Source organism: Budorcas taxicolor, chromosome 3 (genome assembly GCF_023091745.1).
Source record: "Budorcas taxicolor isolate Tak-1 chromosome 3, Takin1.1, whole genome shotgun sequence".
Taxonomy (NCBI): Eukaryota; Metazoa; Chordata; class Mammalia; order Artiodactyla; family Bovidae; genus Budorcas; species Budorcas taxicolor.
In genome coordinates this window covers 113,177,775-113,464,340 of record NC_068912.1, presented here as the reverse complement: position 1 = coordinate 113,464,340, position 286,566 = coordinate 113,177,775, and the positions used below count along the sequence as shown (strand labels likewise).

General features: G+C 46.8%; 5 protein-coding genes and 1 pseudogene across 9 annotated transcripts; 1 reads left to right on the top strand and 5 right to left on the bottom strand.

Moving 5' to 3' along the window:
- Positions 1–19,499: 19,499 nt before the first annotated feature.
- LOC128045630 (UDP-glucuronosyltransferase 1-6-like) lies at positions 19,500–20,694 on the bottom strand. Its single transcript, XM_052638086.1, has 2 exons — positions 19,843–20,694; positions 19,500–19,622 (listed from the first exon to the last, which is right to left on the bottom strand). Exons 1-2 carry the CDS (start codon positions 20,692–20,694, stop codon positions 19,500–19,502), a joined length of 975 nt encoding a protein of 324 aa, XP_052494046.1.
- An 11,268-nt stretch (positions 20,695–31,962) lies between these two features.
- LOC128045629 (UDP-glucuronosyltransferase 1A9-like) lies at positions 31,963–32,892 on the bottom strand. The gene has a single exon (XM_052638085.1). The coding sequence runs from the start codon at positions 32,890–32,892 to the stop codon at positions 31,963–31,965; it is 930 nt and encodes a 309-aa protein (XP_052494045.1).
- A 16,911-nt stretch (positions 32,893–49,803) lies between these two features.
- USP40 (ubiquitin specific peptidase 40) lies at positions 49,804–132,978 on the top strand. Of its 5 annotated transcripts, XM_052638187.1 has the most exons (32): positions 49,804–49,886; positions 50,961–51,175; positions 54,299–54,366; positions 55,505–55,618; positions 58,238–58,402; positions 60,134–60,280; positions 62,559–62,702; positions 65,179–65,307; positions 71,382–71,477; positions 73,322–73,429; positions 80,639–80,939; positions 84,243–84,324; positions 86,145–86,316; positions 89,432–89,516; positions 90,329–90,399; positions 91,076–91,395; positions 94,049–94,172; positions 95,507–95,564; positions 100,724–100,777; positions 101,545–101,633; positions 103,291–103,377; positions 110,616–110,652; positions 112,671–112,735; positions 115,990–116,064; positions 118,440–118,566; positions 119,248–119,342; positions 120,635–120,750; positions 124,452–124,517; positions 126,950–127,160; positions 127,310–127,405; positions 130,838–130,932; positions 131,149–132,978. In XM_052638187.1, the coding sequence occupies exons 2-32, from the start codon at positions 50,980–50,982 to the stop codon at positions 131,258–131,260; spliced, it is 3,705 nt and encodes a 1,234-aa protein (XP_052494147.1). In that variant the 5' UTR covers positions 49,804–49,886; positions 50,961–50,979; the 3' UTR covers positions 131,261–132,978. The 5 variants fall into 5 exon arrangements, 3 of the variants coding, with proteins under 3 accessions (XP_052494147.1, XP_052494148.1, XP_052494149.1); XM_052638188.1 differs by lacking the exon at positions 58,238–58,402; XR_008199154.1 differs by lacking the exons at positions 127,310–127,405; positions 130,838–130,932; positions 131,149–132,978 and adding an exon at positions 119,438–119,477 and having other exon boundaries at positions 126,950–127,007.
- Positions 75,620–75,786, bottom strand: LOC128045891 (uncharacterized; annotated as a pseudogene).
- Positions 132,979–135,229: 2,251 nt separating the features above from the next.
- Positions 135,230–244,357, bottom strand: DGKD (diacylglycerol kinase delta). Its single transcript, XM_052638192.1, has 30 exons — positions 244,202–244,357; positions 212,836–212,946; positions 210,916–210,996; positions 166,653–166,757; positions 165,863–165,995; positions 164,985–165,091; positions 164,506–164,631; positions 164,300–164,402; positions 163,484–163,646; positions 162,146–162,254; positions 158,990–159,129; positions 158,187–158,271; positions 157,262–157,356; positions 157,087–157,186; positions 156,728–157,007; positions 155,451–155,597; positions 154,703–154,831; positions 152,949–153,045; positions 151,570–151,680; positions 149,967–150,063; positions 149,732–149,839; positions 148,660–148,773; positions 147,731–147,865; positions 147,348–147,499; positions 146,402–146,513; positions 146,228–146,320; positions 145,278–145,397; positions 138,326–138,446; positions 137,191–137,321; positions 135,230–136,618 (listed from the first exon to the last, which is right to left on the bottom strand). The coding sequence occupies exons 1-30, from the start codon at positions 244,355–244,357 to the stop codon at positions 136,514–136,516; spliced, it is 3,666 nt and encodes a 1,221-aa protein (XP_052494152.1). The 3' UTR covers positions 135,230–136,513.
- Positions 244,358–252,137: 7,780 nt separating this feature from the next.
- Positions 252,138–282,021, bottom strand: SAG (S-antigen visual arrestin). The gene is made up of 15 exons (XM_052637508.1): positions 281,956–282,021; positions 277,468–277,528; positions 275,058–275,102; positions 272,697–272,890; positions 271,364–271,423; positions 269,639–269,715; positions 268,473–268,608; positions 267,478–267,562; positions 265,250–265,322; positions 262,725–262,862; positions 260,564–260,641; positions 257,794–257,817; positions 255,897–255,952; positions 253,264–253,279; positions 252,138–252,246 (listed from the first exon to the last, which is right to left on the bottom strand). The coding sequence occupies exons 1-15, from the start codon at positions 282,016–282,018 to the stop codon at positions 252,138–252,140; spliced, it is 1,215 nt and encodes a 404-aa protein (XP_052493468.1). The 5' UTR covers positions 282,019–282,021.
- Between the last annotated feature and the right edge of the window lie 4,545 nt (positions 282,022–286,566).

The window sequence follows — 286,566 nt, the reverse complement described above, 5'->3', positions numbered from 1 at the left end:
TCTCCCCCAGTCTAGGTGGTGCAGTGGTAAAGAATCCAGCTGCCAATGCAGAAACTGCAGCTTTGATCCCTGGATTGGGAAGATTCCCTGGAGCAGGAAATGGCTCTCCACTCCAGTATTCTCGCCTGGGAAATCTCATGGACAGAGGAGCCTGGTGGACTACAGTCCATGGAGTCGAAAAGAGCAGGGCACAGCTGAGTGCTGCCACCACCACCCCCATTCTAAATTAACTCGCTGGCCTTTTGTGTAGACACTAGCGTCATCTGATCTCTGTTGGCACTTCTTGAACTCAGAGCCCCTGGGGAGAGCGGGACCCATGGAGGATGCTGGTACCTTCACAGAGATGGAGGCAGGGCTTGGCAAAAGCAGGGCTGTGGGGAGGGAGGAGCATGTCTTCCTGGTGCCTATGAAACACCAGAAGGATATGTCCAAGGTGGTTGGCTTCCTGGGTCTGGAGCAGAGGAGGGTCTGAACTGCACAGATGGACTTGGAACCCTCAGCATACGGTGGAGACTGAAGCCAGGGGTGTGCGTGAGGTCACTCCAAAAAAGTCCAAAAACAGAAAAGGACATTTCTCGAGCATGACCCCTGAGAGAGAGGGTGTTCCCCCACTTCCAATCTCATAAACCTAAACATAAAAGTTAAAACTATTGCATTAAACTTTTGAAGGAAACATGGGACCAAATCTTCGCACCTTGTGCTTAGTCGCTCAGCTGTGTCTGACTCTCTGCAGCCCCAAGGACTACAGTCCACCAGGTTCCTCTGTCCATGGGGATTCTCCAGGCAAGAATACTGGAGTGGCTTGCCATGCCCTCCTCTAGGGGGTCTTCCCAACTCAGGGATCAAACCCAGGTCTCCTGCACTGCAGGTGGATTCTTTACCATCAACTTTTTTGAAGGAAACATAAGACCAAATCTTCACACCTCAGAGTAGGCAAAGATTTCTTAGGACACAAAAGTACAGACTATCAAAAACTCGACTCATCAGACTTTATCAAAACATAAAACTTCTGCTCTTTGAAGGATACCTTTTTAAAAATATAGAAGTGTAAACCAGACACTAGGAGAAAGCATCAGCAAGATATGTTTCTAATAAGGACTTGTATACAGAACGGATAAAGAACACTTGTGACTCAAAAATAAGAAGACAAGCATCCCAATAAAAATGAGCAGAAGAACACAGATGATGAGTCCAGACCCACAACTGTGAAGGGATAGTTGTGTGGAAGAAAAGTACGCATGTGATCAAAAAGCACATGAAAAGATGTTATCAGTCATAAAGAAATGCAAATTAGGAGTTCTCTGGCAGCCTAGTTGTTAGGATTGTAGCCTTCACAGCTGTGGCCCAGATCCAAACCCTGTTTGGGGAACTAAGATCCCACAACCCATGCAGCATGGCCAAAATAGGATGAAATGAATGAAGGAGGGAGGGCAAGCAGGAAGGAATAGAGAGGGCGGGAGGGGGGAAGTAAAGAAGGAAAGAGGGAAATACAAATTAAAACCAGGATGAAATTCCACATCCCCACAAGAGTGGTTAAAATATAAAAAACTGACAATAGCAAGTGTCACCAAGAGTGGAGGGGCAGGAATATAAAATAGTTTTATATTTTAAAGCTGCTTTACAAAATAGTTTGGCTGTTTCTCATAAAGTTATACATGCTGCTGCTGCTGCTGCTAAGTCGCTTCAGTCGTGTCCGACTCTGTGCAACCCCAGAGATGGCAGCCCACCAGGCTCCCCCGTCCCTGGGATTCTCCAGGCAAGAACTGGAGTGGGTTGCCATTTCCTTCTCCAATGCATGAAAGGGAAGAGTGAAAGTGAAGTCACTCAGTCGTCTCCGACTGCTAGCGACCCCATGGACTGCAGCCTATCAGGCTCCTCAATCCATGGGATTCGTCAGGCAAGAGTACTGGAGTGGGGTGCCATTGCCTTAGCAATCCTACTCCTAAGTATTTACCCAAGAAATACAAAACAATTTATTCACAAAAACACACATACTCAAATATTCACAGCAGCTTTTGTCCATTCATATTTGTATAATTTCATTCAGATGAAACTCTAGAAAGTACATTGTAATCTCAGTGACAGATATAGGATCAGTGGTTGCCTAAGGCCTAGGGAAGATGTCAGTTGACTGGGGTAGAAGACAAAGCCAGTTACTGAAGTGACTGATAGCTTTCAATGAACAATATTGGATTTGTGAGCTCCAAAGAAGATTTAGCTTCAGGACCAGGGACCTGATCACTCAAGAGCTTTGGTGTACCAGAGTTTTATTAAAGTATAAAATGGAACAGAGAAAACTTCTGACATAGACATCAGAAGGGGGACAGAGAGTGCTAAGCTTATCAAGGCCTTATATACTTTTTTCAGGCCCACTGCCACAATAGACATTTTAAATTAACAAGATTAGAACTAACAATAGAAAGATCTTACCAGACCCACCTGACCTGCCTCTTCAGAAACCTGTATGCAGGTCAGGAAGCAATAGTTAGAACTGAACATGGAACAACAGACTGGTTCCAAATAGGAAAAGGAGTACATCAAGGCTGTATATTGTCACCCTGCTTATTTAACTTCTATGCAGAGTACATCATGAGAAATGCTGGGCTGGAGGAAGCACAAGCTGGAATCAAGATTGCCAGGAGAAATATCAATACCCTCAGATATGCAGATGACACCACCCTTATGGCAGAAAGTGAAGAGGAACTAAAAAGCCTCTTGATGAAACTAAAAGAGGAGAGTGAAAAAGTTGGCTTAAAACTCAACATTCAGAAAATGAAGATGATGGCTTCTGGTCCCATCACTTCATGGCAAATAGATGGGGAAACACTGGAAACAGTGTCAGACTTTTTTGGGCTCCAAAATCACTGCAGATGGTGACTGCAGCCATGAAATTAAAAGACGCTTACTCCTTGGAAGAAAAATTATGACCAACCTAGATAGCATATTGAAAAGCAGAGAGATTACTTTGCCAAAAAAGGTCCATCTAGTTAAGGCTATGGTTTTTCCTGTGGTCATATATGGATGTGAGAGTTAAACTGTGAAGAAAGCTGAGCACCGAAGAATTGATGCTTTCGAACTGTGGTGTTGGAGAAGACTCTTGAGAGTCCCTTGGACTGCAAGGAGATCCACCCAGTCCATTCTGAAGGAGATCAGCCCTGGGATTTCTTTGGAAGGGATGATGCTAAAGCTGAAACGCCAGTACTTTGGCCACCTCATGCGAAGAGTTGATTCATTGGAAAAGACTCTGATGCCAGGAGGGATTGGGGGCAGGAGGAGAAGGGGACGACAGAGGATGAGATGGCTGGATGGCATCATTGACTCGATGGACGTGAGTCTGAGTGAACTCCGGGAGTCTGAGTGAACTGTGGGAGTTGGTGATGGACAGGGAGGCCTGGCGTGCTGCGATTCATGGGGTCGCAAAGGGGTCGCAAAGAGTCGGACATGACTGAGCGACTGAACTGAACTGAACGAAACCAGACCCACTCCCATAATATACATTTCAAGATGACAGGATTAGTCAGAAGGTTCTTGTTAAGGAGAAACATGTCCTGGAGCCAGATACATTGTTATGTTGACTAATCCAAAGCAAAGTAGAGGAAAACATTTGTCCTTATCTCCTTGAGAGCCCCAGACCCCTTTCTCCTTCTCAAGGACTCCAGGCCCCTTTATCCAACTCGGAGACCCTGGACTTCTTATCAGCCTACCTAGGAATTGACTCTTTCATGATGAAAGTGTCCTGTATCTTGACTGTGGTGATAGCTACATGGGTATACACAATTATTATAACTCAGAAATGTACAAGTAAAATGGTACATTTTACCACAGCAACGGCTTCCCAAGAGGCACAGTGGTAAAGAATCCGCCTGCCAATGCAGGAGACGCAAGAGACACAGGTTCAATCCCTGGAGTAGGAAGTGGCAAACCACTCTAGTATTCTTGCCTGGAAAATCCCATGGGCAGAGGACAGTCTCTGCACAGGGTTGCAGAGACTGAGCACTCACACCACTCCACGCAAAGCTACACTGATGCATGTCAATCATACCTCAGGAGCATTAATGTTTTTAAAAAACTGAAAAGATATAATGCAATTGCAAAAGTGTTTAACTTTCCTGAGCTGATGAAGACCAAAATTTACCATGGAAAACATTAACAGAAAAAGACCCCATAGCTAATAGTATTTCTTTCAGATGCTGGTGAATATTTTTAATTTTAAGTTTAAATTTAAAACTATCTATGAGCATCACAGGAAGGGGAAAAAAATTCCCTAATGGAGAACGAAAGTCAGAGACTTTAAAAGCCAAATGCTTATAAGCCCCCAAATGATTACCTTAAAAGCTGACAGATTATCCTTTCCTGGGGACATTCATATTTGGTAAACTCAGTGGTGGCCACAGGACTGGAAAAGGTCAGTTTTCGTTCCAATCCCAAAGAAAGGCAATGCTAAATAATGTTTAAAGTACTGCACAATTGCACTCATCTCACACGCTAGTAAAGTAATGCTCAAAATTCTCCAAGCCAGGCTCCAACAATACGTGAACCATGAACTTCCAGATGTTCAAGCTGGATTTAGAAAAGGCAGAAGAGCCAGAGATCAAATTGCCAACAACCACTGGATCATTGAAAAAGCAAGAGAGTTCCAGAAAAACATCTATTTCTGCTTTATTGACTATGCCAAAGCCTTTGACTCTGTGGATCACAGTAAACTGTGGAAAATTCTGAAGGAGACGGAAATATCAAACCACCTGACCTGCCTCTTGAGAAACTTATATGCACGTCAGGAAGCAATAGTTAGAACTGGACATGGAACAACAGACTGGTTCCAAATAGGAAAAGGAGTACGTCAAGGCTGTATATTGTCACCTTGCTTATTTAACTTCTATGCAGAGTACATCATGAGAAACACTGGGCTGGAGGAAGCACAAGCTGGAATCAAGATTGCCGGGAGAAATATCAAGAACCTCAGATATGCAGATGACCCCACCCTTATGGCAGAAAGTGAAGAAGAACTAAAAAGCCTCCTGATGAAAGTGAAACAGGAGAGTAAAAAAGTTGACTTAAAGTGCCAGGGTCCAGCCCCAGTGGATCCAGGGTAATTCGAAGGGGAGACGGAATTGGCATCCTAGGAAAAATCTCATTTAATTACAGATATAAAGACAGATTAGAAAAGGATAGTGTAGTAGGAAAATTAGTGGAGAAAAAGAGGCTGAATAACTTGGTTTACGTGGGATACCAATAAAGCTTCGAGACAAGAAGCTTGCACCACCTACGTAGGCCACAGGCGTCTTTCCGTTCTCCCGAAGGAGAGGAGGCACTGAGGCCTCCCCGGTCCGATCTTAGAAGCCCAGGCAAAATTAGCAGGCTTGGTGAGTACCCACACTCCAGATGGGAATTCAGCCAGAAAAACAGAGAACAAGAAAGAAACGACATGGGAGAATCAGTCTTTCCAGAAACTGATCTGTTTTCTTTATTTTCAGGTTTGCTTATATACTTTTTGTTATACATAGGGATGAATACAGAGTCACGCGGGGTCAGCAGACCTGACCCTTGTCAAAATCAGGTGCTTCATATAAAATTATCAGGTGCTTCATATAAAATTGATATTTCTCCTGGCAATCTTGATTCCAGCTTGTGCTTCCTCCAACCCATATAAAATTAGGGGTTTTATATCATCTTCTGGCCATGAGGCCTGCTGACATTTCATGGCCCTTTCTGATAATGGTCAGTCAATCAGAAAACTTGTTTTTTCCAGGGGTGATTTTTTCTTAAACCAGGTGCCACCTTCCAAATAAAGTTGCATTCCTATAGGGTGAGGGTGTAGTGGGTTACAGTCAAAAAAGGAATTTTCTTAGCCTAAAGTTTAACATGATTAATCTGAAAGGTTAATACTTATTTCTCCTATATGCTAGTTATATTCATTATAAGGGTAGGGAATATGGAGATTTAGCAGCAAATATTGGCTCAACAAATGAAAAACCCTTCACCAATATAATTTCTAATTAACCCACTAATACTATACTAATAATTTTGTAACTTCTCAAAAGAATCTGTATATAGAAAGTTTAAAGCATCTCGTGCCTCTCACGGTCGGGAGGCTATAAACAATCGCATGTGGCCGGACGAACCTGCTCAGGCAGGCTAGAGAAACTTCAGAGGAGTTCGTAAGTTGAAACACTCTTGTCACGCCCAGGAATTTTTATTAACTGGAGCTGCAAGTTAACTCCTTCTCCGAGAGAGGTGGTGGGGGGTCAGCCCCCTGTAAAGTCAGAGGTATAGGTGAGAGCATAAAACAGACTCTGGTTTTGGGGGTAGATGCTCGGGAACAAGGGGTTTCCTGAGGCTCAATCCCGCCTTTGGGTATGCTGAAACCTCCTTCCTCATGACATTTGCCATGGGTGGAGTTCCTCACGCTGGCTCCTGGCATCAAAGCTCAATATTCAGAAAACTAAGATCATGGCATCTGGTCCCATCACTTCATAGCAAATAGATGGGGAAACAGTGGAAACAGTGACAGACTTTATTTTTCTGGGCTCCAAAATCTTTGCAGATGGTGATTGCAGCCAGAAATTAAGAGACGCTTGCTCCTTGGAAGGAAAGTATGACCAACCTAGACAGCATATTATAAAGCAGAGACATTACTTTGCCAACAAAGGTCCCTCTAGTCAAAGCTATGGTTTTTCCAGTAGTCGTGTATGGATGTAAAAGTTGGACTATAAAGAAAGCTGAGCACCAAAGAATTGATGCTTTTGAACTGTGGTGTTGGAGAAGACTCTTGAGAGTTCCTTGGACTGCAAGGATATCCAACCAATCCATCCTAAAGGAAATCAGTCCTAAATATTGATTGGAAGGACTGATGTTGCAGCTGAAACTCCAATACTTTGGCCACCTGATGTGAAGAGCTGACTCACTGGAAAAGCCCCTGATCCTGGGAAAGATTGAAGGCAGGAGGAGAAGGGGATGACAGAGGATGAGATGGTTGGGATGGCATTACCAACTCCATGGACATGAGTTTGAGTAAACTCCGGGAGTTGGTGATGGACAGGGAGGCCTGGCGTGCTGCAGTCCATGGGGTTGCAGAGTCAGACAGGACTGAGCAACTGAACTGAACTGAACTGGGGACATTCCTATTTAATGCTCACTCATATTTTCTTGAAAGAAACTCAGATTAGGGCACAGAGATCTCTACATGATAATAGATCTATAACAAGTTGAAAACATCTTCATTGTGTCCACTGTAGAAAGTCGTTAAGAAGTGACTCATCCCAGCAAAACTCCTCTGGACTTCAGGAGAGGCTCTGCAAGCTGCTCTGAGACACAACCTGTGTTACTGTCCAAAGTGATTTTGGAGCTCAAGAAAGTCCATTGTACCACTGTCCACAATAGTCAAAAGCTGGATACAACCCAACGTCCACCAACAGCAGAATGGATCAGAACAGAATTGTGGTATGTTCATACAATGGACCACTCTTCAGTACTTAAGATGAACAGACTACAGCTTGAAAGAACACGTGACATGAGTCTCTCATACATAAAGTTGAGCGAAAGAAGCAAGAAAAAATCCAGTATGTTTCTGTGTGTATAGAGTACTCAAGCAAGTAAAACTCGCCTATATTACTTACTGATGCACAGTTGGATGACAAAACCATAAATAAAGGCAAAGAAATCAGCATCACAGAGGCCAGAACAAGGATGGAACAGCTATGATGGGGAGCAGGTACCCAGGGTGGGTGTCTGTACACCAGCAGGGCACTATGTCTTGATGGTGGTGGTCTACTTGCTGAGTCATGTCTGACTTGCAACCTCATGGACTGTAGCCCACCAGGGTCCTCTTTCCATGGGATTCTCCAGCAGGAATACTAGCATAGGTTGCCATTTCCTCCTCCACGGGATCTTCCTTACCCAGGGGTCCAACCTCAGTCTTCTGCATGGCAAGCAGTTTCTTTACCCTGCCTTCCTTTCACTATTTCTTGACTGCAGTGAAACTTACAGGCTACTCACTTTATATTTTTCTGCTAACATGTGCGTATATATTTGATGTACTGTTCTGGGTGTTCTATTTTCTAGTTTTCGGAAATTTTAAAATGTATGTTATTTGTCACAGACACTTTTGCGTTCACTTCATACCACAAATAAGCCTGTGGCAGAACGCAAGATCTAATCTTTGCCTTTAGGGGAAAATAAACAGACATCATGTACATGCAACAAGAAGTGGCCTACTAAAACATGAATGAATCAACTGTTGATACACAGATGAAAGGACTTGCTTGGAGAAGGACAAATTACAGGCAGAGGATCCACCTTAAGCAAAGGACTGGAAACTTGAGATAATGTGGGAACAGTATATAGTCTGGTGGTCAAATAGCCTCAAGAGTGTATTCACTGCCTTCCCCATGCCAGGCACTGACTAAGTGTACAAAGATGCCCAAGACAGGGTCACTATCCTGGGGAGGTCGTGCCCAGTGAGAATGGGCAGGTCGTCTGTCCTGCAACATGGGTCCTGCCCTCTCCGTGGGTCTGTCGTGGGAGGCAAGATCTCCTTGCCGAGAGAGTGGACTGAATCTTGGAGTAACTTGCATATTACATTTGTGGGAGGTAGAGAAGGCAAGACTATGGGGGAGACCCAGATTTGGGGAACTTTAAAACACATTTTAGGGCTTCCCTGGTGGCTCAGTGGTAAAGAATCTGTCTGTCAAGGCAGGAGACACGGATTCAGTCCCTGGTACGGGAAGATCCCACATGCCGCGGGACAAGCTCATGTGCCACAACTACTGAGCCTTGCTCTAGAGCCCGGAGCCGCAACTAAGGAATCTGTGTGCGGCAACTACTGCAGCCTGAGCGCTCCAGAGCCCGTGCTCAGCGATGAGAGAAGCTGCTGCAAGGAAAAGCCTGTGCAGTGCAACTAGGGGAAGCCCACACAGCAACAGAGACCCAGCACAGTCAAATAAGTTAATTAGATTTCTAAACTACATATTTTAATCTTGAAAAGGAAAAGGGACAACTTAAATGCTCATCAGTAGGAACAGGGATAAGTGAACAGTGGCTTACTCACACAGTGCAGGTATAAGGAGGGAAATAAACCTAGGTGAACCACCAGAGAGAGATCTTACACAAAGTGGTGAATGAAAAATACTGCTAGCAGGAGGATCTAGGCAGCGAGGACTATCCATGAAAAGTGCACCGGATTGTTCTTGGCATGCAGTAAGCACTCAACAGGTAAATCTCAGCTACTTATGTGTAAGTTTAAGGTATACAACATGATGATTTAATACATGATGTCCGTATTACAATATGGTAACCCCAGTAGGGTTAGCTGACACCTTCATCACATCACATAATTACCATTTCTTTTGGTGGTGAGAATATTTAATGCCTATGCTCTTAGAAACTTTTCTTTTTGGCCACACTGCACAGCTTTCAGGATCTTAGTTCCCTGACCAGGGATTGAATCCAGGCCTCCTGCAGTGGAAGTGCACAGTTTTAACCATTGGACCGCCAAAGAATTCCCAGAAACTTTCAAGTATATATACAGGGTCATCAACTCTCTTGTTAACCATGCTATACAGTAAGTAGATCTCCAGAACAGTCATACATTGCTAGAGGTAAATAAAATAGTGCTTCCACTGCGGGAAACAGTTTGGCAGTTTCTCAGTAAGTTAAACACAGAATTACTGTCTAATCCAACACTCCTGGGTGTATACGCAAAAGAATTGAAATAGCATGTTCAGACTGGAACACAAATGTTCATAGCAGCACTGTCTGCAATAGCGAAACGTGGAAAGCCAAGCAACCATCAACTGATGAATGGATAAGCAAAATGTAGTCCACACATACAATGGAATGTGATTCAGTCATAAAAAGATGTACTGATTTCATGTGGATGAACCTTGGAACATTAAGCTACGTAAAGAAGTCAGATACAAAAAGGCCACCTATTCCATAATTCCATTTCTATGAAATATTAAGAATAGGCAAATCCATAGAGACAGATAGTAGATTAGTGGTTGCCAAAGGTGTGGTCATAGAAAACACCCTCTTCCAACAACACCAGAGAAGACTCTACACATGGACATCACCAGATGGTCAATACTGAAATCAGATTGATTATATTCTTTGCAGCCAAAGATGGAGAAGTTCTATATAGTAAGAAAAAACAAGACCGGGAGCTGACTGTGGCTCAGATCATGAACTCCTTATTGTCAAATTCAGACTTAAATTTAAGAAAGTGGGGAAAACCACTAGACCATTCAGGTATGACCTAAAGCAAATCCCTTATGACTATACAGTGGAAGTGAGAAATAGATTTAAGGTACTAGATCTGATAGACAGAGTGCCTGATGAACTATGGATGGAGGTTCATGACATTGTACAGGAGACAGGGATCAAGACCATCCCCAAGAAGAAGAAATGCAAAAAAGCAAAATGGCTGTCTGGGGAGGCCTTACAAATAGCCGTGAAAAGAAGAGAAGTGAAAAGCAAAGGAGAAAAGGAAAGATATAAGCATCTGAATGCAGAGTTTCAAAGAATAGCAAGAAGAGATAAGAAAGCCTTCCTCAGGGATCAGTGCAAAGAAATAGAGGAAAACAATAGTATGGGAAGGACTAGAGATCTCTTCAAGAAAATTAGAAATACCAATGGAACATTTCATGCAAAGATGGGTTCAATAAAGACCAGAAATGGTGGAGACCTAAAAGAAGCAGAAGATATTAAGAAGAGGTGGCAAGAATATATAGAAGAACTATACAAAAAAGATCTTCATGACCCAGATAATCACAATGGTGTGATCACCAACCTAGAGCCAGACATCCTGGAATGTGAAGTCAAGTGGGCCTTAGGAAGCATCATTACAAACAAAGCTAGTGGAGGTGATTGAATTCCAGTTGAGCTATTTCAAATCCTGAAAGATGTTGTTGCGAAAGTGCTGCACTCAATATGTCAGCAAATTTGGAAAACTCAGCAGTGGCCACAGGACTGGAAAAGGTCAGTTTTCATTCCAGTCCCAAAGAAAGAGATTGGGAATTCCAGACCACCTGACCTGCCTCTTGAGAAACCTGTATGCAGGTCAGGAAGCAACAGTTAGAACTGGACATGGAACTGGTTCCAAATAGGAAAAGGAGTATGTCAAGGCTGTATATTGTCACCCTGCTTATTTAATTTATATGCAGAGTACATCATGAGAAACGCTGGGCTGGAAGAAGCACAAGCTGGAATCAAGATTGCCAGGAGAAATATCAATAACCTCAGATATGCAGATGACACCACCCTTATGGCAGAAAGTGAAGAAGAACTAAGAAAAAGTTGGCTGAAAGCTCAACATTCAGAAAACTAAGATCATGGCATCTGGTCCCATCAATTCATGGCAAATAGCTGGGAAAACAGTGGAAACAGTGGCTGACTTTATTTTTCTGGGCTCCAAAATCACTGCAGGTGGTGGTTGCAGCCAGAAATTAAAAGACGCTTACTCCTTGAAAGGAAAGTTATGACCAACCTAGACAGCATATTAAAAAGCAGACATCACTTTGTCAACAAAGGTCCGTCTAGTCAAGGCTATGGTTTTTCCAGTAGTCATATATGGATGTGAGAGTTGGACTATAAAGAAAGCTGAGCACCGAAGAATTGATGCTTTTGAACTGTGGTGTTGGAGAAGACTCTTGAGAGTCCCTTGGACTGCAAGGAGATCCAACCAGTCCATTTTAAAGAAGATCAGCCCTGAGTATTCATTGGAAGGACTGATATTGAAGCTGAAACTCCAATACTTTGGCCACCTGATGTGAAGAACTGACTCATTAGAAAAGACCCTGATGCTGGGAAAGATTGAGGGCAGGAGGAGAAGGGAATGACAGAGGATGAGATTGTTTGATGGCATCACCAACTCAAAGGACATGGGTTTGGGTAGACTCTGGGAGTTGGAGATGGACAGGAAGGCTTGGTGTGCTGCAGTCTATGAGATGGCAAAGAATCGGACACTACTGAGTGACTGAACTGAAAGGCTGTGGGGAGGAGGGTGTGGGGAGTGACTGCTTAATGAGGAAAGGGTTTCCCTTTGGGGTGATGACAACATTCTGCAACTAGATAGTGGTGAGGGTGTGCAACACTGAGGGTGTGCAACACTGAGGGTGTGCTAAGTGCCGCTGAACAGCACCCTTTAAAATGGTCGTTTCTACTATATGTGTATTTCGCCAGAAGGGATAGGCTACCCACTCCAGTATTTTGGGGCTTCCTTGGTGGCTCAGACAGTAAAATTATCCTCCTGCAATGCAGGAGACCTGGGTTCAACGCCTGGGTCGGGAAGATCCGCTGGAGAAGGGCATGGCAACCCACTCCAGTATTCTTGCCTGGAGAATCCCCATGGACAGAGGAGCCTGGAGGGCTACAGTCCATGGGGCTGCAAAGAGTCGATGCGGCTGAGTGACTAAGCACAGCAAAGATGAAATATGCTTCCCTGGTGCCTCAGTGGTAAAGGATCCATCTGCCAGTGCTAGAGACCTGGATTTGATGCCTGGGGGGGAAAGATTCCCTGGAGAAGGGCATGGCAACCCACTCCAGTATTCTTATCTGGAGAATCCCATGGACAGAGGAGCCTGGGGGTCTACAGTCCATGTAGTCGCAGAGTCAAACGCTAGTCAGAGACAGAACAGCGAACAAGCAAGGTGAAACATATAGTTACCATACAGCCCAGCAATTCTTCTCCTACGTATATACCCAAGAGAGGTGAAAGCATATGTCCACACAAAGCTTGTGATCAAGTGTTCACTGCAACATTATTCATAAGAGCCAAAAAGTAAAATAAGGCAGAAGTCTGACAAGTACACACATAGAGTATACTACATCAGGATTGAACCCAAGCCTCCTGCACTGCAGACAGATTCTTTACCATCTGACCCATCAGAGAAGCCCCAGAACAAAATATTATTCTGCAATAAGAATGGATGGACCTGGAAGATGTGCTGTGTGAAAAAAAAATCAACCACATATTCATATTACATATTCCATTTGTATTAAACGATCAGAATAAACAAATCCATAGAGACAGAAAAGGAGGGTTGCCAGGGGCTAGGGAGAGGGGAGACTGAGGAATAGCTGTTGATGCTAAAGAGTATTCTGAGGACTTCTTGGAGGTCCACTGGTTAAGACTTCACCTTCCGATCCAGAGGGGAGCTGGTTCAATTCCTGTTTGAGGAGCTAAGATCCCATATGTCTTGCAGCCAAAAAACCCAAACATAAGATAAAAACAACATCATAACAAGTTGTATAAAGACTTTAAAAATGACTCACATCAAAAAAATAAAAAAGACTTTATTCTGAGGGTGATTGAAAATATTCTAAGATTAGTTGGGCTGATGGTTGCACAAATGTATGAATGTACTCCAAATCCATCGAGTTGTAAATTTTAATGAGGACTTGTATGGCTTAGGGCTTCCCTGGTGGCTCAGCTGGTAAAGAATCCACCTATAATATGGGAGACCTGGATTCAATCCCTGGAGAAGGGAAAGACTACCCACTCCAGTATTCTGGCCTGGAGAATTCCATGTACTGTATAGTCCATGGGGTCGCAAAGAGTTGGACACAACTGAGTGACTGTATGGCTTATAAATTATAACTCAGTAACATTTCTTTTTTAAACCCACTTTATCTTTCTCCTAGAATTATCTAAATTACTAGCCAACCAAGTTTCTTATATTTCAGACATTCCCACTGAATGCTTTCTTTTTTAACCCTGACTCATTCTAGTACTTAGCCACTCCTTAGAAATTACTTATTAACATAAACAGTGATGTCAAAATTACTGCCTGTCTGTTAATTTCCAAGATAACTAGTCATGAAGGTAAACACGGAATTTTGAAAGAGAACCAACCTGCTGAAAGCACTGTAGACATTGGCTCAAGTCTTAGATTTTTAAAATCGCCTGTTAAGAATGACTTGGCATTTTGGGGTTTATGTTCCCTTGACTTGCCTAAAAGTTAATCCTCAGTTCAACCTGCAAGCCTGAGTGAGTGTTACTTGTAGAGACCCCTCTCGGGAGACAAGATGAGTTCAGCGGGTGAGCAGAGCACCTTTGCCACCCCCTCACCACCTAGCTGGGGGTCCTGTGGGAAGAAGTCACTGATGCTCACTTGGAATTTGTTCAGATCAGTGTCTCTCAGCTTCAGCACTTATACTGTTCTGGGGTCAGGTGATTCTTTGCTGGGAGAGGGTGGATGGGTATACTTCTTGTGCTTTGTGGGATTTTTAACAGCATCCCTGGCCTTTTCCTAGCAGATGACAATGGCGGTGGTTTAGTCGCTCAGTCATGACCAACTCTGCAACCCCATGGAGTGTAGCCTGCAGGCTCCTCTGTCCCTGGGATTCTTCAGGCAAGAATACTGGAGTGGGTTGCCATTTCCTTCTCCAGGGCATCTTCCCAATCCAGGGATGGAACCCCTATCTCCTGTGTCTCCGGCACTGTAGATGGATTCTTTACCCACTGAGCCATCAGGGAAGCCTATGTTATCCCCCAATTATGACCCTACAGAATGCCTGCAGACATTGCTCCCTGGGGACAAAATCACCCCTGTTTGAGAACCACTATCTAAATGACTCCAGAACACAAGAGGAGAAAATTTGGGAACAGAAAAGCTAGTCCAGGAGAAATTGGAATCTGGTTTTCTTGGGAGGGAAATGCTCTCCAAAGAATGTGGCAAGAGGGACTTCCCTGGCAGTCCAGTGATGAAGACTTGGCACTTCCACTGCCAGGGAGGCACAGGTTCAGTCCCTGGTTAGAGTGAAATTTTCAGCCTGCGTTGAGTTAAGGTCCTAGGAAGGCAAGGATGGGGGCCATAGTTTCCTTTGGCGATCTACAAAGTGCTGTAATGTACTGCCCATTTGACCAGCCCTCAAATAACCTTGTGAGGGGGTGAGGCAGGCCTGGTCAGGCCCATTTCAACTGGGGAAGCCAAAATTCATGGCCACAAGACCAGGAGAAAGCTGGCCAGATCCACTGATTTGCCCTTTGGTTCCTTTCTTTCCTCCATGAGGCTGAGCCTTTCCAACTCTTGCCTAATTAGAAAAAAAGAGGGCTGGACCTCAGGGTGGGAGAAGCCAAGAAGTGGGTTTTCATCCCGCCTCTGCCTCCGGCTGCAGCCTGTGGCCTCAGACAGCTCCCTCAGCTCTTCTTGAAGCATCCATTTTCCTTTTTACGAGTTGGATGACCTCCTGTCTCTGGCCCCCTTCCTGTTATCCCAGCCTAAAGTCACTCTCTCGTATTTGAGTTGCACTGACTGGTTTCAAGATTCTCCCATGAACTGAGTCTCACCCACTTAACCCTATGGCTACCTGACTGTTCCCATTTCACAGATGGAGAAATGAACACCCAGAGATAAGCCATTTGCCTCTACCACACAGCCTGTTCAAATCCCAGTCTTACAGCTCTTGCCCTACTGAGGTCATGGGGACTAGGGAGGAATGCTTGGCGCCAGTGGAGCAGGGCAGACTGGACCCTCCCCTCCCTAATGATGGGCCAGGGCCAAGCACTCCTTCCTTCCTTCCCCCAAGGTGGGCAGAGAAAACATGCTGGGCCCAGAGCCTGAGGTCTGGCTAGGACTTGCCTCCATGATCTGTACAACCAAATATGAATAGAAACCTGTCCTTTCCAAGCTCCTTTCCTGTCCTTTCCTGGAGAAGGGAAAGGCTGCCCACTCCAGTATTCCGGCCTGGAGAATTCCATGGACTGTGTAGTCCATAAGGTAGCAAAGAGTCGGACATGACTGAGCACCTTTCACTTTTCCCAGCTCTCTGAATTGCAAGTGGAAGACACTAGGATTGCTCTCTGGGTTCCTTTGTTCTAAGAAAACACGTCAGCGGCTTTTATTTATTTTGGTTGCACGGGATCTTAGTTTCAGCATGCATGTGGGATCTAGTTCCCTGGCCAGGGATTGAACCCATGACCCCTGCATCACACCGGGAGTGCAGAGTCTTACCCACTGGACCACCAAGGAAAGTCTCTCCCATGGCCCTTCTAATAATGAAATGTAGGCTAAAGTCTTCCCTAAGATGGAGACATTTGACCTGAGCCTCCCAAAAGGAAGACACATTAGCCATGGGATAGACTGGTCTCAGCTAAGAAGCCTGAAGGAACAACAGAGAGAGTGTTCCAGAAGGTGCTTGGGATCAGAGCCCCTGCGGGCAGAGGGGAAGGCACCCGAGGAAACGTTCCAGCAGCAGAACTGCTCTGGGGCCAGGTGTCAAGGTGCATGAGGGTGGAGTTGTCCTGGGCAGCGACAGGACACATGGCTTCACAACACGTGGGGCTGCCCCCTGGCCCAGGCTCTGAGAGCTTCCCCACGGGAACCACCTGCCAGATGACCTCGGGCTTCTCTGAAGCATCTTGGCAGAAACAAAAGGGAAGCCCTTGGAGGTGGCTGAGTCACTCCTTGGGCAGAGGAGGCCCTAGGGGTGGTGGTCAGAGTCGCACCAACGTGGGCAAGTGGGGAGGGGAACCCCCTGCTCTCTATGTGGCGAGGCTGGGGACCCCCAGTTACCCTGAGCCCTTTACTAGATCATGAATTATAGCTTTATGCAAGGAATGATCATCCGGCTCTGGTTTGCAAAAGACTTGGCCCATTTTTGAAAGCAGTACACGGAGTATTTATTTTCAGCTAGGCCAACAGTTACCTATAAAACATGCTTGCTGATTTGATAAGCAAGTGTAATGTAGTTATTTATTCATTTGAATTCTTGCATTATTTCTGAAGTCAAGTGTGTCCTCAAACTTTTATTGGCCATTTGTGTGGTATTTTCGTATTGCCTGATCACTCGCCTGCTAAGGAGAGCTTGGGGTTTTTTTGTTTTTAATATTTTTTTATTTATTTATTACTTCTGGCTGTACTAGGCCAGAATTCATAGTTCACATAATGTTGAAGCCTGGCTTGGAGAATTTTGAGCATTACTTTACTAGCATGTGAGATGAGTGCAATTATGCGGTAGTTTGAGCATTTTTTGACATTGCTTTTCTTTGGAACTGGAATGAAAACTGACCTTTTCCAGTCCTCTGGCCACTGCTGAGTTTTCCAAATTTGTTGGCATATTGAGTGCAGCACTTTCACAGCATCATCTTTCGTGATTTGAAATAGCTCAACTGGAATTCCATCACTTCCACTAGCTTTGTTCGTAGTGATGCTTCCCAAGGCCCACTGGACTTCACATTCCAGAATGTCTGGCTCTAGGTGAGTGACCACACCATTGTCATTATCTTGGTCATGAAGATCTTTTTTGTACAGTTCTTCTGTGTATTCTTGCCACCTCTTCTTAATACCTTCTGCCTCTGTTAGGTCCATACCATTTCTGTCCTTTATTGAGCCCATCTTCACATCTTTGACTGTGTGGACCACAACAAACTGTGGAAAATTCTGTAGGAGATGGGAATACCAGACCATCTCACCTGCCTCTTAAGAAACCTGTATGCAGGTCAGGAAGCAATAGTTAGAACTGGACATGGAACAACAGACTGGTTCCAAATAGGGAAAGGAATACGTCAAGGCTGTATATTGTCACCCTGCTTATTTAACTTCTATGCAGAGTACATCATGAGAAATGCTGGGCTGGAGGAAGCACAAGCTGGAATCAAGATTGCCAGGAGAAATATCAATAACCTCAGATATGCAGATGACACCACCCTTATGGCAGAAAGCAAAGAAGAACTAAAGAGCCTCTTGATGAAAGTGAAAGAAGAGAGTGAAAAAGTTGGCTTAAAGCTCAACATTCAGGAAACTAAGATCATGGCATCTGGTCCCATCACTTCATGGCAAAAAGATGGGGAAACAGTGACAGGCTTTACTTTTTTTGGCTCCAAAATCATTGCAGATGGTGACTGCAGCCATGAAATGAAAAGACACTTGCTCCTTGGAAGAAAAGTTATGACCAACCTAGACAGTTTGTTAAAAAGCAGAGACACTGCTTTGCCAACAAAGGTCCGTCTAGTCAAAACTATGGTTTTTCCAGTGGTCACGTATGGATGTGAGAGTTGGACTATAAAGAAAGCTGAGTGTGGAAGAATTGATGCTTTTGAACTGTGGTGTTGGAGAAGACTCTTGAGAGTCTCTTGGACAACAAGGAGATCCAACCAGTCCATCCTAAAGAAAATCAGTCCTGAATATTCATTGGAAGGTGAATGAATGAATGGATCATTCATGGAAGGTGACTGAATGGATTCATTCATGGAAGATGAATGAATAGATTCATTCATGGAAGGTGAATGAGTCAGCTTCACTGATGCTGAAGCTGAAAATCCAATACTCTGGCTGGGAAAGATTGAAGGCAGGAGAAGGGGATAACAGAGGATGAGATGGTTGGATGGCATTACCCACTCAATGGACATGAGTTGAGTAAACTCCGGGAGTTGGTGATGGACAGGGAGACCTGGAGTGCTGCAATCCATGGGGTCCCAAAGAGTTGGACACGACTAAGTGACTGAACTGACCTGAACTGAACTGAACCCCAATAATTTACAAACGTAAGTTGATAATTACGTATTGTAGTACAGAATGTTCTCTATTGTTAAATGGGATTGCAATTCACACATAAATGTAAGTCAAGCACCAGGTAAAGATTCATGGGGCTCAGACAGTGCAGCCACTATAATCTGGTTTTTCAATATGACTAAATACAACTTTTTTTTTTTTTTTCAAAAATAAAATGATAGGTCTCAAGGTAACAAAAACGCTATTTTCTTCCCTTCTTATGCCAAATGTTTCTTCGTACATTTTTGCTTATTAATGTCAATTAAAATTTCTCAGAACCCAGAATTTCTAGTTCCTGCTCTGTGCTTCCTGAAACCAGTCTAGTTAAGCTCATCAGCCCCTGCCTTGTTCCCATAGCTGCCGCCAACTGTCCAGCGTGTTAAAGTAATCAGCAGATGTTCAAGAAGGGTGGTGAGGGCCTTTGGGATTTATTTCAGGGTTTCTTTCTAAGGAAAAAAAAATCATTTTAAAAGAGAGTTCCAGTGTGAACAAGTCTTTCAAAGTACCGAACAATCTCATGAAACTCACAAGTTTTTATTTTCCAAAGTAGCTCTGGGCCCTCTTCCACACATGTCAAGAGGGCATCTAGGGATACTTGCCTAGGTCAGCACACCTTTTCTGTAAAGAGTCAGATAGTAAATATGCAGGCTCAGCACACCCCACACATTGCTGTCACACACTCTTTGTTGTGGTTTATAACATCCCTTCAAAAAAAAATGTAAAACCATTCTTAGCTCTGGGCAGATTCGGTCCACTAGCTATCTTGTGTTGACTCCTGGTTTAGGGTCCAGGAAAAAGGCAGTGCACAGAGATGGGAGAATGTACTTTTTTTTTTTTTACTTTTTATTTTAAATTGCAGTATAGCCGATTAATAATGTTGTGGCAGTTTCAGGTGGACAGCAAAGGGACTCAGCCACAGGGAGAAGGTATTTGGACCTGGGCCAGCATGGACAGAGGAGCCTGGCAGGTTACAGACCACGGGGTAGCAAAGAGTCAGACACGACTTACCAACTAAACAACAATAGCAACAAACAAGCCTCTTAGCTCTGTGTCCTCTTGGTCCAGCTTCACCTGTTTCCTCAATAGACGAGCAGAGGATTTGGACTGGAAATTTCTCAGGCTCATTCGAGGATTCTGAGAGCCCCCAGATAACCTCACTCAAGCTATCTCCCGCTGTTGCCATGCACCACCTCTGCATTCCTTCCAGGCCACAGCGTCATTCAGAACCTCAGCCTTTCCTCTCCTCCTCAGGCAGCCCTCCCCGGAGCCACATGCTCAAGGGAAGACAGAACAGGAAAGAACCACATCTGCCCAGGAAGACACAGGGCCACCCGAAAGAAAGCCAGCCACTCACCTGAGGTAGGATGCCCTGTTTCTTGCAGCTGGACCCTCCGATGAAGACCGTGTTGGGCATCACTGGTCTGGGATACTCGAACACAAAGTCGTATCTTAACAGCCAAATGGAGGCCTTCCGATACAAGGCCGGCAAGTGCACCTGTCTCCCAAGGAGTTCCCCCGCCAGGTCTTCGTACTTGGCATACAGCGCGTAGAGCAATATGTTCTCCAGGTAACTCACCAGGAAGTTGGCCACCCTTTGGAGGAAGGTCATCTGGTCTGAAAACTGAGTGTAGTACCTGGGGACATAGGACAAGGGGCTTGGAGTCCTGGTGAACGTGTTCTCCAGGGCACAGGGGAAGCCCCTGAAGAGATACACAGAGGGCAGGTTCAGGTACTCGGCCAGGATCACCCCGCAAGGTAAGGCCGGATCTGTGAACAGGGCGTCGAACGTGCTCTCCCGGAGGAAGCGCAGGGTGTCCGAGTGCCTCAGGAGACTCTGGCAGTTGAGAAAGTACATATTGATGACAATCATGTTGTTCCTATACTCCACCACAGGGGCAGTCACCAACCAGCGTGGAGAAAAGTGGTGTTTCCCGAAGGAACGGTAACGGGCTTCCAGCTCCTCCTGATCGTAGGGCACTGGGTGGATTCTCCTTGTGTAGTGCTTGGACTCTTGGAGGAGCAGGTTGACTTCGGGCACCACCACCACGATCTCATGCCCTTTCTCGCTGAGACGCTCAGCAATGTCCTTCATGCTGAGCCAGTGGCTTCCATCCTGAGGGACCACCAGCAGCCTGTCCCCCAGGGCGAAGCCCCAAAGTGCTAAGAAGAAAACTGCCACGGAAACTCTGCGAAGAAGGCAAGCCATGCTGGAGGCGGATGGGCAGATAGCAACAAGAATAATTTACAGGCTCCAAATGGCCAAGCTCGGGGAGAATTTCTTTTTTTTCCCTCAATGAATCCCTGCCCTTCACAGACCCAGCCTACCTCTCCTTGCCCTGAACTGCCCTATTACATGAAGGAATCTAAATTAATGTTTAACCACTTTCAAGCACATGGCTAACTTGCAACAACCACGCCCCTTACCGGCATTCACCTGAACCTCTCGATTTATTTTTGTTTCTCTCTGCATCCCCAACAATGGGTCTGTCCCAGTCCCACTGGGGGACATCTCAGAGGGTCCCGGGGGCTGGCTTCAGCCCTCCATCCTGAGCAGTCCCCACCCGGGATTCTGCAACATCCGTGACCATGTCCATGGGCAAAAAACTCTCAGGGCTTCCCCACTTGTCAACTTTTCTCATTCCCAAATGCAAGGGGAACAGATGCAAGTTCAGGCATCTGAACAACACAGCAAATCCTGGTTACCTGGTTACCACAGCGACAGCTGGATTCAAGAGAGGATGAAGAAAGCTACCCTGGCAGAGAGGAGTCTGACCTTCCTCCCACCCCACTTCTCCTGGTCTCACCACTGTGCCTGGGGCTCTCTGTTATACCAGAAGACAAAAGGAATCCCAACAGGGGGCTTCCCCAGTGGCTCCAGAGTCAAGCGTCCACCTGCCTGTGCAGGAGACCGGGGTTTGATCCCTAGCCCGGGAAGATCCCACGTCCCACAACTACTGAAGCCTTCAGAGCACACACTCTGCAACAAGAGAAACCTCCATGATGAGAAGCTGGTGGAACACTGGAGAGTAGCCCCCGCTTGCCACAACCAGAGATAAAAAGCCCCGCCACAGCAAAGACAGCAGCACAGCCAAAATTAAACAAATAAAATTATTTAAAAAAATAATCCCAACAGATATGTGCTCGAAGACCACAATGCCCACTCTGACTGTGGTTAAGAACAGAAATTCTAAAGTCTGTAGCCTCCCCTTCCTCACCCACCCCCGACTCCAGCAGCACAACACACTGCTCTGCACCTGAATTACCACATCTGCCACAGAGAGTTCCATCCAGAATTAGTGAGTTAATCTGCTAATCCGAGAGTGTGAGCACCAGGGCACGTCCCTCAGAGGGGCTTTCTCTGGCTCTGATCAGGCAGCCGGGTTCTGTGTGGATGAACCGAGACGCCCTCTGCTGGGCAAAAGCAAATCCTCAAGTTGTCTCAAGGGGGACTTCCCTAGTGGTCCAGGGGTTGGGAGTCTGCCTGGCAATGCAGGGATGCGGGCCTGAGCCCTGGTCGGGGAACTAGGATCCCAAATAACTTTGTTGTTATTGCTGCTCAGTCGCTAAGTTTTGTCCTACACTTTGCGACTTCACGGACTGTAGCACATCAGGCTCCTCTGTCCTCTACTATCTCCTGGAGCTTGCTAAAATTCATGTCCATTGAGTCGGTGATGCCATCCAACCATCTCATCCTCTCCTGCCCCCTTCTTCTGCCTTCAATCTTTCCCTGCATCAGGGTCTTTTCTAATGAGTTGGCTCTTTCCATTAAGGGGCCAAAATACTGGAGCTTCAGCTTCAGCATCAGTCCTTCCAGTGAATATTCAGGACTGATTTCCTTTAGGACTGACTGGTTTGATCTCCTTGCAGTCCAAGGGACTCTCAAGAGTCTTCTCCAGCACCATGATTCAAAAGCTTCAATTCTTTGGTGCTCAGCCTTCTTTATGGCCCAACTCTCACATCTATACATGACTACTAGGAAAACCACAGCTTTGGCTAGATGGATCTTTATTGGCAAAGTGATGTCTCTGCTTTTTAATATGCTGTCTAGGTTTGTCCAGATGGCATGCCATAGAGAAACTCGGCCTGCGTGCCACAACCAGAGAGTGTGTGCAACAAAGATCCTGCGCGCTATAACTAAGACCCAAGGCAGCCTAATAATTAACTAATTTTAAGATAAAATCGCAAGGAGTGAAAGTTCCAAGTTGTGTACTGCGAATGGAAAGAGGATAGGAGGAATGAAAGAGGCAGGAGAGAAAGTGGAAAAATATGAAAGAGGAGAAAATGTAGAATACAAAACAAGGGGAAAGCAGCAGGTGACAGGGATTTGATGGTGACTCAACCAACCAGCATTTGAAACAAAAATGTGTCTCTAGCGTTGGACCCCAGACACCACAGAACACTTTCTTGGTTTGGAAAACAATTTCCCACTGGCTTAGGAAATTTCCCACTAATGAGGGCCCCTGAAGCAAGACTGCACAGTGGGTGGTCTAAACTGCAGAAATTTACTACCAGGGTTCTGGAGACTGAATGCCTGAGATCAAGGCATGGGCCAGGTGGATTTCTTCTGGAGGGTTTCAGGAATGGTCTGCTCCAGGTTCCCTTCTAGCCTCTGATGACTTACCCTTTTTATAAGGACATTGTTGTTGTTGTCATTTAGTTGCTAAGCTCTATCCAAATCTTTTGTGACCTCATGGACTGTATGTAGTCCACCAGGCTGCTCTATCCATGGAATTTCCCAGGTAAGAATACAGGAGTGGGATGCCATTTCCTTCTCCAGGGGATCTTCCCAACCCAGGAATCGAATACACATCTCCTGCACTGGCAGGCAGATTCTTTACCACTGTGTCACCTGGGAAACCCCGTGGGGGTTATGTCTACCCAAGTGATCTATTAGTTAGTATTACCAACTCAATAAACACAAATCTGAACAAACTCCAGGAGTCAGTGGAGGACAGAGGACCCTGTCTTGTCACAGTCCATGGGGTCTGAAAGAGTTGAAGAGGACTTGGCGACGGAACAACAACAACAAAATGACCTGTTTTAGAAATTAAAATCACTGTAAACAAAAGCTCCTCATTAACTGATTTAAGATGATAAGAATAAGTCCATTCTGGGTTAGGATAAATAGCATATTAAAGAAAAATAGCTGCATTCCCCGAAACAAACGAATAAAAAAATAGAAGAGTGACACTCTTTTAATTTTTTTTTGCAAGTGACAGATTATAGGTTTAGAGGATTAGAAGAGTGAAACTTTTTCTTTCTTTTTTTTTTGTAAGTGACAGTTTACAGATTTAAGCGATTACAGATTATAGTGTCACTGAGCAGCTTCCTCGCCCAAGAGTCGCTGTTCTTTAGGTGTTCTGCTGCTCCCCGTGGGCACTAGCACATGGTGAGGGCTCTGGAGTATGAGTCAGAAAGCCAGGGAGTGACTTCCAGCCCTCCCGCCCATCAGTCCAGGCTGTGACCTGGCTTTTGAGTTTCATGTTAGCGCTGCCTGATTTACTGCCGAGTAGAGGGAGTCCAGGAGATGATGGGTGTGGGAGGCAGGCTTCCCAAGCGAGAGGTGGTTCCTAGCAGAACTCAAACAGACTCGCCCAGGACTAGTCACGCACAGCTGAACTGGCACGCAAGGGCCTGTTCTAACGTAGCCCCGTGGGCTCAGGAAGCATGTTGGGACTCAGGAAAAGAGAAGAAGCCTGAGAAACGGCATGGAAGGAGCTGTTGCAAGCACAATGCGGGTCCCAGGAACCCAGCCAAATTGCAAATTCACTGCAACATCCCAGGGAGAAGAGTGCCAGCAGGGTTTCCCACTCACAGTGATCAGAGTCAGGAAAGGAGAGAATCCTGGTGTGTGTCCATCAAGGTGGCACAGAGACACTGATGGTCCCAAGGGGAACAGAGTAGGTGAGAGTCCACCCTCCAGGGCAGGCAGGACCCCCGCAGGTTCAAGGTAATTCAAGGGTCAACCTTTCTAAAGCAAGAACAGTGCTTCTAGAGGGAGGAAGACTAAAGAAAGTGTGTGGAGGTGGACGCAGAAAGATGCCCTGCAAACCTCAGGCTCCTCAGCCTAGTCCCCACCCTTCGGAGGACCACTCTGGGCCCTTCCTAGCAGAGCTCTGCTCTGGTCTCTGAGTTGCTGGACAGAAGGCTTGGCTATGGGGCATGTTCTTATTCTCAGCAGGCCCAAAGGGTCATACAAGGAGACAGGAGATGAAAGGAAGAAACTAACACCACTTTGTAAAATGTCACCAGAGAGATAACCTTGCAAACTAAGAAGGAAGTGTGTCGAAGATGGTTTCTATTAATAAGAATGATGTGTGTGTATGCATATGCGTGTGTATGAACAAGACAACAGGAAGAAGAATCTAGAGTGTCTGCCAGTCACAGCAGGGGAGACGGGTGAGCCACCCTGGAGGGTCAGGCCTGCTCTGGGTAATGCTGTGGGACTCTCTGTGTCCTGGGGCATCACTGAGTGTCAAGGTGGAAAGTCAGCCTTTTCTCGGGGTCTCCTGAAGACCCAACCACTGAGTTTAGGGCATGTATCCACAGTGGGCTACAGTCCATAGGGGGCAAATATTGGACACACCTGAGCGTCTAAGCATAGCACGATACAGCATCCACAGGGAGAAGGGGGCAGATCCTGGGGTGGAAGCTGAGATGTTCCTAAAATTAAATGGAGGAAACCTGGCATTTTGACTAGAGGGGAGGTGAAAATGTCTCTGTGTATGTGGAGGTGGTGATGTCATGATAGAAGGAAGATGATTAGAAAGGTTGACAATTGAATTACCTGCAGCTTATGATAAAGAGGAGTTGGATCTACAAGATTTTAAAGGTCCTGCCAAGTGTTTGAGGCCTGAAAAAGACATTTACTAAATCCAGAATCTAAAAAGAGCAAAATCAAATTAATAAAAAGCTATACAAATATAACCTCAGGTCAATTGGTCCACTGTGTTTCAGCTCATCAAGTGACATTGACAGAATATGTGATGTGGGATACAGGGGCAATTTAATCCATTTGCTAGGCTGTGGGGTGGGGACCCCTGAAGTCAGAGTGCTCTGGGCCCAGGTCTTGGCACAGGTCCCAAAGGATCAAGTCTGAATCACCCATGGATAGGCCAGTCCTGGAAACTATGGTTTGCTCAGCCTGATGTCTCTGGTGGACATCTTACCATAGGGACCTTGTCTGTGACTTCCGGGGTGGGGGTGGAGGGAGTGTGTGTGGTATCAATGTGGGTGGTGGCCCCAGGAGCCAGCAGTAATGAGGAGGGGGAGGGGGCACAGGTCACTCAGCAGCCATGACAGAGGACTACTTGGAAGAGACAGGAAATTGGACTTCCACTTCCTGCATTTGCTAGAGTAAGGAGACCTCAAAGACATGGGTGAAGGGGGAAGAACGTGCCTGGGTTTCAGCGTGAGATGTCTCGTGATATCTGGGTTTGGGCTGCATGGCTTGGCACAATCTCTCTCCACCTCTTCTTAAGGTCACTCATCCGGCAAGACCCCCCAGTGTCAGTTCTCTTTGCACCCTCTGCTCTTCACGAGCTTTTCATCATTTGTAACTGATCAATACCCGCTCCCCATTAGATGGCATCTTCCATCAGGCAGTCATGTTCATTTGTTGGTGCCACATCCCCAGCTCTTAACCAGGCACATAGAAGACTCTCAATAGATATCTGTTCAATGAAGGATCCTTTATGATAACAAAAAAAGGGCCAACTGCACGTTATTCTGTAGTACCAAAAAGCCAATGAATGTCATGTCCACTGTGAGATTAGAGAGCCATGAGGGTTAAATAATTCATAGGCGGTTCCCAACAAGAGGAGAACATTGGCATCTGATCATGTTTCAAAAATTGTGATGGTTGGAAATCATTATCCTGGGAAATACCTAGCATCACCCAGTTTGGGGTTACAGCTGTCACCAAGTCTTTGCCGCACACTAGGTACTCTACACGCATTATCATATTTCAAGTCTTTGCCGCACACTAGGTACTCTGCACGCATTATCATATTTGATCTGGAAGAGAGTTCTGTGTGCTGGTGCTATTTTATCCATGTATGTGTGTGCTAAGTCGATTCCACTGTATCTGACTCTTTGCGACCCTATGGACTGTAGCCCACAGGCTCCTCTTTCCATGGGATTCCCCAGGCAAGAGTACTGGGGTGGGTTGCCATTTCCTCCTCCACGGGATCTTCCCAACCCAGGGATCGAACCCATGTCTCTTATGTCTCCTGCATTGGCAGGCGGGTTCTTTCCTGCTAGCACCACCTGGGAACCCCAACTTACTGAACAGGTGCAACACATAGTCAGCAGCAGCTCTTCATTACCCAGAGGGCAGGGAAGAACACTGGTTTATAGCTACAGAGATGGTAGTGAGAGAGGGCCAGGGGAACCTGGGCTCTCCAACCACATCCTCTATGTTCCCAACTCTTGTTCTCTGTACCTCTGGGCAAAGCTTCACTGCCTCTCTTTACTGAAAGCACCATGTCTGAGTCAGACACTGGGATGCCCTTTCTCGTTGCCCGCTATGTGGCAGGATTCATGATGAGAAAGTGATATAGGAAAACATGGGTGGGAGGGAGGTAGAGAAGATGGGCGTAATAGTGATAGGAAGAAACAGGGCACTGCAGGGAAGGGGGAGGCAGGAGACAGTAAAGGAGAAAGTGTCACAGGGAAGAAGTCAGTCCCGACTGCGTGTTGGAACTGTTTCTTGGATTAGCTTTTCATTGCTTTTGTTATTATAACCATACTTCATAGCTTACCTCAGAGAATGCTGCTCCTCTGCCTGACTGTCAAGCTAAAGTGCCTTTGCTCAGAACCCTGTCCACCTGTGGATGGCAGGAAGCGGGAAATGAACACATCCCCTGCCTGATGCTTGCCATTCTAGGAGATGTTTCCAAGATTAATGTCCTTTTTGCTTTGCTTCCTTGCCTTTCCCCCATCTCTGATTTGTAAGAGAAACTAGCATCCAGACCCTGACAAGATGGTTATTTTGAGGCGCTAGTCTGCCATCTTCTCAGCCGGCTGGCTTTCCAAATAAAGCCTCTTCCTCGCCTCAACACCTTATTTCTCGGATTCATTGACCTATCATGCAGTGAGCAGGGTGAGCTCGGACTCGGGAACAGAAGTATCCAGAGGGATCATGAGTGACATCTTGAGTCACGCCTACATATCTATCAGCTGACCTCAGCTGAGGTTCTTGTGCTCCTGAAGATCCGCACTGAATCCAACAACCACTCAGCCTTCTGCTGAGAGCCCCTGGCCCTTCCGAAGCAGAGTGCTGCCTCCCAACTCCTGTTCACAGCTTCTGGACTTGCCTTAAGTCTTCAGGATATTCCTTTATTTCAGATCAGACATAGGATCCAGTTCCTTGGTGCCACTCAACCCACCGGAGCAACTCTAAATGCCAGGCTGTTTCATGTACCAAAACATCACGAAGGCCAAGGGTCTCTAAGGTAGAGCTTAGGGATCAACAAAGCATAAAGAAAACTACTTGAGGCCACATAGAAGACCCTCTTGTTCCTGAAAGTTCTCTCAGCCACTGGCGAGCTCTCACTTGTCACGTAACCCTTGACAGTGACTAGTCTCCTCTGCCCCCTTTCCTAACACTGAGAGGCCTGGGAGAGTCAATTTTGGTCAGTCGCTCAGTCATGTCCAACTCTTTGTGACCCCATGAATCGCAGCACGCCAAGCCTCCCTGTCCATCACCAACTCCCGGAGTTCACTCAGACTCACGTCCATCGAGTCAGTGATGCCATCCAGCCATCTCATCCTCAGTCGTCCCCTTCTCCTCCTGCCCCCAATCCCTCCCAGCATCAAAGTCTTTTCCAATGAGTCAACTCTTCACATGAGGTGGCCAAAGTACTGGAGTTTCTACATGTGAATTTTTTTAGCGTTTTTTTTTTTTGTTTTTTTTTTGCTATGCTGAACAGCATGTGGAATCTTAGTGCCTGGACCAGGGATCACCTGTGCCCTTGCATTGGAAACTCAGAGTCTTAACCACTGGACCACCAGGGAAGTCCATAGATTTCCATTTTTGAAAAGCAGTTTGACTGAAACCTAGGATATAGGCAAGCATTTTCACTTATCCTGTCCTTTAAGGCTCGATGTACTCGTAATGGGAGTGGCAAAAGCCTCAGGCTGACATGAAACAGTGCCTTTCTTCCTCTTAACATAACTTTCTGGGACATTTTCGCACATCCTTCTACTCCAACTGTGTTTTCATTCAACCAGCAAATTTGCTCCCAGTACCAGACCAGATGCTAGAGATATAGCAACAGGAAAGGCAAATGTGGTTCCTGCCTGGAGCTTACAGGACAGGGAGGTGTTACAGACGCTACACAAGATTGCCAGAGAACTCATTAATTGCCGTTGGATTACCAATTTTTTAAGAGTGATATCAGGCCCCATGAGAGCCTATAACTAGAGCGTATGACCTTACATGGGGATCATGGAAAGTTTCCCCCAAAAAACATCATTGAAACCAAACAAAAAAAGGATAAGAATTTAGCTTGGCTGTGAATGGGAGAAAGAGGATTCCAGAGAGAGGAACAGCAGGTATGAGGGCCCCAAAGTGGAACGGTGTGAAAGACTGGAAGCAGGCAGTGGGGTTGGAACATAAAAGAGGAGAAGGATATGGCTGGCGGGGGGCAGGGACTAGAAGACACAGAGCTTTGTCAGCTGCACCAAGGATGTCTCGGGTCCACAATTTCGAGCCAAAAGATTGGAGGTGAAAACTTGTCCAACTTCAGGCCTACTTGTCACCTGGGTCCAAGTTCCCTCAGGACCTTGGAAAGCCACAGCAGACACGGGAGAGCATGACTCTGCATTCAGACCAAAGTCAAAATCACTCAGCGTAGAACAGTCAGATATAGACTACCATCTGTGGTGATGCAGTGCCAACCACACGGTGCTACGGATGCTACGGGTGTGCTTGTCCAAAGAGGAACCTGGATCGATCAAACCTACGCTAAATTCCGGTTTACAGGAACGAGTTAATCACGACCACAAGACAGCCATCGGACAAACCAGAACGTGAAACATTCTACAGGACACTGATCCAGTTACTACAACAAGCAATTGCTAAAAGGGAGGAGGCAGTTACAGATAGTTAGAAGAAATGATCCAATGTGGGAAACATGTTTGTATCCTGATTCAAACCAATCCGCTGTTAAAAGACATTTTTTTCCACTTTAAAAAATTCACCATCTTAATCATTTTAAAGTGCACAGGAAAAATACATGATGTCCATAAGTCTTTTCATGAAAATTTGCTTTTGTAGTTGTGCTATATCCAAGAATCTTGGTTAAAGGGTCTTCTTTGAAGTCAGAATTCTCTCTGATAATTATGCTTACTTTATATTTGTACTTACAAATATATATGTTTTTAATTTTATATGTACCATATTATATATAATTTATATAAATGTAAATAAATTTACAATATATAAATTTTAAAATATCTATATATTGCCTTTCAGATATGTGAAACCTTTCAAATACATGTAATCCCTTAATAGATATAGAAAACCATTTATTTTATAGCTATATTGAGTTGGCCAAAAAGTTCATTTTGAGTTTTTTAGAAAAAGACTTTACAGAAAAACCCAAATGAACTTTTGGCCAACCCAGTATAGATATATGTAATCAAGCAATATAAAGCCATATGTGGCTCAACATGTTTTATAGTTCTCTATCGGTAACCAATAGGTAGATACAAAATCCATATGGCTTTACATATCTCTACATCCCTCTGGGTGACCTGTAAACCACAATGGACTGGGCAAGGTTTCAGGACGGTGCAGTACTCCTCCCTCAGATAGAGGGTGCAGATGGTGCCGGGTGGTGCCTGGGATTGCCACAGTAACTGGGCAAAGGGGAAAAGCCCAGCCTCTCAGAGTCCTGCAGTTTGGGCCCATAGCTGACCAGAAGGACTCAGGTTATCTCCCTAATGTCTTAAATTTAAATGGATTACTACCCTTGAGTAACCTTGCCTTGTACCAGTAGCATCTACTTACTCTAATATATTTCTTATCAACAAGTGATGCAGTGTTGTTTTCGGGGTGAAGAGAGCATTATAACATATTTAAAACTCACATTATCCTGCTAGACTACCCCCTTCTTCCTCACTTGTCTCACCTCTGACTTCACCCTGGGGAGCCCAGCAATCTTGTTCCCCACTTCAAAAGATACTGAGAAATCTGAGTGGCCTGATTTTGTATGGCCCATGAACTAAGAATGGTTGTTACATTTTTAAAGAGTTATAAATAATCAAAGAAGGAAGTCCTTGGCTGTCCAGTTGTTAGGACACTGAGTTTTTACTGCCAAGGGCCCTAGTCAGGGAACTAAGATCCCACAAGCTGCCCAGGCAAGAAAACAAAGATTCTAGCTTACAGAGATAAGAGCAAGAAGTCAGAAATATATGCAGGTAAAAAATTAAGGATGTTTAATGGTGTGCTGAGATTCATGGGGTTGCAAAGAGTCGGACACAACTGAGCAACTGAACTGAACTGAATACAGTCTTACTTATAAAAGAAAAAGTGGGGAAAACCAGCAATATCTACCAGTATTGGTTAGCTGAATAAACTACGATGCATTCAAAGTAAAGAATTTTCTGCGACGATTTAAAAGAGTGTGACAGGGACTTCCCTGGTGGTCCAGTGAAGAATCCGCCTTTCAATGCAGGGGATGCATGTTCCACCCCTGGTTTGGGAACTAAGATCCCACACACAACAGAGGAACTAAGCCAGCATGCCACAACTACTTAGCCTGCGAGCCACAGATAGAGAACCCTTGAGCGGTAATTCAAGATCCTGCATGATGCAATGAAAATACCACATTTTCAGCTAAGACCCGATGCAGCAAAATAATAAATAAATATTTTTAAAACTAAAAAGAATGACACATTTGCATATATACTGACTGAAAAGATGTACACAATTGGCAAGTGAAAAAAGGAAGGTAAGGAATTATGTGTCCTGTCTGGTAGTATATTGTATTTTAATAAATGGCTGTGAGAAGTTACTCGAGATACATGCACTTATATAAAATAATTTCAGAAAAACTGGAAGAGATGCATACAAAACCGCTAAAAGCATTTTCCTATAGGGGGTAACATTGGGTCAACAAAAGGGAAGTTTCATTTCTTACTGGATATTTTTTCAAAAACAGTATTTTAAAATGCAGCTTAGAAACTATAAACAATCACATCAATCATATACACATACTTAGCAAAGAAGGAAATAGCAACCCACTCCAGTGTTCTTGCCTGGAGAATCCCAGGGATGGGGGAGCCTGGTGGGCTTCCATCTATGGGGTCCCACAGAGTCGGACACGACTGAAGCGACTTAGCAGCAGCAGCAAAGAAGGAGCTTTGTAAAATTTGATAACACACACTTAAATGAACTGGCACAAAATACTTTGTTCAACCGGAAAGAAATTACAAATGCTAAAGATATAAATGACAAACCAGTTTACTAAGGCATCTTTTTTAAAATGTCCAAAGCCACATTAATCTTCAACATGCTAAAGGAGAAGTAACTTACCTCTGACAATGGCTTTTGATTCAACTTCTGACAGTTGATGCCACCGATGAAGACCACGTTGGGCATCACTGGTCTGGGATAGTCCAAAACAAAGTCATTCCGTAACAACCAAATTGATGTTTGACTGAAGAGTTCAGATGTTGTGACAGGCGTCTGGAAAATCTCAGAGGCAATTTCTTCAACATTTTTGTAAAAATAGTGGCAAAATAAACGTTCCTCTAAGTGCCGGATAAGATTCCATACTCTCTGCTCAAAAGTCATGGCATCAGAGAATGCCAAAAAAGCTCTCGGAACATAAGAAAGGGCCATGGGACTCTGAGTGCCTTCTTCAAAATAATGACAGAAAACTCCCCTGGTGAAGACCACAGATGGAAGTGAGAGATACTTGGCTATAATCAAACCACACATATCAAAAGGATCTAGAAACACTGCATCAAAAGAACTCTCTTCTAAGTATTTTACTAATTTCTTGTCCTCAAACAAGCTCCTACAGCGTGAAAAAAAGTAATCAAAAATTGTGTTCTCTGAACTTATTAACATAGGAAGTAGATTCTGTGGCCGAACTTTCCACTGAAAATCAGAGAATTTCCGGAACTCGACGTTCAAATCCTCCAGAGTGTAAGCCGTGTGATAAGTCTTTATCGTAATATTGGATGAATTGCTCAGGTGCCAACTCACCTCTGGTATGACTAGGACAATCTCATGCCCCCTTTGGGAGAGTTTCTCCACCACTGAACGCATGGTAAACCAGTGGCTCCCATCCATGGGTACCACCAGCAGCTTGCCTGCCTCGGCGAAGCCTGGTGTCAGCAGCAGACACACACACACAGGAAAGAAGCCCATTAACATTGCAGGAGCCATCGGATAACTGCAGCCCAGACCGATCCAGCTGCCTGGATTCTAAGCTCAGGTAGCGTGAGCAGCAGAAGCTCAGGAGTAAAAGCCGTCTCAAGAGAGGGCGTGCATTTAGATATTCATTTTTTAAAAAAATGACATTCATTGTCAATGATTTACTCAGAAGAAAGATAACGAGTGCGGAGCATTTGCTGAAACAGGTAGTAGTATGCTTTCCAGATGAGATAGCTTTTGATCTTTGCCATGGGCAGTGGCACTCTCCTGCAATTCCCTTTCAGAAACAGAATTCTTAAGCCATGCTTTTAGAATCTGATGACTCAGAAAGGTAAAAAGGAAAGTAAATTTCAGTCAAGTTGGTTTTGCAGTTTGTCCCAAAGGAAAATTTGGATTTTTATCTTCAGATTACCAAAGATTCTTTGTCCAGAAAGTGATTGGCATCCCAGATTCCAAGGAAAGATCTGAAGCCCCTTGCCACTGACCTCCTCACTGGCAGTGAACTTGAGGTTCACAGGAGTCTCTTCTATGACTGATGTTACTGAAATCAACTTTAAAACACAATTAAATTTACATACACTTATTAGTCCGGCTAAAATTATGAACGCTGACCATACTGCTTGTTGGTGAACACACGGAAAACCTGGACCTCTCATAGACTGCTGGTGAGACTATACAGTAGTTTGGCAGATTCTTAAAAAGATAAATATATCGAATGTCATATAACCCAGCAGATAAGTATATTGAATGCCATATAACCTATCATACATAGGTATTTATCCATGAGAAAAGAAGGCATACCATTACCAGTAAAGCTGGTGAGCGTTGAGCCAAAGATACAACCAGGCCAAGATCATAAGAAAGAAGGATTTATTACTTGCAGCAAGTAATGAGAAAACTGGTGATTTTGCCCAAAACTGTGTCTCCCCAACAGCCAAACTGGGAAAGCTTCGAGCTAAAGGTACATGTATATTCACAAAGGGGCATGAGCATAGGAGAATTTAGCATAGAACTGAATCAAAGGTCAACAGTCTTAGTTGACTGATGTCAGAAGAGGTCAACAGCCACTCCTTACTCCACGTGGTGGGGACCTTGGCTCCTTCAGAACTCAGAGATAAGTATCAGATTGTTCTGTCTACCCCTTGAGGAGGAACACAGAGTGTTTTATGGTTAAACTATTATATCTTGGCTGCTTTTCCTTTGCGCCTTCATCCCTACACTTCCCTTAACTCATTATTGACTGGGGCATTTTTGCAGAAACTAATGCCTGCAGCCAGTGATTTGTTATGTAACTGACATCAATACGTCTCTGGTCATTAATGTTCCATAACAGAAAACAAAATTCTCCAAGCCGGGCTTCAACATTACGTGAAACGTGAAATTCCAGATGTTCAAGCTGGATTTAGAAAAGGCAGAGGAACCAGAGATCAAATTGCCAACATCCAATGGATCATTGAAAAAGCAAGAGAGTTCCAGAAAAACATCTATTTCTGCTTTATTGACTATGCCAAAGTCTTTGACTATGTGGATCACAATAAAATGTGGAAAATTCTGAAGGAGATGGGAATACCAGACCACCTGACCTGCCTCTTGAGAAACCTGTATGCAGGTCAGGAAGCAACAGTTAGAACTGGACATGGAACAACAGACTGGTTCCAAATAGGAAAAGGAGTGCATCAAGGCTGTATATTGTCACCCTGCTTATTTAATTTATATGCTTATATGCAGAGTAGACCATGAGAAACCCTGGGCTGGAGGAAGCACAAGCTGGAATCAAGATTGCCGGGAGAAATATCAATAACCTCAGATAGGAAGATGACCCCACCCTTATGGCAGAAAGTGAAGACGAACTAAAGAGCCTCTTGACAAAAGTGAGAGGAGAGTGAAAATGTTGGCTTAAAGCTCAACATTCAGAAAAGGAAGATCATGGCATCTGGTCCCATCACTGCATAGCAAATAGATGGGGAAACAGTGGAAACAGTGGCTGACTTATTTTTTGGGGCTCCAAAATCACTGCAGATGGTGATTGCAGCCATGAAATTAAAAGACGCTTACTCCTTGGAAGGAAAGTTATGACCAACCTAGACAGCATATTCAAAAGCAGAGACATTACTTTGTCAACAAAGGTACATCTAGTCAAGGCTATTGTTTTTCCAGTAGTCATGTATGGATGTGAGAGTTGGACTATAAAGAAAGCTGAGCACCAAAGAATTGATGCTTTTGAACTGTGGTGTTGGAGAAGACTCTTGAGAGTCCCTTGGTCTGCAAGGAGATCCAACCAGTCCATCCTAAAGGAAATCAGTCCTGGGTGTTCATTGGAAGGACTGATATTGAAGCTGAAACTCCAATACTTTGGCCACCTGATGCAAAGAGCTGACTCACTGGAAAAGCCCCTGATGCTGGGAAAGATTGAGGGCAGGAGGAGAAGGGGACAACAGAGGATGAGATGGTTGGATGGCATCACTGACTCAATGGATTGAGTTTGGGTAAACTCCAGGACTTGGTGATGGACAGGGAGGCCTGGCATGCAGTTCATGGCGTCACAAAGAGTTGGACATGACTGAGCGAATGAACTGAACTGAACTGAACAGAAAACATATTACTTTGTCTCCTGTTGATCAAGTGTTTATTAATTACTGGGCTATCAATAATCATGTGTTTATTAATCAGGGCTTCCCCGATGGCGCAGACAGTAAAGAATCTGCTGGCAGTGTGCGAGACCCAGGTTCAATCCCTGGGTTGGGAAGATCCCTGGAAAAGGGAATGGCAACTGTAAGGAAGGAACTAGAGAAGGTGAGTTTCAGAAAAAGAACGCGACCAGCACTTTACAGAAACACATCAGCTTTAATGAGGCAAGAAAGGGCAGCTGTCAGATTAGTGAGCTGCTGCGCTAAGGCAAGAAGAGAGTAGATAAATATAGAAAACATACACATGTGGAGATACATTGTTTTGAGGAGGTCTGTTTTTCCTCATGATTATTTTTGATTAGTTAGCTTTCAACAACTGGGGCAAGGAATTCCTGAGACCGGCCAGAGACTGGGATCGGCTAGAAGCTGAATGTAATCAATCTTAATGTCCATTCCTTTCTTTGGAGGAAAATGTTCTTTATTCTGTATAGAATGGTGGGGAGGACCTGGAGGGGGGTTTTAGTTCCAGGCTATTTGAGCCTCGTAGCTTTCCTTTATTCCAGACCCTAAGGAATATATAAAAAGAGAAAGAGAGATACGCGTTGTCAATGTTCAGGGCTTCTTCGTGCTGGTAATTGAGGGTCGGGGGTTTGTGGTCTGGGAGGAAGAAAGTCTAAGGCCTGTAGTGTTGATTTTCTATCCTAGCTGCCAGGGTCTCAAGCAGAAGAACAGTCTTGACTTGATCTTGAGAAATGGCTTGGATTCGGTTCTGGAGGAATCTCTGGAAAAGATTAAACAAACAAGGTCCAACTGTGAATAGGAGGATAATAAACAAGAATGGTATGAGAAGGGGCAAAACCCAAGGCATCCAGTTCCAATCCATCAACCATGACTGCCAGGAGTTGCTTAATCTCTGGCTGATTCAAGAGGCTCGATCTGTAAGGTTTTTTGCAGCTTCCGGGACAACACCCAACTGGTTGACATAGGAGCAGCAGGATTTGTCCAGAAAAAGGCGCAAACCTCCCTTTTCTTCAGTTAGTAGATCTAATCCCCTTCTATTTTGTAACACTACAGCCGCCAAGATATCAAATTGATTTTGGATAGTTATTAGACCTTGGGCTATTTCCTGGAGGCTGTCTGATAGGTCTTTAGATAGTGCCTGGTCGTTTTGGACGGAGGTAGTTAGGCCGGCAGTTCCTGTTCCAATTCCAGCTGCTATTCCTAGTCCCACTAAGAGGGGAACGAAATGAATGGCTCATTTCATTTGCTTGTAAATGAGAGGAATAGGTAGGGGTTGATCATTGGGGGCTATAAAAATGTTTGGACTGGAATATACCAGGGTGCAGGTTCTGGTCCAATTAGTAGGTAAACAGAGGTATGTAAACACCCCACACAAGAAAAACAGGCCAGGTGTCACAATACAACAGCTGAAGTCGATGGCGAAGAGGAGTCAAGGGTGGGGGAGGGGGTTGATCATTCATTTAAGAACAGTCAGGGACCCCGCTAAGGTGGCCCCAGTGATGGAAGAAGCGGAGGAGTATGCTGAGGGAAACCATCCTGTAAAGGTAAAAGACTGTCCTGTAGGATCAGAAACATTATATACAGCTTTTCCAGTGGCAAAGAGTAAAGCGGAGGTATGGTCACACATGGGTTCAGGGATTATGCCCACAGGTTGGTCGTATGAACTGTTTCAGAAATTTCTAAATATGCAAAAAGGAGCTGGTTGTAATAGTGTTGCTCTCAGCAATAGGGCCTCTTATTGGAGGTTTTCTGTTGTAGGAGGGAAGGTCAGTGAGTAAAGATTCTAAGAGTTTGTCCGAATTCCAGATTTGATCACTAGTGTGAAGATAATTAAGATATGAGATGAATAAAGGCTTCCCACGGTGTGAGTGGTATACGGATATGTTACCAGTGGTCCAGTCAAGGATGAATGTGGGGTGGGCTGAATTTCCCAGAGATTCCAGATATGTCTCCCAGACATATCCAGCAGTCTTTAGCCAATTGTGGGTGAGAAGCACTGAGGAGAGTATGGGTTACATTAAGGGTCTGGAATAGATAGTTGAGGTTAGGGTTTTGAAAGAGTTCTTGGGTCAGAGGGAAGAAAGAAGATAAGAAGATGTTAACTAACATTTGGGGAAGTGATTATAAGATAGACTACTATGGAGAAGAATTGGATTTCAAAAGGGTAGAAGTTATAAAAGGTTCCCTGCAGCCACAGAGTGAAGAGGTAATCTTCAACGTGTTTGAATGTGGATCCTTGAGGGCTCTCGACACAGATATCTGCCAAGAGTTGTTCCAGAAATAATTGTAGCATGAAGCCAACAGGTTCATCCATCGTCGGTTAGGGCTGGTGGGAGCCGTGAGAATTTTAGAGTTGTAGGGCCTGTGTGAGAAACTTGATAAGGATTAGTCTGGTAAGCAGTCTCATCATTGGGCTGCATAACCTTTTTTAGTCGAGTAATGTGCACCCAGGGGGTGATTTCTTTTAATTTTGCAGCAGTAGGGGTCAGCAGAATCACCATGTAGGATCCTTGCCATTTAGAGGTTAGACCTGAGTGGGGCTAAGCTGTCATACAGACTTTGTCTCTTATTTGGAGGGATGGGCTCAGGAGATCGGGATGTGGTTGAGGGAGTAGGTTTTCCATATGTTGCCAAAGGGCATCTAATATCTGGGCAAGTAAGGGAAAAGGAAGGTAGGATGGCAGTTTGAGGCTGTCATGGGAGAGGGTGAGTCCTAAAGGTATTATGGGCCTCCCGTACATGGCCTCAAATGGACTGATATTTAAAGGGTTTTTTGGTAAGGCCCGGATCTTTAAGAGGGTTAAAGGGAAGAGTTTAGCCCAATCTTGATGAAGTTCAATTGTTAATTTCATCAGAGTTTCTTTTAGGACTAGGTTGGCTCTCTCAACCTTACCAGAGGACCAGGCGTGATAAGGAATGTGAAACTTCAAAGGGATTTGAAGGGTTCATGCCATACGTTGTTGTCAGACTAGAGGGAGGAAGGCATTCCAAACCGGGGGAGGATTTCAGTAAGATTAAGGCGAGCCACAGTAGGGGCTCGTTTGTTAGTAGTCGGGAAAGTTTCAGTACATCCAGAAAATGCATCTACAAAGACTAGGAGGAATTTAACCCTTTGTGCGGATGGCATGTGGGTGAAATCTACCTGCTGGTCTTGTGTGGGAAGATGTCCACCAATTTGGTGGGTGGGGAAAGGAGAGGGGTGAATGTTAGAATTAGGGTTTGTCCACTGACATGTGGTACAAATTTAGGTCAGATTATTTAAATAAGTCACATCGTTCTTAGCTCAATAAAGTTCTGAAGGCAAGTCTTAAGTACTTTTGCAGAGGGGTGGAAAAGGGAATGTAAATATGAAAGTAATGTGTGGGTGTTGGGGCTTCCCTGGTGGCTGAGAGGTTAAAGCGTCTGCCTCGAATGCAGGAGACTTGGGTTCGATCCCTGGGTCGGGAAGATCCCCTGGAGAAGGAAATGGCAACCCACTCCAGTAGCTTGCCTGGAGAATCCCATGGATGGAAGAGCCTGGTGGGCTATAGTCCATGGGGTCGCAAAGAGTCGGACACGACTGAGCTGTCCATATTTCATATTATTTCAATGTGTGGGTGTTAGGCTCGTCAATCTGGGCTATAGTAAAGACAGGACTAACAGAGGTGGCCTGCCACTTTGCTTCGTGATCTGCTACGTTGTTATAAAAGGAGATAGGGCCATATCGCTGATGTCCCCGGCAATGCATTACAGCAGCTTGTTTAGGGAGCTGAGCCGCATGGAGGAGTTCAGAAATAATGGAAGCATTGAGAATAGGTATGCCCTTCTGAGTCAGGAATTCCTTCTCCCTCCAAATTATAGTGTTAGAATGTAATAGATTATAGACATATTTGGAGTCCCTGTAAATGTTTACCTTTTGGTCTTTGGCTAGGGTCAGAGCTTGTGTAAGAGCTATCAGTTCAGCCTACTGTGAGGATATGTGAGCTGAGAGTGTGGCTGATTTGATGAGGCAAGGGGGATAACTTTGTCAGGCTGTTCCTGGACTATAGTGTATCCAGCCCCAAATGGGGCCTCTTTCTGGGAACTGCCATCCATGAACCAGGATGGGACTGTGGGGTCAGTCATAGGCTGATTGGTTATATGTTCAAAGGGATTAAGTGTCATATCTAAGGTCTGAACACAGTCGTGAGATAGGCGTTCTGCTTCTGGATCTTGTGTAGGGTGTAAGCTAGCAGGATTAAGAGGTTTCAGTTCAGTTCAGTTCAGTCGCTCAGTTGTGTCCGACTCTTTGCGACCCCATGAATCGCAGCATGCCAGACCTCCCTGTCCATCACCAACTCCCGGAGTTCACTCAGACTCAACGTCCATCGAGTCCATGATTCCATCCAGCCATCTCATCCTCTGTCGTCCCCTTCTCCTCCTGCTCCCAATCTCTCCCAGCATCAGAGTCTTTTCCAGTGAGTCAACTCTTTGCATGAGGTGGCCAAAGTACTGGAGCTTCAGCTTTAGCATCATTCCTTCCAAAGAAATCCCAGGGCTGATCTCCTTCAGACTGGACTGGTTGGATCTCCTAGCAGTCCAAGGGACTCTCAAGAGTCTTCTCCAACATCACAGTTCAAAAGCATCAATTCTTCGGCACTCAGCCTTCTTCATAGTCCAACTCTCACATCCATACATGACTACAGGAAAAATCATAGCCTTGACTAGATGGACCTTAGTCGGCAAAGTAATGTCTCTGCTTTTGAATATGCTATCTAGGTTGGTCATAACTTTTCTTCCAAGGAGTAAGTGTCTTTTAATTTCATGGCTGCAGTCACCATCTGCAGTGATTTTGGAGCCCAAGAAAATAAAGTCTGACACTGTTTCTACTGTTTTCCCATCTATTTCCCATGAAGTGATGGGACCAGATGCCATGATCTTCGTTTTCTGAAAAGCTTTAAGCCAACTTTTTCACTCTCCTTTTTCATTTTCATCAAGAGGCTTTTTATCTCCTCTTCACTTTCTGCCATAAGGGTGGTATCATCTGCATATCTGAGGTTATTGATATTTCTCCCGGCAATCTTGATTCCAGCTTGTGTTTCTTCCAGTCCAGCGTTTCTCATGATGTACTCTGCATATCAGTTAAACAAGCAGGGTGACAATATACAGCCTTGACGTACTCCTTTTCCTATTTGGAACCAGTCTGTTGTTTCATGTCCAGTTCTAACTGTTGCTTCCTGACCTGCATACAGATTTCTCAAGAGGCAGGTCAGGTGGTCTGGTATTCCCATCTCTTTCAGAATTTTCCATAGTTTATTGTGATCCACACAGTCAAAGGCTTTGCCATAGTCAATAAAGCAGAAATAGATGTTTCTCTGGAACTCTCTTGCTTTTTCCATGATCCAGCGGATGTTGGCAATTTGATCTCTGGTTCAAAGAAAGGGATGGGTCGAGGAGGTGTGCGTGAAGGATCTATAGTCGAGCAGGGGGCAGAGAAAGGAAAGCCTGGTGAGAGAGTAAATCTTTGAAGGAATGAGGAGAGCATACATTTAAAGGAGAGTTTCAGGTTAGTTTTTGGGCTTCAGGTATTAAGAAGGTAGTTGCAGCTAAGGCCTGGAGACAAGGTGGCCATCTGAATGTGATGAGATCGAGTTGTTTGAATAAGTAAGTTAGAGGTCCCCATATGTCCCCTCGTTTCTGGCACAAAATCCCCTAAGGCATGTCCTTGTCGAGAATGTACAAAAAGGGAAAAAGGCCAGAGGGTTCCCTGGGAACCCACAAAGGACAATAGTCTATGGCACCCTAGAGTACCATCTGAGCTTACCTGGGCTACTGGGTCAGGTGAGAATTCGTGGTGGATGGAGGGAGGTAGAATGGCAAAAGGCCTCTGTCCTGGAGTTGGTTGGTCTCGTGAAAAAGAGAGTGGAGAGAACAGAGGAAGAGAGAGAAAGAGAGAGAGAGGCCAGTATTCCTTGGGGTACATGGAAAACCAATAAAGTTCTTGCACAGGGCTTGTACCACTCACGAAGGTGCAGGGCATCCTCTGGAGGAGGTCTTGAAAGCCTAGGTGGGAAAGTGCTCAGCAGGTTTCCACGCTCTGAAGAGCTGGCCGTGGAGAATGAGAATGAGAAGGAACCTCAAGCTCCTGGGTTTTGGCACCAAAAATGTAAGGTAAGAGAACTAGAGAAGGTGAGGTTTGGAAAAAGAATGAGACCAGCACTTTACAGGAACACATCAGCTTTAATGAGGTGAGAAGGGGCAGCAGTCAGATTAGTCAGCTGCTGAGCTAAGTCAAAAGAGTAGGGATATATAGAGAACAGGTATATGCAGAGATACATCGTTTGAGGGGGTCTGTTTTCCCTCGTGATTATTTTTGATTAGTTAGCTTTCAACAACTGGGGCAAGGAATTCCTGAGACTGGTCGGAAACTGAGATTGGCTGGGAGCTGAACGTAATCAATCTTAATATCCATTCCTTTCTTCAGGGGAGAAAGTTCTTTATTCTGTATAGAATGGTGGGGAGGACCTGGAGGGGAGTTTTTACTCCAGGCTATTTTGAGCCTTGTAGCTTCCTTTCAGCAACCCACTCCAGTATTCTTGCCTGGAGAATCCCATGGACAAAAGAACCTGGTGGGCTACAGCCCATGGGGTTGCAGAGTCAGACATCACTGAGCAACTAACACACACATTAATTACTGAGACCTGTTCAAGTGAGACAAACACTGTAGCCAGGTTTAAGGCCAAAACTGGCTTTTCTTCTGTCAAGAAAGCCATGCCTTGTTCCCTCTTTCTGGGGATGCCCTACCCTATCTACATACAATGCTTCCTGTACTTTTTGTTTTTTGTATATTATGATGTTTGGACATCTTGAAAACCTTTCTGGCTGAGGAGAAACTACCCCCCCACCCCCGCCCCCGCCATGGGCTGGTCAATTTTCAGACAGCATAAGGCCCATCTAGGAGCATGCCTTTGATATGCAGAAACAAACCAATCCAGAACCAGAGGTGGCAACATTCCCCTGCCTTCACCATCCTAGGGACCAGGCAACCAGTTCAGTTCAGTTCAGTTCAGTTGCTCAGTCGTGTCCGACTCTGCGACCCCATGAATCGCAGCACGCCAGGCCTCCCTGTCCATCACCATCTCCCGGAGTTCACTCAAACTCAGGTTCATCGAGTCCGTGATGCCATCCAGCCATCTCATCCTCTGTCGTCCCCTTCTCCTCCTGCCCCCAATCCCTCCCAGCATCAGAGTCTTTTCCAATGAGTCAACTCTTCGCATGAGGTGGCCAAAGTACTGGAGCTTCAGCTTTAGCATCATTCCTTCCAAAGAAATCCCAGGGCTGATCTCCTTCAGACTGGACTGGTTGGATCTCCTTGCAGTCCAACGGACTCTCAAGAGTCTTCTCCAACATCACAGTTCAAAAGCATCAATTCTTCGGCGCTCAGCCTTCTTCACAGTCCAACTCTCACATCCATATGTGAAAAACCATAGCCTTGACTAGACGGACAGAGACCACCTTTATAACACAGAGCCTGTAAAAATCATTCAGATTTGCCAGTCCTAACCTGTTTGCCCTTCCCTGTCTTGTCTTTCCACGAAAACTCCAATAATGGCCGTGGCCTCCCGACCGAACCTGGTGCTTCTCCATATGGCCCTGCATGGGGTGCCATGGCCTCGTCTCTAGGACCTCTAAGTATAACAAACTGTTTGCCTGAGCCTCTCCTGTATGCCTGCTAGTGGTGGTGGTGGGTTTAGTCTCTAAGTCACATCTGACTCTTTTGCAACCACATAGACTGTAGCCCACAGACTCCTCAAATTCTGTGTGCCACGTTTGTGCACTTTATCATGGGCCAATTTACCTCAATAAAGCTGTTAGGCATTAGGAAACTAATATGAATAGAAGCTCTACGCTCTTATTCTCGTATTCTGAAAGTCTTGTCCTCCCTACAAGCCTGCCGTGGGCAAAGTTTGGCTGTGTTGCAGAGGCTGCTGCATGGTCTATAGGTGGTTGAAGACAGTGACTCTTAAACAACTTGGGTCAGGACCCCCAGTGATATTTTACATAAACACTGCAACTCAGAATAGAAGTCCCCAGTAACCTGTGGGTTTGCTTTCTGAGTTTTCAGTCTGAAAATACTAGATGGAAATTTCCAGAAATAAACAATTCCTAAGTTGTCAATGGTGCACCAATGTGAGCAGCATGATGAAATCTTGTACCATCCCACTCTGTCCTGCCCAGGAGGTAAATCATCTGTTTGGTCAGAGAATCCATGCTGTACACACATGTTTACACTACCTGCCTATTAGTCACTTAGCAACCAGTTTGGGTAATCAGATACACCACTGTTGTCCTGCAGCGTTTGTTTTCAAATAACCCTTATGTAATAATGGCTCCAAAGTGCAAGAGTAGTGATGCTGACCATCTGGATATTCTCTAACTGTGCCTCATTTATAAATAAACTTTATCATAGATACATACACAGAGGAAAGAACATCATTCAGGGTTCCACGCTATCCATAGCGTTAGGCATCCACTGGGGATCTTGGAACGTATACTCCCCAGATAAGGGAGAACCTGCTTATTTAAATTATATCCAGACTTCATCATGAGAAACGCTGGGCTGGAAGAAGCACAAGCTGGAATCAAGATTGCTGGGAGCAATATCAATAACCTCAGATATGCAGATGACACCACCCTTATGGCAGAAAGTGAAGAGGAACTAAACAGCCTTTTGATGAGAGTGAAAGAGGAGAGTGAAAATGTTGGCTTAAAGCTCAATATTCAGAAAACGAAGATCATGGCATCCGGTCCCATCACTTCATGGCAAATAGATGGAGAAACAGTGGAAACAGTGTCTGATTTTATTTTTCTGGGCTCCAAAATCACTGCAGATGGTGATTGCAGCCATGAAATTAAAAGACGCTTACTCCTTGGAAGGAAAGTTATGACCAACCTAGACAGCATATTCAAAAGCAGAGACATTACTTTGCCAACAAAGGTCCATCTAGTCAAGGCTATGGTTTTTCCAGTGGTCATTTATGGATGTGAGAGTTGGACTATAAAGAAAGCTGAGTGCCAAAGAACTGATGCTTTTGAACTGTGGTGTTGGAGAAGACTCTTGAGAGTCCCTTGGACTGCAAGGACATCCAACCAGTCCATCCTAAAGGAGATCAGTCCTGGGTGTTCATTGGAAGGGCTGATGTTGAAGCTGAAACTCCAGTACTTTGGCCACCTCATGCGAAGAGTTGACTCATTTGAAAAGACCCTGACGCTAGGAAAGATTGAGGGCAGGAGGAAAAGGGGACAACGGAGGATGAGACGGTTGGATGGCATCACCGACTCAATGGACATGGGTTTGGGTGGACTCTGGGAGTTGGTGATGGACAGGGAGGCCTGGCATACTGCAGTTCATGGGGTCGCAGAGTCAGACACAACTGAGTGACTGAACTGAACTGACTACGCAATGGTGCATCTATGTATCAGAAACAAAAGTTCAACATAACAACCTTTACTCTTACTACTCCGATTTTTTTTATTCAATCGAATCCTACCTCTTTACATTTCTCTTTTTAAAATTTATTACTATATGGCTGCAAGTGGACTTTCTCTGGTTGCGGCAGGTGGGGGTTACTCTTCATTGCCGTGCGCAGGCTTATCACTGAGGTGGCCTCTCTTGTTGCGGAGAACAGGCTCCAGGTGCACAGACCACACTAGGCAACAGCTTTCAGGTAGATTCTGTAGCTGTGGCTCCCAGGATTAACTGCTCCAGCTGCTCCGGGGCATGTGGAATCTTTCTGGACCAGGGATCAAACCCATGTTGCCTGCACTAGCAGTCAGATTCTTGACCACTGGATCACCAGGGGAGTCCTTTCTCTCTCTTTTAAAATGCTGATCACAACCCCCTTTGAATAGATTTTATAACTCACTAATAAGACATAAGCTTCAGTATGAAAGATTCTGGCTTATAGTATTGGGTAGAAATCAATATAGTAAATATATTAAGTAACACAGCATACACAGGGAAACAAAGAATACTGATAAATAAAACTGCAAGTTTTTCAGGCCAGGGTCCTGGTTTTTTTCCCTCCCTCCAACCATTTGTGGCAAAAATCCCAAAGAATGTGCAAAAGTAACCATGAGCCTCAGAATGGTTGGCCCCTAACAATGAATGCTTTCAGAAGTGAGTCCCCAGACATCTGTGGGATCTCTGGGGGACTTTTGGCTGGGGTGGGCCTCTGGGTGTGATGCCTGCATCAGCAGGCCCTGCTCATGACGCCCGTGTAGAGCACCAAGGGGAAAGTGGATAGCAGAAGAGAAATTTTCCACCAGGCCCAGAATCAGGAACTAGAGTGTTAAGGGCTAGAGGGCTAGAGTTTTAAGGTCAGCTAACCTTTCAAACTGCGGTGCTGGAGAAAACTCTTGAGAGCCCCTTGGACTGCCAGGAGATCAAACCAGTCAATCCTAAAGGAAATCAACCCTGAATACTCATTGGAAGCTCCTATACTATGGCTAGCTGATGGGAAAAGCCAACTCATTGGAAAAGACCCTGATGCTGGGGAAGATTGAAGGCAAAAGGAGAAGGGGGTGACAGAGAATGAGATGGCATCACCGACTCAATGGACAGGAGTTTGAGCAAACTCCAGGAGATAGTGAAGGAGAAGGAAGCCTGGCGTGCTGCAGTCCAAGGAGTCACAGAGAGTCAGACGACTTCGCGACTGAACACACACAACACAACCTGGTGGGCCCCAATTCATGGACTAAAATCTCCTCACCTTCTCTCACCCGGGTCCCTCCCTCAGCTGACCAAGGGGGAAACACAGCAGTTTAGCACCTCAGGAACTATGCCCCAACGTGAGGAATCTGAGGGATCATATATTAATAGAATGTTGCATTCTTCTTCCTCTTGCATTGTGTCTCAAAAACAGTCATAACTGCTGCCAGGTAGCCCGGTAATTGGGTCTGTTTGTTTCTGGTTTATTGCACTGCCACCTCCTTTCTGAAATGCAAAAAGCTACCAATGGTGGTCTGAAGAGAGCATAGTGAAGCACAAGATGTATTTAGCATAGAATAAGAGGGTAGTAAGTGCAGGATGTAGTTTTGAGGAAAGCAAATTAGTTATCGATTATAAATTAGGAACACTTAAAATAAAAACCAGGAATAATCAGGTCTGCTCAAAGTTCTTTTAGTCTTCTTTGTTCTCAGGAAAGGGAAAGAAAAAAAGAAAAATTCATTACTCTTTTTTTCCTTTTCACTGCTATAGGATCAGTGGTTAAGAGCACAGCTCCTAGAGCCAGATCAACAGGGTTCAAGTCTTGGTTTGAGACTTACTTGCTGTGTCACTTTGCAGAAACTATTTACCTCTCAGTACCTCAGTTTCCTTATCTGTAAAATGGGAATGACATCACTACCCATCTCATGGGAGTGTTATGAGAATTAAATGAGATAGTGTTTGGAAACCCTCTGCACTTGCCTGGCACAGAATAAATGCTCACACTTTTAAAAAGCATCATTAATCTTCCTTGAGCAGCACTTTACATGCTAAAAACACTTGGGTGAAACTTTTATGGCCCAGAGTCTAGTCAACAGCTTTAAAGATCCAACTTCAATTCTCTGTCGAGCAAATAAAAGATTTAAATTTTCACCATAAACTAAAAAGCCACATTGTTGTTCAGTGGCTAAGTCATGTCTGACTCTTTGTAACCCCATGGACTGCAGCATGCCAGGCTTCCATGTCCTTCACTATCTCCCAGAGCTTGCTCAAACTCATGTCCATTGAGTCTGTGATGGCATCCAACCATCTTATCTTCTGTCATCCCATTCTCCTCCTGCCTTCAATCTTTCCCAGCATGAGGGTATTTTTCAGTGAATCACCTCTTTGCATCAGGTGGCCAAAGTACTGGAGCTTCAGCTTCAGCATCAGTCCTTCCAGTGAATATTCAGGGTTGATCTCCTTTAGGATGGACTGGCTGGATCTCCGTATGTTAGTGTTATTAATGAAAATGCAACTAATATTTTTAGTGTGGACTGCTGCAGGGGCTACAGGGCAGATCGGGTTCAATCTCTGTCTTGGAGATAGTGACAAAAAGAGCGTATCTGACTTTGTCAGCGACATGGGTTACCAGAGAGGAGCATATCATCCTGCAGCCTGGATGAAAGGGAAGATCATACTTTGTTTAGAGAGCTCTGAAAATTTTAAGATGGAAATTTCAGATGGATGATTTAGAGTTTGAGATGAACTTATAATGAAGGAGGGATTTCCCGGTAGCTCAGCTGATAAAGAATCTGCCTGCAATGAGGAAGACCTGGGTTCGATCTTTGGGTTGGGAAGGTCCCTTGGAGAAGAGAAAGACTACCCACTCCAGTATTCTGGCCTGGAGAATTCCACAGACTGTATAGTCCATGGGGTCAAAAAGAGTCAGACACAACTGAGTGACTTGAACTGTCACTTTATAATGAATGGAGTGACAAGAATCTGGGAGGGTGGATGTCCCTTGCAGTGAGGACACAATTCAGGTCACAGCAGCAGAAAGGCATATGGCATATTTGGAAGCACTTTAACTGGAGAATAGTTGAGTCACAAGAAATACAGTATGAAGACTCTTTGGACCATGGAGGAGTTTCTGCAGTAGATACCAAGGAATCACCAAAGCCTTTTTGGTAAAGAAACATAAGCTTGGGGCGAGCTTCAGACGATCTCATAGTGACATGCAGGATGGGCTGGATAAAGCAGCAGTCCACCCTAAAAGGTTGCCATCCTAAAGCGGATGAGACTCAATGAGAAAGCATCTGACAGGAAGAGAGGGAACCATGGAACAAGCATTGCCCAGGCAATACTCTGAGTCACAAATGATTTGCTTCATGCGGAAAGGATGAAATTTCAAATACAGCTCCAAGACCTGGAAACGACAGTGGTGTTACTAAACCATTCATTCATTTAACGCATATCTATTAAGATCCCTATACTGAGCCAGTCACTGTTGAGATGCCAGGGATAGAGCTGGGCACAAGGGTCAGCTTGTATCCTCAGGAGCTAATAATCCAGGGCTCATTCTTGATCTGAGAATGGAAACTTGAGGAATATTTACTCAAATTTGAGGAAGAGGGAAATGAAGCACAGAAGGCGAAGAAGAAGCGATCAAAAGGCAGTAAGGGAAATGGCAGGATAGAGTGCCTCAGAGCCAGGGAGGAGAGTCATGAAGAGGAGGCTGCCCAGAGAAATGAGACTTGAGAACCGGCAATTCCCACTGTGGTTTCCTGGGCTAGACCTTCAGCCCGCTAGCTGGTTCCCTGCCTCCAGTGCTTTCCCTCTTGACAATTCTGAACATGACAACCACGGAAATGTCCCTCCTGTGTTCCAAACACAAGTCCCTCAGGCTGGCATTCACTTCCACTCCTGCCTTGTGACTTTCTCTATCACTATTGCTGTTCTCAGTCTCTGAAACCTTTAGCTTAAGTCAAAATGATTTTCTCCCCGTCTGCCTCATTCGTTCTTGGATGGAAGCTGGATCGGACAGGAGATGCCAGCAGAGTCCAAAAAAAAAAAAAAAAAAAACCTATCAAAGTAGACCACCAAACATGCTCAAGCGGGCAAAAGAGCATGATTTTGAGGTATTTGGGGTATGAGGGTCTTCCCTGGCGGCTCAGACAGTAAAGAATCTGCCCACAATGAAGGAGACCCGCGTTCCATCCCTGGGTTGGGAAGATCCTCTGGAGAGGGGAATGGTAACCCACTCCGGTATTCTTACCTGGACAGTCCTATGGGCAGAGGAGCCTGGCAGGCTGCAGTCCATAGGCAAATAGGGTCCGACACAAAAGATGGACACGACGGAGCGACTAACACTTTCCTTTCTTGGATATAGAGTTGGTGCAGACAAAACAAATACTGAGGACGTTATAAAGGATCAAAGTTATGTGGAACACTTTTCACTGGAGATACACTTGTAAAATGTCTTTGAAAGTACACGGCACCCTTGAAGCTCTACACAAATATTTCCAAGGTTGAAGTAACCTGGCATCAGTCAAGCCAAAAGACAAGCGATCTTTGTATTCTCTAACTAATATGAGTTGCGAGCAGCAATAAATACACTCTCTTAAAGAGTAAATGAATGAGGGGCCGCCTGATCCAGCGAACCCGCGAATCTGCCAGTAGACTAGAAGCGAACACCGTCCATCATACCAGACGGCCGAAATCTCGAAGCAAAAGAACTACATTACCCACGAGATCCTGCGCGGCGGGCCCGCGGTCCCGCAGGGCATCCTGGGAGAAGTAGTCCCCGCGTTCCATAAATTGCTCACGCACGGAGCGGCGGGAGGACTGCATACGCCGTCATGGTGGCGCCGCGTTGCTGCGCGTTGTTTCGCTTCGAGTTTTGTCCGGGGCGGGGGTCTGGGCTTTAGGCTGTAAGTGGGGCCTGCGGCCGGGGTTCTCGGGAGGGACGAGGCGGGCATAGGGACTGTGTGGGCGGCACGGCCTGAGGCGGGCGAGGCGAGTGGCTGCTCGGGCCGGCCCCGAGATACGGTGTGCTGGCGTGGGGAGTCTGCGGCTCCGCGCCGCGGGGACCTCTTCTGTCTCGCGCCCGTAGGCTCCGTGGTGGCTTGGAAGGACTTGGCCTGGCCTCGGCCGTGGCGTGAGGGAGACCGGAATCCAAACCACGCGCTCGAGGCCACACTTTCACGTTCCTTTTTTTTGTGTGAGGAACGGATTGAAAAGAAAAATAATTTTACTTAAGCGTTTCCTGTCACTTTGGGCTAGGCCCTTCGCGATTCTCATCTTCCAAGGAACCCTTCACACTCGATGTGAGTGAGACCTTGAGCGGATGCTTGACGTCCCAGGAGCTAATATCGAGATCACTGGATAAATATTGTGAGCCTTTGAGGCCCGATGACTTAAATGGCATTTTTTTCCCCCGAGTGAAACTCCGGGCTCTCCAGCTTTGGGGCCGGTATTAAATTCCTGTAGGGATTAATTTGTTCCGTTTAACTTTGTTAGCTGTCACAATCTGGTACAAGGAGTGTGAGAAGCAGAGATTTGGGGAAGTGATTCACTGTCCCCAGGCTCTTGTCAACGGCTCAGAATCTAGGATTGACTTTGCCACCTCAGCTGATTAGGTGTATTGATGGGTTTTTTTTCTTTTTTCACTAGTGATATCACTATGCCTTAAAAAAAAAAAAAAAAAAAAAAGCTGTCATTTATTGTGGGCTAAACCCTATAGACTAAATACCTTTCATTATTTGATTTTTTTAAAAAATGACCCTGCATGACAGTTGTTATCCTATTTTTACATGGAACGCAGGTTAAGAAACTCGCCCAAGGTCACACAGGTAGTGTGGAACAGGGATGAAAAAAATCAGGTCTTGCCTGCCTCCAAAGCCCAGACTTCTTAAGGAGCAACTTAAAATCTCCCAAGGGGGAGATGTGGGGAAATTTTGTTTTAAAAATAAAGACATTTCTATAACATGTCATATTTTTTTAAGGGTAGTGTTTAGTTTCACAATGTTTGGGGACCTATTTGAAGAAGATTATTCCAGTGTGTCAAATAATAATGGAAAAGGGAAGAGATTAAAGACCAAAGCTTTGGAGCCACCTGCTCCTAGAGAATTCACCAATTTAAGTGGAATCAGAAATCAGGGTGGAACCTGTTACCTCAATTCCCTTCTTCAGACTCTTCATTTCACACCTGAATTCAGAGGTATGATATGTTACATGCATTTGGCTAGTAATATGTACCCTCATCTCTACATGTAATTAATCATGCAGAATCACAAGTAGATGAATTATTTTAAATGTGTTTTCCACAGTATGTGTTCATTGTTCTATGAGGGACATAAATTGGTAATTCTCTGCAGAGAAATGTGAAGCTTAGATTACTAATATTTTCTGTATGATCACAGTAATGTTCAGTAACAAACTAAAAATTAAGTAGTGTATTTCTTGTGTAACTCCTTCCTGTAATTTAGAATATGGGGCTTCCCTGGTGGCTCAGTCTTAGAGAATCTGCCTCCCAGTGCAGGAGATGCAGGTTTGATCCCTAGCTGGGGAAGATCCCCTAGAGAAGGAAGTGGCAACTCATTCCAGTATTTTTGCCTGAGAAGTCCCATGGACAGAGGAGCCTGAAGGGCTACAGCCCATAGGGTGGCAAGAGGGTTGGACCCGACTTAGAGACTAAATAGCATAATTTAAAATACAACGTAAAGACAATTTTGTCATGAGGGCCAGTCTTCATTATTGTTTCAGTATTTGTATTTTTTTATCTTCTCAAAGAAATAAACACTTAAACCGGAGTTACTCAATGCAGTTATATGCTTCTCTTTGGAGTGGGGAGGTGTTGTCATATTAATTCATACAAACTACAGTCATTTATCTGCAATTCTGAAATCCAGAAAATTCTAACAATGTGATCTAATCATCTGAACCTGTTTGGCCTCAGACCTTGACCTGATGTGAAACTGTTTCTAGTCTTAATTATCTCACGTGAGTCATACATTTGTTACAGGAATATTAAGGTTTTAATATTGGTTAATAGATACTATTAGTCCCACACTCTCCTGGGGATGTAATGTTAACATATATAACCCTTTTTTCATAATAACTTTCTAAAATCTGAAAATTCTGAATTCTAGAGATACAGGGTGTTAGGTAACGGACCATGTGCAAGGAATAGAAACCCAGTCAAAACAGTTCAATTAACAGATTTACTTTAAGAATCTAGGGGGAATCTCCTAGAAACCACCTGCAGGAAGCTTGCTTACCTCCTTGGACCCTTGATTCCTTGCCCCTATTTTTCTCACATGTTTGTCCCCAGATCCCTTCTTTGCCAACTAGCTTCCTCTGCAGGGATGTCAGTCTTAATATTCTTCTACCTTCACATGGCCTTGGAGGGTCCCCAGCTACAAAGCTCCATGACTGTAGCGCAGCTCCTCACATGTCTCCATATTCTGAGGATAGGCATCCTAGCTTTTATTCACTATCTCACCCCCTTCCCACTACTACCAAATGTAGCAAAGTTTTGTGACGTTTTTTGTTGTTTTCTAAGCTTACAAAGACTTCCTGCCTTCAGAGATTTAGTGTATAATTATCATCAACCCCTTCCTAGGCCCTTCTAATGGTTTAAATTGAACTTGGGATTTAAGAGTGTTGCTTCTCATTGAATTTGGGGTTTAAGAGTGTTGCTTCTCATCTTGGACTCCATCCACTCCATCAGAATATCCCCCCTAATGCATTCAGTAATTCCACCATTAACAGTTTGCAAGATGAATAAGCAGATTCTTAGGGAGGTTAAATCTTTCCTAAGTTTGAGTATAATTGAAATTAAAAGAGCAACTTGAAGTAGAAAATTATCCTTTAAAAGAGATTATATAATTGATTACTATACTGCAGAAACTAGCAACATTCTTCTGTTATATAGTTGTATATAAATCAACTATACCCAATAAAAATATAAAAAATATTTTCATAAATAATCCAAAAAGACTGAGAAAGGTGGTTGTTTTGGAAGGCAGGCAGCTCGCTGAGAGTACCACTAAGCAAGGATAGGACTGAAAACCCCAGGCCCTCTAGCAAAGCAGGTGGCTGGCCAAGCACATGGGTTGACACGTTAGTGTGACTTGTGCACTTCTGAGGCTTAGCATGAATCCTGATGCTCATTGACGGGGAAGTGTAATTTGGAAAGGGGTAAGGACTGACAGAATGAAGGGAAACTTTTTGGAATCCTTTTTAAAGGAGCAGAACTAGCTTTGGTTCCCCTGTACTCCCAGGTCAGTGTAGCTGGGAATAGGAGATGATTGTAAAAGTCTCTCTATGGTTTTTATGATTTAACCTTTGTGTATACAACCTTCATGTAGTTTTTGTTTTTTCCAATTCCTGCTGGAAACTCAGGAAGAATGTAACAGTAATCACTAAGGCAGTAGTGGTTTTCAGTGTAAGACAATATCTGTTTCATCCCTTCTCCCTCAAGTATATCAGAGTCTCCCAGTAGGAGCTCCTGTCTGAATACAGACTTCCCAAAGGATTCAAATGTGCCCCATTGGGTGGCATTCCTAGACACTGAATTAAAAGAAAATGCTGGAGACCAGCAGTGGGTTACCAACTTTTCTTTTCCAGGTAAGCTCACTGCCATCTGCCAGTACCCCTGATGCAGAAAAGATATTTTCTTACCAAAAAAGAGAAAGGCATGATCTCAGAGTTAAAGGTGCTCCTTATGAAAGAGTGGTTGACAGTCTCACTTGTGGCTTGTAAATGTTGTAACCCTATTACATATTTCCTAATTCTATTCATGTGGCCTTTGGAACCCATTGCCATAGGCAGTTGAAAGCCACCAAAGATTTATGGTATTGCAGGGTTTTTAATTGTATGATTTTCCTTTTACAGCTGTCTCATATTGAAACCTTAGCTTCCACTTTATAGTCCGTGGTTAAAAGGAATGTTGTTGTTGCTGTTGTTTAGTCGCTAAGTCCTGTCCGACTCCTTCACAGCCCCATGGACTGTAGCCCACAGGCTTCTCTGTCCATGGGATTTCCCAGGCAAGAATACTGTAGTGGGTTGCTGTTGCCTTCTCCAGGGAATCTTCCTGACCCAGGGATCGAACCTGTATTTCCTGCATTGGCAGGCAGATTCTTTACCACTGAGCCACCAGGGAAGCCCAAAATAAAGCTACCAGAAAGCAAAATGTGTGGTCTAGGGATATAAATATTGTCATAATCTTATTTCTGAATCTTTAGCTGATTTTTACTTACTGGTTGCCTTGGCTTTCTAAAACAGTTTTCAAAAATGAAATGATGTCATTTACATCTCTTGATTCTACTCTTTTGTCTAGAAGCTTTATTCTCTCTTGGCCCGGAAGAGCTTGGTTCGTTAGAGGACAAGGATAAACCTGATGCAAAGGTATTAAATCCATGATTTACAGGGGATTTTTGAAATATTAAGGAGATGGTTTAAGGAAAGAATTAAGTTCCTTATTCATAGAAATCAGTAATTTTATCAGTTACCAAATTATGATCCTTATTTTAGAAAGCACTTTGCCCTGTACCTTTCTGGTAAGGGAATTTCCCTTTCAGAGAATTGTTTTTCCAGTTGTAATGCTGCTGCTGTTTTTTTATAGACAGCCTCACTCTCCACTAAGGAGATATTTGCAAATCATCCACACGAGCCTACAAAAAAACCCACTTAATGTACTTACATGTAGCAAGAACAAAAATAGAGACCAGTATTGTCTCAGTCTGGTATTCTGGAGATAAACTGAGGAATTGGCTTACTATAAGTGCATATCTAATCATGTTTCTCCCTTGCTTAAATATCATTCAGAAATTTATCACCCCCAGACTACAATCTGTACTTATCTTAGTAAGAGTTTCATGATCAGCCCAGTGTCTCTCAAACTCCGTGTATGGCAAAGAGCCTGGTGTTTTGTTTTGTTTTGTTTTGTTTTGTTTCTCAATCGGTTGCAGATCAGACTTTTGTTATAAAGAAATGTTATGACAGTGCAAAATTGCTGCAAAGTTTCTGGCATATGCTCACTCTAGATATTTAAGTCCAGTCTCCAGAGCAGGCTCTGAGCCGCATTCTCAGTGCCCCAGCCCACACCACAGGGGCAGAACGGTTGTGGTGCTGGCAGGAAGAAAGCAAAGGCAGGGTGCAGCCAGCCCTGTGAGATTTTTGCGGCTGGAAAGTTCTCCATAGGGAGTATGTCTGTATCTGAGCAGTTTTGGAAAAAGGATGAAATTGTTGGAGACTTAAGTTCCTGTCAGTCTGTGATTAATTGGGTGGTTTATTAGGGCTGGTTTGGGTTTTAATATTAATCTGTACTATGCCAAGGTAGAGAGTTCCAGGTAGCTAAGAATTGTATTGAATTAGAATTTTCAAAGAAAAATAAATGTGTTCATCCTTCACAGTATTCGTAAATTTTGTCCTGAGTGAACTAAATCGACTAGAAGATAGGAAAACAGTAGTACACAGTTCTTTTTAAAATGCCCAGCCAACATTTAAAAGATTTCATCTAGGAGCACGTTTGTTTCTCATTCAGGTCCGAATCATACCTTTGCAGTTACAGCGGTTGTTTGCACAGCTTCTCCTCTTAGACCAGGAAGCTGCATCCACAGCCGACCTCACTGACAGCTTTGGGTGGACCAGTGATGAGGTACGAAGGTCAGCTTTCCAGGGAAATATTACCAGCAAGAAAGAGTAAACACTGGCTTAATGTTATCTACCTTCCTTTAATTTTATCTTATGGTCTCAGGATATTGTTTAAATATTTACTTCTAAACTACACAATTACAAGCCAGAAATACATTTTAGACATTTGCTGTTACTCAGGATTTTATGAATGGATGTCATTTGGGGTTGGGGAAGGGGGTTGCAGATACAGGGGAAAATGTTTGTAAGAGCTGGTTTTTATCATTTCTACCCTTTGTACAGTGTAGTTGAGATATAATACCTGTTATGTTAATGGAAAATTGGCATTTTTATAGACAACCACTTATCAACTTAACAAGCTGACTGGCAGTTAATATATCTGCCTTTATGTGTTTAAATCTGGATATTCTAATTTTGAACATTTTCTTCAAGCGAAACAGTGACGTCATTCTTGGCAGGTCTTTTCGTTTTCCCTGTCCTGCCTTTCTCTTGACTCGCTTCATTTTCCTCCTGTGTCCTCCTGTATGTGTGGACTTCCTCCTGTTTTGTTGTGTTTCATTTTATCTTGCTTGCACTCCTAAGGGTGTTTCACTGCATGCAAACACTAAACCTGTGTTAGCACTAAGTGAAGGTGCGCATCGTCAATACTGATGAGCTGTTAGCTGCACAAAATCAAAATCAGCTCTGCAGTTTTTTATGGAGTAGATGTATTTCTGTAGAGACGAAGGTATGGGAGACCACCACAGAATTTAAAGAGGCAATGATCAGAATAAGGTTATGTTGCCTTCAGAAATAAACTGTGAACTCTTGTCTTCTAACCAGTAACACTAATTAACTGGACGATGCTATGTGGTTGAAGAAGTCAGGTTTGAGCTTGGAAGTAAAATAGGGTATAATACATTCCCTGAAGAGTGTATGTTACGTTTCTGGTGTAGGGCAGGTGCTTAGGGTGAATTCCTCTTTCTTTCCTTGTTTTAAAGGTATTGTCTTGTCTTAAATTATTGAGATATAATTCACATGCCCTAAGATTCACTCTTTGAAAGGGTACAAGTTCAGTGGTTTTTTAGTGTATTCAGAGTTGTACAAGCATCACAAGGGTTGTACAACAGTCACTACAGTCAACTTTAGGACATCTTTTCGCTACCACCAAAAGAAACCACGAACCCATTAGCAATTCCTCCCCAACCCTGTGTGCCCTTTCCCTGAGTCCCTGGCCACCGTTTTCCCCTCTGTCTCCCTGGATTTGCCTCTTCTGGACACTTCACAGAAATAGTTTCCTATAATGTGTGAACTTTTGTAGCTAACATCTTTCACGTAAAGTTTTCAAAGTTTATTCATGCTGTGGTATGTTTCAGCACTTCATTCCTTTTTATTACCAGATGATATTCTCTCGGATGGATGTGCCTCAGTGTTTTGGCTTCTTTTAACCTAGTCATCAGTTGATGGATTTCTCTTTGTTTAGATAAAGAGCTTCCTCTTGTTGGCTTCATCCTTCTTAAAGATGTGAAAACCTGATTGATTAATTTCTAAATAAAATCTTGTAGGAAACCCTCTCAGACTGACCTGCAATGGTAGGGAGGTCTCGGAGGCACCTTTGCCAAACTTAGGATTGTTCAGAAACAGCTTGAAAACTTCCGCAAACTTTCTGTCCCATCAGAGCCAGTGATACTGGAGAAATTTGTATCACCTAGTGCCTTGTGTGTCAGAAACCAAGAAAAAGATCATAGGTCCCACATCTTTTTCCAGCTTTTATCCCTTTATCAGCTTCTCTTCCCTTGAAATGTACCTTCAAAATCATCTTCTCAGCCCACTCCTCTGCACCCTCCACTTGCTCCTCTCCCTCCTTTCTACCCTTCCAGTCACAGTCACTCACGGCGTCCACATGCCCAGCCCAGGAGACACTGCTCCCCTCCCTGCAGCCCTCAGTAGCGGCGCTCACCATCCTTGCTGACGTCCCTGGCTCTTCCTCGGGCTCCTGTGCTGGTTCTTCCTTGTGTTCTCCACTCCTGTATGCTGGTGTGCCCCTTGACTTTGGATTTATAAATGGTTCTCGTCCTCTTCACACACAGTTTCATACAATGATTTCTCGGTGGCTTTCAAATTAATCTGCAGGTTAAGGCAGATTCCATCAGAATTTTTCTCCAGGCGGTGTGTTAGTCTTGCTTTGTTGGTCCACATGTCAAAGCAGTAGGCTCTAGTTCTTCTCAAATGCTGATGATTCAGAGTGTTTACCTGTCCCTCTGATCTGTGATTTCTTTGTGCACACACTGCCTGACTGTTCTCTGCCTGTTCTGTTCCTTCCTCTCCTCTCCTCTCCTCTGGCACAGCCATGTACATGGTTTCCTGCCAAACAAATGCACTTTCCTGTTCTCAGGTGACTTGAGTTACATGTACATGCTAAACACCATCTGTTTGTTTTTTCATTTTGTAGTAAAAGTGAGAATAGGTGGTGATCTCTTAGCCTGCTCTCAGCTCATTTAGCTTAGTCATCCTTACATTTGATGGAGGCTTGCCTTTGGATTTCTAAATACGTCTTGTGTTTTTCAACTAATATCACTTAAAAAAAATCTGTTTTTAAAATTCTGAAGCACAAAATTACATTTAAAAGTTACCTGTTTTATAGGAAATGAGGCAACATGATGTGCAGGAACTGAATCGAATTCTCTTTAGTGCTTTGGAAACTTCTTTAGTTGGAACCTCCGGCCATGACCTCATCAACCGTCTATATCACGGAACCATTGTTAACCAGATTGTTTGTAAAGAATGTAAGAATGTCAGTGAAAAGCAGGTGAATATGCAAGAGTATTTTAGTAATAAGTTAAATCATAAATTATAATTCATGTAATTAAATCTGTGATCTGTACCATATGAGGATTAATGTGCTTATTACTATAACTATCACTTTTTTCTTGTACTCTAGATGCTCCCAGGTTATAAGTTTATAATCCAGATTTCTCCATGTAAACTGAAAGAAGTAGATACCTTAAGATATAGCTTAAATCTTCTATTTATTCCTCTAATATTTAGATAGTAGATTTGGGGAATATTTACAGTAGGGACCTGTGGTATCATGAGAAAAGCCAATATCGTCATGGGTCGGTGGTTGGAATATCTTAAAGAAATCACTTAGGTAATAACAGGAAACACTGAGGAATGTTTAAGTTAACAAATAAATCTGTAAGTAAATATTGGATTTAGTTTATTGATGTCCCTCAGAAAGCTCGTTTGTATGTGTGTGCTTATGTTTAAATATATATATAAAGCTATCATAATCCTGTTTAAACTGGTGTAACCTTCAGTTATTTGTCATAACAGATTATCCATTTTATGTAGTTAGAAATTTGCTTGTGTAAACTTAATAATCACTGCTTGCACTACAAATCTTATATAACAAATGATTTCATCACTGAACCATTGTCCTTTAATAAAAACCTTCTTTTCTTATGGCAAGAATTATAGAAAGTTATTAAGTAAGTAAATAAGTTACTAAGTTAATTATAGAAAGCTATTAAGTAAAAAATGCCATTTTCTAAGTGTTGCACTAATTGCCTTTTTGAAGTATATATATATATTCTTTTCTATATTTTTAAATGAAAGTATTGGGCATAAAAAAGACTTTTGAGCCCTTATTGTGTATCATAATAGAAGACTTGGGCAGCCTGGTTTGGAAATATTAAGATGTTATGTGTATGTGGGTTGCTATATGATTGACCACTATAATGTAATGATTCACAAAGTAATTTTAAGACATAATGTACGTGAAGGCACATTATAGATTAGGCATTAACTTTTCACGTATCTATCTTGTAAACCATGTATGAATGTTAGTCTTACTGCTTTAGAATTCCACCATGAACTAATTAACTAGTGCTATTTTACGATCCCCGTAATCCCTCAAGGTAATGCTGTTGCACAAATACACGTGCAAAATTGTAAATGTGCTTTCAACTTGTCAAACTGTGTCTGTTAAATATTGGAAACATGTTGTAATTCAAAGGTAATTTTAGTAGAATTAGTAGACTCACATTTTAGAAAATATCCTCCTGTTAATTTTCATGAAAATACCTTTATGTCCTGGCCCAAAATAATTTTTTTTCTTAAACTAACCCTAGCAGAAGATGGGGAAGCAGGGTTTACAGTAGAGAGTCTAACCATGGCCTTGCTGTGCCTGCCTGGAGACTAACATAGTACTAATGAACTGCACATACACTCTTCTCAATTCATGCGTTCAGTGGTTTATTTCCCGATAAAAATAGGTTTTATTGTATCTACAGTGAACTCGTAAATTGGCTCCTGATATATTTTAAGCTGAGTTATAATTTGCTTGAGAAAGAATAATTTATTGTTATGAATCTCACCGTATCTAGTTGGGAGACCTATGCCTTCATATATAGAAAAGATATATGTGTTTTAAAAAAGAATGTATGTGTGATTATTCCCAGTGTATGTTTGAGTTGGTGATCTGTTTGTGAACATCTGTGGAATTGTATTTTCAAAGTTATGTTCATGTATATTTCAGGAAGATTTCCTAGATCTAACAGTAGCAGTCAAAAATGTATCAGGTTTGGAAGACGCACTCTGGAACATGTATGTAGAGGAGGAAGTTTTTGACTGTGACAACTTATACCACTGTGGAAACTGTGGCAGGCTGGTTAAAGCCGCAAAGGTAAACATAGACCCCTGCCTCTTCTGCGGGTGTGCGTACAGTGCTTGGAGCAGGGACGTCTGTCGAGTGAAGTCACCGTGTATGAGACGCACATGAAGCTTTTAATCAGTAATAAGGATTGAAAAGACATTTCCTTACACTGTATATGTATTTGTATTTTAATTTTTTTATAGTGTTTTTTAAGCTTTCAACCTCACAGTTCACTCAACTTCTTTCTCTCCCAGGAAAAATTTATTTGTAGCTCAGTGTTTCATAAATAAACCTTTTTTTTTCCCTTTGGAAGTTACTGTTATGAAGAAGGCAATATATTTTTATATCTGCCAACTAGGAAGCTTGTTGAGCTTTCAGTTTTTTGGTCTGCCACTATGAAAACAGCTTTATTTTTTGCATATGCAGTTATTGTACAATATTGATATATATGTTGATAGGTATCTTCCTTGATGCTAACAAATCTAATGTGGCCTTTCCTTCTCCCCCCATTGAAAGTGCCTAACTTGACAGGACTTGACAGAGTACATCAGGGTTTTTCTTCATACAACAAAGCAAAATATAGAAGAAAAAGAAAACAAGATTTAAGCAACTGATTTATTTTGCAACGTGGCATCAACTCAGCTGCTATTATTATCTGTAGTAGGAACTCTTAACAGCTTGTGGATGGTATGACAGGCTGTTCATTAACTCCGTAACCTTGAACTCAGTTGAACCAGTGGTTATTGAGCCCTGACTTAAAGAACTACCACAAAAGATTTATCTTTGCAGTTATTCTGTTAAGACAGAGTGATAGCACCATTCCTAGAGCTGACAATATTGAATTTTCCAACAAAGAAAATGAGGGTTGATTTAGACAGCACACGGTATTGATTTGGATCCTGGAGATTGTAGGTGAAAATGTGATAAAAACAATAAACTCCATGCCTGTAGCTTTCACAGGGGGATCTGAAACCAGGATTTGAAAACAATTTTATATTGTTTAATATTTATTTCCATCTAGCCTTTGCCCTTTTATAAACCCAAAGAGAAAGGCTTGTTTTTTACTTACTTATTTTGTATTTCCTCGTTGGTGTTACAACTACAACCTAATAAAATAAATATAAAATTAAGAGGATGGAGCATCATGGAAAGACAAATACATGCTTAGTTTTGGTTGAACTTAATTTGCACAATGGTAAAATAAGAACCTTTTGCCAAACAAAAATAATTCTTGCATGCACCTTTTATGTCATTGGTTTAATTCATTTTCAGTGAAAACTTTTTGATCTTGGTATTTTTAAAGTTGCCTTCTAGTTGCATTGGATTTATTGTATTCTAAGGTTAGGCTTGGTTGTGTTACCTAAATTAATGCATATTTTCTTGTTCTGGGCAGTCTTTCTTTTCTGCCACATTATAGTTGAGTTACTCACTTTTTTTAGATGCATTTTTTTTTTGAGCTAGTGTGAAAATCTGCCATGTTGTTAGATTGCTGCTTTTTCATTTAATTTCTTTTTCACCCACTAGATTTGTAGAATTGCTGTCTGAGGGATGTTAGATATTTATGGTTAATTTTATATATGGGGAAGGATTTTTTTTTTTGCCCCCCTCACATTGCCATTAATAAAGGATTTGGGAAAAGCTCGTGCCTTTAAAATAAAAAGCAGCTCAATATAGTGTTTTGTTTTAAAGCAAGGCATTAAAATAAAAAATATTTTACTATCTGCCTTTAAGGACAGTAACTAGAAAACCCCAGTCAATGAATCTCAGTATTTGGGAAGTTAAGAGTCCTTTTGAAAGTCTCATGAAAGCTGTGGATCTTCTCCCCAGAAAAATACACACAAATACACATAATATTTTCATGTAATTTAAAGGATTCAGATCCACTGAAACAGTCCCTAGGTCGAAGGTGAAAGAGCTCCAGCTCTTCAGTAAAGAAGAGCTGTGTAAAGTCGAGATAGTGACCAAGGGGGAAGGTGAAAGGTCAGGGCTTGGGCAGGAAAGAAGTGCTCTTTGGGAGGAAGCACTCTCATCAGGTAGATTTAATTTTATTTAGGATAGCAACATTAAAACATACAAGTGCTCTGTAAATTTTTAGGTGTAAGCATAAGTGAGCGATGTCAACTTTTAGCACCATAAAATAGATGAGTTTATGTCAAGAGTTGTATTGAATCCACAATGATTAGTTTATGTGACTTAAGGACATATTTATCTTAAAACTGTGTCATAGGTTGCCTTTTTATACCTTATGAAGTGTTATTCTTTTATATAATTCAGCTTTTAAAATGTACATTTTTTTTTCTTTTGACAGTCGGCCAAATTACGTAAGCTGCCTCCCTTCCTTACAATTTCATTATTAAGATTTAATTTTGATTTTGTGAAGTGTGAACGATACAAGGAAACAAGCTGTTACACATTCCCTCTCCGGATCAATCTCAAGCCTTTTTGTGAACAGGTTTGAACTATTCTGTTTTGAAAGTCTTTCTTTTCCCCTCTAAAGGGGAATCTTATGTTGACCTGATTTGCAGTTTGCTTCGTGCAGTCCCTCAGCCTTGGCACTGTTAAAATTTGTGTGCTCAGTTGCTCAGTCGTGTCCAACTCTTTGTGGTCCCCTGTCAGGCTCCTCTGTCCGTGGAGTTTGCCAGGCAAGAACACTGGAGTGGGTTGCCATGCCCTCCAGGGGTCCTCATCCAGGGATCCAGCCAGCGTCTCTTACGTCTCCTGCATTGGCAGCTGGAGTCTTTACCACTGCACCACCTGGGCAGCCCCCATTAACGTTTAGAGTTGCATAATTCTCTGTTGTGGTGGGATGTGGCATGTATTTTAGGATGTTAAGCAACATCCCTGGCCTCTGCCTAGTAGATGACAGTAGCATCTCCCGCTTCTGTGCCCAGAAGTGACAAAAACGTCTTCAGACTTTGCCTAATGTCTGTGTCTCCTGAGGAGAGGAAAGGTGGGTAAAATTGCTCCTGGTTCAGAACCACTAGTTTATTACAGTCCTTTTTAATTTCCAGGTATGGATTTATTTCTAGGTGTTTTTTTTTTCCCCTTAACTCTCCTTGAAAAATCTTTGAAATGAAAGTTTAAGAATAGAATTAGAAAAGACCCTGCAATAGGAAAAATTAACATTCAGTAGGATGTTCCTATTTGGATCTAGTTTACTTTAGATGCAAAAATGAATTACACATTTAGAAAGCGAATGAGACATTGGAATGTCACTAGTGTAGAATTTGTAATCCTTGAGACATGGGGGAAAAAAAAGTTTAAAAACAAATTAATTACATTATCAGCCTTCTTTATAAGCTGTTTAAAAATGTTTTCTGTGCCATTGCTATGCATGCCAAGATCAGAGTGATGAGACTGATGCATTTCTTGTTAAAAACCATTCTTTATATGTTTGAGACCAGAACATTAATTAGCCAGCTATAGAATTTCTGTGTATCAAAGTAATCTTTTTCTAAATGGTTTTAAATTCGGGTGGACCTTCCTCAGCCTAGTTACTGAGCTTTTGGGTTTTATAATTATACTAATTTCCATTGAAAGGTTCTAATGTCTTGGCTCTGAGCCTGTTACCAGCATACACAGAATAAACAGGTTTTCCAGGGTGCTTTTCCCTGCTCCTATTTGCTGCCTGAAAAAAAAAGTGCATTTTGAAATAATTGAGTTATTTCTCCCTGTCTCAGTTTTATTGAGAAATAATTGACCCACATCACTTGTATAAGTTTAAGGTGTACAGAATGATGGCTTGGTTTACATACAATATGAAACAATTACCTCAGTATGTTTAGTTAACTTCCATTATCTCATATAGAAAAATTTTTGTCCTTTTGTAAAAAGTAGTTTGTTACATGATTTTAACATGTTGAAATAACAAAACTGAAAAAAGCAAGACATTGAGCATCTAAGAAATTCACAATAATTTTGCTTTTTGTTTTCTGTATTAATGAAAATCGTTATCATCTCTGTTTACATCTCTCTTGGTTTTTGCCTGAACCAGACATTTGAAAAATGACATTTAAAAAATGCTGCTCACTTAAAAAGTATAATTTAAGAAAATAAGTTCCTTAAATAATTGACACTTCCCAAGTAGCATCACATATGCCAAGTATCTTTTAACCTAAAGTAGGTTTTGTTTTTTAATGCCCATGTAGGTGTTCATACCTGAAGTAGGAAATGGCAACCCACTGCAGTATTCTTGCCTGGAAAATTCCATGGACAGACAAGCCTGGTGGGCTACAGTCCATGTGGTCACACAGTCAGACACAACTGAGCATGCACACACAGGTGTTCATAATTATACAGTTATAGAACACATTGCTTGTAGAAAAGATTGATCACAGATTTGATAACTCAAGAAAGAACTTTTCATTCCACTAAACTGCCTCTAAACAAAACCAGCTAGTATTCATAATTGCCAGATTCCTGTTTTATGCAGAGGACTGAAGTGTCTGGAGGGGTAACGCATAGTAGATATAGCTCTGACTTTGAGGCACGTAACAGTCTTGTTAAAATATATTCAGCTGCTAAAGAACTCCTTTATAAACCAGTGTAATAGGTTTAATACGAGACGATTTTCTCTTGCTAAAATGCTCTCTCACTCACTGATAGGGTAATATGTCTTGTGTTATAATGTGGACTTCCATGATTTTAGCCAAAGTACATAAAAATAGCATCTTGATTGAATATGTTTTTATGTTTAACTCAGGCAGAATTTGGTTGGTGTAGTATGACTGGTATTTTCAGTCTAAGAATTACAAATTTCAAAATTTAAAACTGGCTATTCAAATTTATGTTAATTTACCCTAAATAATAATAATAATAACCAGTGATGTTTCTTACTGATTTTAATAATTGAAATTCTTCTTTCCCTTTTCATTATATATATCTTTGTCTTATGTAAACTATAACAATGTTTATGTTCTTTCTTGTAGAGTGAATTAGATGACTTGGAATATATGTATGACCTCTTCTCAGTTATTATACACAAAGGTGGTTGCTATGGAGGACATTATCACGTGTATATTAAAGATGTCGATCATTTGGGAAACTGGCAGTTTCAAGTAAGTGTAGAAATTAGTTTAAGAGTATCTTTGCAACTGTTTTCTAGCCTTATTATTTTGGTGAGGCTATTTTTTGGTCATTTCTTATATGTTCACTCTGTGGAAAACTCTTAAAGGCATTAAAAGTGTATACAGATAGAAGTTTAAATTTTTTAAACACCTCCTATTTGCTCTTCACCTAGGTTCTCCAGTTGTTAACATTTTGCCACATTTCTGCAAGCCCATCCTCTGTATACAAACACACACACACACACACACACACAGAGTTAACATCATTATTAATGCTGAACCACTTGAAGTTTCATGGGCCTCTTTACCCCTAAATTCCTCAGTGTTTATCTCCAGAGAACCAGGACATTCTCTTACATAAGCGTAGATCAAAATCAACTTTAATACTGATACAATACTATTTATTATCTAATATGTATTTTATATTCAGATTTAACCTGTTTCATCCAAATCCTTTATAGCATTTTCTTCCCACTGTAGTGTCAAGTCCAGGAACATACATTATATTTAGTTAACATATCTTGAAAAGTGAAAGTGTTAGATGCTCGGTCATGTCCGACTCTTTGCAACCCCATGGACTGTAACCTGCCAGACTCCTCTGTCCATGGAATTTTCCAGGCAAGAATACTGGAGTGGGTTGCCATTTCCTACTCCAGTGGATCTTCCCAACCCAGGGATCGAACGCTGTGTCTCTTTTTTTTTTTTTCTTAACTGGAGTGAGTTGCCATTTCCTTCTCCAGAGGATCTTTGCAACCCAGGGAACGAACCTGGGTCTCCCACATTGTGGGCGGACGCTTTACCATCTGAGCCGCCAGGGAAGCCCCAAACGCTGTATCTCTTGCATCTCCTGCATTAGCAGGCAGGTTCTTTACCATCTGAGCCACCAGGGAAGCCCTTCAGTCTCCTTTAATCAATAACCATTCCTCAGCTTTCTTTGTCTTTCATGGCACCAAACAAAAATGATCCTTCTATATTGTCTTCTTTGTGTTTTACAAATGAGGCTTCAGTCTTCCGGAAATGCTATGCTGTGAATGGCATAATGTTTATTCTGTCTGGGAACCCAGTTTCCCAGTACCGCTTATTTAATATTCCTTTCTTTCCCCACCAATCTACAATGCTAGTTCTGTTATATTAGTTGTTATTTTTATTTAAGTCCATTTTGGGGCTCTGTTTTTGTTGTTGTTCTTGTTTTCCTGTTCCTAGGCAAATGCTGCACTATTAATTTCTGTAGCTGTATTAGCAAGTCTTGTTATCTGGTAGGGCAAGTCTCTCTGTGTGTTGTTATTCTTCAGGAGTGTTTTGGTTTTTATGGTTTTCTGAACATTTCTAGAGTCACCTTGTCAATATTCTCACACATATATGCACATAAAAGTAGTAGGATTTTGAATCGACATGTGTAAATAAGATATATCTTTTTGGTTTTTAGAGCCTCTTTAGTGTCATCTAAAAAAAGTTTTATAATTTTCTCTAGAAAATAAAGCACTCATCGGGAATCCAGTTCCAGTTATTTGCAGTGGAAAAAATTGTAATATATTACATGCTAGCCCCAAACTCTCAACCAGTTTCCTAAAATGTAACTAAAACACCAGTATGTAAGTTCTAACCCATCATGTTAGGATGTGGCATGCTTCAGACATGCCTTCCTGGTTGTCAAACAGTTAATACTGTGATGAATGAATAATTGCTCCACTTGAGGTAACACAGCTTCTCCGAGTGCTGTGCATGCATGTGTGCGTGCTTAGTCGTGTCCGACTCTTTGCAACCCCATAGACTAGCCAGGCTCCTCTGTCTGTGGAATTTTTCTGGCAAGAATCCTGGAATGGGCTGCAATATCCTCTTCCAGGGATCTTCTTGACCCAGCGATTAAACCTGGGTCTCCTGCATCTCCTGCATTGGCAGGTGGATTCTTTACCACTGAGCCACCTGGGAAGCCCTCTGAGTGCCAGCAGTATTGAAAAATGCCGTGTTCCCTTTGCTGGCATTCACTTTGCTTTTCAGAACATCTCCCTGTGTTTCTGATGCTCTGTCGGTTGTATGTAGAGTGTACTGAAAGATACTTGTGCTTTGTAAAGTTTGGATATTTAAAGTCTGACTGTTCTATTGGGAAAGTATTGACCAGGGAGATGTTCTATGGTACTGTGTCTATTCTGTGTAGTTTTTGGACTGCTTGTGGCTGGTATATTGAAATACAGTTATCTTGTTAGTACATTGACTTTATAATCAACCATCTTGCTTTTGGAAAAAAGAGTTTTGTTTCACTCTTTACTATCCTTAACCTCCCATTTCTTTTATTTCTAGAACTGGTTTATCCAGTTTGGGGTCTAGGAAGCCATACACGCATCTCTCGAATGCTTGTGCCTATTTGCCAAGACACTAGCTCACTGGGCACATTTCAGTCAGATAAGAGTGACGCACGTCTTACCTCCTCTGTCTAGTTCTGCCCTCCATGTTCTACCGTTAGTTGCTGATTCTTAACCTGTTACCTTTCTTCATACTGCTGTCTTCCAGGCCCCATGAAAAGTGAATCTTACTCTCCAAGCAGCTGTTCTCCCCCATCACCTCCCCACTTTCAAACAATTACATTAACTTTATTTCATTCTCTTTAAAAGATGAAGTTGAACCTTTTATTAGATCTTTACAGAAGCTTGTGAACAGGTTTTATAAATGGTTATTTTGTAGTTCTTTTTTTTTTTCTCTTTGCCTAGTCTACTGTAGTTCCTGGTTTTTTCCTTCCATTTATGCTTCTGTGGCGGAGAAGGCAATGGCACCCCACTCCAGTACTCTTCCCTGGAAAATCCCATGGATAAAGGAGCCTGGTAGGCTGCAGTCCATGGGGTCGCTAAGAGTCGGACACGACTGAGCGACTTCACTGTCACGCATTGGAGAAGGAAATGGCAGCCCACTCCAGTGTTCTTGCCTGGAGAATCCCAGGGACAGGGGAGCCTGGTGGGCGGCCGTCTCTGGGGTCACACAGAGTCGGACACGACTGAAGCGACTTAGCAGCAGCAGCATGCTTCTGTGGTAGCCTTTGTTTCCAATGTCGCCCTGTCTCTCTTCAGCCTTAGAAAGTGCTCCTGCCTTCCATGCAGTTCTGCTTCTGCCTCAGGGCTGTGTCTCTGCTGTCCTCCATGCTGGCCACAGGCCCTCCTCAGTCTTGCTCAGCCAGTGTCAGATTTTAGGCACTTCTCTAGTGGGCGGGATTTATCCTCAGTCTTTTGATGCATAAAGTATTTATTTCCAGTTTCGTTTTTCAAGTTTATCATTGACATCATGCACAGAGGTAAGCTTCACGCTGTGCAGTGAGGTAGCTCAAAAGGAATGATTCTTCCATATCTTCCTTTCGAGTTGTTCTCCCTTGGATATCTCTACAATTCTGTGTTCATTTCTTTGGAAAGGATAGCAGCATCAAGCTCTTCTCTCAGTTCCATTATATGACTCAAAAGGGCAGGCAGGCATGCTTTCACTTGATTTGGCTCTCTGCACTGCTTCTCTGGTCTGAAGCTCTGGTACTTTAGCAGGGTCTTCCTGAAACTTAAAGAACAATCAGAAGATTGCTTTCTGTCTCTGCCTGTATATTTCCATATTCATGACTTCTGTGAAACATCACATTTATCTTTTATTATTATTATTATTCCACTCTTTAAGAATCACTAGCTTTTCATCTAGAGCTTTATGGTGTTCAAATAATGATGCATGCTTTAAGAGTTCCAGCTTCAGTAGGTATACCTGCTGGACACTGCTTGTCTGTTTACTACCATTATCCTGAGAGATCTCTTATGCCTAGAGACAAAGGACTCCAAATACTGTAAACACAGGCAGGTATTGTTTTTTCTGCTTTCAGTTTGGTGACTTCTTCTTCCCTTGCAAGTTTCCCTGCTAGGTGCCATCTGCAAGGAACACCTTTAAATGACCTGACTCACATAATGTTCCTTGGGTGAAAGCCAACATTTTAGTCTCTCTCAGCCCAGTTAGAAGATGAGCTCTTCCCTCTTGCATGGAGGTCATTAACTATTCAGAATGTGACCCTAGATCTTGCTATGAAGAGGAGCCTGACTTATGCCTTCCAAAGTGGGGGGCTTTTGTTTCATTGATGGTTGATATCACTTTGAACATTTGAGGATGTGAGACAAAGGAGGCTTTTCAGTAACTCTCAGGAGTCAGCCCCGGGACTGGTGCTTGTAGGACCCGCCTGTCCTCACAAGACCAAGGTTGGACACTGGCAGAAAGCAGGAGGACTCGGCCCAGGCCACATGCCCCCGCACCAGTGTCACGTCCTGGGCGATGCCAGCCTACCTCTCCCCTCCTGCCATTTTTAAATCTCTTGTTTCTTAGCCATGAATGTCTTTGCATGCTAAGTCACTTCAGTTGTGTCCAACTCTGTGCAACCCCATGGACTGTAGCCCGCCAAGCTCCTCTGTCCATGGGATTCTCCAGGCAAGAATACTGGAGGGGGTTGCCATTTCCTTCTCCAAGGGGTCTTCCCAACCCAGGAATCGAACCCATGTCTCTTATGTCTCCTACATTGGCAGGCGGTTTCTTTACCACTAGGGCCACCTGGGAAACCCGTGAATGCCTTTAAACATGTTAAACACACTGTTTTTTTATTCTCTACCTGAAAATTGCAGTATCTGAAGACCGTGGGTCTTTGGATATCTGCTGACTTTGTTTCCTCATGATTTTGTTATTTTAGACTGTAGACTTGGTTGGCTATTTGTTTTTTAAGAATACAAATAGGAGGTCATTAACTATTGACCTCCTATTTGTATTTTTAAGAATACAAATAGGTTTAGGAGTGATTGGAAGCCTGAGTTAAAAGTACCCTCCATGAAAAATGTGTGTCTGGCTCTACCACATGCCTGTGGTCACCTGCAAGCTTTAACACCTTGAAGATAAGATCTGTGTCTTAGAGCCATGCAGCTAGTATGAATTTGGGCCACGAACTCACATGAGGACCTGTCTGTGACTATAGGTTTTTAGAGGGAGTGTATTTCCACCTTCATCTAGTAGCAAGGTGAAAGCAAACAAGTTTCTCATTGTCCTTTGTTGACGAGGGGGGTTTAGCATAGCCCTTTCAGGTTTCTAGCTTTTTGCTGGGATCTATTTGTGTGGCATAATAAAAATATATACATTTGATCTTTGTCCTGGATTCCTGGCTTAGAGCTCCTTGAGAGTTCCCCAGTGATAAGGTTGTCTTGTCTTGTTCATAATGATCCCCTTTCAACCATACCTGAGTTTATGCTAATGAAGTTACCTGCAGGGTGAGGGTTGGTCACCAGAGGGACCAATCACATGGTTAGAGGGTTAGAACCTTCAGCCCCTTCCCCTGACCAGGGAGGGACCAGGGGCTGGAGATTGAGTTTGGTGGTGTGTGCTCATTGCTGGAGTCATGTCTGACTCTTTGCGATCCCATGTACAGCAGCCTGACAGGCTCCTCTGACCATGGGATTTCCCAGGCAAGAATACAGGATGCATGCCCTCCTCCAGGAGGGAGGAGGGACCCAGGGATCGAACTCATGTCTCCTGTGTTGCAAGCAGATTCTTTCACCCCTGAGCCACCGGGGACCAATGATGGGTCACCAAAGGCCAATGATTCAATCATTCGTGCCTGCATAATGAAAGTTAAAACTCTGAAAGAAGGGGACTAAGGGAGTGTCCCAGAGAAGGCAATGGCAGCCCACTCCAGTGTTCTTGCCTGGAGAATCCCAGGGACGGGGGGCCTGGTGGGCTGCTGTCTGTGGGGTCACACAGAGTCAGACACGACTGAAGTGACTTAGCAAGCAAGCAAGCAAGGGAGTGTCCAGGTTGGGGACCACTGTGCTAGAAGCTTTATTCACCTTGCAATCCCAATTTATAGAAATGCTAGAGAGATAGGTGGTTTGTCCAGGCTTATTCAACCACAGTTGAAATTCAAAGCCAAACTGCCTGATTCCAAAGCACATACAAATTAGTATGATATTTTTATCATCATTTCTTCATCTTGAAACCTCCGAGGCACAAGCATTCCTGTTTTGCTAATTACTAAGAGATTAGTGATAGAAACTTTTTTTATTGTTTTCCTTCTTTAGGAGGACAAAAGTAAACCAGATGTGAATTTGGAAGATATTCAGAATAAAGAGGAGATTGATGATCCATTGATGATTCTAAAAGCAATCTTATTACAGGTAGAAAGAGTATATGTTTGTGTTTATGTATATATCAGCTATATGATTTAGTTTGTAGAAATGATAGATATTGTTACTATTCATAGTCTTTTGGGGGGAAATTATCTGTCTATTGAAAAAAATTTTTATTAGAGGCTTTCTGATTATAAAAGAAACACTTATGAATGGTAGAAATTTTGAGGGAAAAAATTGAAAGTATATAAAGGAAATAATTTTAAACCAAATGTCTGGTGACTTTTAACACTATGATATATATTCTTTGCATTTTATTTCCTTTGTGTTTGTATAGATATGTTAGGATTGGGTTACAAGATTTCTTTGGATATTATTATTGTTGTTATTGTTACTTTAAATAGAATTGGGATATATTGTATATACTTCTTTGGAATTTACCGTTTTCCCATATTATCCTTTTAATGTCTTTAGGACCTGAAGTTATGTCCCCTTTTTCATTCCCAGTACTGACAATACCTCAAGTGTATGACTTTTAATCTTTATCTTGTACCCTGTTGTAAAGATGGTAGTCTCTTTTTATTTATTCATTCATTCTTAATGAACATTTTTTTCTCAGTTTCTTTCTAGAGACCTAGGCTGAATATTGGTCTATGGCTTCTGTATTAGTCTGCTAGTTCAGTTCAGTCCCTCAGTCTTGTCCGACTCTTTGCGACTCCATGAATCGCAGCACGCCAGGCCTCCCTGTCCATCACCAACTCCCAGAGTTCACTCAAACTCATGTCCATCGAGCCGGTGATGCCATCCAGCCACCTCATCCTCGGTCGTCCCCTTCTCCTCCTGTCCCCAATCCCTCCCAGCATCAGGGTCTTTTCCAATGAGTCAACTCTTCGCATGAAGTGGCCAAAGTATTGGAGTTTCAGCTTTAGCATCAGTCCTTCTAATGAACACCCAGGACTGATCTCCTTTAGGAATGACTGGTTGGATGTCCTTGCAGTCCAAGGAACTCTCAAAGAGTCTTCTCCAACACCACAGTTCAAAAGCATCAATTCTTCAGTGCTCAGCTTTCTTCACAGTCCAACTCTCACATCCAAACGTGACCACTGGAAATACCATAGCCTTGACTAGACGAACCTTTGTTGGCAAAGTAATGTGACGTAATAAAATCCCACAGATGGGTGTCTTAATTAACAGAAATCTGCTTTCTCATAGTTCTCAGGCTGGAAGTCCAGATCAAGGTGTCTGCAGATTTGGTTTCTTCTGAGGCTTCTCTGTTTGGCTCTTGCTGTGTCCTCAGATGGCCTTTTCTGTGTTCATGTGCATCCCTGGTGTCTCTGTGTGTCCAAATTTCCTTTCTTATAAGGATGCTTGATTGGATAAGGGCCCACCCTTAAAGGCCTCATTTTAACTTAGTCATTTCTTTAACTGCTCTATCCAAATATAATCAGTTAAAATTTTGAAAGTTAGGAATTCAACATATGAATTTTTGTGGTAAGGGGACAGATTTCAGCTCAAAATAGTCACTTCTTACCCCCTTTTAGAAGTTGTTTGTAATTCAGAACATTCAGAAGAGACCAGTAGTTTTTTTTGCATGAAAATATTTCTTCTAAAAATCCCACATAATATCAGAAATTTATCAGATCTCTAAATACACTTTGGGTATTGCTCTTGAAATGTTTAAACGTTACCACATAGAAAGGCAAAATTCAAGTTTTCTAAACTTAGGCTTAATCTATTTTAAAACACTTTTGATTTTTAAATAATTTTGGTTAATCCACCTACTTGTTTGGTGTTACAGGCTCATTTATAAATTCTGTTGGTCCCTTGAACTCATAAGCATTGCACTTAAATCTTACCACATTTTCTTAAATGACTTTTCTTTCTTTCCTAAGGAGGAGAGTAATCTAATTCCTGTTGATCAGCTGGGCCAGAAACTCTTGAAGAAAATAGGAATATCTTGGAATAAGAAGTACCGAAAACAGTATGGACCACTGCGAAAGGTATTCGTGACATCCTTCTAGAAAGTTCCATTCCCAAGAAATTTTACTGTGATCTTGGCAACATGAATTTCTTTGCAGAAGAAAATTTAAATTAGGTAGAAATATAATTAGTATTTTTCTTAATGGTTAAAAATCAGTTAAATGACAGTAATTTATCATAGAATCAAGAATTAAGAAAGAGAAGAATAGAGAATGTGCTTTTAATCACAACAACAAAAAATGTCACCAAGTTCATAATTCTTTTTTTTAATTAATTTTAATTGGAGGATAATTACTTTACAGTATTGTAGTGGTTTTTGCCATACATCAACATGAATCAGCCATGGATACACATGTGTCCCCTATCCTAAACCCCTCTCCCCTGTCTCTCCCCATTCCATCCCTCTGGGTTGTTCCAGAGCACCAGCTTTGAGTGCCCTGCTTTAAGCATTGAACTTGCACAGGTCATCTCTCTTACATGTGGTAATATACATATTTCAATGCTGTTCTCTCAAATCATCCCACCCTCACCTTCTCCCACAGAGTCCAAAAGTCTGTTCTTCACATCTGTGTCTATTTTGCTGCCTTGCATAGATCATCTTTACGGTCTTTCTAAATTCCATATATATGCATTAATGTACAGTATTCGTGTTTCTCTTTCTGACTTACTTCACTCTGTATAATAGGCTCCAGTTTCATCCACCTCATTAGAACTGACTCAAATGTGTTCCTTTTTGTAGCTGAGTAATACTCCATTGTATATATGCAAAGTACATATTCTGAGGCTTATCATCTTATAGAAATGTCTTCTGGCATTCATCCACATTTCACTTGATCTTTCTTTGACACACAGTTCTATTAAACTTGGCAGTCTGGTTTCCTCGACTGTAAGATGAGCAAAAGCTGGTAATACCAGAATTGAGACAAAAACTTGACTGAAAACAAGCAAAGCAACAAAACACTTAGTAAACATTTGGAGCTATTTCTTGTAGAAGCAAGGTGCTTACGTGTTTCTGTCCGTGTTTAAGTTCATCTTTTCATTAGACCGAAGTTCATAAATGAAGTTATTTACCCTGACTTCCCTGGTGGCTCAGATGGTAAAGCGTCTGTCTACAATGTGGGAGACCCGGGTTTGATCCCTGGGTTGGGAAGATCCTCTGGAGAAGGAAATGGTGATCCACTCCAGGACTATTGCCTGGAAAATCCCATGGACAGAGGAGCCTGGTAGTCTACAGCCCATGGAGTCGCAAAGAGTCGGACACGACTGAGCGACTTCACTTCACTTCACTTCACTTCACCCTGAGTTCATGGACAGTCTTAGGTTTTCAATCAAAACAATTGGATCAGTGTTTCAGTATTTTACTATTAAGTATGTTATCAGCTGTGAAGGGGCTTTATTGTTTTGTTTTCAAATAAAAATATTCTTCATAAGTTTGAGGAAGTTAGCTGTTACTCATAGTTGACTGGTAGTTTTATCTCTTTTTTTCTTTGAAGTTAATTTGTGCTTTTATTTGCCAATATAACTTAACTACAGTGGCTTGCAAACTTTTTTGACCTAAAAAATACATTTTACATCACAGTCCAGTAAACACATATGTATAGAACATGTATACTTATCTGTATAACAAGTTTAATGAGCAGTTTTATAACAAAATTAATAAGAAGGTACAGAAGTTTCCCATATTCCCCTTCCCCACAACATGCATAGATGTTATCAACATCATTCATCAGGGTGGTTGGTTGGTTAGCTTGTTTTTCCTAAACCAAGGATGAACTCTAATGATGTGTTATAATCACCAAAGTCCACAGTTCATCTTAGGATTCATTCTAATGAAGTAAGTAGTACTACATTCTGTGGGTTTAGAAAAAAAAGTATAATGACATATATCCATGGTTATAATGTCATACAAAGTATTTCCACTGCACTAAAAAATTGTATTCTGTGTATTCATCTCCCCTTACTTCCAGACTCCTAACAACCACTAATCTTTTTATTGTATCCATAGTTTTGCCTTTGCCAGAATGGCATAAATAGTTGAAATCTCTCTTTCTTTCAAAGCCTTTATATTTCTATGACCACTCGTGACCCACGCATTCATAGGCTGAACAGACTCTAAGTAGCAAACTTGCCCACTAAGTCTGCAGCTTTCTTTCCAATATTGAACCTTGTCCCACTGGTCCTGCCCAACAGCCACATGAAGTGCAGAGGACACGTAGAGAGTATTTGGTCATAGGAAGGCCACAAGTTTTATGCCCCTTGTCACAGTGATCCCAGATTCCTTTTGGGTGTGTTATAAGCAGCTGATAGTTGTATCTTGAATAGAGGTTGGAGTTTATCAAATGCTGTTTGTTTACATTTATTGATGTGACCACATGGCTCTTTTCTTTTCCTCTGTTAATGTAGTGAATTCTGTAGACTTTTTTCAATGTTAAAGCAAATCTTACATTTCTGGGATAAATCACATTTGATCATGACATAGTTTTATGTATTTCTGTTGTTTATGTTGAGTTTCCCTTGCAGCTCAGTCAGTAAAGAGTCTGCCTGCAAGGCAGGAGACCCGGGTTCAATTCCTGGGTCAGGAAGATCTCCTGGAGAAGGAAATGGCAAATGTTTGGCTCATGTTTTAAGATTTTGTGCCTATGTTTATGAGAGACATGAGTCTTTAACTTCCTTTTTTGTAGTGTCTTTGTCAGATTTTATTATCAGAGTTAGGGAGGACTCAAAACAGGGAAATTCTCACTTTTTTATATTCTTGGAAAGAATTTTCTTGAGGTAGATTATTATGTCTTTCTTAAATGTTTGATAAAGCTAGTTAGACCTGAAGTGTTTTTATGGGAAGCTTTTTATATTCTAGTTTTAATTTGTTTGTAGAGCTACTTACATTTTTGTTACTTCTTGGATTGTCTTAGAAAATTATATTTTTAAAAGAATTTGTCCTTTTATATATGGTGTCAAATTTATTGGCATGGAGTTGTTCAGAATATCTCATATTATCTTTTTTAGTGTCTGTAGGACCTAAAGTTCTTCATTTTCACTCCTGAAATTAGTAATTTGTGTTTGCTCACTTTTTTCATAAATCTTTCTTTAGGGCTTATCAAATTCTGATAAAACAGCTTCTCAAAAAACAACTTTTACCTTTATTTTCTACTCATCTGTTTTCAACTTCATTGATTTCTGTTTTTAGTTATTTCCTCCCTTTCACCTCTGGGATTTAATTTAATCATCCTTTTCTAGCTTCTTGGGTGGGTATCTCAGTTGTTTTTTAAAACATGCTTTTAAATCATAATTTCCTTCTTAGCACTAGTTTGTGCTCCATCGCCTAATCGTATCCAACTTTTTGTTACCCATGGACTAGCCCATCCTGCCGGGCTCCTCCATTTGTGGGATTCTCCGGGCAAGAATGCTGGAGTGTGTAACCACTGCCTTCTCCAGAGGGTCTTCCTGACCCAGGAATTGAATCTAGGTCTCCTGCATTGCAGGTGGATTCTTTACCATCTGAGTCATGGTCCCTGCCTTCAAATCTACTTTGTTTGGTATTATTACCTACTTTGCACCAAGCTTTCTAATGCAAGTGTGTCTGTTGTAAACAGTATGAAGTTGGTTTTTGTTGATTTTGGAAAATTGTGATTTTTAAGGAGCTTAACCTCTTAAAGTGTCAAATTTGTTGGCATAAAGTTGTTTGAAATACTACCATATTATCCTTTTAATATCTGTAGGATCTATAAGACCCTATTTCATTTCTGATATTGGTCATTTGTGTTTTTTAGATTTCTTTTTCATCAGTCTTGCTAGGGGTTTATCAAGGTTATTAACCTTTTCAAAGAAACAGCTTTGCATTTGTTTTTCTCTTTTGTTCATCTGTTTTCTAACAAATAATAGAGTTTGATAGTCCCCCTTTTAATTAGAATATTCAGTCCATTTATTTTTAGTGTATTAATTTGTATAGTTGAGTTGAATTCATCATCTAACCATTTGATTTTTATTTGCCTCCTTTATTCTTTGTTCCTTTTTTTTTCTTTCTTGCCTTTTGAATTAATCAAGTAATTTTTAATGTTTTATTTTTGTCTCCTCTGTTGACTTTTTGGCTGTAGTTCTTTAATTTTTTTACTGTAGGGATTGCACTATACATAAGTTAGTATTGTAATTTACAGACCAATAGTGAAACACTTCATGTACCATATAAGAGGCTTACAGTAGTATAATTCCATTTTCCTACTCATCCTTTTCTGCTGTTGTCTTGTATCTTACCGTTATTTGTAAATGCACCATGTGTTTGTATGTATGTGTTTCCTTTAAACATTTAAATGACTTTTAAATAAATTAATGAAAAAAAAGCATGTTTTATTTTACCCATTCTGGTGTTTATTGTTCCTTCTTGCATGTCCAAGTTTATATCTAATATCCTTTCCCTTCAGCCTAGAGATCTTCCTTTAGTGTTTTTCCGGGCATCTAGAACCACGGGCAAAAGTATTCTCACTTTTTGTTTGTCTGATATTTTTATTTTGCTTTCATTTTTTTAAATGGCATTCTTGCTGGGTGTAAAATTTTAGGTTAATAGCTTCTATTTGGGTTTTTTTTGGCACTTTAAAATGTCATTTTATTATGTTCTGGCTTCCTTTATTTTGGCTGAGAAGTCAGTGTCACTTAAATGTAACATGTCTTTTTTTCTGTTTATTTTTAAAATCATCTCTTTATCTTTGGTCTTTAGCAGTTTAACAATAATGTGTCTTGGTATGGCATTCTTTATGTTTATTTGCTTTGTATCTGCTAAGTTTTTTTATATCTCAGGTTTGAAATCTTTCTTCAGTTTTGGCCATTATATTTTCAATTTATTTTTCTACTCTATTATCTCTCTCTTCTTCAAAACGTACAGTTACATATATATTGGACTGTTCAGTATTTCCTCAATGGTCGTAGATATTCTCGTAGGGTTTTGTTGGCAGAGGGGGCGGGGGTGGTGGTGGTGGTGTTTTCCCCCTTGGCTCCAATTTGGGTCATTTCCATTGACCTGTCTTCTGCTATATCCAGTCTTCTGTCAAGCCCAGCCAGTGAATTTTTTTGTTTCAGTTATTATCTTATTCAGCTGTAGATTTTTCACTTAGGTCTTATTTAAAATGCCCGTTTCTTTGCTGTAATTCCACACTTGAACCTACTCTGTACATCCTTTGCTATAAATTTATATATTTCAATAACTTTACTATTATAACATCTGGATTATTTCTGGGTCTATATTCACTTTTTTGTCTCTTGTGAATTGACTGTCTTATCTCTTTGTTATGAATCACATTGTCCTGTTTCTTTGCATGCCATATACTCTTATATTGCTTGTTGGACATTGTGGAAGATGTGTTTTAGAGGCTGTGGAGTATAAGAGTTTTTCATTATAATCTAACAGACCCTTAAGTAACTTTGAATCACCTTGATCCTGTGGAAGCTTCATTTGGGGCTTTGGTAGGGTGGATCTGTTGTAGTTTAGCTGACAGTCCTAGGGAGTAGCTGTTAGTCCTGGGGCCTGTATGGTCCTCCCTCTTAAGGCAGAGGTTAGCAAGCATGGGCAGGCTAGGGATTGCTGCCCTATTTTGTACAGCCCCCAGTTAAGAACTGTCTTTACATTTTCAAACGGTTATGCTTAAAAAGGTGCTCAGGTTTGCCTCTTAGCCCACAAAGCCTAAACTATTACTGTCTAGCCCTTTACAGAAAAGTTTACTAATCCCTGACCTAAGACGGGACCCTTCTAGAATCTCAGTGGAAAGCCTGAGGTGTTTGTCGAATGCCTCAGACTTGGCAGGACTTCAGCTCCATGCTCTTCCTGTCCAGCAGCAGGGGCCAAAATCTCTGCTCATATCTTGGATCTCCCAGCTGTTGCTTTCCGCTCGGTTCCTTGGGTCTCAGACTGTACATGTGCCATTCAAAAGTCAGCTAAGGATGGGAGTAGGTTTTGATATAGGGTTACTTCTGGAATTTTCTCTTTCACTCTCCTGCCTCTCTGGCATTCTCCTGAGTCCCGTAAGACTCCTGCCCTTCACTTGAACTCTCTTTCTATCGTTCTGTGCAGCAGACTAGAAAGTGGCGGGTCCGTGCGGAGCTCACCCAGCTCGTTTCCTTTTTTGAAGGGTTATGACTCCCCCACCTCCACTTTGTCTGCTGTTGGTTACTCTTCAAACAGTTGTTTTCTTTATTTTGCTTAAAGTTTATGACTTTTAATCAGTGGGGTTACTCTAATAATAAAATTCTCTGCCATTACTGGGACCAGACTACACTGAAGTTTGAAGTTTAAAAGAGTTAATCTTCAACTGTCGAACAAAGAGAAAAATTGCTATATGGAAAGTATTCATTACTGACACCATCTGTTGTATATAGTGTTAACATATTACCTCTGGGCCATCTGTTTGATCAGAGAGTATGCATCATTACAGATTCTTCCTTTCCAAGAGAAAAATGAGAAAACCACCTTTCTGTGTTGTTCGATGAGCTAAGAAAATGTTCCATATGCCCCCAAGTGATTTTCTGTGTGAAGTAGTTTGTGCTGAGACAAAAGGAAGAGATACAGGCCATGTAGAAATTAGGGTGGAAAGATGGGGTAGGCTGGGGAAGAAATTTTTTTTTCTTCCTAATCCTTTAGCTGGAGGAATTCGAGCATCTTTGAGATTATGACTTAACCTTTCAATGTTTTGGTTTCTTGAGCTAGCCTGTCAGCTTCCAGGAAAGACAATACTTAATTTAATTCATGTAAGCTTGTAATTATGACTATATCCCATACTTTTGTAAGGATTATCTTCTATGATGCTTCATTGTGTAATTTCCTTTGTTTTGTGCTTTGTTTGGATTGCTTTAAACATTTTGAAAGTGTTTATGTAATCTGTTTCAGTAAAGACTTTTTAAAACAGCATTAAAACAGTTATTGAGATATAATTAAAACATGTTTAAGATTGTGTCATCACAGGGCATGTGCTGAGAGGCTAGGGCCCAGGGGTAGGAATGTCCAAAAAAACCCAAAACACTAAAAAAGATTGTGTCATGGCAGCTTTCTCCCTGGATATAGCTATTAGACTGTTCAACAGAAAGCACTCTGGTTTTTATTAAATGTTTTGTTATGGCCCAAATGAAATTTTTTTCCCTCTTAACTGGCCAGGCCAAAAAGTTGACATACACAGAAAGGAAACATTTTTTAATCATGTCAATGAAAATTTTTTTTGTTAACCTAATGTTTGTTTTTTGTTTCTGTACAGTTTTTGCAGCTTCATTCTCAGATATTTCTGCTCAGTTCAGATGAAAGTACAGTTCGTCTATTGAAGGACTCTTCTCTCCAGGTTGAGTCTGATATCCAAAGAAATGATCAACGACTTTCCAAGACACTTACTTCAGAACCCTTAAAGTTAAATGATGGGCCCTCCCGTCCCCACTGGTTTGATATAGATGATTCCAGAGTCCAGCCAATCAAGGAAAAGGATATTGAACAGCAATTTCAAGGAAAAGAAAGTGCCTACATGCTGTTTTATCGGAAATCCCAGTTACAGAGACCCCCTGAAGGTATGGCAAGATAAATGTCCCTTTTTGTTTAAGTTGATGACTATAGAAGATAAATATTGAGTGCTATTTGAAGTTTTGCCCTTTTAGAAGAAGGTTTACTCTTGGAATATTTAAAATATTTTCAAGTTAACTAGAACTATACCAGAAAGTCAACATTTTGTCATTTTAAAAAGATGATATATTTCTGGTTTTTTTCACCGGATAATAATATGAGGCCATAGTTAGATTTTCACAATGGCATTTCCTTGGATCTCATCATGTTTTCTTGTTGTGTGGGCAGAGCAGACGCAGTTGTTCTCCATTCAGGCTTGTCTCTGCAGTTCGAGCATGTGTTGTCATTGGGTTGCAATTGGCCTTGGTCTTATTTTCATGTGTTCCCTTTTATTTTCTTTTTTCCTTTTCCTCAAGGTAATAAGTCTTTAAGCAGTTGAAGTATCTCTGAAGCCCTCTTTGCTGAATCTTCTAAGAGAACTGATACCATGGTCGAGGTTAAACACTGAGATCCACAATGATAAATTTTTGAGCTTAAGCTGCTAACATTAATTAGTCTGTAAGACTGTTTTTAAATCACTTCCCAGAATTTATGCAAAAGTGAAAAATCCTAACTAGGAAAGCTGTTTAGATTGAAACGTATCTATGATTACAGATGAGGATACTGTTCTTGGACAATGAGAATAGTGATCATTTTTATAAAGAATAAAAATAAAGTAGTTACTGATTTGCAATGAATCAAAGGAAATTAACTCTCTGGACCTGAAACAGTAACAATTATGTAATGGTTCTATTGACCAGAAAGGTTTTTTCCCCTGAGGGGAAAAAAATATGGTAATCGTTCTGATAAAAAATATTGAAGAAAAATTGAATTCACAATTGTAGAAATATATATCAGTTTTTTTCAGATGACATATTGTTTTTTTCACTGAATTGAACTTCAGTGTACATAATTAGAATATGTACTAAGTGACAGTTTTCCAGTTAGCTTCAGTTCAGTTCAGTTCAGTTGCTCAGTCGTGTCTGACTTGCAGCACGCCAGGCTTCCCTGTCCATCACCAACTCCCAGAGTTCACTCAAACTCATGTCCATCGAGTCGGTGATTCCATCCAGCCATCTCATCCTCTGTTGTCCCGTTCTCCTCCTGCCCCCAGTCCCTCCCAGCATCAGAGTCTTTTCCAATGAGTCAACTCTTCTCATGAGGTGGCCAAAGTATTGGAGTTTCAGCTTTAGCATCAGTCTTTCCAATGAACACCCAGAACTGATTTCCTTTAGGTTGGACTGGTTGGATGTCCTTGCAGTCCACGGGACTCTCAAAGAGTCTTCTCCAACACCACAGTTCAAAAGCATCAATTCTTTGGTGCTCAGCTTTCTTCATAGTCCAACTCTGACATCCATACATGACCACTGGAAAAACCATAGCCTTGACTAGACGGACCTTTGAGGACAAAGTAATGTCTCTGCTTTTGAATATGTTTTTAGAATTTAAATAAAGGTGTAGCCAAAGTCTTGATGGTTTTTTAGGGGGTTAAAGGGATGGAACTTGGCAAAATGATTCTAAAATTCACCTCAAAAGATAATGAAAACTGAAGAGAGAATGCTAAAGGAAAATTTGCTCTATCAGTGTAAATAATGCTGTAGTAATTAAGACAGTGTAGCACTAATGCAGAGGTAGACAGATCATTGAGCAATAAGCCCAGAAGCTGATCTAAGTATTTTTAGGATTTTAATCCATAAAAAGGTAGCCTTTCAGATAAATAGGGGGAAAATGAATTACTCTGTAAATACAACTGGGAAGTTGGTTAGTTGCTAATCACTTGAATTAACAGTTAGTACAAGTGATTATATTTATCCCTTTCATGAAATTATACTTCCTTTAATGTTTATGTAAAAAAGAAGCCTTAAAATGTATAAAATGTAGATATTTTTCTGATCTTAAGATAGAAAAGACCTTTCTTAGCTTGAAAGCAACCAAAAAAATGAAGGAAAAGTGATGCAAACCTTAACTGTCTATGAGTGTTAGTCACTTAGTTGTGACTAACACTTGTGACACTTCGTGACCCCTTGGACTATAGCCTGCCAGACTCCTCTGGCCATGGAATTCTTCAGGCAAGAATACTGGAGTGGGTAACCATTCCCTTCTCCAGGGGATCTTCCCAACCTAGGGACTGAACCTGGCCTCCTGAGTTGCAGGCACTCTTTACCACCTGAGCTGCCAGGGAAGCCCACATTAGCCCTATTACACAACGCCAGAAGGCAGATGACAGGCTAGTGGGAAACAGAAAGATATGTGACAGATTTATCTTCCCTGTCTGTAGACTGCACTTACATTTATTCCATTCTGCTCAGTAGTGAATTGGAAAAAGGATATAAATAATGTACAAAAGAAGAAATAAGAACAACCAATAAACTGCCAAAAAAGATCTATCTAGCCCATAACCAAAAAACATGAATCATAACAGCAGTGAGTGACTTTTATCCTCCCAAATCAAGTATTTCTGTTAATCTGGTTCTCAACAGTTAGCACTTCCTCTACATTTGATAGGTATATAAAGTAATACAACCGCTTTGGTTATATGTATTTTAAAACCTTAAGCCAATAATTGTACAGATTTGTTTTGAAATAACGAGCTGTTCAGAGATACTCGTTACCCCTGTTACTTTGTAGTAATGACTAACTGGACATCACCCGAATGTCCAACAGAAATGGATTAATTAAGCTATTTATAGAATGGGCTACCAGGCAGTCATTTAAAGCTTTGGAAAAATATTCACAGTGTATTAAATGAAAAAGCGAGTTATATGTTTGTTGACTATAATCTCAGTTGCTTTAAGTAGATGTGGGATATGTGTGTGTGTGTGTACAGACACACTGTGTAGAATAAAGACCAGAAGCATATATAGATCCTCCAAAAAAAAAGTATATAGATCACATTTTAGCAGTATTCCCTAAGAGTATGATTATAGGTGATATTTATTTCTTTTACATTAAAAAACATTTCTAGAACTTTTATTTATAATGATCATTTGGTATCAGGAAGAAAATAGCACATGTTCTTTTTAAAAAGTATGTTTAAAAAGAGTTGAAGAAATGGAATTCTCTAGCTTGGCTTAAAGAACTGTTTACCTTTTTATGTTTTAATATTTTCAATTTACAGATGGGAAAACTAAGATCCAGAGAAAATTTGTATTCACACAGATTGTAGAAGCTTTCCTAGCTCCCAGCATGGTCCTTTAAAGTTTTCTATACTTCCTTTTCAGCACCCAGATTTTATTTAGTCAGCACAAGTTAATGAAAAGTTTTGTTCACAGCTCGAGCTAACCCACGGTACAAGGTTCCATGTCATTTGCTGAGTGAGATGGATGCAGCTAACATTGAACTACAAATAAAAAGGTAACTTTAAGTTACTTTTAGAGTGTGAATGGTTTTTCTGGGGAGCAAAGACCTAATTGATGTCTTAAGTATTCAGTAATGAAAATTAAAGAAGAAAAAAAAGTCAACTATTTAATGCCAATGTCTTGTTATTAGCTGCTGAATTTTAATACTGAGAGTATCTTTTACTTTGAAATTACCCTTATCTGTGAGAGTGATGAAATAATGACACTTAAATGGCCATTGTTAAGTAGGGATCAAAGTCTAAGAAAACTAGAGAAATCTGAGCACTCGATTGTACTGATTGAGTTATTTCCTCGACACAGAGTCTGTTGTGAAAATTCCCCCTCATGTGTAAGTAGTTTTGGAGAACTGGCCTGTAGTGACAGCACACCAGAGATAGGCAAAAGGGAGGAAATGTGGGGTCTGCAGACTGTTTGGCTTAATGTCAGTCTTGGGCGAAAACCTACAATGGATTATTAAATGGATGATTTGTGAGAACTTGATGATCTCAACATTTTTCTTTTGAGGTCTAACCTTGGACCATGAAGAACTGGTTTTTTATTTGTTTTCTGGGTTGGTGCGTCCATAGGGTACTGGATTAGGGAAATGGATGTTCCTACAGTCTCCTTAGAGACCCAAGGGGCTGCATACATAGCAGGTGTGTGTTCAACATTTTTATCATTGATTTGAAGCTGAGAAAAAATAAATTGATTGAACAGCAAATTAAGATCAAAGGAAATAGATCTCAATAAAAATCAAGGCACTAAAAATATAAAAATTTATCAGAGTCAAATATCTGAAGTGTGAAAAATAACCAACCTCCATGAGTGGTGTGGATTAGTAGTTAGTATTAAAAACAGGAACAACCCAGGGGGTTTTTAGTCAGCCAGCACTAAGCTTTATACTGTGGTCATCAAAAGCTAATGTGTCGTTTGACCGCATTCACAGATCTGTGCCTGAGGTACCTGAGTGGAGGCTACAGATGAGTCATCTAGCTCTCCATTGGCTGAGCTCTGGTGTTTCTGGTGTAGTGCCTCACAGAAGCTCCATGGATTCAGACGTGTAGCAGATGCAAGGCTGCTGCTGAGGACATATGACCTGGAGAGAGTAGACTCCAGGGATCGTGAGGCTGACTTCAGATAGTTTATGGGAGAGTCTGTCAGGTCTAGTGGAAGGAAGGAGGAGAATAGAAGTTGGAACCCCTTCATGGATCACAGCCTTGTCGTGGCGAAGGGGCTTGCGTAACTCAATGAAACTATGAGCCATGCCGTGCAGGGCCACCCAAGACGGACGGGTCATGGTGGAGAGTTCTGACAAAATGTGGTCCACTGGAGGAGGAAATGGCAAACCACTCCAGTACTCTTGCCACAGGAACCCCATGAACAGTATGAAAAGGCAAAAGGATGTGACACCGCAAGATGCACTCCCCAGGTCAGAAGGTGTCCAGTATGCTACTGGGGAGAGTGGCAGGCGATTGCTAATAGCTCCAGAAAGAATGCAGCGGGCGGGCCACAGCGCTTCCCACGGTTTAGGAGCGTGTTTCCAGCGTTTTGCTCGTGATGATGATCTCAGCATTGGAAGATTTCAAGTGTCAGTATTTGTTCAGAGTAACACTGCACAGCATACATTAGAACCATTATCCTTGGAATTCACGGTGACAGAGCTATTAATTGAGAAACTGAAATGAGACCTCTTGGAGCATGGAAGGAAAGAATGTTAATTATAATTACTTAAGTGGAGAACTTCTTTATATTGTAAATCAGATATTTTTGGCTTGAGATAAAACAGTATCTTTTATAAAAACATGGCATTTATGTGTTTCTTATGCCTCTTTAAAGGGCAGAATGTGATTCTACAAACAATACTGTTGAATTGCATCTCCACCTTGGCCCCCATTATCATTTCTTCAATGGGGCTCTGCACCCAGTAGTGTCTCAAACAGAAAGCATGTGGGATTTGACCTTTGATAAAAGGAAAACTTTAGGAGATCTTCGACAATCAATATTTCAGGTAATTTAGCCTCACTTCCTCTTAACAGACATTAAGATCCATCTCAAGCTGGATTTTCCTTTTTAAACTTCTGTTTAGGATTCAGCTATTTATTTTTCACAGCAGCTTAGAAAAATCCTACATCTGCCACTTCCATAGAGGGATGGCCCAAATGTCTCCCTTCACTTGTCCGTGTTTTTAAAGAGCTCTTCTTCACAGTCAAGACTCAAAGGGTCCTGTCAGCACATTTTCAGAGAAGAAGCAAGCCTGGTATATTTAATTTGGAGGAGAGAAAGAGTATAAGGTTGTCTGTTTCAGGGAAAATAAATTAAAGAATTGCTTTTTAAAAGGAGTAAAAAGATAGATAATTATGTTGCCTAAAACCAAGAGCCACTAAACAAAAGCAACTAACTTTTCTTGCTTTCATTGTGAAATAACATTTATTAACAAGATTTATAAGGGAAGGAAAACGTCTACTAAAACAAACATGGTTATAATAATGGTCTGCAAATAATTTATCCAGTTGTATTTTAATGACAACAACAATAGTGCTCTTTATTTTGCTTACAGTGCTTTCATATAAATTGTATCATTTGATTCTTCAACTTCAGGAGGACAAGATAGCCCCATTTTAAAGATGAAGAAATTGTGACTTAAAGTGATGTAATGGCTTGCCTAGGGTCAGACATTAGTTCGCAGTAGAACTCGGACTCCAGCCTTGGTTTCCCTACTGTTTCTTTTTCTTAATTTTACTTTACCCCACACTACATCCTTTCAAGGAAAAGAGCAGTAGAAAATGGAAGCGCTCCCCCATAGAAATTAATTTTCTGAAAAATTGTATCATTTATCAAAATTATTAGCTTTCTTTTGAGTTTCCCTTTGTACAAAGAAAAGCAGGCGATTTCTTCTTTAACTTTAGTTGATTTGAATGATATTTTAATATAGGATCAGGATTTCTAAAATTGTCTAATACTTCTGAGCTTTTCCATTTAAAAGTTTATTTCTGAGCCAATCCTGACAGTGTTGATATAGGTAGACTTGGGGATTGGCCCTGCTTGGGGTAGCGTTTCAAGCGGAGAAGGCCTTAGTCCCTGCCATGATGCTGAAATCCAGCCAGCCATGCTCTTCGTGTTTCACAGTGTGCATCTCTGTTACCGCAGGGCTGGCCGGGTGGTGCAGTGGTGAGAATCCACCTGCCAGTGCAGCGTATGCAGGTGACACTAGTTCGATCCCAGGGTCAGGAAGATCCCCTGGAGAAGGAAAGGGCAGCCCACTCCAGTATTTTTTTTTTAATTAACTCATTTTAATTAGAGGATAATTACAATATTGTGGTGGTTTTGCCATACATTGACAGGAGTCAGCCATGGGTGCACATGTATCCCACCATCCTGAACGCCCCTCCCACTCTCCCCATCCCATCCCTCTGGGTTGTCCCAGTGCACCACCTTTGAGTGCCCTGCTTCATGCATCAAACTTGCACTAGTCATCTGTTTCACATATGGTAATATACATGTTTCAGTGCTATTCTCTCAAGTCATCCCACCCTCGCCTTCTCCCACCGAGTCCAAAAGACTCTTCTTTACATCTGTGTCTCTCTTGCTGCCTTGCATATAGGATCTTTGTTACCGTCTTTCTAAATTGCATAAATATGCATTAATATGCTATATTGGTGTTTCTCTTTCTGATTTATTTCACTCTGTATAATAGGCTCCAGTTTCAGCCACCTCATTAGAAATGACTCAAATGTATTCTTGTTTATAGCTGAGTAATATTCCATTGTGTATATGTACCACAACGTCCTTATCTATTTGTCTGCCAGTGGACTTCTAGGTTGCTTCCATGTCCTGGCTATTATAAACAGTGTTGCGATGAACATTGGGGTACATGTGTCTCTTTCAGTTCTGGTTTCCTCAGTGTGTATGCCCAGCAGTGGGATTGCTGGGTCATATGGCAGTTCTATTTCCAGTTTTTTAAGGAATGTCCACACTGTTCTCCATAGTGGCTGTACCAGTTTGCGTTCCCACCAACAGTGTAAGAGGGTTCCCTTTTCTCCACACCCTCTCCAGCATTTATTGTTTATAGACTTTTTGATGGCAGCCATTCTGACCAGTGTGAAATGATACCTCACTGTGGTTTTGATTTGTATTTCTCTAATAATGCCACTCCAGTATTCTTGCCTGGGAAATCCCATGGACAGAGGAGCCTGGCGGGCTACAGTCCTTGGGGTCGCAAAGAGTCAGATGCGACCGAGTGTGCACTGTACACCCGCATACACTCTGTTATCTTAGAATTAACCCACAGGCAGGAGTCTGTGTGACTGACACAGTTAAGTAATCATGTGTGGGTATGAAGTTTCTTTTTATTATTATTATTATTTGTTTATTAGTCTGGGCCAGGTTACAGCATGCAGCGTCTTAGCTGTGGCATGTAGAATCTAGTTCCCCGACCAGGGATCAAACCTGGATCCCCTGCGTTGGGAGTGCGGAGTCTTGGCCACTGAACCACCAGGGAAGTCCCTGAAATTTCTTTTTAAGAGAACTGTCTTGTAATAACTGTGGAGAGAGGCTGAATAGGACTGACCTTTATGAGTGATGTTGTTTTGGTGAGGTTGCCACAGTCCTTAGACTCCTGGAGCTAGAAACTTAAAAAAATCCCTGCTAATCTATTGAATAAAGTGGTAGTGCCGCTTCTTAAATTTACAAAGGGAGGCATTCCTTTCAAGAAGCAAGAATATTCACGTGTGCTGCTGCTCCCTAAATAGGGCTGATTAAACACATAATTTTTGTTCTTTGGGACCAGAATTCCTGGGCTGGCACACAGATCACTTTGCCTTCTGATAAAAGTGGTCTTCCAGTAAATTAAGTAGAAATGGATGTTGTTGAGAAGGTCACTGTGCTCTTTGTGTATGTCAAGGTTCTTTCATCATTAATGGATGTAAGATTAACTGTCTTTGGATTTGACTAAGTTAATGATGAAAAATGCCTTCTTCCCCCATTTTTGATGCTGGGTAGGCATTGTCGTATTCGTTTGTATCAGCTACATAAAGAAATTGGCACAGTGCTCTTCCTTATTTAATCTGGAAAAGTAATCTCTGTTATTTTACATTGTCTTCTTTTCTTTCATTCATATTCTGCAGCTGTTAGAATTTTGGGAAGGAGATATGGTTCTTAGTGTTGCAAAGTTTGTACCAGCAGGACTTCATGTTTGCCAGACACTTAATGGTAAGATAAATATTAAGACGCAGCATCTTATTTTGTATATTTGCATTTTTTGTGGGGCTCATATGATTTTCTATTCTTGGCCAGTTTCCCCCTACCTACTACTTTTCTTAGCACCTTAAGAAAAATTTTAAAGCTTTGGAAATTTTTTTTCTATTACCACAAACTAATGAGCAAAATGGTTTGAAACTATTTAAATATTTAATATGGCTTGGTTTTTTTACCCAGTTCTCAACTTCAGACTTGGTAACAAGACAAAAGTACTTTAAGAGCTTAAAAGTACTTCCTTTAAATAATAACAAAACATTAATAGCAGTAACAGCAGTAACATTTATCTTGGACTTATGGAGCCAAAGACTAAGACAAGTGTTTGTATAAATTCTCATTTGATTTCACAAAATTCTTTTATGCCCATTTCATAAATGAGAAAACTGAGCATAGAGGCTTGAAGTCCACAAGGACATGCAGCTAATTAGTGGTGGAGTGAGGACCGTGTGATGTGTAAGTCTTCTGTGTTCACATTGTCGAGTACAGTTGACCTTTTATATTGATTCTTTTTTCCTGCTATCATGCCCACAAAAATTTTGGAGAACATGCTTGCATAAAATGAAAATGAGGAGAAAAAAAGTAAAAAGCATGATGGAAGGAATAAAGATAAAAATAATATCAGTATAATAGCCATAATTCCTTTTTCTTAATTTTCCTTAATGAGAATGCTTTTTCGGACAAATGTTTGTATCTCAGCTCTGTCTTTAAATATTTTTTTCTTTTTGAGGATCATAAGAACAATTTCACTGATTATCTCATCTTCCTAGGAGATGACCTGACACTGTGTGAAATTGAAATCGCTGACGGAGAAGACATCTTTGTATGGAATGGGGTAGAGGTAAATAAGTGTTGAAGAAATGTCCTGAGAGTTTTGGATATGTTTTAAGTTATTATGATAAAATTTTATTCAGTATATCTGACAGCACATATATTAGAAAACTGCTGAAATGTCCAATAAATTCTAAGTCCAGTCCGTGCCGATCATATGTTCAGGGATAGTTGTAGAACATCTCCATGGGGACAGGCTGTGTGTCAGAAGCTAGACACAAAGCTGAGTAATCCATCTGTGTCCTTCAGGCACGAGGTGTAAGTCACTGCACTGAGCTCAGTGCCCAGGAGGGTCTGTCCAGGCTCAGAATGAGGACTCAGCAGGGCGGGACGCTATACTGAGTAGAGGTGGAGGTGACTAAGGGAGCCCAGTCGAGAAAGGGGTGAGGAGCATCTCACCCCTCCACGGACTCTGCTTGGTCCTCCTCATGTCTTTACCACCTCTGAGGACTCACATGTCTGTCTTCACTTGTGATCTATCTCCTAAAAAGTAAACGATGGCTAAGAAGAAGCTTCAAAATCTAAAGTTGTGCTTCTGATACTTGAAAGAGATTTTGTGAAAACTTTATTTCACTTGAAAAAAAAAAAAAGAGGGTTATTCTACAAACGTCTTTTACTGCATTACTATGTTGATTTAACTTTGGCCAATATGAACTGTACTAACGATTGACTTGATATTGTTGTAGGTTGGCGGAATCCAGATTCCAACCGGTAGCGACTGTGAACCTCTGCTTTTAAATGTTCTTCATGTAGCAACAAACAGTGAGGGAGAGGAGTGTCAGCAGTTGATAGAATCTTCACATGTCTTTCCATCTAATGCGGAAATAGGCACTGTATTCACAGCCCTAGCAATTCCAGAGGGAGTCATCTTAATCAACAACACTGAATCTAGAGGTGAAGAGAACTGGACCACCATTCCCAAGGAAGACTTGAAAAAGACATTCAGAGAGCAAGGCCTCAGAAACGGAAGCTCAGTTTTAATCCAGGGCTCTAATGATGGTAACAGGTAACATGCTTAAGAGAGAATGCTTCTTAAAGTTACTTTAGTTACAGTGCTACCTCTTAGAACTCTAAAGCTTTATGTTAATAATGATAAGAGTTAGATGTTTCTTTTTATTTCTAGACATTGTGTTCTATATATCATAAATAGGAATGTTCTTGGTTAGGCAACCTGGAAAAAAATGATATTATAATGTGATATCTTTTTGTTTTTAATTTGATAAATGTGGTAACTAGATAATACAGGTATAGGCTAGATATAGTGTAGGTTAGTTGGCAATAAAGCAGAATCCTATCAAATAATTCTAATTAGTACTCATCATAAGACTGAGAGCACATTCTCACAAAGAAAGTTCCCGAAATTTTTCTTGAGGAGGGTATTATGACTTGTCTGTCTTGTCACAAGAATCTCAGAAGGCAGTTGAGTTTTTTGTTAGAATCTGTTTGCCATCCTCCAGCTGCCCAGGTAGGGCAGTTATGTGGGGAGTTACACCCTCGATTCCTGTGAGTCACACTTGAAATTTAGAAGTGCTTCCTCTCTTCATTTTTGTTACCCATGACTGTGCCAGGACATTTCTGTGATCGGTGTGTCATATACCGTAAGCCACCCCCGTTTCCACACACTGGAGACTTTAGGTTATGACCAGTGGGTCAGTCTCCTGCTTTATCAGTGCTGTGAATGCACTTGAATTACAGAGGCTCTGTATTATTATGTGTTAGTGGCTGTGACTTGGAGAAGTAGGGCATTTGTGAACTGTGTTTATTTTGTGTTACACTTACCACTCTCTTTTCAACAAGTGTTCTCCAGACACTTATTTGCCCACCTTGTTTGTTTAATTTAAACTTTATTATATATTTCTTTTTAGAAAGCAATATCTGTTTTTTAGGACTTGGGAAATACAGGGGGTGAAAACAGGAGCCCCACAACAGCATCCCTGTACCAGTCGGGCAGTGTCCACCTCTGTCAGCTTTCTGCGCTCGAGTAATTGGGGTTTTGTTTTGAAGGATTTTTTTCTTTTAAACACCATAGTGACAATTTTGTAGATAAATAGTTATATCCTGCTTTCCCCTCATGTTTGAAGTCTCTTCATACACCTCATTTCATGGCTGCATAGTAACCTATGTTGTGTTTACCCACCTGTGCTCCTATGTGAGGAGTGGGCAGGGACAAGGCCTCAGGGGCCAGCTGCCTGGCTTTGTGTTTTGCTTACTAGTAATGTGACTGTAGGCAAGTTACTTCATCTCTTTGTGCTCAGATTCTCCTTCTGTGAAATGAGCATAATCGTTAGCAGCAGCCTCATACACCTGTAAGGACTGAAGGAGGTAAGAGCTTGCACGGGTCTGCATACAGTGAGTGCTCAATAGTTTAGCTAGCACCCTTGTCATTACCCAGTGTTTCATTATTTGAAAGTGGTCTCAGGGAGCATCTTCGTGCTTTAAGCTTTGCCACATTTAGGATTGCTGACTCAAGGTGGAGTCCCATTGTGGAATAACTGAAATGAAGTGTAGAATTGTGTTTTAGGTCTCTCTTGCTGCTGCTAAGTCGCTTCAGTCGTGTCCAACTCTGTGCGACCCCATAGATGGCAGCTCACCAGGCTCCGCTGTCCCTGGGATTCTCCAGGCAAGAGCACTGGAGTGGGTTGCCATTTCCTTCTCCAGTGCGTGAAAGTGAAAAATGAAAGTGAAGTCACTGAGTCGTGTCCAACTCTCGGCGACCCCATGGACTGCAGCCTACCAGGCTCCTCCATCCATGGGATTTTCTAGGCAAGAGTACTGGAGTGGGGTGGCATTGCCTTCTCCTAGGTCTCTGTTACATACTCCCAAAGAGGCCTTCTGCTGGCCCATTCAGTGCCTCTGTGAAAATCAGAAGTCACTCCTTCCTCAGGAACCTTTACTATTATCTGTAGGAAAATCTTGTTAGAACAAGATACTCCACTGCCGTCTGCTATCTTAATAGATTTTTTAACCTCTGTAATAGAAATACAAATACACGGTGTGTATGGTGTGAGTGGGCTCCATTAGATGTGGTGTTTACCCGGTGTCAGTCTGCACAGTGTGCGTGCTGTCCTGCTGGTAAGCTGCTTCTGGATTCTGTGGGTGGGCTTTTGGTATGAAAGTGAAGTCGCTCAGTCATATCCAGCTCTTTGCCACCCCATGGACTGTAGCCCACCAGGCTCCTCCATCCATGGAATTTTCTAGGCAAGAGTACTGGAGTGGGTTGCCATTTCCTTCTCCAGGGAATCTTCCCGACCCAGAGATCGAACCCGGGTCTCCCACATTGCAGGTAGATGCTTTACTGTCTGAGCCACCAGGGAATCTGTTTTTCAAGCTCCCCTAGTAATTATAGTATGCTGGTAGAAGTTAACAACTGATTGTTCAATTACAACAGTTCTCTTTGAAAAATGTGGCAACAAATTATTTGTATAAGGCAAAGAATATTTGGAATCATGAATATAGACTCTGTAGAATACTAACACTGCCCTAAAAAGATAGTCAGCGTTCAAAAGCCCGACTCAGTAGAACTTGATCACCTTAATTAGCCATGTTAAGTGGTAAATTTTGGAAGTGATGCCTAAAGAAAAGCATGAATTTTCCAGTCCTCTCTGATCCATAAAAGGACTGTGTGAACACACATTTTTAAAATGTCTTTTTACCTACAGTTTGTTGACAAAACAAGGGAAATGGATCAATACCGTGAATGAGATCAACTGGCTCCAAGTTAAAAATTTAAGCCAATTAGAATCTGAAGAGGAGCAAGTTAAAATATCAGCAACTCTTAACACAGTGAGTAGACTATAAGTGTGGCTGACAGTTTTTTAGTTAATAGAATTCTATTTAGAAAGCAGTACCCTAATCTTTGGGAACAATCATCTCAATAAACTTATAATTCTTCAGAGTCACCTTTTTATTTGTAACATTTGGTTATTGCTTATTTACCTTTGTTAACCTTTGACACATGTCAAGAAATTATGTGCCTTTTTTCCCCTCCAAAGCCTAGAATTAGAATGTGAGAGTTACCTTTTTAATTAGTTCATGGAAACTTCTGACTCTGATAACTATGAAATGCTATTTTTAAGAGTTTTTTCTGTACTTTTTAAGCCAGGTATTTGTTTTGGCTTTGTGTTCTTTGGTGTTTGGATTTTACAAAGTTTATCTTAAAATTGCTCTGCAGTATACTCTACTCTATATAAAGCCAGTTGCTCTTTAAAAAGATTTTTCTTCATTTTTTTTCCATATGACACTGTTAAACTGGTTTCCTTAAACAGAATTTCAGAAAACATCTTTTTATATTTATATAGTCTCTAAGATTTTTTTCTGTAACTTCATTTTGAAAACTTAGAATGTTTTCTTTTATATAAAATTACAGTTTCTCAAGGTGCATTAATATTTGTTTGCACAGTAGTGGGGATAATATAACATCAGTACCGCATAGCTCAAGAGACCTACCTCCTTGACCCTGAGCAGGAAGCTGATGCAGTCCTTGGTTACTGCAGGCTCTGCTCCATCTTGGCACAGCAGAAGTGGTGGTGGGACAAGCTGGGAGGGGGGCACTGGTGGCAAAGTAGAGTCTTATGATTTTCTTTATCCCTAAATTTCCGCAATTTTGTGCCCTAGAGGCAATTAGGCTAAATTTTTTAAAAAAGAAAAAAAGTCTAAAATAAGATAATTTACATAGAAATTTTAAACAGTACTCTTGGATTAGTACCTTTTTATATAATTAATGCTTATTGGCGCTAAATTCATCATTCTTGACATAAATATGATTGTCTACAGTGTCTTTTGTTTGCTGTCATCAGAAAGGTGAGTTGTTTTTTGATTTTTTTGCCTTTTGCTACTATTATGTCTTCAGTTTTCTGAAGTTTTCTGTAGGAGGCCTTTTCTGTTCCAGTTATTTTCAGTTTGGTAAAAACTTAACTGAGATCTAAGTTTTTCCCTTTGACTTTGTGGGAAAATTTCAGGAAAGGAAATAACTTTTTTTCAAGTGTGTAAAAATTGTCACACGTCAGGTAATTAGTAACTCAGATAATCTGCATATGCACACACTGATAATCTTCATTTTCCTTTCCTCCCGTTGTTTTTAACTTATACACAGTCATTAGTTTATTTCTCTATTTTAGGTGGTGTTTGATATTCGAATTAAAGCCATAAAGGAATTAAAATTATTGAAGGAACTAGGTAATCATTTATGTTTGCTTTTGGTTTAATTCAGTTTTGATTTTTAATTGAAAAAAATATGGGAGAATATTTATACAAAAAATATGGTTTAGGGAAAACTCATGCATCTACCACCCAAAATGGACAAATGCCAACATCTTGCCATGTTTGTTTTTCCTTCAGATTTGACAAATTGTTCTCCTCAGCCCTAACCCTCCCTCCCTCCCCAGTTGCAATGGGTATATCTGATCTGGGTGTGAATCTAGTTTCTGAATTCACGTTGTACTGTATATATTATACTCCATACATATATGTATGTGTGTATTATATTTTTACATTTATATATATTCCATCATAATGAATATAACATTCTGCAAATTCACTATTTACTTAGCATTAGGTATTCTTTTACAACTTTATTGAGGTATAATTTATATATGATAAAATATCCATTTTAAGTGTAAGTCAGTGATTATTAGTAAATGTATAAAGTCATACAACCATCACAGCAATCCAGTTTTAGAACATTTCTATCACTCCAAAAGGATCATTCATCTCCAGGTCCCTAACAGCCATTCATCTACTTAATGTCCCTTTAGACTTGCTTTTCTGGACATTTCATGTAAATGAAAGCATATAATATATAGTCATTTGTGACTGGCTTCTTTCACTTATATTATTTTTGAGATTCATCCATGATTTAGCATGTTTCAATAATTTGTTCGTTTTCTTGCTGACTAGTATTCCATTGTATGGATATATCACATTTTGTTGGTTCATTACCAGTAGATGGATATTTGGATTTTTTCTAGTTCGAGGATTTTATGAATAACTCTGCTGTAAAGATTGTGTCTTTGTGTAGTCAAACATTTTTTGTTCTTCTAGGTAGATGTACAGAATTGGAATTTCTGGATCATGTGGCAGAACTGTGTTTAACTTTATAAGAAACTGCCATACTGTTTTCCAGAGTAGCTGAGTCATTTACACACCCACTGGCAATGTATCAGGGTTGCAGCTTCTTCACATCCTTGCCAGTATTTAGAATTCTTTTTTTTTTTGGCTGCTTTGCATGATTTTCAGAATCCCTATTCCCTGAGAAGTGAACAAGCTACACTATTTGATTTCAAGACTTACTCTGTAACTATAGAAATCAACAAGTGTGTGTTGTCATCAGAGTAGATACATAGAGCAGAGGTCAGCAAACTGTGGCCTGCAACCTGTTTTTCCTGTGAGTTAAGAATAGTTTTCACATTTTTAATGGGATCTTTTAAGAACATGTAACAGAGATCATATGTTGAAATGTTCTAAAGTGTTTTCAATGAAACTACACTGAAATAGCTAGAAACAGATGCAAACATATTTAGTTGTCTCTCAACAAAAGTGCCAAGGTATTTCCATGGGGTATTTCAGCGTACAGTGCTGCACCAGTTGGATAGCCATAAATGCAAAAATAAGCCTCCAACTTTGCCTTCAGGTCAGTCGCTCAGTCGTGTCTGACTCTGCAGCACTCCAGGCCTCCCTGTCCACCAACTCCCAGAGCTTACTCAAACTCATGTCCATTGAGTCCAAAAAAGGAACTCACATCATTTAAATGTTAAAACCTAAAACTATAAAATTTCGGGGAGAAAACATAGAAAATCTTTGTTACTTTTACCATAGGAAGAGATTTTCTTTTTAAAGATAGGACTCAAAAAGTATAAATCAGGAAAGAGAAAGCAAATTAGACTACTGCAAAATTTAAAACTTCTTCAAAAGGCATTTGAAAAGGCAAGCCACAAACTGGGAGAAAAAATTATAAAACATGGATTTGTCAGTAGACCTGCATCCAGTATACATTAAAAAGAAAAAAAAAACATCACCTAATCAGAAGACGAACAGCTCAAATTGAGAAGCTGCTTTACAAAAGAAACTCTACCTGTGAAGACCCAACAGGCACAGGAAAAGGTGCTCAGTATCATTAGCCCACAAACTGAAACCGTAATGACACATCACTACACACGCAGAATGATGCAAATTTTAAATGCTGACAAAACCAAGTGACGTCAAAGATGTGGAGCAACTGGAATCCTGTGCATTGCTTGTGGGAGCATGAAATGACAGTCACTTTGGTAGAGTCGGCTTATTTTCTGTGATTTAGACATTGATTTACCAATTTTCTGGATTTTCATCAAAGAAAAATTGAAATATAAATCTTGCAAATACTGTACATAAATGTTCATAACCCAAAACAGGAAACAATCCAGATGTTCACAAGCAGGTGAACAAATTCCAGACAAGGGGATACTATTCATCAATAAAAGAAGTGAACTACCACCCCATGCAAAATATGGGTGAATCTCAAAGACATCATGCCAGGCAAGAGAAGCTAGCATGAAAGAGTGGTACTCTTAGGATTGCATTGAGAATGTGAAATTGTCAAAAAAGAAAACCTAAGCTGGAGTTACAGAGTCAAATCAGGACTAGGGCATGGGGGGATTGGCTACAGAGTGACATGAGGGCATTTGAGGGGTGATGCAAATTTTACCTCGATTTACTGGTGGTTACTGAGTGTTTTTATCAAACTCTTTGAACTGTGCACTTAAACTGAATGTGCTTTACTCTAAGTAAAGTATATCTCAATAAAGTTGATTAAAAATATATGGCTTCTTAAGACGAATAGTTCATTGTCTTACCGTGTCACAGACTCCCTTCCACTCTTCCTCCCCTCCAAACTGTTCTTTATATAGCAAATGATCTTCTTAAACGTAGGTGCGTCGGATCATGTCACCCTCTGCTCAGAGCCCTTTGTTGTGCTCTTTGTACTTTGTAATGTGTTGCCTGTGGGCTCCTCGCCTACAGGAGCCTCCTTCTTCTGACCACTGCCTAACTCACCTCACCCTCCACTCATCTGTCATTCACATCACACTTCCATGCTCACTTTCTGGGTTTTCTGGTGCACAAGGTCTCTTCTACCCCTGCGACTTCTTAGTTTTGTAATCTCTTTGAACTCCGTCCTCATTACTCTTCATCTGCTAACTTCAGTCTTTCCTTTGGTCTCTACTGAAATGTTAACATTCATCATCCCCGACTGCACAGCCTCAGTCTGTCTGTCTCATTCTAACACCTCATCCTTTCCTTTGTGGCACTTATTCTGTAACTGCCTGTGTTTTGTGCAATGAACGTCCATCTCCTCCAGTGTATGAGGCTGTTTGCAGGGAGAGTCCATGACTCTTTTGCTTATTGTCAGTTTCTAGGACAGTGCCTGGCACATAGAAGACACATGGCATTTGTCAAAAGAAAATGAAAATTAAAAAACAAAACAGTATTTTAAATGCATTTTTTAAATTGGAGAACTCTTTAACATAAGCTGTTTCAGTTATCAAGGAGATTGTATTAGAATTCTACGCTAGCTTCACATCACTGTAGTATAAGGGCCAGAACTCAGGAATCTCAAAGAGACTCTGCTCTGCTCAGATACAGTTAGACTTTCCAAGGCCCATTCCATTCCTGCCCTCTCAGAAGGCTCACTCCAGTCCTTCGAATTCCCCAACTTCATATCCAACTTGGTAAGAATTCTGTTTGGAATTAAAACCTAGTGTCTTCCCACAAAGTGGTAATCTTCGCATCCTCAAAAACAGGGCACATTGGCCCTAATCCATTTACTAACTAAGCATAAAAATCACCTTTTAAATCTAGGTAGTCTCTGTGCAGTTCTGATATGGGTGAATTTCATTGTTTATCAGTTACCCAGCAGCATGGTTCAAATGTCAGCTGCCACCAGATACTGAGTCATCGCCTTAAGTACAGACTTTGCTATAAGCTCTTTAGTCTGCAGATCACTATGAAGTAGCATGTACACAGTCAAGAAAGGTCTGTCTAGTCAAAGCTATGGTTTTTCCAGAAGTGTTGAGAGTTGGACTGTAAAGAAAGCTGAGCACTGAAGAATTGATCTTTTGAACTGTGGTGTTGGAGAAAACTCTTGAGAGTTCCTTGGACAGCAAGGAGATCCAACCAGTCCATTCTAAAGGAAATCAGTCCTGAATATTCATTGGAAGGACTGATGCTGAAGCTGAAACTCCAATACTTTGCCCACCTGATGTGAAGAGCTGACTCATTGGAAAAGACCCTGATGCTGGAAAAGATTGAAGGCAGGAGGAGAAGGGGACGATGAAGGATGAGATGGTTGGATGGCATCACCGACTCAATGGACATGAGTTTGAGTAAACTCCGGGAGTTGATGATGGACAGGGAAGCCTGGCGTGCAGCAGTCCATGGGGTCGCAGAGAGTCGGAAATGAACTGAACTGAGCTGTAATCAGTGACCAGTTCACTTCACTCTTTAAAGCATGTCAGTAACTGGTCAGTACACAGCTGCTGTTCATTTCAACACATGGACAGCGAAGTGTGTAGTTGATGGTCTCCTTTTCTCCCAGTGCTAAAGCCAGGTGATATTTTACCAAAAAAAAATATGGATAATTAGCCAACAACAGTGAAAGTGCAGGCAAGAAACAAATATATATGGAGCCGATTATTGTCATTCAAGAGACGTCTGCAGCCAGAGGAGCCAGTGAGCATGAACTCACAGAAGTGAGGAAAGTGGTCATGATGAAAAGTTATGAAGATAATCCCAGAGGAACTGATGCCGGCACAAAATTTGATGTTAAAGGAGCTCTTGGAGATATTTCATGAAATTGAAACTGCTAATCATAAAATACTGGAAGCTGATCCAGACTCAGGGGCAGAGAAGATGCTCACCCTGTCCTGCGAGCTGTACGAGAAGAAAGCAGGCCCTGTTTAAACGATTCTTGATCTGTTTTTTTGCAAAGGAAGCATTCTAGTTCTCCATGTCTGTAGTGTTTTAGAGTGTAAATATTAGTTTTACTATTATTTTTCATTTCACTGTACACATATAACTGACAGAGTTTTAATGTTTTGACAGAAATTTTTAAAAGTCACAGTGCAATCATAATTTTTCTGATTAAGATTTCCCTGCACAGTTTCACCTTGCACAGGTGTCCTTATGGTTCTGTGCTGCTGCGCAAAGGGAAGATTGCCTGTACGTGGTTTTTTATTGTTGGGTGGTTTTTTTTTTTTTGTCTCTTGTTTGTGTTTTTCAACTTCTTGTTAATTAACACAGTAAAGTATCTTTTTTATTTATTTATTTTTTGTTTGCTGCACTAACCAACGTCTTTTTATTTATAGCTGAGAACAGCTGTTTGAGGCCTATTGATAGAAATGGGAAACTGCTTTGTCCAGGTAAATCTTTTTGTTAGCCTTCAAAAGCTGGCACATAATCATGCCATCTGTCTTTGTCAACATGTTTACTTTAAACAGTGACTTCTAATACCTAATGTTCTGAAGGTACCTTTTATAAACTGGTTTATAAACCATACTGTCTAAACCAAGTGTCTTTCTTATGAATTACAGAAAGTCTTACCCAAATTTCAGTCACCTCTGTTTACTTTCTGAAGAAAGTAAAACATCTTTCTTCCTGATTAACTGATGCTCATTTTAGTCATGGTTTTAATCTAGTTACATCTTTCCAGGTTTATTATCAAGTTTTTGTTTTGCTAATTTTATTGTGATACCAGTTATCATTGTAACCAGAGACTTGATTCTTACCTCTGTAATGCATCTTGTCATTAGACTTAATTTACTCAAACTGTTCATGGTAGTCATCACAGCAGCTTTAAACTTGAAAGAAGCTAATCCATCATTCATGAATCATTTCACAATATTACATAATCCTTGCAACCAACAGCTTTCTGGTTTTTATTAAGTATGAATCTAGAACATTCATAGCTGCCTCTTCTTAGCACTGTTGTACAGATAACAAGAATAATGTGTTCTAGAGTGAGAAAATCTGAAATCAAACAACTAGTATATAATCCTTTTGCATGGAGGACAACTCAGTTTTCTTCTTTAACATTTTTGATTTTTAAAGAAAGATGATCTCAATGTATTGTTTTGCCCAAAGAGGTAGGAATTAGTAACATTTACCATATTATCAAAATTCTTTATAGTGCCAGACAGATGCACTGTGAAGGAAGCAGGACTGAAGATGGGGAGTTCATTGGGACTGTGTCCTGGAAAAGCACCAACTTCCTCTCAGGTAAAAGGAGGTCGCCTGAAAGACCAAAACCCACCTTCTCATGACTGGAAGCTCTTAATTGCAAACTTCTTTCCTTAACTACTGTAGGAATACTGTTTTTCTTAAAAATTTTTCCTTTTTCTTAGATTATACCTTTTATCTATAGGAATATATCCATTTAGTTAGTTCTCTGTGTTTAAGTCAAAAATGTTATGTCAGAGTATATTCATAAAATTGTTTTCCTGTGAAAATTTTGTGGTTAAGGGGGATCTTTAAAGTTGAATGGCCCCTAGTTTCAACCACCATAATTCATAAATTCTAAAATTCACCCCTTTCCTCCTACATTTTAATATCTGTGAGATTTAGATGCATTTTACAGTCAGTGGCTTCCTACAGCTATAGCTGGTGCTGTGCTTTCTTCAGTTCAGTTCAGTCGCTCAGTCGTGTCTGACTCTTTGCGACCCCATTAATCGCAGCACACCAGGCCTCCCTGTCCATCACCAACTCCCAGAGTTCACTCAAACTCATATCCATCAAGTCGGTGATGCCATCCAGTAATAAGTAACAACCAGCAGTGTTTTAGATTTAATGAAATACAGTGTACTGATTCTGAGTTTAATTGCTGTCTGCAATAATAGACTCACAGCAGCTTTTTTCTTATCAGTGTTGATTTTATGTATAAAATACTATCAGACTGACCTTTGCCAGAAGCCCTGCCTACTTGATAAACTTTCATTACAGTCCAGAAGGCATAATGATGTCCTTACTGTTAGGACTCTGTATCAGGGTAAGCTGAACTCATATATCAAGATCCTCCTGGCTCCTGGATCCCTGTTATGGAACTAATCCACTTCATTAGTTTCCCAACCACCCCCCACCCTTTAATTTGTTCTTCCCCAAACTCTAGCAAATAGTAGTACATGACAAGCTGAGAGAATGAGAAACATGACAAGTGAAGTTGATTAGAAAGGAAAAATAAGGCTGTAAGAAACTGAACAGACAAGAGATCAGGTTTACATTTTTTTTCTTTGGGTTTCTGGGAGTTGAAGTATATGGGGCCTCTGTACAGAAAATAAGATCACAAACTAAGGACTCAGAAAAAACACAGTTAATGCTTACAGTGTACAGTAATTGCAGATCTCCTTGAGGAGTGACTGAGAAAGAGATGGAGATCATAGCAGAGTGAATAGCTGTGAGAGATGTTTATTAGGAGTAAAAGCATTGGTGATAAAGAATCTTACTTTTCTTATTGTTTAAATTATAGCTTTAAAGAAAAAATACATCAGGTTCATTCTGACTCTTCTAATTAAAATTCAGGAGTGCAGGCTTTATTTATAACCACATTGATGTTATCTGTCTCTTCATTTTCCAATACTGAAAGTCCCTGTTCTCAGTGATACCAACGTAACTGTTTGCTTTATCACACACACACACACACACACACAATTCATACCTGTGTGTGTCAGATTATGTGTGTATACATAATGTAAAATCACTGAAAGGAAATATACCAAAATTATTTTATAATTTTACTCAACATAAGAGTTGTTTTTACATAATTTGAGATTTTTATTAATGTTTTATGATCATTAGCCTTTCTCTTTTGGAAATAAATTATATATTTATAGAATTTTAAAATTCAAATTAAATTGTGTTTATACCTCTGTTTCAATCTTAGCTGTTCCTGTTTTTCGCTTTGGGGAGTGATGTTCACCCTGGGACAGAGATGGAGATCATAGTAGAGGAAACAATATCTGTGAGGGATGTAAGTTATTTTACTTTGGGAGCTAGGGTCCGTGGGTGTTTGGGGTGGGGAGCAGTGGTAACCTGTATTAGGGTTTTGCGATCCTAAGGCTAGGGTTTACATAATATCCTTTAAAGAATTCTATGTACTCACTAAAGGAGTACTTTGGTTGGCTTGAAAGTTGGTGAGCCAGGCGTGGTTTTAAAAATAAGATTTTTTTTTTTTCTTTTCTGACTACTGATAATATATGTTTATTTTAGAAATTTGGGATGTATAAAAATGGATTAAAAGAAAAAAATTAGAACTCCTCATTATCTCTTATCCCATTAATATTCACATTTGGGTATATTTCCTTTCAGTGATTTTACATTATGTATACACATATAATCTGACACACACAGGTATGAATTGTGTGTGTGTGTGTGTGTGTGTGTGTGTGATAAAGCAAATGGTTACGTTGGTATCACTGAGAACAGGGACTTTCAGTATTGGAAAATGAAGAGACAGATAACATCAATGTGGTTATAAATAAAGCCTGCACTCCTGAATTTTAATTAGAAGAGTCAGAATGAACCTGGTGTATTTTTTCTTTAAAAAATTATTTTTCTGTCGCTGTCTCCTGAAACAGCTTGTAGAAACAGTGAACAGCTGGTAGTGGCAGGCACCCAGCACCAGACTGTGGTTGCTAAATGCCATTTCCAGGAAGGAACTAGGACTTCTTGGAGTGATGGCTTGTCCTGTCGCTAGGTCAGGAAAGTGTGTGAGGAACCCGGGACATCTTACCACAGCAGAAGCAGTGAAGCTGCAGAGATGTCTGAGATTAGCAGAGAGTCAGGAGCCAACCTGAAAATAAGCGTTTGAACCTCAGTGGGAATAATAATGAAATCTGATTCACACAGACATAAAATCCATGAGTTCATAATGATCTTTAAAAATATGCTGTTCATTGTTAACTAGTGAATGCCAGGGAACCATAAAGCAAAGCATCAAATATTTATCCTGTTTTTCTTTTGCAAACTTTACCTCACAATAACAAGATAGATAATGAGAAGATTTTTTTAAATAGACATATCCCAGCTAATAAAATGAAGAAGAAATTTTAAGCTATCACCGTTTTTCAAGTCCTAATGAATTAATGGATCTAAGCCATGATCCTGAAAAACTGCTAACAGCCCCAAAAGAGTAACACCCAGACATTTAGAGATTCAGAGCAATACCCATGCTCTTGCCAAAACATAAAACAAAACTGGACCTGAGTCCAATCAAGGTCTGAGTACCAGTTTGTAAGAAGTTCAGGGGACAGAAAGTGAAAGTGAAGTTGCTCAGTCGTGTCCGACCCTCAGCGACCCCGTGGACTGCAGCCTACCAGGCTCCTCCATCCATGGGATTTTCCAGGCAAGAGTACTGGAGTGGGGTGCTATTGCCTTCCTGTTAAATGCACCCCAGGCCAGCAGTCAGCACAGTTCCCAAGTGGAAAACTTCTTCAAGAAATCAATAGCAGGGTTAAAGGAGACTTAGGAGAAATAGCAGGCAGGCACAATGTATAGAATTCATATGGGCCTTGATTCAAACCACAGGAACTTAAATTTGAACATTGACAGGATATTCATTATTTAGGAATTCTGTATCATAATTATTTACCAGTTACAGTTTTTTAAAGAATCTTCGTCTTTTAGAGATGAGTACTGAACATCAATAAATGAAGCGATACCTGACATGTGCTTCAGAAAAGAATCTGGGGAGCTAGACAGGGGAAATGGGTGGGGGTATTGACAAACAAGACAGGCCGCAGCAGGAACTGAGACTGGAGACGGGCACTTGAGGGCTCATTTTAAACCCTCTGCATAAGTTTGAAATTTTCTGTGCTTAAACATATTTTTAGTAATATATATTTTTTACTCTTTGCTATATGCTGTAAATATTTTCCCAGTTTTTCATTTGCCTATTAACTTTAATGAGTTTTTTGTTGGGGGTGGTTAGCTTTAAAAAAAGGTTTATTACTGACTTACTGCCAGCATGAAATTCATATCACAGGAATCAGACATTAGAGTATCCCTGACACCCCTCCCTCCACTGCTGTCACCTCCTTCACCTCTCATCCGAATGATCTCCCTGACAGGGTTTGGACTTGTGCTAAATGATTGTAAGGAGGGATATGGGCTAATTGTGGATTGGATGCTATCAAGAGTTAGGGGCAATTTAGTATCTTACTTATGTTCATACATTGGAAGTGTGAAGAGGGACTGGAGATGCTGTTGATGGAAAGGCAGCAGCTCCAGAGGAAAAGATGGTTAGTCCTTTGTGCCTGGGGTGTGACCTTGGGTAACTTGGGAGTTTTTTCGTTTTGAAGAATGTGTGTCTGTCTTTTGTCCTGAAACCATTGTAGGCAGACTCCTTCCCCATGCCTACCCACTCCCCTCCCCAGAGCTGAAACTGCTGTGTCAAGGCTGTCAAGAGGCCACCGTGTTACTGTGTCTGGTGAGCAGGTCCCAGTCATCTGCTTACTTGCTCTTTCAGCAACAGTAACATACTTGATGAATTTGTCATTTGCCTTTAGAAGACCGCAGCTCTGTAGGTTTTCATCACGTTTCTCAGGTCTCCCCTTCTCAGTCTGTTTGCTTTTCTCTCTGCCTTGTGAGCACCTCATGCTCAATTCATAGATGCCGTACTCATATATCCAGCTACTCCTTGGCTGTCTGATTGTCATCCCAAATGATAGCACCCCCACAATGGAGCTCCTGACCTATCTCAAATGCACTTCACTCACATTTTCCTTTTCCATTATGCTGGCTCCATTTTCCACTTGCTTAGGCCAAAACCTTTGAAATCATCTTTGATTCTTTTCTTTCTTTCTTTCTTCATTACCAGGTTTTCCAAGACATCCTTTTGGTTCTACCATCAGGATTTATCAGGGATCTGACATCTCATTCCCTCACTGCTTTCACCGCCTTCACCCCTCATCTGCATTATTCCAACAGCTTCCTAACTGACCTCTTTGCTTCTAACCTGGCACCTCCCAGGGTACATTCTTACAAAGAAATAGAGCGATCCTTTAAAGTTAAGGTCAGTCAGTCCTCTACACACAGCCCTCCTCTGCTTTCCCATCTCACTTGGAATGAGAGCGGAGCCCCTGAGTTACCTTGCAAGGCCCTTGTGATCTGGCCCTTTGGTATCTTAAAAAACAAACAAACAAACAGAACTTGTAACTATTCCTCTCACTTGCTCTACTGCAGCCAAGTTGGTTTCTGTGCTGCTGGGCCTTTATCCTGGTGGTTTCCTCTGTCAGAAACACGGTTAAGTTACATGCTTAATCGCTGGTTTCCCTTAAATAAGAGAGGCCTTGAGGCTGCGGCTTTCTGTGAATCCAGTTCTCTTTGGCCCCATTCTGTGTTGTTCCCATCATCGTTTTCTAAACAGTCTTTAATCCTATAGTTGCTTTTATCTTTAATCATACAAGTAATTGTGGATTTAGTCTTAACTTTTTAAACTTTACAGGTAACTAAAAATCCTCCTTAGTTACCACCCTATTCTTGTCCTTTCCTCAGAAGTCACTTTTGTCATTGGATAATGTGATCCCATCCACATCAATAGTGTATCCTCCCACACCTTTGCTGTGTGTGTACCAATGTGTAGTATGTATGTACATGTAGGAATAAGAGCTTGACTTGGTTTCTTTTAAAATCATAAATGGTATCCTAGAACTTCATTTCATTTAAAATAATTTAAAGATTTTTTAAGGCCAGTAAATATAAATCTCATTTATCCTTTAATTGTTTTAAGACCTTTTCTAGTTTATGTAAACGTTCCCTGTCAATCCAGGGCTATCTGGATTGTTTGCCATTTTCCTGTAAGCCAAGCAGGGCAGCAGTCATCATCCCTAGCCGTCTCCGTTCTGCTCAGTTATAGCATAAATCAAATTTTACTTACTCCTTTGCCCTAAATCTATTTAAGAATATTTCTCAAGTCAAGAAGTCGGGAGTCTTTAAAGACTGTTATGGTTTTGCTCTGATGTCTGCTCATCGTGTCTCGTTCACTGAATTGTGCTGCAAGCTCACAGCGTGCACAGTTTTCCCCTTGTGAGTTGGTGTATGATCAGTTGCTTCTTGGATAAATAAAAGCTAATCTCCTTTTATGAGAATCAGTTCAGTTCAGTCAGTCAGTCATGTCCGACTCTTTGCGACCCCATGAATCGCCGCACACTAGGCCTTCCTGTCCATCACCATCTCCCGGAGTTCACTCAGACTCATGTCCATCGAGTCCGTGATGCCATCCAGCCATCTCATCCTCAGTCGTCCCCTTCTCCTCCTGCCCCCAATCCCTCCCAGCATCAGAGTCTTTTCCAATGAGTCAACTCTTCGCATGAGGTGGCCAAAGTACTGGAGCTCCAGCTTTAGCATCATTCCCTCCAAAGAAATCCCAGGGTTGATCTCCTTCAGAATGGACTGGTTGGATCTCCTTGCAGTCCAAGGGACCCTCAACAGTCTTCTCCAACACCACGCTTCAGAAGCGTCAATTGTTCAGCACTCAGGCTTCTTCACAGTCCAACTCTCACATCCATACATGACCACAGGAAAAACCATAGCCTTGACCAGACGGACCTTAGTCGGCAAAGTAATGTCTCTGCTTTTGAGTATACTATCTAGGTTGGTCATAACTTTTCTTCCAAGGAGTAAGCGTCTTTTAATTTCATGGCTGCAATCACCATCTGCAGTGATTTTGGAGCCCCCCAAAATAAAGTCTGACAGTGTTTCCACTGTTTCCCCATCTATTTCCCAAGAAGTGATGGGACCAGATGCCATGATCTTCGTCTTCCGAATGTTGAGCTTTAAGCCAACTTTTTCACTCTCCTTTTTCATTTTCATCGAGAGGCTTTTTAGCTCCTCTTCACTTTCTGCCATAAGGGTGGTGTCATCTACATATCTGAGGTTATTGATATTTCTCCCGGCAATCTTGATTCCAGCTTGTGCTTCTTCCAGCCCAGGGTTTCTCATGATGTACTCTGCATAGAAGTTAAATAAGCAGGGTGACAATATACAGCCTTGACGTACTTTTCCTATTTGGAACCAGTGTGTTGTTCCATGTCCAGTTCTAACTGTTGCTTCCTGACCTGCATACAGATTTCTCAAGAGGCAGGTCAGGTGGTCTGGTATTCCCATCTCTTTCAGAATTTTCTACAGTTTATTGTGATCCACACAGTCAAAGGCTTTGGCATAGTCAATAAAGCAGAAATAGATGTTTTTCTGGAACTCTCTTGCTTTTTCCATGATCCAGCGGATGTTGGCAATTTGATCTCTGGTTCCTCTGCCTTTTCTAAAACCAGCTTGAACATCAGGAAGTTCACGGTTCACGTAGTGTTGAAGCCTGGCTTGGAGAATTTTGAGCATTACTTTACTAGCATGTGAGATGAGTGCATTGTGCAGTAGTTTGAGCATTCTTTGGCATAGCGTTTCTTTGGAATTGGAATGAAAACTGACCTTTTCCAGTCCTATGGCCATGGCTGAGTTTTCCAAATTTGCTGGCATATTTAGTGCAGCACTTTCACAGCATCATCTTTCAGGATTTGAAACAGCTGAACTGGAATTCCATCACCTCCACTAGCTTTGTTCGTAGTGATGCTTTTAAGGCCCACTTGACTTCACATTCCAGGATGTCTGGCTCTAGATTAGTGATCACATCATCATGATTATCTGGGTCGTGAAGATCTTTTTTGTACGGTTCTTCTGTGTATTCTTGCCACCTCTTCTTAATATCTTCTGCTTCTGTTAGGTCCATACCATTTCTGTCCTTTATTGAGCCCATCTTTGCATGAAATGTTCCCTTGGTATCTCTAATTTTCTTGAAGAGATCTCTAGTCTTTCCCATTCTGTTGTTTTCCTTTATTTCTTTGCATTGATCACTGAAGAAGGCTTTCTTATCTCTTCTTGCTATTCTTTGGAACTCTGCATTCAGATGCTTATATCTTTCCTTTTCTCCTTTGCTTTTCACCTGTCTTCTTTTCACAGCTGTTTGTAAGGCCTCCCCAGACAGCCATTTTGCTTTTTTGCATTTCTTTTCCATGGGGATGGTCTTGATCCCTGTCTCTTGTACAGTGTCACGAACCTCATTCCATAGTTCATCAGGCACTCTATCTGTCAGATCTAGGCCCTTAAATCTATTTCTCACTTCCACTGTATAATCATAAGGGATTTGATTTAGGTCATACCTGAATGGTCTAGCGGTTTTCCCTACTTTCTTCAATTTAAGTCTGAATTTGGTAATAAGGAGTTCGTGATCTGAGCCACAGTCAGCTCCTGGTCTTGTTTTTGTTGACTGTATAGAGCTTCTCCATCTTTGGCTGCAAAGAATATAATCAGTCTGATTTCGGTGTTGATCATCTGGTGATGTCCATGTGTGGAGTCTTCTCTTGTGTTGTTGGAAGTGGGTGTTTGCTATGATCAGTGCATTTTCTTGGCAAAACTCTTATTAGTCTTTGCCCTGCTTCATTCCGCATTCCAAGGCCAAATTTGCCTGTTACTCCAGATGTTTCTTGACTTCCTACTTTTGCATTCCAGTCCCCTCTAACGAAAAGGACATCTTTTTTGGGTGTTAGTTCTAAAAGGTCTTGTAAGTCTTCATAGAACCCAACTTCAGCTTCTTCAGCATTACTGGTTGGGGCATAGACTTGGATTACTGTGATATTGAATGGTTTGCCTTGGAGACGAACAGAGATCATTCTGTCAGTTTACTTATGTGTGCATGCTAAGTCACTCTAGTCATGTCTGCCTCTTTGCAATCCTGTGAACTGTGGCACGCCAGGCTTCTCTGCTCATGGAATTTTCCAGGCAAGATACTGGAGTGGGTTGCCACTTCCTCCTTGAGGGGATCTTCCTGGCCCAGGGATGGAACCCATGTCTCGTAGGTCTCCTGCATTGGCAGGCGGGTTCTTTACCTGGGAAGTCATGGTGAAAGCAACCTAATTAATCATATCTGGTCAGAAATACACTGTTAGTCCTCATTAGAAAATCATACTGCAGACCTGGAAGTGGATGAACGTATAGGTTCTGGTTGTGAACACTGGAAGCTTTTTTTTTCTGCTGATTTGGCACCTCATTAGCCCTTAAGGAGTGCCTACCTAACCAGTTAACCATGTATGTCTTAATCTATTTGAGAGTTGTTAAATATAATCAGACTCAGATAGTCCCAGGGTCAAAAGAAAGGTGTTTCTCGTACTGTAACTCAGAAACAGAACTACAAATGAACATAATTTTTTTTCTTAACAGTGTCTGAAGATAATGCTGGACAAATGTGGCCTCACAGGTGGGTTATAGACTGTGATGATGCATAAGCTTGTCCCCGTCCTTTACTTTTAATGCATTTTCTATAAGCCTAATGAAAACTTTTCAAACTTGTTTTTCTCCAGGGTTGTCAGCTATGCACATAATTCTCCTGATTCTTCTTTGAAGGCTAAAAGAAAACTAGGCGTAGGTTAATCTCCGTCTAAGGAAGGAAAGCCTAGATAGGCTCCAGCAGAGATACAGAAGAGATAAGGTTAAGATTTAGACCCGCTGGAATTTCCTAGATCTTTTACCAATTTTTTTTAACCTCATTAATTCAGCATTTCAGTATTTTGTGTTTGATCCCAGTATTTCTATGTAAAGAAGGAATGTAATATGAATGAAAAAAATAAACCCAGGATATTTTGAAGTGGCTACCCAGGTGGAGCCATGTGAGCGAGCTTAAGGAGGCATCAAGCTGGTTTCAGTAGACTGAGAGCTTGCCGTTCTCTGCACCGGAGTAGAAGCCTGGGGCTCCATCACCCGGCAGCGACGTTTGCTTGCTCAGGCTCAGGGCCCTCTTCTAGGAACTTACTGCAGTACCTTGTTTCATCTCCACACTAGTCCTCCCAGCAGGGATCCTCACTTGTTCCCATTTCTTAGATGCAAAGAATGGCTAAACAGCTCACCCAGAGTTATACCACAAGTAGCTAGGTGGCTCTGATTTCACAACTCTTGATTTCTTTCTGCCATGCTGTGCTGTGACGTAATGGTGTTCACTCTTAATTTACTGGTATTGTTTTTTTTAAACATACTTATATTAAGTTAAATATCAATACAACTTACTGCATTTAAAGAGACTTCCCAGTTGGTGCTAGTGGTAAAGAATCCGCCTGCTAATGCAGGCGGACTAAGAGACACAGGTTCAATCCCTGGGTCAGGAAGATCCCCTGGAGGAGAGCATGGCAACCCACTCCAGTATTTTTGCCTGAAGAATCCCACGGGCAAAGGAGCCTGGCCGGCTGCAGTTCATAGGATCGCACAGAGTCGGACACCAATGAAGCGACATACCTGTGCTGCGTTTTAAACTAGAAAGAATGACAAAAGAGGGCCTACAGTGAAAGTGTTAGTTGCTCAGTTGTGTCCAACTCTTTGTGACCGCATGGACTGTAACCCACCAGGCTCCCCTGTTCATGGAATTTTCCAGGCAAGAATACTGGAGTGGGTTGCCATCCCCTTCGCTAGGAGACCTTCCCAACCCAGGGATCGAACCCGGGTCTCCCACATTGCAGGCAGATTCTTTACTGTCTGAGCCATGAGAGGGGGATTCAAAACCTGTGGCCTGTGCAGAATAAATATGAGATCTGTGTTTATTTCCTGGATTTGGATCTTCTTTTGGTGAGTGGGGGAGTTGATTGTTATAAAACATCACTAATTTTTTAGTAACCAAGATTTTCAACTTTTACTCAGCTCCCTCTCCTCAAAAAAAAATATTCTCTTCCCATTTTGTCAGTGTAATAAACATGCTGAAAATCTGAAATCTAATTAACATTTGTAAATGTTCTTTTATACCCAATTCATTAAACTGCTGTACTGAACACAGTTTTTTGTTAGGGTAACTGCTGATTGACAGGAACAGTTTTGTTGTACATGTTACCAGTTGCTGAGTAACGTTAGCGTGTATTTACGTCCAAGACAACTTTGTGATTTCAGAAGGGATTCTATGCTTGTATGTACATCTGTTTACACTTAACGTGTGATGTAGACATGCATATGTACATGTAAATAATAAAGGTATAAATAGATGCTGCATACTAGTACCAAGTATTTTTATTTGCAGGCATATAGTACTTGGTGGAATAGACAGAAGATTCACCAAGTTGGGGCAGCAAGTTAATTTTTTTCATGCTCTGAAGAGATGATTTACTTTTAAAATTAGTCAATAATTAAATTAGATTATATCCCATTTGACATTCATTTATCCAGATGGGTCATTCCTGGAAAACTCATAAACCATATTATTCTGACTTTTTTTCCATCCTGATTTTGATTCCTTCCTAGGAGACACATGGCATTTACGAAAAATGGATTGGTGCTTTGAAGCTGGGGAGCCTTTATGTGAAGAAGTAAGATTCTTTCTATACATTTCATTTGCAAAGTGATTGTTTTGTGTTTTCCTAAGGATATCACCCTACTCATGTGAGTGAATTCTAGAGAAAGCTTACTTTTTTAGGGTACAAGAATCCTTACATGGATCTACTTTCCTTTCTTCTCACTGTAGTTTTTTCAGAGTCAAAGGGAAAGTTTCAGCTAAGTGGGAACATATCTAATGTATATATTGAGTCCTCTTTTGATAAGAGAATATATCTCAAGTGGTAGTTCTTCATTAAGAGGCAGAGAACTACGGAGAACAAAGGACCAGTGAAGAATTTGAAGATAAAGCTCTCAATTTTGAAACCTGAATGTTTTAATCTCAAGAGTTTCTTTGTAAGTTCATGATGGCAGAATCCATCTTAGCAGCCAATCATTTAGGCTCTGCTTCAAGCTGCATCTCTAAATCCCGCCAGACACTTAGGATAAGACGTAGGAGCAAAGTTATTATAGGATGGTTGGAGTCTGGTTACTCTTCTTCCTCTTGTTTTTGATTTTTATAGAAGTATAGTTGATTTAGAGTATTAGTTTTAGGTGTACAACACAGTGATTCAGTTAAAAAATATATATATTTAGTCTATTTCAGATTATTTTTCATTTGCTGGAGCGGGTTGCCACGCTCTCCTCCAGGGGATCTTCCTGACCTAGAGATTGAACCCATGTCTCCTATGTCTCCTGCATTGGCAGACAGGTTCTTTACCACTAGCACCACCTGGGAAGCCCTCTTGTTGTTATAGGTTATTATAAGATACTGAGTATAATTCCCTTGGCTATACAGTAGGTCCTTGTTGGTTATATATTTTATACATAGTAATGTATATATGGTAATCCCAACCTCCTAATTTATCCCTCCTCCACTTTCCCCTTTGGTAAACATAAATTTGCTTTCTTTATATGTGAGTCTATTCTGTTTTGTAAATAAGTTCATTTGTACCAATTTTTAGGTTCTACATGTAAGCAATGTATATTTGTCTTTTTATCTTACTTAACTTAGTATGATAATCTCTTAAGTCCATCCATGTTGCTCCAAATAGCATTATTTCATTCTTATTTTTCAGACTGAGTAATATTCCATTGTGTGTGTGTGTGTGTGTGTGTGTGTGTGTGTGCGCGCGCCACATCTTCCTTATCTGTTCATCTGTCGATGGACACTCAGGTGGCTTCCATGTCTTGGCTTTTGTAAATAGTGCCCACTGTGAACATCGGGTTGCATGGATCTTTGCAGATTAGAGTTTTCTCTGGATATATGCCCAGGAATAGAATTGCTGGATTATATGGTAACTCTTATTTTTAGTTTTTTAAGGACCCTCCCTACTGTTCTCCATAGTGACTGTACCAATCTACAGTCCCCCCAACAGTTTAGGAGGGTTCCCTTTTCTCCACACCCTCTCTAGCATCTATTATTTGTAGACTTTTTTGATGGCCCCTCTGACTGGTGTGAGGGGATTCCCCATTGTAGTTTTGCTTTGCATTTCTCTAGTAATCAGTGATGTTGAATGTCTTTCCATGCTGGTTAATCTCCTTATTGCCGTTCCAGGTAGCATCAGGCCTCACAGTCCAGATCTGTGGCCTCAGATGGTTGTGCTCAGTACAACCCTTTCCCCCAGGCTTTATATGCCTGCTTTCTGTTCAATGAGAGTCTGGCATTAGACATCAGCAGAGGCTGATTTAAAGCAGGGCCTTCCAGGGAAAGATCTTTGCCATGTAACAGCCAATAGAGAGGCCCCTGTGAGTCCTGGCCAGGAATTTGACAGCCTAGAGTAAGAAGTGGACCTCAAAGAATTGTCAGGACATAAAGTTTGGATGTCAGGAGAGTTTATTTAGTCAAATATTTGCCTCATTTTCTTCTCTTACTAATTCTCAAACCAGTATCAAACAGTTCGTCTAAAAGCAAACTCATTACCTTCAGAACTGGCTCCACTTCACAGATTTGCTGTTAGTCTTTCTCATCCTAGCCTTTTCCAGCCCCACGTGTGGCTTACCCTCCTTACCTGACGTGGGTCATATTTGGTCTTGGCCTTCAGAGACCTGTCAGTCTTTCCAGTCTTTCTCAACCAATTCCATTGCTGGCCTCCTGGTTCAAACCCTGATTTTTGGTCTTTTGTTTCATTTTGGTGTTTTTTGCCTCTTGCCTGAGTTACTACAGCTGGCGTCCCTAAGCCCAGGTATTCATTCCCCACTTCATATCAGTATGTCACAGGTCTGACAACTTAGGGTGATCTTTAAAAATCCTCTTCACAGAAATCTTGAGTGGCTTTTTAAAAGCAACTGAAAACTCCCTTTTTTCTGTTCCACACCTCTTTGACCTGTGACCCATTTCCCACCCAGTTTTCTTTCCTGTTACTCTCCAGCAGATCCCTCCCACTCTAATTAATCTATAGTCTCTTAGCTCTTCCCCTTTATGTAAATCATATATGCAAATCATACTGACCCTTGACATAACCTTGACTTTGCCTTGTTCTTCTTTTTTTGTGATAATTTTGTTTGTTTACTTTTTGGCTGTACCGGGTCTTCGTTGCTGCGCAGGCTTTCGCTCGTTGCATTGAGAGGAGGCTGTTCTTGGTTCCGGTGCCCGGCTTCTCTTTGCAGTGGCCTCTTTCGTTGGAGCGCAGACTCTAGGGTGCACAGACTCAGTAGTTGTGGCCCCTGGGCTCTGAGCTGTTTTTAGATTTTATGGTCCAGTTAAAAAATTAAATATAAAAAATAGGAAATAAAACTACATACAGTTGATGGAAATAAAACTACATACTGTTGACGGGCTCAATAGCTGTGGCTCATGGGTGGCATGTGGGATCTTCCTGGATCAGGGATCAAACCTGTGTCTCCTGCATTAGCAGGTGGATTCTTTACCACTGAACCACCAGGGAAGTCCTGCCGTGTTCTTCTTTCCTTGAGAAATTCCTTGTTTCCTCTGACTTTTCCAAATCCAGCCCATCTTTTAAGCTGAACTAAAATTTTATCTTCTGTAAATTAGTCTGCCATTTTTCATCTCATCCATCTTCCTTCCTTTAATCTTTTAAAGTTCTTAATGATACCGTTTTAATACATAATGATGTACTGTTTTATAGTCTTAGCTTATTTCCATCTCTTCAATATCTGCTTCATTATTCATCTACTTATTTCTTGAAACGATAATAGAGGCATCAGTGTGTTTTTTTTTAAAGATTGAATGGTCTCTTTATTCCTTCCAGAAGTCGTAAATGACAAAAAAGACTTTCTGTGTTTCTAGGATGCAAAGCTGAAAGAGCTTATGATCTGTTCTGGAGATACTTTGCTTTTAATTGAAGGAAAACTTCCTCCTCTGGTAAGACTTCGCTCCCAAGTAGACATTTTGTAAATAACAGTTTCTGTGTTGTGATTGCAAAGATGTTATGTTCTCATCGTGTGAAAATGGGGAAATACAATCATAATGAATATAGAGTACTTACCCCAAATTCTACCAGTCAGATAGCTACCATACTTTACATCTTTATATATTTTCTTCCATCAACTGTATGTAGTTTTATTTCCTATTTTTTATATTTAATTTTTAACTGGACCATAAAATCTAAAAACAGTCAGTATATCCAGTGTATGACTTAGCACAATTTAATTCATCTATATCCCTGTTGTTTGGAGTTCAGTTTGTTTTAAACTTTTTGTTCTTATCAATAGAATAAATATAAATCCTTCTTAAGACAATTCTAAAGATGGAATTAACAAGCCAAATCGCTTTCCCAAAGAGCTGAACCAAGTTTGCAGTCCTAGTGTGGGTCTTGCGGGGGCTCGTGCCACTCCTCTGCATAGACCCTGCGTATGACCACTCAGAAAAGCCAATATTTAGTAGTAGTTGTTTTTATTAATGTGGACACATATAAAGAAGAAAATAAAATTACCCCAAATTCTAGCACTCAGACAATCATTTGCTTATGATTAGAAAATTCAGACAATGTAGAAGGCTATAGAATGATTAACAGAAGTTTCTCTTATATCTTTCTCTCCAGAAAGAGCCCAATTATTTTTCCTTTCTTGTACTTCCAAGAAAAACATTGCACCTGTTTGTATGTTGAGTGTGAATATGTGCATAGCCTTTTCAAAGTTTACATAAAGGGGATCATACTCTATGCACTGTTTTATTCCTTGTGTTTTTTTGTTTTCATGTAGTATGTCTTGAGGATCTCTACACATCAGCACATACAGACCTACCTTTTTCTTTTTCATGACTTCAAAGAATTGTCGTATTTTATACCGTGCTCTTTAATTTTTGAATATGAAGGATATAAAAAGCTGGGCCAGGAAGAGGAGGTCCCATCCCTGTGGTGTCTGTCCTCCCTCCACCGGCAGCCAGCTTCCCCTATATCCTTCCAGAAGCACGTGCTTCGATACACACATGTGTGTATATGGAGCATGCGTGTGCACATTCATGTGTATATACATATTTCTATTTACAGCAAAGATTATAAGCTTGGCACTGCATTCTGCACCTAGCTTTCTTTGTTAATGGTTTATCCCCATATATATGCTGCATCCATACACAAAAAGTTGTCTCATTCTGTTTGATGTGTATGGAGGCTCCCATGAGTTATTTAACCAGCACAGTTAGGTTGTTCCCAGTCTTGTGTTGATGCAAATAACACTGCCAAAAATACTGTGTGTTTGCCGTTTTGCACATATGTATCCACAGGATAAATTCCTGGAACTGAAATTTCTTTGTCAGAAGTTATGGCCTGCTGTAATGTACCAGTCTTCTAAAAAGGGACCTTGAGGTTGGTTCATGGTTTTTGCTGCCATAAACAATTTGCAGTGAATATCTCAGTATGCATGGGCCAGTATATCAGAAGATAAAATCCCAGCCATAGAATGGCTGGGTCAGAGGGTTTGGGCATTTTAAATTTTGACAGCCCCAAATTACTTTCCAGAAACTTGGCAGCAGTTTATACTCCTGGCACCAATTTACAAGAGTTTAGGTTTGAACTGAATGCAAAAAAACAGAGTTTTTCGCTCTGATTTACATTATTTATTTATTGCGTGGAAGTTGAGTATTTATTAATTGTCACCAATTTGATAAACAGAAAAATTTTCAATTTTAGCATGCATTTCTTGAAAAATATGTATTTAAAAATATGTGTTTTTTCGCCCACATTCTCATCTTCTATTGTTGGAAATTGACCACTGTAGCATAGTTAATCTATTCAGGTTCTTTACTAACTCAAAAAAGGGGAGGGAAAGAACCAGTTACGTTAGTAAAACTGAAATTACAGAATGTGTTTTAGGAGATGGGTTAATTTCATGTAGTTGTTATATAGGAATGCACCTTCGATCAATAGATTGTTGCTTCTCTGTAGAAAGTTCCTTTAGAAAATTTTATAAATTAAAAACCGCATGTAACTGGTGTATTGTGCTGTGGTGCTCTTTCAATGTAGTTTGTTCTGTCTAATATTTTGTTAGTTTGTTTATACTTTTCACTTATCGTAGTTGCTAATTTATAGAACATTAGTCCCATTCATCCTAGATACTGATTTTTATGATTTTAAACTTTTGAATGTAAAAGTGGTAAATGATAATGTATGATGGTTAATACATACATCTTACGGAAAAATACTAAATTCAGGAACACTTTCTATATCAAGATGTTTCTCTGTGGAAGTGGAAGTTGACTTAATCTCTGTGCATCAGCAGTTCGAAATCTCCATTCCTCAGGGTTTCCTGACAGTGCCCATCTGGTGGTACCAGCCTCGGGGGCCGCTGTATCACTGGAAGGATCACCAGGACCAGACGAATTGTACCCTTTCTCAAGGCAGCGTCTGGAAAGCCAGTTCCACTCCAGGTGAGAACACAACAGAGTTACAGCAGCCAGTGTGTCATAAAGAAAAGTAAAATGACTGCTTCTGTTGAGAAGCAACAGAAATGTATGTTTTTAAAATATACTTAAATTACAACAAAATCTATGTGTTCTGTAATTCATAGCATAATAATAATACCATCCTATTTTTATACAGTGATTTGTATGTAACCTCTATAAAATACCATCCTGTTTTGCTTTTTTATTTTGGGGTTTTTTTTTTTTTTGGCTTTACCTTTCATTTGCCATCTGTTATTTTTATTATCTTTATTATTATGGCAACGTATCCAGTTTTTTCAAGGAATTTTTATATATTATCTCTCAAGCTCCCTATGGCAATAGGAATAGCAGCCCCTTCACTGTAACAGACGGGACATTGAAGCTTCCGTTGCTTTCAGTGACAGCACAGTGTGAATGAAATGCCTCAGACATCCTGGCAGAAGATGCGGGCTTATGCCCACACTGCGCCCCCTGGCGGCCCGTCTGCCAGACCCCGCTTCCTCCCCATGAAGTCCTGAGAAGCTGACTTGAAGCCTGCAGATACCAAGTTGCTTGGATAGAATTGTACTAAGCCTGTGTGCAGTATCCCAGCACAGCCTGTATTTCAGAAATATGAGCTAAGTTCATCTAAAGCTCCTGTCAGAAGTCTCACTCTGTCCTTTGCAGGTGCTCCCAGTGACGCACACACAGAAGTTTCCCTCTGGTACTTGGGAGACCTTGAAATCTCAGAAGATGCCACCTTAGGGGAGCTGAAGTCTCAGGTCAGCCTTCCTCCTACAGCGAACCCTAGTGGTGATCTGGCTGCTTCCAGTGAGATATTAATATATTCTTCTATTTCCTTTCCCCTCAATTACAGTCGGTTCTGATATGGCATGTGTTCTATGCCATGTTCAGTGGTGAGTACCGCACAGGCCACACACGCACGCTGCTCGGGGGCTCCCGGGCTCGCTCAGTCACCCTGTGGCTCCCTCTCTTCCCACTCCGACAGGCATGCTGTGCTTCCATTTGACTGTCTTCTCAGTGACTTGCAGCTTATGTTCATTTTGATTTTTTTAGGGAAACATTTGTTGGAACATTTGTAAAGCATTCACTTTATTTACATTGTTTTTGCACCATTGTGATTCATGTGTTAAATGTGGTTAGCAAAAGCTGTGTTGTCAGTTGCCCAGGAGGTCAGAATCTTTATGTTAGAATGTTAAACTAGATATTGCATTGTTTTCTTGGACATTAACATTCACAGACAGAGTGCTCTGTCCAAATGGAAAGGCTCGGTTGAATACAACACAAAATGCTTAAGAAGCATCTTAACTCTCAGTGGACTAAAATGAACATCCTTCTTCCTCATAAAGGAAAAAGTGTAGGGGCATGTAAGTTAAATATCAATCACTGATTGATTTATCCTGTGTATCCTCACTGTCTGAAATACCTTTCTCAAAAAAAGCAAATGATCTTATTCTCTTAAGAACAAGAAGGAAGCAACTTTTTTTCTTATATTGGATTAAAAGATACAAAATTACTGTTTCTAGATAATAAAAAATGGATGAATATTGACCGTGTCATGTAATACAACCTAAGTATATGAATAGATATCCACCCTACAGAATTAGTACAGTGGTTTGGGCCTAGCAGTTGGATCCAGAGATTCTGCAGTATTTCAAAATAGAAAGTCATTTCCTTGGCAGAGGAAACACTGTTGAATGATAGTAGCACAGATGGAAACTGAAAACAAGTCCTTGCTTTTATTAGAGTGGCCTCTGCTTTTGAGTTACAGTCACATAGAAATTAGTTTCATTTTCTAAAACATAATCATTAAAAAGGAGTTTTTGGCTCAGAAATAGAAAAGTCACTTAGCTCTCAAGGTGATTTCAGCATAGAGGAATACAAAAGTGACTCAGGATTAATTTCATGTAAGAGAGATTCCTGTGGGTTTCTGGTAGATACTGTCATCACTTGAGAACCTGTCTCCCTCAGATGTCATTGTGTAGCGCTTCATTTTTTCCCTAAAGCAGTCTGTTTTTAAGAGTGCGTTTTCAGTTGTGTGTGTCTTTTCTAGGCCATGACCTTGCCCTCCTTGGAGTTTTCCATCCCATCCCCAGCCTTCCTCAGAGCCTGGACAGTGGAAAGTAAGCGCCCAGGCCGGCTTTTACGAGTCCACCAGCAGCAGCTCAAGTAGGTTTCTTGGTGAGCACTCCCTAACAGCCCATTCCAGGTCATTCACATTGTCAAGTGGACAACGCTTGTTACCACAAACTCTGAGACAACTTCAGTTTTTCATATTAAGTAAAAATGTAGTTTTGCCTGTTTTTACTTTGGTCCAGAGACTGTGAGCAAAATATTGAGTGTTTTTTCCCCCAGCTTTATTGAGATATAATTGATATATAAGAATCTGCCTAAAATGCAGGAGACCTGGGTTAGGAACATCCGCTGGAGAAGGGAATGGCAACCCACTCCAGTATTCTTGCCGGAAGAATTCCATGGGCAGAGGAACCTGGCGGGCAACAGTTTATGGAGTTGCAAAGAGTTGAACATGACTGAGCAATTTTAACTCACTAACACTGTATAAGTGTATTGATTTGACAGACATATATTGCAAAATGATTTTACCACCATACTGTTAGCTCACACCTGCATCACATCATATAATTGCCTTTTTTTTTTTGTGAGAACATTTAAGATCTACTCTCTATCAGCAACTTTCAAGTATATAATATAGTATTATAAGATAAGTACGTATGTAATACAGTGTTATAAGTACGTCCTGGGGATGTCAGGTACAGCATGCCGATTATAGTTTATAACTGAAAGTCTGTACCCTTTGACCAGCATCTTCCCTTTTCCCTTCCCAGCCCCTAGAAACCACTATTCGAGTCCCTGTTTCTATTAGTTCAGCTTTTTGGATTCCACATGTAAGTGATGTCACGCAGCAGTGGCCCTATCTCCCTTAGCATAATGCCCTCAGTGTCTGTCTGTGTTATCTCAAGCCACCGGATGTCCTTTCTTAGGGCTGCATGATATTCCTCTGTGTGTGTGTCTGTGTGTCTGTGTGTCTGTGTGTGTGTGCGTGTGCGCATACCCGTAAACCACACCTTGATCCATTCTTTCAGTAAAGACACTAGGTTTTTCCATCTCCTGCCTACTCCGTAGTGCTGCAATGAGCCTGGGAGTGCAGATCGTCTCTTCAAAACCCTGTTTCCGTTTCCTTTGGGGAGGTGCCCAGCAATGGGATTGCTGGATCATGTGATAGTTCTTTTTTTAATTTTTTGAGGCACCTCCATACTATTTTTCCATACTGGCTGAACCAATTTACATTCCCACTGGCCTTGAACAAGGGTTCCCTTTCCTCCACACCCTCACTGATACTTGTTCTCTCTTGTCTTTTCAACGGTAAGTGTTCTGACAGGTGTGAGATGGTATCTCATTGTGGATTTGGTTTGCGTTTCCCTGATGATTAGTGATGTTACCTTTTTATGTACCTGTTGGCTATTAGTATGTCTTCTTTAAAAAATTTCTGTTCACATCCTCTGCCATTTTTTAGTCAGATTGTTTGCTTTTTGCTATTGAGTTGTATGAGTTCTCAATGTAATTTTAACACTAACCCCTTAGCTTTGCAAATACTTTCTCCTACTTTATAGACTGCTCTTTAATTTTGCTGATGGCTTCCTTTGCTATGCAAAGCTTTCTAGTTTGATGTAGTCCCACTTGTTCATTTTTGCTTTTATTGCCTTTGCTTTCAGTGTCAAATCCAAAAAGAAATGACGCCACAGCTTCACCCCCACGGTTTTCTTTTGGGAATTTTACAATTTCAGGTCTTATGTTCAAATCTTTTAATCAGTTTTAAGTTGATTTTTGCACATGGTGTAAGATAAGGATCTTTCATTCTTTTGCATGAGACTGTCCAGTTCCACCCCGCCAGCACCATTTATTGAAGAGACTCTTCCCTATTGTGGGTTCTTAGCTTCCATGTTATAAACTAATTGGCCTGATACGCAAGTGTCCATCTCTGGGCTCTCTTTTGTGCTCCACTGATACGTGTGTGTTGTTCATGCCAGTGCTACACTGTTTTGATAACCATGGGTTTATAGTATAGTTTGAAATCAGGGGGCATGATGCCTTCAGCTTTGTTCTTCTTTCTTAGGAAAAGATTGCTTTGGCTATTTGAGGTCTTTTGTAGGTTTATAAAAATTTTAGAACTGTTTCTATTTTTAATTGCAAAATGCTGTTGAAATTCTGACAGGGATTACATTGAACTTATAGATTTGGTGGGAGAGGGGTGGCGGGTAGTGTGGACGTTTGAACAGTATTCTGCCAGTCCATGACTATGGAATCACTCCATTTATTTGTGTCTTCAGTTTGTTACATCAGCGTCTTGGTAGTTTTCAGTATACAGGTCTTTCACCTCTTTGGTTAAATTTATTCCTAAGTATTTTATTTTTTTTGATGCTGTTGGGATTGTTTTCTTAATTTCTCTTTCTGATAATTTATTGTCATTATATAAAATGCAGCTGATTTTTATACATTGATTTTGTGTCCTGCAACCTTGCTGAATTCATTTATTAGTGTTTTTTAATCTGTTTAGTTATTTATTTCTTTTTGGCTGTGCTGGGTCTTCGTTGCTTTTTGCGCAGGCTTTCTGTCCTTGTGGCTAGTGGTGCTCCTCCTCTTCCTTGTGCTGGGAGGGCTCCTCCATGGGGTCGCGTCTCCTGTGGACTACAGGTTCTGGAGCACGGACTCAGTAGTTGTGGCCCTCACTTAGTTGCTCCGAGGTGTGTAGAATCTTCCCGGGCCAGGGATCAAACCTGTGTCCCCTGCATTGGCAGGCAGATTCTTATCCACTAGGCCACCAGGGAAGTCCCCATTTATTTAAGAAGTTTTGTTTTGTTTTTTTTGGTGGAGTCTTTAGAGGTTTCTGTAAATATCATCATGTCATCCACAAATGGAGACAATTTTACTTCTTCTTTTCCAACCTGGATTCCTTTTCTTTGCTAATTGCTCTGACTAGCACTTCTGCTACTGTGTTGGATATGAGTGGTATGAGCGCATCCTCGTGCTGTTCCTGATCTTAGAGGAAGAGCTTTCAGCTTTTCACTGTTGAGTGTGATACTAGCTAAGGGCTTGTCAAATAAGGCCTTTATGTTGTTGAATACCCAGTTTGTTGTGAATCTTTAATGTGAAAGAATGTTGAATTTTGTCAAATGCTTTCTCTGCATCTGTTGAGATGATCGTGTCCTTCATTCTGTTAATGTGGTTTCATTACATCAATTGATTTGCAAATGTTGAGCCATCTTTGCATCCCTTGCATAAACCCCACATGATCATAGTGTATGATCCTTTTAATGTATTGCTGAATTTGTTTTGCTAGTATTTCTTTGCAATTTTTGCAGCTATGTTCATCAGGGACATTGGCCTTTAATATTCTTTTCTCATAATGTTATTGTCTGATTTGAATATCAAGGTAATTCTGGCCTCATAGAATGAGTTTGGAAGTGTTCCCTCCTGGTTTGTTTTTTTTTTGAGAGAGAGTTTGGGAAGGATTGGTATTAAATCTTTTATCATCAGTAAAACCATCTGGTCCTCAACTCTTTTTTGTTAGGAGATTTTTAATTGCTGATTCAATCTCATTACTAATTGGTCTGTTCAGATTTTCTGTTTCTTCATGATTCAGTCTTGGTAGGTTGTATATTTCTAGGAATTTACCATTTCTTCTCAGTTGTACAATTTGTTGCTGTATAATTTTTCATGGTAGTCTCTTAAATTTTCAGTGTTCTTATATGGTATACTGTTTCACTTAAGAATACTTGAAATTGTTTTTTTAAAAAACCTTTAAAAAATTAATATGTCATTCAGTATTGTTTTGTTTCATTTGTTATCAGGGAATATAAATTGGGAAAGAGAACTGAGATCTGCTTAGAGCCCCTTCAGAAAGAAGAAAACTTGGGGTAAGACATCCTGCTACACATACAAAATTACATACATGTCTGCTCACAACAAGGCTTCCCTGGGGGCTCAGTGGTAAAGAATCCTCCTGCCAATGCAGGAGACATGGGTTCGATCCCTCTGTTGGGAAGATCGCCTGGAGAAGGAAATGGCAACCCACTCCAGTATTCTGGCCTGAAGAATCCCATGGACACAGGAGCCTGGTGGGCTACAGTCCACGGGGTCCCAAGAGAGCCGGACATGACTTAGCAACTAAACAACAACAACTGACCCCAATGGATAGTTTCTTTACTATTAAGTTGTTAAAATTTCAAGCGTTTTTTTTCACTGCTTCTAATGAGTCTGGCAACTTAAAACAGATTATGTTCTAGAAATGTGTTTGTATATCTGGTATCTAGATCTTAGAATTCATTTCTCCATAAAAACAGATTAATTTCTCAGTCAGTCCCAGTGCATACTGAACGCATAATGACCTTAAATGTAAGCAAGACGCTCACCCTCAGCTCTTATCAGTGCCTGAAGACAGTCTGGTCAGACTGATAGGAGCACCCGACATGCTGCTCCTCGTCCCAAGTTTTCCATCCTGATGCCCCCTGATGCACACTTGCTGAATCATCCGTCGTCATCTGTCTCCTACTAGAACGTTCGCTTTGGGAGAGCAAGCGCTCTGTTTCCTGGTCAGGCTGCATCCCCACTATCTAGGACGGCGCCTTTGTCACAGTCAGTTTGTGTATTGAATAAAGAAGCACCCCAGAGTTGTCCGTGAGCAAACATAACTATTCTTTTTTTCATTATAGGACTTTCTTGTGTAAGACATTTTTGTCAGTAACACCAAATATAAGTTCTGCCCGACATGATGATTCTCATTGCCCGCCTATATAACAAGTGTGTTCTTTCAACCATATCTGGCCTTCACTTAATCCCACTGTTTTATAAAAAGACATTCTTAGTGCAAATTATATTACTCTAGTAGTTCCCTGGAGAGGAATTTCTGGATCAAATAGTATGGACATTTTAAACCTCTTAAAATAAATCATTAAATTCATTTCCATTAAAATAAATCATTAAGGTACATCAATTTATATTCCCACAAGCAGGGTTTCTAAGGATTTACTTCACCTCACTGTCAAGCCATCATTGAGTGTTGTCATTGTTTAAATGTTTGCTAAATTGATAAATGAAAAATGGTTATTTTGTTTCATTTGCCTCAGTGGTTTGATCACTAGTAAGACTGGGGCATTTGTTCAAAGGTTTGTAGGCCATTTATATTTTGTATGTGAATTGTTTCATATATATTGCCTGTTTTTAATGATGTCTTAGTAAAAAGTCTAATTTGTGTGAGCTCTTTCTATAATACAGAATATTGTGTAATTTGATCCTCTGTCGTTATTTGTTGTGAGCAGTGTTTTTTTGAAGACCACGTTGTGTACTTACTTACACCCCCTTCCTCATTGGCACTTCTGTCCTGTACTGACCTCCAGAGCACTCTTGCCCTCCCTCCGTGGGGACCCTGTCTCCTTGGGGTCCTCAGCAGCCCCTGTCTCCTCCTTGGCAACCCCTGCATCTGCGCTGACCAACCTCTGTAAGCTCTGGGACCTCGGCTCTACTCAGTGACCCCGAAACACCTACACCCTCTGACAAACCCCCTCCTGACCACAGTCCCCCGCACTCAGTCCCGTCTCCTTCCGCCAGGCCTCCACTCTCCCTGTTGTCCGTATCTACAACTGCGTTTCCCTTTCTTTCAATAAAACACCAGTATAATAGAAATACAGCATTAAAACTGTTCTTGTCTCACCATCCTTAAAGCTTTCATTTCTCCTCTCTATCTTCCAGTTCTTATCTGTAGTTTTTATTTCACATCCTTCTATTTTTAAACACACTCCATACATCTGAATTTCCATCTGACCTGTCTGAATGTTTCTTTTCTTTCTCTTCCTCCAAGGACCTCTTATCTGTGCTCTTCTCCTGCAGAGGTTTCCTTTGCTGTTACAACTACACCACCTTCTCTCCTTCCCCAGCTCCAGGCCCTCAGTTTCTTCTCCAGCTTCATCACGGCTTGCTCTGACATCAGCACTTCCTAGGGAGTCGCCATGGCGGGGAACCTGGTCATGTTGAGCCCCTTCCCTCTCACCCTGCTGGCCCTTTCTGTTGTCACCAATCCCCTTTCCTGTGTGCTCCCTGGAGGAACTTCTCCAACTCCGCCTTCAGCCCTACCTGCTGCCTCCCCTGGAACTGTGCCATGCACTCAGAATGGGCGCTCACCTCCATTCTGGGTCAGAAGTGAAGGAAATCAAAGTCAAAGTTCCCCACAAGCGATCAGGGTTCGTTCAGGGAGAACCCCTTAAGCAAAGCAGCAGAGTCAGAGGAGCTTTGCCCTTCACAGCACCCCTCTCCTCTGGTGGTAAATCTGACATGCGACTGTTTTCTGGCACAGCCCCTGGGACATGCTGCTGCGGACACAGATGCGCCTTCCTGGTGAGAGAGCCTACAGCCCGCCCGTGGACGTGCTGTGGGACACGGCCCGCGGCTGGACGGCCAGCTCCCTGAGGCAGCGAGTGGCCGACGTCTACTCACTTCCCGTGGAGAAAATTGAAATTGCCAAATACTTTCCTGAAAAGTTTGCATGGCTTCCAGTGTCTAGTTGGGTAAAGTCGTGGGGCTTTCTCAAGAAAATTGGGCCTTCCTGGCATAGCGAATAGATTAACTACCATTTTTCACAGACTGATAGGGTATTTTTACTAAGAATTTGAGATTGAGTTTTTGTTTTAATTCAAGATGTTTAATTTTGCTGTAGAACCAGCAAACTACCAAAAGGAAAAAGAAGAAAAAGCAAGATAATTTGCAGGGTGCACCTTATTACTTGAAAGATGGAGATACTATTGGTGTTAAGGTAAGATTTTCACAGTAAATTTACCACTCTGAGAAAACACCAGAATCAAATGATTGTATAGACAAGTGTTACTAACTTCTCTCCGCCACGGCAAAACTCCCTAGTGCTGATGTCAGAGCAAGCCGCGGTGAAGCTGGCAGAGAACTTAAGCAGGGAGAAGAAATGGAGGGCCTGGAGCTGGGAAGAGAGAGAAGGTGGTGTAGTTGTAAGAGCAGAGGAAACCTCTGCAGGAGAAGAGCACAGAGAAGCACACTCAAGTCTTCAAAGCATCGACAATCCCATTTTAGATAAATTGTTTCACGCAGTGAGGGGGAAGCAGGGAAAACGAGACAACTCGTTTGATGAGGCCAGTGGAACCACAGTACCAAAACCTTAATTTGGGTCTGACTTGAATGAAAACGCTTTTGAAGTTTTATCACTAAGTGTGCTGCTTTAGGTTTTATGCAGGTACTTATATTAGGTTAAGACATTTCTTTCATTCCTAGTTTACTCTTAAGTTCTTTTTTTTAAAATAATGAATGAGCACTGGATTTTTGATATTATATTTTATTCTCTGCTTTCTCTGCATGTTTAATTAGCCATATGGTTTTTCTCCTTTAATCTGGTAATGGCGTATTATTACATAAACATACTCTCAACACTGAGCCTTCCTTGCATTCCTTGGACAGACCTACTTTGTTGTCATTATATTTTTTGTATTAAGGGTTAATTATTTAAATCCTTAATTTAAGAATTAATAATTTAAATTGATTAATAATTTGGTTTTTGACTTAGATAAGTTTTTATGTTAGGGAATAAGTATTCCCTTAAGTTTATATTAAGGAATAAGTATTCCCTTAATCACCACCTCTGTTCTTCATTGTACAGTACTAAAAAATGTAACCAATGTAATATGACCTTCCACCCAACAAAGAAAAGCAAATAAACAGAAATTGAAAGACAGGTAAAAGAAATTCTCAAAGGAAATATATATAACACTGCTCTTAAATACAGTTTTTCCACATTTGAAAGACTGTACAAATAAGCTATTAGCTCTATTAAGAGTTCAGAAGGTTATAAGATCAACATACGTAAAATTACAAAGTACCTGGGAATACATCCAACAAAAAGATTTCTAAGACCTTTCTGGAGAGTATTACAGAAATACTGAGAGACGTTAAAGCTTCAGTTAGATACAGAATCATATCACATACCATGTTCTGGGAACAGAGGCCTCACAATGGTAAAGATACCAGTAGTCCCACAGCTGTGAGTTCAGTATCATCACAGTGAAAAACCATGTAAATTAAAGAGCTAAGAAACTTTTAAAGAACAAGATCAGGATGTTGCTGTACCAAGAATTAAGACTGATTACAGAGCTGTGGTGACTAGCTTTGGGGCAGGGCAAGACTGAAATAGAGCAGTGAAACAGAATCACTCATATAATGAAACTTAACAGGTATTTGAGGCAGCATTAAAAATGGATTATTCAGTAATTATAGTCATAATTTTGATGGCATTTTCATAAAGAGGATCAATTTGTATAAGCTGTGGACCCCATAAAATCTCTGTCCACCTCTGCTCACACCTGTACAACAATCAACATGAAGACTTAAATGTGAAAAGCATTTCAACCTTTAGAAGATAAGAAAATTTTTATGACTTAGGTTAAGGATTTCTTAAAGTAAGAAATATAAAACATAATCCATAAAGAAGAGGGTCAATAAATTGACTGCAGTTGACCCTTGAACAGCATATAGGTTTGAACTGCCTGGGTCCACTTATATACAAATTTTTTTTTCCAATAAATACATCGAGTACTACAAACTGCAGTTGGTTGAACCCACAGGTGTGGAACTGTGGATACAGAGTGCCAGCTGAGTCCCAAGCATCCCAGGATTTTGGTGTCTGTGGCATGTCCTGAAACCAGTCCACTGTGAACTCCGAGGGACAACTGTACGTTTAAATTAAAAGCTTCTTTTCATCAAAGGAAACGATACAAAGTGAGAAGACAAGCCACAAATAGGAAAAGATAATATATCAGGATATAAGCAATAAGGACTAGTGTATCCCAAATATGTAAAGTACTTCTGCAAATCAGTTACAAAAAAATAAGCTTTGCCCATCTCTCCCCTAGTGAGCAGTGCCTGGCAGTTCTCAGAAAGCAGGTGAAAAGATAGCTTCCCAGTAACCAAGGACCTGTGAGATAAAGCCTGAGCTGCCAGGCCAGACTCTTGGGACTCTGGGTGGCACCAGGAAACACCAGTGCCAAGTAAATGGCAGTTGGCAGCAGTCAGCAAAGGTGCCCACATGATGCAACCAGGTGCTTCCACTCTAGATAGAAACACCCGTGTGCGCGTAAGTGTGTGCACAAGCACGTCCATGCGCGCTCAGTCATGTCCAATGCTTTGCAACCCCATGGACTGTAGCCCACCAAGCTCCTCTGTCCATGGGGTTTTCCAGGCAAGAATACAGGAGTGGGGTGCTGAAACACCCATGTGTTGGGGGAGGTGTACAGAAATGAGCATTTAAGGGCTCTTTGATTTGGATTGAAGACTAACACTGGGAAGAACTTAAAAGACCCTCAGAAAGGGGATACGTGAAATGGGGGAAGAGTATTGATGTGGCGGCAGAGAACACAGCATTTAAAGCAGATAAAGCAGAGCCCAGGTGTCACTGAACACACATGCAAGTGGTAAGTGTGGAAAAGTCACAGGACAGTCACTAACAGAGAACCAGGTAGAACACCGGGGCTTGCTGGGGGCCATGTTCCTGTGTTGTAAAGACGAAGATGGAAACAGTCGCACTGAACTCAGCGGAGCACTTGGCTGTCGTGGGGGAGGCTTTTCCCACCTGAGGTGGAGAAGCAGGGAGCCAGCCCCGCTGCAGCCCCTCAGCTGGCATGTCAGGCGTGGGAAGGGCCACCGCCCCCAAGCAGCGCTCACCCCCCCAGATCCCCGTGGGGCATGTAGCCGGGAATCCCGGTGTCCCTAACCCAGGGCCTGGGAGGCCTCAGCATTGCCTCGTGGCACAGGCTCTCCTCCTGCTCACGTGTGCCCAGGTGGTCAGTAGACCCAGACAGAGCGGCCTGTGGGGGCAGCAAGCCTGACGGTGAGTCCCCGTCTCTGACCGCCTGCGGGTCCTGGCAGGGTGGAGGGGGCCCCGGGGTGGCTCCAGGGAGACTCCAGGAGGCCCAGTGACAGGACGCGGCCGCGAGGCCACACTGGGCGGCCTGCTGCACCTCGGGCTGCTCGGACAGGTCTCCCGCACCTCCGTCTCAAGCTCATCTTGCTCCTAGCTCAGTTTGTTCTCATCAAGCACTAGATTGTTTCACGTTACTAATCTAGTTTATGTCAGTTTGGATATCCCGTAGGTTATTTTTTACATGCATCTCTTAAATGTAGGCTAGAAAGATGTCTGAAAACACTGCTCAGTAATTACTTTGCCATGCAGAATCTCCTGGTTGAAGACGATGATGATTTCAGTACCGTCCAAGACGACATCGGAAGAGAAAAACAGAAAGAGCTCGCCCTGGGGAAAAGGAAAAGGTGAGTGAGGGTTCTCGGCCATGGACAGGTTCTGGCTGCGACCTCCGGGCTCACGCTCCTGACTGCAGCGTGGAGCCCTGGTCTGCAGGGCGTTGTGGGAATATCTGTCTCCTGTTCTCACTTGACCCTTGGAAGTGAAATCGGGAGCCCCTCCTCGACCTGCTGGGGCCCCGGTGTCTGGGATGTGAACCCGTGCCGGTGTCTCTCTCCCCGCAGCCGGGAGGCCCTCCGTGCGCAGAGCAGCGATGTCTTCTCTGGTGCAGATACGGCCCCCCGGGCCCGTGGACCAGAAGCTTCTCTCTCCATCCACGTAGGGAGCTTCAGATAGCGCTGCGCGCGGCGCCGGACGGCATGGGACCTCAGCGCTCCCACTCCAGGTGCCCGGGAGCAGGCCCGCTGCTCTCTGTCCTGTGCGGACACGGACTCCAGAGCCCTGCTTTGTCACCAGCAGAGGGGGCTTTCGTCTCAAGCCAGGTGACCGCGCTTCTCCCAGCTCTGTGGAGCGCCCCCCGGGGGCCGGCACAGGCCGGCCAGCCCCCTCACCCTGCACTCGACGCCCCGCACGTCTTTACGTGAAAGGCGGCTCCTTCCGCACTAACTGCAGGTGAGGATGCGGCGGCATGTTCAAGCTCACTCGCCCCACCACTCCTCCCACTGTCGAGGTGACGCTCTGTACCCAGCCCCCCAGGTTTTAACAGCTCACATCACAGAAACTGGCTCCCAGACGGCACCCTTCCCCTTGGGGCTGTTAGGTCTGATTCTAAAATGTTCCCTCTCTTTCCTAGCGGGGCACCCTCTGAGTCAGGTATGTGCTGCCGGGGCACTGGCCGCCCCGCCCGCTGTGCCGTGTGAGGTCGGGGGTCCTCACGGCTGCGGGCCTGCTGCCTGCGGGGCCACGTGTCTCCCCGTCCAGGATCCCGACCGGGAGGCGGGGTCACGGCAGACAGGCCTGGCGGGCTGGGGGCCAGCCCTGGGCAGCTGTGATAAAAAACAGGAGAGAAGGAAAATGTGAGCCCAGACTCTTCTTAATTCGGCATGGCTTAGCTGTCAGTTTAAAAGGTTTAATAGGTATTTATGACAAATAGACCATCTGTGTTCCTGTTGATGGATTTAGGACACGGGTGATTAACTGTCTCAAGCTAACTCAGCCCAAAGCAGGAACTCCTGAGAAGATAATACTTCCTCAGATCTCAGTGATGCTTTATTGCAACTGTGCTGCTAAGTACAGTTATCATCTTGATTTTACACACTTTCATCAGCCTTTTTGGAGAAGGAAATGGCAACCCACTCCAGTAGTCTTGCCTGGAGGATCCCACGGACAAAGCCTGGTGGGCTACAGTCCATGGGGTCACAGAGTCGGACACAACTGAGCGACTAACAACACGCATCAGCCTTCTTAACGCTGATACTGACATAGCTCTGAACTGTTATAAGAAGAAAATGGCACGCGTGGACTGGGGTCCCCGCCTGCGCCCCTGGCCTGAGTAATCAAGGGACTGTCGCTGCGCCCCAGCTGCTCTTCCAGACGCTGACGGGACAGAGGAGTGAAAGGCCGCCTTTCCTTCCTCTGCCCTCCCCCTGCCCCGACAGCGTCAGCACTGCCGTCAGAAACCCTCCTCTCATCCGTGTGTGCCTCATGAATTACGTGCTGATGCTGGTCGGTATGGAAGCAGCTGTGTTTTAAGAAGTTGGACTTTGGCGAGTGCTTCTGGCTCTCCAGCACCAACTCTGTCTCAGGAGACCCAGGCAACTCTCCAGGGCACCTGGTGGGCAGGGACGATGCCACAGTGTCGGCGTGGGACTGTGCGAGGCTGGCCGAGTGCCCCGTCCAGGGTTCCCTGTGCTCCTTCGTTCCACTGTAACCCGAGAGTAACATAACAGCCGGGAATCCAGAGGCCTCGAAGGAGGTCACTCACCACAAGAAAAGGTCGAGCTGCCTCAGGTGTCCGCCTGGTCTCTGCTCCGCTCCTTCTGCCCTTGCAGTTCAGGCAGGGAGCGGGGCTACAGGGAGAAAGCGCTAAGATTTTGTTAAAGAAAAAAATAAACTTATATTTGTAACCTCCTGTCTCTGTGCTGACTGCTTCATGTTCTGGCCTTCTTCCCAAGTGAACTTCAGATGCTAAGTCGCTGGGGTTTATATTAAAAAAGACCAGTTCAGTACTGCTTTAGAAATAACAGAAAAAAAGAACAGAACTGTGTTTTGGTTTTAAACTCAGACTCATGGGAATAATCGTACTTGAAGAAACCAGAAGTGGTCTGGTTCTCTTTTTCCTTCCAGAGAAATGCAGCTGCCCACGGTGGTTATGTTAGAGAAAACATATCTATGCAGCTGTGTCACTCTCCTGGCAGAAGGAGGGACAGGGCATCAGAAGTCCTGAATAATCCGGAATCACAGCTTAGAGAGGTCGGTTCCCCCAGGGACAGACAGACAGCGGTGAAGGAAGACGGACGGGGCCTTGCAGCCTGGCCGGATGGAGACATGGCTGCTGCGCCCGTTCTCAGTCCTGCCCCATCGGTAACAGACACAACGGGCCCAGTGGGGGGTGCTGTCTGCAGAGGGGGAGGGTGACGGCAACACCCAGGGACGTGCCCAGCCCAGCTCAGGCTGCCTTGCACGGACCCGAGCGGCCACAGCGTACCCCTGGGGATGCGGGGCCACCAGCACCTGCCAAGTTACACCGTCGGCCCAAGGCCTCCTTTCAGGTGCCCATGAAAGCCCTGGGCCCAATGCCCAGTCTCAAAGCAGGTACCCGCCTGCCCTGCCACCAGCTCTAGTCCTGCGTGGGGGGCTCTCAGGGGCCCCACCCTCGGAAGCAGCCTCTCCGCCCAGAGGCCCAGGGGCTCCTGCCCGCAGCCTTGCGCTGGGGTGGGCACAGTGGAGGGGGCGCCTTGCAGTTCCGCAGTCAGCGGCCAGGTGACAAAGCGGCCTGGAGCAAGTGTGCCAAGGGGCCGGGCACCACAATCCAGTGGCGCTTCCAGAAAACCAGGACTCCCTAAGCACTCATGCCCCCATGGTGACCGGCCCCCCAGGCGGCTCTCCTCAGAGGTCCCGAACAGCCCCAGTGGTGGGCCTCACGGTGGTGGTACTGGGGCCGCTTTGCATGGGTTCAGTCCCTGGTCAGGGAACTAAGATCCCCCAAAAAACCCACAAAGACCTGGCTCCTGCCATCCGTGTGAGAAGGACCACAGGCTCCTGGGCCCGGATGCCTGTGTGTGACTTAGGCCCTGTCTCCCCATCTGTCGTGTGGGCTGGGATTGGGGTCAGGCTGGGGACGCAAGCAAGCTCAGCCCTCGAGGTGTGCTCTCCTGTCCCAGCCACATGCTGCGGGGGCAAGCTGTGGCCTCTCTGATCCTGTGTCCTAATCTGTAAAATGTGGATAGCCACTTCGTAGGACTGAGAAGAGGAATAGGTGAGTTAATATGTATAACGTGTCTGCCAGCACCCAGCATAAAGTAACAAATGTGTCAGCCAGCATCGTGATCGGTCACCACTGACACGGCTCCGTTCCTTTCACACCCACTGCTCTTGTCATGAGTGTGTGGTCCAATTCTAGACAATGAGACCTCAGGGGAGGTCAGTGGGTGCCAGATTTTCCAAAAAGTTTCCTTTTACCTTAAAAAGAGGCAAAAGCCAACCCACCTGTTCACCCACACTTTAGCCTGGACACGGTCGTTTGGATGTGATATCTGGAATAGTGGCAGCTATTTTGTAACCATGAGGCCTGATCCGGCGCCGGCCATGTGGGAGGAGCGTGCAAGACAAAACAAGTTCTACTAAGCATAAAATGAGAGAGAAGAAAGCTTCTGGGGAGGCAACTACGCACTCAGAACCCACACAGCCTATGGTACCCTGCCAGCCCAGTTTCCAACTCCACGAAGCCAGTCCCCATCCCTCACCCAGGAAACAGGGGTCACAAAGTGACTTCGAGCTTGAAGAGCAGCTCCCTTGTAATAGAGATGAGTAGGAGACCTCCAGTTTGCAGTTTTATATAAAAGACATAGGCTAGAACATTAGCTAAGATGACCTCAGGAGGCTGGGCTGAAGCTACATGTGATTAAGCATGAGAGCCTCAGTGCTTCCCAGCCCCGCCACCTTGCTGAATTAATTCAACAGATCCTAGAACCCACACCCTGAATAATACAATGCTATTCATTCCACTTTGCTTTTCAGCCACCACCAATTCAACCTATGTTTAGAGTGGCTGAAAAACATAATTCTGAATCCAGTTTGGAAAGATTTTTTGGTAACTGATATTTTACATCAAATCACGAAAGAATGATAAGAAATCTGACGATGGAAGATCAAAAACAGGCTTGTTTTATTTATACACAGAACAACTGTATTTACAACCCCAGATGTGGATATGTACATAGCAATACAGGAGGCATTTGCTTCCACGGTGGGCACTGTATAAGTTAGGATCATAAATACGAGGGGAAGCCCCACCGGAGGGCACAAAACCTTTTCTCCAAGTCGCCAGGGATCCTTCCTACCTCCCTCTACACTGACAGGACCAGGAGACCCCAGGGACAGCCGCATAGGAGGGGTGGGGACGGGACAGAAGGGCAGCCAGCCCCACGTGCAGCGAGAGACACGAGGCAGCGGCAGCAGGGACGCTGCCCTGCAGACAGGCTTCATGCAACGCTCATGTTTACTCCGCTCACTCTCACTCACTACACTCAGAAAACGGTTTTAGGTAAACAGTGTTGCTCTAATCACGGACATTACTTTTTAAACACCACGCTTCACCTAAACTGATGGCTTTCCCATGAGTGGGCGCGGAGGGCTGGGGTGGGGTCCCCGCCCGTGCGGTTGAGTCCTGAGAACCTCAGACCCCCCAGGCGCCCACCCCGGGCTCCCCCTCGGAAAGCCGGTGCCTTCTGGCGCCCGGGTTCTCGCCGCCTCGCCGCTCCCAGCACAGCGGTTCCGCGGCGCGGGACCCCTGGGGCGGGAAGGAGACAGCGCCGCGCCAGCTCACCTCCGAGGGCCAGAGCGCGGGCCGAGCTCAGCGCCCGGGGCCGGCCGCCAGGGGGAGCCCACGCGCGGAGGAGCCGCCGGCAGGGCGCGCGCTGGGCGGGCCGGCCCGGAGACGGTGCCCCGCGGGCGGGCAAAGCGAGAAAGCAGCCGAGGCGGTGAGGGCGGGATGCCGCCCGGGAAGCGCTCCCAGCTCGGCAGCGCCGCCACCCCGGGTCACTCAAGGCAGAGCCCCGCCACCCCCACCCGGTAGCCCAGGAAGCCCCCTCCACACAGAAACCCGGGCCCGCCTCGGTGCGCGGGGGACGACAGGCCAGGCGTCCTGGGGACGGCGGGGGCCCCGCGGCCCCGGAACCGGGGCTCCCCAGCCCAGGTGGTGACTGCCCGGGCCGGGAAGGCCGGGGGCTCAGAGACGCGGGGCGCCCGGCGGGATCCGCGCGGGCGGGGAGCAGGCCCGGGAGGGGCGGCGCGGGCGGCAGGTAGCTGTGTTGTGGGTCCGGCCCCGGGGCGCCGGGCCGGGCCGAGCGGCGGGAGTAGCACCATGAGGGGCCGCCGAGCCGGCTCAGTCGCGGGGGGCGCGGGGGACGCAGGCCGAGAAGGCGGAGGCTAGGCCTCGGCGGCGGCGGCGGCGGCAGCGGGGGCGCCGCGGCTCAGCTCCTTGATGCCGCACAGGATCCGCTTCATGTGGCCCACCTTGGTCACGCCGAGGTCCTGCGGGGAGAGGGCGGCGCTCAGGCCCGGGCGCCCCGCGGCCCCACCGAGGGAGTGGGCACGAGGGGGTGCGACCGCGATGACTGGTGCCCCCAAACCACCACCCGCGGGCGCGCGCCCCGCCTGGTTCCCTGGACTGAGTCCAGGGCACCCCAAGCAAGTGCTGGGCACCCTGGAGGTGCCTGGAGGCAGGCCAGCCGCGCGGCCCCGTCCAGGTGCCCTCGCAGCCTCCTGGGGTGCACCCAGAGGGGCCCGAGCTGCCCTCCCCGAGCCGGGAGGGAACCCCAGACACCAGCTCCCCCTTCACCCCGACGTGATTCACCACGCAGCGAGGCTGAGAGTGCGGCTCCCTGCGGCGTCTGCCCTGGCTCTGGCTGCGACACCACAGCCTACGGACCGACCGCCACCTGTCACCCCCCCCCCCCACACACACACACACACACACGTCGTTGCCCCGCTGCCTGAGAAGAACAGTGAGGAGACTGCTGGCGCTGGGGCGCGGCCAGGTCTTGGGGGGACCCCAGGGCCGCAGGGAGCACAGGTGTGCTTGCCCAGGAGGCGTGTGGAAGTACCTTGAGGTCCCTCCGCTCCAGGTGCAGGAGCTCGGAGCCCCGGATGTCGTGCCGCGTGAAGATGTCCTTATACTCACAGAGACTGAGGTGCTCCAACCAGGCAGCCACCTCCTCTGTGCCCCAGAGGTGCACTGTCAGAGACGGGAAAGCGCGGGCACAGTGAGTGCCCGGAGCCCAGCGCCAGGCAGGCAGTGGCCAGCACCCCAACATTCCCCGGCCACAAGCACCTCCAGCAGCCCCGGCAGCAGGCACCCCAACATTCCCTGGCCACAAGCACCCCCAGGAGCAAGCACCCCCAGGAGCAGGCACCCCAACATTCCCCGGCCACAAGCACCCCAAGTAGCCCCAGCAGCAGGCACCCACCACCCAGCCCCAGGCGCCATCCCAGGCCATTGCAGAAAGGAGGTGGGCCGCCACCATCAGAGGGGCATGAGCGAGGCCAGCTGGTATCTGTTCCTGCCGGGGCCGGCAGCCTCGCCCCAGGAGGGACAGGTGGGCCTGCCCGCAGCTGAGGCCAGATCCCCTTGCCCTTCAAGAGGGGTCTGTGCACTTCCGGCCTGCAGCAAGAACGGAGACTCGCAGAGATTACGTGGAGTCAGAGCCACCATGATTCAAAGAACCCAATTTCTGGACCAACACGCGAAGAAAAATCAAAGGGAGCTACCCTTACTGGCAGCAAATGCCCCCGCTTTGAATCCGGGCTTGGGGCTGCCCAGCACCTGGGAGCCTGGGCCGTGCTCAGGGCCAACACTTCGTATGGAGATTCTAAGCCCCGATTCAGTGGCCCAAGGAGAGAAGCATCACTTAGGGTCACTTTCCGTTGATTTCCTAGCCCATGACCAGGAGGGCCCAGGCTCCCAGGGCAGGGCCATGATCAATGGACTGATTAATGGGGGCCAGGCAGCCCCTCAAGGAAGCAGGCACAGGGTCCGGCGTGTCTCTGAGTGTCTTGTCACCTCTGCGTTCTCTTCCCCACCTCACACCCCCATCGAGCACAGGCGGGCGGCTTGGAGCCTGTGCCCCAACATCCGCACAGCAACAGGGCCAGGGCAGGGAGTGGCACGGGTGGCCACGCTGGGGTGCGGCAGTGCACACCAGGGCCCCGGGGCGCCCAGGGGAGGGGCGGGGCAGGTACCCGGGGCGCCCAGGCTGCGGCGCGCTGCTCTGTTCTTGTTGTTGTTCTTCTCCTTCTTGAACTTGGTCGCCAGGCGGAATTTACCGCTGCGGCTGCGCTTGGAAAGATCCAGCATCACGTTCTGTGGGGGAGGGGGAAATGGAGCGAGTCAGACCCGTGTGCCCAGGCCTCGCCCCGCCGCAGACAGGCGCGTGGCCGCAAAAAGGCCTGTCCTCGTTCTTCTTGAGTTTCAGTCTTGGACCGATCCTCATTTCTAATGCCTTTTAAAAGCGGTTTCGCAGAGATAAGCATCCGTTTTCATATTCTGGCTTTTTTTCATTTTATAACGTTTATTCATCATGTGATTGAACAGCTTTGTATATATCACTTAAATATCAAGACTATTACATCAAGACTAGTAAGTTATCCGCTGATCTAGCAGCGCTGCGCCGGCAAGCTAGTCAGGGTCAGGAGTATCCTTCTAAACGAAGCTTTTCCTGCACTCTTTCCTCGCCACCTGCTCCCCGAGGCAGAATCCAGGAGGGAGGGGAGTCAGAGGGACAGGGGACAGGGTGCCGGCTGGGTGGCCGCCTCCCCACAGCGCAGCCCAGGGCACAGCGGGGCCATCACAGCCCCTTCCCCCTGGGTCTGTGGACCGCCTCTGTTGGTTCTCCCAGAAGCTACAGCCCAGGTCTCCGCCAGTAAAAATTCCTGTGCACTCACAGACACGTACCTGTGTCGGTCATTTGTATAAATGTAGTCACAAAAGAAATTTCCTTATTTTTCAGGTGTGCCAATTTCTCCCTGGCCCTGCCGGCCTGGATTCTGCCTCAAGGTCCTGTCTACCTGCGTCCCCGCGGTGTCTACTGCGTCCCCGCGGTGCTGCCTGCGTCCCCGTGGTGTCTACTGCGTCCCCGCGGTGCTGCCTGCGTCCCCGCGGTGTCGCCTGCGTCCCTGCGGTGTCTACTGCGTCCCCGCGTTGTCCGCCTGCTTCCCCAGCGTCTACTGCGTCCCCGGTGTCTGCCTGCGTTCCCACAGTGTCTGCCTGCGTCCCTGCAGTGTCTGCCTGAGTCCCTAGTCTCTACTTGCATCCCCGCAGCGCCTACCTGAGTACCCACAGCGTCTACCTACGTCCCCGCAGTGCCCGGTGTGGTCAGACTGTGCAACTCTAGGACGCACTTGCAGACCTGACAGGGACGTTTGGTCACACTGAAAAATCACCACTGGGCTTTTCCCTGGAATCGCACCCACGCTGGCTAGAGCTGGACACAAGCACCTTCGCACCCGGCCTGCCACGACCCTGCAGCTTCACCACACCCCTGCGTGGTCATCTTCGTAGGCTTCTTACCAAAGGCATCTCATGCTACTTCACACAAACTTTATATTTTATAAGGTTTCTACTAGGAAAGAGACCTCGTACAATGACACTTTCTAGTCAACAATTGTGAGCTATTCAAGAAACTTATTTCTACACATTTCTTACACTTGGCAAAATGATCACGCATCCATTCTAACACGGCTGCCCCACGGAAGACCTCTAGCCCCCAGGGGACCGCCACAGCCGTGGGCTCTCCTGTCCGAAGATAAGCGTCCCCTTGCACCTCAGTGGCTTCCTGCAGGACAGGTAGGAGGCAGCTATTCTCCACAATCCAAACAAAATCCTATTCCTCTCTAATTTCTTGTTCTTAAGGCAAACATGGGTTTTATTAAATTTACTTCCAACCTTTAAAAATATGAGTATTTTCTTCCATTGGTAAGACAAGGAGACTAGTAGAATGAGGGTGATTATCCACCTGTTATTTAATCTCCACCTTTTTTTGCTTTTGAAAAGCAAATTTCAGACATCAAATTATTCCACTCATAAATACTTCAGTCAGTCAGTCAGTTCAGTCACTCAGTCAGGTCCAACTCTTTGCGACCCCATGAATCGCAGCACACCAAGCCTCCCTGTCCATCACCAACGCCCGGAGTTCACTCAGACTCACGTCCATTGAATCAGTGATGCCATCCAGCCATCTCATCCTCTGTCGTCCCCTTCTCCTCCTGCCCCCAATCCCTCCCAGCATCACAGTCTTTTCCAATGAGTCAGCTCTTCACATGAGGTGGCCAAAGTACTGGAGTTTCAGCTTTAGCATCATTCCTTCCAAAGAACACCCAGGGGTGATCTCCTCTAGAATCACGTCAGCCCCCCAGCACTGGACTGGTTGGATCTCCTTGCAGTCCAAGGGACTCTCAAGAGTCTTCTCCAACACCACGCTTCAAAAGCATCAATTCTTCGGCACTCAGCTTTCTTCACAGTCCAACTCTCACATCCATACATGACCACTGGAAAAACCATAGCCTTGACTAGACGGACCTTTGTTGGCAAACTAATGTCTCTGCTTTTTAATATGCTGTCTAGGTTGGTCATAACTTTTCTTCCAAGGAGTAAGCATCTTCTAATTCCATGGCTGCAATCACCATCTGCAGTGATTTTGGAGCCCCAAAAAATAAAGTCTGACACTGTTTCCACTGTTTCCCCATCTACTTCCCATGAAGTGATGGGACCAGATGCCATGATCTTAGTTTTCTGAATATTGAGCTTTAAGCCAACCTTTTCACTCTCCTCTTTCACTTTCATCAAGAGGCTCTTCAGCTCCTCTTCACTTTCTGCCATAAGGCTGGTGAATACCAGACCACCTGACCTGCCTCTTCAGAAACCTGTATGCAGGTCAGGAAGCAACAGTTAGAACTGGACATGGAACAACAGACTGGTTCCAAATAGGAAAAGGAGTACGTCAAGGCTGTATATCGTCACCCTGCTTATTTAACTTATATGCAGAGTACATCATGAGAAACGCTGGGCTGGAAGAAGCACAAGCTGGAATCAAGATTGCCGGGAGAAATACTTCAGTACACAAGCCTAAAAGACGATGCTACTCTTTTTAAAACGTAATCATGGCACCATTACCACACCTGACAACATTCGCTTAGCTCTAATGAATTCGTTTACGTCACATCTTCCCAACTGTTCCAAAGCTGCATCTTCACGGTGAGTCTGTCTGAATCGAGGCCCTAGCAGGGTGCACAGGGGACACCCAGCTCCTGGGCTCCATGTCTCCTGTCCCTTCACCTGCAGAGACCAGGCGTCTGCGTGGAGGACAGGGTGTCTCCCTGGCCACCTCCCGACACAAAATGGCCCTTTAACTCTACACATCCCAGCTAGAATTCTTTTATAGAGAAGTCTTTCATCAGTAATTTTAAGAAAGAACTTTTACGGATCTACTGATAATATTCAATTTTGGAATCCAATGTGCGGGTTTTTAAAAAAGGAAAATGTTTGAAAGTTCTGGAGATCTGTTTCCTAACGTGAATATACTCAACACTACTTGAACTGTACACTAAAAATGATAATGATGTAAGTTGCGTATGTGTCTTTCTTACCACAATAAAAAAAGAAATGAACTGAGATAACGTCCATCTTTTTCTAGCTTTGACACTTTCTTATATACGGAAATTACATAGTCCTTGACAAATTTTTCCTTTGGAAATAAAATTTACTTTTTCAAGTTGTTCTGTGGCTATTCTTTCTAAAATATCTTGAGATTTAAATTTGTGTAAATTTTTTTCTGAAAAATCAAAAGGCGTATTGAGATGCTGAGACTCACTGGCATTCCGTCATGGATGCTGGAACTTGATGACTTACACGTCCACTGCTCTAGGCCCCTTATCACTGCACTTTGTTCCCTTCCCCCTCAGATTACATTCGCCAGAGGGTAGTTTATTTTGCTTTCGTTTCAAAGAACCAACTCACAGATCTACCACTGGTTTCCTTCTCAGATAAATGGTCTCCGATCTTTATCAGCAGAGCTGTGGCAGCTCCCCATCCGCAGCTCCCTTCGCCCTTCATACTTCACCTCTTCGCCCCGTGCGTGGGTGGGACGAGCCAGTCTGGAATGCCAGCAGATTTTTTAAATGTCCTATTGTCAACAGGCAGAGAAGGCGATGGCACCCCACTCCAGTACTCTTGCCTGGAAAATCCCATGGACGGGGGAGCCTGGTGGGCTGCGGTCCACGGGGTCGCAAAGAGTCGGACACGACTGAGCAACTTCAATTTCACTTCTCACTTTCATGCATTGGAGAAGGAAATGGCAACCCACTCCAGTGTTCTTGCCTGGAGAATCCCAGGGACGGGGGAGCCTGGTGGGCTGCCGTCTATGGGGTCGCACAGAGTCGGACACGACTGAAGCGACTTAGCAGCAGCAGCAGCGTGGACGACAGGAAAGAAAGCAGAGTCCCCCTTTACAGAGCATAAGATCCTCTCTATAGAGAAACACAATACATATTTGTATATAAATTCTACATACACACATTCTATGAACTTTCTTTGTTCAGATGTTGTGATGTGGTGACTTTCACCATGATTAATCAGAGACTGATAGTGAGAAGTCACACTACCTAATTGGGTTTCTGACATTTCCTATTATTTCAAGAAGTTTTAGCTTGACACATTTTATGTACATCAATTAAGATTAAAATTTGGGGGGTAATCACTAAGAGAACACTCAGAAGGGCACATATTTCCAAACTGGTAGAGGGGATAAACAGAACTGTGGGAAAGAGAGACTCATCAATCAAAAAGGAGAAAGAAACAAAAGGTGAGACAAAGAGCACAAAAGGCGGGGAAAATGCGTCTAAATACGGTAATCACAGTAAATGTCGACAGACTGGACTCTCATACTAAAACAGTACAACACTGAATAAAAACCCAAATAATGCTGCCTACAAGAGAGACACTCCAAATGAAGCTTGAAAGGAAAGCATGAAAAATAACATGTCAAACAAGTAGGCTTGAAAATAAAAAGAATCAGTAAAGGTCCTGTTATAATGATAAAACCCTAAATGCACCCAATAACATAGCCTCAAAACGCATAAGGCAAAAATTACACAAAACCACACACAACACAAGACGTCTACATTCATGGTCAGAGTGTTCAACAGAAACTGACAGATCGAGAAGACACAAAAGCAGAAACAAAAAAGAAAAAAACAAGCAAAAATACCGCAGTGAGGACTTACTGATGTAGAAAATACAACTGCACACAAGGAACATTTGTAAAAACTGACCATCTGTTGGGCCACAAAGTTAGTGTCGATAAATTTCAAAGGACTGGTTATATACAAACAACTGCCTTTGAACAGTGAAATTAAGTTAAAATAACGAAAAGAAGTATTAGGGAAAATTTTCATCCATTGGCAAATAAACAACATACTTTAACTCATGTAAATGCTGTATCAGCATATGATTTTATCATTACTTCAATCATAGTTTATTTCAGAATTATGTGGTATATAACAATATGATTGTTGGTTTTTACGAAAATAAAGTGATCTTCTACCACTTTTGCCTTAGGTATACAATTCTATTTTTATATTAATCTTGTTACTTTGCATTGTTTATCATCTTCTTGAAACTGCTTTTACTCTTTCTGGGTCATAATTTTTCACTGCATGTACAAAAGAGAAAACTGGGTTCCTGTGATCAGCACTTGGTCAGATTTCTTTTTCAACACCACCTAGAGAATAATTTGCTTTTGAAAGGAGAAGCGCGATTACTCTCTAGTTTTTATGCTGTTAGCGCCATCTTTGATAGTTCCTTTATTTTCTTTTACAAGAGGGATGATATTTTGTTTTTGTGTTTTTTAGTGATTCAGAAAGACATAAACCCTTTCAGTTTTACCAGAAACTACCTTTAAAACTTGGAGAAGACAATGGCAACCCATTCCAGTGTTCTTGCCTGGAGAATCCCACGGACAGAGGAGCCTGGCGGGCTGCAGTCCACGGGGTCGCAAAGAGTCAGACACGACTGAGCGACGAACGTACACACACACACACCTTAAAAACTATTTTTAAGTTTTTAAAACAGAACTGATGACCTTCCTCAGATGATTAATGTCAAGAGCGTCTCTCACCTCCTCCCACCACAGGAGAAGGCATTTAAAGTGCTCTCCCTCCTCCGTCCAAGCCCTCCTTCCCTGCTCCCCCCGCCACTGCCCACACTGCACGAGCCATAGGCTAGGCTGTGGCTGCGTATTTTCTTTGGAACTTTTACCATATTTATAGCTAACTGTTGAACACATTTTGACGAGGCTGGCCAGGCCCTCTAAACCAGAGTCCTCATCCTTACGCTGCCAAGTTGTGCTTCTCAGCTGAGAGGCCCCGGTCAGTTTTCCACGCAGGGTGTGCCCTTGTCAACAGACGCCTGTGCGTGCATGAGGAGCTCTGCACTGCTGGGCCGTGCTCTGGCCCACGGTTCTAACAAGCGAAGCCCACAGCACGGGGCCCCGCGTTCGGTGCCCAGCCGCGCTTCACCATGTGAACTCTCTCCCGCCACCCCTGCTCTACCCTCGGGAGGATGGCCTCTCGGGTTGGCCTCCGTCCAGGTGCTGCCCCCAAACCACGCCCAGCAAGCACCTCTCCTGGGCCCACGGCCACCTCGCCTGCTGCAGGAAGCACAGCCCCGGGGCGCGCCCAGGCTCCCATTATCTCAGCTGTAAGGCCCATGCAAGCTTCGCTCCCTAAACACACGTAACAGACAAGTGTGACCGGGAGTGGAACACGGCGCCCCAACCCTGCTGACAGACGCCCAGCAATCCGCAGGTCAGCCTGACAGCATGCCTCCACGCTGGGGGAGCACAGTGGGGCCGGGCTCGGCCTTCTCTCCACCTGGCCCCTGGCCGTCCCACAGTTCTGAGGGCAACAGTGTCCCAGTTGTCGAGGGTCATTCTCGACAGCAGTTCCCAGATCCTTCCTACCTGCCAAAGTGGGCCTCCGTGCCCTGAAGGCATTTTAACAGAGACGCATGTTTACCGGGGGTCAGATCAGGGGCTGCAGGACCAACACCATCTTCACCCCGAAGCCGCACAGAGACTCGGGCACAGAAGGGGCAGCCCCATGTCCAGGGACGCCGTGCTAAAGCCCGAGACCCACATACCTCTTCGTCACCAGGCTCCATGGGCTGGCACAGCCAGGGCGTGTCTGCCAGCTTCCTCAGCTGTTGGTCCATCTCGGTGAGGGCAGCCATGAGCCGCTCCTTCTGAGGGGGATCCAACTGCTGCTCCAGGGACAGAGAGACGGAGGAAGGAGACATAGCGGTTACCAGCAGGGCGGGGCCACAGGGCCCACGCAGACAGAGAGCCTGCCCAGGCCCGGGCCACTCTCAGAGAGCTCTTCTAAAAGCTTGCCAGGAAACGGAGTCACAGAGCAACCCTCAAGGGCCAAACTCGAAACCTCCACTTGTAAGTAGCGCCAAGTGAGAGAATTAAACTCTCCTCTCATAAGCAATGGGGCAAACCAAGCTTGCCTGAAAATCGCATCGGCAGGACTCACAGGTCACCTGCATCAGCGTCCTCGGGACCCTCTCTGAAGGGGAGACCAGACCGCCTGCACCGGAGCGCAGAAAGCATGTGGGGTGCAGAGGCGGCTGCGTGAACGTCAGGACAGCGTGGAAGCGTGGAATGAGAGCCGAGTACGGACTGCACTCCTGGGGCAATTCTGCAGTGACTTCACCTCCCTGACCTTCCACACCTTTGTTTCTTACAAGAAGGCTGGCCGGGCACTCTGAGGTCTGCCCTGTTCTGGCTTCTGCAATTCGACAGAAGTCCAGCTGGGTGCCTCCCCGGGGCTGAGTGAGGAGGGGCGGCCAGGTCTGCATGCTGGGGACAAGGCCGGAGGCATCCGCATACCCGTGGGCCCTGAGGACAGAACGCTGTGCACTACACAGTGGGGCCCTGACACTCTGGAGTGGGTGTGGCGAGATGGGCCAGAGGGTCTGAACATCACTGCAGGGTCAGGGCAGGGCCCTCTGAGGAACCTTCACGGTCAGGAGCCCCGCACGGAGCCGTGCTGCCTGTGTGCGTGCCGCAGGTCGGCCCCCCAGCTTACCAGGGCCAGCCTGCCCGCAAGCAGCAGCTCTGTCTCACTGCGCAGGGCTCGGACGTTATTCACCATCTCCAGGACGAGGCTGCAGCTCAGCCCCTGAGAGGAACCAGAACACATCCATGGAGACGGCCCAAGGGCGGGCGGGGGCAGGGGGCGGGGGCAGGAGGGCGCAGGCACCTCTGCGGCTCTGGGCTTGCCGTACACTCGGTCCATGGACTTGGAGCTGGCGTTGACGGCGTGGGCGAGCTCCTGCTCCACGTCCTGGTGGGACTGTGCTAGCTCCCGGATGCTGGAGAGACAGACACAGCGGCAGGCCTGTCACCTCCTGACCGATGGCAGGGGAGGCCTTAACCGGGAGATCTGACGACAAACTTCCAAGCTTTTCCGGAGACTCACCCAAGGAGGTGAGTGCCCCAAAAGAGGATGGAGGTCTTGTGAAACCTCCAGAGTAGGAAGCAGAGGAGGAGAAGGCCAGGAAGGGAGGAGAGGCCCATTGTAGGGAGCACCAGGCCTGCATGCAGCCTCAGGAGGGGGACGGGGAGGGGAATAGGGTCCAAAGACAGAGCCAAGGCGGCCAGGGGGTCCAGGAATGTGACAGCTGCAGGCACAGGCCACCAGGCTGCTGCAACCGTGCCAAGGTGAGGGGGCTGGACACGGCGGGGGCCGGGCAGCGGGCAGAGCAGTGACCGCCGTGCGGGAAGGTCCACAGTGGCTCTGGGGGCTGAGAGGAGAAGGAAGCACCTTTGGCTGCTTTTTTTTTTTTTTTTTTTTTTTTTTAATATTTACAAGGTTTGCTTCCTAACCGCAAGCCTGCTCTTCGGCATGAAGTGAAGGAGGCAGTAAGTGGACTGTTCTTAGGAATCCAGGACGGCTTTACAGTCCAAGGTAGCTGGCCCTTAAAACGCCTGTGGGTTTGAGGCTCCCGTGTCCTTAAGCGCCAAGTAACGTCTACAAGACCATCAGTGACAAGCGAAAAGTGCAGGGTGAGCAGAGCTTGGCCGGCCAGGCCCCGTGATGGAGGAGACGGCACGGAACATGCGGAAGGAGTGTCTCGATGCCCGCGGCCCCGCACGGATCTGGGGCCTCGCTGGGGGAGCTGACCGCGGAAGGAGGGGGCGCCCACCTGTGGATGAGGGCGCCCGCCGCCTGCCCAAACTGGTCCATCTGGGTGGCCTCCTCCTCGGACAGGATCCCCGGGTGCAGGGAGAAAGGCGGGGCCCGGGGCAGCTCGCACTTCTGCTTGTCCTCCCAAGACTTGAGGGTGTTCTCGAAGGCCTAGGACACAGAACCAGGGTTACACACGCTGGTGCGAGCGCACGTTCAACAGCCAACGCTGCTGGACACTCGTGAACAATCCCGGACAGGGACGCAGACGCCTGTTTACTCTGGGGAAGAGGGCACAGTCCTAGGAACCCCAGGCCCGCTCACTTAATCTGGGGGAGAACTGCGTCAATGCCTGGAACCGAGCACTCAGGCGTCAGGTCCCCGGGACGGGGGCCGTCTTACCCGGTCCCTGGTGAGGGTCTGCGCACGGTTCTTGTGGACGATGCGAATGTACCCCGGGGGCTGGACCCAGGCCTCGCCATCCACCTGCACAGGCACGCCCTCGTCGCCCAGGATGGAGATCTTCACCGTGCGACACTGTGAACACACCGGGCACTGGAGTGCCTCACTGACCTCCGGGGCTTCCGGACTCAGGGCACCCCCGCCTGGGGCACAGCTCCTGGAGCCCCGCCCCGCCGCCCTGCACCCAGGGCACCCCGCGTCCCTGACCACCGCCCTGTGGGGAACTCGGTGCTCAGATGCCAGCACCGGGCCTCGGGGGGGAGTCACGCAACCACCCAGAGCTGTTGGGTCCCTGGGCACATGGGGACACACCCGGGATGGGGCCAACTCCCACCAAGGGCTCCTCTTTTCAACAGAAAATGTTGCTGAACGATTAAAACTGTGACATCCATGCAGCCCATGGTGGGACAGAAGGGACTGGGGCTCAAGGCAGCACGCGCACCCGTCTCTGTGCAAAAAACACGGCCCTCCCCACCACCCAGACAGACAGACCCTTCCCAGCCCGTCACCAGAACCTCCCAAGGGGGACCCGCCCCGTCTCCCCCGAGCCGGGCCTCAGAGAGGCCAGTGGACACACGCTCGGCCTCGCTCCTGGACTCAGGTTGAGGCTCCTGAGAGCAGCAGGGCCGGGCCACAGGCAGCCAGGCCCGCCTTGGCTCACCCCACCACAGCAGGAGGAGCCCCCCAGAGGGCCAGGGGGGTACTGGGGAGCAAGCCAGCCCCGGTTTGGAAAGCATTTTTCAGAGGTCAAACACAGCAGACGAGAATGGGCTCTGGACCGGGAGGCAGCTCTGCACGCAGATGCCCACCTGTCTCGGGAGCATCGGTCTGGGCCAGACCCCTCCCGCCTCCAGGACCACAGCCAGTACCTGAGCGATCCGGTGATGTTGCAGCTTTATGACCCGGGAGACGGCCATCTGCATGCTGCCGAACACCGCGACCACCTCCAAGATCTTGTCGTCAAATGATGGGGCTGCGAAGGTCTGCAAGGGCTGGCGTCAGAGCTGACCTCTGCTCCTGGCCTGAAGATCCCCCTACCCCCCCCACACACACAGCCGCCTCTCTCTGGGGACTGCTGCACTGAAAGCCAGACGGGCCCACGACAGGGAGCTGCTGGGGAGACGCTGAGGAAGGGTCTCCACTCCAGACCTGGAAAGGCAGCAGCCTGGATCGAGTGCTAAAAGCCAGACGAGCTCACGACAGGGAGCCGCTGGGGGGACGCTGTGGAGGGGCCTCCACTCCAGACCCGGAAGGCAGCAGCCTGGATCGGTGGCAGGCCTGCCTGCCCCTCACACACGCGGGGCCTAGGGCACGTGACTGCCTCTCTTCCTGGGTTCCCGCTTCTGTGAAACGGGGCTGACACCGGCACGTTCCTCCAGGGTCTCACGAGGGCTGTGACCTGGGCACCGTGCTGACAAGCGGGACCAGCACGGGCCACGAGGGCAGCCTGCATTAGCTGTCCCATCAGCTGCCGCGCATAATGGAGGCCCCAGTTAGCACCCGCCCATGCCTCCGCAGCACAAATCCCAAATTCCTCCCTGGCTCCTCAGACCTCTCTGCACTCCGCCCGGGGTGCACGCCATCGGAGAACGTGCCCCCTCCCTGACACCGACCTGACCTGTCCAACCCCAAGACAGCCCCAGGCCTCCGTGCAGACGTCCCCTCCCCCTGGACACCTTCCCAGATGACCCCCAGGGCAGATCTGACCCAGACTCCAGGCACACCTGTGACCACACCTGCCCTACTGGGGGCTGGGGGGCTGTCTCTCTCTCCACTGCACCCCTGCGGCCAGCACGAGGGCGCTGCCCCGTCCAGCCCCCGGCCCGTCCACAGAGCACCCCCAGAGCGGGAGGCTCCGCCTCAGCTCCCAGAGGGACCACCTCTCTGGCCACTCTATCCTCGCCCGCCCAGTCTCGTGCCGCCCGGCAACCCCGTACGTACATCATCCTCCTTGGTGCCCCCCCAGAAGTTGGTCCCTCCGGCGTAGCTGGGGATGTTGAGGACTGCAATTCCCTGCAGACTGGGGAGGGGGATGGGGCGCCCGTCGCACTGCGCGGGGGGACGCGGGAGAGAGGAGAGGAGAGGAGAGAGAGCCGGTGTCAGGCAGGGCGTCCTCCCCGGTGCCCGCCGCGGGCCGCGCTGCTCAGGAGCAGGGCTGGGGGTGTTGCCCACTCACCTCCAGTAGGACCTTCTGCTCCAGGTTCTTGTAGGTTCTGTGCAGCAGCTCTCTGGTGCCCAGGACTCCGTACCACATCATGTTCTTGGTTCGACTCCTGGGGAGGAGAGCACACGGCCGGCCGGCAGTCACCTCCTCACAGCCAGCCACACCAGGCGCGCGTGCCCAGCAGCGACCGTGCGAGACAAGGAGAGGCGTGCCTGTGACACACCCATGTGAGACAAGCGAGAGAGACACTCACGGGCGTGCAATTCTACCTTTCAAAACTACCGCTCCCAAGAAGTAAGCCTGTCCTGAAAGGTAAGACACCACAGAGCCTCACGAAAAATGTGCAAATTACTTTTTCCAGCTATAAGATTATGCTTGTTGTTCAGTCTCTCAGTCACGTCTGACTCTGCGACCCCACAGACTGCAGCACGCCAGGCCTCCCTGTCCTTCACCATCTCCTGGAGTTTGCACAAACTCATGCCCACTGAGTCGGTGATGCCATCAGACCATCTCATCCTCTGTAGTCCCCTTCTCCTCCTGCCTTCAGTCCTTCCCAGCAGCAGGGTCTTTCCCAGTGAGTCAAACTTGGGAAGAGCAGGAAAGCACAGAGGTGCACTCGTAATTCCCGTGTGTCAGCGCTGATGGGAAACACTCCAGCGTGTGTTCCCAGTCCTTCCCAGGAACCTGACTTACAGCTGAGACAGCGGAAACCTGTGCTTCACCCCCGTGGAGGGCGCTGCCCCGGGTCCTGAGCATGAATGACCACATCGGGGCACCTCCCACAGCGGTCACTGAATCAACACCTCTGATGGGTCACCTCCTGCCCACACTCCCGGGCTCTATAACGCTCCCGGCTGTGGCCCTTGGTAAAACGCCCCTTTGCCGACCTTCCCCTGCTTCTTCAGACTAGATTTGTAGAAATGGCAGCTTCTCAGTAGGTCTTCTCAAATATGCAAACTCAGGCAAGGTTATGTCAGGATTCCCAGTTTCTAAAAACCATGCTCCATGAGGTCTTGCTCCTTCACCTGCTTTGTTCTGCTAAACGACACGCATTCCAATAATGCCTCTCCAGCTGTCTGCACTGATGAGGGCCTTTTCACGTGATGGGGGCTCCATTACGCACTGGGTGGTCGGGGCGCCCCTGGGCACGTCTGAGCCTGTTTCCGACACTTGAGCCCCAGGGCGCCCAGGGTTTTGAGCTCTCATGACTGGTTCTGGTTCTCCTCTGCATCGACGGCTGTTCTCCCCCAGACTCCACACCAGCTCCTCTAATGGTCCCCTGCCAGCTGATGGCCACCGTGGGGAGGGAGACACCACTCGCCCTCCTCCCTCGGCTGGGGGGAGCAAGCACATGGTGATATAGGGGGAGAGCCTGAGCAACCCTCGGGGCTGCCCCTGCTCTAGAGACTGAGAGGTGGGCAAGCCCTGACCCTTCCTGCAGGCGACCCGCGGCTGCCCACTGCTGTGGCCACAATACACGGGCGCTCCTGCCTTCCAGCGAGGCGCTCAGGCTCTGGGCTCTGCCTAAGTACTCCACGTTCCAGAAATAACCCCATGGCCAGAAGGGGAAACCAGAGCCCACGTCAGAACAGGCATGCACGGGAGCCGCACCCACCTGCATTTCTCTGGGTGCTCATCACGCTTGTTATTAAAGTCCAGGGAGATCTTCGCGTCCAGGCCGATGCCAAAGTAATTGTTCATGACACACTTCTCCGTGTAATACTCTCTGCAAAGAGGGGTTCAGGCCAATTAGAACAGCCCTGCGGACCGGCCTCTGAGTGTTTCTTCCTGAGGACAAAACTTAGCTTTTGGAAGGTAAGGGACAGTGAGACCAAGAGGCAATTCACACACCGTAAAACCTACCCATTTAAAAGGCCCAACCCAATAATGCCTTGCATGGATTCACAGTCACTACAACCAACGTCAGAGCACCTCGTCCCCAAAATGAAGCCCGCACCCGTGAGCTGTGGGCCCCGGCAGCACTGCCGGCTTTCTGCCCGGTGGTGCTGCAGGTCCGGACGGCTCCCAGGAACAGACTGACACGCGCGCAGCGTCTGCCCCGTCACCAAGCGCGCCTGCACGCCATGGGCACCAGGCTAGTCCAGCACGGTGCCTCAGCCGGCAACGGCCCATCTGGGCTGTTGAGCCCTGACTTTTGAGCCCTGGCTTGTGGACACGCGCACCCACGCTTCGGTGTGGCTGTGTCTCTGTTTCGCTTTTCCTGGGAGTCACCCCAGGAAGGGACCCGCTGGGCCACATGGAAACTCTGGGTTTGGAGGCCACACCTGACTCTCCTGACAGCGGCCGCACCAACTCTGCTCACCACACCAGACACACATGTGGGCACCCTTCCATCCCCTGCCACCAGCCCTGGCTGCCCAGAACCTGCTATCAGCTGGCTGAAAGGGAAACCTAGGGCCTTCAAAAGGCCACGTGTCCCGCAATGGCCTCTATACACACAAGGACAAGCTGCACAAAAGCCCGTGCTGCCTTTAGACGGTGGGCAGAGGACAGGGTCCGTGGCGGGCAGAGTCCAAACCCAGGACAGCATCTCCCGGGAAGAGCGAGGAGGGGCGTCCAGCCTGGGACCTGCATGGACCGGGGAGCAGCAAACCCACAAGGAAGGCAACGCAATGCGGTCAGGAGGTGGTGCCCACACAGGGCCAGCCAGGACCCCAGAGAGGACGACCAAGAACACGGCACAGCCCGTCTTGGTCTCTGAACCTCAGAGTCTCTGAACCTGCCGAAGCCTCAGCACACCAGCACGTTCAGAAGCCAGAAACACGTGAGCACGGCCACCTCCCTTCCCAGAAGTTCCAGCCACCCTCCGCCCCTGCAGCCTCACCCTTTCTGGATTTTCCCTACTGGCCGACAGAAGCTGAAAAAGGATCGACTGGTCAACTGCTCACGAATTTCTCAAGTTATTTCCGAGTCAGACTTCTACGCACCAGGATTCAGCTAACAACATGCCCGCTTGGTTTACCCCATACTCACAGGTTTTCTGGTTCAGAGTTAAAGGGATCGGCGTTAATTAGTAATCGGCTGATGACTGAGCCTCCAGGCAGCGTACCAGACATCCCGGCGCGAACATCTGCTGGGGAGAGAATGGGAGGAGACCGCACTGGCTGGGGGCCCTTGATTCAAGAAGGTGATGATCACGTGTTCTTCAGAGAGCATTATCATAATAAGACGCTTCTAAAACATCACGTAAAGATGTCCAAACTTTGACAATTAATAGTCTCAGGTCAAAAACCACTCTCCTAAACCCACACTGGCAGAACAAAAATAGATACTGGGTGGTAACCTATGATGCATTAGAAAAGAGTTTATAAAGACAGCTGTCACTAAAGCCAAGAGACTCCACCAAAGTGATCTCCGCTGCAACTAGTCTTAGGGTTGGGCCAGTCACTCAACTTTTAAGGCTAAATCCATGAGGAAAAGTTGCACGTCAAAGAATCCTCCAGGTGACCAGAGCCCTCAGATACCTGCTCCAATTTTTTCAAGCTTATGTCATGAACAGTAAAGCTCAGAGAGAGCCCTGCTTTTGGACATTCTGCCGGACCATGCCGTCCAGTAACATCTGTGCTGCTTATCAACCATACCTGTCTCATCCACTTGTCCCCAGAACTTCTAGAATTTTATGGTTTTTCCTGTGGTCATGTATGGATATGAGAGTTGGACTGTGAAGAAGCCTGAGTGCCAAAGAATTGCTCCTTTTGAAGTGTGATTTGGAGAAGACTCTTGAGAGTCCCTTGGACTGCAAGGAGATCCAACCAGTCCATTCTGAAGGAGATCAGCCCTGGGATTTCTTTGGAGGGAATGATGCTGAAGCTGAAACTCCAGTACTTTGGCCACCTCATGAGAAGAGTTGACTCATTGGAAAAAACTCTGATGCTGGGAGGGATTGGGGGCAGGAGGAGAAGGGGACGACAGAGGATGAGATAGCTGGATGGCATCACAGACTCGATGGACGTGAGTCTGGGTGAACTCCAGGAGATGGTGATGGACAGGGAGGCCTGGCGTGCTGTGATTCATGGGGTCGCAAAGAGTCGGACACGACTGAGTGACTGAACTGAACTGAACTGACTCACCTAAAAACTGCAAAACCACTTATATGAGCAGCGTGTGCTCAGCCTGGCCCAGGAGGCCCAGAAAGCTACTGGAAGTGAGTTACGGGAATCCTCCCAACGCTTTCAACCCCTCGGATCACTCCTCCGTACTGAGAACACACAGTGTTCCCCCGCCCCGAGAAGCACCAGCAGGGGCTGCCCCGATGTGACGATGCGAGTGTGGGCTCAGTGCAGGCAGGGGCAGCCCGACCCTTCTGGTGGCCAGCTGTGGGTCAAGCTGGGAACAACGGGGTGACCACTGGCTCTCCACCACCCCATGCCGGCACTCCCTTTTCACTCAGCCCAGCTCCTATTTATCCTTCAGCACCCAGCTCAGGCATCACCTCCTCAACAACTTCTGCCTGGGACTCTAGGCAGCGACCTGGGAGCCGTCTGCCCTGTGTAATACACCAGGGCACTTTTCACAGAGCCGCGACAGAACCCTGAACTCTACCTGTCCTGCCCACAGACTTGTGAACTCCTGGAGTGCAGGGACCTGGTCTCGCTGAGCCCACAGACCCACGCCAGGCAGTGCAACAGCTGCTGGCAGGCTAGCACCCAGCCTGTGGCCCCCTGCCCCCCAGACACGTGGGCCGCTCTGAGGGGCTGGGGAGCCTGGCCCACCCGGGGGACACTCACTCGGGAATAAGATCTTCGTGTTCAGCGCTGGCAGGCCATCCCGGCTTCCCGACTGCGGAGGCAGAGACGCAGAACCACCTGGCGACAAGCTCCCTTTGCTTATCAGCTTCTCGCAGGGGGACTTGGACACTGTCAGACAGGACAGAAGACAGGCCACTGAGCTTCCAGCAGGCTTTGTCAGGGAGGGGGCTCAGGGACAGGCCAAGCCAGGTGAGCAGCAGCCACACGCAGCGGTAAGCCAAGGAGAGAGGCCACAGGGCTCGGACGCCCCCCAGACATGGGCCCCAGTGGGGGCAGAGGGGCCGGCCCCAACCACGGTCAGGCCGGGGTTTGGGCCTGGGCAGAGGGCAGTTCCGCATGGGAATGGGGGTGAGGAAACTCCGGGGCAGGCTCTCCCGGCAGCTCATAAGGCTGTGCATTCGGGGGCCACAGAGGCGGGGCTGTTCCAGGTGGCTAAGGGTCCCCAGAGGGCAGTCTGTGTGGCCGGCTGCCGCCTGGAGGCCCCAAGCCCTCAGTTAGGACCTGCTAGGCCAGAGGTGCAGGGAGGTTCGGGGGGAAGCATGGGCCCCAGCAGCAAGGCCCCTCCCGGCTCAGGATCCAGCCGGGCCTGCAGCAGGTAAGCCGCACACATCAGGTAGTTCGCCAAACAGGCGGCCAGTACGAGACTCTTCACACCTCCACACGGCCACAGCAACCACGAGAAAGCCCCTCACGCTTCCGAGCATCCCGAAGCGAGAGGGCCCTGTACCTCTGCGGAGGCTCCGGCCCTTAGAGGTGCTGTGGCCCTCGCTGTGGCCTGCTCTGTCGTCCGACTTCAGGTCCTTCTTATCCGAATCGGAGAGGCCAAGGATGAAGCCCTCCTGCTCCTGGGTTTGGGCGTTCTGCTCGTCCACAGCTGCGCAAGGCAAGGTGGCAGCTGAGCATGTGGAAGCTGACCCACAGCCACCACCAGGCAGCACACGGACTGGCCTCACCGCCCTCACCCTCGTCTCGGCCGAAGGCTCAGGCCCGAAGCTCTGACCCGACCCTCTGTCTCCCCGGCCCTGGCACACGGGGGCACCTGGGCACTCGTGCCAACAGGCTGGGGAGGTGGGCCAAGGCTGGAAGAGACGGGGGTGGGGAGAGAGTGACAAGTGAAGGTCTGTGCAGCCTGGAGGGGCCGAGAGGAGGGAGCCGTGCCCAGGCTGGAGCAGGGAGCGAGGTCATGACCTCACTAGTCTCACTGCAAGAAGCAGGTTGCTCTGCTCAGTGAGATGGGTCTAACGAGAGCGGAAAAGGCACGAGATAGTTTCCAAGGGTGATGAGAGGAGAGACAGACAGAGGACAGGGAAAAACTTGCTGGGAGGGACCTCTGGGTCAGGGTGAGGTTTACAGGTCAAGGTGGTTTTACAGCCTTCTCTTTGAAGCTTAGCAAACGCAGTCAGAGAAAAGGAGCGAGGCACCATGTGAGCCTCTAATCCTGGGCAGGTGTGTCTCTCCCTGCACCAGCCAGTCGCGGGTAGTCAGCAGCGCAGCCTGGACACCAGGGCCTACTGCCTGTCCAGGCCCCGGGCCCCTCACCCGAGGCCCGTGCCTGCCTCGGACAGCACGACACACACGCGCCCCTGCCTTTCTGACCACCGCCCCGGCTCACCCACCCTCGAGCCCCGTCTCAGCCTCTCCTTCCATCCTATGGCTTCATCCACCACCTCTGGCCTGGGTCCCTTCCCTCCTGGACACAGACCCCAAGCCCCGGGGACAGCCCCCCTCTCACTGGACAAGGCCAAGGTCTGGAGAGTGACCACAGGCGAGGCCCTCACAGGGAGTGGAGCCCCTGACACCAGGCACTGTGGAGGGCCTTCCACCAGCCGGGAGTGCCCCCGAGGCGCCGGCGTCCACTCAGGGTCTCTCTCTCGGGCACAGGCCCCGAGGAAGGGGTGCGGACCCGCGTCAGGCGGTCGGGAGCGGCTCTGGCCTACGTGGCGGGCCCCGCCCCTCACCAGGAGTGCCCGCCCCCGCCCCCAGGCCGGGGCCCACGCCCGCTACCTTTCTCTGTGTGCTCTATGATCTGGCGGATGGCCTTCTTCAGGCTGTTGGCCCTCAGCATGAGCTGCTCACGAGGCCGGAATATCTGGGGCCGGGCGGGGCAGGCCGAGCCCACAGCGCGGGCCCCCGTGGAGCCGGAGCCGCAGCCGCCGCCCGCCCCGTCCCCGTCCTCTGCCTCCTCGGCGATGGTGGGGGGCGGCGTGGGCAGGGAGGACGAGGCCTGCGACTCGTCATCCAGGGTCTTGAGCAGGGAGTCCAGCTTCTCCTTGAGGACGGAGCACTGGGCGGGGAACGGAGGCAGGAGTGGAGGTGTGCCGCCCAACTCCGACGGCCCCCGCCCCCGGGGGCCTGGGACCCACCTTCTTGGCCATGACCTCCGACTCCTCTGAGCTCTCGGTGGTCTTCTCGTAGGCCTTCCCGACCCGTGCCACGAAGTCCTTCACAGTCTCACAGAGCACTCTGCGGGAGGAGATGGAGGCTTCAGAGGGGCCGTCCCACGGGGACCCCCGGCGCCCCAGGCTGCCAGGCGCTCACTTGGCTGACGAGATCACCACGGAGTGCTGGTCGGAGGTCAGGATCTTGGAGAGGTGAGCCGCGACCGAGTCTTCATAGAAGAGAATCTGCCGCACCTGCACTCGGCCCGGGGGGCGGGCAGCCGTCACCCTCGGGCCAGGAGCGCCACCCCTGCCCGCGGCCCAGCCCGCCTCCCTTCACACACAGCTGACAGACCGAGGATCCTAACAGACTGCTCCGGGCTGCACTCCTGCACCCCGGCTCCTCCTGAGAGGCGCGGGCCTGTAGCCGAGGCTCCCCACGTTTCTGTCGGGTGGGACCCTGGCCCAGGCCCCCGTCATCCCTGGATGTCAATCACCCTCCTCACCTCCCACCCCTGCCTGCAAAAGCGGGGGCTCTCCCCGTGCGTGTCAAGCCCTTTACTATCGGCCAGAGGGTCGACCTTTAGGGTTTGCCCACGAACGCGCCTGCTCTTAACTGTACGTTCTCTGCTCGCAGGACAGGTCCTGGCAGCCCAGGCAGGTGTGGCTGGGAGACCAGGGTTGGCCTCCCCTGACCCTCGGGGCGGGCAGACAGCCCTTGGCACAGCCCCTCTGCCTGCTCGGCCAGGGGCTCGCTTGGAGGCCCGAGCACAGCTGTGCACCTGAGCTGCCCAGTCTCAGCAGAGTCTGGGCCCTGAGGGAACTTCTAACTCCCGAAACCCACCACAAAGTGAAAGGAGCGATCAGCACCGAACTAGCACAGACTGACTGCAAGGGCAGGACACGGAGGAGGGGCCTGGGTGGGCAGAGCGCTGGCGGGAAGACCCCGAGTCCTACGGGGCAGAGTCCACGGGACCCGGCCCCACCTCAGGGGGCCCTGCGCCGGCAAGGGGCTGACCTGGAGCAGGGCATTTCTGGCGGGGGAGGCAAGGCAGGGAGGGGCCAGGGTGAGCGCATGGCGATACCTCGGAGCCCTCGCTCAGGTCTTCAGTGACGGTGGAGGAGGAGACCGGCCGGGGCAGTTTGGTCTCGTAGGCCATGACGCTCCACCTGCACACACACAGGGGCTCAGCCAGTCGGCTCCAGCCCCAGGCCTCCCCACCTCCCCGTCTCACAGCCGGCAGAGGGGACGAGATCCTATGACAACTTAACTGTGTCTGTCAGCCTGTATCGACCCGGCCCCCCCCAGGCCCCAAGCTGGCTCCTCACTTGGCTGAGAACAAATGTCACAACCCGCTGGGTGGGCGTCCCCTCTGCACAGCTGAGCCGCTCGGCAGGCAGCTGGCTCAGGGCTCTGGGCGTTTCACAGCCTCCGGAGGCGGGGGGCAGAACAGCAGAGGTAGCCAAGCGCGTTTGATACCACGCCTGCTCACAGCAGTGCGGGACCCTCTGAAAGAATGGGCCATCTCCTCAAGTCCCATGGGCTGTGGTCCGGGGGTTCACACGGGAGTTCGGTGCTCAGAGCAGCTTGCTCGGGAAGGATGCCCAAGCTTCTAAACACGTGGAGGGCAGTAACCCCAAACTCCAATGCTTCTGGGAACACGGGACAGCTCAACTCCGTGACGAGGAGGATGGGTGACAGGCGAGGCTGCAGTGGCCGCAGGGGGCAGGGCCGCCTCCTGCTCTGAGGGCCAGACGACCAGGCCTGGCTGGTGAGACCTGGCCACCTGAGGGCACAGTCCCAACCCCTTCTGCTCATCAGCGCTTGCGGTTTCCCAGGGCCCCAGCTGAGAACAGCAGGCTGAGAGGCCGCGTGCGGCGCACTCACCTGTCCAGCATCTTGGTGCTGGCTCTCTCTAGCTTCTCCAGGATCTGCGGGAGCTGGGTGTCGTCATCGCAGGCCGAGCCCCAGCCCAGCACGCGAGCCAAGTCGTTCCCTGTGCCGAGCGGCAGCACCCCGAGCTGGCACTGCAACAGGGTGGGAGGACACGGCGTCAGCGGGCCCCGTCCAGCGAGCGTGTGAGGGCTGAGCTCAGACGGCGGCAGCCAGAGGGTCTCCCCAACCTGACAGAAAGCTCCGCCCCCCGCCTGCTGACACACCTGACCGTCAGCCCTCTGTCACCTCCCACCTTCACAGCGATGACCACAGTCCTGCCCCGAGTGGCGATACCTGAGCCCCCAAGAAGCGGGGGGTGATCCCTCGCCTGCTCTCCACCCACAACAGCATGTCCCCAGCGCCGAGCTCACCTCCTTGCCCCTGACATGACTGTAAGTCCCGTCCAGACAGGCGCCAGGACGTCCACTGTGGCCCTCAAACCACCACCACTACCACTCAGCCTACAGCCCCTCGCCTGCCACTCCCCGGGCCCCCCCCCACCCCCGCCAGCTCGGGCCCTGCCGTCCACCTGGAGTTCCCACCCAGAGCCTCCTGCACAAACCCCCCTCACCAGCTCAGGGCTCAGGAGGCTCCTGAGACACAGGGTGCCTGACAGTCTTCAACCGCCAAGCACGACACGCATGTGGGGAGGGTCACCGGTCCTCCCTACGCACGACACAGCCTGAGGTCACCTGCCCCGGCCACAACGGACGCCCTGCACCCTGCCAGGGACAGCACGCTGGCCACAGCAGGTGAGGCCAAGGATGCCCAGCCCCGGGCAGACAGAGCCAGCTTGGGGAGCCTCAAAGGAAAGGGCAGGCAGCACAGAGACAGCCCCACAGAGTCCAGGCCCAGGGGTCTGGGAACGGAGACCACCCCCTCCCTGCCAAACCAGAGCTCCGAAAAGGGGGCAGCACAGACAGAGGAAGTCAGAGACTCAGAGGAGGAAGAAGGCGCCCAGCTGGGGCTGCTGCATCACAAGACGAGTCTGGACCTTAACCGAAGCCAGGAGCAGAGCAGCCCAAGCGAGGGTCTCAGGGCTGGGGGCGTTGTGGGGGGGGGGGGTCAATGGGGCGGACGTGAGAGGCTCAGGCACGGCCTGAGCGGAGCTGCCCGGGAGAAGGCCCCCAAAAGCAGTGGGCAGATGGCACCGGGGGCCAGGACGACACTGCGGCAGCACACTCGGCGGTGCTGGGCGCTGCGGGGCAACAGGAGAACCGGAGACAACGAGGGAGGGTCCAAGACCCCTGCTGGATCTCCAGCTCCGATGGCGGGCAAGTGAATGTTCAGACTCCGAAGAAAAGGGATGGAAGGGGGCGGGCAGGGCTGGGAATGCCAGCTTTGAGGCACCAGAGGCAGCCAGGGAGGGCCGGGGCAGCCGGGGACATGGCTCTGGGGCTCAGCTAAGAGTCACTGGCTTCTTTGGGTGCTGAGCGTGTGGAGAACGAGGTGGGGCCTGGCATCCGGAGCGGGGACGGGAGGGTTGGCCAGAAGGCGAGGAGCACCAAGGGGGTCGGGAGTGACCCGATGGCCAAGGGCCACAGAGAAGCCCAGGGAGAAAAACGCACTCTGAACTCAGCCGGATGCGTGAGACCCTACCTTCCCGACGTGATAGTAAAGCTCAGTTACAATCCCGGAAGGGAAGGAGCCTTAAAATTGGACCTAGGCGTACTGCTCGAACGTCACCACCAGAGGGCAGTATTCGCTCTCCTAAGCGGCGGGCCTCCCCGGAGCTGAGCAGTGACTCGGACACCAGCCGTCCCCTCTCTAACATCATTCCGGGGGCTAAACACGGGCAGCAAAAGCTCCAGCCCACTTATGAAGACCGCCAACACAGTAAAAGACAAGTGACAAACAAGGGAAAACGCGGCCAACCAGAAGTTCACATCCCCAGTACAATAATCCTCAGAAATCAATTTTTTTAAAGGCAAATAAATACCCCAACAGAAAACTAGTGTAGATTAAAAAAACATGAGATGATTCATTTCAAAATTCATAATTAATTGAGGATAGGTTTCACTTCACCAGTATGAGGAAATAAAAATGAAACATTCCATTTTTTAGTCTACTAAGTTGGGGCAAGAGCTGTAAGATGCACAATGCCAGCACATGGGAAGTTTTATGAGTGACAGGAGCCTACACTGGGACAGCTGTGATGCAGAACAGTCTGGCAGTATCACCGAAATTTCAATTTGGGTGCTCTTCAGAAAAGAACATAATTGGGCACACGTGGTTTTTACCAGCATGGTCTTTAGGAAGCAACCTAAGTGTCCATAAGGGCGGGGAGATGAACTAGCCCCAAACTGGCACAGCCGCCCACCTTAGCTGGCCGCGGAAAACCACCACAGCCCTCCATTTACTGGGGCCAGAGGTGCTGGGAGTGTGGTGATTTAAAGCACACAGCACTCCTGCGTGATACACGGCGCGGGTGCTGTGAGTCCATTTAGAGCCCATCGCACGCTGTGCTGCACACATTTTCACAGTGAGGCCTGAAGGACAGGGACCAAGATGCCGTGTGAGCGTGCGCGCGTGCTCAGCCCTGTCCAACCCTCTGTGACCCCACAGACTGCAGCCCGCCAGGCTCCTCTGTCCACAGGATTCTCCAGGCAGGGATACTGGAGAGGGCTGCCATTTCTTCCAGAAGGGGGTCTTCCTGACCCAGGGATCGAACCTATGTCTCCTGCATTGGCAGGTGGGTTCTTTACCACCTGGGTCACCTGAGAAGCTCTACTGAAATGCTAGCAGTGGTTAATTATTGGGAGGGGGAGGGGGGGAGGGAGCCGGCGTAGAAAATCAATCAACACTTAAAACACAGCCCTAACTCTGACCTGAACTCCAAGTATTCTGACCCCAGCCGGCTCACCAGCAAGAGGCATTGAGCAGATGCCATCACTACCCAACAAAGAGCCACACCCGGATCGGCCCGCACCTGGGAGCTTCCTGCACCGGAGTGTTCCCTGTGTCCGGCCCTGGGTCCCCACAACGCCATCAGGCTTCCCTGCCCCCCCTCCAAGACCACCCCGGGGGCGGGTAGCATCACCCGAGGAGACCCAGCCTCTGTCACGTGGCTTCGCTCTCCCCTGGGGCCGGGCCCTCCACACCCAGTACCTGTTTGTGAAGGTTGAGGCTGTCAATTTCAGAGAGGACCCAACCCACACTGCCATCTCCACCACAGACCAGAATCCGGAACGTGTCAAACTTCTGGAACAAACGCAAGCTGCCGAGGAAACAGAAGGACAAGAGCGTGAGGTCCGTTCTAAGGGACAGACGACAGCCAGTCAGTCCTGGGCCGGGTGCCCTCCGCTGCTCCTCGCAGCTGACCCTAAAACAGCCTGCGGGGGATCAGAGCCCCACTGCGCTCACGCTGCACCCACTGGGGGCCACAGGCACTGAGAGTGAAGGCCTGCCTGCCTCACCCCCGCCCCTCTCAGCCGGCACCCCCATGTCACTCAGGAGCCCCAGGCTGCAGCACGCTGCCCACACGTGCGTGACCTGTCCCCTGGCCCACCCTGCGCCCCTCTAACTCCAGCTCCGTCCCCTCCCGATGCCCCTCTAGGTCCCCCTGCTTCTCGCTGGCAGCACCCCTCCCAGGACCCCATGCCCTTGTGCTCATTCCCCAGCCTCTCGCTGGGTGGCCTTAACCGCATTCCGGCTTCAGGGACCACACAGAGGCTGATGGCCCCAAATGGCCCTAATGCTGACCCCTCGGCTCTCCTGAAAGACCACACTTGTCCACCAGAACTACCACTTCAGCATCACATGGGCACCTCCCAACCCACGTCTCTCTCCTCAGAGAAAGGCAGCACCACCACCGCCCAGGGCCGGGCCATGCACTGCCCTCCTCAGATCAGGCCACGGGGGCTTCTCCTGGAATGCCCCAGGGGACTCAGAGCTCCTTCAAGACACCTCTGCTCCTGCTGCTGGCGCCATCTTCCCAAAACAAGACCCCCTGGACCATAGCCCGCCAGGCTCTTCTGTCCATGGGATTCCCAGGCAAGAATACTGGAGTGGGCAGCCATGTCCTCCTCCAGGAGATCTTCCCGACCCAGGGATCGAACCCAGGTCTCCTGCATTGCAGGCGGATTCTTTACCATCTGAGCCAGCAGGGAAGCCCTCAATACTAAGCAGTCATTCGAATGAATGAGGCTGACCTGTAATACCTGACGTCAGAACACATACACACTGCTGCCGGCTGACACCGTACAAAATGCCGCACAATGGCAGGGAACAGAGGCCACACCTGCCGGGGGCGCACACATGCCCTGGAAAGCTGGAAGGACATGTAACTATGAACCCTTCAGAGTAGGCACCTCTGCCCAGGATTTGGGAAGGGTAAGTTTTAGTTTCTATTTAAAATTTCCTGTATCTTTGAATCTTTAAACAAGCATACGTTATCTTCACACAGTTTTTAAACTCCAATAAAGATATATTTTACAGGCTTCCTACCCAAGGTGTGGTCCTCCATTCATGAGGTCAAAGACCTGGGCAGGGTTCAGCAGCTGCTTGAATCTTCGCAGGAACTTCACCCCCTGGTTGTCCCCACTCTTTGAATTGACAAAGACCAACAACGGACTCGTGCAGGACGGAGGACACGTGGCCTTCCAGAAGCCTGAGTGTGAGGAGGGAAAAGGACAGAAGCAGACCTCAGAGCCACAGAAGACACCAAGGCGCTCTCAATCGCGTGCCAAGCAGACACCCCATGGGACACAGAACTTGCACGTACACGCCCGGGAAACCAGCAAGAGATTAATCCACAGGTTTCCACATCATCCCCCCTGCATACAGTGGAGCTGGCCTCCACGCGGCCGGCCTCACCTCTACAGGACTCGAAATGCCAGATGCGGCTCTCAACCTAGCAGGCTGACTTCCTGAGACACGTGACACGCTCCCACCAGCACACGTTACTACGGACCATCACGGACCACCCGGACAGGCGGTGCGGGTGGGAGAGCACGGTACTAGACGGAGACCAGCTGATGGGCGGCCCACGCCAAGACGGAGGAGGGCCTCACACTCAGTGCCTACTCAGTAGCCAACGGACCCGCCACGTCTGGATAAGGAATCTGGGCCATGAGTCCAAGGTACCCAGCAGCCTGCCATCAGGACCCTGCTCACCACCACCTCCCCCGACAGCGGCTGGGTCTGACCTCTGTCCGACCACATTTCAACATCACCAACATAACCAATTCCAGAGCCGGGGAGAAGAGGGCCCGGAGAAGGCAATCCAAGGAAACGGCTGAGAGAGGAGAGCACTGTACCCACCATCGGAGTCGATGCTGTTGAGCGCGGTGGGCGGGATGACCGACACTTTGCACAGGCCCAGCGGGCACTTGGTCAGCAGGGAGTCTTTACACGCAGTGTGCACCTGCAACGCACGCCTGCTCGTCACAGGGGGGCGCCGGCCCCCCGCCCCCAGGACCCTGCGCGGCTCCGCAGCGGCGGGCGTCCCCATGGGTGGGCATGCTCACCATGGCCTTGCACCAGAGGCAGCGCCAGTCCTGAAGGCGCAGCACGCTGCCGCACGTCTTGTCACACACTGTACACTTGGCGCTCACGGGCAGGTTCCCCTCCAGCCACTGGTGAGGCATGGCGATCTGTGAGCCACACAGAGACACGCGCTGAGGGGGGGCGCCAGGGTGCCCCACAACCTCCACACGGGCCAAGCTTCCTCCTTGGCAACAGTGCTCCGAAATGGCCTCAGCCGCATCATTCTTCCCCACATGGAGGTGAGGTGCAGTCTGCAGAGGCTACCCAAACCTCTGCTCCCCCCGCCAGGCACCCACAACTCCCAGGGACTGGACAGGGCTCAGGGGCGCCCAGATGCCAGGACCAACACAGAGGGAACCCTGCCCCCCTTCCCCTGGAGGAAGAGAACTGCGCCCAGGAGGGAGCCAGTGGGCCTCTCAGCCCAGCACAAGAGGAGCCTCAGAGGGTCCCCCGGGCGCACCCCGTCCTCGTCCTCGATGATGTCCTTCCCGATGGAGGCCAGCGTGGTCCACTTGCAGTCACTGGTCGCGCGCACAGCACAGCGCTTGTGGGCCTTGAACTTGCACACTGGGAGAGAACAAGCGTGTCAGCCCGGGAGCCATGGCTGTGGTCCAGGGTGAGCTGCCCTGCCCTCCTGGCCAAGGCAGGCGCAGCGTGGACGCTCAGTTCCCGTCTAAGCACAGCCACCAGCCTGCGTGCGCAGCACTCACGGGGAGACCAGGTAGCCAGCCTGCCCAGGGTCAGCAGGCTCCCTGGGCAGGGCCAGAGGGTGAGCAGCTCGGGCTTCAGGGCCCCCACAGCACGAGGGTCCGCGTGGCCGCACTTCACGCACAGACACTGACCCTTAAGGGTCACGTGACTTTTCTGTGTCACACTACAGCTGCCTTCTTTCGGTACTTTTCAACCTTTAAAAGTTGTGAAAACTCTTCTTAATGTCACCAGCCGTCTGCAATCAGGCAGCAGGTGGGCACTGGGCCTGGCACCACAGTTCTCCTCTCCCTCTCCAGCCCGAGCCCTGCGCCCCTGCCCTCTGGTCTGGAAGACATGGCCCCAGGCAGGCTGCAGCTACACTGCAGCAGTGAGACGGTTAAACCTCTTTTCCCTCCACGTCCTTCACGCTTCCTCTTTGTGTCTCAATGCTACCAATTCCCTTCTTTTCACCTTGTTCTGTCACTGCAAAAAATCATTTACCCAGACTCCTGCATGGGCACAGTAAACAAGGGCGGCATCACACAGGTCCCGCGACGCCTACCCTACTGCAGGACTACGCTTGGACCCCGAAGGCGTCTCACGTCAGATCCCAGGTGCCTCTCCCGGCGGTGAACACACCACCCGTACCTTCACAGGACAGTCCGTGGGACGTGACCCCAGACAGGGCCTCACGGCACACATTGCAGTAGGTGGGCCTTGCGTGAGAGCAGGCGTACCAGTTGTGGGTCCCTGAGAAGTGGTCCATGCTGTACTGGGTGGGCTGCAGGGATGGGGGACAAAGATGGAGAACGTGAGGCACCCCTCTGACCTTCCTGAATGTGGTAACTTGGACGAGGTTCAACAAGAAATCAGACGGGGTCACCACCTGACAGCCCACAAGTAGAGCCATGAACCTTAACCTTCAAGGAGCATCTGAGAGAGCGAGCCACAGACCAGGCAGGCCCGCAGGGGGACGCCGGGACTGTGCCCTCGGGGGGGGGGGGGCAGGGGACGGGGGAGGGGGGTGGGGGAAGGGTGACGGGGGAGAGGGACAGGGGAAGGGTGACAAGGGGGGTGATGGGGGAAGGGGGACGGGGGGAGGGGGACAGGGGAGGGGGATGGGCGACGGGGGGAGGGGGACAGGGGAAGGGTGACGGGGGAGGGTGACAAGGGGGGTGACGGGGGGAGGGGGACAGGGGAAGGGTGACGGGGGAGGGTGACGGGGGGGACGGGGGGAGAGGGACAGGGGAAGGGTGACAAGGGGGGTGACGGGGGTGGCGACGGGGGGAAGGGGACAGGGGAAAGGGGATGGGGGAGGGGGACGGGGGAGGGGGAGGGTGATGGGGGAGGGTGACGGGGAGGGTGATGGCAGTGGTGATGGGGGAGGGTGATGGGGGAGGGTGACGGTAGGAGGGTGACGGGGACGCTCTCCTCTCACCTCAAAGTGCTCCCTGCTCTGCACGGTCTTCAGGGCTGCAATCCAGTCTTCCATCTCCTTCCTGTTATCGGCACACAGGATGAGCTTCCTACATGGAGTGATGACCTAGAGAAACAGACAGGAAACATGCAACATGTCAGCGAGCCAACAGCAGGTGCTGGCAGCTGTGGAAACTTTCCAAAACGTTCTGAAAAGTTTCACAACTTTCACTGTATCCTTTCTTTTCTTTCATGAGAAAGTACTGTTTTGTTCAGGTAGTCAATGGACCACAACATAAAAAGATTATCCTCGGTCATTGAAAGTCAATAACAATCTCAAATCAGAAAGACAATCAAATTTAGATACATATTCACCAAAGATCAATATAAGTGCACATTTACCATCATCTATTTACTACTTAGACCAATAACCAGCCACAGGCAATCTTTTTTTCAAAGGAAAAGAAAACCAAGTTTCCATTGCTCCAACAAGCTCAGGAGCTGACCACCCAGCCCTTGAACAGTTTAGGGAAGTCTCCTGTGCATTTCAAACATATCATACATAAACATCCTTTTGAAAAAGCCTGTTGGGACTTCCCAATGGTAAAGAATCCACCTGTCAATGCAGGAGGCTCGAGTTCGATCCCTGATCTGGGAAGACCCCAGCTGCCGCAGACCAGTCAAGCCATGCGCCACAACTATTGAGACTGTGCTCTAGACCCTGGGAGCCACAGCTCCTGAAGCCCACGCACCCTCCAGCCCACGCTCTGCAACCAGAGAAGCCATCGCAAAGAGCAGCCTGCACACTAAGTAGAGAGGAGCCCCCGCTCGCCACAACCAGAGAAAAGCCTGTGTAGCCACAAAGACCCAGAACAGCCAAAAATAAAGTTACTGTAAAACCCTTTAACATGTGACAACATCACCAGCTACTACAGTCAGGCCTGATAATTTTAACGGGAAATGAGGTCATGAACCTAATAGCTATCAACAAAAGAAAAGTAAATCTATAACATATACAGACTTCATAAATAAACAGAAAAAAAGCTATGAACTTGCATTTCGCTGAAGAGATGCAAAATGGCTAATAAAGGGATGAAAAGATGCTTAATCACTCGTCACTGGGAAACACAAATGAAAAGATCACTCTATTTCTAACAGACTGGCACGGTTGTTAAAGACGCCAATTCAGCTGTTGGAAAAGGTGTGAGAGACAGAGTGCAAACAGAGTGCACAGCTTTTAGAGGAAATGTTGACAACGTCTATCGAGATTTGAGAAATCAAACCCTTTCACCTTTTTTTATATTGCTGTAAAACATCTACATGGTCCCAAAGTCGAGTTGACAAAATAAGGCACAGATTTTGTGTGTCCCCTCATCCTGCTTCAGAGAAGACAACGGCACCCCACTCCAGTGCTCTTGCCTGGAAACTCCCATGGACGGAGGAGCCTGGTGGGCTGCAGTCCATGGGGTCGCTAAGAGTCAAACACGACTGAGCGACTTCACTTCCACTTTTCACTTTCATGCATTGGAGAAGGAAATGGCAGCCCACTCCAGTGTTCTTGCCTGGAGAATCCCAGGGACGGGGGAGCCTGGTGGGCTGCCATCTATGGGGTTGCACAGAGTCGGACACAAGTGAAGCGACTTAGCAGCAGCAGCAGCATCCTGCTTCCATCCCTCCCCCAAAGGCAGCCTTAAAAATAAATAAGGTATGGTTTATCCTCCCATTTTCTGCAAATACACGTATATATTTAATATTCTCTTTTCAAAACAGTAGCATACCAGAGACATGTTTGTCCACTCTGCCTTTTTAATTTAATCACAATTGGCCTACGAACAGCACAGGTTTGAACTGCAAATCTCCACTCATAGGCAGATTTTTTATTCCCCCAACACCGAAAATGCTCCACGAGCAGCGGCTGGCCGAATCCACAGGTGCGAACCTTGGCTAGGGTAGAACCAGGGTCAAGGAGGGTCAACTATAAATGACACGTGGATTTCCAGCTGCACGGAGGATCAGTGCCCCTGACCTTTGCACTGTCTGCCAAAGGTCAACTGCGGGCATCCAGGCCAGCACTTCTCAGTGCCAGCCCCAGACTCTTGACTGTCTCCCCAGCTGCAGAGCAGGCACTCCACCGCACTGAAATGCCCGAGTCTGCTCAACCAGCCCTACTTAAGTCTATGATACTGAAAATTCTTTGCGATTTCAATCAGCACCACAACCAATAGCCTTTACACGGATCTTTTCATATTTTTGCTGGGGTATTCTTGGAATGAATTCCAAGAAGTATAACCACCCTGACAAAGAATAAACGCATGTGTAATTTTGCTGCTGTTGCCAAATTTCCCTCCGTGGGGGTTGTACCATTTTGCCTTCCCACCAGCAGGGCTGGGAAAATGGCTGCTTCCTCGTGGATTCACCAATAAAATCTGTTATTTAACTTCTGGATGTCTGCCCATGTTAGAGCTTTAATTTATATTAGAAAGATCCAATTTAGGAACACCCAGCTTAAGTTATTAAATGATCGTGTTTCTGGCTCAAAACATTTAGAAACAGTATTTTATACATTATCTCTTCGGTGATTTCCATAAACTACCTACACAGCTTAAGCACAGCAGGATGTAATTAGAACTGGATCACAAATGCACGGCGCTGTTCATTCTTTCACGGCCAGGGTAACCACGATGACGCCTCGGAGGGACCGGGCGGGTGTAAGAAGTCAGCCCGGGAGAGGGCAGGGGAGATGGAAGGACACACACTGAGGCCCAGAGCAGCAGGCTCTCCTGGCCTCCGGCAGTGGGAGCCTCTCTCTCTCCTGGAGGCTCAGTGGGCGGCCTGTACCCCCTCCCAGCAGACGCCAGCCCAGCGTCTGCTCTAGACGGCAGGGGGCTCCCAAGGCCAGGACAGGCAAACTGCCTACCAAGCCCAAACCTGCACTGGGGGAGAGACAGGCAAACCAGAAAACAACGTTAGACACTGAGAGAGCCGTGAAAGAGGAAGTGGATCAGGTGCAAGGGGGCTGGTGGGTATTCTGGACAGGGTGTCCGGGAAGGTCATGGCAGCCTGCTGACTGCTGATGGCCTGGGGTCACTGCATACGGAATTTCCACCAGTGAGCATCTGCCTATGAAACCTCAGCAAACACTTATTATTCACTCCAGTGTGAGCTTTCATACTTGCACTTTTTACGAGCAGAATAATAAGTACAGTTACAAAAAGACAATACCTTTATTTTGTATAACTCAGGGGTTATATTAGGAGTTACTATGAAACTTTCAGAAGAGAACATGAGTTTTTTTATGCCCATTCTATTTTAGGACTTGATCAACAGATCAATGTCCAAGCATCTGGTTCTCAGCCTGCTTTTTTTTCCTTTAAACTCCTGTGTATGTTTGAAGATGCCTCAGACAGAACCCCACCTGGCCACCGGCTATTTGGGAAATGTTTCTCTTCTGGAAAAGGGGGGATGCCAGAAGCCACCCGCCATGGTTGTCAAGGGACTGTGCTTAGTCACTCAGTCATGTCGGACTCTTTGTGACCCCATGGACTGTAGCCTGCCAGGCTCCTTTGTCCATGGGGATTCTCCAGGCAAGAATACTGGAGTGGGTTGCCATGCCCTCCTCCCAGGGGATCTTCCCAACCCAGTGATCAAACCCAGGTCTCCTGCAATGCAGGCGACTTCTTCACCATCTGCATCACCAGGGAAGCCCAAGAATACAGGAGTGGGTAGCCTATCCCTGCTCCAGGGGATCTTCCGGACCCAGGAATCAAACCGGGGTCTCCTGCATTGCAGGTGGAGTCTTCACCAGCTGAGCTATCAGGGAAGCCAACGGGGCTACATGTGCTCGGGACCCAGAAGGGGCCCGACCCGTGGTGTTGAGGACGTGCCCTGGTCTGAAGCCCTGTGAGATGGGTGACTTAGAGCAACTGCCACCCCTCCCTGGGTCTCCACGTGCTCATCTGAACACAGAGGCCACTAAAGTAGCCGTCACGTTCTAGCACTGTTGTGAGGTGTGGGGCGGGAGGCCTCATACGTAACCGCTCCACCACTGTACTCATAACAGGCCTGCCCTGGACACACCCCAGGCGCCCTCCCTGCCTGGGAAAAGTGGATAAATAAACCGCAGTCTATTAGTACAATGGAATACTGCGGAGCAAGAACAGTCCACCTGCAGCCGCGCAACGTAACAGCTTTACAATGCTGAAAGAAGCCACACAGCAAAAACATATATGCCATTCATATCATTTCATCATGCATACACAAAGCACTTTTTCTTTCAAAGTAAAACTAACCTGTAGGGTCAGAAGCTAGCTGCTTGGGGAGAAGGGCACAAAAGAGAGCCCCTGGGGGCTGCTGACTTTCTGCTCCTTGATCTGGAACATTCACCAAGCTCTACGCTGTGGGAACTCCCTGGCGGTCCAGTGGCTAGGACTCGGCACTTACACTGCAGGGGCACAAGTCTGACCCCTGGCTGGGGAACTAAGACCCCACATGCTGCGAGGCGTGGCCAAAACGAAAAAAGAGAAGATCAAGCTGTATGCTGTGATCGGGGCATTTTTCCATGTGAAGGCTACACTTTGGTAAAAAGAGTATAAAACCTGGAATAAAGTTAACTGCATAACTGAATCAAAAGAAAAATGGCATGGCTACCCAGACCCCTGGACAGTGTGCTTAGGAAACTAAATGTACAAGAGGGAGGCAGAAGATGGGAGGTGCAAGTAAGTATGAGACACTGGCAGAACTCTACTAAAACAGTGGACAGACCTCAAACACGGGAAAAATGGCCAGCCTCACTCCTAAGATAAACGCAAATTAAAATTGTAAGATACTTTTCACAAGGTTGATAACGTGTCTCATTCACTGAGGTGTAAATAACAACTCCTGTGGGGGCTTCCCAGGTGGCGCTAGTGGTAAAGAACCCTTCTGCCAACACAGGAGACATAAGAGACGTGGGTTCGCTCCCCGGGTCGGGAAGATCCCCTGGAGGAGGGCATGGCCGCCCACTCGTGTTCCTGCCTGGAGAACCCCATGGACAGAGGAGCCTGGCGGGCTGCAGTCCCTGGGGTCACAGAGACTCAGACACGACTGAGCAGCCAAGCACGTGAAACACTGACTGAGACGCACACACGTGGGGGACACAGGGTGGAGTCTAGCAGACCTTGAAGAACACGCACGTCTTTGTCGTAGAAAAAGTGCTCCTACAGAGACGTCTTCATGAGCCTGACACACAACACATACAAAGCTATTCACAGAAGTTCACTGCAAAGACAGAAGGAGCGACTCAGGCACTGATCGAGGCATGACCGGCAGGAAGCGGGCACCTTCACACAGCGGAGACCACACAACCCCAGACAGACTGCTGCTACTCCCTCCTCACGTACTTACAGGGAACAACCTCTAAGATACACTGTTAAGTGCTCAAAGCAAGCTGCAGGCATAGCATGGGTGTAGAGGAAAAAGCAACCTAGTCACCTCTGGGAGGGGACCTCTGAAGGGCTGAGAAACTCACTTTATACCTTTTCATCGTTTTGATCTCTATACCATGTGCATGTACTAATTATAATTATTTTTAAAATAAAGCCTTATGTTTACATTAATAATAATGGCAGGATTCCCAGGTGGTGCTAGTGGTAAAGAATCCGCCTGCCGATGAAGGAGACGTAAGACGTGGGTTCAGTCGCTGGGTTCGAAAGATCCCCTGGAGAAGGAAACGGTAACCCATGCCTGTATTCCTGCCTGGAGAATCCCAAGGACAGAGGAGCTTGGTGGGCTACAGACCGTGGGGCTGCAGAGAGTTGGACTGAGCAACCAAGCGCAATAACATACGGGAGACAAAAAAAAAAATAGCTTTTTGCTTTTCCCTTATTAATTTCTGTTTCCATCCTTTCAGAAAATGATCTTCCTGGAAATATGAGAAAATACTAGATACTCTAAATGAGTCTAAGACACCCAAGCCAGGCAAATATCTTCCAATGCCCTGGTGAGAATTAGCTGAGGACTCCTAAACCCCAGGCGTGACCGACCACTGAGAAATCATGAAGAAAAAGGAGACGTGCTGGAAACACATAGACAGGATGTCTCGGTGGAGAAGGTGGACACCTGAGCCACACACACGGGAGCTGACAGGACAGGGAGGCAGCCAAGAGGATGCCAGTGGCAACTCCCCTGGGAAGGCACTCGGCAGTGCTGGGAAAGCTGCCAGGTGTTGACAGGTGTCTGCCTGCTCCAGCGTGCCCCCCACAGGCTCCAGGAGCCACCAGGAGGGGAACCTGAAAAGGCAGGGGGCCAGGACCCCAGGTCCCCGGGCAGGCTGGCTCAGGCCAGCTCCCAACCCCAACGGTCAGTGGCTCTGCACTTGGATTCCAGGCAAGACTGCCCCATGAGCGGTGCCAGGAACGGAGGAGCTGAATGTGGGGAAGGAGCTGGCAGTCACCACAAGTTCTGCTCGGCTCACTGGGAACGGGCCGCGTCTGGTGCACTGCGCTTCCTTTCTGGCAGGAACGCTGGCCAGGAGGGTCAGCCCAAGGATCATGCGGACGTTTCCCTGAGTCACCTGGCCACGGCCCCTCCCACTCCCACCAGGTCTCTCAAGGGTTCAAAGCAGAGGGTGGAGAAATGCCATCTGGGGGACGATGATGATTCACCTGCAAAGGCCTGTCCAGCAGTTTGCAACCACAGGCCTGGATGTGCTTCTCATTCGTAAGTGTGACCTCAAATGACAAAAAGACTGCGATCCTGTGTGCTCTGTCATGCTGCAACTAAGGCCAAACCAAACACCCTCAGCAGTAAGCAAAGTGTGGCCCTGAGCCTGGGACGGGCCCAAGGCCACGACACGCAAGGCCAGCCGCCGGGACGGACACACAGGCCCAGTCGTCAGACCTCACAGACCCAAAAACAACCACAGTGACCAGCAGACCTCTGATTCCAGGAAAATGGCTGGACCTACTTTTCCTTATCCCTCTGGTTTCTCGCTGTTGTTCAGTCACTAGGTCGTGGCCAACTCTTTGCAACCCCATGGACTGCAGCAAGCCAGGCTTTCCTGTCCTTCACCATCTCTTGGAGTTTGCTCCAACTCATGTCCACTGAGTCGGTGATACCATCCAACCATCTCACCCTCTGTTGCCCCCTTCTCCTCTGGCTAGGTACAGCTAAAATCCTGGACTTAGATATAAAAAATTTTGCAAAGGGTGGAGAGAAGAGGGCCTGAGGGATGACAAGGCACTGAGCTCTCTGGGGTTTCTGTTTGCCCTTGACATCCTAGACAGGGCATTGAGGAAGCCCAGCCAGAAATACTGGTAAGGACAGAAAGAATTTAAAGCTCACCAGAAGCCCACCCTCTCCAGCCATGGCTCCAGGGAAGGGGAGCCTAATCGGGCAGAATCAACAGTGGGAGAGCAGCCAATAACCGCTGGACTCCAGCCAAATGGAAACAACTGCAGCCCCCACGCCCATCTCCTCAGGCAGCACTAATTCAGGCTCCAGCACCTGCCACTGCTGTCCACAGAAGACCAAGCAGGCAAATTAGCACAGAAGAGGGCCCCAGCATCAACAACTGCTCCAGAAATGCTGATCAAAACCACAGCGTGACGATACACCTATCAGAATGGACAAAGTTAAAAAGGGACAACACCAAATGCTGGAGAAGATGTGGAGAAACGGACCCATGTTGCTGGCGGGGATACACAACCACTCTGCGAAACAATCTGACAGTTTCTTTAAAAACCAAACATGAAGCTACAAGACAACCCAGCGATTACACTTGGGCATTTTTCCAAAGACGTGAAGACCTGTGTTCACACAAAAACCTGTCCATGAGTGCTTTCAGCAGCTTTGTTCATAACCACCCAAACCTGGCAACAAGCTAGATGCCCTCGGGTGGTAAATGATTAAACTCACGGTGGTACGCCCATTCCCTGGAACACCACTCCACTCTGACAGTCCAAAAAGAAACCACCACACAACCCCCTGGGGGCACCTCCAAGGAGCTCTGCTGGGTGAGAAAAGCCAACTCTGAGAGGTTACCTGCTACCCAATCCCATTCATAGAACACTCCTGAGATAACAAAATCACAGACATGAACAACAGCCTGGAGGTCACCAGGGGTGAAGGCGGGCAGTGGGTGTGGCTGTAAGAGGACCACAAGGGGTCCCTGTGGAGACGGAGGCCTGGCTCTTGACCCACCACGGCCAGGAGGCTGTGACGTTTTGCTAGTTTTGCAAGATGTTACCAATGAATGGAACTGGATAAAACAATGGATCTCTGCATTATTTCACTTCCATGTGAATCTGCAAAGTTCTCCAAGGATTTAATTAAAAGTAAGTAACCACAATCAACATTTTCTAGTAACTAACATATTTAAATGAAATGTCACACATTGGGAACAATGCTGCTTCTTAAGAACAGCAGCATAAGTGGGCTCAGCACAGATTGAGGACACTCTTGTCTTCCTGAAGTCCTGTATTTGTGGGACTCATGAGGTTCAACCTGACTTGCCAAGGAAATATGTGGACACACCCTGGGTACACAATCTCTGAGAACGACAAAGTGGGTCCTCCCCACGTGACATGAGGGTCACAGGGCGTGCCCTTTCCCGGTTGTGACGCGTGGCCTGGTAGTCGCACCTGCACGAGCCAGAGCCCCGGAAACGGCAGGACTCGCTCCTGTACACACCATGGCTAGGGAACTCAGTGAAGCCCTACCTTATGTCAGCCACAAACCTCAGGTCCTGCCCACAAACAGCGCTGCGCTTCCTGGGGGACCGGCCCCAGTGCCCATCCAGCAGCAGGTGTGCTCTGGGAGCAACCAGAAACATCACCCAGACAAGCTGCCCCCAGCGCCAGACTCACAGGGCCCAGTGCCCACCAACAGGTCCACGCACATACCGAGACACCTCCTCTCACCAGCTGCCCCCCACTCCCCCTCCTCCTCTCCCCCGAGGCCTCAACCTCCCCTCCCCTCCCACCAACCCTCATCTCCAGGCTCCAAACTCTTCCTTTCCTCTGAGAAATAAATTCAGGCAGTCCTCCATGTGAACAAACAGAGAAGACCCTGGTTCCCTGGAGCTCACACTCAAATGCAGACGGGAAACCAGTACTGTGATAAAAAGGTAAACTGCCAAGCACAGAGTGCAGTGCTGGTGGCGCATCCACAGGAAAAGGAGGCCGACCAGGAAAAGGCCAGGGGAGGGTCTGAGGTGGGCCTCACTGGAGAAGATGCAAGGTGTGGGAGAGAAGCGCCTGAAGCAGGAGCACGGCTGGAGGCTGGAGCCAGTGAGCTGGGGAGAGGCCCCGGGGTCCCGAGCACCCTGTGGGCGCCTGTTAGAGTTCTGGCTTTTGCTCCCAGTGAAACGGCGGGTGCACAGAGCTTATGAGCAGAAGGCTGACACCTGACTTGGGCTGAAAAGCACCATTCTGGTTGCTGTACTGAAAACTGGGCGTAGGAGGCGGGGCAGGAGTCAGGGAGGCCTGAGGGAAGGCGCTCGGCAATCCCATGACGGGCAGGGGCGGAGGGGCGAGGCTGGGCTCTCACCCACCCTGGAGGCTCTGACAGGAGAGCCAGCAGGGGCCCTGGGGCAGCTGGGGAGCTAAGCTGCCGTTGGGGTGGGCCAGGCTGCAGGCCGGCTCCGAAGCTGGCAGGGAGGGCAGGGGTTCGATTCTGGGCATGCTGGGGTTTGGACATCTACCAAAATCTTGGCCGTGCACAGCATTTTATCTCACCATGAGGCTTCATCACCTTGCCATCAGCCCAGCTACATTAAAAAAAAATGGTGAGCTGCTTAAAAAAATTAAAGTTTGGCAGAACAATTTGACGATATCTCATCAAGCTAAAGACACACACATGGGGCAATTCGGCCCTTAGAAGCAAACTCTGGAAAAATGCATGCCGTGTGCCCAGGAAGACGAGTAGAAGAGTACTCCGGCAGCGCTGCCTGCAGCACTGAGATCTAGGGAAACAAGTCAGCCGTGGGACACGCCGTCCACGGCGCCCCAGCGCCAGCCACAAAGCCAGCCCTGGAGCACTGTGAGTCTCAACTCCCTGAGGCGCACGTTCCGCCCCCTGGGAATTCTGGTTTATTTCTAGAGATCGGGAATCTGTCATTTTAAACCTTGAACCCCTTAACTAAAGGTGAGTGAGTCCAGGTGGATAAAACTCGGAACCACGATGCTGAGTGAGGAAAAAGCAAGCTGCAGGAGATGTGTAGGGCGATACCATTTATTAAAAGTATTTAACTTGGCTAAACTGTACTGTGTATTGTTTATATCAGCACTAAGGTAGAGAAAGTACCAAAAACACAAAAGCAAATGATGGGGGATGGCGCCTGACCTCAGGGGAGGGAGAGAGGGAGGGAACAGGATGACAAAGGGGATACAAAGGACTCCAAGGACACTCGGAGCGCCTCCTTCTCGGGCTGGGGAGTGGACAGCGTTGTTCATCAAGTTACTGTTTGAATGCTTGAAATATTCAACAATTTTTTTAAATGTTCAATCTCTTGGCACAAAATGTGCTCAAATATGCAGGCCAGGACTAGAGATAAACACTATGTTTTGTATCCATATAGCAGTTACACAAGGTGTACAATTTACTGTCCTTACAGTTTACAGTAGAAATTTACAGTTTGCCTTGAGTTATAGCTTGGCCTTACAGAAGGGAATGGGTCAGCCTGAAACCACGCCTGCAGACGGACTCTGCTGGTAAAACCCGGGCACCACGGGGAGCCTGAGCTTGGCAGGCGTGCGATCCTTCGCTCGGCGTGCATGGCAATCACACGCCCGCGCCCCTGCGCCTGCCATGCGTCTCACGGCAGACACAACTGTTCCTAATTTGCCTCTCAAATCTCTCATCCCAGAGTAGATACCCAAGTCCTAAAAGAGCTGGCTGAGTGTGTGAAAATAAAGTTGACGCTTTATGAAGGGAGAACGGGGGAGGCGCTGGCGGGGCCGCTCAGAAGGAAGCTTTCTGAGCCCAGCAGAGAGACTTCTCTCCCAGCACACCCTGCACCAACCACAGGGAGCTCCCATCAGACCCAGAACCTTCCTTTGGGAGCGTTCTCAGAGCCACCAAGGAGCTCGTCCTACTGCTCCAACAAGCCAGCTCCCTCAGCTCAGGACGGAACAAGAGGTGTGGACGGAGGGCTGCAGGGCAGGGCGGTCACGACAGACCAAGACAGCCAAGGGCCACTGTCCCCCACAGGCTCGACTTCCCAGCCTCAGGGTCACCCCCAGTGACTGCTGTCAGCGCCTGGAGCTGTCTCCTGTGGTCCTCCAGCAAGAAGGACTGGTCCCAAGGCCAGCACAGGTCAGGGCAGGTGAGGCGACCATGAGCGCCAAGGGCGGGCTTCCCGGCCACTCCCCCACGCGATGGCACAGTCAGGGCAGACCCCTGGGCGCATGGCAGGGCACCCAGCAGCCCAGGTGGGCACGTGCCTGAGGCACCACCTGACGCCACTGGGCAAAAATCCCCCGCACCTATGGTCCTATGAATGAGGACTGGGCGACCCCCCTCACCACCCCTGGGCAGGCTGCCTGAGGCTCCTCGGTGCTTGGGGACCTCAGTGAAGTTTCTCCTCTGACAAAGCTCCGACAGTGGAAATTCATCACCGAGACGTGTATCTGATCTGCGGGCTTTCTAACCTGGCCGGGGGTGACCAGAGAGCGCTTCCAGCCCATGGGTTAAGTCACACCATCAAGCCCGGGGCTTTTAAAACCCCAGCCGTCCGCCTCTAAAAAACAGAAGACACAAACCAGCCCTCTAGAGGTACTGACAACAACCTACAACTCATCCCACTCCACTTCAAATCCTTGTAACTTCTTCCCCACACAGCTTCCCACGGGCTCGTCACTCACCACTCCTGGAACTCTCACCTGCTGCTCTTCCAACTTTCAGAACGTTTGCCAACTGCTCAGAGTCGGTCAGAATTGAAGTGGCTCGGCAAAAAAACAAAACTCAGGTTCTAAAGCCGATGGGCGAGAACCTGCGGGTCACTGCAGTAGACCAGAGGCGGGGAGAAGCCGTCAGCACGACACAGTTCAGCCACCAACCGAAAGACGAGCAGCGGGGGCTGTGTCCACAGGATTAGGAACCTGGAAATACTCAGCTAAATATAGCTCCCCAGGCCGCGGGGGTGGGAAAGGTGGCCGAGAATAAGCATCTGGGCACTCGGTCATCTCTGTCACTTCCTGTTACTCACGTCCTGCTGTTCCGATGTTACCCGAGACGCTGGGCTCAACACACACATCCCCACCTGGAAGCCCCCGGAGACACAGGCCATTCACAACAGCTGGGATGTGCGTTGACAACGGACTTCCTCACACAGTGTCGTACAAAACACAAAAATAGACACCATGGCACAAACAAGCTCCTGGGGGGGCGCTGAGGGAAAGCAGTGAGGACACCGGCCCAGACCCCCAGGGTCCCCACCCGCACGCTGACCCCGCAGAGGAACGGGCCCGACGCTGACAGGACCCCTTCCTCCCGAAGCGGCACCTTGCTTTGCGGGTGCAGGGCAGCTGCATCGGGGCAGCGTCGGGGGCACAGAGGGGTCCCCACCACCGCTGCCACTCGACCCGCCCAGGGGCCTGCAGCATCCAGGCAGCACCTTCTGCCAGGCCCACCTCCCGGCCCTCCTGGGGACACTGGCCAGGGGACCACACGGGACGCGCAGGCAGGCAGCAAAGCCACGCGGGCCACAGAGCCAAGGCGCAGGGTGCCTATCGGAAGACTGAGTTTCCAAAAGAAACAAAAAGCAAAGGGAAGCAGAGTGTAACAGTTATAGCTGAAACTGAAAGCTGATGAAAGTATTTCGAGTCACTCATCCACTCAGTATTTCAGCAGTGCCTCCCTGGCCGTGGGATGTGTTCACAGTGAGGGAAGCCCTAGAGACTAGCGGCAGCCCTGAGCAGGGCGGCGGAGGCAGAGAGCTGCCGCAGGGAGGGGCACCATCACTCACGGAGGGCACCCAGGGCTGGGGGTAGAGCGCCAGAGGCAGGAAGTGGGAGCCTGGTGGGCAGAAACCAGAAGACAAAGCAACAAGATCTAACACGCTTCCAGCAGAAGAACATGAGAAACAGCTGAAAACTCCAAAACCTGGGCAGCGGCGAAATACATGGATCAGGACGCCTCGCGCAAGAGAACACCACCCAGTCCATCTCCAAAAGGACGATGAAACACCAGACAAACAAACAGAAAGGGGCCGTGAGGAGGTATAGTTATGCATTATGTTACGAACAGATATGTTCATAACCTAACAAATTTTAAGAGCAGGTTACAAATTAATGGGCATAATTGATTCCACTTTTTATATATATTGTCATTGTTGTTAAGTCACTAAGTTGTGTCCAACTTTTAGCCCACCAGGCTCCTCTGTCGATGCGATTTCCCAGGCAGGAATACTGGAGTGGGCTGCCATTTCCTTCTCCAGGGGATCTTCCCAACCCAGGGACCCAACCCGTGTCTCCTGCAGTGGCAGGTGGATTTTTCACCACTGAGCCACCAGGCAAGCCCCACAAGTATACGGACTCACAGTCACAGAAAAACGCCTTAAACCTGTGTCTGCATCAGCATCTCAGAGCCTCAGCACATCCTGGGCCTGACATTTCTTTGTTGCAGGGACGGACCCCACAGCACTGCAGGGTGTTGACGCGCATCCATGGACACGCCAGGGGCACACCCTCAACAACTGCCCCCCGCTCCTCGCTGTCACGAGCCAAAACGGCTCCAACTGCCGAATGTCCTTCTGTGGGCAAACCTCTCCTCCCACTCCTGAATCCCAGCCCCCCGCCCCACCATGTATGAGAACCACAGGTCTCCATAATGGTGTTTGCATCTATGACCTCAGTGATAAGATTACTGAGTGCTTTTTGTTTGTTTTGGTTCTGTGTGCTTATTTATAAAGAATGGGTTATTTGCATAAAAAACTGAATAAAAGAATGATCGTAACACTGGTAAAGCATTGCAGGTATTTTTCCTATGATGCAAAATTTGAGTTGCAGAAAATTCTTATGTTCTGCAAAAGTGCACAATAAAAACAGTAAGCTTCCTGGGAAAGGGTGAGCTGCGGAGGACCGCTCAAAACCTATGCAGTGCTGCAGCCAAGCACTAAGAGCACAGCAAAGAGTCCTGGGCTTTGAAGCCCCAGAGGAGCTGCAACAGTCAATGCAGAACTTGACGTTTCCAAAAACACGAAGGCTCTTCAGGCAGGCAAGTTGCTGCCGCTGAGTCACAGGGCCAGGCACAATGCACAGAGGCCAGGCTTCGATAAGCAACTTGCAGGCCTCATGCGCACGGCCGCACGCTTGCCTGGCTCCCTGAGTCCTGCTGCCAGTGACATGGGCTTTCTGCTGCGGGGCCAGTACACAGTTTGTTAGAGAAACACCCCACAGCAGAAAGGACCACGACTGCATCTCCCTCTTGGCTACCGCACAGGAGGAACAATCAGTTCAGAAGTCATTAGTTCGAACACCTAGAATTATTATCATCCAAGTGATAATGAACTCCAAGCCAAAGTACTCCTGGCAACGGGTCCTGAGGGGCTGTGCGGATGGAGGGAGCAGAATGGGAACGCCTGGGCAATCTAACCTGGCAGCCACCATGTGCCACAATTTACCTGCTTCCTTTGGGACTGCTGCTGTTCAGTAGCTAAGTTGTGTCAGATTCTTTGCAACCCCACGAGCTGCAGCATGCCAGGCTTCCCTGTCCTTTGCTATTTCCTGAAATTGACTCACACTCATGTCCACTGCGTCGGGGATGCCATCCAACCATCTTGTCCTCTGGAATTATTTGATGATAAATCTGTATGTCCTCAGGTGCATCCACAGTAAGCTTACAGCTAGCAACCACGGAGGGGAGGGGAGGCGAGGGGAGGGGTGTGGCAGGGTGGGGAGAGGAGGGGACTCATATGCAACCTCTACGGGCCAAGGTCTGCCTGCCGCCTGCCTCGCCAAGCACTTCTCTGATCACTGAAGGTCAAACTAGTCAGGCCGTCAGACTTCCAAGAGCAAAGTGGCCTGAGGTCAGACCACCTGCATCTGCTGAGTCACCAGGGGTCTGACCTTGGGACCGTGACTGATGCGCTGACTTCAGGCTGTCTGTTCGTTGCAGCCAGAAAACAAATAAAACACCAAGGAAAAAAACAAGGTTTACGAAAAATTTATGAAAGGGTATATTTGTATTGCACTTCTGTGTTAAAGAAAAAAAAGAAAAGAGTACATATTTAAAGGGCAGGACACACACACAGCCCGGAAAATTAGAAGTCGACATTTCAGGTTTTTTTCCTTTTCCTTCTGTTATTTTCCAAAGTGTCTACAGTAAACGGGTATTTTTTAAATTATCTATGCTTCTTTTTTTCCTACAAAATCAACATCTGGGACAAAAATTACTAGCTGCCTACACAACTAGCATTTTCCGTTCTTCCTCACAAATGGACTGAGCGGCTCCTGACGGCTCCAAGCTAACAGAGCACATCCCCCCAGCCCCCAAGCTGGGGACACAACAGAGGCACAAGCTGGCGTGCTGGGGGAGCCTCCGGGAAGGCTCTTGGGGATGACGCAGTGGCAGCCCCTGCACAGGTGTCTGGCCCCCGGGAGGGGCCCCGAGACCCTGCGGACTGTGCCTTCCAAAAAGAGAAAAACAAACTTCTGTCACCTGTGTTTTCAGTTAAACACCCCAAACCTGATCTGAATTAAGACGGCATATCCATCATCACAGAGAAAAGAAAACCAGGCACAGCGACTGAGCCGCCTTCGTGCTCCAGGTAAAGAACCTGCTTCATTCACTTGGTTAAGAACTGCAGACTCTCCACTCAATCAGCAGCAGCACCCAGCGGGCCTGATTTAACAGAGGACAGTCAGGCATAAATAACACCACGGACCAAACCTGAGACGTCAGCCAGGGCTGGGCAGACTGCGGCCTGCCTCCAAGTTGAAGTAAAGCTTTATTAGAACACAGCCACACCTGCTCTTTACGCCTCAGGCTGCGGCAGACAGCCATAGAGACCCAACAGCCGGCAAGGCCTAAAGCGCTAGGCCCTTCAGGGAAATTTGCTGCTAACATCAGACATCCGTCATTCCATACAGCTTAGGAGGAATTTGAAGAGAACTCACGAAATATAAACAGATGAGCAACAGGGACAAACTAAACAGCTCAGGGAACTATATTCAATACCTTGTAACAGCCTATAAGAGAAAAGATCTGGAAAAGAACGCACATGTATACACGCATAGACGAATTGTTGCTGCTGCACACCTGAAACTAACAAAACCTTACAAATCAACTACACTTCAGGTTTAAAAACAAAGAATTGGGTGTGGCGGAGTCCAATGCAATTTGCTGCATAAAAGATGGAATTTTTGCCTTGTCCCTTTTCTGACTCTGGTTCCTTAAGGGAGGATCCTGGCTCTGTTCCCAGAGGAGTCCCAGAGAGCCTGGCGGGCAGTGTTCATCCGACAGACGGTGGTGGAACGGAACGCTGCCCTGAACGTGAAGGGCCACCTCTGAAAACTGTGCGTGTGCCCAAACTTACCAAGCAATTTAGGGTGAAAAACTTACAAAGTACAAACCACCACAACATGACACACTTCCACGGGGCTCCCCGGTAGCGCCGAATCCGCCTGCAGAGGCAGGGGACACGGGCTCAACCCCTGGTTTGGGAAGCCCCACCTGCCGCGGAGCAACTAAGTCGGTGGGCCACAACTACGGAGCCCACACGCCGCACCGACTGGAGCCCTCGAGCCTGGCTCTGCGCCTGCAGGCTGTGTGGCCCTGGCAGCTGTCCCCTACGTGTGACAGGGGCTGGAACAGACGGCTGTCCAGCTGCTCTGCAAGGGGAAGCCCGCGTACCGCAACTCCAGGGCAGCCCTGCACGCCCCAAGTGGGGAAGGCCAGGCCGTGTGCAGAAGCAAGGACTCAGCGCAGCCGGAAACAGAGAGATACAAATAAATCAATCTTTAAAGAAGAAACAAACAAAAAACAATACATATGTCCACAAGACTCCTCCAACGCATCCTCCCCTGCCCCACGTGGACTCTCTCAATGCAGTCCCCACTGTGCCCGGAGGACCCCCAGGCTCTCCAACCTCACCGAGACTCAGTCTGGGGGCTAAAGAGCCTGGGGAAAAGACCACACCTCACGCTGAGTGCTCTCTGGTCTTGCTCCCACAAAGCACTAGGCTAGCAGGAGCAGGTCCTTCCCGCCCCTGCCCAACCCCTCCACCCCACCCTGGGGAGAGGGAGGGCCTCACCACTCCCCCCCCCCCCAGACAACAAAAGGGGTGGTAACTCCTCCCCCCAAAACTGAGTCCAAGGAAAACATCTTCAGACATGCTAACACTGCGTTAAAGAAGCGACCACCACCACGTGAGGGTTTCAGGTCTGAAGGTGTGAAGCAGGCTGGAGGAGGAGACAAGATGGTGATGGCTGGATCTAAGCTGCTGCGCCTGCAGCTCAGTCGTCACGTGGTCCTGCTTGGGTTCGGCCAGAAGGTGGGGGTGTGTGCGACTGGACAGCCATCAGTTCTAACGCCATGTCTCACGTGGGGGACGGCTGCCCAGAGGGGGCAGGTGGCGCCCCAGGGCCACACAGCTAGTAGGAGGCAGAGCCAGGGCCAGTTGAGACATACACAGAAGACAGATGGCCAGATACTGCGTCCAGGGCAATCGTGGCCCGTGGCGCGCCCTCCTGGAGGGAGGGAAGGAGTGCCCGCCGACCTCGGGGTCTGGGGGATGTGTGTGCTGGCATGTGGCCCCAGGGCTCTAATCACCACGGGAGGCTGCTTCGGTCCAGCCTGCACCCAGGAAGGAGACAGGCCCCTGAAGCACAGTGGCTGTCCTCAGCTCCAGCTCGGGGGGAGCCCTGGCTCCCACCCACCCCTGCAGCTGCACTGCAGGCGCACGCAGACAGGGAGTGGGCACCAGCCCCCCTCCCGGATGCCAGGGACCTGAACGGAGGACACACGCCCCCTCAGAGAGGCCCAGGCCCATCTCCCGCCCGCTCGCACGCCCTGCCTGATGGCCTGCGCTGGGTGCGGGGCTCTCGCTGGGAGGCAGTCCAGCAAAGGGCATCTAGGGCCCATCCCAGTCGGGCAGGTAAGTCACAGGCAAGGTGGCGTTCGGGATAATGCCCCTCACCAATAACCACGCCCCTCCTAGCTTTAACAGTTCAGCCCTGTCCCCTGACCAAGCTTTCTGTATTCCTCTGGGATTTCAAGTATATTTAAAAAAACAAAATGAAAGGACATAATCCCAACCACAGAATTTAACATTAAAAAAAAAGAAAAAAGACAGAAAAAGGCTGAAGATAGTTCTTCCCTCGGCAAGCCCTGACTCAGAGAGTCTGCCTACTAGGGCAGTGGACAGCCGTGGCAGGAGGGCAAGGCATGAGGGTCGGCCGAAGACAGCTGGCCTGACTTGGGAGCCACCTCCCTCTGTCATGCCACAGCTGTGACGCAGTCCCACGCGGATGGAGGAGAGAGGAGATTCCCAGGGATGTCGAGGGATGGAGACAGGGCCAGCAACAAACCGATCGACCCAACAGATATTTCTGGAACACCTACTTGGTGCCAGCATGACTCAGGGGGCTGGAATGGAGACAGAGTCAGCAAGCCCAGGACATCCCCCTCTCTTAAGAAGTTCACACCCCTCCCTCCAATACAGAGAAAAAAAGTGAGGATGCTGTCAATAGAGACAAGAAACAAAAGTCTGAAGGGCCTGTGTCGATTTAAAAATTAATTATCAAAATATTCAAAAGTTATTAATCAAAAACCTTCCCAAATAGAAAAATCCATACTGAGTTTCACTGGTGAATTCCAGCAAAAAATTAAGAAAGAAGTGGGCTTCCCTGGTGGCTCAGATGGTAAAGCATCTGCCTGCAATGTGGGAGACCCGGGTTTGATCCCTGGGTTGGTAAGATCCCCTGAAGAAGAAAATGGCAACCCACTTCAGTACTCTTGCCTGGAAAATTCCATGCACAGAGGAGCCTGGTAGGCTACAATCCATGGGGTTGCAAAGAGTGGGATGTGACTAAGTGACTTCACTAACACCAAACTGGATCAGAAAAAGAGGGAGGAACAATGATCCCCACTGTTTGATAATGCGAGCTAAAATGTTTTATAAAACCAGCTTACTCTAAGTGCCAAAACTTGACCCCCCCCCCAAAAAAAATTACAGATCAGGATCTCCCATGGATATCTTAGATCCAAAAGTCCCTAACAATATAAGAGCAAACTGAATCCAATCGTAAGTAAAAGGATAACATATCATGAGGAAATAGGGTTTCTGCCAGGAATACAAGGTTGGTTTAACATTCGAAAATCAATTTTCATTTGTCTTTTTAACAAAATGAAGAAGAAAATTCATATGATCACTTCAACAGATACCAAAAAAGCATTTGACAAAACTCAGCACCCATTCATAATAAAAATCCTCAACAAACAAGAAAATCCTCACGCTGATGAAGGCTACCTACAAAAAGTCTACAGCTAACATACTCAACAGTGAAGCGCTAAGCTGCTGTTACTACTGGAAGAAAGGAAAGGATTTCTACTTTTACTACTTTTATTCAGCCTTATACTGGCAGTCTACACTTCTGTAATGAGACAAGGAGAAGAAATAAAAGGCACCTGAAACAGAAAGAAGTCAAGCTGTCCCACTCTGCAGATGATATGACTACTTATACAGAGTGAGTGAGTGAGTGAAGTCGCTCAGTCGTGTCTGACTCTTTGCGACCCCACGGACTGTAGCCTACCAAGCTCTTTCCTCCATGGGATTCTCCAGGCAAGAGTAATGGAGAGGGTTGCCATTTCCTTCTCCAATTTATACAGAGACTTCTGGGAAATCTACAAAACAACTCAGTTCAGTTCACTTCAGTCCTTAGTCGTGTCCAACTCGTTGCGACCCCATGAACTGCAGCACGCCAGGCCTCCCTGTCCATCACCAACTCCCGCAGTTCACTCAAACTCACGTCCATCGAGCCGGTGATGCCATCCAGCCATCTCATCCTCTGTCGTCCCCTTCTCCTCCTGCCCCCAATCCCTCCAAGCATCAGAGTCTTTTCCAATGAGTTAACTCTTCGCATGAGGTGGCCAAAGTATTGGAGTTTCAGCTTCAGCATCAGTTCTTCCAATGAACACCCAGGACCGATCTCCTTTAGGATGGACTGGGTGGATCTCCTTGCAACTACTAGAACTATTAAGTTATTTTCCAAGATCACGAGACCCACTGTTTGCAGCAAACAACTGGAAAATATCTCTATTTCATTTAATAGGCACAAAAAACAGACTATATAGAAATTAATCTAAGAAAAGATATTAAAGGTATCCACAATGAAAACTATAAAATTTTGCTGGGAGAAATTAAAGATCTAAATAAATACCAAGACATAACGACATTCATCAGTAAACTCAATGTTATTAAGACATGAACTCTCTCCAAAATGAACTTACAGATTCAATGCAATCTCAGTCAAGATTCCAGCAGGCCCTTTTTAAATAGAAACTGACCAGTTAACTTTTACTTACATTAAAAATGCAAAGGTTTTATAACAACCAAAGCAATTTTAAGAAAGAAAAAGAGTTAAGAGGGCTTGCCCTGATTTCAACACTTACTGTAAAGTAATAGTAATAAAATAAGGTATGGAATTAGGATAGGGGCAGACATAGATCAATGGAACAGAATAGAAAATCTGGAGATAAATTTACAAATATAAAGTCAACTGACTTAACAAAGGTGTGACGGTAATTCAATGTGGAAAGGAAAGTCTCTTTCAGAAATGCAGTTGGAACAACTGAACATCCATATGGGCGAAAAACGAACATCAACTCTTTACCTCACATTATACATTAAAATTTAACCATAAATCGTAACTGTAAAACCTAAAACTGCAAAACTTCCAGAAGAAAATCTTTGCAATGCTGAGGTAAAAAATGGTTTCTTGGATAGGACACGAGAATGAACCATAAAGAAAAAACTGATCAATTCAATTTCACCAAAAAGACTCCACTCTTCTAAAGACGCTATTAAGAAAAAGGCAGTACGACCAGCAAAAACATTCACAACACATATATCACAAACTAATATCTGGAATATATAAAGAGCTCTTACAACTCAATAATGAGACAAGTCAATGCAAAAATGGACAGATGATTCTACCATACCTTTCACAAAAAGACATACAAATAGTCTATAAGCACAGGAAAAGATGCCAACCTCAGCTGTCATCAGGGGAAGAGAAACTAAAACCACAGTGAGATACTACTTTATATCTATTAGCATATAAAAGTAAAAGACAGTGCTGGTGGGGTGTGGAGCAACTGGAACCCTCAGGCGCTGCTGGCGAGAATGTGAAATTCCAAGCACTCAGGAAAACATCTGAGCAGTCCCTTGAAAAGTTAAACGTAACACCTACTATATGACCCAGCAATTCTGATACTTAGGCATTTACCCAAGGAAAATGAAAACACAAGTCCACACAAAGACTTGTATATTAATGCTCGCGGCAGCTTTGATTTCAATACCTCCAAGCTGGAAAGTGCTTGAATGGCCACCACAGGTAAACAGATCAACAAACTGGGGAGGGGGGTACAAATTATGATACACCCAACATACGACTGAGCGACTTCCCTTTCACTTTTCACTTTCGTGCATTGGAGAAGGAAACGGCAACCCACTCCAGTGTTCTTGCCTGGAGAATCCCAGGGACGGGGGAGTCTGATGGGCTGCCGTCTATGAGGTCACACAGAGTCGGACATGACAAAATTGTTATGTTAACCAAGCCAAAGAAGCCAGACAGTAAGGGGGAAAAAAAAAAAAAATATATATATATATATATATATATATATATATATAAAATGTCATTATTCAGTTAAGGAAATTTTCAGGGGAATGGAAACGTTTGTTATCCCGTGTTGCCACTTCCAACGGAGGGGTGTATGTGTGTGTGTTCACGCATGTGCGTAAGAAACAAACTCATCAAGCTGTACCCTTTAAACAGTGCGTTCATTGAACAGCAATTAAGCCTCAACTAAGCTATAAAAAGTTTTAATGTTGATATATCTCGGAGCACTTGACAGGGTGAACCTTTCTCTGAATGACTAAATGACCACAGAGCTCATCATCCAAGCCAGGAAATTTTCTGCAAATTAAAGTGGGTGCTAAAAATAATTAACAGCTGTTAAATCATCTACAACTGGGTGTGTCAACTGGCAGTGACAGGGAAGCCAGCACTTACAGCTTCAGGAACAACAAAATACCCAATCTACTCCTTGGTGTGATTAGATAACCTCATGCATATAGTAACCTGTAAAGCTCACTCCTCAGAGGACAGAGCGCCAAGCTGGCGACAGCCTCAAGGGTCAGCTTTCCTGGACCTTTCCTCTCCAGTCAAGGAAGCAGTCCTCGTTTTTCTAGGGTCAGGGACCGCACAGATGTCAAGGCTCCTGCCTCACGGTCAGTGTCCCTTCAGTCCCTCCAAAGGTGAGGAGGGAGCCGCCTCCACTCCTATTTTCCAAATGTCCAATCACACTGAGTCGCCATCATTAGGCCTTTGCAGACAGAGGACAATTCAGAAGCAGAGCAGACAGTGCCCAAACACCTGCCGCTTTTCTAACACAACTACAGCCTGGGTGGAGGTGAGCCCGCGTGCCCCAGAGCGGTTCAGCGAAGGCGATTCCCCACCTTGCCCGAGCCCCTCTGCTCCTGGCTGCCTCTTGAGGTTTAGCTAAACGTCCTGTAAGAACTAGGACAGCAGTTCAGGATCACGTGTTTCTTTTTGAGTTTACATTTCAAACCAGGTGCTTCGTCTGTGAAAGAGGAGGGCTTACTGAGTCAAAAACCAGCACCTCCTCCCCACCACCAAGCAGGGAATTCTCTTAACTTGATAAACAGTTGTTTCAAGGCAATAAAAAGATCCCACTACTCTATGTGCTCTGAAACAACAGACAATTCTGGAACGGAAAAGAAGGATTAAAAAAAAATTATACCCTACAGAATGTACCATTTTCCCAACTTTCAAGAAAAGAAAAAAACAGACATACAGGACTCGGCTTGATCATATCCTTGGACATTTACCAAATATTTACAAAACCTAGACATTTACCTGAACATTTACTAAACAATACCAGGTAAAGAAAGACTAAAAGTATTAATTTCTTGGACAACCTAAGAAAAATCCAATCAATCTATGTTACCCTCTCCACTATTTCTTTTCTCAAAGAACTCTTTGCAAAAGTCCTAGAGTCAAACTACAGTCTCTCAACTGTCCTTTGTTTCGTCTGTCACTTGTAAATAAAGACAATCATAACTGTTAACAATGAACATACACCTATATACACAACCATACATACACACATACCACACATACACACACACACACCACAACAGTATAGTGAAAATGGCTTAAATTTCATAAATGCAACTCCTACTCAATAATCACACACAACCCAGGCAAGTAACAGCATCCGCTCCCGCCCTCAATTCTAAATATACTTGACAGACACCACAATTAGTGCCACAGCTCACCAGCCAGGCTTCCAGAAGACAGTGTTCTTTCTTGATGCCTGCTTGGAGCAGCTGTAAGAACTAAGCGCTGAGCCCTCACGTGGAGTACCCAGCTCTTTGGACCATTGGTGTCACAGAGCAGGTGCTGCCTTCAGCAAAACCCCACACTTAGCAAACACACAGCCACCAATTTGGCTCAAAGCTGCTTCTTCCTGCTTCTTGAAACTGAGAACACAGAGTGGATTATAAAGCACGGGCTTCACTAGAGCAGCTTCCGCCTGCAGCTGCTCTCCCAGCCCTGCTCCACCGTCCAAGGCATGTTCTAACAATCAGAGCAGTTTATCCACTAAGCCCCTACTACGTGCCAGGTGCTGCCCACCCCCACCCCCCCCCCCCGAGGTGTGAGACTGAGCTGCCCCTGCTTTCCCAACAGGAGAGTGAGGCTACAGGTGTGAGAAGCTGGGATGGCACAGCTGATGGCCGACACAGCCAGGGCGGGAGGACTAGGTCTCCGGAGCTCCATGTTCGGGCAGGGAGCACGGCAGTGCACTCAGACGGCAGGAGTCGCCGTCCCCACACGGGCCTTCCCGTCTAGCAGGGCTTCTGCAAGACTTACGAGACAGCCCCGGCCCACAAGCACAGCCTTCCCACCCCAGATCCAGGCCAGCAGTCACAGAAATTGGGAAGAGCTTTTCCATGCAAGGAAATCTGCCAATTATATATATAGCTTTTCCTCTCTCTGAGCCAAACTGACTGGTGTAGGGGTTTTGCCCAGGAAATATCTGAGCTCCAAACAAGCTGGAAAGGAAAACTGATGTTGAAATCCGGATAAAGGTCACGGTTGCTCACCAAAGGAGCAGCGCCTGACCACCCCACAGGCTGACATCTGCTGGGAACAGCTGAGAGACTCGGGTCTGGGGTTTATAGGCCCCACGCAGGCCTACAAAGGGACTCCCATTCATTCAACAGACTCGAATGCTGAACAGACGAGATGTAAAACAACTAAAAAGACTAGATAAATCCATTATATAGCTTATTTTTTATTTAGGGTTACCGTGTGTGCATGCTACGTTGCTTCAGTCATATCTGACCCTGTGCGACCCTACAGACAGTAGCCCAGCAGGCTCCTCTGTCCATGGGACTCTCCAGGCACGAACACTGGCGTGGGTTGCCATGCCCTCCTTCAGGGGATCTTCCCGACCGGGGGATGGAACCCGTGCCTCTCACATCTCCCGCACTGGTAGGCGGGTTCTTTACCACCAGCACCAGCTGGTTATAGGGTTACCAGGTTAAAACTAACTGAAAAATGGAAAGTAAAATATAAAGGAAAACCAAATGTTAATGTAAAATAAGATAATTAAATAAAGGTATGGCTGGACGGCATCACTGACGCAATGGACAAGAACTTGGCCAAACTCCAGGCAATGGTGAGGGACAGGGAGGCCTGGCGTGCTGCAGTCCATGGGGCTGCAAAGCGTCAGACTCGACTGGATGACTCAACAACAACAACAGAAAGCTTATAGCTTTAATTACATTTGTTTCCTCTTTACATTCTATTTTTCCTGTTTTTATTAGTTATTTGCCTGATAATCTTAAAGGATAATTCTTCCCTAACACCTACTCTTCAGTTGCAGATGCTATTTTTAACACTGCCTATAAAATTAACCTCATCTGAAATTCTTTGGGACTTGAATAAATCAAAATAGCTGCTAAGTGTTGGCAAGTTGAACCCTATTACTTTCCTACTAGTAGGGATGAATGGTGGGATGAATGGTGGTAGAGATAAAAACTAGGAAACAGAGAATACTTTTTTGCCATCCCAATGACATGGAGTCTATTACAGCATTACCCCCATTTCACAGATGAGAAAACTGAGTCTCAGCAGTATCTTGCCTTATGCCATAGAGCTAAAAAAGGAGAACACCTTCATAATACACCACACAAAATACCATAAAACATTTCACAGAGAGTACTGTGGGAGAAAGTGAAAGTGAAGTCGCTCAGTCGTGTCCGACTCTTTGCAACCCCATGGACTGTAGCCTACCAAGCTTCTCCGTCCATGGGATTCTCCAGGCAAGAATACTGGAGTGGGTTACCATTTCCTTCTCCAGGGAGTCTTCCCGACCCAGGGATCAAACCCGGATCTCCCGCATTGGAGGCAGACGCTTTACCCTCTGCGCCACCAGGGAAGCCCTGTGGGGGAAGGAAGCTATGAATACAGACATGTAAAATCACTCCTCTATCTGTATGATGTGGTAACTCTGGCACGGTCAATTCAGGCAGAATGACACTGTGAGTGAAGCCTGCTGGATCCCTGTGCCAACGGCCATGTGCTGGAGCCATATGACTAAACAGAAGGGCCAGGTCATACTTTTCGGAAATCACATGAAATCTCAATGTGGTATTTTGCAGAGCAGCAGCCCTCTTAAACATGCATATCCTACATGCAGTTCTCATTCAATTTCTACTGAAATTATACTGAAACCTGGAATGTCTTTTTTGTCCCATGGACCCTTTTGGCAATCTGGAGAAGCCTACGCAGACTTCTCAGGAATGTCTCTGGATGTAGAAAATGAAATACCACTGCAATGAAAATCTACCTTAATCAAATAGTCAAATCCACAGACCCCTTGTGGGGAGCAAGGTCCATGAGCCAAGGTAAAAAAAAACCTCTGCCAGCAGCACGCTATCTTCTCTCCTCCCTCTCCCCCACCTCTCAAAAGGAGTTACGGGGGTGAATGGCTCCCCAGCAGTCATCTTGGACCAGGAGAATCAATTTCTGGAGGCACCCAGATGATGCTGTGCAACCACATGCTGATCAAGGCCTGCCTCCTCTTGTGCAGGAGAATAAAACTTCACACGCTCACACCATTCTTACTTTGACAACTTCATTTTTAACAAGTGGATGGAGTGAGCTGAATCAGTTCAGTTCAGTACAGTTGCTCAGTCGTGTCCGACTTTTTGCGACCCCATGAATTGCACCATGCCAGACCTGCCAGACCTGCCTGTCCCAACCCACTCCAGTGTTCTTGCCTGGAGAATCCCAGGGACGGTGGAGCCTGGTGGACTGCCGTCCATGGGGTCGCACAGAGTCGGACACGACTGAAGCGACTTAGCAGCAGCAGCAGCGGCAGCAGACCTGCCTGTCCATCACCAGCTCCCGGAGTTCACTCAAACTCATGTCCATCGAGTTGGTGATGCCATCCAGCCATCTCATCCTCTGTCGTCCCCTGCTCCTCCTGCCTCCAACCCCTCCCAGCATCAGAGTCTTTTCCAATGAAAAGACTTTTCGCATTAGGGGGCCAAAATATTAGTTTCAGCTTTAGCATCATTCCTTCCAAAGAACACCCAGGACTGATCTCCTTTAGAATGGACTGGTTGGATCTCCTTGAAGTCCAGGGGACGCTCAAAAGTCTTCTCCAACACCACAGTTCAAAAGCATCAATTCTTCAGCACTCGGCTTTCTTCATAGTCCAACTCTCACATCCATACATGACTAGACGGACCTTTGTTGAACAGTGGCCTCCAAAAGAATATGTCCATGTTCTAATCCCTAGAACCTGTGACTGTGAGCTAACTTGGAAAAAAGTCTTTGTAAACATAATTAGGGTTCTTACAGTGGAATCACCCTGGGTTATCTGGGTGGTCCTAACTCCAGTGACAGCTGTCCTCCCAAGAGACAGAAGGGAGGACACAGTGGAGGGCGGAGAGAGTCCTGCAAAGATGGAGGGAGAGACGGGGGTGATGCCTCACCAGCCAAGGGACACCTGGAGCCGCTGGAAGCCAGATGAGGCAGGGAACAGGGTCTCCCCAAGACCACGGTAGGGAGCACGGCCCCACCAACGCCTTGATCTCAGACTTCTGGCCTCCAGAAATACGACAGCATAAATTTCTGTTGTTCTAAGCCATGTGGCAATTTGTCATAACAGCCCCAGGAAATTAACAGAGCACCCAAACCTGCTTCTAAGAAATGTACCTTTATGATTTTCTAAACAATACTAAGAATTAAACATACACTCTCTTTCATATATGCAGTGCTGTATATGGCGTTAAGCAGAAACAGCCCTCTAAACACGTGTATCCTAAATTTAATTCTCATTCAGCTTATACCAAAAACTCTCTTTATTTTCCATCGCCATTATTGGGCCAACCCATCTTCCTAAAATTTAAGAATAAATCAAGAGCGTGTCCTCCCCTTCACTCTGTTCCTACATCATGCCAACAAGCATTCCCTTCTTTCTTCCTGTCCTCTGCCCAAGCTCCATCTGCTTCCTCCAACCATCCCTCACCCTCACACTGGCGTGCTGGCGACTTCTCCACTGCCTTTCTCCAGGCTGTGCTGCCTGCAGAGCTCACAGTCCCAACTTTCTGCTCGTGTTTCCTCCTCCGCCAGCCCGGTCTCTGACACCAGGGTTCCCCCAGTCTGTCCGCTTCCTCGCCATCAAACCCAGCCCAGTCTCCTCCCTTCCCTCACTACAGGCACACGGCATGCTCACTGGAAACTCTGCGGGTTCGGGATACGGGAAAGTTTCCATGATGAGCCATCTAAAATAAGGTCAGCTAAGCAGAAGCTGAAATACAGAAGTCCTCTTGCTCAAAAATGAGCCTGTAAACCCGAACCACACCAGAATCACACAGAGCAGAGGAAGTTATATCTTCTCAGCCTCAGGTCAGGTAATGGAGGTGAGAAAGGCCCTACAGAGGAGCGGAAGCCACCTTCAGGAACACCTGCCCCCTCTCCTGGGGCACAGGGACTCCGCATGGAGCTGCTCCACAGGGGAGGCCATGCTCAAAGGTCCCTCCTGTGACCGAAGACGCCTGCACTAAGATTATCCATACCAGGAGAAACCGAAACCGTGCTATGTCCCTAAAACTGCAGGAGTAAATAAAACTGATCAACCAAGACTCGTCTACACAATGAAACACCCACAACTAAAGAGGTGGTCATCGGAGATGCTCACCACGTGGAAATGTTTATCCGATGAAATAATAACTGAAGCCAAAATATAAAGTTACACATACGCTGACGGGTGTATAACACATGCAAGATGAAACGTCTACCCGTGAAGAAGTCTGAAGGCGACGTGAGAGAAGGAAGCCGCTGCTGAGCTACTGCTTTTCTCCACTTTAAATTTCCTTTAAAATCATCATTAAACACTTTTAAGACGGACTTCCCTGGTGGGCAGTGGCTAAGACTCTGCACCCAGAATGCAAGGGGCCTGGACTTGATCCCTGGTCAGAGAACTAGATCCCACAGGCTGCAACCAAGAGTTCACATACTGCAACTAACAGCCAGCATAGATAGATTAAAAGAATATTTTTAAAAACTAACCGACACTTTAAGCGGCCCCGCCCCCAGGCCTGCTCATACAGCCCCTCCGCAGCAGAAGCTTCCGCTCCCCAGGTAGGCGCCTGAGCGGCTGCCTTCTCCTCTCGCGCTGCCCTGGGCACCCTACTCTACGTGGCACCTGTCACAGGGCTCAGTCATGAGTCTGTTCACATTCAACAGCCTGGAAGCTGGCTCTAAGCACAGAGAAAGCGTGTTTCCACCTCCGTCCACCCTCAGACACCCAGCAGAGTTTAACACAAGGACCGCTGAATGAAGGGAAGACAAGTCTTTGTGAAAACATGCCCCTTTTCCAATTGATTTCTATTTGATTTCAGAAATCAGGTTGCCAGGGTAAAGCCTGACTTGTCCAATTATATGTCTATATTCTGCAAGGGTAAATAAGTTTTCAAGCTGTCAAACCTGGAAACGCCCACATGGCAAAGGGAGCCGGCCACTCTCAAAGCTGCTCACCAACCAGAGTCCAAAAGCCTCAGCTCTGGGAGCCCCGAGGTCCTGTCGCTCCCACCTCTCTGTAAGTGGGTAACGGGAACCAAGGGGGGCTGGCCCCCAGGACCATCTGCAATAACGGACATTTGTTCCAGGGCAGGGGTGGGGGGTGTTGCAAAGAAGAAACAATTCAACATCCTTTCTGAATAGAAAGGACCAAGAGAACCGCATTCCCGGCTCTGGCTCCGGCTCCTCGCAGAGCCGGCGTGAGCCTCACTCGGGGACAGCAAGCTGTGAAAGGCAGCCCCGGCCTCGGGTCTAGACGCAGAGGCCATGACCACCGGGGAGCCACTGCTCCCCGTCGCAGGACTGCGGGTCCCCAGTCTGGCTGCCCCGCAAAGTCGAGCAAAGTTTGGAAAAATCACCCACTTCTAAGTCAGCAGCAAACTCTCCAGGGAAGGTGCCCAAACCTTTTCTGAAGCTCTAAAGGGTGCTCAAGCATGGCTGCCCCAAGGGAGTGGAGGCGGCTACGCGCTCTCTCTGCCCACGACGTGAACAGAAAGGTCTCGTGGAAGAGGGTGCCCGCGCCCTACCTTCTGAGGGGTGTGGTGGGTCTGCCGGGGGGGTTTGGGGAGAGGGCCACCGGTGGAGGGGCCCCAGAGACACCAGGGCGGGCAGGCGGCCATGCACAGGGTGCTCCCTGCCCACGAAGGGCAGGTCCGTGCTGGGGTGAGGCTGGGAGGGGCCGGAGCGCCAGGTCCCCTGGACACGGCAGATAAGGAACGAGGCGGTACTAGAGGACTCACAGTGCTGTCAGAAATGGGCAGGAAATGCCTCTTTTTAATGGTGCTGTATTCACATATATTCCAGTAAAACTCGTCTTTCCTCTTCAAGGTCCACCTCCGCTGCGGCCACTGGTGTGACCCTGGTGGGAATGAACAGACTGTCCAGTGTCCTGGTCAGCAAGATGTGGAGTCAGCGCAGAGATGCTCCATTTGAGAAACACAAGGACACCAAACCCAAGAAAACGCTCTACAGCCGCATCGTCGATAGCAACAACCACTTTCATCACATTGTGCTAACTCATCTTACCCTGCCGACACCCCTGAGCGGGTTCTGCTATCGCCCCTACTCCCCAGATGAGGACCCCCAGGCGCAGAGCCGAGTGTGATCTGCCCGAGGTCAGCCAGCAGGTGCGAGGCTGAGCGGGCACCCGTGCCCTGCTCCCCAGGCCTCCCTGGAAGCCCGGCTCCCACGCCAGGCCCGCTGCGGGCGCTTTCAGAGATAAGAGAAGGACTGAACGCAGCCCTGCCATCTAGGGTCTCACACCTGGCGGAGAAACACAAATCCCCAACATTCAGAGTCCCCGCCTCCTCCAGGACCCCGGAGTCGGGAAATCCCACATGGCACTCAATCTCCCCCGTAAATGAAGCAAACCCGTAACTGCCCACGTCATGACACACACAGGCAGATGCCCCGGGTGCCTTCCCTACAGCGCGGGGCCTGGCTCTCCCCTGCCAGCAGCCTCTACACCTGCCCAGCGCAGACCGTGCAGGGACCCAGAGCCCCTACCCACCAGCCCTGGGACTCAGGGTACCGCTCGGCCACACCAGAGAGCCCCGGGCAGTGCAGGGGTCACGGCAGGTGGGTGGCCAGCCCGACAGAGGTGCAGGTGCGGGGAGATGCCGCCCTCTCCAAGGGGGAAGCCGGGCGGGGAGCCCGTGATGCCCGTGTGCCCCCGTCTATGCTCGGCCATCCGCCTGCCCCTGTGTCCACCAGCAGCTCCTGTGCCCACTTCAGACAACACTCCTCTGTCCTACTGCCCTGAGAATCGCCACTAAACTGAATTTGGCTCTGACTCTGCCTCCCTCAGAGGGCCAGGGCCTCTGACAGCAGGCACCATGAAGTCGGTGTCTGAGGTGACGATTCCAAGGATGGAAGCCGCCATGCGGCCCTGGTGAGGAGCGAGCGTGTGGATCAGCTGCAGGCAGGGCACACGTCACGTGACCGTCAGGCCAGGGCAGGGCGCTCGCCAGCAAGTATCCATCACTGACAGCTCAGGGCCCATCTTCCTTCCATACCGTTCCTAAACCATGCAGGACCAAGAGCGGTGCCGGCAACAAGGAGACCAGGGTCGAACTCCTCTGCCTGCCAGGCCCGGGTCCCCATCCACCTCCCTCACTGGCCACAGAAGAGGCCACCTGTCTGACCTCCTCACTCCCACCCTGTCCCCTCCTTCCCTGCAGCAGCCATGATGAAACCCACTAGCTTTACAGATCTTACTGGCTCGCAATACATGTGGCAAAGGGCCCACCGCGGCCTGGAACATGCTTTGCCTCTGCCCTTGCCTGCCTCGCCCCCCTCCCAGGCTCAGCTCCCTCTGTCAGGAACCACTCTGACCCCAGACCCCTGACACTGCTGCCCACGGCCCCCTCAGCCTCGGGTCTCCCTACATCCCCCCAGCCATGCTCCCCCAGCTGCAGCATCCTGACCCAGCTGCAGCCCAAGCTGTTTCCTTCTTGGCCTCTGGTCCTGACTGCCCAGCACCTGCCGCTCACCCAGGACTGTTCAGAGCGTGAAGGAAGCTCTCAGTGACACCAGCGCCCGTCCACACAGGGCTCTCGGGTGAAACCAGGGAGCAAACAGAGCTGACCTCCCTGGAGCAAGTCACTGTGACATGTAACTCTGGGCACCTACTGTGTGTCAGAGAGTGAACAGGGCCCACCACCCTGGAGCGAGTCACTCTGACATGTAACTATGGGCACCTACTGTGTGTCAGCAGTGGACAAACCAGACAAAAATCCCTTGCTCACAGACGGCGTTATGTTACAGCTTTTAACAAAAGAAACAAAAGCAGGTGGACTCAGAGCAGCACCGGGGAGGGATGGTGGGGGCGGGGTGAGGCTGCAGTCTCCCGGTCTCCCAGTGCCCCACTGCTTTGATTTGTTTCTGCTGCTTTCCAAAACTTCAAATGACTTTAAAGGAGGTGGTGACATTCCATCAAACGTTTATTAAAATAGAACCCAGGTAGAACCCAATGATGGGACACTGACTTGAAGAAAAGAGGAAACGAAAGCACTAAACCCTAACTGCGCCCCAACTCCTGGAACGTTCCACAGCTCCAGGCTACTGCGGGAAGACGATAAAGAAGCCATGCAGGACTTGAAGACAGCTGAAATCACTAAAGAGAGCCCAGAGATGGCGGATGGGGAGGGGGACAGCTGAAGTCCATGAAAACTTCCGGATATCCAAAAGCAAATGCAGGTGCTCAAAGGACAATCTCCTCCCGAGGCACGACAAAGATGAGGCTAAACAGAAAGCGTTTTTAAAATACTTTCTCTATCAAACAAGAATAAGTCCAGATAACAACGAAGTAAAAAGAACAGGAAAGCTATGCTGGAACAGGGGTGAAAATCACACGTAGAAGCACTAAGAAATGCAATTAAATTTGTATCAAATTATACAATTTGATAAACAGAATTAGAGAAAACAAATTAAACAACGCAGAAAAGCATGACAGACATGGAAGATGGAACGCGCATGCACGCACCCCCGCACGATCCCAGGGCCCCTGGCCCCTGCTGGACCCTGTAGCTCGTTTACCTGGCCTGCTGCTCGGAAGCGGAGCACCTGACGCCTCAGCCATCTCGCCCTGGGCCAAGCTGAGGGCACCCATGTCGCTGCCCACTCTCCACCCCCTATCCCCTGAACCAGAGGCCTGTCCTTCCTCTTCCTCTTCACCCTCCACCTGGCAGTCAGAGCAAATCATTCCAATACTGCAAGTCTGGGACTCCTGCCAAGAGAAACTATTGAATGGACAGGCTGAAGGACTATGTCCCAAATCCACTCCGCACCTGTGGTCTTTCTCCCTTGGGCCTCAGCAGGCCGCACGGCTCGTCCTTCACCCCTCTGTACAGTCCAAACTATAGCCCCCACCGCACGACCTTCGCACATGCTAGGCCCTGGACCTAACCCATTCCAAAGTTCCTACAGGCACAATTCTGACACACGTGCACAAACTCACATGCTCTGTTCAGTTCAGGTGACTTTCCACTAATCATTCTTCAAGTCTCAGTTAAAACATCACCTCCTCAGGGGCGGTCTTCCCCACCATTCCGCCAGAACAGTGGGGACCCGGCTTATCATACTTCCCACGCAGCCTTACTTCCACACATATTGTCAGTCTCAACCTGTAATTAGACCTCACTGTGAGTCACTGAGCCCCCTTGAATACAAGCTCGATGACAAACAGCCCTTCTCCATTTCTGCTCACCACTGAAAGTTATCACTGGGCATGGTATGTGGTCCCAGAGACCCTGTACAGAAAGATGTTGAAACAATGAGCGAATGAATGTGTCGAACTCCCAAAGAACAAGACAAAGCACATGAACCAGAATTACAGAGAAAAGACTATTTTTCAAAGTTGGAAAACCAAAAACAGAGCCTGGAAACCAGCAGGTTCTACATATCAAGACAAATTTGTGAGCAAAAAGCAATATTGCTCCGGACAAAGAGAGAATCCTACAAGATTTCAAACAGAAACGTACAGATATCTTCAAAGATGGTAACAACATGAAGGCTAGTTTCCGATGCCTCCCCCGCAACGCCAGCAACAGAGAACAGTGTGCTGTTGGGAGGTGTCTGATGAGAAATACCATGTTCTGGCTCCTTGGTGGAAAGCAGAGCATTCTCCATTATTTTACTTCCTTGTTATTCAGTCCTTTCTCAATGTCTTAGTTTGAAAGGAACAACTGAGTAACTGGTGAAGCAAAGCACTGGGTAGCATGCGCTATGTGGCTCAACACTGTCTGATACAAAGCTTGACTGAAAAATGATGTCACCATTGTGGGCTGGCCATAAGCAGAGACATCATGAGAAAATCTGTGTGCTGTGAATGTGTAAAAAATAAAAAGGAAAAATTCAGCACAAATCAGTATCAAAAACAAAGGTGAATGGTGCACATACCACTCACAAAAATGCAGAACAGAACAGAGGGACCAAGAAAGCATTAACTCACAATACAGTCAGGCACGGACACACAGCAGTCAGACATGCCAAAGTCCTGACAAGCAGAAAATGCCTGAGGTTCACTGCTACTAGCAGACTGCTCCATACTGAACTAAAACAATTTCTAACAGTCTACTGTTTACAAGGATTAAATCTAAAATAACCAGGAAATATAAAGGTAACAGTAAGGGTGGAAGAGGGAAGTAAGTATGTCAATTAAATTGTGAACAAAGGAAAGAAAGTATGGCAATATTAATATCAGACAGAGTACAGGTCATGGCAAAGATTAATCAGTATAAAAAAAAGATGTGACTTTATTAATAGATGACTACTCAGTAATGAGGGTATTAACATTTACTTACGTGCTTAAAAGAACTTCAAAAACAGAGCAGGTGAGAACTGTTAGAAATATGAGAAGAAAAGGATGCATTTGAAAGAGATTAACTCCTCACTATCAGTCTGTGGGAGATCAAGTGATAAAAGTAAGGTCCTAAGAAGACTGAGCAACAAATTTCCTAAGTTGCAATAAAGACCAAATTTTATTCCCTGTAGTAAATACATTATCTTTCAAGTAAATGGGATCTAACATTTCTCACATTTCATAATGAGTGATCTTTTCTTTTTTAATTGAGGTATAGCTGATGTACCATATTACGTAAGTTTCAGGTGTACAACACAGTGATTCACAACTTTTAAAGGTTATATTCCATTTATAGTTATTATAAAATATTGGCTATACACCTTGTGTTGTTTGTATACAGTGAGTGATCTTAATGTCAGATACTTATAAATATCATGCAGTGACAAGATACAGAAAAAAACAAACTAGTGACAAGTGCCAATTCACAAGCGGAAGCCAAAGGGGCTGAGAAGCTGAACAGAGCTTTTGAACACCACCACAGGGCTGGCAGAGACGATGGCATTCAGAAACCGACGGAGAACGGATAAACACCGAGAATCCTAGGGACTAACCCACAGAAGCAGAGCAAGTGAAGACTGATCAGTCAGTCAGAAAAAGTGAAGCCCACATTCAAATCCGATCGACCACAAACTGGATTTAAGATGACCTGCTGCTCCTGTGCCCACCGGCCAGAAGCAGAGGATTAATCAATCCTCTCTTTGGGAAGAGACCACCATCCTGAGCCTAAACCTGTCTTCACTTTTCAGACAATGTCTGTCAACCAAGATTGACAGGTATTCCAGGAGGAAACACTAAGGGAACAAAAGCAAGAAAAAAGCCAGGCAATTAAAAAAACCCAGAGTAGAACCAGACGTTTTCAGTTTTCAGGCATGGACTTTGAAATATGCTTAAAATTTTCACTGAAATTAAAGACAAGATCAAGGAGAGGGTTTTTTGGCATGGAACTTGAGCCCTTTTTTAAAAAATCAACTGAAAATTCTAGAGCTGAAAGAAAATAAGTGGAACTAAAAACTCACCAGACAGATTTAACAACAGACAAGAAACACCTAAGAACACAGAAGAAAGATAATAAAACACCTAGAATGAAGAAAACAGAAAATATTTTTCAAAGAGCACAAGAAACATAGAAGTCAGGGGAAAGAGGTAACAAAAAAGTCACAGAAATAAGAAGAAAAAATAATGGGTAGGAGGCAACACTTGAAGAGCTAATAACCAAGACTTCCCCCAAAACTGACAAGAGAAGGGGAACACAGCTACAGATTTCAGAACTGCCAGAACACTAAGCAAGATAAATACAGAGAACCATGCCTGGAAAAACCATAGTAAAACAGCACAATGCCAAAGGAAAAGAAAAATCTTAAGAATAGTTGGAAGGGGAGGGGAGGAGATACATTATCATGCAAGGGAAAACAACAGGACAAGTTATTACTTTTACTAAAAATAATAGAAGCTACAGTACAATGGAATGACATTTTTAGACTCCTGAAAGAAAATGACTGCCACGCTAGAACTGTATAACAAGCAGAAACATCCTTCAGAAAGATGAAATAAACAAAACAAAAATAGAAACCAACACTAAAGGAATATTCAAGAGAGTTTTTCACAGAAGAAATATTACCCCATATGGATCACAGAAATACAGAAAGAAATGAATGGCAACAGAAAAGGCAATGTTCATTGCAAACCTAAGTGACTGCTGACTGTACAATAATGTCCTGTGAAATTTCAAATATATGTAAAATTAAGATATATCACAAACCGCAGAAAGGTGAAAGGCAACTACAGAGAAGCTTCCTTTTCAAGTACCAGAAATTAATTTAAATTTCAAGAGCAAGGAAGAGTATGCGTGTTTAGCTGCTCAGTCATGGCTAACTCTCTGCGACTTTATGGACTGTGGCTGCCAGGATCCTCTGCCTATGGGATTCTCCAGGCAAGGATATTGGAGGGGGTTGCCATTTTCTTCTCCCAGGGATCTTCCAGACCCAGGGACTGAACCGGCATCTCTTGCGTCTCCTGCATTGCAGGCAGACTCTACCTCTGAGCCACTGGCTTCCCTTAATGAAGGGTATAGAGTTCAAAGGCTCTAAGATCTCTGCGTTGTCTGGGAAGCACTAATCTGGATGGGAAGTTAATAAGTCAAGGACATATTTTACAATCTGCAAAATAATATCACTAAAATATGTATATGAAATTAGAGAGGGAAGAAAATGAAATAATTCATCCATTTTAGAAAGAAAGATACCAAAAATATAAAATGTGAGACAAAGAGAAAACAAGTAATAATACACTGGATTTGTACCCAAATAAAAGAGTATCTAAAACTAAGTACAGATTAAACATAAACCAATGGAAGACATCACCCAATTAAATAATCCAACAGGCAATTTAAAAACCCATACAACTACATGCTACTTACAACCTTAAATATAAACAAAAAAGGTTTAAACTAAAAAGATGGAAAATTCTATACTATTACTTACAACTACTAACTGAAATAAAGGTATTGCAGCTAAAAGCAACATCAAAGTAAACTTTAAGGCAAAAAACATTAAAAGAAACAAAAGGTTTATTTCATAATAAAGGAGTCAATCTAGTAAGAATATAAAATAATCTTAAATTTGTATGCATTTAATAACAAGCCTGCAAATATATAATGCAAAAATTAACAGGATGAAAGCAAAAACCAGGTAAGTCCACAGTCATAGTGGAAGATTTTAATAAATCTCACTCAATAGCTCAAGGACAAGCAGAAAAGCAAGTCAGAAGTTTATAAAAGATTTGAGGAAAATGATTAAATTTTGTCCTAATCAGCGTACAAGAACTACTGAGTGCAAATTCTGTTCAAACGCACATGGGACATTTGTGGAAACACACAGGTCAGAAGCAGACACAAAAGAATGCAAGTTCATTTACATCAACCATCTAAAACAGTCGACACAAACCCAGCATATCAGCTGTAGGATGGTGGCTCCTCTGGAGGGGGCTAGGGGGACAACTGGGCAAGATCACTTGGGGGAGCTTCCCGGGGCCTAGACACATTCTACCACTGAATCTGGGTAGTGGCTGCAGAGGCCCACTCACTTGTGCGCTTTTCAGTTGGGAAGTCATTTTCAATTTTTAAAATTATTTATAATATACAAACTCGGTAAAGCAGAAATGCTGCTTTGACAAACTCCTTTGAAGAATTAGAGTAGTTAAAATATACCTTCAAAACAAATCTGTAAATTTTGTGATAAGGCTGGAAATAATTTCTAAATTATCCCATGTTAGATAATGGAAAGAAAAGAAGTATAAGGGGAAAATGAGAAACATTTTTCCCTGACAACTTTTGCCTACTACTGGTGTATGAAACCTAGTTTTTAAAAAAGGGGGAAGGAGGGTAGGAGGGAACCACTAAAGCAAGCATAGCCAATGAGGGCAAACTTAGAGAAAGAGACGGGTAATTTTCAACCGCCCCCCCCAAATACAGAGCTGACTATCCAAAAGCACATACAGAATCAGCTCAAAAAGAAATTAATACAAATGGCCAAAGACTGTGAGAAACGTTCGACCTCATTCCATTTTTATCAAAGTGGCACAGATGTTATAAAATTTTAACCAATGGCATTTGTGAAAGGACAGAAACCACTTCATGAAGTTTGACTCATAGAAGTTCTAAAAGCCATTTGGCAATAATATACCGAAAGCCTTTTAGTTTTCATAGATTAACATTAACATGTTTAATTATCGAAAACATTTCATGCTACTGCAGAGGCTGGGACATGAGGCTGACAAATCCCCTTTCTTCATGCTGCCATTATGCTCTCTGGCCTTCTAAGGGGTGATCCCACTTGAAGGTGAGAACGCAGAGGAATCTGTCTACTCTCATCTTCTGAGATTTCCCGTGGCCACAGCTCCACCTTATCAAGAACCTAAAGCCACATCTGTGTCTCTAGCTGCATCCCAACTTCACTTTGTTCTTAAACAGAAGGCAAGCAGACCCCTTTCCAGCTGCAAAAGTCTCCTTGCTAGCATTTCTTCCATCAAACCTGTATAAAAATCTCTGTTGTTGTTTAATCGCTAAGTCATGTCCCACTCTGTGTGGCCCCTTAGACTGCAGCCCGCCAGGCTCCACAGTCCATGGCATTTCCCAGGCAAGAGTGCTGGAGGGGTTCGCCACTTCCTTCCCCAGAGGAGCTTCCCCGCCCAGGGATCAACACCATCCCCTGCCCTGTCTCCTGTGCTGGCAGGCAGGTTCCTTATCACTGAACCACCAGGAAAGATAACTCTCTACTCTCCCCCAAATATTTCCTTCCATCTCCCCTGGAAGACTCTTGTCCCTCAGGTGCTTATGTCTTTATGAGACAATTCTTTGACCATTTTAGGGAAAAATTAAAATGGAGTCTTTGTTAATGTGGAGCAAAATTTACTCATTCTTTGCCAGATACAAAAGGTTCCCATCTGTTGGCTGATTCACGCTAACAGTGACTTTCACTGCCCAGTTGTTTGTATCAGGCACGCAATTTTAGTATAAGTTGTGGAATTCGGAAATTACTACTGGAATAGCTGGAAAACCAAATGAGATATTCCAGGAACTGAAGTAGCTTCTGGGCAAATACATTCATTCATTCTGCACTCACTTCCGCAAGCACATGGCACCAGGCACTGGCAAAGTCCAAGGCCAGGCCCTGCCTTCTAGGACCTGCACGCAGATTCCTACAGGGTGCTGTACGGGAAGGGACAGGTTCAGAGTTCAGACAGAAAACACTGCAGGAAGTTAGAAGTGAGGGAGTGCCCAGAACCTACCAACTCTCTGTGGAAGCATGCCTCGGGGAACTGGGCACCAGTCAAGTGGCTCCAAATACTCCACCATGCATCCCCAAATTCCAGATGCCCTCACGGGTTGCTAAGGGCCGGGGGGGTGGGGGGGGTCTTCTTATCTTGGAGTATTTCTAGGGAGCCTCACTATTAAGCTTTTATGTCCTTTCAGTACATGCTCAGATGAAAAGCTAGTTTTTACAGCACTAACAAAATCTAAAGTAAATGTGAAAGAAACAGTGCCTCTGCCCCGAGGGCTGGGAATCATCCACGACTGCCCCCACAGGAACGAGCTCGACATCTGGAAGTCAACTATTCGGCACCCTGAACACGTTTTCCCATAGCGACAGGGTATAAATCAGGGTTCATTCTCCAACCAGGCTGACAAAGTTCCACGGTAATTCACATCGTACCAGAGCACAGTGCCCTATTATTTTTATGGAGACATAATTCCTGTACAATTCAGCCTTTTACAGTATACAGCTCAGTGGTTTTCAGCATATTCATAAAGTTGTGCAACCATCACCACTATCTAATTTTAGAACATTCTGACACACACCCCCAACTAAAATCCGGTACCCATTAGCAGTCCTCCGTCCAACAGCCCCTGGCCACCACTCTTCACTGTCTCTACAGATTTGACTATTGTGCATTTCATGTATATGGGATCATAAAATATGTGGTCTTTTGTGTCTGGCTTTTACTCAGTATATTTTCAAGGCCCATCTAAGCTGTAACATGTATCACTACCTCATTTACTTTTCAAAAGCCTTTTAAAAGTTCACACTTTCTACCTCAAACAGGATTCTACTTCTAAGAACTTAAGCTATGGAAATAACCAGAAATATACAAAAGGATCTATTTATAAGTATACATTAAATTGCTATTTAATAGGAAAAAAATACAATATAGGGACTGGTTAAACTTATACATTTAAATAAGATGGAATACTATGCAACATTAATAAGCAAGATTTTGAAGGATATCATAAGAAAAGCTCATTATTAAGTGAAGAAAGTAGGTTAAAAACTAAAACCCAGTTGGTGGGAATGACACCAATTAATATATATTATTAGGTATCTTTGGGTAATAGGAATATAGATGGTTTAAACTTCCTATGTTATTTATACACTTAAAAATTTTTCTTCAATAATTTGACCAAAAAAGCAATTAATCTTTAATAACATTTTTCTACTGGAAGAAAAAACAACTTTTAGAATATTGGAATGTGAACAGAAATACACTCAGAGTTAAATGCAGAGTCCCTAATGGTTTTTAATTATTGATATATATGAAAATAAGAAGAGTCAATTAATAAGTTATTTTTAAAAGTGAAAAGCAGATAAGACAATAAATATAAACACAGAAACTGAATTAGGTAATAAAAACTGGAATTGTTGAATAATCTAAGAACCAGTTCTCTCTTTTTACGAACAAGTTCTCTTAATAGCAAAAAGAAAAAAATGGGACTCAATCAAACCTAAACCTACAAGTTTTTTCACAGCAAAGAAAATCATAAACAAAATGAAAAGACAACCTACAGACTAGAAGGAAACATCTGCACATGATACAACTGACAGGGGCTTAATCTCCAAAATATACAAACAGCTCATACAACTCAGTAACAAAAAACAAGCAACCCAATTGAAAAATGGTTAGAAGACCTAAATTGACATTTCTCCCAGAAGACATACAGATGGTCAAGAGGGACACGAAAAGATACTCAAAATCACTAATTACTAGAGAAATGCAAATCAAAACTACAATAAGGTACTACCTCACACTGGTCAGAATGCCAGCATCAAAAGGTCTACAAATGACAAATGCTGGAGAGGCTGTGGAGAAAAGAGAACTGCCGGAAGCAATGGAAACTGACGCGGCCACCACGGTGAACATTATGAAGGTTCCCTAAAAACTGAAAGTAGACTCTCCATACGATCCAGCAATCCCACTGCTGGGTATCAATCTGGAAAAGACTAAAAAACTCTAATGTGAAAAGAAACATGCACCCCAATGTTCAAAGCAGCACTATTTACAATAGCCAAGACAGAGAAGGAAACTAAATGTCCAACAGATGAATGGATAAAGAAGTTGAGGGGTTCCATTCCACAACAATGAATATTACTTAGCCAAAAAGACTGGAATAATGCCATCTGCAGCAACGTGGATGGACCTAGAGATTATCATACAAGTGAAGGAAGTCAGAAAGAGAAAACAAATACAGTGTGATATTGTTCACATGTAGAATCTAAAACATGACATAAATGAACATACCTACTAAACAGAAACAGACTCACATACATAGAGACCAGACTTGTGGTTGCCAAGGGGTGGGGATGGTGGGAGAGGGATGGATTAGGAGTTAGGATTAGCAGATGCAAACGAGTATATATAAAATGAATAAAGCAAGGTCCTATTATATAGCACAGGAAACTGTATTCAATATCCTGTAATAAACCATAATGTAAAAGAATATGAAAAACATATATATATCTGAATCACTCTGCTGTACAGAAAAAATTAATGCAATATTATAAATCAACTTTACTCGAATACAATTCTTTTCAAAGTGAATAATGACAAAAAAAAAAGCTAAGCAAGTAAAATTAGAAGTGTGAAAGGGAACCAACATAATATTGTAAAGCAATTATCCTTCAAATAAAAATAAATTTTTTAAAAAAAGAAACGTGAAAGAGGATTCAACCAGAGACATTTACGTTTAAAGTGCAAATATATATTACTAAATTAAAAGGTGTGGAGTAAGTGGGAAAGTAAATAACAAAAATGGACTAAAGAAGTTAAAAAGTTCCTATGATTAAAAACAAACCTTTTAGGTTTATTCAGAGTCTTATTATCTCCTCTCAAATTTTCAAGAAATTCTAAAACTATAAAAATGTTCCAGAGCACAAAAAATCATGAAAAGTTACTAAATGAATCCTACGGGGCTGCTTGCACTCTGAAATCAAAACACAGCAAAGGATACCTCCTACCCGAAGAGTTAAGCACACACATGCTTTCATAAAATTCTAAATCCAAAATTAGGTTGTACTACTCAACATTATCAGGAACAATTTACTATTAAGAACTGTACGAAGGGGCTTCCCGGGTGCTCCCAATGCAAGGGGCCCGGGTTCAATCCTTGGTCAGGGAATTAGATCCCACATGCCACAACTAAGACCCAGCACAGCTAAAAAACAGAAAAGAAAAACCTGAAAGAAGTGTACAAATACTCAAAACCAAACTGATCATCTACAATAAATTATTGTTCAAAACACTCCAGTGAAATTCATCACCTATTCCTATTAAACACTCTAAAAGCCACAAATCAAAGAACAACTCATTTACATAGTTTAAAATGTCTCTCCCCAGCCAGTAAGTAAAAATAAACTAATGCAGGAAAAGTAAAAATGGACCAAATAAAATGAGGACTAAAATAAAAGAGGCCATCAGGCAAGTCTGACTAGTTCAATAAGCCACAAAGGAAAACCAAGCACAGTTAATTACACCAAAATAAAATAAGTAGAAGTTTAAACGGAGGAAGGAATATCCCATCTGGAGCAACAACTTAATCAATCCATAAACAAATAAATAAAATAAAACCTGAAAGTAGCTGAAACTAACATTAACTCAAAATGTTGGACCCTAAACACGAAGAAAATTACCCACCTTGACTGAGTTACAAAAGAATTTTTAAAAATTGGGAAGCATACTGGCACCCCACTCCAATACTCTTGCCTGGAAAATCCCATGGACAGAGAAGCCTGATAGGCTACAGTCCATGGGGTCGCAGAGAGTCGGACACGACTGAGTGACTTCACTTTCACTTTCACTGTATTTCTAGATAAAATTACTTAATAACATGAAGAAAAATATTTTAAAATACTCTATTCCGGTTATTAATATTAGAATCATACCTTACACAGTAGGTTCTAAAGTCATCCCTGAAGCCAAAATTGTAAAGTCATACAAGAAATGCTGTATAGACATTAAAAAATATAATGAACATTTAGACCAATCAACATGGGAAGTGATCACCATAAATTGTCAAGAGAAAAAAAAAATCAAACAGGTGTTTCACCAAAAGGATCAAATCAAAAGGATCACTGTCATCCCATGCTATAATGCTGCTCAAGAGACAGACATTTAGACGTAAAGATAATCACTCTAAAGTGAGCAGCTGGGTACCCCCAGGCTCACATGAGTTTATGCATTTAGAACTTTTGCACAAAGTACAACATAATTTCTATATATGGGGGTGGGAGGGTTAAGTTTTAAAAAGAAAATAGGTATACTAAAATATTAACATTCTATTTTGAGGTGGCTAAATTACAGTTATTTTCTAATTGCTTCCATATTCTTTTCTGTATTTCCAAATTTTCTACAATGATCATGAAAAACAGTTCTCTGTGTACAACTGTTAAAGAAATATCAACATTCTATTTTGAGGTGGCTAAATTACGGTTATTTTCTAATTGCTTCCACATTCTTTCCTGTGTTCCCAAATTTTCCACGGCAATCCTGAAAAATGAATCTCTGTGTAAAACAGTTACAGAAATGCAAACTACAACGTGTTTAAACAATTCATTTGGACCCTCTCATTCTTTTATGCTTACATGTGCCAAATTCTCAGTTTTTCTCCAGCCACTGCACAATTTCGAACCTTGAACTCAAAATTTATCAAGAACTGCTCCAATCAGAGGGCAAAGGATGAAAAGTCTGAACTGCTCACACACACCCCATTCAAATTAAACAGGAAAACCAAAGGTGGCGGAGGAATCGAGAGAGGTATGCGCCCACAGACTCACCGTAAAGCTGTTGTTGACGTTCTTGGTGCTGGATTCAGCCACACTGGCATCGGTCAGGTCCACCTCATCAAATATGATCGACTGGAAGAATACAGGGGCCACAGTCAGAGGGGGCAAAGGCATGCCCGTCCCGGACTGCCCACTGCTCTCCCTCGACCCCAGCCAAGCGTGTGAGAACTACATGGACCCGAGTAACTCCACCCGACCCACTGCTGACGGCACGCAGGGCTCACGGGGAAGCTCAAGACCTTTTCTAAGTCCAGGGAGCTCCCTAGTGACCGGCGCCAGTGAAGTCAGAGACACGTCCTCCCATGAGTCCACCTGAGAGCAGGATCCAGAGAGGAGGTCCTCTGTCCTCTCAGCTTTCCTTTCTCCACCTTGCACGCTTGGGGAGAAAGGTATTGGCTAAAATGAACGATTCTAGGGGAGGACAGACTGACCCCAACAGAAGGGACCCAGCCATGAAAGAAAACAAAGGGGCACAGCAGAGACAATCTAGTCCCAGAGAGAAAGGAGGGTCTAGAAGCAGGCCTGGGACACGCCCCTCCCCATTCTACTCTCCCCGCCAAGGCCCCCCGTCACAGCCCCCCAGCTCCTGCTACCCTTACTGTCCCCTCTGGAGGAAACACTAGCAACTTAGAAAAGACTCAGCCTTTTAAGTAACTCCCCCCCGCCCCCTGAACTAAAATAACTACACGAGTCTGTCTTTTTTTTAAATGAAGGATGTGGTCAGAATCCTTTCTAAACAAGTTACTCTGTACAGTTTCAGATTTTAATGTACTAACTCACTAGGGATACATCTCAAAATGCAAATTACTCAGATTCCAGTTTTTTTATTAATAATACTAAAATGTTAGCATCTGAACACAAAGACTGGTGTTCAGAACACCAAAAACTAGGTTTGTAGACACACTAGTGTCTGAAGTGTGCCACACCACAGTCGCCTAAGCCAGGCAGTGACTCAGAGACTCTCAACAGCTCCTCCTCTGTCACTGGCGTCTGCCTGGTGATTCCAGCTATAAATCTTACAAAGATGACACACGGGAGGAAGGATCATGGCTAGAAAGCCCAGAGACAGCTTCTCTTCACACACCAAAAAGCCCAATACACTTAAAGCATATTTTTAGTTAGCTTCACAGGTATATACACTTGTCTCCAAAGTCATCAAGTTGCACACATTAAGTTTCTATACAGTGTTTATAAAACTGTTTTGAAAAAAGAGAAAAAAAAGGTCTTCCCTGGTGTAGGTACAGTGGCTAAGAAGTGCTCTGCCAATATGGGGGACATGGATTCCATCCCTGGTCTGGGAAGATTCCACATGCCATGGGGCGACTAAGCCCATGGACCACAAATGCTGAGCCCGTATCCTGCAACTAAGGAAGCCGAGGGCCTAGAGTCTGTGCTCTGCAACAAGAGAAGCCCCCGCAATGAGACGCCGAAGAACCGCAATGAAGAGGAGCCCCCACTCACTGCAGCCAGAAAAAGGCCCTGCAAAGCAACAGAGACCCAGTGCGGCCAAATGCAAAAAACAATCATCATCATCCATTTTTTTAATGATTTAAAAAAATACAGAAAACTTTGGAAAAAAATAGATTTTTAGGCCAAAATAAGAGGGTTTTTAAGCCAGTGATCCCCAATCTTTCCAAAAGAACGATGTCTACTTGTCACATGGTTACTTCTGTGACCTTTCCCTCCCCATATCTCCCCACTGGTGACCTATGACATTAAAGAGAAAGGAAATTGATTAGAAAAATCAATGTTCACAAGACATAAGACCCAGCACCCCAGAGGCTCACAAAACGCGCTCGGAAAATGAGATCTAGAATCAAAGGTATTTCCCCAGGGAGAACCCGGAACCCAGCTCTCCCTGCAGCTTCTCGGGAGGTTTCCTCTCATCAAGGGTCCCCCACTGAGTCTCACCTTGGCAGTTTTTGCATAGTACAGCGTCCGCCCTCGAAGCTTGAAGTATCTTCGTTTTGATCGTTGGAATGAATTGTTCTGTTTGGTCAGCATCCCCTCTTTGATGACGGTCTGGAAGCACAGAAAGGGATTCATGAGCGTGTGTTTTCACGGTGCTGCGCTTATCCACTGACAGCCCAGAGTATCTGTGTGTGTCTCTAATGGGCTGACGGCCTAACAGAAGAACTATTTCTCACCCTCTGTGCAAACCCCAACCTATGGACAAGCTGAGTGGGCAGCGGGTGGAGGCTGACCCTATCCTCCAGGGGGCGATGGCCTGCCTGAGCAGCGGGGAGGTGGGGCCAAAGGCCCAGGTGTGCCCAGCGCGTGCCCTGGGTGGGGGTCAGCAGAAGGGGGCGAGGGCACGCTGGACCCATGTTCTCCAGCCTCAGCGCTGGGTAGTTCTCAGCTGTTTTTGGCCCGGCCTCCGTGCTCTCTGGCCTCCTGCCATTTCTCAGGAGCCGGCTGCCAAAACTGTCGACGTAGGTTGCTACGGGGTTCACCACGGCCTAGGCCTGCCCCTCTTCGGCCCTCGGCCCTGTGCACGGGCCAGGCGTGACCCACACTGCGACACAGAGAGGTGCCACCAGCAACGTCACTGAGACGCCTCCACCCCCAAATCTGACCAGCCTGCCACCGAGGCAGGAGTGCAGAGAGAAGCATGGGGTGAAGGGCAGTCCGCTCGGCTCGGCACACACACCCAGAACAGGGCAGCGTCCTAGACCCTAAGCCCGGAGCCGCACCACTTACAAGCCAAGTGCTCAGGGTCCTGCCTGGTCAGCAGACGTGCTGGACCACCTGGAGCAGCCAACAGTCAAAACTAAGCAACAAGGTGCCCTGACACCAGAGCCGGGCTCCCAGCAAGAGCTAAGCCCAGCATCTCCCGGTGCAGCAGAGGCAGGACGCGCAGAAACGCTGCTCGAGGACAAGGACAGCGGTCCAAAGAAGCTGCTCGTCGCAGCACCTGACCCTGTGCAGCTCTGCACTTTACGTCACTTTTAAATGGCTGTACGAAGCATCTGGGCACCTGCGGCCACTGAAGACGACGTAAGATGAAACAAGACACAGAAACCCTACGTCACCCGAACACGTCAGAGGCGAGACCTGGTCACTGCTGTCTATCTGTCCCTCCATCAGCCAGCTCCTAACAGGGGAGGCAACAGAACCCGGGAGGTACTGCTGCTCCCCACAGGCGAATGCTGGAGACAGCGCCCCCACCCCGGGCACACGCGCGCACACACACACACACACCCCCTCACACCCCACCAGCGCCTGGCCGTGCACAGGTCCACCCGAGAGCCCCGCTCCCTCGGGCCTGGCCCAGCAGTACAAACAGCAACCTCTCCAACGCCCGAGAGGATCAACTCTGGGGGAAAGCTAGCAAGGAACGGCTGCACTTATCCTGGGGCGGGAGCCCTCACTGTTATCTCTGAGGAGGTCACCCACCCCTCTTCCAGGTCACTGAGGAGAGACGAACACAGCATGACCCGACGATGCGGGAGGGACACGTGCTGGCCCGTGGCGGAGAGAAAGCCTCCTGACCAAGGAGCTTCAGGTGGAAACCGGCCTGCGCTACGGAAGGACTGCTGGGCTGCGTCCGAGGATTCTTTTCAGACCCAAGTGCACACGTGGATGCTGTTTCAATATGCTCTTCAAAGACAGGCCACTGCACCCGCGCCCGGCGGTGCAGACCCCGGTATCTGCACCACCCGCCCCCCGAGGCGAGCCTCTGCTCGGGACCCCACAGGTCCCGCTCACAGACCCAGGCACCTCTCCCAGCCCCCAAGCATCTTCCTTACCTCTGCAGGGGAAGCAATCGCCTCCATCTCTTTCGCAAATGCAGAAAGAAAAAGGAAAAAAATTCTAAAAGACAACAAAATCACAGGCCGAGACCCAGAAAAGTTAAAAGAAGTTCTTTTTAAAGGATAAATGCTCGAGTATTTTTCTTGCATCTCCCCTACACATGCCACACATAAAAGAAAAGCAAAATTAGAACAAACACACTCCAACACACACACACACACACACACACACACACATACACCACACACACATCTTTCAGAGAGCGGATGAGAGCTGCGATCTCGGGCTACCCAAGGAGAGCTGTCGTTCTATTTATAGAACAAGAGTGCTCAGAAAAAGACTCTGGTGGGTTTCAGCGGAAGGGCTGGGGAAAAGATAAAGACCAGTATTTCTCTGAAGCTTTCTCAGAAACTGCATTTCTTCTCACATTTGCTGCTCGTGAGGACTATAGATATGCTGCAGAATATTTTTAACACTCAGTCAAAAGCAATGAACTAAATAAAAGTGGTCAAGAAAAGCACACCCCTGACTAATCAGCTGTGCTTTGCATTTGGCAGCCGGTAAGTGGCACCCACAGGAAACGGCTCAGCTCGCACGGCTCCGCACGCCCACTAGAGCAGAGGACCAGGAGTCCAAACCCACAGCCGAGAGGCCAGGCTCTAAGCACCGCTTTGTCAAGTTCTCGCACAGGCGACAGGGCCAGTTCTGTCCTTCGAGCTGTCCAGGGCATCTCCCTCACCCTCAGGGACAGGGAGGACTGAGCTGCAGCACACATGGGTGGGTGCTGAGGATCTGAGCGGGAAGGGAGCACTGGACCCAGGTCCAAAGGGAGGACGCCAGTCCTGGCTAGGCTCTGGGGGTGGGGATGGGGGGTGGAGAACCCGGCAGGGTATTCAGCCTGTGCCAAAGCGCGGCCCTGGGTGCCACAGCCACCCGCTGACCCCCAGAGAGGCGCACAACGCCAGGTGAGACAGCACCTGCCACAGGGAAGGCTTGAGTCTGCAGTCATCCTGCTCAGGAGCTAGGGGCAGCTAAGGCAGCTCTGGAAATGCCCTCCAAATGCACCAACCAGCAGGCAGAGATGGCGAGAGCAGGCCTGCCTATGGGACTCGGTGCCCCCAGTCCTAGGGAGTCAACCCCTCTGCAAAGGCAGTGGAACGCCTTCCCTTGCCTCCTCCACACCCTCCCCAGACAAGCAGCGGCCACCACTCCGTCGGCTCCAGGGACAGCTCAGACCAGGGGAGGACAGAGCACACAGGGTGCCGGGGAGGGAGCACTTCCCGCTGGGGAGGGCGGCCCAGAGCTGGTCTGAGCGGGCAGGGCAGAGGCGTCCACAGCCCGCGGAGGGCTGCAGACAGAGCCCGCAGGGCTGGTAGCTGACCGGGGCCCCACCAGCTCCCTAAGGGCACACTGTCAGTCACGGGGCCCCGGATCAGGGGGGTGGTTTCTCAGGCTGCAGAGTTTAGAAGGACGATCTGGGCCACCATGTGGAGGGCAGGAGGTGAGAGTGAAACCAAGAGGCAGGCAGAATCCTCCACTCTTACAGGATGGCAGCCGGCAGTGAGCGGCATCTGGGAGGAAGGAGTCATGGTCACGGGCATGAGAGTGTTCAGAGGACGCACCACAGATGGGACGATGGAGGCGACCCCAGGGGTCTCCTGGAGGAGGATGTGCTTCGTCTTGGACACAGAGACTCTGAGGCCCGGGAAGGCCAGGGGAGCCGTGCGGAGGACCGGCGGCAGACCGTGCAATGGGGGCGCGTGAGAAGGTTCAGCGGGAGACGCCGTAGAGGCGTCCCTTTCGGGAACAGAGGGGAAGGAGAAGAGGCCCAGGGCACCGAGAGGCCCAGGACACCAACATCGGGTGCAGGGGGAAGCTGGGGGTCCGAAAAGGAGGACAGGGAAGAAGTGGCACGAAGCTGAGGAGCAGAGGAGAAAAGGCATCCAGGGCGCCTCGGGGACGCCGGCTGGTGGGGTGCAGGGGCTGGGAGAAGCCCGAGGCGGCGGCCACCAGGAGTCACCGAGGGCCCGCCGGGGCCAGGCGCGGGCCCCGACCGGGGGGACACCAGACCAAAGCGCAGTGAAGGCTACTCGGACGGGAGGAAGCAAAGATGGCAGGCTGGTTTTTTGTTTTTTTAATTTCCATGTATCTTAACTTTTTATGAGCATGGAATCATATTGTACACTCCGTGCTTGATCTTCCTATTCTTTCTGTCATCATGTGTTATCAACAGCCTTCCATATTAGCAAATGCATCTCTGTCTGCTACAGAGTTTCTCACAGTAGTGAAAAGCGTAAATCATTCAACACACTCCCACGGCTTGAACATTTAGAACGCTTCCTGCTCAGCACCGACAGCAAGGCTTCAAAGACTACTGCCGCAAGAGGAGTATCTGCCCATGTCCTGAGCTACTCCTTAGAACCAAGAACCAGAAACAGAACTTGGGGGTCAAAGCTCAGATGCCCACAGGGCTGAAGGCATGACAGGAGACCACAGGTGGCGGGGGAGACACTAGTCAGTGGACCGGCACAGGTCATCATCCGAGGGGAAGGTGCCACAGGCCCCCACCTCACACACCACACGCAAGTCAGCAGAGTCGGTGCAGAAGGTGAAACTTGAAAAGCCTCAGTAGACAGCACCGGACCATTTCTCTAGGACCTTAGGACTGGAAAAAGATTCTCAAACAGGACTTTTAAATACTAAACATAAAGCATAAGGTCTCTAAAACCAACTTCATTCCCACCGAGAACCTCTGGTCATCGGACACCTTACAAAGAAACGGAAGAGAGAAACCACATCAGGGAGAAGATACATGAAGTACACAGCCAGAGAAGGCATCCAGAATATTCTAAGCAGCCCTGCAAAAGGACAGCAAGGAGAGGCTGCTAAGCGGAAAAGCGGCAGAAAGCATGAACCGTGGGGATGCTAAGTCGAATGATGACTAAATAAGATGCTGAACTGCAGGAGGCTGGGCAGAAGAGACCCCGGGAGGGGGCATCCGCGTGCCCCACCGTGGGGCGGGGGGGAGTCACGCACACGTGTCACCACTTGCATCACAGCCTACATTTATGTGGTGTGCAAACATAAAGGGACAAACCAGGCTAATAAAAGGATGGGAGTGAGAGCTCAAGCAGAGCTCTGCTGATGCTGTCATTGTGTTGTCAGTGCGAGAATTTTCGCAGCTTCCTGACCACCCTGCCTGAGGCAGAGGGCTGCAAGCAGGCAAGGAGAGAAAGGGTGAAGAGGATGAAGTAAAGGAAGAAAGGACTGAAAAACTAGCCACTGGCCACATGCTCACTTCAGCCATCTATTTGTCCTTCAACCTTCTTCACCCTTCCAAAAAAAACAATATTACACAAACCTATGTTAGGCAACACCATCCAAAATTCAAAGTCAAAAAAAAAAAAAAAAAGTGGGGATACTAGCATAAAAAGTTACTATGTAGAAGAACTATTCAAATGTCTCTGGGGACTTCTCTGGCGGCGCAGTGGACGGGAATCCTTCTGCCAGTGCCGGAGACACGGGTTCGACCTCTGGTCTGGGAAGATTCCACGTGCCGCACAGCAACGAAGCCACAGCTCCCAAGCCCACGTGCTGCAGCCACGACGCCCGCACGCCTGGAGTCTGTGCTCCACGACAAGAGAAGCCGCCGCAAGGACGAGAGCCCTTACGCACTGCGGCCAGAAAAAGCCCGTGCGCAGCAGCAGAGACCCAGCACAGCCAGAAGGTTTACCTTTTAAATGGCTTCCTTAGGACCTCCTTGGTGGTCCAGGGGCTAAGAACTCCGAGTTCCCAATGCAGGGGGCCCTGGTTCAATCCCTGGTCAGGGAACTAGATACCACACGCTGCAACTAAGACCTCCTGCAGTAAAATAAATAAATATTTTTTACAATAAATAAATAAGTAAGTGGCTTCCTTAAAAAAAAAAAAAAGTTTTTAGGACTTCCCTGTCAGTCCAGCGGTCAGGACTGTGCATGCGTTCTCACTGCCAGGGCAGCTGAGATTTCACAAGCCGCACGGTCCAGCCAGAAACATAAATAAAAATAAAATAAAACGTTTCCATGAAGAAGCTAGTAAAATGTGTTACTTTAAATTTGCACATCACTTGAAATTTTCATGAGCATTTTTATATTTATTTGCCTTCTTAATAGAACAAACACGTAAGGTCTATGAGACATACACTAATATTCTGAGTGACAAATAAGACTCCAGGTCACTAAGGGACCAAGTAATCTTGTCCAAGGTTAAACAGCCAATGACAGACCACAAAAGAAATGTCAGGCCTCCTCACTCTAATCTCAAACCTTCTTCTAGGGTTTCAGTTCAGTTCAGTTCAGTTCCATAATAAACAGGAAACAATCAGAAAATAATCTGTTCACAAAGCACAGGCATGGACAACATATCCAAATGTTATTGGATATCCAAACATACCCAATAACCTTTAAAAGAACAGGTTATTTTACAAGCTTACTGAGTGAGTGCCCACCGAATCGACTACATACATATAACACAAGCCATTTTTACCTTTTAATCCTCACACCAACTTTGGAGGCATATAGTAATATTCCCATATCTTTTATAGACTAGGAAACTGACGGTCAGAGAAATTAAGCAACTCACTCAAGGCCACAAAATTAAGCAACTCACTCAAGGCCACATGGCCAGTAAACAGAAGACCTGAAATTCAAACCCAGAGCCTAGGCAGCCTGGCCAAAAGTATCTGTTGGCAAGTCTATGACCCTCCATCACGAGGCTGTCTCCCACACCAGATCAAGACAGTCCCAAGGCTATGGCTGCCCTACTGCTCTTACTTACTCACCTTAGTCACCCGGTGCCCAGCACTGAGAATCCTGAGGAAACTTTCCGCAACATATTATAAAGGGCTCATCTACCTAAGCTATAAAAAGGCTCCTAAAACTGAGAAAAAAAACTAACAACCTGATTGGAAAATGGGCAAAAAAAATAAGAACAGACACTTCACAAAAAAATAAAACTGAAGAGCCCTCAGACACAAGAAAAGATGTTCACCCTAGCTCATGACAAGAGAAAAACAAAACGCAACTGAAATAGTGTGCTCACCATCAGACTGACACAAAGAGAACTGGAAAAAGGCAGCACACTCTGGGCGCCTGTGAAGAAGACCGGCTGGTCAACTCCAGGATGAGGTGAGCCCTGGGACGGGAAGCCGGCAACACCCCGCAGATCAGACGTGCGCTGCCCTCAGGTCCAGCAAGCCCGCTCCAAGGAGCCACCCTCACAGACACTCCAGCAAAACCACAGCAGAGGTCTGGACAAGGACAGGTGCTGCGAAATAGCACAGTAAGAGACCAAAAGGAATCCAAGTGGCTGAACAGACTCTGGCACAGTCAGGAAACAGAGCGCTACCCCGCTGGGAGAGGGGTGCGGTGGTCCCTGTCCAACTATGGAATGACCTCCAGCTCACAGAGAAGGAGGCTCAGAACAAGCACGGAGTATGCTGCCTATGTGTCAAAAGGATGTGCGTGTGCGTGCGCGTGCAAACAGAAATTAAACTGAAAAGCAAACATGTGCACATATTATTTTTAAATTTTCAACCAGGAACAATGGAAGAATAAACCAAAATCATAAAATAATAAAAATGGTTACGTAAGGGCGAAGAGGACAGGGTAGACCAGACCGGGGAGGAAGCCAGGCCTCCCGGAAGACACGCCATCTAAAAGGACTTGCCCAGAAGGGCAGCGTCTGCGGGGCAGCAGCCCCTAGGGGAGCCCATGTCCGCGGCATCCCTGACGGTCCCACTCCATCTGCACGGCCACCTCCTAAGGGAGGCCGTGCGGATGTCTCCGCTCCGCAGAAACGTGCAAGGAGGAGGGACAGCACCGGCATCCGTGCTGTCGCCCACTCCCCCAGGACCTGAGTCCTCATCACCGTCTCCCTCAATCTTCACCACCCTGTGAAGGGCCACTACCCCCTTTCACTGATGAAGAAACTGAGGCCCAGAGAGGACCTATGTCCATACAGGAGGGACAGAGGCAGAGTTCAAACCCAGGTCTGCCTGATTTCAGGTGAAAAGAACTCACTCTTCCAGGGTGGACACCTGGGCAGACACGCACAGCTCAAGGCACAACCTCCTCCACGACCCACAAGGTTGGCCTCCAAACACACGCGGGGGCTCACTGATGGCACCGAAGACTCAGCCCACCTCTGGGAGCCGAGAGAGGAAACTCCCTCTCCCCAGGGACCTGTGGAATGAAACGCACTTCTCCTTCCAACAAATATTTATTGAACACTTAGTGAAAGCACTGCTAGGAATACGATGATGAAAAAGACAGGACCCTTGATCTTTAAGCAAGCAGCATGCTGGTACAAAGTAAAAGGTAACCTAAGAGTTTATGTTAAATACTCAGGAAAGAAGAAGGGCTCAAGGGTGGGGCTAGACGACACAAGAAAGAGACAGCGCTGACGATGTTTGGACTGGCGACGACTCAAACTCTTCTCCCTGCTCTTGCGTACATTTGGACATTTCCATCATGGGGATACAGACGGTGCTCTGGAAGCTCAGGTGTGAAGGAAGCACAACGGGGGCTGGAGCGCAAGGCCCAAAGCCACTACTGCCTGGGTCAGAAGCAGCCACAGCCCTCGTCCCAGTCTCCTGACGGGCCGGATCCCCAACAAGAATGTGCTGCTCAGAGCAGAAGACGTCTGAGGAAACAGCTCAGACACTGCCAAGTGCTACACAGATGTTAGAACAGCACCCTAACCATCATTACTCAGCTTCCTCATTCCTGGGCATGCGCTCAACCCAATGCCCCCTGGCCCATTTTCAGACCTCAGGTGGAAATAAAGTCCAGCATTAAACAGTCCAGTGCAAGGCTGACGGGCCGACTGAAAGTTCCTTTTACTTTATTTGAGGGCACTCGGAGTCCAGCCACTGCTAACACCTGCTAGTAACATCCTGAGACAGTATCCTTCCAGCGTGGTTTCAGTGTATAAATAAAACAGAAAAGTGGGGTTATATGCTATACAAATTATTTACTAATAATCTGCTTTTCCAAACAATACATTGTGACTGATCTGCTTTTATTTTCCATTTTGTTTCTCTACAACGTACTTCGACTTCATTTACTCAGATGCTTAAGGACGCTGACATAATTATGAAAATATCTAAGAAAGCAACAGTGTTTCATGCATCAGTCTCAACATCAAGCTAAACCGTACCTTATTTATCCCGAGACCTTGAGCTCTCTGCTTATGTTAAGCTTTTTATTTTCAACAGAGGAGTTAAAAGTTTAAATGGAACACAACTAAAATGTTCCATATAACATACACACTGGGATTCTGTGAAACTTAAATCCTGTGTTTTCAAAAATCATGCCCTTTTGCATATGTGGCTCCGTACATTTAATCTGCTTTGGCCCATTTCGAGCTGTGCAGCTGTGTCTCAGGACAGGCCAGAGAAGCAACTGAGGGCAGACTCGTCTCCACCTCCCGCTCCCAGCACACAGCAGCCACCACGGCGAGACGGACGCTCTCAGTGGAAGGAACCGTCAATTGAAGGGGAGAGTGTTACGCTTTTCTGTTTTCTTTAGCACAAAATAATAATGACCACGCAGAAAAGAAATAAAAATAATCCAGACTACACCAGCCAGAGTGATCCCTGACATGGGTTTGGAAGCTCTCAACTTTGCACGCAGCTGAATGTCTATACACACAGGCTCTCTACTCTCCCAGCGTAGCCAAGTACCATCCAAAGGACCACTCTCTGCCAGCACCCGAGTGGCTGAGGAGGCCAAAAGGGGGTCCTTGCTCTCCCACTTCCCAGTGCTGCTGGGTGCCTCAGCCCCATCGTGGCAACCTCCCTGCAGTCATGAAGGCGAGGTGAAACCACCTGGGCACCAGGCAGGGAGGACCAGCGCCAAACAGGTGTCAGCCAATGTCATTAACTCCCTGAGTTAAACTGAAAACGTTTCCGGGCCTGCAACGTTTTGTATTTAATGGTGCGATAAATGTGTTGTCCGTGAAGCTTTTTTCACATTTAAGATTAGTTCCTCGAGGCAAGGTCCCACCAGCGGAATTACCAGGCAAGAGTATGCAGTTCCTTGGGGTTTCTCACACACGTCACTGAATTGCTTCTCCCACATGTGCTGCCAGAGGGCAAAGCAGCCACAGGGTTTCTATAAATGGCAAGATCCCGGCTCATACACAATACTGGTTAAATACAAAAAGACACAGAACGTATGACTAGCAGACTGTTAAAAAAAAAAAAACACTCAGGCAATTATGACTCACACCTCAGTCTTGACAAACGTCGGACTTCATACAGTACATGAAAACTCTGAGCCACCAGAGAGAGAAGCGAGATAAAGAGCTATTTCCCAGACTTCTTCTCACTCAGCTTCAAACACAGAAACTATCAAACAGGATTGGATTTAATTAGGCATTTATTTCAAAGTTTTCCAAACCATAGAAGGAACTGAATTCACTCTCAACTGTGAAATGCAGTAGAGTTTCATGGCAGTAAAAATTCTGAGATGCAGATATTTCCCGTGTAAATGTATTATAATCATCCGTAACAATAATTCTACCAAGAATCACTCTGGGACTTCCCTGGTGGTCCAATGGTTAAGAATCCGCCTTCCAATGCAGGGGATGGAGTTTGGGGACTAAGATCCCACATGCCGTGGAGCAACGAAGCCCACGCACAGTAACTACTGAGCCCAGGCACTAGGTACCCACTGAGCCCACGCACTAGGTACCCACTGAGCCCATGCACTAGGTACCCACTGAGCCCAGGCACTAGGTACCCACTGAGCCCACGCACTAGGTACCCACTGAGCCCATGCACCAGGTACCCACTGAGCCCATGCACCAGGTACCCACTGAGCCCACGCATTCTAGAGCCCATGTTCTGCAACAGGAAAAGCCCATGTGCTGCAACAAAAATGAAGCACAGCCAAAATTTTGAAAATTAAAGATAAATTTAATAAATCAAGATTGCCAGGAGAAATATCAATAACCTCAGATATGCAGATGACACTACCCTTATGGCAGAAAGTGAAGAGGAGCTAAGAAGCCTCTTGATGAAAGTAAAAAAGGAGAACAAAAAAGTTGGCTTAAAACTCAACATTCAGAAAACGAAGATCATGGCATCCCCGTCCCATCACTTCATGGGAAATAGATGGGGAAACAGTGGAAACAGTGTCAGACTTTATTTTTTGGGCTCCAAAATCACTGCAGATGGTGACTGCAGCCATGAAATTAAAAGACACTTACTCTTTGGAAAAAAGGTTATGACCAACCTAGATAGTATATTCAAAAGCAGAGACACCACTTTGCCGACTAAGGTCCATCTAGTCAAGGCTATGGTTTTTCCTGTGGTCATGTATGGATGTGAGAGTTGGACTGTGAAGAAGGCTGAGCACCAAAGAATTGATGCTTTTGAAGTGTGGTGTTGGAGAAGACTCTTGAGAGTCCCTTGGACTGCAAGGAGATCCAACCAGTCCATTCTGAAGGAGATCAGCCCTGGAATTTCTTTGGAAGGACTGATGCTAAAGCTGAAGCTCCAGTACTTTGGCCACTTCATGCGAAGAGTTGACTCACTGGAAAAGACTCTGATGCTGGGAGAGATTGGGGGCAGGAGGAGAAGGGGACGACAGAGGATGAGATGGCTGGATGGCATCATGGACTCGATGGACGTGAGTCTGAGTGAACTCCGGGAGATGGTGATGGACAGGGAGGCCTGGTGTGCTGCGATTCATGGGGTCGCAAAGAGTCGGACACGACTGAGCGACTGAACTGAACTGAAAGATAAATTTAAAATATCTTCAAAAAGAAAACAATTACTACTGAGACCATTCCAAAATGGCCAAGATAACCAACCAATCTGCAAAAGTGCACTAGCTGGTTGTAAGTATTACAAGGTATAGAGCTTGAGAAGCAGAATCCAGTTGAAAAAAAAGAAGCCCTCTTCAACCAGTGGTGCTAGGACAATTGGATACTCACAGGCAAAAGAATGAAGGTGGATCCCTACCTCACACCTCATGTAAAAATTAATTCAAAATGGATCAAAGACTAAACGTAAGGTCTCAAACTAGAAAACTTACAGAAGAAAACTTGAACATAAACCTTCTTGACCTTGGATTTGGCAACGGTTTCTTAAATATGATACCAGAAGCACCAGTAAAATAAGAAAAAAATAAACTAGACTTCATCAAAATTAAACTTTTATGCATAAAAGGACACCATCAAGAATGAAAAGACAAAATTCTAAATAAAATAGTAGCAACTGAATCCAACAACACATAAAAAGGATCCTTCATCATGATCAGGTTGGATTCATCTCAGGTTCACAAGGATGGTTCAATATACACATGTCAATCAATGGGACTGTACCAACACCAACAAAGGGAAAGACAAAAACCACATGATCGTCTCAATAGGCAGAAAAGCATTTGATAAATTTCAACATCCATTATGACTAAAAAGAAAACAAAAGCTCTCAACAAAATAGATACAGAGGGAATATAACTCAACATTAAAAAAGCCATTTACAGTAAACCCACTGCCAACATAATACTCAATGGTGAAAACCTTGAAGTCTTCCCAATAAAATCTGGAATAAGACAAAGATGTGCACTCTTACCACCTACACTGAACACAGCAATGGGAAGTCCTAACCACAGCAATCAGAGAAGAAAAAGAAATTAAGTGTCTACACTGGAAGGGGAAGAGGTGAAACTGTCATCATTTACAGATGACATGATAATACATACAGAAAATCCAAAAGAGTTCACACAAAGCCTATTAGAACTGATAAGTGAATTAAGCCAGGCAGCAAGACACATGATTAATGCACAGAAATCTGTTGCATTTCTTTACACTAACAATGAAATATCAGAAAGGACTCCACGTTTTCACTGCCAAGAGCCCAGGTTCAATCTCTGGTCAGGGAACTAAGATCCCACAAGTGATGTAGTGTGGTCAAGGAAAAAAATAAAACATCATTATATTACAGAAACGCAAACAAAGCTAAAATGAAGTACCATCTCATCCCAATCAGAATGGCCATCATCAGAAAGTCAATAATGCTGGAGAGGGTGTGAAGAAAAGGGCATCCTCCTACACTGTCGGTGGGAACGCAAATCGGTACAGCCCCTGTGGGGCACAGTGTGGAAGTGCTCCTTCCACAGTGCTCCTCTTTTCTTTTAGGGAAAAGACTGAAAACAGTTACCACGTGACCCGGCAATCCCACTCCTGCATACAACCAGAGGAAACAATAGTTCAGAAAGACACATGCACCCCAGTGTTCACAGCAGCGTATTTACAACAGCCGGGACACGGAAGCAGCCCAAGTGTCCATCAACAGAGGAATGGACAAAGATGTCTGTGTGTCACACACACACAGACACACACACAATGGAGTATTACTCAGCCATAAAGAGGAATGAAATAACATCATTTGTAGCAACAGGGGTGGATCTAGAGATTATCATACTAACTGAAGTAAATCAGAAAGAAAGATCAATATCACACAATATCACTTGTATGTGGAATCTAAAAAAATGATACAGATGAACTTATTTACAAAGCAGAAACAGACTCACAGACATAGAAAACAGACTTACGGTTACCAAAGGGAAAGGGGAGAGGGATAAATTAGGATCTTGGGATTAACAGATACACACTACTATATATAAAATAAACAAGGACCTACTGCATAGCACATGGAACTATATTTAATAGCTTGTAATAACCTACAATGGAAAAGAATCTGAAAGTGTGTACATATACATACATTATAACTCCAGTATTCTTGGGTTTCCCTGGAGGCTCAGACAGTAAAGAATCCATCTGCAATGTGGGAGAGTTGGGTTTGATCCCTGGGTGGGACCATCCCTGGAGGAGGGCGTGGCAACCCATCCAATATTCCTGCTTGGAGAATCCCCATGGACAGAGGAGCCTAATGGGCTACAGTCCACAGGGTGGCAAAGAGTTGGACATGACTAAGCAGCTAAGCACGGCATAAATACACACACACACACACACACACATATACATATGTATGAATGACTTTGCTGTATACCAGAAACTAACACCACATTATAAATCAACTATGCTGCTGCTGCTAAGTTGCTTCAGTCTTGTCTGATTCTGTGTGACTTCAACAAAAATTTAAAAATAAAGAGTGAAAAGACAATCCACAGCAAGGGAGAAAATATTTGCAAATCGTGTAACTGATAAGAATCTATTATCCAAAATATATAAAGAATTCTTACAACTCAACAACAAAAAGACAACCCAATTTTTAAATGGGCAAAGGACTGGAATAGACATTTCTCCAAATAAGATATGCAAACAGCAAACAAGCACATGAAAAGATGCTCAACATCATCAATAATTAAGGAAATGCAAGTGAATACTATGAGACACCACTCCATACCCTTCAGGATGGCCATTTCAGAATCAAACTTTTTAAGAGAGAGAGAGGAAGGAAGGGCAGAAAATAACCAGTGTAGACAAGCATGGAGAAACTGGAACTCTCAAACACTGCTGTTAGAAATGTAAAATGCTGCAGCCATTGTGAAATAGTTTGGCGACTCCTAAGTAAGATAAACACAGAACTAGCCAGCAGTTCCACTCCCTAGGTATACACCCGAAAGAACTGCAAACAGACATTCAAACAGAATCATTCATAGCAGCTCTCCTCGCAATAGCCAACAATTCAAATAGCCATCAACAGACGATCAGATAAAACAAATGGGATATCGTTTCATAACAACGAATATTACTCAGGCATAAAGAGGAATGAAGTACTCACACAAGCTACAACATGGCGGAGCCTTGAAACATTGTGCTAAGGGAAAGGTGCCAAACACAAAAGGTCACACACATATTTTACGATTCCATTTGTAAGAAATATCCAGAATAGGCACACTTACAGAGATGGAGAGCTGGTTAGCGCATGCCAGAAGCTGAGGAAGAAGGGGAATGACTTCTTAATGGGGACGGGGTTTCAAAGTGGGGGATAAGAAAGTCCTAGAACTGAAAGTGGTGACTGTTAATATACTTAACGCCAATGAATTATACATTTCAAATAACAAATTCTTTTAAAAAGAAGGAAAGATAAAGAGAGGGACCCTCTCCCATCTTGCCCCCAGGACAAACAAAAGCTGTTTATCCTGGAGGCTGAGGTACACCTCGCCATGGAGGAGCCAGGGAGCCAGGCTCAGGAAAACCGCCACAGCCCAAGGGCCCTTCACCTTCAGGCACTGAAGAAGAGAGCCGGCCTGACGAGGGTGATGGCAGGTGAGCCAAAACGTCCCCGCTCAGACCGAGGGGGTGGGGGGATGTCACGGACCTGGGGCCAGTCTCAATGGGACTCACGTTTCTCCCAGGGCCAAGCACACAGCTAACCACAGTTCCAACCCGAAGACCAGCAAACAACAGTCAGGATCATTACATCAAAACAAAAACAAAAACAAAAAAAATGGAGGCAGGAGTTTGAAGATATACCATACAGCACATATATAAATCTGAAATTAATTATTACAGAAAACAGAGGACCATTTTAGAAAATACATGCTTCCTGTAAAAAGATTACAGGAAGACACGGCCTCTACTGAAAAATTTTTAGAAAATTTTAAAGAACAGGGAGCACCAAGGAGAACAGGATGAAATTGAAAGATAACAAGCTAAGGTACAGGCCATGACCACGACAGGGAGCAAACACAATCACACCATAGCAGAATTAAAATTCACATAGAATGGGGCTACAAGGGAAATGTATGCTGCCCCCTGAGGGGGCACAGGGCAGAACGGAGACTGAGATGCCCACAGAAGGCTGTGGGCGCGGTGGAGAGGAGAAATCCACATGGACAGGGTGGTGAAGGGACAGATTCTCTCCCCTACAGACAGTAAGAACACCCGGAAGGAACACCAAGTAAATGGAGATGCAATCATCAGAGGCAGAGAAGACAGAGCTCCCCCCTCGTTTATTAATACTGCCCCAAAACGGAAAGCAAAGAGCTGCCAGTCTGACATGCTGAAGTCACTGGGGAATGCCCGTCCCAGACACAGGCGAGGGACAGCATCGCACGGGGCCCTCTCCTCTGCCTGCAACCCACCTCTGGGCTCCGGCATGAAGACCCAAAGACAGGTCCTGACACAGCAAGCAAGTGCTCAGACACCAAACTGCCAGCTGGAAGGAGCTCTCCTGGGGAAATGGGGACTTACAACCAATTATAAATAAAAAGTCGTGAATCCACAGTGACAACTCCCCCTCCCCCAGCAGAGAGAGAGAGGGAAAGGGGGAAAAAACTCATTTGCCTCCACTAGGGATGACTATCCTACCAAATCCTTACTTTGAAAATTAGTCATTAAACAGAGAGAATCCAGCAATTACCGTGCTTTGGCAGGCAGAACTGCAGTTCCCCCCAAGCCAGAATAACCAACAGATAACTGTGGAAGAGACCACAGAAAGCCGAAGGATGGTGGCAGGTCCATTCTTCAAGCTCTCTTCCAGGCAAATTATTATGCATAAATGCTGAAAATCATTTGGCAAAAAGGTTTTGGATAAAAGGATTATTTGCAGTGTCCAGGAATCGCCTCACAGATACCTCCTAACCACAAAGAAGGAAATCTGCATTTCCAGTACACATCCAGCATCTCCACAGAAACCAGAGACAGCAGAGATGACTCGCCGGCCAGGGCGTGGAGCATCCCACACCTAGGGTACCTGTCCAAAATGCCAGCCCAAATAGGCCTGAGTCTTCAAACTGAGTCTTACAGCAAATACAGAGCATAAAAGAATGACGCAAAAAAAACCCATGAGGAAACATTCAAACAAATCCAGAAGCAGACTCTACAAGACAACTGCCCTTGTCTCTTCCAATAGTCAGTGTTGTGGAGGGGAGGGGAGGGGAGGGGTTGCTGAAGGCAGCTGTTCTAGATTAAGAGAATAAAGAGATACAGCTACCAAATGCAATGCATGAATTTTGACTGGCACCTGGTTCCCAAAAGGGAGGCTAAAAGACATTTTGGGTACAACTGGGGAAATCTAAAAAAGATATAGATATTAGAAGATTACAATTAATATCTTTGGTGAAATAATGGTATATAGGAAATGTTCTTATTTTTAGGAGTCCTTATTAGCAGGAGATTAGGTGTAATAATCAGTGACAGACTTTATTTTGAGGGGCTCCAAAATCACTGCAGATGGTGACTGCAGCCATGAAATTAAAAGATGTTTGCTCCTTGGAAGAAAAGTTATGACCAATCTGGACAGCATATTAAAAAGCAGAGACATTACTTTGCCAACAAACGCCCGCCTAGTCAAAGCTATGGTTTTTCCGTTAGTCAGGTATGGATGTGAGAGTTGGACTATAAAGAAAGCTGAGCACCGAAGAATTGATGCTTTTGAACTGTGGTGTTGGAGAAGACTCTTGAGAGTCCCTTGGACTGCAAGGAGATCCAACCAGTCCATCCTAAAAGAGATCAGTCCTGAATATTCATCAGGAGTACGGATCCTGAAGCTGAAACTCCAATACTTTGGCCACCTGATGTGAAGAGCTGACTCATCTGAAAAGACCCTGATGCTGGGAAAGATTGAAGGCGGGAGGAGAAGGGGACGACAGAGGATGAGATGGTTGGATGGCGTCACTGACTCAATGGACATGTGTTTGAATAAACTCCGGGAGATGGTAATGGACAGGGAGGCCTGGCGTGCTGCAGTCCATGGGGTCGCAAAGAATCAGACACGACTGAGCAACTGAACTGACTGAACTGAGGTGTAATAACGGACCACATAGGAAATGAAATGTCATTTTTAGAAGATACACACTGAGCTATTTACGGATACACTGTCAGGATGCCTACAAATGGTTTAGTAAATCATTTATTTATATTTAATACATACAGATAGAAGCATATTTGGCAGTGTTGCCAATTACTGAATCTTGATACTAAGTATATTAAGTAGATGCTGTACTGCTATTCTTTTTAATTTTTCCCAATCAAAAAATTGAAGAGCTTTCTTTATAAAGGTATTCTTCACAAAACACAGGGTACAACCATTACACAGGATAAGAGAAAGGAGATTTTAACAGCATGGGTAAATGCTCATAACATTAAGTGAACATTTACATATAGTTTCAGTAGATTGAACGTATCCAGACAAAGAGTCAGAAGGACATTACCAACGCGACCATAAGGCTGGCGCTGGCGGCCCTGCGGGCGCTGAAAGCGCTAACTGGCTTTCCTCCTCGCCCCCGCGCCCGGCTCGCCCTCAATCCTCCCACGACGGGCCCTCCTCCTCCACTCACCCCCAGACCCGCCGGGCCCCCTCCTCTGCCCTCCGCTCTCCGGCTCAGGCCTCCTTTCCGCATGGCTGCTGGAGGGCTGGAGGGAGCTCGGCAGGAAGAGGCGCGATCCGGCAGCGAGGGGACCCAGGCAGCTTCACGGCACACCGCCGAGCTGCTCTGTGTCCCGCGTCTGCGAAACCGGCACAGAGAACAGCGGGGTCCCGGCTGCCACCCCGGCAGCGCTGGGCCTCACCGGTCCTCACCCACAGCTCCTCGTCAGAGAGACGGGGCTCCGTTCTCCAGGCACGGGCACCACAAGCCGCCGCCTCCCCCCCAGAACCCTCCGCGCCATCACCGAGGGCTCCCTGTCACAGCCAGCCAGCTCTCAGCACCACCGCCCCGGCCCCCATCATCCCGCACCACAGGGGCCAGCCGCGTCCACGGAGGCGGGCGCAACACAGCCTGAGCCACTTTTCCGACCGGGGTCGGACGCCTCACTCCTTCCCAAGATCTCACAGGAACAGCGTCCCAGTATCCCCGAGCTCCCCTCGAGGCCTCCTACCCAGCTCCCAACCCCACAGCACGATCAAGGGCTCCGTGACCCTTGCTAACGCTACCCACGCCAGCTTTCTATCAGCCTCTTGGTTTCCCCAAGCTCCTCCTGTCTACAGGGCCTCTGCATATCTCTCTGGCCAACTACCTCCTCCTCATTATCTTTTTTTTTTTTTAATCTTTTTCAGTACAACACAAAGAACACAGTCAATATTCCATAATAATTTTAAATGGAGTGTGTGAAAGTTACTCAGTAGTGTCTCTTTGCGACCCCATGGACTGTACATACATACACAGTCCATAGAATTCTCCAGGCCAGAATACTGGAGTGGGTAGCCTTTCCCTTCTCCAGGGGATCTTCCCAACCCTGGGATCAAACCCAGGTCCCCCGCATTACAGCTGGATTCTTTACCAGCTGAGCCACCAGGGAAGCCCAAGAATACTGGAATGGGTAGCCTATCCCTTCTCCAGGGGATCTTCCCGACCGAGGAATCAAACCAGGGTCTGTCTCCTGCATTGCAGGCAGATTCTTTACCAACTGAGCCATCACAGAAACTGTTAAGTGGAGTATAATCTATAAAAACATTGAATCACCATGTCATACACCAGAAACTAATATTGTAGATCAACTATACTTCAACTCAAAAATAATCTGGGGACCTCCCTGGGGGTCCAGTGGTTAGGACTCTGCACTTCCAATGCAGGGGGCGACAGTTCAATCCCTGGTCAGGGAACTAAGATTCCACACTGCGGCACCACAAAAAAAAAAAAAAAAAAATTATTAAAAATACTTTTCATTAAAAATAGCAAAAATAAAATCCAAAAATGTATAAATTATTACAAACTGAGAACCCAACTAACCACCACCTAAGTCAAGAAACAGCACTATCGGCCCCAGAGATGCTCCCTTCTCTCAAGGACCACGCAGTCACCACCCACCTCTTCCCACCCCACCCCTGCTCAGACTTCTCTGGGAAGCAGCTAAATGGGCAGCCTAAACACCTTTCTATCCTATCTGTTCTGAACCAGATGTGAATGGAATCATACAGAATGCACTACTTGATGTCTGGCTTTTTTGGCCAGACAATATTAATGCTATGATTAATCCTTCAGTCAGCAGGTAGCCGCAGTACACTTTCACTGAGGGACAGCACCATCTGGGAAGAAGACACTGGCATTTACCATCTACTGCTGGGCCACTTGGGTGGCTTACACTTTTGAGCTGGCACAAATAATGTGCGTGAGTGCTGTGTGCTAAGTCACTTCAGTCATGTCTGACTCTGTGCGACCCCATGGACTGCACCTCGCCAGGCTCCTCTGTCCATGGGATTCTCCAGGCAGGAATGCTGAGTGGGTTGCCACTCCCTTCTCCAGGGTATCTTCCTGACCCAGGGATGGAACCTGGGTTTCCTGCACTGCAGGCAGAGTTCTTACCGTCTGAGCCACCAGGGAAGCCAGCATAAATGATACACTAGGAACATTCTTGCACACGCCTCTTGGAGTACAACTGCTTACATAAGCTCTTAGAGATACGTCCAGAAGTAGAACTGCTGAAACATAGGGCATGCACGTCTGCAACTTTAAAAGTGAGTCAAGTGAAAGTTGTGTCTCACTCTTTGAGACCCCATGGGCTATACGGTCCATGGAATTCTCCAGGCCAGAATACTGGACTGGGTGGCCATTCCCTTCTCCTGGGGATCTTCCCAACCCAGGGATCAAACCCAGGTCTCCCGCATTGCAGGCAGATTCTTTACCAGCTGAGCCACAGGGGAAGCCCAAGAATACTGGAGAGGGTAGCCTATCCCTTCTCCAGCGGATCTTCCTGACCCAGGAATCGAACCAGGATCTCCTGCATTGCAGGCGCATTCTTTACCAACTGAACTATGAGGGAAGCCCAACTTTTAAAGTCAACTTTAAAAGATACTGCTAAACTATCTTCTAAAGTAGTACTACCAACTTAATATTCCCACCAACAGTACATGAGCATTCCCTTCCCAAGATCCTTCCTAACACCTGGAAGAGACACCATATGGAAGATACAGGGCAAGGTATTAGGGGTGGGAAGGGGGCCTATCCCTTCTCCAGCGGATCTTCCTGACCCAGGAATCGAACCAGGATCTCCTGCATTGCAGGCGCATTCTTTACCAACTGAACTATGAGGGAAGCCCAACTTTTAAAGTCAACTTTAAAAGATACTGCTAAACTATCTTCTAAAGTAGTACTACCAACTTAATATTCCCACCAACAGTACATGAGCATTCCCTTCCCAAGATCCTTCCTAACACCTGGAAGAGACACCATATGGAAGACACAGGGCAAGGTATTAGCGGTGGGAAGGGGGCACATCCATGTGTTCTCTGGGTGTACCACCCTCCCAGCATATTAATGCATTCGCCAACCCAGAATCTCCCCAAATCTCCTTGCTAAAACGGGTTTTTATAACTCAAAATCTCCAGTCCCACTTGGACCTGGGAAGTTGGACGGTAAGACTGAAAGGTCTTAGGTCTAACTTATCTGGTCTTTACCAGCATAAAATGAAAGTGAAGTTGCTCAGTCCAACTCATTGCAACTCCATGGACTGTAGCCCACCAGGCTTCTCCATCCATGGAATTTTCCAGGCATGAGTACTGGAGTGGGTTTCCTTCTCCAGGGGATCTGGGACTGGACCCGGGTCTCCCGCATTGCAGGCAGACGCTTCACCATCTGAGCCACCAGGGAATCTCCTATCAGCATAAATTCAGGTGTAAATAAATAAACTCAGGATCTTCCCCAACCCAGGGGCTCCAAGGCTGCCCTACCTATCTTTGTAAGAATGCAGCCACGCCCATGCCGCCTCTAGCTGCTTTCACTCTACGAGGCAGAGCCGAGTATCTGCCTCAGAAAGAGTATATGGCCACAAAGCCTGAAATACTTTCTACGTGGCCCTGTAGGGAAAGCTCGCTGACATCTCTCTCCCCTTTCCAATTTGGGTAGGAATGAATGTTGAGTTTTTATCAAGATGTTTTTCCTGCATTTACTACCATAGGTATTAGCCTCAGGCTCTAATCCTCCCCTTCCCTTAAGGGAACATACCTGAGAAGTGTTATCCCTGCCTTACAGGAGCCCTCCAGAACTGGTTAGAACAAGCCAGGCCAAAGATGGAGGGAAGCCATACAAGTAAATTTTCAAATTTACTTGTATAAAGTTGTTTATAATACCTACTCGGTGATGTCCCTTTTTCATTCCTAACACTGTTTATTTGCCTTCTGTATTTTTCCTTGATTAATCCTGCTGGGGTTCATCAATTTCATCACATTTTTTTTTTCCTACCAAAGAATCAACTTTTGCCTTTGTTGATCTTTTCTAGTGAATGCTTTTCATTTCCTTGGATTCTGCTCTTCATTACTGCCTTCCTTTTGAGTCTAACATGTTGCTACTTCTCTTCTAACCACCTGATACACAGCCTGGCTCATGGATTTTCAGCAGTCTTCCTCTGGTAACATAAGTACATTTAAAGTTATAAACCTTGCTCTAAAGATGACTTCAGCTGTATCCCATTAGTTACACTGATATATTTTTTCTATCATTCAACTAAAAACATTTTCTAGCTTTGACTCATAATGTTACTTAGAAACAAATTTCTAAATTTCCAGATACATGGGGGTTTTCATTTTATTGATTTCTAGCTTAATTCCACTGTTGTTAGAGAATACACAGTCTGTATAATTTCACTCCTTTTTAAAGTTGTTGAGAACTGCCTTGTGGCTAGAACATAGCAGACTGTGACCAATACGTCTTGGATTTTTTAAAAGAATTTCGATTCTCCAATTAATTGGTAGTGTTCTCTATACGTCCATTAAGTCAAGTTTAGTACTCGGCTGCTCAATTTTTCTGTATTTTTACAAATTTTTGTCTGCTTACCATAACCATCTGCAACAGGTCTGTTTAAAATATGGCACTGTGGGGACTTCCCTGGTGGCCCAGTGGTTAAGAGTCTGCCTTGCAGTACAGGGGACTCAGGTTTGATCCCTGGCCCGGGAACCAAGCTCCCACGTGCCGCAGAGCAGCTAAGCCGGTGCACCAGAACCAGAGAGTCCATGGGCCGCAGTGGAAGATCCCACACGCCACAGCCAAGGTGTGACACAGCTGAATTAAAAAAAAAACAAAAACCCACTATGATCATAGATTTGTTTTATTTCCATAACACAGTATTAATTTTTCTTCTAAAAATTGTTAAATCACATTAGATATACAGATTTTAAATCACATCTGAAATAAACCTTTTATCAGTATTACATCTTTATCTCTAATAATAAATCCTTCCTTCAAAGCCAATTTTGTCCAACACTGAAACACTGTAGCAACTTCCCTTTGGTTGGTCTGCAGCACAGCATTTTTGCCCCATCCTTTGACTCTCCATCTTTTTATATCCTTTTGTTTTAGACATGTTTCATCTAAATAACCTAGTATGCTTTTGTTTTCTTACCTGCCTGACAATCTTGACTTTCAACTGAAACAATCGAGTTTGCTTACATTTCACATGATCACTGATACACAGGGATTTAAGCCTGTCCACTTACTGTCTGCTTTCTCTTTGTTCCACTTACTCAATGTTCCCTTTTCTCCCCCGCTTTAAAAAAAAATTATTAAATTATAGCTGATTTATAGTGTTGTGCTAATCTCTGCTATACAGCAAAGTGATTCTGTTATAAACATTCTCTTTCGTTATGGTTTATCACGGCATATCCCTGTGCCATACAACTGGACCTTGCTGTTTATCCCCAGTACATTGCACCTGCAAACCCCCAATTCCCAATCCTTCCCTTTCCTTTTTGTCTCCTTTTCTGCCTTCTTTCAGATTTGGCATTTCTTTTATTCAATTTTTCTTGCCTTTCTGCTTAGATAGCACATCACCCTTCACAATTTAGTGACTGCTGCACAGATTACAATATATATTCCTGACTTGTCTAATATTAATTGGCTCTTTTCCTGAAAATTCAAGGAAAACTTTAAACAGTTTTATTCCATGTACCTTCTTTCTGACTTGCATGCCACTGCTATGTATTTTAATTCTACATATATTTTAAACCCAAAGATATTATTAATTTTAACAGGTGATCATTCAGTGTTTCCCACACAGGTGCCCTTTTTGTAGCTCTTCATTCCTTGCTGAAACACTAAACTCTCACCAAGGACCATCTTCCTCTGGCCAGACACAAACAAAAACCCCACTTGACGTTTCTTTCATTATCGGTCTGCGCACAATAAAGACTGATTCTGTTTATTTGAAGATGTCTTTACTTCGGCTTTATTTTCTGAAGGATCTTTTGACTGAGTAAGAATTCGGGTTAGCAGTAAGTTTCTTTCAGCACTTACATTTCTCCTGCTTCCATGGTTTCTGTTAAGAACACAGCTGTCAACCTGACTGCTGCTCTTCTGAGGATAATCTGTCTCTCCTTGCTCTCAAGCCTCCCTCTACATCTGTGGTTTTCAGCAGTTTTATTATGAAGTGACAGGTGTGGTTTTCTTTGTGTTCACAGGGCTAGTGAATCTGTGGGTGGTGTCTTTTAATAGTTTCAGGAAGTTCTCAGGCATTATCTTTATAAGTGTTGTTTCTCCCCAATTTTCTCATAAAAGACCTTTTCACTGTTATCTCTGACTCCTGCCCTATCTGCTAATTTCTGCTTTTTTTCCCTAATGTCTCCAGGATTTCTAGTGGGTATTTTCTTTTGAGCTGTCTTCTGGGCCACTAAATTCCTCCTTCAGCCATGTCTATTCCACCCTTCCTTTGAGAATTTAACTCCGATTGTTACATTTTCCAGTTTTAGAATTTTCATTTGGTTCCTTCTTAGTTTCCAGTTCTCTGCCAAAATTCTCAATCTGGCCTTTATCTCCTTAAACATAGTAAGCACAGTTATTTTAAAACCTGTGATGTCTGGAGTCCCTGTTAATCTGTCTTTACAGTCTGCTGTTTCTGTTGGGTTCAATTCATGTGGCCTTACCTCCCGTGTGTCTGTTCTTCACTGAACACGGAACAGTGAATTTACAGACGGCTTGTGAAAATAACTGGAGGACTGCAGTTTCGTCTGCTGAAGACAGCACGGACTCTGGCATGACCTTTATGTCAGAGACCTGACCTGACATGATGTGGACCGGGGCTGCAGCCCCGTGGAAGTCCTAATTCTAATCCTCCGCACTCCTAGGAAGCTGCTTTTCGGGATTCCAGACCAAGTGAAGGGAGTTCAGCCGCCACTGCCGCCTCATGACAGATCCTAATTCCTCAGCCCCTGAGACATGTCTGACTGCCTCCCAGAGCTCCGCCACCCGGCATGCCCTTCAGAGTCGGTATATGCCCTGTGTCAGTCTCCCGGGGCTGCCCCATAACCAAGGCCCCACACTGGGAGGCTTAAACCCAGGGCAGGAGGCTGGACGTCCGGAGGCAAGGTGTCAGCAGGGCCACACTCCCTCCAAGGATCCAGGAGGGGTCGCATCTATTAACACAACCTCTTCTAACAACCCCAGGTCTCTAATTTGTGAGAGCACAGCTCAAAATCATGAGCTGTTTTCACATGGCCATTTCCCTGTATGCACCTTTGGGTCCAAATCTTCCTCCTCTTTCTTTTACAGAGTGAGCAGACATTTGATTTAGAGTCCACTCGTCACCTAAAGAGCCCTACAGTCACTATGCAATTATCCTGTTAACGTCTGTCTTCAGACTATTAGCTCTAGGAGTGTTTTTTGCCATTCAAGAAGGTACCCCAAGTGCCCAGCACACCAAACAAAGTTAAAGTGTCCACTACTGGCTGAGCTAAACTGAATCTGTGAAATAAGGAAAATAACACCTAGCCCGTGGTATGCCCAGTTTTTTTAAAAGATATTCACTGTTAATTGTCCACCAGATTCGTTTTTATTTGCTATTCTGGGTGTGAGAGATGAAGACGCACCCAGGTCAGCCTGAACTCGGGGACGAGGGATTCTGGGAGATGGCTACTATTAAAGATATAAAAAGTGAACAATCAGAAAGACAGAAATAATCATAATAGCAACCATTTACTGAATGCTCTTAATATGCAGGCACAATGCTAGATCAGTATTGCACAGACTATTCCATTTGATTCTATGAGTTATTTCTATTTCACAGACCTGAGAACTATTACTATCATTGCTACTTTACAGATATGGAAATTGAGGCTCAGGAACACACACCTGATGTTGACTGTTACCACTGCTTACCCAAGAACTAGTATGTTCCCATTCACAGATGAAGAAGCCAGGTCTTAAGAGGTTTAGAGACTTGATTGTGATCACGTGACTCATACGGAGGCAAGCAGGATGTGAATCAACTCCATTTGACACCACAGTTTAAACTCAAATATTGCTACACACTAGCTTTAAAAACCCTTCCACTCCACTTCACAACCACTGCTGCTGCTGCTGCTGCTGCTAAGTCGCTTCAGTTGTGTCCGACTCTGTGCGACCCCACAGACGGCAGCCCACCAGACTCCCCTGTCCCTGGGATTCTCCAGGCAAGAGCACTGGAGTGGGTTGCCATTTCCTTCTCCAATGCATGAAAGTGAAAAGTGAAAAGGAAGTCGCTCAGTCATGTCCGACTCTTCGCAACCCCATGGGCTGCAGCCCACCAGGCTCCTCCGTCCATGGGATTTTCCATGGACGTGGGGTGCCATCGCTTCTCCGTCACACCCACTAGGAAAGCTATAATCAAAAAGATAAAACAATTGAGGACGTGGAGAAACTGGAACCTTCATACCTTGCTGGTGAAATGGAAAATGGTGCAGCCACTTTGGAAAACAGTCTGGCAGTTTCTCAAAGACTAAGCACAGAATTACCATGTGACCCAGGAAATCAACTCTTAGGTCTATAAAACCAGAAAGAAACATATGTTCACACAGAAATATGTCCATGAATGTTCACAGCAGCAGCAACCAGAATAGGCAAAAAGTAGAAATAACCTTAACGTCCATCAACTGATGAATGTAAAGAAAATGTAGTATGTCCACACAATGGTATATTATTCAGCAATAAAAGAAAAAGTACTGGCACAGCCCACAACGAGGATGAATTCTGAACACATTATACTAAGCGAAAGAAGCCAGACACAGAGCGCACATACCACATACTACTTTTATACAAAATGTCCAGAATCAGCAAATCCACAAAATAGAAAGCAGACTAGCAGTTGCCTAAGGTTGAGAAAGTTGGGAGGAAATGGGGAGTGAACGCTAATGGTTATGGGTTTCTTTTGGGGGTGATGAAAATGTTCTAAAATTAACTGTGGTGATGATTACACAACCGTGAATATACTAAAAACCACTGAACTGTACACTTTAAATGAGTGAGCTATATGGTATGTGAATCTTATCTCAGTAAAGCTGTTTTAAGTGTTTTACAACTTGAACATTTTACTTAATCTCTACTAGTCTTTATTTCACAATGGAAGAAATACTGTTTTTCAATTTGAAATCAGGAATATTTAATGCACAGAGCCAAAAATGTTAACTTTAAAAAAAAAACTTTTAAATTAAGCCCTATCTGAACTGTTAAGGCTTCACAGAATCAGAGTTACCTACTCAAATTTCAGAACACCTGACAATGTGTTAGTAAATTAATTTACCAGAGTATGAGCTCCATTTTCTATTTCTCACACTAGCTATGTGATCCTAGAAAATACTCCGTACTACAGTAGGAAATGAAAAGAAGGAATGTGTTTGCTGGAGGCAGTTAGAACATATGAAAATGTGAGACATCCATGAAATGGGAAACTAATAAATGACCATCCCAAATCTCAACTTACCGGAGCTCAAATGGTAGCTCCCTGCTGGCTCAGAGGGTAAAGCGTCTGCCTGCGATACAGGAGACCCGGGTTTGATCCCTGGGTCAGGAAGCTCCCCTGGAGAAGGAAATGGCAACCCACTCCAGTACTCTTGCCTGGAGAATCCCATGGACGGAGGAGCCTGGTAGGCTACAGTCCACGGGGTCGCAAAGAGTCAGACACAACTGAGCAACTTCACTTAACGTCTTCACTTCAAACGGTAAAGGGACTTCCCTGTAGCTCAAACAGTAAAGAATCTGCCTGCAATGCAGGAGACCAGGGTTCAATCCCTGGGTCAGGAAGGTACCCTGGAGAAGCGAATAGCAATCCACTACAATATTCTTGCCCGAAGAATTCCATAGGCAGAAGGCTACTGTCCTTGGGGTCGCAAAGAATCGAACACAACTGAGCAACTAACACTTTACACATATGTCATTAAGGTCTTGTTTCTCAAAGTCTGGTCCATGAACCAGCAGCAGCAGCATCACCTGAGAGGTGCTAAATGCAGAATCTCAACCCCCACTGCCAGACCTACTGCATTTTATCAAGATCCCCAGGGAACCGATCAGCACATGAAAATTTTGAGAGGAACTGTTGTAAGATACTGCCTTTTCTTTTTCCATTAAGACAGCTCTAGCTTGCAATGGGACTAATATTTCAGTGCAAAAATGACATACATACAGCTCTGATCCTGGGCCAGCTTGTCCTCGGTTCCCTTCCTCACTCTTCTGCTCTATTCCAAACTGCAGAGGGGCTGAATCCCCACGGGCTAGGTTCCCATGCAGGACGGGGTTGGGGGGGGCGGGGTGGTTGAGTCTCCAGCCACCGCCAGATGGCCCACGGTGGTCCCTGCCCCTGGCGAGGGGTAGGTGCTTCTCGGGTCTGAAACACGGCCTCCTCCCCAGGCCCTCTGGCTCCAGGGTGGCAGTGGTTTCCCATTTGCTTCCTCGTGGCAGGGTTGCCTCACTGCCCACTGTTTGCGTTCTCAATTTTTCACCACCTGTACGACCACTCCCCTACACTGAATGAACTCCCTCTGCTTCACATCCTTAAAGTGGGTAGATCCTTTTCTGAATTCCGAATGACACCCCATACTATTCTGGATATTTCCTCTGTGCACTATGTATAGCAGAGGAATTTTCTGAATGGCTGATCTGGAGGTTGAGAGCCACTGCACGCACAGCAAACCTCACATTCCATCAATCTCTAACAACACAAAAGAAAACTCAGCCTTAAGCTGTTTGTACAGCAGATGTGGCTGCATTCAGAAACCCAAGTCCTCGGGGTGTATTTTTAACACTCTACCCATCACTCCTCCTCAACCAGAACAGCTGGTATAACAGCTATTGTTTTAAGGCGGCAGGAGAGCCTCCTGAAGCACAGAATGCGGGACAAACAGTGCAATCTCTGAGAGCTCAAATCTTACTAAGCTATAAATCTATAGTTTATAGATATAAATCTAAGCTATAAATGATCCACTCCACACTGGGCACACGCCATGCCCAAGGACCAAGCAGCAGGAGAGAACCACTCCCATCAGTACCACTGAGGGCTCTACTTGGGAGATCTTTCCAGAAGCAGACGTGACCCATCCCTCTCATGCTCTGAATGACCCTCAGTGGCTGCCTCTTGCCTAAGGCCAAAATCCCAGCTCCAGGGCTATCCTTTCAAAATCCAGCCTGATCTGCTTTTCCAGCCTCTTCTTCATTCCTCTCAATCTGACCCCCTCACCTCTGACCATTCCCAGGTGTCCCTAAACCTGTAGATGTTGTTGTTCAGTCACTAAAGTCGTGTCTGAACTTTTGTTACCCCATGGACTATAGCCCGCCAGGCTCCTCGGTCCATGGGATTTCCCAAGCAAGAAGAATACTGGAGTGGGTTGCCATTTCCTTCTCCAGGGGATCTTCCCGACCCAGGGAATGAACCTGTGTCTCCTGCACTGGCAGGCGGATTCTTCATTATTGAGCCACCTGGAGCCATTCATCTATGTAGAAAGTCCTTCTTTTCCTTAATTTCTGACAAACTCTTTCCCTCAAGATCCTGCCTCCTGGGGTAGTTGGATTCTCTGTCCTCAGAGTTCCCACAGCATTACTACATCATCCTGTCGTGTGGACACGTGTCCATCCCCTACAGCCTGGGAACCCCCAAATGGAGAAACTGCCTTCCATCTTGGGTTCCTGACGATAATTCAGATCCAGACCTACAGTTCCTATCAGTGACACCCTAGGAAAGTCACTTACCCTCTCCACCTCCAATTGTGTAAGAAGGGCATGACACTTAGATAACCAACTTGTGGTCGGCGGGGATTGGTGGGGGAGGGGAAAACGACAGTTAGAGGAGTTTGGGGTGGACTTGCACACACTGCTCTATTTAAAATGGATCACCAACAAGGACCTACTATACAGCACAGGGAACTCTGCTCCGCGTTACAGGGCAGCCTGGACGCAAGGGGCGTTTGAGGAAGAATGGATACATGTCTATGTATGGCTGAGCCCCTTCCTTGTTTCCCCTGTAACTATCATGACATTGTTAATCGGCTATACCCCAATACAAAATAAAAAGTTTAAAATAAAATTTTTAAAAAAAAGAGAGAGAAGAGGATGACAGATCACACCCAACACAATGGGTGCTAAATAAGTTAACCCATGTCAAGTGCTGTCAAGCTAACCCAAGAAAAGTTGCCTGGCACGCAGTAAGCACTGGGGAATGACTACCACTATAATTATTACTCCGAGTGTTAACACCTGGAACAAAGAAGGTGTTCAGTACCTACGTGCTGAATAACTGGAGCACTTCACAATAAACGTGTTTGTAACGTTAGGGCCGAAGATTACCCCCACACACAACACACACACACACAGAGGTATCAGAGGCCGAGAGAAGATGATTAAGCCAGAAATGGCTCCCACGGTAAAAGTACCAGCTGAACTCGCTGGCGGCGGAGGAAAAGCGCACCGCAGCGGGATGAGCAAGTCTGCCAGCCCGGGGCTGCCCACGGACCCCGCCTGCCCTCAGCCACCTGTCCAACCACCTGCCCGAGGAAGCCGCGCGCTAACACAACAGGGCTCACCTGTTGTAGCAACCCCCCAACCCCCCACCCCAAGCAGTGGGCAACGGAAACCGCGAGGGGAAAACAAAGGGTGCAACTTTACTCCTGCGGAAAGGAAATGCGTCTTTCTGCAGCTAACACTCCGAGCCCGGAGTTCTCCGTACAGAGCGAGGTGCCAAGCGGGGTGCGCAGCCAGGGACAAGCCCCTGGTCCCCAGCTCGCCCAGGGAGAGAGAGGGAGACGGTCGGAGGACGTGCATCTCTGGCCCTTTCCCGCATGAAAAACCACGCGAGGAGAGTGAAGGGGAGGGAAGAACCCCCACACCCGGTTCCAACCGCGTTTCTCGCGGGGGGGCGGGGGGAGGGGCGGGAATCACACAGGTGAGCGCAGAGCTCCCAGCGGGATCCAGCCCTTTCGGTGCTCAGAAATTCCGTGCAGAAGCCGGGGTCGGGCTGCGCTCGCCGGCGGGGCGCAGCCTGGAGCCCCCGTTTCTGGTGCGCTCGCCCCCTCAGCCTGTAAGGCCTGCCCTCCGGGTGCTCGCGGCCCACCCCGCCGAGCGCCCCGCCCGCCCGGCCCCCGCGCGGTGCCCACCTGCGCCCCCAGGCCCCGGGGTCCCCGCCGCTGCCGCCCCGCCCGGGGTCGGGGTGAACGCGCCCAGCCCCGTCGCCCAGCCCCGTTACCCGACGGAGCGCGCCCCGTGTGGGCAGCAGCGCCCGGCGGGACCCTAGGCCGGGGCCGGGCTGGGCCTGGGCAGCCGCTCCGGCCGGGCTGCGGGCCTCACGGGGCTGCCGCGGCGTTGAGGGGCGCGCGCCCGGGCCGCCGCCGCCGCCGGCTCACCTTCTGGCGGATCTGGCCCGACGTGGACACCTTGCGGATGAGCTTCTGCGGGGAGCCGGGCTCCGCCTCGGGCTCGCTGTCCGACGACTCCTCGGGCGGCGGCGGCGGAGGCGGCTGCGGCGGACCCGGCTGAGGGGCGCCCGCCGCCGCCGCCATGCTGCCCGGCCAGCGCGCGCACAGCGGGCGGGGGCGGGGCCGGGGCCGGGGGCCGGGCCGGGCCGGGGGCGGGGTCTCGCGGGGGCGGGGCTAGTGGGCGGGGCGGGGCCGGGCCGCGCGGTCTCCAGCTCCGCCCCCTCCGCGCCCCCTGCCGGGCGCCCGCGCGCGCGCGCGCGCAGAGAGGGCTCGCGCCCAGCTCCCGCGCCCCTTCGCCCCCACCTGTAGTGTCGGATGCCCAGAATTTAGCGTCTGCTTGTTCTTCCTGGGACACAAATTGTGTGTTTTGTTTGTTTGTTTGTTTGTTTCTGTCGTCACTTTTTTAAAGCTTTAATCTTCCCCTTCAAGAATGGAAGTGACCTGCAGGCGGCCCGGGACCGTTTCTTTCTTGTCCCGCCTCGTGTCGCCAGCATCTAAAGCTGCGCCCGGCACTTGGTTGCGCCGCGAGTGGAGGCGTGTATGTGTGCACGAATGCCAGGAAGAAAATACTAGCACGGGCCTCTGGGATACCGGAACACAGATACACGGTTCCATCTGAGAAGGCTTCCTGCAGAAATGTTTAACGTGAGACGGAAAATGTGAGCAGGGGTTATCCCTGACCCGAGAACCCTGTTCGGGTGGGGTGGGGCGGGGGAGGGGGCCAACAGATGAGATGATGCAATGGCCTGTAGGCAAGAAAGAACACATTTTTAGGGAAAAGGGACACTGTAGCCTAAAGGAAAGAAAACTCTTGAAGAGATGAGCCTAGGGATGCACAGGTCAGACCCGGCTTTGTTCACCTGATAAGGGGCTTGGGCTTTTTAGGTTGAGTCCTGAAAAGACCCGGATGCTGGGAAAGCTTGAACGCGGGAGGAGAAGGGGACCACAGAGGATGAGATGGCTGGATGGCATCGCTGACTCGATGGACATGAGTTTGGGTAAACTACGAGAGTTGGTGATGGACAGGGAAGCCTGGTGTGCTGCAGTCCATGGGGTCTCAAAGAGTTGGACACGACTGAGCCAGTGAACTGAACTGAGGGAAACTGGAAGCCCTTGAGCGATCTAAATCCTGGGCAGGGACTAGGTCACAAAGCTGAGGTCTATGATCCAGGCTTTGAAGTAATGGATCAGGTGGCTGCCTCGGATGGCTGTGGAGAGAAAGAAATTGACTCCGGGCAGAGTGATCACTAGGAGGGAGGCAGAGGCAATTTAGGATAAGGCCCTCCTTCCCAGCAGGGCTTCCCAGGTGGCACAGTGGTAAAGAATCTGCCTGCCAATGCAGGGGATGCAAGAGATAAGGGTTCCATCCCTGGGTGGGGAAGATCCCCTGGAGGAGGAAATGGCAACCCACTCCCGGATTCTTGCCTGGGAAATCCCATGGGCGGAGGAGCCTGGTGGGCTACAGGGGTCGCAAAGAGTCTGACATGACTGAGCACCACCATCACCACCGCCACCTCCTTCCCGGCTACGACTGCTGATGCTGGGTGGGTGGGAGTGAAGCTGAGGAGGTGACATCAGCTGAGGTTTTGCCACCCTTTGGCACATCGAGGTGGAGAAGGATTTGGTGCCACCTCAGAGGGACAAGCTGATGCTGGGAAAGGTTGAGGGCAGGAGGAGAAGGGAACGACAGAGGATGAGATGGTTGGATGGCATCACCGAAGCAATGGACATGAGTTTGAGTAGGGAGTTGGTGATGGACAGGGAAGCCTGGCGTGCTGCAGTCCATGGGGTGGAAAAGACTCAGACATGACTGAGCGACTGAACTGAACAGAAGGACAAATCCCCTTTAAAGACCCTACTTCCAAATGCAGTACATTCTGAGGTACTGTTGTTGTTCAGCTGCTAAGTCGTGTCCTTGCAGTACTATGGAGCTACACAATTGTCCCCTTGCCCTTTCAAAGGGCTACTACTAGGGACAAAGTGGCTCCTGTCCTTCCTGCTGGGCAGCATGCTCTGGCCCCCACTGCACAAGGTGTTGCTTTCCAGAGGCAAAATACAGGAGACCCACCACACCTGGGGGCCACAAAGTACATATAGTAGGGGGACATGGCCAGGGGAATGGATTCACAGCCAGGACAGGGCATGGCATGGCCTGATGCAGGAACTCTCTGGGGACAGGCTAGGGGCCCCTGGCCCACTGGTTACACTGCCCACTGCTGTACCCATTAGCCACATGTGGCTACTTCCAATTCTATTTCAATTAATTAAAATTAATTTTCAGTTTCTCGGCCACACTGGCCACGTTTCAACTGCTCAGTAGGTAAATGCAGTTTAGCTGCTACCACCCAGGGCCACACAAGATAGAACATTTCCTTGGTGGCAGAAAGTTTGCCAATGCAGGAGTGCATGAGTCCCATTGACGAACCACTGGGCACATGCCAAACACTTGACCAGCAATTCTAGTCTGCACATGAGTCCCCCAGAGCAAGCTCGATGGTCTCGTTCTAGAGATGAAGACCTGAGGTTCAGAAACCTCTCCCAAGGAAGGCAAGAGAGGCAGAACTTCACTTGGACCGTGTGAGTGCCAAGTCCTTGACCCTCTAGGGCTAGGCCTCCTAGGAAGCTGAAGCTCAAAGAAGGAGCAGAGAAGGGTCTTGTTAGGGGCTGACTTGTGTCCGCCAACAGCCATACAGTGAAGCCCTAATCCCCTGGGACCTTGGAATGTGAGTGTGTGTGCAGCCAGGGTCTTTAAGGAAGTAATTAAGTTAAAATGAGGCCACTGGGACGGCCCTCACCCAGTGCAGCTGGCGTCCTTGTAAGAAGAAATGTGGAGGCAGGCAGGGCCCAAGGGAAGACCCCATGAAGACACAGAGAGAAGTCATCTGCAAACCGAGGAGGAAGGCCTCAGAAGAATCTGGCCACACCTCGACCTCAGGCTGCTGGCCTCCAGAATCCTGAGAAAATAAGTCCTGTTGCTTAGGTTCCCAGGTCTGTGGTACCGTGTTATGACAGCAAGGAGCTGACTGATAAGGGCACAAAGGGAAAGCTGTCCTGTCTCTCCACAGAGACTAGTGATTTTATATCCATTACTTGCAACATGGCCATGCTAAGACACTTCAGTCATGTCCATCCCTTTGAGACCCCATAAATTGTAGCCCACCAGGTTCCTCTGTCCTTGGGAATCTCGAGGCAAGAATTCTGGAGTGGGTTGCTGTTTCCTTCTCCAGGGGATCTTGCTGACCCAGGGATCAAACCCGTATCTCTTAAGTCTCCTGCATTGGGAGGTGGGTTGATTTTTACCACTAACACTACTTGGGAAGACAATAACCGTATAGTGTGATACATAAGTGCAAAAACCTAGGGGTGTTGAGAGGGACAGTGCTGTTGCCTATACCTTTTGGATGCTCACGGGGTACCTGGGATCCAGAATCCATCATTTCAGAGGTGAAAAGCCAAGGGCATAGATGTGAACTCAAGAGAGAGTTGGGAGGTGGAATCTGGCTGGAGAGGAGTCTATTTGCAATAATGAAAAAGTCCTAGAAATTGTCACAGCCTCAAGAGCCTTAGGAAACGTGACCACCAAATGTCATGTGGGATCTTGGAACAGAAAAAGGATAGTAGGTTAAAAACTAAGGGAATCTGAATAAAGAATGTACTTTCCGCTTAATAATAATGTGTCAATATTGATGCATTCTAGGGCTTCCCTGGTGACTCAGATGGTAAAGAATATGCCTGTAATGCAGGAGACCTGGCTTCAATCCCTTGGGTGGGGAAGATCCCTAGGTCAGGGAATGGCTACCTGCTCCAGTATTCTTGCCTGGAGAATTCCATAACAGAGGACACTGGTGGGCTACCGTCCATGGGTTCGCAAAGAATTGGGCAGACTGAGCAACTATCACACACACACACACACACACACACACACACGTTGACGCATTCAGTGTGGCCAATGTACTATCCTAGTATAAGATGTTAATGATTTAGGAGACGCAGCGTGTGGAGGGACTTACTGTACTTTGCCACTTTTCTGTACATCTAAAACTATTTGAAAATAAAGTATATTTTAAGAAAGAGTATTCGGCTTAGTAAGAACTGTATTCTGTTCTGCAATCAGAAGCACATAACTGGCATATTTTCTCTGATGATCGAAGAAGGCTTTGTGTTCCCGGGTGGCTGCTGAGCTGTTCCCTTGGAGACCTCCCCCGAGGTGGTGCCTGTAAGCGCACAGTCACCGGGCGCCTCCTGATGGAGTGAGTCACGTTATGAATCATCGCTAACAATACGCTGCTCCCCGAGTCTACCCCACCTTAAGGGCATATTCGAGGTGGCAGTAATAACACACTTCACATCCAACCTAATCTTTCTTTTCTTGACCTGTCAGTGCAGAAGTGCACCTCCTGTCAGAAAGAACCGCTTCACGTTAGAATGGATAAAACGGTGCACTTGAAAACATGGGAATTGTTTTACCCTGAACTAGGGTGATGACTGACATCTGGAGCAGAAGATTTCTTCGCTGTGTGTGACATAAACTTTCCCTGGCCCCGGGGGACCCATGTCACCAAATGCTGCTCCCCATACATTTCCAAATGCGGCCACCTCCAGCGGCCTCCCCGCCCACCTGCCGAGGATCAGTCAACTAGACCCTTAGGGCCGTGAGGTTAGACTGGGAAGCAAGCAGTGAAAAATCTTAGAGGAATAGGAAAACAGATGCTCTAAAAAGAAGTTATCTACACATGATAAAAGACACACACACACACATGAATGCAAGTAAAAACTAAAATGGGGGAAATATGAAAAAGATGGATGGACTGTGTGAGTGTCAATTTCCTGGTCATGGTATCAGCTATAGTTTTGCAAGATGTTACCTTTGGGGAATCCCTCTGTATTGCTTCCTACTACTGCGTGTGAATCTATAACTACCTCAATAATATTAATATTTTCAACTTAAAAAAAACTTCAGGGCAGACATTTGTTGAATCATAAATGCCAATCTTCCCCTTCCTCCCCCTCAAACTCTCATATACAGATTCAGCATCAAAAGACGAGTGAAGGGAACTGCCTGGCAGTCCAGTGGTTAAGACTCTATACTTCTACTCTAGGGGCACAAGTTGGATCCCAAGTCAGAGAGCTAAAGTCTCATATGCCATGTGGTGCAGCCAAAAAAAAAAATTGTTGTGAGGAGAGTTCTGATTCTTATTGACTCCAGGAAACCAGAGTTTAAGTCTTGACTCCAACTCTCACTAGCTTTGTGACCTTGGGTAAGGGATATAACCTCTCTGAACTGCAGTTTTCTCATCTAATGAATGGGAGGCATGGTTGGTGCTTCCCAAGCATGGTAGAGATACCCAAGAAACAGCAGCGATCCCTACTTCTCCAGCCCTTTGGTTGCAGGTTGCAAACTTTGCCCCAAGTTCTCAGACCCCACTTTCTCCCTGCAACACCCTCAGCTCCCTGGCACCCTGTGTCTCCCACCGCACGTACCTAGAAAGCCCTGGGCCGCCCATCCAACCTGCACACGGACATCCTGCCTCTCAATGCCAGGGGTCTGCACGGCAAGCAGACACATCCCTGGTGCACAGGCTCAGCCAGGCAAGATTCCTTATCCTGGTCAGGCAGCAGTGGCTCACTTCCTGCTCCCACCCCAGAATTCTCACGGGGGTGGCCAGCCGCAGATGGTAAACTAGCCAGCACGCGAAAGTCAGGCGTTTTGTTACCAAAATAACCTGAAGGGCCAGGGCTGTTCTGACCTTTGTTCTCCAGGGATTGGCCTTCCTCTCTGGCTCTCACACCCACACGCTTTCAAAGGTCCGGCCTATTACTGTCCACGCTGACTTAGGATATCCTGGGGTCGAGCAATGCAGGAACCGAGTGACTGATCCTCTCACCATCCCCGCCGGGCACAGTCCCAGGTCGCCGTCTTGCCCAGGATCTCCGGCAGGAGCCAACCACAGCCGACTTGTGGGCTTGGGTGGTGGGCAGGCAGCGGAAGGGCTCCGATCCCCAGAGGAGCGTGCCTCCAACCCTGTGTCCTGAGACAGGGGCGTGGCTGGAATGGCAGCCTGCTTACTGTTCCCTTAGCAAGGCAGAAAAAAACGACAGGGAGGTTGGGTCCAACCCTGCTCACCCACAGGCCAAAGGCCCAGTTTTCTGTCTGTATTGTAATTAGCTCTTCTCCAGAAATGACTCCTCATTGCTGTCAATATCGGAAAGCCTCCTATTCAACGCTCAAGTTCAGACTTTGATTTGTGAGTATGGGATCCCATCCTAGGTTCCTGAGGAGAGCCTCCAATCTAAATCCCAGTCCCCAGGACACAGACAGCCTGGAATCGTGCCGAACAAACCCAGGTGAGGGGCCTTCCCACTCTGGTCCTCTGCCTCTGCTCTTGGTCCTGGAGACCTGACCCTGAGTGTCCAGCCCACAATGGCCCCCTCCTGTCCACCCTCACCCTTCCTGTGAGTGGGTTAAACTGTGTAGAACGCTCCAATCACCTTTCATCCTATTCCCTTGAGGCATGGACCAGGGGGTCCACACATCCCCCAGGCCCTCCGTGGGCACCAAGAGAGCCATTCAGTCTCTCTGCCATCAGCAGCAGACCCCAAGGCTGGGGTACCACGGGCCAAGAAGAGGACTCTGGAAAGACAGGGCCCCGGCATCACCTCTGTTACATCTTTTTCTTCAGCTTCACTTTCCTCCTGGACACGAGCTTTCCTTTCCCTGACCCCTTCAATGCCCAAACCCAGTGAAGGCAGTCTAACCAAGAAGCCCATGGGACTCACGGAGAACCCCCTCTTCTAGGACAACCCATTCCCAGGGCTGGGCTCTGCCATCGCTGGCCCCGAGGCATTGATCCCCTGGCCGAAGTCGGGCCAGAGTCTCCTTCCCAGGAATAGCACACCGGAACCAGAGACTCAGAGACTAGGAGCATTTGGTCCTAGGCCACCAGGGGTGAATGGCCAACCCAGAGGGCAGGACCCGGAGCTCCTGGGCCATGACCCCTGGGGCTTCTCTGATTTCAACCCACCCCAGATGTGGCAGCTCAGATTTTTCCTTTAAGTCAGTTCTCTGAGCCACTCTGAGTCCTTCCAATGCATTCCTTTTTTCCCCTTTATACCAGACAACTCGAATTTCATTGCTTGCATTCAATAGAAACACCCAACAACTCAGAGCTCAAGCAGGACTTGGATCCAAAGTGAAGTGAAAGTGAAGTGAAAAAAGTACCTAGTCGTGTCCGACTCTTTGCGACTCCATGGACTGTATAGACCATGGAACTCTCCAGGCCAGAATACTGGAGTGGGTAGCCTTTCCCTTCTCCAGGGGATCTTCCCTACCCAGGGATCGAACCCAGGTCTCCCGCATTGCAGGTGGATTCTTCACCAAAGTTGAATCAGAGATGAAGAGTGATTTTGCCCACATTTGTCCACTGCCCTGTTTCTCTGGGGAGGCTCCATGGGTGCCCTGGAGCTAGGATAGCTCAGGTCACTAGACACAATGCCCCACACCGCCCCCTTCCCCAAGTTTCCAGGGAAACAGCCTACCCCAGAGGCCCTAGAGAAAGCCTGGGACACACCAGCCCCCCGTGGGGCGAGCACATGGTTTTAGGGTGCCTTCTAACCTTAACGGGTTCTTCTCCCCCAACCCACTCTCCCATGCCCCCGCACCCCCAGGCTCCAGGCTGCCCCTTGCGCGTTACTAACTCACTCAGCCTCCCCAACAAGTCACCTTGACTCACAGCCAGGGCAGAACAAATTTTATTTCTGTGAAAAAGACCCACACTTTGGAATTTAGCATCACTAAAGGGCTAACTTGGAGCCCTAGCTACCATGTGGCTAGCAACCCCGCATCCCACGTCCTGAGCCGGCCTCTTCACTCATCCATAGCCGCCTCCTGGTCTGTCTTCTCTTCCTTATATTCTCCTGCATCTTTCAGATTTTGGCGAGCAAACTCCTCAAAAACAAAATTTTCATCCTGAAAACTAAAATAAAAACAAAGAACATTTTGATCAAGGCATGTTCTTTGGAGCTTGTGATGAAATCTGGAGGAAAAACAAGGTTCTTGATCTTCCTTTTGCAAGAGGAACCCATCAAGATTCTCCCACTGATGCGACGGGGGACAAGGCCGTCCTCCTCCTAGCTTTCTGTGTAAAATCGCTTTAGCAAACAAAAATATGAAACAATGAAGGAACCCACACAGCACACATACATGCTTGGGATAACTGTGTGCGTGCGTGTGTGCACATGTGTGCGTGTGTCCACATGTGTGCATGCCCTGATAGTAGGGAGCAAAAGGAAAGCCAGGGCGTGCGCCAGTGTTGAGAGCGTGGGGCGTCTACAGAAAGAACACCCCCCCCCCCTCCAAAGGGGTGTGTTTCTGTGCAGGTCTTAGTCTATCAATAACCACTGTTGTGGCTGGCCCAGCCCTCCTGGTTCCTGTTAGGATTGCAAGACGCCCTTCAGCAATAACCATCCGGAAACTTTGAGAAAATAAAGGTTTATTACTTACAGGACCTGGAAGGTACACAGCACACCTGGGACCACACCGCAAAGTCATGGATAAAGAGAGCTCAGGGACATGGGCCTGGGGTGTTCTGCCTTTATTGGGGTTGAGGCAGGGGGGCTCTAGAGTTTCGAGGGCTCACTCTTTATTGGTGAGTTTTAAAACAGAAGAGAGGGGAATTAAAAGCGTACCAAGACAAAAGAACAAGTGGCTCGAAGGATCTGCTACTGAAATCAACCGAAATCTCTACAACAGAGGCGCCTCAGTGGGGAGAGCCAGCCTGGCTGGGATCTAGTCCTGGGGCTGGCAATGTGTCTATTCAAGACAGCCGTCGCTGGAGTGGATGCCTCTTTGAAGTGGATGCCTCGGCAATCAAAGCCTAAGTCAGGCACTTGCATTTCAAAAAAAAGAAGAAGAAACACGCAAGTGTGAAGGCTCGCTCTAGGGTTGCGGAGGAGGAGGTCACAGAACGGGGATAATGCCGGGCAGTGCTCACCTTTCCATGGCGCTATCTGTGAGCGTGGAAGAGAGGAGAGACATCTGTTAGCATCTGTCCTGTCTAGCAGAACTCTTCTTCCTTCAATAGGTCACTTTACAGGTGGAGCAATAAAAGGTCCAGAAACGCATTTCATAAAAAGTGCATGTCATTCCTGCTTCTTGGCCAGGTCCCCCTCAGAGGGCCTTTCTCCCCGCATTTTTGTTGTTTTTGTTAAAATAGTCATTTATTGATTTGGCTGCTCAGAGTCTTAGTTGCGGCATGTGGGATCTGGTTCCCTGACCAGGGATCGAACCTGGGCCCCCTGCATTGGGAACACAGAGTCTTAGCCCCTGGGCCACCAGGGACATCCCTCTCCCTGCATTTTTAACCATCGTTTCCTCCAAAAGTTGCCCCCGCAACCTGCACCTCCCCAGACGGAACAGCCACAACCTCACCTCTAGACCCTCTCCCTGCTTAACCTCACCCCCTCCGAGGCTGGGCTTCTCTTTTCAAAGCCTTTCTCCCTACGACATGTCCTTTGGACCCTGTCCAGGTCAGAGCCCCTGGGAGCTGTTAACAGCCCACTTCCCATGTGGAAGTACACCGGGGCCACCTTCCACATCCTGCTCACTAGGGGTGAGTCCTGGGACTTGACAGCGAACCTGCACCCCAGTGGCTGTTGGAGGGTGAGGGGACCTACCAAGAGGCTGATGAGTCAAAGCAACACCGGGCAAGAACCATCCTGGACGCCCCCCTTCGGTGCTGAGCATAAAATTATACCAAGTGCGACCATCAGCCTTGAAGAGAGTCAACACCTGAATTCTGTAAGAATGCTCTAAACAGAGGACAGTAAAAACTCCGTAGCATTTCTCTAGCACTTACTGCATACAAATCACTTGGCGTCTAGCCCTGGCAGGCCTTCTTCTAGTTTATGCTTCCTCTATTTAGCATCTCCTCGTCTAGACTCAGGGAGTCGGGGACAAGGCTAGTGAGAGAGATATGAGTGTACATCTGCAAATTAAACTTGGGACGCATAAACCTCAGGGAATCAGAACCCCTAGTCCGTGGGGGTAATTTGTTCTTTCTCCCTGAAATCTGACAGTATGAAAGATCATTGTCTTAGCCTTGATGTTGTAATATGTTCATTGTAAGGGCCATAATGACTGGAACATGAAGACGTCATACCCAGGAAAGGAATAACCCCACTTCCCCCAAGAGAAGTCCTAAAGTCTGTTCACAGGGCCAGAAAAGGATCTGACACCAGCGATGACATCTCCTCCGGTCATAGTTTTAAAACAGCCTTTTAAAATGTCCTTGAAAGGGACCAGAATGCATCTCAATCTCACAGAGTTTAAAATAGTGCTTTAATGACACAAGCATAAATGAATAATAATAATAAATATGGTTAGGCTGTGTGTTTTTCCGCCAAGGGAAGTTTTTGGCAAAGCACATTGAGTATTTGAATCCAAAATATTTGGAAGACATACTTTGAGACAAAATAGTTCTGAGACAAAGCCAAAATGATTATGGGGGCTCATTCTGATGTTTAAATGCCGTCTCACTATCAGTGTAGAAAGGCTTTTTATAAAATATAAGAAAAATAAACCCCACTTGTTTACACCACTTTTACTTAAAATGTTCTTAATTACTATAACTCTGGAGGGTTCTCATCCAGACAGGTCCATTTTTCCTTCCTGCCAACTAAGCCACCTTAACACAGAGTGGAGAATTCTTCCTCAGAATTTCTGAGATTGCATCGATATTAATTTTGCTGGTTCACTTATCTCTTTCGAAAGAGCTGTGCTGCGCTGTACTTAGTCGCTCTTTGTGACCCCATGGACTGTAGCCCGCCAGGCTCCTCTGTCCCTGAGATTCTCCAGGCAAGAATACTGGAGTGGGTTGCCATTTCCTTCTCCAAGGGACCTTCCCGACCCAAGGATCAAACTTGGGTCTCCTGCAGCACAGGCAGATTCCCTACCATCTGAGCCACTGGAGAAGTCCAATCCACGTATCATACAATTCACCTATTTACATGCACAGCTTTACAAGCTAAAGCCCTCTGGTTTTTAGCTTGCTCACAGAGCTGCACAACCACGGCTTCATTTGGTTTTAACATCCATGCAAGAGCCAATGGATTGACGTTCAAAGGAGCCCAGGCATTAGGATACCAGCCTGATCCTCGTTTCTAGTAACTTCTGTATTCTCATCACAACTGCCACTTTCAAAAACACTCACTTTCTAAATTCCTGTTAATGCTCCCAAATGAAACACGAAAGCCTCAGGCTGTCAAATTTATCTTTTGCCCGGGTTTTCCTTAAATCTCAACCCAAGCCTATTTACAGCAAAGCGTCTGCTTTTAAATCATTCCTAACAAAACCTAACGAGATAGCCCGTATCCAAGCAAGGATGCTACGTCCTCTGGGCACTCACTGGAGCTGGACAAACCGCCTGGACCACTGGACGAGCGCCCTGACATAGTCGCTGAGCCCTGGTTTCTGGGAGGGCCCAGGGCACTTGAATGTGGCCAGCAACCTCGCATGCCTGGCCCTGTCCATGCCCAGAGATGTGGTCAAGGAAGAACTAGCAGAGGCTAAGTAAGAAATCCGCGGGTGGCGAAGGACTAGAGAAAGCTAAGACAAGGCATGACTGACCTGGGTCCTCTGGCTGAGGATGCATGAGGCGGAACGGCACCTCAGTGGCCACTTCACTAGAAACAAAGGAGGCAGAGTGGTCAGGATGCACACGGTTGTAAATGCACAGCTGAGAGCTGTGGTTGCAGAGCTTCGAGAAAGATCCCCAGGCCTCAGCTGAAGGAGGACTCAGCGAGGTCCAAAACAAAACAAACCAGAAATCAGGAAGTGGTCAGGAAGGGATTTTTAAATGTATTCCCTGGAATGCGGTCCGGAAACTCCACTTGCACGAGGCTGAGGCGGCCAGGATTTTGGGGTCCCCCTTCCTCCTGGTTATTAGTTTCAGGGACATGCTAAGTAGTGGGACGTCTAGGGACATAGTGTATGCTAAGTCAATTCAGTTATGTCTGACTCTTTGAGACCCTGCGGACTGTAGCCTCCCCAGGCTCCTCTGTCCATGGGATTCTCCAGGCAAGAATACTGGAGTGGGTTGCCATGCCCTTCTCCAGGGGATCTTCCCAACTCGGGGATCAAACGTACGTCTCTTGCATTGGCAGACGATTTCTTTACCACTAGTGCCACCTGGGCTCCCCTTGTGGCTCAGAAGGTAAAGAATCTGCCTGCAATGCTGGAGACCTGGCTCTTGTGGAGAGCAGTCCCTTGTGATGAGCAGAGTCCAGCCAATTCCAGAAGCTACAGGACTTTGAGGTAGCTTGGAATTTATACAGAAAAAGGAGGGCAGGGAGTCAGGAAGGGACAGAAGGAAAATCTGGACACAGGAAGAATGGAAAGGGGTCGGGAGGTCGGGGAGGGGACAAGGGTTACTCCCTGTTTCACCCAGGACCCACTGCCTCCCACCCTGGGGTCACCGCTTTGGTCAAATCTCATCTGTTGCTAAGGTGCCCTGGTGGGTGCCCGTGTGGCCGGGGCCTCGGAGAGAGGTTGCCCTGGCTCCACGGGAGGGGGGGCCACAGGAGTCAGTGACGGAGCATGTAAGGCCAGCGCCTGCCTCAGACGCGTCTGCCTGCTGCCTCTGTGTGCCTGATTTAGAAGCCCGCCGTCGCTATTCACTAAGGCCCGAAGGTGGAGACAAGCCAAGGGTCCACCCACAATGAATGGATGAACACAATGTGGTCCACTCGCACCGTGGACTGAATCTCAGCCACAAACGGGAGAGAAGCACTGACGACAGGGGCACTGCAAACGCGCCGAGCGGAAGCTGGTCCCGCGGGGACAAGTGTTGCCTGATCCCGTTCATGTGAAATGTCCAAATGAGGCGAGTCTACAGTGAAGGCAGATTAGCAGTTGCCGAGCAGTGAGTGGGGAGAGTGGGAGAGATGGCTCCACAGGCACGGGGTGTCCTTCTCGGACGGGCAGAGGGTACAAGAACTGGAGAATCGTGACAGTCACGCAATTCTGCGAGTGTCCTTGACGCCACTGAACTCTATCGTTTGGTGTTTTTTTCTGTTTTGGTTGCACCAAGCAGCGTGTGAGTCTTAGTTTCCAGACCAGGGATTGAACCTGTGCCCCCTGCATTGGAAGCACAAACTCTTAACCAGTGGACCACCAGGGAAGTTCCTGAACTGCACGGGTTTAAAAGGTTAAAATGGTTATGTATATTTCACCCCTGAACACATGTGCGTACACACAGGGGCAACTGCATGGATTGTGCCTGTTTTCTGAGAGTGTGTCTAATCTACGTGTGTGTCTTCATCCAGGGGCAGACCCAGCTACAGCCTCCACAAAACGTCCCAGCCTCACACCTGTCAGCCAAGGTTTGCACAGTGTGAGCGGGCAAGTTTCCCTACGTCGCTGAGCATGGCACTGGGAAACCGGATTTCACTGTCTTGTTTTAAACCCCAGGTTTGTCCCCTTCAGACCCTGGAATCAAGCAGAGAAGGACAGTGACGAGGCTTACCTGGAAGTGAGCTCTCCCAGAAGGCTAGGAAACAAAAACACAAACAGGGCTATGGAGACTGTCCACGGTGTTAACACGGCCCTCCTTGCCGCTATTCAGAAATGGACGCGTCCCCCTCGGGCCCTTCATCACCCACAACTTTCAGGATCTTTGTGCTCCTCACGATGCACTCCGCTATTCCTCTCTGCTTGTGACTTCATGTCTTTCTCAAGCGGATTAGTTAAAAAGAGGAATCACTTAGGTTTAAGCCCTAAAGTTCAAGAATAAACCCCAGTCCAGAATTTCTCTCGTGGCCACAATGGTCACCATGAAATACCTGCTAAACGCTTAGCTTGACTGCTACATTCGCCTCTGTTTTAGAGCCTCTCAGAGAAAGTGAAAGAAAGCACTATATACTTTATAGATATAGATACTATATCATATATATATATCATTTCATATATATCTTGTCCTTGCTGCAGGGCATTTTGGATCTTAATTCCATAGCCAGGAATCGAACCTGGGTCCCTGGCATTGGAAACACAGAGTCTTAACCATGGGACTGCCAGGGAAGTCTCAACACTATACACTTTGTAAAACAGGACAACTACAATGTTGTGTTAACAAAATCTGCAAAATCAACCCATGTTCTACTTTGTGGTCCCAACCAAAATTTGAGGAACTCTTTGTCCACTGAGACTTATAGAATAAACACATAGATTTGCCTTGATGGCTGAACTACCCAGGACTCATTAAGGTAAAATGCCAGAGACTTTGGCAATGGAATTTCAAAAGGAAAATGAGAAGTTGAGTTTTTCCCTTTTGATGAGATTTCTTTCTATTTTTTTTTTTTTTGGACCATGCCACGTGGTATGTGGGATCTTAGTTCTCCAACTAGGAATTGAACCACACCCATTGAGTTGGAAGCACACAATTTTAATCATAGGACCGCCAGGGAAGTCCCTTGATGAGATTTTTAAATTGAAAGAAATTGAATTCAAAAAAAGATGGAAAACCATTTCCTCAGAACTATGAGATATCTGTGCTCTAGTGTGAAAAGGAGACTCCCCAGTCCTGTAATGACTTGGGGGGCAAGAAGGCCCCCCATCATGGATGGAACCTCCTGAGATGCACTGTGACCTCATTTCCCAGCTGCCATGCTTTTCTGAAGAGAACTAGAGAACTCTTCAAGGAAATTAGAGATGCCAAGGGAACATTTCATGCATGGTCTCAATAAAGGACAGAAATGGCAGGGACCCAACAGAAACAGAAGATATTAAGAAGAGGTGGCAAGAATACACAGAAGAACTGTACAAAAAAGATCTTCATGACCCAGATAAGCATGATGGCGTGATCACTTACCTAGAGCCAGACATCCAGAAATGCAAAGTTAAGTGGGCCTCAGGAAGCATCACTATGAACAAAGCTAGTGGAGGTGATGGAACTCCAGTTGAGCTATTTTAAATCCTAAAAGATAATGCTGTGAAAGTGCTGAAGTCAATATGCCAGCAAATCTGGAAAACTCAGCAGTGGCCGCAAGACTGGAAAAGGTCATTTTTCACTCCAATTCCAAAGAAGGGCAATGCCAAAGAATGCTCAAACTACCACACAATTGCACTCATCTCACACGCTAGCAAAGTAATGCTCAAAATTTTCCAAGCCAGGCTTTGACAGTACGTGAACCATGAACTTCCAGATATTCAAGCTGGATTTAGAAAAGGCAGAGGAACCAGAGAGCAAATTTCCAACATCTGTTGGATCTTAGAAAAAGCAAGAGTTCCAGAAAAACATCTACTTCTGCTTTATTGATAACGTCAAACCCTTTGACCGGGGAGATCACAACAAACTGGAAAATTCTTCAAGAGTTGGGAATACCAGACCATCTTACCTGACTCCTGAGAAATCTGTATGCAGGTCAAGAAGCAAGTCAGAACTGGACATGGAACAGCAGACTTGTTCCAAATTGGGAAAGGAGTACATGAAGGCTGTAGATTGTCACCCTGCTTATTTAACTTATATGCAGAGTACGTCAGGCGAAATGTTGGGCTGGATGAAGCACAAGCCGGAATCAAGATTGCTGGGAGAAATATCAATAACCTCAGATATGCAGATGACACCACCCTTATGGCAGAAAGCAAAGAAGAACTAAAGAGACTCTGGATGAAAGTGAAAGAGGAGAGTGAAAAAGCTGGCGTAACACTGAACATTCAAGAAACTAAGATCATGGCATCTGATCCATCACTCCATGGCAAATAGAAGGGGAAACAATGGGAACAGTGACAGACTTTATTTTCTTGGGCTCCAAAATCACTGCAAATGGTGACTGCAGTCATGAAATTAAAAGACACTCCTTGGAAGAAAAGCTATGACCAACCTAGACAACATATTAAAAAACAGAGACATTACTTTGCAAACAAAGGTCCGTCTAGTCAAGGCTGTGGTTTTTCCAGTGGTATGTATGGATGTGAGAGTTGGACTATAAAGAAGGCTGAGCACTAAAGAATTGATGCTTTTGTGGTATTGGAGAAGACTCTTCAGAGTCCCCTGGACTGCAAGGAGGTACCCGTAGTGTATGTGATTTGCAGTCTGCTTTTCTATCTTTTTCTCTGTAATGTTACATCAGGCAGAGTTGTGAAACTAGACAAATAGAGTCTTTCTCAAACCCTACCATGTAATGGGTAGAATTTGTGGACCTTTCTTGCTTTCTGTCTCCCAGTCGCTGGGGAACAAAACCATTCAGATGGCTGACAGCCAGACAGAGCAGGTGGCATGTTGGGGCGTGGACACTCACCCTGACACCGTGAGCTTCACCTTGATCTGGTAAGACACCAGGATCCCCATGACGGTCTTGTCTATTCCCTCCTTTATGCTGTTGAAACAGAAGAGAAAAGTGGAAGAATGCAGAGGAGCAGTAGGAAGCAGAGACCCGCCGAATCAACCCTTCTCCCTAGGCTCCCCAGGTGGGGGACCACCCTCTCCAAGAGACCAGATCATTCGTGTTCTGCTGTGTCCTCACTGGGGAGCTGGAAGGCAGCCCTGACACTGGATGGATCGGGGGCTCTGGATTTATCATCATTCACTCATTAAGTTGTTTTGTATCCGACGCTTTGCAACCCCATGGACTGCAGTGTGTTAGGCTTCCCTGTCCTTTGCTATCTCCTGGAGTTTGCTCAAACTCATGGGCTTCCCAGGTAGCTCAGTTGGTAAAGAATCCACCTGCAATGCAGGAGACCCTGTTCAATTCCCAGGTCGAGAAGATCTGCTGAAGAATGAATAGGCTACCCACTCCAGTATTCTTGGGATCCCTTGGTGGCTCAGCTGGTAAAGAATCCATCCATCTGCAATACAGGGGACCTGGGTTTGATGCCTGGGTTGGCAAGTTCCTTGGAGAAGGGAAAGGCTACCCACTCCAGTATTCTTGCCTGGAGAATTCCATGGACAGTATAGTCCATGGGGTCACAAAGAGGCAGACACAACTGAGCGACTTTCACATTCATGTCAGTTGAGTCGGTGACACCATCCAAACATGTCATCATCTGTCACCCTCTTTCCCCCCTGCCCTCAGGCTCTCCCAGCATCAGAATCTTTTCCAGTCAGTCAGCTCTTCTCATCAGGTGGCCAAAGTATTGGAGCTTCAGCATCAGTCCTTCCAATGAATATTCAGGACTGATTTGCTTCAGGATGGACTGGTTGGATCTCTTTGCTGTCCAAGGGGCTCTCAAGAATCTTCTCCACAGCATCACAATTTGAAAGCATCAACTCGAGGCTGGGGACTAGGGGTGGGCTTTGCTCTACCACTGACTGACCCAGTGTCCCTGGCTGAGCCTCTCATCTGGTGAAACCTCAATTTCCTCATCCATGAAATGAGTAGAAATTCACCTTCCTTACCAAAGAAAGCATGGAGAGACGGGCGTGTTTATATAACACTCCACGAATCTCAGAAGATCTTTACAAACACACATGTCATTTTGACCTCTGTGATTCCTCACCCTTGAGTTCCTGGATCTAGGGTGTTGTCTCCCTGTTTGCCTATCTCCCAGAGCATCACAGACATGCTTAGAATCTAACACGCCAGCTGGAAAATCGTCCTCAGAAACCCTTTGACTCCCACGATCCTGCTTTTTGCTTGACGTTCACTGCCCCAACTGTTCATCTCAGAGCTTTTCCTGGCAGCATCACCTGGAGGCAATCGCTGGGGCCGTGGGTCACACAGGATGGGGGTGGGGGTGGTATGGGGAGCTGGCAGTGAGCCCCAAGCCTGGTCACAGCTCCTACCCCCAATCCTCAGGCTCATCCGCACACACGCTGCTGGGAGCAGAAGCCCCAGAGGGCGGTGAGGAGTGGCAGGGGTATTTGACTTAGAAGCTTTGATCTAGTTTCTACTAGATCCGCTGGCTCAATTCAGCCCAACATTCTGCGCTGGGTCAGCAGATCAGTGCTTAGTTTCATTTAAATTGAGCTGACGTCCGTAGCCCTCAGGACCCCCTGTTCCTTACCTTTCCAGATGGAAATGAATAAATGATGTTTCCATCCTTCGTGAGGCACTCAGTTCAATGCTAGCTGATGCTCTTTCTTAGAGGTACTAGCTGACTTTTCTGGAGCACTCACTGTGTGCTGGGCCCCACATTTGATGTGGCCTTTCTCCTGTAATCCATGTCAGCTGTCATACCCTACGGATGGGGAAACTGAGGTCCTCACTCAAATAGCTGATGCGGTGGCCCAGACGGTCAGCAAGGGAGCGGGGCTTCGGCACAAGGCTGTCTCCAGAGCCCAGAGCTGTAGTTGCTACATCATAGCAGGCACAGGCGAGGGATCCCTACTTGGGCCACTGAGCGCTGGGTTTGCACCGCCGGCCACCACACCACGTGCCAGCCGTGAGCCCAGGACTGGGATGAGAAGGGGCACAGACCCCTTCCCCCCACCTCCCCCAGCACCGAGTCTCGGGGGCTCACATGGTGCTGGAGGCCAGGTTCGTGTCCTCATGCTTGATCTTCCCGTCCAGGGCGATTCCCCTTCTCTCACGGTTGTTGGCCAGCAAGGGCACCAGCGTCAGCGTCTTGGTCAGCGAGCTGTTTGGTGGCACTCTTTCCCTGCAGGAAGAAACATGGTGGATTTAGCCAGTTGCTCTCACAGGCTTAAGGCCACCAGGACCCCCAGGAGGCCTTGTCTACGCTCACGCAGTTCCCAGAATCCACGTTCCCCATGACTCGTGGGAAAGGCAGCCCGGAGGGGCCGTGCATGTCTTATGAGGAGGAGGAGAGCATGAGCGACGTCTCACAACAGGCTGGCAGCAACCTTGGAGCGTTTCTCAGCCTGCTCCCAGGGCTGAATTTCTGGAATGTTCTGTGAGGTGAAGTGGGACTGACTGGCCCAAGGGTCAGGGACCACACCCAGTTTCCTCCCGAGACTGCATGAAGCACTTGATGGGCTGCAGGGCGACTGGTCAGTGCCAGCAGAGAGCCCGGGCTGGGCGTTGTCCCGGCCAGGAGGGGGACGGGAGTGCCCGGGAGTCTCCCACGTGAGCTGGACAGACTGGGAGGTTTGGAGTTCATAGCAGCACAGGCTCTTTCTCCCCCAGATCACCTCCATCAACAGCCGGGCGGGACGTTCCCCAGCATCTGATAGACACAGGGACCCCCTGCCAAACCATGGGCCTGGGTGCAGCGGAGGGCACCGCAGCGTGGTTTCCCCAGGTCGGGCAGCATCCCCGGCTCACAGAGCAGCATCGGAGGCTAGAGAGTCAGCTCTGCCGCTCGTCCACAGGCTGCCCCCAGGCCTGTGCCAACAGCCACCGCGCAGCCTCTCGGGCTCTCCAATCGCAGAGCCCAGGCGGGCTCTAGCCATGTTCCTGGCATAACCTTCATCTTTGTGCCCGGCCAGGAGAAGGCAGGGCCCCGGAAGCCCTGCCCAGGAGCCAGCCTCGGGCCCTTTCCTCAGCCTGCCTCCAGACAGACGGCAGCCCCACGGCCAGCCTCCTCAGTCTCCCTGGAGAGCTGAAGATGGCTGTGGCTTCTCCAGCCTCCAAGTGCACACAAGAGGCTCCTGGGCACACCCTTTACAGAATCCTGCTTGAGACAAGGTGGCCCACATCCTTGCATTTGGGACCAGGGGGAATCTTCTCTTAATAAGCTTGGTTTGGGCAGCAGAATGACAGAAGCAGAAATTACCTTGTCAAGATAACTACAGTAGAAAGAGGCCCCCGGGCTGCGCTTGGACCATGGCCTGTCCTGCTGCACCCTGGCTGACGGCCTCTGCCAAGACCCTGGACCAAAGCCCCACCTGGCCACTTCCCAGCACCTTTGGGATCTGGGACTGGATGGTAGGTAACAGCTTGGGCATCAGGGCTGACCTGGTTCCCAGGTGGCCCACCCACCAGAGCCCCCAAAGCCTCACTTTCACTCCCACATTTTTGAGGGTACCGAAGATGCTGTCCAGTTTTCTGGGACTCTTTGATGCAAAATGAGCTGAAAGGAGGACCAGATAATGGGGTATATTAGGGGAAACCTCAGCTGGGGACCATTTCCTCCTATTGCTATTGGGCACATGCCAACAGGTGAGCCGGGAAGACTCCCAGGCACCGGTGTGGGCAAGGATGCCATCTGAAAGTGGAACTGACCCTGGGCCTGGCCCGGCAGTGGCAGTCAGCGGCTCATTTCCTGCCTCTCTCCCCTGAGATGTAAACTCAGGCCAGGTTCTGCTTTAAGTAACACTTTATCCCGAAGTGGCCTTTTAAGTATTATGTAATGTTTTCTTGCTGAATCTGCTGTCTTTCCTCACCCCACTGCCTTCCTCCAACGATGAGAGTATTTTTGTCATACAATGGGGCTTGGAAAACAGGAAAACACCTTCCCAAATGACCCTTCCTGGGTGGGGGGGGGTGGTAACCCCCCGAAAGCTGTGTGTTAAATGAACCTGAGTGCCTAGCACAAAGCAAAACCGGCCAGGTCTCCTGCTGCACCACGAAGAAGCCATCGCAGGATTCTCACTTGGGTTTTATTGTTTGTTTGTTTTCCATTTGATTTTTATTCTAATGGAGGGAGAAAAGTCACTCATGACTAGTGGTGGAGTACTGAGATAGCATTCTAATCTCCTCGTCATGGGTACCAGATTTTCAAATTGTGGAGATCAAAAGATAGAGACCCCTCATGTGGGCTGACAGGTTATTTGATGACCTGCTCTGGGGGTCAGAAACAGTATCAGATTCCTACCCACTTATTTAAGGATCAATAGAAAGCTCTAGCCCTTCCCGCTTGTGACGATTCAGGCTTCATTTTTCTGCTCCCCATCATTTGCTAGCTCGACCCAGCTCTCAGAACTCTTGTGACTCTGCAGCCCTTGAAGTGAGGAAAGGGGAAGGACGTGGCAAGCTGGGGAGCTGGCTGACCGCTCTACTTCCTTCTTCAGCAATGACCGAAAAGGGGAACTTGACAAAGAAGCCGGAACCGCCCAGGAAATAGAAACCCAAGCCGCTACTCACTGTGTTTCCTCCGCAGCCACCGGCTTGATGTAATAATCGCTCGAGTAGAGAACCACGTTGGCCACTTGTTCCACTGCAAAGGGAAGACAGCGTAGGGAGGCTTGGGGTGAGGTCCTGCGTGCTGCCTTCCGGGGACCTGGTTGGCCTTCCCTCTCTAATGGCCATCTGAGTGCACCTCTCAGGCTCAGCTTGAAGGCTGAGATTCCTGTCCTGGCCTAGGCCAGGCTTCCCAGGCAACGCTAGTGGCAAAGACCCTGCCTGCCAATGCAGGAGACATACAAGAGGCGGGTTCCATCTCTGGGTCGGGAAGGTCCCCTGGAGGAGAGCAGGGCAACCCACTCCAGTATTCTTGCCTGGAGAATTGTGCAGCACACGATTGTTTGTGGGTGTGGTGTGGTGGATAGGAAGGTGGGCTCTGGGGCCAGACTACCTGGGCTCAAATCCCCACCTAGCCATCAGCGCTGGGGTAGTTACTGAGCTTCCCTGAGCCTCAATTTCCCCATCAGCAAAATGAAGGTGATAATTGCATCTAACTTATAAGTTGTTGTGATGATTACAAAGGTGATTTTTAATTTTATTTTTTTTGGCCCCACCTGTAGCATGAATAATTTCTCCAACCAGGGATTGAACCCACACCTCCTGCAGTGGAAGCATGAAGCTTCCTGGACCACCAGGGACGCCCTCAAAGAGATGGTTTTTAATTTCCATGAAAATAAAATTTGAGAATCAAAAGAAATAATTTGTGTGAACTGATCAACACAGCGCTTGGCCTATACAAAGTTCTCAATATCTGGCTTCAGAAATTCAACAGCTTCTTTCAAACATTAGGGGTTCAGATGTTAGTATTCACAAAAATTTGAGAAACAACTTAAAAAATAATTATCAAATGGTACTTTCTCCGTCCTGCTGCTTTGTGAAATACCATATGGAACACTACATGCTAAGTCGCTTCAGTGGTGTCCGATTCTGTGTGACCCCACAGACAGCAGCCCATGAGGCTCCCCAATCCCTGGGATTCTCTAGGCAAGAATACTGGAGTGGGTTGCCATTTCCTTCTCCAATGCATGAAAGGGAAAAGTGAAGGTGAAGTTGCTCAGTCATGTCCAACTCTTAGCGACCCCATGGACTGCAGCCTACCAGGCTCCTCCATCCATGGGATTTTCCAGGCAAGAGTACTGGAGTGGGTTGCCATTGCCTTCTCCAGGACACTACATACAACATGCTAAATAATCATGCCAGGTCCTACAGAGACTTAAAGGCATAGAAACTAAACTCACACAAAAACAAAGCTTTAATGTAAACATGTATATTAGCATTAAGAAAAATCTAGAATATTTCAGTATGAGTGCATCCGATTCCTGAGCCTTATCTGTGATGGATAAGAGGGAGAGAAGAATGTAGTGGATGACACTTAAGTGACCAGCTGTCCCGGTCTGCCTGGGACTGGCCCATTTTAGCACTGGAAGTCCTTGGTCCTGGTTAACCCAGGACAGGTGGTTACCCTAACCCTATCTCAGTCATCAAGGGCCTGAGGAAGAAGTGGATGGACAGTTTTCCCTTCCAGGTCATTCTATAACATCTTTTTACTTCACCCACATGAGACTGAGATCGCAGAGCATCCCCCCTCACTTTGACGCCCTTTGACCTGAGGCAGTGTGCTGGACCAGTGGACCAGTAAGTCAGAGGCCCCTCTCCCGAATATATGAGAGGCCAGGCCATTACACAGCGACACAACAGCAGCCGTGACAGTGAGGATGACCATTTACAAAGCATGTCCAGTGCGCTCAATCAACCGATCACGAAACCCGGGAAGGTAGACCAGGAAGCCCTGCTGTGACTGCCCGCTAGATTCTGAGAGGATGTGCACAGCACGAGCCTGCAGGGGAAGGCCAGGTCCCTCCCACTACTCTGTGCAGAAAGGAAACCCCTCCCCCTCCTCCCTCCTCCTCCAGACCTGGACCCTCCAGGAAGGCGGGACAAGGAAGGACGGGAAGACGTGCTGTCGGGGATGTTGTCCTAGGATGGAAGATGGCTCTAAGCTGGGCAGGAGGCTACAGAGAGGACACTTAAGGGACCTCCTCCTCTAAGGTCCTGCTGCCCTGACAACAGAGATGAATGGGAGGTTCCAAGGACCCAGGAGGTCCCGAGAGACCAGAGGAGAGGCCTGGGAAACACGGCCACTGGGGCTTGGTGGGCTCTGCCGTCCAGCCTGGAGCGGGAGGTCCTACCTAGCACTTTAATCTTCTTCACTGTCTTCTCTGTGCTGTTGGTCACGGCCACGGTCACAGGAATGGGTTCCCCGTGGTAATAGATCTGAAGAAGTTAGCAGATGGGAGAGAAAAGGGGAAGAGAGCCTGGTCATGTCGTTCTGAACTCATCCCAGTCCTTTAACTGGAGGCAAAGTGGCTGAATTCCCACGCTTGTGAGGAAGGCAAGGTGAGGGCATCGTGGCTCCTGTGGGGATGTGTCTGGAGCAGGCTCTGCCCCGTGTGTGGGAGGCCAAGGCAACGGTGTGGGCTCCAGCCACGACGCCCGAGTCCTGAGTGTCACGCAGAGCTGGCCCAGGGCGCTTGAGCGGGATCAGGAAGTTATTTGGGGCAGAATGAGTGAAAAGAGAGGAGAATGTGGTGAGGGGGCAGAGGTGGAGCTCATCCCATGGTGACTCCGTGTTACACCAGACGGGCATGTTGTTGCACACACGCATGCACGTGCAGACATCCATGCACACACAAGCGAGCATACCCACACAGGCACACTCATGCACACATACACACACGCATGTACACACACACACACACACACACACATGCACACATATGGTCTGCTGGGCTGTGCCAATGTGTGCATGACTCTTGTTGACCAGAGGGACCAGAGACAGCCCTGGCCAGCGGCTCTTCACCTCTTGGCCATGACATTCTCACGTGACACAGCCACCCCCTCGCCATTACTGCCCAACGTCAGTTTGAGGGAAGCAAACAATTTGTAACACCCATTGACACCGCACTAAGAGGCTCCCTGAGGCAGAGATGGGGGGTGGGGGGGCAAACCTCCCCCAGGTTGCTGGGACCCATGATGAGTAGAATGCAAGCCAGTTTGGCCCTAGTCTCAGGGTCACCTTCACTGACCTCATAGGTTGGTGTTTACCACTACACCCAAGACTGCCTGCAGCCCACCCCCAGCTGAGGGCCTGGACGGGCTCCCCGCAGGCCGGCTCCATAGTTACCTCTTTGCTGAGTGAGACGGTGAGGCGCAGGGGCTTGTCCGACATGAAGAACTGCCAGGAGGCCTCGGCTCGGGGCTGGGGACCCATCTCGCGCGGTGCGTGCTGTACCTTCCGGATCAGCAAACGCACGGAGCTCCTGTGGATGAGACATCATGGACAGTCCCGGGATCAGCACCTGGACCTCCTCAGGACAGCCCACCAGGTCACCCCCCTGCCCCCTGCCTCATCCCCAGACTGGGATCCCTCGGGGATGCTCCCGATGGATGCAGGACTGGTAGCCGGGTCAGGTCTGGGGACCGGCGCCTGGCGGGTGGTGTGGACCCGTCTGCCCTCCGAGGGTCCCTCTCACCCTCTGTGAGGACACCGGCTCAGACTCCTCTGGGGTGAAGCTGCGAATGTGTGCCTACATTACGTTTCAGAACTCTACAAATTTGATGCCTTGTCATTGCCGTTCGGCACAGGCGTCCTCTGAGTGTGAATGCTGAGTATGAGGGGGCAAGCGTTGAGGGCACAGTTGGAAACCTCATTCAGGAACAAGAAAATGAGCATCAGGGCCCGGGAGGACAGGAGTCACTGCTTAGTGGGCAGAGCTTCTGTTTGGGGTGATGATAGCATTTGGGATACAGATAGTTTGGGGGTATTTCCGAAATGCTATTATCATTTATACAGCATTCAGGATAGATATCTCATACATATATATATCCCATATGGAGTATCATCTATATCCCAAATGCTATATATAGGTAGCAGACAGTGTACAAGTGGTCATACAAGGTAATGACTACGTTTAATGCCGCTGAGCTGTACCCTTGAAAATGGTTAAAAAGGTCAGCTTCGTGTTATGTGTATTTTACCACTACCACAACAAAATGCAAAAGAAGAAGGAAACTCAAGGGACCGTGGAGGCCTTCAGGAGCTTACACGAACCCTTGAGGTTGGTTACGCTCCTGTCATTTTCTGCTGCGTTCCCCCTAGATGGTCAGCCACGGATGCCCACCCTATGTGTAGATGGTCCCTCCTGATGGTCCTGACCTGGGGAGGCTCCATGACCCACTACACCAGCCTAGGGGGAGGAGTCCATCTCGCAGACATAAAGTGAGGGGCGGTTTCTTACCCCCACCCCTTAACCCCAGACCCCTCACCTATTCCCACAGCCACACTCTTACTTCTTGGGAATTTTGTCCTCTTCCACATCTGCGCTGTGCGTGGCGAATGCTTTGATCTCGAAGTCGACCCCACAGCTCTGCAAGGGGGCAAGAGATGAGACAGAGCTGCGGTCTGCACCTCCCTTCCAGAGCTGGATGGGGTCACAGCTCGCTTGGGGGAGGTTTCGTGGCACTTTCTTTTTCTACATCAGCCATCTGCTTTTCAGAGCCGCACCAGTAAGACTAGATCTGGAGACATCCCTGGTGGTCCAGTGGTTAAGACTTCGCCTTCCATTGCAGGGGGTAAGGGTTCAATCCCTGAGCGGGGAGCTAGGATCCCACATGCCACGGGGCAAGTAAGCCCACAGGCCATAACGAAGACCCAGTACAGCCGAAAAATAAAAAAAAAAATTTTAAACTATTGTAACAGATTTAATAAAGAGTTTAAAAATGGCCCACATTTAAAAAAAAAAAACCTTAAAAAATAAAGACTAGATCTGGAAGTGTGCTCATGATGAAATAATGGCATTAGTGCAAGGAGAATGCCATGGGCCCCGAGGCCCCAGCAAAGGCCACCAGCCTGCAGGACGTGCCCCACCAGCAGCTGCAGAGGGTGAGTCAGGCGTTCTGACTGGTCCTCGCCTCCCTCCGCCTCTCATGGCGTCCAGCCCACCCTCGGTCAGCTGTCCTCGTAAGTGGCCGTGCATTTCTGTTGCTGACGGTCCACTGCCTGCAGCCGGCGGACAGGCGCAGTGCTCCCAGGCCCCGCGGGGGCCCACGGACACCCGTGCTGGGGCTCCAACGCCCGACCCCGGTGGGCAGCTGCACTGTGGCTGCAGCCAAACGTGGCCAGGCTGCCAGGGGACCTGGTGCTGGCAGCTCTCCCAACTTCTGAAGAGAAGCTGGAAATGGAACTTGGAGCGAAGGCTCCTGAATTTTAAATCAACGAAATTAAAAAATCTTGCACGGGTGGAGCAGATGCATCTGCCGGCCCCTCTGCCTGCCCCCTACCTGGCCCCAGCATGATCCCCCACCGTGCGTTAACCTCCTTCTTTCTTGTGTTAACATGACGGGGTGGGCATGGGGGCACCAGCGTGGGGATGGGCCCTCCACCAGCTAGCATGTCAGTCACAGTCCTACTGGTCTTGTGAAACTGTGGAATCTCAACAACACTAAAACCTGGCTTGAAAATAAATGCGCATCCGTACCCACCAGCACTTGGAGTTCTTAGCCCTGTGTTCTCGCTGCGCCGCTCCACGCCCACCCCATGCCGCTTCCCGCCTGTCCACCTGGGGCACGCGCTGTTCCCTCCTTGTGAAACGCTTAGTGCTTCTCTGTCTCTATTCACATTGACCAGCTCCTATGAGTGCTCCTAGACCAGCTCACAAGCCTTCTCAGGGAGGAGAGAGACCGTCTGTTTCACTCACAGGGCTGCTCATGGATAGGAAATGCCCAAGGCAAGTGATAGGCTCATTCATTTTAGGTTCTCTCTACTTTTGGGTACCTCTGAACTCTTCCACAACAAAAAGCTACAGTATTACAGCCTTGCTTGTTAATTGGCTATAGCTCAATACAAAATAAAACGTTTAAAATTAAAGAATAAATAAATAAAACAGATTGTTTAAAAAAAAAGAGAGAGGCTATTTTAAAAAGCCTCTTTTTTAAAAAAAGAGAGAGAGAGAGAGGCTATTTTAAAAAGTCCTTTGAAGGAATGAATGAGTCCCTGGGATTCATTCTGGAACCAACCTTGCCCACATCTTGCGGAGCTGGCTGCAGCATCACCGAACAGGGCAAGTAGTCAGGAAACTGTGGAAAGAAACAACAGATCATTTCTTTCAGAGAATGTTACTCCACGTGTTTTCCACCATGCGTGCACACTCAGTCATGTCCGACTCTTTGTGACCCCGTGGACTGCACCGCCAGGCTCTTCTGAAGAAGGGATTCTCCAGGCAAGCATACTGGAGTGGGTTGCCATTTCCTCCTCCAGGGGACCTTCTTGAGCCTGGGCTTGAACTTGGGTCTCCTGTGTCTCCTGCATTGGCAGGCAGATTCTTCACCACTAGTGCCACCTAGGAAGCCCATATATACATATATATATGTGTGTATTATATATTAATGTGTATATATATACAATATATATATATATACACAGAACATAAACCTTACTATTTTAAGCATACAGTCCAGCAGCATTAAGGACATTCACATTGTCCTGCAATGGTCCCCATCATCCATTTCGAGAACTTTTCCGTCATCCCAAGCAGAAGCTCTGTACCCATTAAACATCAATTCCCCGATTCCCTCCTCCCCCATGCTCTGGAGACCACCCCTCTACTTTCTGCCTCCACGAATTTAACTCCTCCAGATCCCTCATGTAAGTGGAATCACACAGCATTTGTCCTTAGGCGACTGGTTTCTTTCACCTAGCATCACGTTGTTAAGGTTCTTTCTCGTTGTAGCTTGTGTCAGAATCTCCTGCCGTTTTAAGCCTGAACCGTATAACTTTGGAGGAATATGTAATCTTAAGACCCATAAACATGCTGGTGAAGAGAGTAGCTACCCCCACAGCAAGTCCAGGGTGGAGTCATCAGAGGCGGGCACTCTGGCCCCAGGGTCCCTCTGTTCCACCAGGGATTTCTCTTCCGTGACCCCCCCAGGCTGTGCTCAAGGCTACAGACAGGATCTCATTTCACTAAGATCTCCTGGCTCACGGGGAACTATTGCCTGCTTAGAAACTCCTCAGGGCCAACCGAGGGGCACTTCTTTCTTTTTATAGATGAGCAAGTGAAGGCGTGACTCGCACGTATAATTAGGTGGTCGGGATGCAGTTTAAATATTTAAAGTGTAGGTTGAAACAGTGCCTTCAAAGGCTAGGAGGCTATTTTCAAGGACTTAAAAAAAAAGACGATGACAGCCCAGGCAATCTAGAATTTCCTCCGTGCTAGAAGGGTGCAATTTGAAGGCCCGTGCTTGTGAAGCCATTTCTCTGGCCCCGTTCCTTGGCCACCGGTCACGTCACAAGGCGCTGGGGGTGGAAGGAACCTGTGCAGCGGTGGGGGTGGGGCACGACATCACCCACCGTGAGCAGGAAGGGGTAGGTGTTGGCCCCCAGCTTCTTGATCAGGCTTTCCTGCAGCTTCGTGGTGGCGCCCGAGGCCCCCACGGGAGGGAACACTTGGATCTGGGAGAAGTAGAGGTCCCTGCGGAAGCTCAGGCCGATCACGTCGATGTCTTCCTGGCCGTAGCGGAAGGCACACGTCAGAGACACGTACACTGGGAGAGAGACAAGAAGGGTGGGCTTGGCCAGTCGGTCGGCCTGGCGCCCCTGCCTGGGCTGACACCGCCTGCCTGCGGGTCTCGGCATTCAACCTTCAGCATCCCTAGGGGATGGGACCTGGGGACCTCACCACCCAGCTGGCCCTTTCCTCCCTCTGGCTTGCGTTAATTACTCCAAAGGGCTGGCTCGGAGGGCGGGGGAGGCCCCTCAGAGGGGCCAGGTTTTGTCTCCTGACTCCACTGTTTTCCACATCCTCCCCACTTTCCCTCTTGATCCACCAGCTCAGGGGCCTCAGGAGGCTTTTCAACAGGGTGAGGTCACTCGGGGTCTGAGGGCGGGAGGTCTGTCTAGAGTTGAGAGCGAAGGTGAGAAGCAGAGGGGAAACAGCTCTAGGGAGTACAACTCAAAGCTAAGGACTGCCTGATCTGGACGTGGCCACGAGGGGAGTGAGCTGGCACTCAGGGACCAGGTGGAGAGGTGAAACCAAGTCCCAGATGAAATCCGTCTTTTCACGTGGCTCGGAAACTTCATTGAGCTTTCTCTAAATCATCGGCACTTATGTAAATTCACTGTGGTTGCTGCTGCTGCTACGTCGCTTCAGTTGTGTCCGACTCTGTGCGACCCCATAAACGGTAGCCCACCAGGCTCCCCTGTCCCTGGGGCCCCCGGCGGACCAGAGAAATTATATGAGACTACACGTCTTGTGTAGGAGGAGAAGAGGGCGACAGAGGATGAGATGGCTGGATGGCATCAGTGATTCAATGAACATGAACTTGAGCAAACCCCAGGAGATAGTGAGGGACTATCTGGCATGCTGCAGTCCATGGGGTCTCAGAGTCAGACATGACTTGGCGACTGAACAATGACATGTGTTTTGAGGATGGACTGTTTACAGCTGTCGTTAATGTGGTAAATAAAACCACACGAGGTGCCCTGTGCTTGAACGGAAAGCACGTCCACCCACGTCCTCGGGAGCTGTGGGCTGAGGATTTTGTCTGTGTCCGCCTCAAGGATAACTGCCCCTCGGCGCTAAGCTCAGAAGAGTCACTGATCACTTGCTTATCCTTCAGCCGGCATTTGTAGGAACAAGGTGCCCAGAGATGACCTGGATTTATGCCTGCCTCTCCGGGAAATGCTTTCCTGGCCAAGGGCGTGGGCTTTCAGGGCTGGAACTGGGCTCCTCCTGATGTAAGAGAGGAGCAGGGCGCTCCGGAGAGAGCCAGAGACAGCAGAGGAGAGCAGTTGTCAGCCTGTTTCTGCCCTGTCCCCGGGATGCCGAGGGCTCTACAACTGACATACTCCAGAGCACATCCAGGGGTAGGAGCAATCCTTGCGGGCTGCCGATAGCAACGACTCTAAGAGGCATGCTTTGAATGGAACTGAGTGATAACTCAGATGGGCTCTCATTTAATTTACACAACCGTTATCAGCATCTAATTGCTCGCCACACACTTCACAGCATCCAGAGATCACTGAGCGAGCTGTGCTGCCGCGGTCCACAGCCACCAGCGTGTGCTGTCACTCCTTGCGACCCCATGGACTGCAGCCCCCCAGGCTCCTCTGTCCACGGGGGTTCTCCAGCCAAGGGTACTGGAGTGGGTTGCCACGCCCTTCTCCAGAGGATCTTCCCGACCCAGGGAGGGAACCCAGGTCTCTGACATCTCCTGCAATGGCAGGCGGGTTCTTCACCACGAGTGCCACCTGGGAAGCCAAGAACCACCCGAGTCAGCTTAAAAAAAACTCTGCCTTCCAGCAGCCTCCATTCCTTGCTTTTCAGGTAAACTCAGAAAGGAGCCCTCCTGAGTCTGCCTGGACATGGAACCACAGGACATGGTGGAGAGGGGCGTGAGCATGCAGTCTGCGGAGGGGCAGCCCTGGGCTCCAGGCTCCGTCTGCCGTCCCTTATCTGGTCGGCTCGAGCAAGTGGCTTCCCTGAGTTTCCACCTCCTTCTGGGAGATGTGGACAGTGGGCTCTGCTGTGGACAGAGCCCGTGTCCCGAGGATCGTACGAGGGAGTGTGGGTGAGAGGCCCGAGGCCCTGGCAGCGAGAATGGGTGTGCAAGGGCTTCCCCACCTCTCCTTGCACACACACACACACATCCCCTTCCGGCAGCGGGCCGAGAGCAGACCCCCACTGCCTGGAGGATGGAGGAGCACCCTCACCTCTCTTGCCCTTCACGAGCTCAGGATCCACCAGCACGACGCCGTCTAAACCAAGAGAGAGAGAACAGTGAGGGTGGAGGACGTGGAGGAGGCTGCAGGCTTCCTGAAGTGTGTGTGTGTGTGCATACCACACGGAATCCATATTCGTTACGGGAACCTTAGAAACGGAAGTAAACAAAGGGAAAAAAGTCACCCCGTTTCCACTACCCAGAGACACCCGTTGTTGAGATACTGATCCAGAACGATTTCTCCAGATTAGATGCATTTATGGAAAAGTTTTCACTAAAAAAAAATGAGATCCTACTATACTGTTCACGGCTTTCCTCACTCAACTGTAATATTGCAAACATCTATTAACACACACACACATACACACTCACATAGTATGTATTAATCACTTAAATTGGAACAAATGGCCACACATTTGCTCCAATGAACAGATGTATTATAAATTATTTAATCCATCTTCTCTTGTTAGGGCATTTAGGATGTTTCTGATTTTCCCCATTATAATTAAATCGCAATGAACATCCTTATAGATAAATATCCATGGTAGCATTGAATGTGGCTTTTGATAATATAACTGCCAAATGACCTTCTAGAAAGGACATTGCTGAAGGACATGCTCAACTTATTGCCTAAATTACCAGTCTTTTACACATTAAAAAAAAAAAGAAAAAAAGAACAATTTGAGTTGAAGTAATTATAGATTCACAGGAAGCTGCAAAGATAGCACAGAGAGGTCCCCATGTATCCCTTATCCAGTTTCTTCCAATGGTTACACCTTAGATAACTGCATACAATCTCAAAACCAGGAAGTCAACATGGATCAGTGTGTGTATAGCTCTAAGTTGTTTTATCAAATGGAGATTTTGTGTTAGCACCACGGCAGTCCGGACACAGAACTGTCCTCTCACCATAATGGTCTCCCTCCGGGGCTGAGCCTTTGTAGTCACACCCAACTACCTCCCCCCACCAACCTTAGCCCCCTGAAACCACTGTTCAGTTTTCCTTTTCTATAGTGTTGTCATCTCTAAGATGTTATATAAATGGAATCGTAAAGCATATGGGCTCTTGAGATTGGCTTTCCACTCATCATAGCGCCCTTGACACTTACGAGCTGTGGCATGGGTTGGTATTAAAACTTAACTTGGTATTTAACTTAATTTTAACTTAAAATTAAGTTAAAAATTAAAAAAAAAAAATTGACGGTGTATTGCCGCATGTGGGATCTTAATTCTCTGAGCAGGGATGGAAACCATGCTCCCTGCGGTGGAAGCCCGGAGTTTTAGCCACTGGACCGCCAGGGAAGTCCCTGGAGTTCGCTCTTCTCAAGGCACGGACGCGCCCCAGCGTGTTTAACCTCGTTCCCCTATTGAGAGACATTTGGGCTCTTTCTAGTTTGGAGCCGTGACAAATAAAGCTGCTGTGAACAATCACGTACAGGTTTTTGTGTGAACAGAATCTTTCATTTCTCCGAGATAAATGTGCAGGAATGCAAATTGCTGGGTCATATAATAAGTATATGTTTAGCTTTTAAAGTAACTGCCAACCTGTTTTCCAGAGTGGCTGTCCCATTTACATCCCCAGCAGCAATGCCTGAGTGATCCACTGTCTCCACTTTCTCGCCAGCATTTGGCATTGTCACTGTTTTCGATTTTAGCCGTTTTGACAGGCGTGTAATGATATTTCATTGTGGTTTTAATTTGTATTTCCCTAACGACTAATGCTGTTGAACATGTTTCTTTTTCTGTTGTTGTTGAATAGTTTTCTGTGTGCTCAGTGCCACTCATATATTTTCTTCAATGAAATGTCTTTTCCTTTGTTTGTCTATTTCCTAAATGGATCTTGTTTTCTCTTTAAACTGGTGAGTTTTGAGCTTTCTTTATATACTCCAGAGATGCATCCTTTGTCTCTCTCACACTCTTTAAAAATTGTCTCCAATCAGCCAGTGGCGCCTGGATGATGTTTTAATTTACATTTCTTTGATTAGATTATTAACAAAGTCCGATTTTTTAAAAAAACACAAAACTAGTAGGTGTCTGGTGACTTAAAGGAAAACCAGCTTTAAAATCTCACCCCAGACCTTCTCTGGTGGTTCAGTGGATGAGAATCTGCCTGCCAGCGCAGGGGACCCTGATCCAATCCCTGGTCTGGGAAGGTTCCCGTACGCCGGGGAGCAGCCGAAGCCCGTGTGCCACAGCTACTGAGCCTGAGGGCTGCAGCTACCAAGGCCAGTGTGCCTGGAGCCTGCGCTCCACAACCAGAGAAGGACCGAGATGAGAAGCAGCTAGAGGGGAGTCCTGCTCGCAGCAACTAGAGAAAGTCTGTGCAAAGCAACAAAGACCCAGGGCAGGCAAGATAAATAAATAAATAGATTAAAAAGAATCTCACCCCAAACTCGACTTACCCACAGGCTCTACTCTTTCAACGTGGTCTATGTAGTCTCTCTTCCCCAGGTAGATGGTCACCTGTGAGAACAGAGTTGGGTTCTCAATGGTCAAAGTACACAAAGGTATTCATGTTAAAAATCAGCAACAACCAAAGAGGAAAAAACAGCAACAACGGAAACGTTTGCTCTCATTTGGGAAGAGGAGGCGCCTGGCGCTGCTGCTCGGCCTCCCTGTCCTCGGCCTCCCGGTCCTCCTCTCGCCCTGCTTGGCTGTAGGCAAGGCTGTAGGCAGAGATGATGGACTGCGGGAAAGGTGTGGTCTTTTCTCAGCCTCCTAAATGGCTCCAAGGAATTCTTCCCATCTCTTCGGGAAGACCCTGTTCTCCCCGCCTTTTCCCACCGAGCCCAGGTCTCCTGTCAACCAGGCAAACTTGGTGGATTCCTGGCTGATACTTTAGTGGAAAGTAACGCTTAGGTGCATGAGGCTCCTGTCAGCTGTTTGCATGTTGAACTTTTCATTTCTCGCTGTGATCGAAAGGTTTCTCCTCCTTGTTAGAAGAATTTCTGGACTCAGCAAGAGGCAGATATTCTGGCGTCCCTGAAATCCTATCGGGTGAGCATCTATATAGATACACCTGAAGAAGCGGGGAAGGCGTCTTGGCTGGGGAGGGCTAACCATGTCCCAGCCCTTGTCCTGTCTGTTTTAACGCCCCTGGCACCAAAGGTCCCTTTACCACCCCCGTTTGTGGGAGAGCATCGGTTGGATTCACCGCCACTCACCGCCTTAAGCCGTGGCACTGTGGCCATGGTGGTAAGAATTCTCTCACGCATCTTTCAGCCACCACCGTGTCTAGTGCAGTGTCTGGCATAGGCAGGAATTTAATCAACATTTGCTAAGTGCATCAGTGAATGAATGCATGGATCCTGGCTAGCTCCCTCTTCCCCAAGCCTCTGAAATTCTTATGTCTCTTTCCGTGGACACTCAAAATAATTTCTGTTGGCATTAAATCATCTCCTATATCTGCTCCCTTGTAGCAGTTATCCAGGAGTGTATCTCTGTGGCTTCCAGGTTATTTGTGTGATTGATGTTGAAGCACCTGACCAGGTGCTGGGGGTGGGTTATGGTGAAAGGATGCTTTCTGGGTAAAAACCTCAGTGTGTAAAAAGTCCAGAGCCAAGAAAATGCTTCTGGAACTGCCTATGGTTTCACCTGCAGGTGCGTAGCCACCAAATGGGGATGCAAACAGCCAGAAAGAGTCTTACAGGACCAGACTCTAAAGATTCCAGGAGGATGTGGAAGCATTTGAAACAGGATGAAAGGCCTGCAATTAAGGGGTATGTGTGCTTGTCCTGTACCAGGCGCCAAGCTAAGTACATGGGGCACATTATTTCATTTAATCCTCACGACTACCTTATGAGCTAGGAATTAAGCCCGTTTTATGGAGAACACTGAGGCTCTGGTTGCATTGGCAGCAAAGTGGAGAAGGGGTTGGCGAGAGGAAAGCCAGGTAGGCAGCTGAAAGCGGTCGGGAGGAGGGCGAACTGAGGAAAGAGCAGGAAGGGAGAAGATAGGGGGACAGAGAATGTCTTCCTCTTTTTCAAGCTTTGGCTGTGAAGGAAGGAGAGCTAGAAAGGAGACGGGGTCAAGGGACATTTGCTGTTCTTTTTCTTGTGTTTAAGATGCATGAGGTCGGTCCTTGTTGTTATGCTTAAGCTGGTACTGGTAGAGAAAGAGAGATATCCCCAGAGGGAGGAGGCTTTGGGATAGGACCCAGAGGAGGTGGTGGGCCAGGACCCAGAGGAGGTGGTGGGCCATGACCCAGGCTGTAAGTAGCATGAACCTCAGTGGAAGCAACAGCGCGTCCTCTGCTGCAACTGCAAGCGATGGGAAGAGACAGGAGCAGGTGGGGAAAGTGGGGTGGACGAGGCAAGGCTCCAGCCCGTCTGCTGCCTGCCCATCTGACAGCCACACACACCATCTTCCTGGATAACAGTCACCAATCATCGCATCCAGGGCCCACCATCCCCAAGCGGTTGTGTTAAGAAGGCCACCCCAGAGGATCATTCTTTTCTCCCCCCAGTTTTACTGAGATATAATTGACATATAGTTTAAGTTTAAGGTGTACAATATAATGATGTATGTGTAAATCACAAAGCTATAAGTCGAAACTGAAACTCCAATACTTTGGCCACCTGATGCGAAGAGCTGACTCATTTGAAAAGACCCTGATGCTGGGAAAGATTGAAGGCAAGAGGAAAAGGGGACGACAGAGGATGAGATGGTTGGATGGCATCACCGACTCAATGGACATGGGTTTGAGCAAACTCCGGGAGTTGGTGATGGACAGGGAGCCCTGGTGTGCTGTAGTCCACGGGGTCGCAAAGAGTCGGACACGATTGAGTGACTGAACTGAACTGAACTGAATAGCCACAATAAATTTAGTTACCATTCATCATGAAGGATGACTCTTGAATGGCCTGCTCCTATTCTTTTGGCTCAGGATGGGCAGAAGGTGGGCATGTAATCAGTTTTGACCAATGAGGTAAAGACGAGTCTGCTGGAGAAATACCTCCTCACCCTTAAGAGACCCCAGGAATCAACAGCCTTTTCCTTCTGGAAGGAAGTGAAGGTGAGCCCCCTGAAGCTGGGGCAGCCGTCTTGCCACCAGCCAGAGGGTGAAGATGGCAGAAGACGGAGGAGTGGTGAGATTTGGAGAGAAACTGACCCAGGGCCCTGGCACAACACGCCCGAGGCCAGACAAAGACTTGCAGTGGGAATGATCCTAATACGGACAGAGTCGTGGATGAATTATACTTTCCTCCTAAATACAAGAATTCTAAGTTTTCCAGGTCAGTGGAGGTCTAGCTAGGTGGGAGTAAGGAAAAAGTGAGAAAGTGATGATGCCCAGCAGGAGCGGTTTCTCTCTTCTTTTGCCGGAAGTCAAGATAAAGTTCACTGGAGAGACACAAGTTGGAAGAGAGCTGGGAGGATGAAAGATTGCAGGGCACCTGACTTGTCACCCTGAAGAATCAGAGGACTGGATGGAAGTATGGAGATCTTCAGGGAGGAGAGGAGAGGGGAAGGGGAGAGGGTCTGTGCAGAGCCCGTGAGGCATGAGAAGCTTCAGAGAGTTTCTTTCAGGCCCAGTGTAGGCTTCAGGAGTCAACCAGAAGAATGACCTAGGTCCACATCCTCCACTATTTATCTACTGGTGGCCACCAACACTTGAAATATGGCCACGCCAAACCGCCATGTGCTGTGAATGTAGAACGCACGCCAGGTCTCAACAACAGAAAACAAATTTAGCATATGTCATCAGTCTTCATTGGAAGGACTGATGCTGAAGCTGAAGCTCCAGTACTTGAGCCACCTGATGCGAAGAGCCGACTCATTGGTAAAGACCCTGATGCTGGGAAAGATTGAATGCAAAAGGAAAAGGGGGTGACAGAGGATGAGATGGTTGGATGGCATCACTGACTCAATGGACATGGGACTGAGCAAACTCTGGGAGATAGTGGAGGACAGGGAAGCCTGGCATGCTGCAGTCCATGGGGCTGCAAAGAGTCAGACACGGCTTGGTGACTGAACAAACAACAAACAAGTGTTAGCAATGCTTCTTATACCATTTACATGTTGAGATGATAGTTTTTTTGTTATATTGGGTTAAATAAAATGTAGTATTAAAATGAATTCCCTGTTTCTTCTTACCATTTTAACATGGCTAATAGAAAATTTTAAAATTAGAAGTGCAGCTTGCAATGGATGGCACAGAACTAGACTGTCAGCCCCTGAGAATCCATCAAGCCGTGCAAGGAGACACCATCCACAGAGGCTGTGGGGCAGGCCCTTGATTGGGTCTCCCCATCCACAGAGGCTGTGTGGCAGGCCCTTGATTGCGTCTCCCAGGCCAGGAAGTTCACAGGCACGTCTAGCCCACCTACCGTCCCCCTGATGAAGCCAACAGTGGCATCACCTGTGCCGGGTATGCAGGGTGCCAGGGTATCGGCCGTGCAGCCACAGTGAGCGCTGTGGAGCCTTGGGAGACGCGCCCGTATGCAGTGGTCCTGGAAGCCCTGAGCGTGGCGCCTGGGGTGGGTGCCAGACAGTAGTGAACTGCATGACCCAGCATCAGCGCTCTCCCCAGGCAGGTAGGCAAGACGATGGAAAAAGGCCCAAGTAAATTATAGGCGTTACCAAAGCAACGTCTGAAATGTAAGTCAAGGGTTCAAGGCTAGAAAAAGAAGTAAAATTGGAGGAGAGGGATTGGGCACCAAGAGATCAGGAGAAAATGAAGGGTCCTGGGGCTGAAGTCTTGTTGAGATTGAAGAGAAGTACTATTTCTGCAGGTCATCCCTTTACATTTCACCTATCATCCCAGCAGACAGAGATGGATGACACTCACATCGCTTCCACTGACCTCACAGGGTTTTGATATTGATCCCATCTATTCGAAAAGCTCCTTAAAAAAAATCATCACTCAAGCCCCTCACATCTGCCCCACTTACCGATTTATCACGGGAGATCTTCTTGTAGATAACGTGGTTTGGTGCGGGCTTATTGGTCTGCATGTTGGCTGCTGTGTTAACTGTCCCTGGCGGCTTCTTCCACATTAGGGTGCACGTCAGGTGTTACAGGGCTGCGGAAAGGTAAAGCCATCCTAAATATAACATCGAGAACATTCTCGGAATTATACCTACTCATGAGATACTGTGCATCCATTAGACATTTCCTTCTACCTCGATATCCACGTTTGACTCAAAAAGGCCTTTGTCTGGTTTGTATTTCACTACAGTGAGCTGCTTTTTTTTTTTTTTAAGGTATTTATTTTTTCCTGATAAGCGTCAAACACTTCTTAGTAAGCCTCACCAGCAAACCTCACTTCTTAGGAAACCTCACTTCAGATAGATTCCCACGAGAAGGTTTTACTTTGAGATTAAGCCTTGGTATCGTCACAGTAAGCCAGATTGATTTTAAAATTCTATCTTGATGATATATCATGGCAATTAAGGTAGAAAAAGTTCCTGCAAACCACAACCTAACCACTTCATGAATATCATTTGAAAAATCCGTTAAATCCCCTAAAAGTCCTGCTCAGCAATTCACACTAAGCAGAGTTCTCTCTCACTATCCCCAGCTCTACCCACAACAAAGAGGCTGTCTGAAATTCAAAACACCTTCTGAGTTTCCCTAACAAGTAATGTCCATGGAAAGTAACTGGGTCAGACTGACTGCATGAAGATGCCAGTCTCCCCGGTCCTGGCTCTTTCCTGGCCTGCCCCGAGGTTCTGAGAAGGCTTTGCTGGAGGATGGTCACGTACCTTGTGTGACCAGCCAGGAGGGCCCAGGAGGTGGGGAGAAGGTGTGTGTGCCCTCCGGGGTGAGCAGACGGCCAACCCCTGTTCCGTCTACCCAGGCAACTCCACACGGGCCCTGGCTGACCGCTCAGGGGGATTTGTAGGGAACTGGGAGAGTGTGCCCCACACCCACGTCTCAGTGCCTAGAAGCCAAATCCCATTGAAGCAGCAGAGTGGTAACTGGATTAGTGCTGAGGCGGACGAAATGGTAGCTTCAGCAGTTCTCAGCATTAGGCAAGGGCCTCTTGGTCTCCCTCCAGAGGGGCTCACGGTGGGCTCGCAGGAGCCAACTGGCTTGAGTGGGGAAGGGTGGCGGGGGGGAGGGATGACAGCTAGTAGACTAAAGCTACTTTCTATCTTAACCCACTTTGGGTTCTGGAAATAGACTGATTATCCCTTCCTCCTGCTATCACCAGGAGAAGGGATTTTCCAGAGCTCAACCAACTTGATTAAACTCAGCAGGCAGCTAATGCAACCTTGGGGGTGGGGATAGAGACAAAAAGGTCAAGGAGAAATGTCAACCTGAAGATGAATCCTGGTGTTACGCAAGCCAAACGGGTGCTGTCCTTCTCCTCGTCCCCGTGTCCTATCCATTAGGTCATGAGTCCTGTCAGTTTTGCCCTCGGCGTCCGCTGAATCCTTCTAGTCCTCCCGCCCCCGCAGGGTCCACACCAGCCCCTTGGCTTTCCCAGACTATAGTCTCCTGCTGTCTAAGCACATCCTTCCAAGCCCTGAGTAGCCACCCTCCAGCTTAGCATCTCACCTTGCTCTCAGCTACAGGCACAGAACTTTATTTTTGAAAAAATTATTTGTTTATTTGGCTGCACTGGGTCTTAGTTGTGAGATCTTCAGCCTTAGTTGCAGCACATGGGATCTAGTTCCCTGACCAGGGATCGAACCTGGGCCCCTACATTGGGAGGTGGAGTCTTAGCCACTGGACCCCCACGGGAGTCCTAGGCACAGAACTTTAAAGTCACGCACTCCAGCCTCTGCCCGCCCTTCCCCATCTCCCTGCAATGCACACCCATCATTGCTTCTGTCTGGAACCACCCTCTTCTCCCACACTCCTTGATTCTTTCCACCCTTCAGACTCTGGCTCAAGAGTCACTTCCTCAGGGGAGACTTCCCCCACCTCCAGACTAGGTTGGAGGCTCTTCTGCATCTGATGCTTGTCTGCAAGATAATTTCATGGTCTCTCATCTCAGTCAAGGCTGTGGTTTTTCCAGTGGTCATGTATGGATGTGAATTGGACCGTGAAGAAGGCTGAGTGCCGAAGAATTGATGCTTTTGAACTGTGGTGTTGGAGAAGACTCTTGAGAGACCCTTGGACTGCAAGGGGATCCAACCAGTCCATTCTAAAGGAGATCAGCCCTGGGTGTTCTTTGGAAGGAATGATGCTAAAGCTGAAGCTCCAGTACTTTGGCCACCTCATGCGAAGAGTTGACTCATTGGAAAAGACCCTGATGCTGGGAGGGATTGGGGGCAGGAAAAAAAGGGGACGACAGAGGATGAGATGGCTGCATGGCATCACCGACTCGATGGACGTGAGTCTGAGTGAACTCCGGGAGTTGGTGATGGACAGGGAGGCCTGGCGTGCTGCGATTCATGGGGTAGCAAAGAGTCGGACACGACTGAGCGACTGAACTGAACTGATCTCATATCTGACTCTGGGCTCCACGAGGTCAGGGACCCCACGCTGTTTTGTTTACCTTGTTTATACTCCAGTGTTTGGAGTAGAATATTCAGGGAATGAATGCAGGGGATGGTGTGCTCACTGACATGCATGTGTTTTGGACTTGAGCTGGTGTCTCGAAATGAAGCCAGTCGAAGCAGAAAGCCAGTTCTGATGTTTGGGGTGTTAGTATCTACTGAGACACCCCAGTGGCTTCCCGCCTAACCCCTGCATGATCTGGGTCCCCTTTCCATGACTTGGTTCACTTTGCTCCAGTCAGCTGGCCTCTTTGCTTTTCTTCAAACCTGCCTCAGGGCCTTGGTACCTACCGTTTCTTCTTCTGGGACTCTTTTCCCACAGACAGTCACTCGGCTCCTTCCCTTTACTCCTTTGAGTCTTGACGTCACTGTCACCCAGTCCATCTGTATCCTGGTGTACCACCCCATCCAACACCTCTGTCCTCCTCTTCAGCATTCCGTTCCTCTGTAGCACCTGCGACCATCTAACATAGAGGACAACTGATTCATTTCTTGTTTATCGTCTGTCCCCCCTCCGACCACTGTTAGATTGTAGGTTCCCGGACTGAAGAGATTCTTGACTAGTTAATTCCTCTCCCATCTCCGGTGTCTAGAATAGGGGCCTCAGTAAGCTTGGAGAAAATCAATGAGTCACTGGACTGCAACAGTATGCTGGCTGGCAACAGCTGAAGCTGGGAAAAAATTTCCTTTCTATGAGAATGAAATTTTAAAAATATATCTAGATGTATAAATAGATCTAGTTCCTTAACCAGGGCTCAAACCAGGATTGCCTGGGAGCAGGGAGTCTTAACCATTGGGCCACCAGGGAAGTCCCAACTTTTAAAAACTTTAATGGAGGAATGTCAGCTAAGAAATGTAAAGAGAGTGATAGAATTAGAAAAACACCACTTGACAAACTCTGACTGTATTAATTGTGCCTTTTTATTTTCTATAATTTTGATGCTTTGACATCTGAGGCTTTGCTGACCCTGAAGAGACTGCCATCCCAGGCTAGTTTTTTCCCAGAGTGACTGTTTTTCACATCTGTATCAGCCCACCCAGGATGTGAACACACCAAAGGCCTCCTTTCCTGCTTTGCTGGGGGGTCTCACACTCTGAACCATTACTGCCTTGCCCCCGTCACTCATCCTGGGGCCAGGTGTCAGACAACTAGAGACAGCCCCTGCACCCCAAAGCCCACCTTAAGTCCGCTTATCTTGTCTCGCCAGTTCTTTCTCAAGGAAACCACAAAAAACCTCTTGCCCGTGTTTTCTCCTTGATCCTTCTACCGCCCAACTGGCCCCTGGTGCTTCCATGGGCAGCCTGCCCCACTTTGAGGAACTGTAAGTAATAACCTATCTTTTCAATAACAATGTCTTCTGAGCCACTGATCTCACCAGAGCTGAATAACAGTAAAACTTAACATTGTAAAACACTGATGACATTATTGACTCAGATGAGGATTCTTTACTGGTGTCAAAACCATTATGTGAAGAGTTGAAGGGGAAATGTCTGTTCCCATGACACCAAAGTGATGCCATATGGATCAAGACTTCACAAGGTGCAAGCCTTTTGCAACCACATAACAGGGGGACCAGGCATGGTCTGAAGTCAATCTTAGCATCTCCAAAGTGTCAACCACTGTGATGTATGATCTTAAGACAGCTGGAATCCATCAAGCCTTTAGACATCACTTCTCATTTGTAGGACATACAAAGAATAGCTAGATGAGACCACAAGAAAGCTACCAGATGAATGTAGAAAGTGGTATCTCTCATAAGTCAATGTCCTAGAAAAGAGATGCATTGGATTAAGACAGTTAAGGGACTCAGCATCCAGATGTACTGTGTCCCACTGAATAAACAGGATGTAGAGACATTTTGGGCCCACTGGGAAAATCTTAATATAATCTAATAACGTGTCAGTAATATGTTCGTTAGGGCTTCTCTAGTGGCTCAGACGGTAAAGAATCTGAATCCCTGGGTTGGGAAGAGCCGCTGGAATATGTTTGTTATTTGACCTCAGATAGGTAGCATGGAAATTACTGGGCGAGGAAGGTAGAGACCGTGACTG

What these genes read in the sequence shown, in the direction of transcription:
- DGKD (XM_052638192.1), bottom strand. Translation starts at nt 244,357, where the DNA reads ATGGCGGCGGCGGCGGGCGCCCCTCAGCCGGGTCCGCCGCAGCCGCCT. An exon ending in AGAGCAGGGAGCACTTTGAG is followed by an intron (nt 165,996 to 166,652) that starts GTGAGAGGAGAG and finishes CCATCCCTGCAG; the next exon opens with CCCACCCAGTACAGCATGGA. An exon ending in CAACAGCATCGACTCCGATG is followed by an intron (nt 163,647 to 164,299) that starts GTGGGTACAGTG and finishes CCTCACACTCAG; the next exon opens with GCTTCTGGAAGGCCACGTGT.
- SAG (XM_052637508.1), bottom strand. Translation starts at nt 282,018, where the DNA reads ATGCAGACCAATAAGCCCGCACCAAACCACGTTATCTACAAGAAGATC. An exon ending in AGATCTCCCGTGATAAATCG is followed by an intron (nt 277,529 to 281,955) that starts GTAAGTGGGGCA and finishes CTGTTCTCACAG; the next exon opens with GTGACCATCTACCTGGGGAA. An exon ending in GAAGAAGATTAAAGTGCTAG is followed by an intron (nt 265,323 to 267,477) that starts GTAGGACCTCCC and finishes TTCCCTTTGCAG; the next exon opens with TGGAACAAGTGGCCAACGTG.
- LOC128045629 (XM_052638085.1), bottom strand. Translation starts at nt 32,892, where the DNA reads ATGGCTCCTGCAATGTTAATGGGCTTCTTTCCTGTGTGTGTGTGTCTG.
- USP40 (XM_052638187.1), top strand. Translation starts at nt 50,980, where the DNA reads ATGTTTGGGGACCTATTTGAAGAAGATTATTCCAGTGTGTCAAATAAT. An exon ending in AAACAATATCTGTGAGGGAT is followed by an intron (nt 103,378 to 110,615) that starts GTAAGTTATTTT and finishes TTTTCTTAACAG; the next exon opens with TGTCTGAAGATAATGCTGGA. An exon ending in GGGAGCCTTTATGTGAAGAA is followed by an intron (nt 112,736 to 115,989) that starts GTAAGATTCTTT and finishes CTGTGTTTCTAG; the next exon opens with GATGCAAAGCTGAAAGAGCT.
- LOC128045630 (XM_052638086.1), bottom strand. Translation starts at nt 20,694, where the DNA reads ATGGCTTGCCTTCTTCGCAGAGTTTCCGTGGCAGTTTTCTTCTTAGCA. An exon ending in AACAGGGCATCCTACCTCAG is followed by an intron (nt 19,623 to 19,842) that starts GTGAGTGGCTGG and finishes GGGGGCTCTCAG; the next exon opens with AATCCTCGAATGAGCCTGAG.